Source organism: Dasypus novemcinctus, chromosome 19 (genome assembly GCF_030445035.2).
Source record: "Dasypus novemcinctus isolate mDasNov1 chromosome 19, mDasNov1.1.hap2, whole genome shotgun sequence".
In the NCBI taxonomy this organism is placed as follows: Eukaryota; Metazoa; Chordata; class Mammalia; order Cingulata; family Dasypodidae; genus Dasypus; species Dasypus novemcinctus.
This window is the reverse complement of record NC_080691.1, coordinates 73848856-74137213: the sequence shown is the minus strand read 5'-3', so window position 1 is coordinate 74137213 and position 288358 is coordinate 73848856. Positions and strand designations below refer to the sequence as shown.

The 288358-nt window shown below is 39.2% G+C and overlaps 1 protein-coding gene across 2 annotated transcripts; it reads right to left on the bottom strand.

The window, feature by feature from the left end:
• Nucleotides 1-89675: 89675 nt before the first annotated feature.
• On the bottom strand, nt 89676-282129 carry LOC101426402 (zinc finger protein 596-like). Of its 2 annotated transcripts, XM_071209961.1 has the most exons (9): nt 281695-282041; nt 200917-201005; nt 180717-180848; nt 112547-112632; nt 110779-110905; nt 109182-109271; nt 108601-108692; nt 100002-100026; nt 89676-98370 (listed from the first exon to the last, which is right to left on the bottom strand). In XM_071209961.1, exons 4-9 carry the CDS (start codon nt 112556-112558, stop codon nt 98339-98341), a joined length of 378 nt encoding a protein of 125 aa, XP_071066062.1. In that variant the 5' UTR covers nt 112559-112632; nt 180717-180848; nt 200917-201005; nt 281695-282041; the 3' UTR covers nt 89676-98338. The 2 variants fall into 2 exon arrangements, with proteins under 2 accessions (XP_071066062.1, XP_058137928.1); XM_058281945.2 differs by lacking the exons at nt 89676-98370; nt 100002-100026 and adding an exon at nt 101582-108152 and having other exon boundaries at nt 281695-282129.
• Between the last annotated feature and the right edge of the window lie 6229 nt (nt 282130-288358).

Genomic DNA, 288358 nt, shown 5'->3' with positions numbered 1-288358 from the left:
ATTTAAACAAACACTTCTCCAAAGAAGAAATACAAATGTCTTAAAAGCACATGAAAAAATGCTCCAAATCTCTAGCTATCAGGTAAATGCAAATCAAAACTACAATGAGATACCATCTTACTCCCATAAGATTGGCAGCTATAAAAAAAAAACAGAAGAATACAAATGCTGGAGAGGATGTGGAGAATTGGGAACACTCGTCCACTACTGGTGGGAATGCAGAAGGATCCAACCACTCTGGAGGACAGTTTGGTGGTTTCTCAAAAAACTAACCATAGATTTGCCATATGACCCAGCAATACCGCTGGTGGGTATATACCCAGCAGAATTGAAAACAAGGACACAAACTGATATATGCACAGCAGTGTTCATAGCAGCATTGTTCACTATCGCCAAAAGTTGGAATCAACCCAAATGCCCATCAACAGATGAGTGGATCAATAAAATGTGGTATATACATACAATGGAATACTTACTCAGCTTTAAGAACAAATACAACACAAACACACATGATAACATGGATGAATCTTGAGAACCTTATGTTGAGTGAAGCAACCCAGGCATTGAAGGACAAATACTACATGACCTCAATGATATGAAATAAGTAAACCAAGCTGCCTCAGAGAGCTAGAAACTGGATGATAGGCTCACAGGAAATTGGGGGGTAGAGGAAGGATGTAAGCTGACATCTACATGGGTGAAATCTATAAGCTGGAGGTAAGTATGTATACAAGGAAGGGATAAAATGGGGGCATAGGGTTATCTTTGGGTGGGGCTTAGTGAGCTTGAGGGGGCTAGGGATGTGCAGATGGATAATATTACCCAAGAAATTCGGGGGAGGGTGGGGCAACATACGAATATAGGAGATTGTCAGGTGTTCATTGAGAGTATAATGCTGAGAAAACCTTTTCAAAATATAATAAGGAAAGTTACCTGTTTAAGATACTTAAATGGGTAATCTGATGTAGGACAGACTCCTAGGGAATATGTGAATGCTCATTTTGCCAGAGTGGGTTATATCATTGGGTAGAGACCCATATAATGACAGTGAAGGTATACCCACATCCTGGGGAGGACTGATGCCATCAAATAGAGGGAACTGTATCTCTCAAGAGAAATGGTGGCTCCCAGGGCATTAGGGCAGTTGAGCACGTCAAGCCCTCAACACTGTTGCAAGTATTTCTGAACATAGCTCTTCAAGAAACGAAGATTGGCTGTCACTCTGGGCCCTAAGGAGAGGGGGAATTAGGTATTGAATAGATGGAACCAACGTAACTGTGAGGGCAATAGAAGTGTTTCACAAAAGTATGCAAGGATGGATATAAAACATGTAATATTACACCAAAAATATACAGGGGCTGATAGACTAATAATGTAAATCTTAATGTAAAACATAGGATAACTAAAAATTTAGAAAATTGTATAGCCTAAAGTATAAACCACAATGTAAACACAAATGTTACCTTGTTTGAAAGCTATTGTCTCAATATCTGTACATCAGTTTCAGTAAATATGGTATGAATATGTTAAAAGATTATTTGCTGTGGAAGGGAAAAGGTTTTATGTTGTATATATTGGAGAACTGTATATTGTATATATAAATTACTGTGATCTAAAACTCTTGTGGAGATAAGCTTAATAATTAGAAAAAAGAAAAGAAAAAGATAGAATGTAGAATTTCTCCAAATTAATATGTATTCTATATCTAACCTTTAAACTCATCACTATATTCCATTTTACTAGTAAGGGAACCTGGCATTATATTGGGCTTCACTTTTCAGGAAGTTTGGGATCACAGAGTGGTTCAACAATGGCAGCAGAGGAATCCTGGTATGGGATGTTATTGACAGGGGACATATGCTTGACAGGGAGTTATACAGGGCATGTGCCCAGGGTGCATGGAAATCTTTGGATATATTCATAGTGGAAACAAAAACAACAGCTGGTGGGATGCTGGTTTCCTGGCTGGGGGGGCTCTGTTGCAGTCCCTAGGGAAGCAGCGGCAGTCCCCCAGGTGCAATGGCAAGGACCAGGAAGGAATGAGTGTCCAAGAGTGAGCCCCTGATACTAATGACTATGCTTGTTTGCCTGTGCACCTGAAATAAGAACAAGGCCTAGAGCAGCAGTGTGCCTAAGAGTTCCCTCCTGAGAGCCTCCATGTTGCTCAAATGTGGCCAGTCTTGAAGCCAAACTTAGCATGTAAATGCACTGCCTTCCCCCCATCATTGGACATGACTCCCGGGGATGAGCCTCCCTGGCACTGAGGGATCACTATCAAGTACCAGCTGATGACATAACTAGAAAATGACCTTGAATAAAAGGTTCAACTCGGACCAGCAGAATATCCCTGTCTACATATAATAACAGGAGTTAAAAATGTTTTTTGACCTAAATCAAGGGGGAAATGGAAAGGACAAATGAGTTTATTTGGCTATGAATCTCTAAAAATGAGTCTGGAGTTTATCAGAGGGGTTGCCCTTACACACACCTGAGCAGAATCTCAGAGACAGATAAAGTAGATACAACCCCAGGTATTGGTTCCTCTGAGGGTTACAGACACCCACAGGTTTTATGGTTATGGCAGATGGAGTTCACTGCCATGTCAGTTGACCCTTCTTTGGAGTTTGTGTTTATGTGTGATGGAGCTGGACTCAGATGTGATCTCTTTTCACAAGCCTTTCCTGTTACTTTACCAGAATTGTAGTTAGTGCTGGGGTTTAAGATATATCTAGGGGATCTGTATCTCTGGACTGACCATATGATAGCCAGGCCCTGAGTCTCAACAGACTTCAACTCCTACACTCTGGTTTATTGGACTTACCCCACTCAGCTGACATGGAGTTGAAGAATGTCAACCACCGCACCATGGAGCCAAGAGTGCCTACAAATGAAAGGAGGATTGCATCCAGCATCCATGTGGAATCTAAGCCCCCTCTTGACATAGATGTGGAATGGACACAACCAATCCAAGTTCCACAGGATGCAGGAATAGAGTAAGGATTAGAGTGGACTTACTGACCTTCTATTCATGAACTATTGTGGTTAGCAATTGAAGAAAATGTGGCATTGGTGTGGAAAAAGTGGCCATGGTGGCCGCTGGTTGCGGGGAATGGGATGAAGAGATGAGATGTGGAGGCGTTTTCGGGACTTGGAGTTGTCCTTGTTGGTGCTGCAGGGACAATTACCAGACATTGTAGATCCTCCCATGGCCCACTGGATGGAATGTGGGAGAGTGTGGGCTATGATGTGGACCATTGACCATGAGGTGCAGCGATGCTCAGAGATGTATTCACCAAATGCAATCGATGTGTCATTATGATGGGGGAGAATTTTGCTGTGGGGGGAGTGGTGGGGTGGGGGTGGGGTGTGTGTGGGGACCTCATATTTTTTAATGTAATATTTTAAAAAATGAATTAATAAATATATATATATATAAAAGATGTTCCCACATGCCGCACCCCCCCATTCCTCCCACATCTACCTTTCTTTTTTTTTTTTTTTTAAGATTTATTTATTTATTTAAATTCCTTCCTCCCTCTCCCCCGGTTGTCTGTTCTCTGTGTATGTTTGCTGTGTCTTGTTTCTTTGTCCGCTTCTGTTGTCATCAGCGGCACGGGAAGTGTGGGCGGTGCCATTCCTGGGCAGGCTGCACTTTCTTTCGCGCTGGGCGGTTCTCCTCATGGGCGCACTCCTTGCGCGTGGGGCTCCCCTATGCGGGGGACGCCCCTGTGTGGCAGGGCACTCCTTGCGTGCATCAGCACTGTGCATGGGCCAGCTCCACATGGGTCAAGGAGGCCCAGGGTTTGAACCGCAGACCTCCCATGTGGTAGACGGATGCCCTAACCACTGGGCCAAGTCCGTTTCCCTACAACCTCTTTCATTATTGTGGCACATCCATTTCATTTAGTGAATACATTTTGGCACACTGCTGCACTGCATAGATTATTTTTTACATCGTATTTTACATTCTCCCCAGTACACTCACTGAGTTATGGCATAGTATCTTTATCTGGTTTTAGTATTAGGTGAGTTTTAGCTTCAAGGAATGAGTTTAGAAGCATTTTTTATCAAATTTTTGTAAGAGTTTGAGAAAGGTTGGTATTAGATCATCTTTCAATAATAGGAAGAATTCAACTGTGAAGCCATCTTGCCCTGGGATTTCATCCTTGGGAGATTTTTGGTGACTATTTCAATCTCTTTACTTGTGATTAGTTGGTTCAGGCCTTCAATTTCTTCTGGGGTCATTGTAGGTCGTTTTGGGTGTATGATGCTTAAGTTCTTTCAACTCAGCTAAGTAATGTCCAGTTTTTGGTTAAGCAAACACTGGGATAATCGTAATACAAGGGCATTTCATGGACTTCTATCATCAGTGAAATGAATGCATAGTTGGTTGATTACATCTACAACTAAAAAAGGGGATTGCTGTCCACAGTGAATCATGTTTTATCCAATAAGCTGAAGGCCTTAAATAGGGAAGCATTCAGAGATAGAATTCCCAGCTCCACTTCAGACAGCCAACATCTACTGGGAACTCATCAATATCCTTCATCAGATCCCCTGGTTTGTAGTCTGCCATCTGGAATTTGGAATTGTGCATCCCCATAGTTATATGAGAGAATTTTATAAATTCTCATAATATTTACAGATATCTCTTATTGGCTCTGTTTTCCTAGAGAGCCCTGACAAAGTGTGTTTCTAGGAATTTATCCACCTCATCTACATTTTCAAGCTTTTGCATACTGTGTATCATAGAATCCTTTTACGATTTCTATTATTTCTGTAGCATCTGTTGTAATGCCCCCTTTAATTTCTGATTTTATTTGCATCTTATCTGTTTTAGTCCTTGTCAGTCTAGCTAAGGATTTGTGGATTTTGTTGGTCTCAATGAACCAAGTTATGGTTTCATTGATTCTCTCTCTTGTTTTATTTTTGTTTTTGATTTCATTTAATTTTGCTCTAATCTTTACTGTTTCTTTCCTTCAGTTTCATTTGGGATTATTTGGCTGTTCTTTTACTATTGCTTTCAGGTGTGCTGTTATATCTTCAATCATAGCTCTTTTAAGTAGGTACCAGAGATTGAACACAGGACCTAATTAATGGGAAGCAGGTGCTCAACCACTAAGTTATATCTGCTCCCCAATGTGAGTTGATTTATTCATTTTTGTTTTCTTTTGGGAAAATACAATGGATTGAACCCAGGGCCTCATACATTGAAATCTGGAAAGCAACAACTTGAGCTATAAACACACCCCTCTTTATTCTTTTTTATGTAAGCATTGAGGACTATAAATTTCATTCTTAGCACTGCCTTAATGGTTTCCCATAGGCTTTGATATCTTCTGTTCCCATTTTCTTTCATCTCAAGATATTTGCTGAATTTTCTTGCAGTTTTTCTTTGACCTACTGATTATTTAAGCCTGTTGCTTAATCTCCATATAATCATTAATTTTCCATTTTTCCATCCATTATGAATTTTTGATCATTCCATTATGACCAGAAAAAGTTTTGACAGCAACAATCCCCCAAGTGCAAGGTCAATGACCAGTGAAAAAGGATCGTCCAATGATGGGTCCTTGATACTAATGGCTATGCTTATGGCCCTGTTGCACTTGAAATTTCATCTTGACCTTGATTTGCAGGGTGCCTAAGAGTTACCTCCTGAGAGCCTCCATGTTGCTCAAATGTGGCCACTCTCTAAGCCAAATACATTACATGTAAATGTCCATGATTCCCAAGAATGAGACTTCCTGGAGCTGAGGGATTACTACCAAGAGCTGGCTGGTGATGCAATGGAAAAAGACCTTCAGTAAAAGGGGGAAATGGTAAAGGCAAATGAGTTTATATGACTAAGATACTTTAAAATATTTCAGGAGGTCATCAGAGGGGTCACACTTCTGCACACCTCAGCAGGATCTCATAGAAAGTCAAAGTAGATACAACCCCAGGTAGTGGTGCTCCTGAGGGCTACAGAGATACCCAGGTCTTCCAGCCATGGTAGACGGCTTGGGTTTTCAGTGCCTTGCTGGTGGGCTCTACTTTGGAATTTGTGCTCTTGAGTGTGATGGAGTTGGACTTAGATGTTACTTCTCTACATATGCCTCTTCTGTTCCTTTTATTGAACCTGTGATTGGCACTGGGGTTTTTGTATGCCAAGGGGACTTCAATCTCTGGGCTATCCATGTGCCCGATGGGGCCTGAGCCTCAGTGTTGTTGCAGCACCTACTCTACAGTTCATTGGGCTCACCCAGGTCAACTGACGGGGAGGTGAGACTGGACAACAACCACACCAAGGAACTGAGAGAGTCTACAGCTGGGGACATGAGAGTCTCATTCACCATCTATGTGGGATCAAATCCCCCTCTCAATTGAAGGATGGAGTGGGCATCACCATCTCAGAGTCCTCAGGAATAAAATATGGACTAGAGGAATAAAATATGGAATAGAATGGACTTACTGGTGTTCTACTATAGAATTATTGTGACTCTATCAATGGAAAAAATATATCATTGATGTGGAAAGGGTGAACACTGGAATTGCTACAGGCAGGGAAAAGGAAAAGGAGATGTGATAAGGGGGCATTTTGGGGACTTGAAGTTGTCCTGAATTATACTTGAGGAACAGATGTAGGACATTATATATCCTGCCATAATTCACTGAGTGGACTGGGAGAGAGTGTAAACTCCAATGTAAGCTATAATCCATGCTGTGTAGCAGTGCCACAAATTGTGTTAATCAAATGTAATGAATGTAGAACACCAATGAAAGAAGCTGTTGGTGTGGAAAAAGTGGGGGGTGTGGGGAGTGAGGCATATGGAAACCTAAATTTTTTATATTTTATGTGATCTATGTATCTTCTAAAAATGAAAATATATTAGAAAAGAAAAAAATGTTTAGAATAATTTCTATCTTTTTTAAGTTTATTATTTTTTAAATATTTATTATTATTATTTTTAATTACATTAAAAAAAATATGAGGTCCCATTCAACCCCACCGCCCCCGCCCCCCACTCCCCCCACAGCAACACTCTCTCCCATCATCGTGATACATCCATTGCACCTGGTAAGTTCATCTCTGAGCATCACTGCACCCCATAGTCAATGGTCCACATCATAGCCCAGACTCTCTCACGTTCCATCCAGTGGGCCCTGGGGGGATCTACAGTGTCCCGTAATTGTCCGTGAAGCACTATCCAGGACAACTCCACGTCCCGAAAATGCCTCCACATCTCATCTCTTCCTCCCGTTCCCCACACCCAGCAGCCCCCATGGCTACCATTCCCACACCCATTCCACATTTTCTCTGTGGACATTGGATTGGTTGTGTCCATTGCACACCTATGTCAAGTGAGGGCTTAGATTCCACATGGGTACTGGATGCATACTTCCCGCTTCTAGTTGTAGACACTCTAGGCTCCATGTTGTGGTGGTTGACCTTCTTCAACTCCATGTTAGCTGAGTGGAGTAAGTCCAATAAATCAAAGTGTAGGAGCTGAAGTCTGTTGAGGCTCTGGGCCTGGGTGTCATATTATCAGTCCAGAGATTCAATCCCCTACATATATCTTGAACCCAGCACCAACTACAATTCCAATAAAGTAGCATGCAAGTCTTGTGAAAAGAGATCCCCTCTGAGTCCATTTCCATCATGCAGAAACACCAGCTCCAAAGAAGGGCCATCTGTCATGGCAGTGAACCCCTTCTGCCATGACCATAGAACCCGTGGGTCTCTTTATCCCTCAAAAGAACCAATACCTGGGGTTGTATCTACCTTATCTGTCTCTTAGACTCTGTTCAGTTGTACATAGGGGTATTCCTTCTGACAACCTCCAGACTCTTTTTTAGAGACTCACAGCCTTATAATCTCATTTCTCCTTTCCATTTCCCCCTTACATTAGGTCAAACCGCTTTCCGAAGTCATGTTATTATATGTAGACAGGTATATTCTGCTGTTCCGCATTGAATCTTTAATTCAAGGTCATTTTCTAGTGGCTTCTTCAGCTGGTATGTGGTAGTGATCCCTTGGTGCCAGGGAGGCTCATCCCCGGGTGTCGTGTCCCACACTGGGGGGAATGCATCACATCTACACGCTGAGTTTGGCTGTGAGAGTGGCCACATTTGAGTAACATGAAGGCTGTCAGGAGGAAACCCCCAGGCTCAATGCTACTCTAGGCCTTGTTCTTATTGCAGGTGCATAGGCTCAAAAGTGTAGCCATTAGTATCAAGAGCCCACTGTTGGGCCCTCCTTCCTTCCTGGTTCTTGCCGTTGCACCTGGAGGATTGCCGCTGCTCTCCCAGGGCCCACAACAGTGACCCCCCGGCCAGGAGCCCAGTACCCCCCCCAGCTGTTGTTTTTAATTGTTTCCACTATGAGTATATATAGACATTACCATATACCCTGGGCATATGCCCTGTATAACTCCCTGTCAACCATATATATCCTGTCAATAACATCCCATATCAGTATTCCTCCGCTGCCATTGTTGAACCACTCTGTGATCCAAAACTTCCCGTAAAGTGAATCCCAACATAATGCCAGCTTCAGAAGAGTCTTAGATCACCAAAATTCATATATACAATATACAGTATTTCCCCAGATCCACCATAAAGCCTTTTCCCTTGCACAGCAATAATCTTTTAACTTATTCATATCATATTTCCTGAAACTGATGTACAGATTCCGAAACTATAGTTTTCAAACAAGGTAACATTTGTGCTTACTATGTGGTACATACTTTAGGTTGTACAGTTTTCTAAATTTTTTAGTTATCCTATGTTTTGTCTTATGGTTTTCATTATTAATCTGTCGTCCCCTATATGTTTTTGGTGTAATATTAGCTGTTTTATATTCATCCTCGTGTACTCTCACATAACTCCTCTTTTGCCCCCTTATTTACCTTTGTTCCATCCATTGCACGTCCATTTTCCCCTCCCCTTAGGGCCCACAACACCTGCCAATCTAATGCCCTGGGAGCCGTCCTTTCTCACGAGAGATACAGTTCTCTCTATTCGACGGCATTAGTCTTCCCCAGGATATGGGTCCACCCCACCCAATGGTAGAACCCACCTTGGCAAAATGAGCCTTCAGCTATTCCCTCCGGAGTCCGTCCCACATCAGACCATACCCCCTGAGCGTCCTAACCAGGTAACCCTCCTACTTATACTTTGATACGTTTTACTCAACATTTAGTTCTCAATGAACTTCTGGCACTCTCCCATGTTTGTATGTTGCCCCTCCCTCCCACCTATTTCTTGGACCATATTACCCCTCTTCCCATCCCCAGCCCCCTCAAACCCAGAAAACCCCCCCGAAGGTAACCCCTTGCCCCCATTTTGTCCCTTCTTTGTGCTCATACTTACCCCCAGCTCATCACAGATTCCACCCCTACAGACATTAACTCACATCCTTCCTCCACCCCCCGATTTCCAGTAAGCCACTTTTCCAGACTCTAGCTCTCTGAGGCAGTTAACTTATTTCATATCATTGAGGTCATATAGTATTTGTCCTTCAATGCCTGGGTTGCTTCACTCAACATAAGATTCTCAAGGTTCATCCATGTTATCACGTGCGATTGTAGTGTATTGGTTCTTACAGCTGAGTAGTATTCCATTGTGTGTATATACCACATTTTATTGATCCACTCATCTGTTGATGGACTTTTGGATTGATTCCAACTTTTGGCGATGGTGAACAATGCTGCTATGAACATTGGTGTACATATATCGGTTTGTGTCCTTGTTTTCAGATCTGATGGGTATATACCCAGCAGTGGTATTGCTGGGTCATATGGCAAACCTATGGATAATTTTTTGAAAAACTGCCAAACTGTCCTCCAGAATGGTTGGATCCTTCTGCATTCCCACCAGCAATGGATGAGTGTTCCCCTTTCTTCACATCCTCTCCAGCATTTGTATTCTACTGTTTTTTTCATGGCTGCCAATCTTATGGGAGTAAGATGGTATCTCATTGTAGTTTTGATTTGCATTTCCCTGATAGCTAGGGATTTGGAGCATTTTTTCATGTGCTTTTTAGCCATTTGTATTTCTTCTTTGGAGAAGTGTCTGTTTAAATCTTTTTCCCATTTTTTAAATGGGTGGTTTATCTTTTTGTTTTCGAGATCTATGAGTTCTTTATATATGCAAGTTATAAGTCTCTTATCAGATATATGGTTGCCAAATATTTTCTCCCATTGTGTGGGTTCCCTTTTTACTTTCTTGACAAACTCCTTTGAGGTGCAGAAGGCTTTAATTTTGAGGTAGTCCCATTTATCTATTTGTTCTTTTGCTGCTCGTGGTTTTGGTGTGATATTCATGAAGCCATTTCCTATTACAAGGTCCTGTAGATGTTTCCCTACACTGCTTTCTAAGGTCTTTATGGTCTTGGCTCTTATATTTAGGTCTTTGATCCATCTTGAGTTGATCTTTGTATAAGGTGTGAGATGGTAATCCTCTTTCATTCTTCTACATATAGCTATCCAGTTCTCCAGGCACCATTTGTTGAATAGGCCATTCTCTCCCAGTTGTGAGGGTTTGGTGGCTTTATCGAATATTATATGGCTATATACATGAGGTTCTATATCTGAACTTTCAATTCGATTCCATTGGTCTGTGTGTCTCTCCTTATGCCAGTACCATGCTGTTTTCACGACTGTAGCTTTGTAGTATGTTTTGAAGTCAGGAAGTGTGATTCCTCCTATTTCGTTTTTCTTTTTCAATATGTCTTTGGCTATTCGGGGCCTCTTTTTATTCCAAATAAATTTCATAGTTAGTTTTTCTAGTTCCTTAAAGAAGGCTGTGTTGATTTTTATGGGGATTGCATTGAATGTGTAGATCAGTTTTGGTAGGATAGACATCTTAATAATATTCAGTCTTCCTATCCATGAACAGGGAATATTCTTCCATTTATTTAGGTCTTCTTTGATTTCCTTGAACAATCTTGTATAGTTCTCGATGTATAAGTTTTTTACCTCTTTAGTTAAATTTATTCCTAAGTATTTGATTTTTTTATTTACTATTGTGAATGGTATTTGTTTCTTGATTTCCTCCTGATCTTGCTCATTATTGGTGTACAGAAATGCTACTGATTTTTGCGCATTGATCTTATAACCTGTGACTTTGCTAAACTCATTTATGAGTTCTAGGAGCTTTGTTGTAGATCTCTCAGGGTTTTCTATATATAGGATCATGTCATCTGCAAATAATGAAATTTTGACTTCTTCCCTTCCAATTTGAATGCCTTTTATATCTGGTTCTTGTCTCAGTGCTTGAGCCAGTACTTCCAAGACAATGTTAAATAGGAGCGGAGACAATGGGCATCCTTGTGTTGTTCCTGATTTTAGAGGGAAGGATTTCAGGATTTTGCCATTGTAAACAATGTTGGCTTTAGGTTTTTCATATATACTCTTTATCATGTTCAAAAAGTTTACTTGTATTCCGATCTTTTGGAGTGTTTTTATCAGGAAGTGGTGCTGTATTTTGTCAAATGCCTTTTCTGCATCTATAAATATAATCATGTGGTGTTTTTCTCTCAATCTGTTTATATGGTGTATTACATTGATTAATTTTCTTATGTTGAACCATCCTTGCATACCTGGGATAAATCCCACTTGGTCATGGTGTATAATTCGTTTAATGTGTTGTTGAATACGATTAGCAAGTATTTTGTTAAGTATTTTTGCGTCTAGGTTCATTAGAGAAATTGGTCTGTAATTTTCCTTTCTTGTGGTGTCTTTGTTTGGCTTTGGTACTAGGGTAATGTTGGCATCATAGAAGGAATTAGGCAGTGTTCCTTCTGTTTCTATTTTTTGGAATAGTTTCAACAGGATTGGTGTTAGTTCTTTCCGGAATGTTTTGTAGAATTCACCTGTGAAGCCGTCTGGCCCTGGGCTCTTCTTAGTTGGGAGATTTTTAATGACTGATTCTATCTCTTTGCTTGTGATTGGTTTGTTAAGATCATCAATTTCTTCTTTCGTCAGTATGGGCTGCTTATGTATTTCTAGGAATTTGTCCATTTCCTCTAAATTGTCATTTTTGTTGGAATATAGTTTTTCAAAGTATCCTCTTATGATAGTCTTTATTTCTGTAGGGTCAGTGGTGATGTCACCTTTCTCATTTCTTATTTTGTGTATTTGCATCTTTTCTCTTTTTTCTTTGTTAGTCTCGCTAAAGGTTTGTCAATTTTGTTGATCTTCTCAAAAAACCAGCTCTTGGTCTTGTTTATTTTTTCAAGTGCTTTCTTATTTTCTATTTCATTTAGTTCTGCTCTTATCTTTGTTATTTCCTTCCTTCTTCTTCCTGTTGGGTTACTTTGTTGTTGTTTTTCTAATTCCATCAAATGTGCAGTTAATTCTTCAATTTCTGCTCTTTCTTCTTTTTTGATATATGAATTTATGGCTATAAATTTCCCTCTCAGTACTGCTTTTGCTGCATCCCATAAATTTTGGTATGTTGTGTTATCATTATCATTTGTTTCAAGGTAGTCATTGATTTCTTTTGAGATTTCCTCTTTGACCCACTGTTTTTCTAAGAGTGTGCTGTTTAATTTCCAAATTGTCGTGTGAAGTCTGGGTCTCTGTCCCTTGCAAATTTCCAGCTTGACTCCACTGTGGTCAGAGATATTGTTTTGTATGATTTCGATCTTTCTGAATTCATTAAGCCTTTCTTTGTGGCCTAGCATATGGTCAATCTTGGAGAATGTTCCATGTGCGCTTGAGAAAAATGTATATCCTGCTGTGTTTGGGTGTAATGATCTATATATGTCTATTAGATCCAGCTCTTCTAATATACTGTTCAAATGTTTTGTTTCTTTAGTGATTCTCTTTTGAGATGTTCTGTCCAGAGTTGATAGTGGTGTATTAAAATCCCCCACTATAATTGTAGATGCATCTATTCTTTCACTTAGTTTTTCCAGCGTTTGCCTCACATATTTAGAGGCGCCCTTGTTAGGAGCATAAATATTTATGATTGTTCGATCTTCTTGACAAATTGTCCCTTTCACTAAAATATAGTATCCTTCTTTGTCTCTCACAATTGTTTCGCATTTAAAGTCTATTTTGTCTGATATTAATATAGGTACTCCTGCCTTTTTTTGGTTGTTGTTTGCTTGTATGATTGTTTTCCAGCCATTCACTTTCAACCTCCATGAGTCTCTGGGTCTAAGATGTGTCTCTTGTAGGCAGCATATAGATGGGTCGTATTTCCTTATCCAGTGTCCCAGTCTGAATCTTTTGATAGGTGAGTTTAATCCGTTGACATTCAGTGTTATTACGTTTAGAGAGTTATTTATGGTAGCCATATTTTGGTTGGATTTGTGTTTGTTATATTTTGTTTGTATTATTTTATTTTCCCCTTCTATTTTTTTCTTTCTTGTTGCTTTTACACTCTCCTCCATCTCTGACTGTCCTGTTTTTTCCTTTCTTCCTGCAGAATTCCCTTAAGAATTTCTTGAAGGGGAGGTTTCTTGTTGATATACTCTTTCAGTTTCTGTTTATCTGTGAATATTTTGAACTCTCTATCATTTTTGAATGCTAGTTTAGCTGGATAGAGTATTCTTGGTTGGAGATTTTTTTCCTTTAGTACCTTGACTATATCATACCACTGCCTTCTTGCCTCCATCGTTTCAGATGAGAAATCAGCACTTAATCTTATGGAGTTTCCCTTGTATGTGATGGTTTTCTTTCCTCTTGCTGCTTTTAGAATTTTTTCTTTGTCTTGAGCATTGGATAATTTGACAAGTATATGTCTTGGGGTGGGCCTGTTGGGGTTTATGACCAGTGGAGTGCGCTGTGCTTCTTGGATATGTACATCTGTCTCTTTCAGTAGATTTGGGAAGTTTTCTTTCATTATTTCCTGCAACACTCCTTCTGACCCCTTTCCCTTCTCTTCTCCTTCTGGAATGCCTATAATATGTATGTTTGAGCGTTTTGCGTTATCATTCAGGTCCCTAAGTCCTATCTGGATTTTTTCTACCTTTTTATTGACCACTTCTACTATCTGTTTGATTTCCAATGCACTGTCTTCCACATCACTAATTCTCTGCTCTGCCTCTTCTAGTCTGCTGGTATTTGCTGCAAGTGTATTTTTGATTTCTTGAATTGTGGTGTTCATTTCCATCAAATCTGTTATTTTTTTGCGCATGTCTGCAATTTCCCCTGCAAGTGTTGTCTTCACGCTGTTAACCTCTTTCATTACTTCATCAAATTTGTCGGTGATAAATGTTCTGAGATCTTTCATTGCTTGTGCGAAGTCCTGCCCCCTTCCTGATTTTCAGTTTGTTGATTGGATTCAGCCATGTTTTCCTGATTACTGGTTTGGTTTGTAGATTTTTGTTGCTGTCTTGTCAGCATTTTTTCTTGACGGGTTTAATCAGTTCCTTAGCTTCTTTGTCTAGTCTTGGAGATTAATTAGCTGTTGTTTTTGCGTAAGTGTTGTATCTTCTCTTTGTCACTTTGTTCTTCTTATTCCAATTTCTTATTGCTAGTTAAGCTCACTTTAAAGGAAAGTATTAGTGCTGGGGAAAGTCAATTGTGTAAGGAAAGAAAAAGTGTGAAGTAGTATTGGTGATATATGTTTACAAAGCAACAATATGAGTTCTGGGAGGATGGAGGTTAGATCATGTAAATTGTGTAGAGTTATAGTAGTAGGAAAGTACCTATAATGAGGTAGACAACTGAATATGGGAGGAATGTGGTACGTACTAAGAGGCTATTGTTTTCGTGAGAGAGGGAAAGAGAAAAGAAAGGTAATAGTTTCAGGGACGAATACCAGATGGAAAACTAAACAAAGGTATTAGAAATTAAGAGTTAGACACTTTGTGGATCAAAGAAAGGGAGATGGAATATAGGAGAGATAGCAGATGGTGGAGGATATCAAGTTGTAGTGGAAAGGGGATAGTGTAGATAGGCTAAATCTATTCACAGAGAAATGAGGCAGTGGAGGGTGAGGAGACCCAGCAAATGTGAGGTATTTCCTGTAGGACCTATTGTATTGTTAAGGTAAAATAGTATAAGAAGAATATTGGGGACAAGAAAGAGAGGATTAAAAAAAAAAAAGAACAAGAACAAGAACAGCAACAAAAAATAAAAAAATAAAAAAACAAAAAAAAACAAAAAACAAAGAACAGAAACCCCGCCGCCAGGCTCGGCTGGGCTCAGGTGGGCTCCGGTCCCCCGCCTGCCGCCCGCCGCGGCTCGGCTGGGCTCGGCTGAGCTCGGCTTTCCCGCCCGCCGCCCGGCACGGCGTGGCTGGGCTCGGCCCCCCCCGCCCGCTGCGGCTCAGCCGGGCTCGGCCGGACTCGGCTTCCCCACCCACCACCCGCCGCCGCGGCACAGCGCGGCTCGGCTCTCCTGCCCGCCGCCCGCTGCGGCACGGCTAGGCTCGGCTGGGCTTGTCTCCTTCGCCCGCCGCGGCACAGCGCGGCTCGGCTCTCCCGCCCGCCACCCGCCTCGGTGCTAGCTGCCTCGGCTCCGCCTACCCAAGGAGGGAGTCCTCCACACGTAGCTGGGATCTCCGTGTATATTTCACAGATGGATCCTCTCTGTTACCTTCCCTCCAAATCGATGTCCAGACACCTCCGGACCAGGAAAAATCCCGAAACAGCCGGTCCCAAAGAGTCTCCGACGGCTCCCAGCCGATTCCCCCCAGGAGCTAGTAACCGGGAAGGTCACTCAGCCACCATCTTGCCTCCCCCTCCTGAAAAGTCCCAAATTATATCTTATAGACCAGTCCTTTCCGTTACCTTCCCACCAAATCAATGTCCAGACACTTCCTGCCCTGAAAAAATCCTGAAAAAGCCTGGTCCCGGAGAACCTCCAGCGGTGCCCAGCTGCCTCTTCCCAGGAGAGACGGCAAGGCAAGCTCACTCAGCCACCATCTTGCCGGAAGTCCCTCCTCTATATTTTTGATGTAATGTTTATGCCTCTGAAGCACCTGTAAAAATTTTTTAAAAAGCTTTAAAAATGGCCTACATCATCCGGTATTGTGAGGTCTTCTCTCATGCAAGTACTAACCTGAACCTGCTTAACCTCCAAGATCAGAGGAGATTAGGTATCTTCAGGCTAATATATCCACAGGTTCCAGCTACTGTGAATGGGAGCCTCATAAATCATGCTGTGCTGTGGGACCTATAGAGCCTTGCCCAACTGCAGGTGTCAAGGTCCCCCTGTGTCATGCTCCAGGCCACAGAACATTGTTGATTCCACCAGCCCCCTGGGCATCCCTGCCCTGTTGATACCCCTTCCACCTGGCTCATAACACACTCCAGAAGCCAGGGTGGTGGCTAGAAAATAAGCCAGCCTTTGCAGTGCCCATTCATCTGTCTGGCTGACTAGAAGACAGTTGTCCCTGCAAGTTCCAATATGGCATGCCTCTGCTTTCCTTCAGATTCCCCACCTGGTAAGGCATGCTCAGGGCACTTGTCAATGCTCTTCCCTGTCCACCCTGGTTCAATCCCTGGAAGGCTGCCAATGCCTTTTGAACCAGCATGCCCACCCCTAATCCCAGCCCACACCAAATCCTGTTGTAACTAATTTGTTAGGAACTTGCAGTGACACAGCCTCTACCACTAGGTCCAATGAAATTTAGACCATAAAAGTACAGGTCTGAGTGACTTCTACCTAGACAGGTGAGAGTCTGTTGCAACAAGAAAGTTCTTTTAGAATGTACCAATCCTTGAATTTTGGACATGCAAACTAGCCAGGGTGACACCTAAGTACCCTTTCCTATGCCTTGATCAATAGCTTTTATCATGTTTTTAAGCCTTAATGGAGACTGAGTTAAATAAACACTGAAGTGACCTCTGTAATGCTAAGAGTGTAAGACCCTAGTTATGTAGGTACTTACTAATCCTACTAATAAAATAGGGCAGGTTAAACTCACTAATCTTACTAATAAAATAGGGCAGTTTAAACTAATAAAATAGGGTACTCACTAATCCTACTAATAAATTAGGGCAGGTTAAACGTCACTAAGTGGAAATGGTGGGAATGAATATGGCTCAAGTGGTTGAGTACCTGCCTCCTGCATTGGAGTTCCCAGGCTCAGCTCCTGGTGCCTCCTGAAAAAGCAAGGAAAACAAACAAAAAGCAAAAAAACAAACAGAAAAAACTTGGAGAAGCCAATGAGGTTCAGTGGCTGAGTACTGGCTTCCCACGTATGAGGTCCTGGATTCAATTCCCAGCACAGAGCGCCTCAAAAAAAAAAAAAAAAAAGGAAAGGTTACATCCAAGAGCAAGTCTCAGCAGGACATCAGGGAGTTAGCCAGCTGTATGAACAAAGATCTACTTTACTGGATGAGGCCATATAGCCCACAGGGGTGGTCTTGCCCCTCCCATGTCTAAGTAGGGAAGTACAGCTGATAGTATGCCTTGATTCACAGATCAAAATGCAAAACTCATAGCTGATGGAATCCATTGTGTTACTGTGGATATCTGCTCCAAGAAAGGACAACTTTGACTGAGAATGGATGAGGCTGCTCTGCCCAAGAGGTTAAACTTCCTGTAGTGAGAATGACTGTGCAGGCTACTCCAACAATGTTCTGCTACATATTTATAGATTCATGGGCTCTTGCAAGCAGACTATCCATATTGTCTAGTGACTGGCAAATCAACGATTGGATTAAATAACTCTCCTCCATGTGGGCTTATGGTCTATGGAAACAGCTTGTGAGCTAGGAAAAAGGTCAATTTGTCACCATTATTGAAACCCATTGCAAAAGGCCACTTGAAAGAGACACAATGGGAGTTTCCATGCCAACCAACCAAGTACCCAACAAGTTACAATGATTTCCTACTAGATCCACCACAGAATAGGACATAGAAGTCCCATGCAGATTCAAGAATGAACAAATCCTAAGGACTCTAGAAGATGCAGCAGTCAAAGACACAGCACAGTCATGTGATTCATGAAAATGAGCTCAGATTGTAAAGCATAGTGTAGTGGGCCATATCAGCTGGGGGCTTAAGTCCTGCATGAGAGTGGCAACTCAACCACATTAGAATGCTTATCATTAGTTAAGGGTTCCAATGGTGTCTCATACTTTATACACATATTCTAGATATGGGACAATGATTCATATGCATCATATCCATGCTTGTACCACCATGGTGGCCTTGGAGAGATACCTAGGCTATGTGATCTGGTATATAAGAGTCCAGTCAGATCAATGTATCTCATTTATAGCACACTTGACTCAGCAAGGGACATGTTCCCATTGCATGATATTGACCTTCCACGATCCCTATGACCTCCAAGCCAATGGGTAGCAGAATACTGAAATGCATAACTCAAGTAACAACTACGAAAAGGCCATCAGAAAGAACAACTTATTTGGGTGGAACCCTTGTGTAATTAAAGTTACTTGGACATTGAACACTGCATTCCAGTGGAAGAGAAACATGACACAGCAACAAGTTAGGAAATACTGAGCTCTGAGGGGAATACAAATGTCATTGTACTTAATTGAGAATACCGTCCCTGGGGGTAATTTGTGATCTGGGCAGCAGTGGTGTTACTGCAAGGACCCCTCAATTCTAACCTGGAGTTAATGCAGGTCCCTCTCTCCTGTGGGACTCTGTGGAAACAAGGGTAGGTGCAACAGAATATCAAGTCACTTGGACCATCTAGTTATACCTGACTCCTAACATATCAGTGGGCAATATAATTAGTTCTAGCAAATTTGTTCAGTATATGACTTTGCTCCCCAGATGGGATGATCAGAGCTGGTAGGTCTGGGTTAAATATCAAATGTAATTCATTCATTAAGTAATAGGTATTTGGGTAATTTCCACTTGTTTGTTATTGTAAATTATGTTTCTCTGAATATTTTTACACAATTACTTGAATATCTCTCTTCAATTTTTAGATTTATGTTTCAAGGTACAGAATTGCTGTGTGATCAGTGAATTCTTTGCATAACTTATTGAGGAACTGCCTAAATATTTTCCAGAGTAGTTGCACCATTGTATATATACACCTGCAATGTACAGGGATTCCAATTTCCTACATCTTCACCAACAGTTATTTTAGATTTTTAAAAAAAATAACTCCTTTAGGGGGTATAAAGTTATTCTCTTTGTGGAGCTGATTTTCACTTTTCTAAAGTCTAAAGTAGTTGAGCATCATTTCATAAGATCGTTAGCCAATTGCATATGTTCCTAGAAAAAATGTCTATTCAAATAATTTGCTCATTTTTAAATTAGATTAGTTATCTTTTTGTTAAATCATAGGGATACCATTTTTATATACATCCTGGATATTAGGCCCTTTGCAGACATATGATTGAAAAGTATTTTCTCCCATTCTATAGTTTGTCTTTTCACTTTCTTGAGAGGAACCTTTGGTGAATAAAATTTTGATATTTTTGTAATACAAATTTATCCTTTTTTGTTTCTAGTGCTTTTAATGTCATATCTAAGCATCAATTACCACATCCAAAGTCATGAAGATTCACCCGTATATATATTTTCTTGTAAGAGTTGTATACTGTTTCTCTTACATTTAGATATCAAAATTACTTATTTTTTGGTAAATATTGTAAAATAAGGATTAAAATTCATGCTTTGCATATGCATTTCCAATTTTCTGCCTTCATTTGGTGAAGACACAATTCTTTTTTAAGTGCAAGACCTCAAGGGAGACTGACCAATGTATGATGAAAATTAATTGACCTTAGACATATAGGTTTATTTCTGGAGTGTCAATTTTAATCCATTGTTTTATATATTTAACTTTATGCTAATATCACCATATTTTAATTATTACATATTTGTACTATGCTCTGAAATAGAGAATTGTTTACCCTCCAGATATGTTCTTTTTTTAATATAATTTTAAATATTCAGGGTATCATAATTCCAAGATTATGAGTGATCTTTTACATTTCTTTTTAAAATGTGGGCTTTGGGATTTTGATTTTGCATTGTATCTCCAAATCATTTGAGGGAAATTGTCACCTTAACCATATTAAATTTCCCATTTATAATGTTGGGTTTCCTCAAATGCATTTTCTCTATCAATTGGATGATTTTGGTTTTTTTACAATTTACTAATGTGGAATATCACATTGGTTGACTTCTTTGATGTTGACAAATCCATTGCATTCTTAAGTCTTATCTTTGTTTATGGCAATTTGTCATTATTTGTCCTTGAAATGTATGTAATTATTGAATGATATTTTATAGGAAAATTTACAGTACACACTTCCTTTCACTTACATAAATAATGAAATATAGGGATGTTGCAGCTGATGATGATTAATATAGGACAAGATTTTGGCTACTACCTCACTGAAGAATTAGACAGTTCAAAGAGATTTTCAACCAAATCCCTTCATTCTATATCTTCTGACATCCTAATCTTCTGAAGATTGTAGGAAATGACATTAAGATGCATATACTTCTGTTATTTTCTGATACAGGGGATTTTCATGAATATAATTGCATAGTGGGAATCATTGATTCATTCCAGTTGATCAATACATTGAATTGATCAACCTCATAATAAAATACATTCTTAAGTTTCTTGTTTGATATCCAAATCCATTGGAGTAATATCCAGAACTCAGTGATGAGGGTATTACCTTGTTAGACACCACATGTGGAAGAACTGAGATGATTTAGAACAAGTGTATCCAGACTGTGAAGTTCAGGGTAGACCAGGAAGGACGTGGAAGTCCAGACTACAGGGTTAGATATTAAAAAGAAAAATATTAGTACAAATACCAAGAAGTATTATATTGAGAAATTACAGGCTGCTTTTTCTGTGGAGGTCTATTTCCAGATGTTTCATGGGTTGGGGATTCCTAGATTTTGGAACGTTGGAATTAAAAGTCTCTGAACAACATGGGCTAATTAATAAATGCAAATCAGTGATTTCCATATTTTATCTGTTAAAATAAAGATAGGCATTTCATCTTTTTTTCCAGAGAAGCCAATACTTCTGAACTTTTGACACTGGGAGAAGAGAGTTCTCTCCCTATTTCTCCTGGTGCACACCTTATGTTCCTGTTTTTTGTGGGTAGGGTTATTCCTTGGTGAATGACTTGGCATTCATAACACTTCAGTTTGGAAATTGTGATCAAGACTTAAGTTTTATGGTGAACACATCACTAAATGCAATGAATGTCTCATGATTATGGAGGAGAATGTTGTTATGGGGGGAGGAGTGGGGTGAGTGAGGTGGGGGTATATGGGGACCTCATATTTTTTAATGTAATATTAAAAAAATAAAGACAAAAATAAAGTAAAATAAAATAAAAAACCTAAAAAAAAAAAAAAGACTTAAGCTTTAAGGCTTCTTTCTCCATTTGCAGCTTTGCTTATATACTGTGTATCTTGTGAACTAAAATCCAGAGGAAGATACTTGTCAGCTGAGCTATTGAAAATGCATCCATGAATGAATAGGAAATTCTTTAACTGAAACTGCACATCTGTTATGAGTTAATGTCAGGTTTCTCCTATTAGCATGGATCATCCAAGCACATTCAGGAGGTATTAATGGATTCAAGGATCAGTTAAGTTTATAAATTACTCTAAAATAATTATAGTAAGTTAAGGACTAACCAATGATCTCTTTCCCAACATTACAATAGTTTTTCTAGCCTCCATCAAGCTGTGAATTCTTTTAAGAGATTATATTTCTCACCCAAACTATGGCCACACTAGAGAACTAATGCAATCATGGATCTTGTTAGTGCCTAAAATTGGCTTAGGCATGTGGTGAAGAGAACTGATAGAGATGAGTATGAATAGAAGTTTACAATCAGCAGGAAGACTGAGTTTTGGCAAGTGTATTCAATTAATCCATTGTCAAATGTACTGTGGGGTAGTTCTGTTTATTATTTCCAGAAGCAAAAGAGTAGGTTAGTGAAGTTAAAATATGAGAAATCACTTATTTATTTTCCCCTATTAGTTTTCTTAAAAACTTGATAGAATATATTGGAATATTTTTAAATATTCAAAAATTCAGAAAAGAAAACTACAATTCTCTTTACATTTGTTATTCTGAATTGCTCAACTTTATAAATATTCCAATTTTATTAATGAATGCAATGTATAGGAAGAATTTTTTTCCTTAATTGTGGTTGCGCATTCAAGAGTTGAATAATATTAGAATAAAATTTGTGTTCCTGTGAATATTTTTGAAGATTTGGTGAGAACAACAACAATGAAGGAGCTTCTTTAACAGACAGAGGAGATGAAAGTACAAGAGAGACAGTAGAAACTGATATTTGTAGACTTCAGAAAAAGTTGTGAATGGGAGGTCTTCTACTACAGGAATGATCAGGCTAGTGCCATCTTTCTGTAGAACAGTCTCACACATCTCTTGTTTGTGATAATGAACCATCTGCATATTTACATGATAAGGAACAGCCAGTTAGGTATAATTGAGGGAGGTAACACTTACTGATCTGGAGTTCTGCATGAAACTGCTTCAGTTCTGCAGAAATCTGGATATTACTTCAAGTTTCCCTGTTATGTTAATGAATAGTATACCTGTGAGCTCAATTTAAATAGCAAACACTTCACATATCACTGAAGGGATTTGTCAAAAAGCATAAGATATTTTTAATGCTTTTATAAATTAAAGCTAAATGAGATCATATATACAGAGACATGTTAACCATACTTATTAATTAAAAGTGTTATACTATGTGTGATGGTTAGGTTAATGTGTCAACTAAGCCAGGTAATTGTGCCTAGTTGTTTGGTCAAGGAAGCACTGGACTAACTGTAATACAAGGGCACTTATGGACTTTGGTCACTATTGACTTTACTGCAGTGGTAAATCATAGCTAGCTAATTACTATTACATCTGTTAGAGGTTTGCAATAATTAACAAGCTGTAGCTCAGTTTCCCTTGATATAAACTAGGGAAAGGCTAACCCCATCCCCCATAAGCCTACATGTCCAAGGGTATGGCACTTCCCCACAGGTTAAATAAAGAAGCCACATAGAGACAGGAGTAAAGGGAAATGGAAACCTTCCCTACCTGCATAACAGAGTGAAATAAAAATTCCTATAGAACAGAGAAATGTCTGCTCCTGCAGCATTTCCAGAAACCATAACTCCCTAACCCACTATCTTCTAGTCACTATCAGGAAAAGTTCCACCTCTAAGGGCTTCCTATTGGCCCCTGCACTTCACTCTGACCCTCAAACCCCTCCCACCAACTATCATTTCCTCGCCTAGTAAAGTTCTGTATAAATTCAAGTCCCCCCTTCCAGGATTTGGCTGAATTTTCTCTTCAGACCCCCACCATACTGGTGGGGGGCGCTGAAGTCTGTTCTTCAGACCCCCACCCCCGGTGGGAGAGCATCTCAATAAATCTTTCTTTCATATCGGTCTTGGTGTCCCAGTAAGCACCATATTTTCTCCAAAAACATCAATCAGGAAGATTGCCATCAGCAATGAGTGATGCTTTATCCAATCAGTTGAATGCTGTAAAAGGGGAAGTGATTACAGCATTGAGTGAAAATTTCCCAGCTTATCTTTGGACAATAAACATCTCCCAGAACTTGTCAAGAACCTTCATTGAACTTTCATTAGAGTGCCTGGTTGCAGCCTGCCTGTGGAACTGGACTTGTGCATCCCCATGGCTGCATGAGAAACTTATAAAATTGCATATAACTTACAGATATCTCTTGTTGATTCTGTTTTCCTGACTAATACAGCTTGGTACCATGAGTGGTGCTTGAGGAAGGGTCTTAAACATGGGGTGTTTGAGGTGATTCTGGGAGTTTTGCAATTGGCTCCCTACTCTAATTGGACTCAAAGGTACTGATGTCTACCTTTCCAATAATGAAGAGGCTGCTAACAGTCAAGGGTGAAAGCTGGAATCGAAGATACACAAAATATCACTACTGGATTCCTCTACTACTTCACTTATAAGAAGCAAGGATCTGGGTGAGAGTGTTTTCAACACCTTAACAGAGTTTTGAGGATTCAGATAGTATAATGATATTGGCTGGCTCCTCCTAGGTACTCTGGATACTGTTACAAACAAAGAGATGAGTTGAAGGCTTCCAATTTGAAACTTAAATGCCACATGAATGATATGTGCTCTGAAAGAAAATCTTGTCTCCTGTAGCCACAGACTTGAAATATTTCAGAACCAAACTCAGATTCTCATTATGTGAGTAGCAGAGTTACAAAGGAAACTAAAATCTCAACCCCACAGGGTTTCTACAGTTAAACTGAAGGCGTTGATTGTAAAAGAGTGGAATCCAGAGAATTGGGGGAGACATATGGGATGATGATAATATTGGTGGAGACATTGGAATCCTGAAATCTGCTGAGACTTTACCAGATTAGTCTGCAATGGTCTTCCCTGTTCAGACCACACCTTGTTAACTTTGCACCAACCAGCCTCCAGCCTGCCCCAGGAAGTCTGACAACTTCCAGCCTTCACGAGTACCAGGCAAACTGAAACCTGCCCTGCCCAGCCTCCAGAATGCCTCAGGCAGTCTGGACCTCCTCCCAGCCCTGAGGCACACACCAGCAAAACTCCAGAATGCTCTGCTGAGCCTACAGTCTGCCCTGAGTAGACTACCTTCCAACCCCTGCCTGAAGAGATTAACCCTGTCTCACCAGAAGAAAATGCACAGGAATGCCCTGAGGTCAGAACTTTGCAAGGCATTTCTAATCATTCTCCTTACATACCCTCACCACCTCTCTTGTCTTCAATACTTATTACTAGACTAAATTTACAACAAGCCCCCAAAGGTGAAATACAAAGTGTGACCCATGAGGAAGTAAGAACTACATGAGTTTCCCAACTTATATATTGAGAAATCAGGGGAATATGTGTGGGAATGGATACTAAGGGCATGGGATAATGGTGGAAGGAATATAAAGTTGGATCAGACTGAATTGACTGATATGGGCCCACCAAGCAGAAATTCTGGATTCAACACTGTAGGTCAAGGGATTACAAAGAGCTCTAACAGTTTGTTTGTGTGACTGACTGAAACATGGCCCAAAAGATGGCCTAGTATGTCTGACATTGAGATGCCCAATTTTCCTTGGTATACAGCAGTAGAAGGAATTCAAAGGCTTAGGGAGATTGGAACGCTAGAATGGATTTAGTGTTTGAAAGCTCCCCACCTACCCCAGAAACATCAAGAAGACGCACCTTATCTAGGACTGTGGGGAATAAAATTGTAAGGCTAACTCCATCTTCCCTGAAGAGCTCTGTGGTTCCTCCTCTCTGTAGTCCATATATTAGTGTAGGAAGGACTGTGAAGTAATTAGAATCCTTAAAAATTATGGGAATGATCAATGTCAGTCTGGTAAAAGTCAATCACCAGCAGTTAATAACCAAAGTCGAGGGCATGGCTAGTGAAATGAAAGTCAGATTCAAAAAAGCACTCAAAATAGTCTGAGTTGTGTAGAGTTATGGTTTTAGCTAATACATCATGGGGTACTTAGTAGTGAAATAGATAGGCAGTCTACTAAATTTCTTCTGGATCTGTATAAACAGAAGAGTTTGAAACAAGCCCTAACTCAAATTACAGATCCAGAGAATCACGATCCTTAATCAATTCCCAGATTTGAGAGAGTTTACAGAGACAGAGCCTTTTGAATGAGGAGAAGTCCAGGTCTCCTTGGAAGGACCCTGTTAATTTGCCCCAAAATTATACTGTTAATCTCCTTCCCACCTTTACCCAAGGAGATTTATGGCCTTTTATCAAAGTAAGTGTGCATTGGGAAACAGGAAATGATCAGTCATTTCAGGGTTTATTAGACACTGAATCAGAAGTGATAATAATTCCAGAGGCCCACCAGTCAGAGTAGGTGCTTATGGAGGTCAGGTGATTAATGGAATTTTAGCTCAGGTTCATCTCACAGCTGGTCCAGTGGAACTCAGACCCATTCTGTGGTATTTCCCCAGTTCTAGAATACATACTTGGAATAGATACACTCAGTAACTGGCAGAATCCCAACATTGACTCCCTGACTTGTGGAGTGAGGGCTATTATGGTTGGAAAGGCCAAGTGGAAGCAACTAGAACTGCCCCTGCCTAGCAAAATAGTAAACCAAAAGCAAAAGTGAATTCCTCGATGGATTGCAGGAAGTAGTGTCACCATCAAGGATCTGAAGGATGTAGGAGTGGTAATTCCCACCACATCCCCATTCAACTCTCCTATTTGGCTTGTACAGAAAACAGGTGGATCTTGGAGAATGACAGTACGTTATCATAAACTTAACCAGGTGGTGGCTTCAATTGCAGCTGCTGTCCCAGATGTGGTATCATTGCTTGAGCAAATCAACACATCCCCTGGTAACTGTTATGGAGCCATTGATTTGATGAATGCTTTTGTCTCAATAACTATTAGTAAGAACCATCAGAAACAGTTTGCTTTCAGCTGGCAGCAAGCAGTATACATTTACTGTACAGCCTCAGGGGTATATCAACTCTCCAGCCCTATGTCATAATATGTCCACAGGGTTCTTGATTGTCTCTTCCTCCCGTAAGACATCACACTGGTCCATTATACTGATGATGTCATGTTGATAGAACCTAGTGAGCAAGATGTACCAAAGACTCTAGACTTACTAGTAAGGCATTTTGCATGAGAGAGGATGGGAGATAAATCCAAATAAAATACAAGCTCCTTTCACCTCAGTGAAATTTCTAGGTGTCCAGTGGTGTGGGGCATGTTGAGATATCCCTTCTAAAGTGAAGGATAAACTGTTTCATCTGGCCACTCTTAAAACTAAAAAGAGGCGTAACACCTAAATGGTCTCTTTGGATTTTGGAGACAATACACTCCTCATTTAGATGTGCTACTCTGGCCCAATTACTGGGTGAACAAAAAAGCTGCTAGCTTTAATTAACTGCACATAACATAACAAGAAGAGGCTCTGCATCCAGTCCAGGCTGCTGTGCAAGCTGCACTACAATTTGAGCCATATAACCCAGTAGATCCAATGGACCTGGAAATTTTAGCAGCAAATAGAGATGATGTCTGGAGCCTTTGGTAGGTCCCTATAGGAGAATCACAATGAAGGCATTTAGGATTTTGGAGTACAGCCCTGCTGTCCTCTGCAGATAAATATTCTCATTTGAGAAAGAGCTTTTGGCCTGCTACTGGAACTTAGGGGAGACTGAATACTTAAACATGGGTCATCAAGTTGCCATGAGACCTGACTTGCCTATCATGAGCTGGGTACTATCTGACCCACCAAATCATATAGTTGAGCATACACAGCAGCACTCCATAACAAAGTGGAAGTGGTATGTTTAAGATAGGGGTCAGGTGGGTCCTGAAAGCACAAGTATATCACATGAGGAAGTAGAACAAATGCCCTTGATCACCACTCCTGCCATGTTACCATCTCTTTCTCAGTCCACAGATTTGGCATCTTGGGGAGTCCCTTATAATAAGTTGACTGAGGAAGAGAAAAGTTGGGCCTGGTTTACAGATGGTTCTGCATGCTATGCAGGTACCAAAAGTGGACAGCTGCAGAACTGCAGCCCCTTCCTGAGACATCCCTAAGGGACAGTGATGAGTGCAAATGATCCCAGTGGGCAGAACTTTGAGTAGTGCACCTGGCTGTTCATTTCACTTGGAAGAAGAAATGGCCAGAGGTGCATTTGTACACTGATTCATGGGCTGTTTCCAATGGCTTGGCTAGATGGTCAGGGAATTGGAGGGAACTTGATCGGAAAATTGGTGACAAAGAGGTCTGGAGAAGAGGTATGTGGATAGACACTTTGAGTGGGCAAAAAACATGAAATATTTGTGTCCCACATGAATGTTCACCAGAGGTTGATATCAACAGAGGAGGATCTTAATAATCAAGTGGATAAGATGACCTGCTCTGTAGATAATGCTCAGGCTCTTTCCACAGCCACTCTTGTCATTGCCCAGTGGGTTCATGAATGAAGTGGTCATGGAGCTAGGTATGGAGGTTATGCATGGGCTCAGTAGCATGGACTTCCCCTTACCAAAGCTGACTTGGCTACAGTCACTGCTAAGTGCCCAGTCTGCCAGCAACAGAGACCCACACTCAGCCCATGATATGGCACCATTCCTTGAAGTGTCCAGCCGGCTCCCAGGTGGCAGGTTGACTACATTGGACTACTTCCATCATGGAAGGGTCAGCAATTTGTTTTAACTGGAATAGACACATACTCTGGATATGGGTTTGCATTTCTGCACACAATGCTTCTTCTGAAACTACCATCTGTGGACTTACTGAATGTCTTATTTACCACCATGGCATTCCACACAGCATTGCCTCTAATCAAGGAATCCACTTCACAGTAAATGATGTGTGGGAAAGAGCACATGCCCATGTAATTCACTGTTCTTACCATATTCCCCATCACCCTGAAGTAGCTAGGTTGATAGAACTGTGAAATGGCCTTTTGAAAACTAGCTTACAGGGCCAAGTATGTGGCAATACCTAGCAGGACTAGTTCAATGTTCTCCAAGAGGCTGTCTATGCTCTAAATCAGCATCACCTCTATAGTAATGTTTCTCCCATAATCAGTATTCATGGGCCCAGGAATCAAGGTATGGAAATAGGAATGACACCACTCACTTTACCCCTAGTGACCTACTAGGGAAATTTTTGCTTCCTGTCCCTGCAACCTCAAACTCTGCTTTTTTTTTAAAAGATTTATTTTTATTTCTCTCCCCTCCCCCCCCAGTTGTCTGTTCTCTGTGTCCATTTGCTGAGTGCTCTTGTTTTTGTCCGCTTCTGTTGTTGTCAGCAGCACTGGAATCTGTGTTTCTTTTTGTTGCGTCATCTTGCTGAGTCAACTCCTGGGCAGGCTGCACTTTCTTTCATGCTGGGCGGCTCTCCTTATGGGGTGCCCTCCCTGCATGTGGGACTCCCCTACATGGGGGCACCCCTGCGTGGCAGGGCATTCCCTGTGTGCATCAGCACTGCACATGGGCCAGCTCCACAAGGGCCAAAGAGGCCTGGGATTTGAACTGCAGACCTCCCATATGGTAGACGGATGCCCTATCCACTGGACCAAGTCTGCTTCCCTCAAACTCTGCTTGTCTACAGGTTTAAGTCCCAAAAGGAGGAGTCCTGCCACCAGAGACAATGAATCCATTGAACTGACAGTTAAAACTGCCACCTGGCCACTTTGGACTCCTCTTACTTCTGAATCAACGAAGAATGGAATTACTGTACTGGCTGAGGTAAATAATCCTATCAAGGGGAAATAGGACTGCATCTACCTAACTGGGGTAAAGATGAGTTTGCCTGGAATACAGGAGATCCTCTAAGGGCATCTCCTAGTACTGCCATGTCTTATGATTAAAATCCATGGGAAATTGCAACAACCCAATTCAAGCAGGATTAATGGTGGCCCAGAATCTTAAGGAATGAAAGTCAGTGTCACCCCACCAGGCAAAGAACCACAGCCAGCTGAAGTGGTTGAGGGTAAGTGAGTGTAATGGAAATGTGGAATGGGTAGTGGAAGAAAGTAGTGATAAATATGAACTTCGACCACATGACCAGTTACAGAAACAAGGACTGTTATGGTCAAGAATCTTTCTTCCTTGTTTCATTACGATGATGATTGTATATGTACAGAAAATTTATTTCATTGTCTTGTTCCCCAAACTTTTCCCTTGTCATATAAAAACTTGTATCAGATTCATATGATATTTGAGGATGTCAAGTTTAAGAGTGAATATTAAATTGAACTTGCACCCTATTCTGTATGGAATTAATGTATTTCTTGTTGTGTGCAGGAGAGTTGAACAATGTTAGGTGGAATATGTATGCATATTTGTTATTGTTTTTACTTAGAGACTAAGTATGGTTTAAGGTAATGTGTATGGCTGCCAAGATGACAAGGGGTGGACTGTGATGGTTTGGCTAATGTGTCAACTCAGCCAGGTAATTGTGACCAGTTGTTTGATCAAGGGAGCAGGGGGCTAACTCTAATACAAGGACATTTATGGACTTTATTCACCATTGACTTTACTGCGGTGGTAAGTCATAGATAGCTAATCACAATTACATCAATGAGGGAGATTGCAATCAGCAATAAGTGATGCTTTATCCAATCAGTTGAATGCCTTAAAAGAGGAAGTGATTCCAGCATTAAGTGAGAATTTCCCAGTTCATCTTTGGACAGTCAATATCTCCCAGAATTCATCAAGAGCTTTCACTGGACTTTCATTGGAGCCCCTAGTTGTAGCTTGCCTGTGGAATCTGAACTTGTGAATACCCATGAGTCTGTGAGAGACTCATAAAATTGCATATTATTGAAAGATATCTCTTGTTGATTCTGTTTCCCTAGAGAAACCTGAATAATACACCATGGATATTGCTTGCCTTATAAGTCTGTAGATTTACATAAATTGGTAGAAATGAATGTTTTAGTTATGAATACTCAACTGAAAGTTGTATAATCAGAAGCAAGAAGTAATAATTACATGTTTATTGGGAAATTTCCAGGTGTACATCACACCATGTATCATGTGCTATTACTTTAAAATGGAGTTTTATGTTATCAGAGTCTGTATGTGTCTGTGCTTATATCTGAAAAGCAGATGAAAATTCATCATTGATAATGATGTTATTGACTTATGTTGAGTGAAGCAACCCAGACATTGAAGGACAAATACTACATGACCTCAATGATATGAAATAAACAAGCTGCCCTAGATAGCAAGAGACTGAACGATAGGCTTACAGGAAATCGGAGGGTGGAGGAAGGATATGAGCCGATGTCTGCAGGGGTGGAACTTAAGACGAGATGGTGGTAAGTATGAACACAAAGAAGAGATAAAATGGGGGCAAGGGGTTGCCTTTGGTTGGGGCTTTACGGGTTTGAGGGTGGCTGGGGAGGGACGGTTGGGTAATGTTGCCCAAAAGTGGGGGGAGGGAGGGGTAGCATACGAACACAGGAGAGGGTTAGGAGGTGGTGGAGAGTAAAATGCCGAGAAAATAATATCAAAATATAATAAAGAGGGTTACCTGTTTAGAATGCTCGGAGGGGAGGTCTGATGCAGGACGGGCTCCTGGGGAATGTCTAAATGCTCATTCTGCCAGAGTGGGTGACACCATGGGGTAGAATCCCAAGTAGTGAGAGTGGGGGTGGACCCACATCCTGGGGAGGACTAATGCCACCAAATAGAGGGAACTCTATCCCTCGAGAGAAAGGGTGGCTCCCAGGGCATTGGGGCAGATGAGCAAGTTAGGCCCTAAACACTATTCCATCTATCTCTGGAAGTGGCCCCTCAGGAAACGGAGGTTGGCTGTCACTGTGGGCACCAAGGTGGAAGGGAAAATGGACGTTAAATGTGTGGAACCAAAGTAAATGGGGGGCAAGGGAGGAGTTTCTTGAGAGTACATAAGGATGGATATAAAACATGTAATATTACACCATAACATATAGGAGATGACAGACTGATAATGTAAACCATAATGTAAAACATAGGAGAACTAAAAATGTAAAGAACTGTGTATCCTAAAGTATGCACCATAATGTAAGCACAGATATTACCATGTTAGAAAGCTAATATCTCAGACTCTGTACATCACCTTAAGTAAATATGATGTGAATAGGGTGTAAGAGTATCGCTGTGGAAGGAAAAAGGTGTTGGGAGTGCTGTATATTATATATATGCATTGCTGTGGTCTAGGACTCCTACGAAGAAATGCTGAATAATTAGGGGGGGGGGGAAGGATAGGATGTGGAATTTTTTCAAGTCAACATTCTTTATCTAAGTTCTTTATCTAACTTTATCCAAGTTCTTTATCTATCCTTTAAACCCATCGCTATATGCCATTCCCTAGTAAGGGACCATGACATTATATTGGGCTTCAAATTTCGGGGAGTTCTGGATCACAGAGTGTTTCAACAATGGCAATGGAGGGATACTGGTATGGGATACCAATGACAGGTGATATATGGCTGACAGGGAGCTGTACAGAACATATGTCCAGGGTGCATGGTAATGATTGGATATACTCATAGTGGCAACAATTAAAAACCCAGCAGGGGGGGTACTGGGTTCCTGGCCAGTGGTGCTCTGTCGTGGTCCCTAGGGGAGCAGCGATAGTCTCCCAGGTACAGCGGCGGGGACCGGGAGGGAGTGAGGGTTCAACAGTGAGCCCCTGATGCTAATGACTATGCTTGTGAGCTGATAAACCTAAAATAAGAACAAGGCCTAGAGCAACATTGTGCCTGGGAATTTCCTCCTGTCAGCCTTCATGTTACTCAAATGTGGCCAGTCTCGAAGCCAAACTCAGCATGTAAATGCAATGCCTTCCCTTCAGCGTGGGACATGACACCCGGGGATGAGCCTCCCTGGCAACGAGGGACCACTATCAAATACCAACTGATGATGCAACTGGAAAAGGACCTTATATGGAAGGTTCAATGCGGATCAGCAGAATATCCCTGTCTACATAAAATAACATGACTTTAAAATGCTGTTTGACCTAAAGTAAGGGGGAAATGGAAAGGAGAAATGAGTTTATATGGCTACGAATTTCTAAAAAAGAGTCTGGAGGCTGGCAGAAGGATTGCCCTCATGCACAACTGAGCAGAGTCAGAGAGACAGATAAAGCAGATACAACCAACCCCCAGATATTGGTTCCTATGAAGGCTAAAGAGACCCATGAGAGTTATGGTCATGGCCGATGGGGTTTACTACCAGGGCAGATGGCCCCTCTCTGGAAATGGTGTTTATGTGTGATGAATCTGGACTCAGATGGGATCTCCCTTCATAAGACTTTCATACTAATCTGCTGGAGGTGCAGTTAACGTTGGGGTTTAAGATATAGTTAGGGGATTTGAATCTCTGGACTGATAATGTGATAGCCAGGTCCTGAGCCTCAACAGACTCCAGCACCTACAATCTGATTTATTGGACTTACCACACTCAGCTAAGATGGAGTTGAAGAAGGACAATCACCACACCATGGAGCCTAGAGTGATTACAACTGAAAATGGGAGGATGGCAGCCAACATCCATGTGGAATCTGAGCCTCCTCTTGACATAGAGGTGCAATGGACACAACTAATCCAATGTCCACATAGAAGAGGTGGCATTGGATTGGGAAAAGTGGACATGGTGGACGATGGGTATGGGGAAGGGCAGGAAGAGATGAGAGGTGGGGGCGTATTTGGGACGTGGAGCTGCCCTGGATGGCGCCTCGGGGGTGATCACCGGACATCGTGGATCCTCACAGGGCCCACTGGATGGAATGGAGGAGAGTATGGGCCATGATGTGGACCATTGTCTATGAGGTGCAGAGGTGCCCAAAGATGTACTTACCAAATCCAATGGATGTGTCATGATGATAGGAACGAGTGTTGTTGGGGGGGGAGAGGGGGGGTGGGGGGGTGGGGTTGAATGGGACCTCACATATATATTTTTAATGTAATATTATTACAAAGTCAATAAAAAAAAATAATGATGTTATTGGAACCCTAAATATATTTTGAGTTTTATATATACAGTCTCTGCTTCCTCCGTGCTGTTATTTTGAGTACAAAACTCAGGGCATTGGTAAGGATGGCCCTGTGTGAACCCAAATTTCTGTAGTTTTTTTTAGGAGTTAGTCACCCTTATTTATACTGCTGTAGACTTCATGGAAGGATGGGACCTTCCAGAGAAAGCTGTACAGAGAAGTGATGCTGGAGAATATCAATTAACTGATCTAAGTGGATGAGACACTCAAAATTTATCTACCATCTGTATATATATCTCTCTATCTACCATCTATATACCCTGTCTATCTACCTAAATATCTATCTCAAATCACTTTCTATTTATTTTTCAAATATGGGATCACCTTCTCAATATTGTTGCATAATCATATATTCTCTTATATTATATATTTATATTATTTTATAAGACATGCAACAGCTTAAATGAAATTTGTTTCCTTATATTTTACTTACATCAATTTCACACAAATGGAATTTCATCTTCTTGACCTCAACTTAATGTCTTTTTAGAACCTTAGCTCCCAACACTCAGGACTGTGTTGAGAATCCAATAAATGTTTTTTTAATGGATGAATAATTGACTGTTTTGAAATATGTATTCTGATCCATGTTCTATGATGAGGCTTCAGAACACATAGGGAAAGCACCACATATATCCTTTTCCACAAATAATTTAGATGGTTCTGGTGGAGTTTATGTTTATTGGATTATTATCAAACACTGTGGAAATGTAGAATTTTCCCAATTTAGAATACAGAGGATTCTGCTGTCTCTCTTTGAACTTGTACATAGGTTGCAACAGCAGTAGTTCCCATTGAACTGAGCACAAAGTCAATAGCTACTAGGGGAACATTGGTGAGGGGTATTATTGATGGGGGACACATGGTTGGGAGGGAGTGTCCAAGACATGTATGAAGGGTATATAAAAATGTTTGAATATTCATTGGATATTTTCATAGTAGTTAGAGTTACAAATGACAACTGAGGGAGTGCTGAGTTCATAGCCAGGAGAGCTCTGTCACATTCCAAAGTGGAACATAAACAATCCCTCAAATGAAGGATGGTTAAATGATGAGCCCCTGACACTGATGACTATGCTTATGAGCCTGTGTGCCTGAAATTTGAACTAGACCTAGAGCTACATGGTACCTAAGAATTACCTCCTGAAAGTTTCAGTGTTGCTCAAATGTGGCCACTCTTTAAGCCAAACTCAGCATATAAATTCCTTACCTTCACCACAGCATGGGACATGACTCCTGGGGATGAGCCTCCCTGGCACAGAGGGATTATTACCAATCACCAGCTGGTGGGCCACTAGAAAAAGACCTTGAATAAAGGGGGGAAATGGTAAAGACAAATTAGTTTACATGGCTAAGAGACTTCAAAATGAATCAGAAGGTCATCAGAGAGGTCGTGCTTATGCATGTCTCAGCAGGATTCCAGAGATGGCCAAAGTAGATACAACCCCAGGTACTGGTGCTCCTGAGGTCTATGGAGACAAACAGGTTCTATGGTCATGGCAGATGGCTCTGGAGTTCAGTACCTTGTCAATTGGCCTTAATTTGGAATTTGTATTCCTCAGTGTGATGGAATTGGGTTCAGATGTGACCCCATGCTACACATGCCTCTTCTCTCACTATTAATGAACCTGAGGTTGGTACTGGAGTTTGTGTATATTCGGGGGACTTGAATCTCTGGACTGTCCATATGCCAGCTGGGCCCTCAGCCTCAACAGAGTTGCAACACCTACTCTCCAGTTCGTTGGACTTACCCAGGTCAGCTAATGGGTAGGAGATGGTGGTCAACCACCACACCAGGGAACCAAGAGTGTCTACAACTGCAAGCAGGATAATTGTAGCCATCAGTCATGTGAGATTTAATCCCCCTTTCAATTTAGATGAGGAGTGGACATCATCAATCCAGGATCCATAAAATATGGATTAGATAGGACTTACTGGTATTCTACAGAAGAACTATTGTGACTCTAGAAATGGAAGAAATTGTATCATTGATGTGGAGACAGTTGCCACAGTAGTTGCTGAGGGCAGGGAGGGTAAAGAACAGATGTGATGTGTGGGTATTTGCTAGACTTGGTGTTGTCCTAAATGATATTGCAGGGACAGATGCTGGACATTATATATCCTGCAATAACCCAGTGAATGGACTGGGAGAGAGTATAAGCTACAACATAAACTATAATCCATGTGGTGCAGCAGTGCTCCAAAATGTATTCAACAAATGCAAGGAATGGTCCATAATGATGAAAGAGGTTGTTGATGTAGGAGGAGTGGGGGTGTGGGTGTGTAGTGTATGGAAAACTCATATTTTTAAAGTAACACTTTTTATGATCTGTGTATCTTAAGAAAATACAATTTAACTAACTAGCTAAATTAGTTTTAAAAATTAATAAATGTTACATCTTTCCAGTTGATATATTGCAAATATCCCATGTTCAAGGTATAGTTGAATTTATGGCCTTCATTCCTTAACTTATTTTTTTTTAATCCTACATTGGACTTTAAGATAATGCACTGTTACAATCACAACTCAGATTTTCTGGTATCTTTTTTTCCTACAAAAGTATATCAGGTCTAAAAATTAGATGTGCTTCCTAGTTGGAACAAAAAGAAGTGTGGAAAGAAAGAAGTGGATTTCCTCAGAACCAGAGTCAAAGGGAACTCTAAGAACATGTGCATTATTAGATGAGGGGACTTGTAAGATAAAGATTAGGGGCTTGAAGATGTCAACGTTACATTTCCTTAAATGATTTATGTTTTCTGAAAAGTAGGTGAGGATACGGGAGAATTTTAGTCACATGTAGTCATTACTTTGCACACTTCTCAAACTCTAGTCAAGTGTTTTTGGCTTTGGGAAAAGACACTCACTTGCTATTGGGTGTAAACTTTCACATAATGATCCTTTTCCTGGTCCTACTCTTGGAAGATTTTGTTTGTTTGTTTGTTTGTTTTTACCTCCCTGACCTGACAACTTCTTTTTATTTTTCTAATGTCTCGGTTCTGAAAATCTTTTCTGATTGTAATGTCCTATCATTTTTCCTTTTGCCCAGAATATTCATTAGTTTGATATACTTTCAAAAATAATTGTGAATGTTTGAAACATAATGACAGGGATACTTAGAAATTTTCATCATTTTCATTCCTGTAATTCTACTCTAACAATTTATTATGCTTTTTTCCAATTATTACAGCCAGAAAAAATGTCTTTATAAAACAAATGATATTCATTCAAACTATATTTGGGAAACACTTCTAATTTATATCATTGGCAAACTCCAGTTTTCCAAATAGATACCAGGAATGGAATAAATTAGGAATTTAGTAAAATCCATAACTCTAATTAATGTTAAAATTAAATGCTAATCCTGCCAAAATCTGACATAATTTGAATTTAGGGAAAAATTAAGCTGAATGCAAAACTCAAACCTGAGATCATATAAAAAAAAAAAAAAGGATTGCATAAACATGGTTCATATATATTAGCTTTGAAGTGTCATGAAGTTCAAATTTGATTGGATAGCTCTCCAACTCAATTGGTGTAATAGAGAAAAATCTCTGTACATGAAGAATAATAATGCATACATGAAAGTAACATGAGAAATATATTTATTGGAGATGATTATTGGTGAATTATTCTATAATTCAAATGTAGGGAAATGAATTAGTTTATGTATAAGGATGAAAGTTCTACACTCTCACCTAATTCCCCACAGCAAAAATCCCACACTCAGAAGAATTCCTTTAAGTGTAAGCATTTGCAAGAACATTTCACTCACAAATCCACAGTGACCAAATAAGCATTAATTCACATGACAAAGAAACCATATTTCAGGAAACCACTTGGAACAGTCCTCAGTGACCATTCATCTTTTAATAAACAGACTCACAAGAGAAGTAAATCATGTGAGTGTAACCAAAGTGCTAAAGTCTTTATGAAATTCTCTGGCCTTAGACAATAGAAAGAAAATCACATTGCAGTGACATACCCCATGAATTTCATCTACATAGGAAGTTTTCAGCCAAAGTTTTAATTTTAGACAACATGAAATAACTCACACTAGAAAGAAAACCTATGTATGCAATATTTTTGAGAAAGCCTTTCATTGCTCTTCCCTTAAACAAAATGAGAGAACTCTGGAGTGAAAGTCCATAAATATCATCTATGTGCAAAAGCCTTTATTCAGTATCCTAATTTTAGATGACATGAGGGAACCCACACTGGAGAGAAAACCAATAAATGTCATCTATTTTTGGAAAATTTTTATTCATTTTTCCCCCTTCAATGGCATGAGCTAACTCACACAGGAAAGAGACCCCATAAATATCATCCAATGGGAAAGCCTTCAGTCAATAGTCTCATTTTAGACAACATGAGGACACTCACACTGGAGAGAAAGCCCATCAATGTCACATATTTAGGAAAGCTTTCACTCATAGTTCTGTACTTAGGCAGCATTAGATAATCCATGATGTACAGAAACAACAAGAATATCATCTATATGAGAAAACATTAATTTTTCTAACTTTAGAAAACATGAGATTACTCAAACTGGAGATAATCCCAAGGAACATCATCAATGTGAGAAAGACATAAGTCAATATTTTGACCTCAGATCAAATGAGAGAACTCATATTATAAAGGTTTTAGATATGAAAAACTCTTCAATCATATATTTAACCTTTGAACACACCAAAGAACTCACTTGTAGTCACCCATCCTACATCAATTATCTAAGGAAAATCATTCTGGAGATAATACATATGAATGTTATCTATGTAGCAAAACCCTTAAGAGAGGGGTTTGATATACCATATGAGAGAACTCATAATATAAATGCAGTGTTAGTGAAGAGGTCCCATCTACCACTTGAATCAGAGAAATCACATGTGAGAAATTCTATATCTTTACTCAGTATAGGGATGACTTAATTTATCATTTATCCTTTAAATAAATGAATGAATTTCACAGGAGTAAAACACTAAGTCTGTAATAAAGGTGCAATTCAGTCAAACCCAAGTCTTGGCATATGTAACACTTTGATATTATTGAATTCCAAAAAGAAAAATTACATTATGCTTGTAAGCTAGTCTGTTCCTCTGGGCATATTAGAATAAATTGGATTCAAAGGTTTTACTTTTACTTGATTAAATAATGATTAGGTTTTGATTGTGCCATGTCAGTAAGACATTAAATCATACTTGGGGTGGGGACTCACAGAGAAAAGACATAGGAAAGGGCAGAGTTGGGAGTTTTGAGCTGGAACCTGGGAAGTGAACATACAAGGGAAGAACCCAAAGTTATAGAGATGTCTCCTTAGACACAGGAGAAGCCCTGGGAAAAAGAGACAGTGCCATTTGCCTGATATTATAGAGCTGGCCTTGTGGAGAGAGCACAGCAGCTGTGCCCAGAGAGATACAGAGCCCCAGGAAGAAAGGAACCCCAGAAGCCTGAACTCTTGGCAGACATCAGCAACCATTTTGCAACAACATGTGGCAATAGACTTTGATAAGGGAAGTAACTTATGCTGTATGGCCAGGTAACTGTAAGATTCTACCCCAAATAAATAACCTTTATAAAATCTAACAGATTTCTGGTATTTTGCATCAGCACCCCTTTGACTGACTAATACAGTGTGCTAAGGAAAATTCAGTTTAGGAATAACCACATAAACATGAAATAAGAAGGAAAAGTCTTTACTAGAAGGATGAAACTTTTGGGGGGATTACTAGAAAATTCAAAGTGGAGAATGTGTTCAATGGAACATATATGTTTGTTTTGGTTCTGATCTTAGAGGAAACAATACTTCATCTCAGGGACTAGATTCTTTATCAGTGGGTGAGAGGATCCTGCACACAATAGTTCACTTAATCAAGCAGAGATCCAGATAGTTACCATTGTCTCTGGCTAATGACCCAGTAGGTCAGAACCCTCTGCAAAAATAGTGTTCATAATAAAAGAGGTGAAAGATTACACAATATACTAGGCCCCATAAGCAATGATGTTATGATGGTCCACATTGGGCAATCCTGTCTTTGACTTAATTTATTGAAAAATTAAGATCCAGAGTAAGCATACATGAAAATTTTACAGCTAATTTCATACAATATTTTTAAAGACTGCTAAAAGGTTTCTTAATAAATGGGAGCCACTAGTAGTATTTCTCTTCTCACCTTCTACCCCCATATTTCTGTAATATTGAGAGACTGAATGCTTCACCCTAAATAGGGAACAAGAAATAATTGTTTTCTCTCATCCTTTCCATTATATACAGTGTATTTCCAGATGGCTTACATTTGGCTGATCCATTAATGAATCAGCAATGAACATCCAGAGTCTCCAGAATGTCAATGCAGGAAGGGAGTGGCCTACATCTGGTATTGTTTTAGGATCATTGTTGATGTGTGCCTCCACTTCCCACTCATGCAAATGTGTCATTTCCTGAGGATCTTAGCAAGCAAGGTCCTGAACTTATTGCTATTTGGCACTGCCTAGGGAAGTGTTCTGATTACCCAGTATCCATGATATGGTGGGGTTTTCTACCCTCAGGAGGACCTGAGAGCTCTTGGTAATCTTTTCCAATTAGACCAATGTCCAATAGCACACAAGAAATTGCTTTTCCAAGGTGTAGTTCTGGGCTGTGTCCAGGAACTTTGTAGTCTAAAAATCCATGGTCCTACTTCAGCATGACCAAATATAAATGTGCCAGGAGGATACCAAGAAGTAGAATATGCAGGTACCAATATGTAAATACCCTAATAAATTGCTGGACCTCCTCTTTGGAGGTGGATGACTTTAAGGGGGAGTAATTTGTACCAGACCTGTACCAGGTCTGGAATCCAGTGCTGGTCTCTGGTGGATTTGTTCCCTAAGCATGTGACATGCTGAGCAGGGCCTTGTATTTTGTTGGAATTTATAGCCCAACTGCATTACTGAAGCCCAGTTAACCATATGTACAATACCTTCAAGTTTGTTCCTTGAATTGGCCCACCTGTCCACCCCATTGGAGACAGATAGTGGATAAGTTTATATACTCATGTGTCAATATAGTGAAGATATAATTTAGACATGACCATTGGAAAGCAACTTGATCCTGGTCCTCTTCTCAAAATAGGAAGTTATAAAAGTCATTCCTGGGAGGTGGGGCAAGGTGACATCTGAGTAAGTGCGTGCTCATCACCTCTCCTGCAAAAAAACAGGCTGAGTGGAGATAGAATCCTGCCTGAGTGAGCAGTTTTGGGAACCCAGAAAGCAGGGGGTCTCTGCACATAGATCTGGAGAGACTGCGACTAATGTAGTTCTTGCTCAAGGTAAAATTGTGGATTTCTGACACTAAAGCTGGAAGCTGTGGGGAAGCAAAGCCCTTCACCAAGGGCTGAGAGCTGCATCATTCCCTGAAAACCGCTAGTTGCATGGCACTGTTCCTAAGCCCCATGTTCCTCAGGCACGTGTTCCCCAGGCCCGTGTTCCCTGAAACTCATGTTCCATGAATGATGCATTTCCTGTGAACCACATTCCCCAGACCCACACAGCATGAGCCTGTGCTCTCCCAAGCCCATGTTCTGCAAACCAAGTACTTCCTGAGCTCCAGGATTCCACTATCCCTCAGGTCTTGGACAGATTCTGAGAGTGAGAGGGTATTGGTGTAGGGTGCAGAGGGGCCCAAGTAGTGCAGATTCAATTTTTCTGGTATCCCCCCCTTTTTTTTAGCTTGGAGGAGCATACCAGCTGCCTTGGGGAGAGGCTAGGAAGAGAGGAGAGGTGAATCTACTGAGAGAGTTCAATTTACTTAAATGGCATGGGATAGGGAAAATTGATCTGTGAGAAGGTGGAGTCAGAAAATCAACTAGAATCCCCATAACACACCTAAGGGAGAGGGACAGTAGGATGTGCTTTGCAAGCTTCCAATAGCATATATAGTGTACTGGCAAAGTGTGGATGCACTCTGTCAAGAAACTAAGAGTCATTATTTTCTGTGGTGAGTTGGTTCACCAGGGTTCCATTTGAATCTTTGAGGGGAGCCCTCACACAGCCTTCCTGCTGCCCTGGGGAGAGGGAAGTGAGGAAGGGAGAAATGGGGAAGATCAAACTCCTAAGCAATTTAGTCAATTGCAAAGAGGATTCCTTGAATGGGAGCTTTAATGTTGGTTTGTTTTCTTGTTTTTCCTTCCTCATTATGCCCCCATGGCCCTTGTATCCCCCTTGCTTGGTTTCTGTTCTTTTTTCATTTTTTCTTTTAGGTGCTACAGGCAGTGTTTCTTATTTCTTGTGTTTCCTCATCCTCAATTTCCTCTTTTCTCTGTGTACTGATTTAGACTACCAATGCCATTCTCTTTCCTTTACATCCTTACATCCTCCATTGTCAATTGCTTCTCTTATGCTCTACCTCTCTTTGTTTAGCTCTCAATTTTTCTGACTTTTTCTTTTTAACACCTCTATTCTGTTTTAAATATTTTATTCACACTATATGTTATTGTCTCTTCTTTTCTCTTTCCCTCATTCCTGACCACACTGGCCTTTTACTTCATAATATATTTTTCCCCATATTCAGTTTACCACCTCATTGTAGGTACTCCACATTTTTAAAATTATAACTCTACAAAGCTGAAATGAGTTTAATATTCTATCTCCTAGATCTCACATGGTTCTTCTGCTAACATTTACTATCAATAATGCTATTATACATTCTATTTTCTTACCCCTTTTGTTTTCCCTGGCCATAATATTGTGTTTCAAGGCAACTTAGACAACAACAGGAAAATAGAATAAGAACAAAGTGTCAAAGAGAAGACTTAACATACACATGAAAAGAACACCTAAATAAGCCCTGAGACTAGATGGAGAAGCTAATCAACCAAATAAATCCATCAAGAAAAAATGAGGACCAGAAAGTAGCAAAAAATTACAAACCATACCAATAATCAGGAAAAATTGGCTCAATCAAATGAACAAACTAAAAACCAGGAAGAGGAGCAGAAACTGAACAACTAATCAAAGCACTCAAAACATATATCATGACCAATTTAATGAAGTGAAGTAAAAGATTTTGGATATTAAAAAAACACTTGGAGAGCATACATGAGAAATTGTAAGCATACACAAGAAGATAACAGATACGATTGTGATGAACAGCATAATCCAAGAAAACAAAAATACACTCTCAGCAAATAAGAGAGATTTGAAGAGGCAAAGGAAAGAATTAGTGATGTGGAAGAAGTACATCTGAAATTAAACAGATAGTAGAATTGATCAATAAAAATAGAGAAAAAATCAGCAGGAGCTTAGGGACCTGAATGACAATAAAAAACATGCAAACATACACATTATAGGCATCCCAGAGGGAGAAAAGAAGGGAAAGGAGACAGGAGGTGTGTTGGAGGTAATAATGGCTGAAAACTTCCCAAACCTATTGAGGGAGATGATGTATATGTCCAGGAAGCACAACATACCCAAAACGGTATAAATCACAGCAGGCCTACCACAAATCATATACTTGTCAAATTCTTCAATGTTCCAGACAAAAAGAAAATACTGAAAGCAGCAAGAGAAAAGAGAACTATCACATACAAGGGAGGATCCATATGATTAAGTGCAGATATCTCATCTGAAACCATGGAGGCAAGAAGGCAGTGGTAGGACATAGTCAAGGTGCTAAAAGAAAAAAAAAGTCCAAACAAGAATACTCTATCCAGCAAAGCTAGCATTCGAAAATGAGGGAGAGTTCAATATATTCACAGATAAACAGAAACTAAGAGAGTATGCCAACAAGAAACCTGCCCATCGAGAAATGCAAAAGGCAGTTCGGTAGGAGGAAAGAAAAAACTGGGGAGACAGAGTTGGAGGAGAGTATAAGAGCAACTAAAAAGAAAAATTTTGAAAAGAAATGTTTGATGAACACAAATCCAAAAGAAATATGGCTAATATAAGTAATTCACTGAAAATAATAACAGTGAATTTCAATGGAATAAACTCACCTGTTAAGAGATACAGATTGGAAGAATGGATAAGGAAATATGACTCATCAATATGCTGTCCAGAAGAAACACATCTTAGACCCAGGGATTCAAGGAGGTTGAAAGTGAATGGCTCTTACACAATCTTACAGGGAAACAATAACCAAGAAAGGGCGGGAGTGGCTATGTTAACATCAGACAACATAGACTTTAAAAGAAAAACTATTGTGAGAGACAAAGATGGACACTACATATTATTGAAAGGGATAACCTTCAAGAAGAAAGAGCAATCACGTACATTTATGCCCCTAACCAGGGTGCCTCTGAATACATGAGGTAAACACTGGAAAAACTAAGTGAAGGAATAGATGTCTCTACAATTATAGTGGGGGAATTCAATACACCACTCTCACCATTGGACAGAACATCTCAACAGAGAATCAATAAAGAAACAAAGAATTTGAAGAATATATTTGAGGACCTGGACCTAATAGACATATACAGAAAAATACACCAAAATACAGTAGATATACATTCTTCTCAAGTGCACATGGATCATTCTCCAAGATAGACTACAGGCTAGTCCACAGAGAAAGTCTCAGTAAGTTCAGAAAGATTGAAAACTTATACAATAATTTCTCTAACCACAGTGGAATGAAGCTGGGAATATGCAATGACCAGAGACCCAGATTTAGCAACAAGGTATGGAAGTAAAACAACACACACTTAGACAAACAGTGGGTCAATGGGAAAATCTCAAAAAAAATCAATAACTACCTTAAAAGTAATGAAAATGATAACAGAACATATCAAAACTTATGGGATGCAGCAAAACTGTACTTAGAGGAAAATACATAGACATCAATTCATACATCAAAAAGGAAGAAAAATCTAAAATTTAAGACCTAACTGCACATTTGGAGGAATTAGAGAAAACAAACAAACAAACAAAGCACAAAGGAAGAAGAAAGAAAGAAATAATAAAGATCAGAGCAGAACTAATTGAAATAGAAAATAAGGAAGCTGCAATAAAAATAAAACAAAGAACTAGGTCTTTGAGAAGATCAATAAAATTGACAAACCCTTAGCTAGACTAACAAAGAAAAGAAGGGAAAATATGCAAATACACAAAACAAGAAATGAGAAAGGCGATATCACCACTGGCAACACAGAGATAAAGACTATCATTAAGAGGATACTTTGAAAAGCAATATTCCAACAAGAAGTACAATTTGGAGGAAACAGAGTCATTCGTAGAAACAAATAAGCAGCTTACATTGCTGAAAGAAGAAATTAATGATCTCAACAAACCAATCAGAAGTAAAGAGATAGAATCAGTCTTTAAAAACCTCTCAACTGGCGGCAGACTTGGCCCAGTGGTTAGGGCGTCCATCTACCATGTGGGAGGTCTGGGGTTCAAACCCTGGGCCTCCTTGACCCATGTGGAGCCGGCCCATGCACAGTGCTGATGCACACAAGGAGTGCTGCACCACGCAGGGTGTCCCCCGCCTAGGGAAGGCCCACACGCAAGGAGTGCACCCCATAAGGAGAGCCGCCCAGCGTGAAGGAAAGTGCAGCCTGCCCAGGAATGGCACCGCACACACGGAGAGCCGATGCAGCAAGATGACACAACCAAAAAGAAACACAGATTCTCGTGCCGCTGACAACAGAAGCAGACAAAGAAGAAGACGCAGCAAATGGACACAGAGAACAACAGACAATGGGAGAGGAGAGAGGGAAGGGGAGAGAAATAAATAAATAAATCTTTTTAAAAATAAAAAATAAAAAAATAAAACCTCTCAACTAAGAAGAGCCCTCGGCCAGACAGCTTCACAGGTGAATTCTACGAAACATTCTGGAAAAAACTAACACCAATCTTTCTTACACTCTTCCAAAAAATTGAACCCTACCTAACTCATTCTATGATGCCAAAATTACCTTAATACCAGAGCCAGAGTCATTACAAAAAAGGAAAATTACAGACCAATCTCTCTAATCAAACTAGATGTGAAAATCCTCAACAATATACTTGCTATTAACTTTCAACAACACATTAAATGAATTTTACACCATGACCAAGAGGGTTCCATTCCTGTTATGCAAGGATGGTTCAACATAAGAAAATAAATTAATGTAATACACCACATAAACAGACCAAAGAGAAAAAAATCACATGATCATATCTATAGATGCAGAAAAAGCATTTGACAAAATACAGCAACCTTTCTTGATAAAAACACTGCAAAAGATAGGAATAGAAGGAAAGTTTCTGAATGTAATAAAGAGTACCTATGAAAATCCCACAGCTAACATTATTTACAATGGAGAAATCCTAAAACCTTACTCTCTAAGATCTGGAACAAGACAAAGATGCTCACTATAACCTCTTCTATTTTTCAAAAAGATTTATTTATTTATTTATTTATTTATTTATTTATTTCTCTCCTCCCCCACCCCCATTTTCTGTTCTCTGTGTCTATTTGCTGCGTCTTTGTCTGCTTCTGTTGTTGTCAGCAGCATGGGAATCTGTGTTTCTTTTTGTTGTGTCATCTTGTTGTGTCAGCTCTCCATGTGTGTGGCACTATTCCTGGGCAGGCTGCACTTTCTTTCGCACTGGATGGCTCTCCTTATGGGGTGCACTCCTTGTGCATGGGGCTCCCCTATGCAGGGGACACCCCTGCGTGGCAGGGCACTCCTTGTGCACATCAGCACTGCACGTGGGCCAGCTCCACACTGGTCAAGGAGGCCCAGCGTTTGAACCTCCGACCTCCCATGTGGTAGATGGATGCCCTAACCACTGGGCCAAGTCTGCCGCTGCACCCCTTCTATTTAACATTGTGTTAGAAGTACTTGCTCAAGCACTGAGGCAAAAACCATATATAAAAAGCATCCAAATTGGAAATGAAGAAGTCTAGTATTTCAGTGTTTGCAGATGACATGATCATATACATAGAAAGCTCTGAGAAGTCGACAATACAGCTGCTAGAAATTATAAATGAGTTCAGTAAAGTCACAGGCTATAAGATCAATGTGCAAAAATCAGTAGCATTTTTCTGTACACCAATAATGAGCATTTGAGAAGGAAATCAAGAAACAAATACCATTACAATAGTAAATGAAAGAATCAAATAGCTAGGAATAAATTTAAAGATGTAAAAGATGTATAAACACAAAACTACACAACACTGTTCAAGGAAATCAAAGAAGACTTAAATAAATGGAAGAATATTCCCTGTACATGGATAGGAAAACTAAACATCAAGATGTCTATCCTCATAAAACTGATGTACGGATTCAATGCAATCCCAATAAAAATCAACAGAACATTTTAAAATGAACTAGAAAAATTAACGATGAAATTTATTTGGAAAGGAAAGAGGCTATGAATAGCCAAAAACATATTGAAAAAAAAAAAAAAGAATTTGGAGGGATCACACTACCTGACTTCAAAACACACTACAAAGCTATACTAGAGAAAATAGCATGGGATTGGCACAAGTCTAGACACACTGACCAATGGAACAGATTTAAGAGTTCTGATATAGATCCTCACATATATTGTCATCTGATATTTGACAAGGCCACCAAGCCCAGTCAACAGGGAGAAAATGGCCTGTTCAAGAATGGTACCTGGGAAGCGAGATTGGCCCAATGGATAGGGCATCTGTCTACCTCATGGGAGGTCCATGGTTAAAACCCCAGGCCTCCTTGACCCATGTGGAGCCGGCCCACACACAGTGCTGATGCACACAAAGAGTGCCATGCCACACAGGGGTACCCCCCAATAGGGGAGCCCTGAGCACAAGGAGTACACCCCATAAGGAAAGACACCCAGCATGAAAGAAAGTTCAGCCTGTCCAGAAATGGTGCTGCACACATGGAGGACTGACACAGCAAGATGAAGCAACAAAAAGAGACACAGATTCCCATGCCACTGACAACAGAAGTGGACAAAGAAGAACACACAGCAAATGGACACAGAGAAGAGACAACTGGGGGGGGGGGAGGGGAAATAAATAAATAAAATAAATCTTTAAAAAAAGGAATGGTGCCTGGACAATTGCATATCCATATGCAAAAGAATGAAAGAGGATTACCAACCCAACCTTATAAAAAATGGACTCAAGATGGATCAAAGACCTAAATATAAAAGCCAAAACCATAAACACCTTGGAATACAATGTAGGGAATCATCTACAAGACATTGTTATAGGAAATGGATCATGAAATGCATACCCCAACCACGAGGAGCAAAAGAACAAATAGATAAATGGGACCAAATCAAAATTAGCCTTTTGCACTTCAAAGGAGTTTTCCAAAAAAGTGAAAATACAGCATATGCAATGGGAGAAAATATTTGGTAACCATATATCTGATAGGAGACTAATAGCTTTCATATATAAAGAGCTCCTGTATCTCAAAAATAAAAAGAGACAAAAGACCTGTTGTGTGGTGATGGAGTCCTACTAGAGCGGACTATTTTGGAACCTGCAGGGTGGGAGGTGTCTGGACATCGATCTGGCAAGACTGCAGCAGAATCAGTAGTTGCTCAAGGTTGAACTGCGGGTTTCTAACACTGACTCAGAAGCCATGGGAAGGTAAATCCGTTCCCCCTAGGGCTAAGAACTGAAGCATTCACTGAGAACTGCCAGTCTTAGGGTGGAGTTTCCAAGCCCCATGTTCCCCAAATGCGTCAACCCCAAACCTGTGTCCCCTGAACCACTGCAGCCCACATTTCACAGACCTACATACCCCAAGTCCACATTCTCCCAGGCCTGTTTCCTGAGACTAGCATTCCTGGAAATCTGGCATTGCCCTACACCTCCAGTCATGGAGTAACTCCAGGAGTGGGAGAGTTTAGGTGGGAGGTGCAGAGGGACCAAGGAGTGCAAGTTCAATTTTCTGGTCCCGCCTCTTTTATTGAGTTTGGAGGAGCATATCAGCTGACTTTGAGAGAAACTAGGAAGAGAGAAAAGGCGAATCTGGTAAGAGAGCCTGCGGTCACCCCTCAGGCTGAAGTGTGGTTTGCTGGCCTGGCGAGGGGAGAGGCCGCTGTAGGCCTAATTCCGCTGCCCCCATAATAGGGTGGTTGGTCGGGCCCACCGCCACCCCTGAAGGAAGCTCGGCATGGGCGCAGAGTGCCCTCGGGTCTCCCCTTCTCGGCAGCCATGCTTCCGCAGCCGCCCCTCCTCCCGGATGGCGCCACCTGATGCTTGTGGGGCAGCACCCTTCTTCTTCCTTCTCCCTGCGCAGACGCAGGGCGGAAAAATCCAGTCTGCCCTTTTCCCCTCCCCCGACAGCAGCAACAGCCAGGCGTGGGCGGAGAAATCCAGTCTGCCCTTTTCCCCTCCCCCGACAGCAGCAACAGCCAGGCGTGGGCGGGAAAATCCAGTCTGCCCTCCACCCCAGCAACAGCAGCCACCAATCCCTAAACCCTGCCCCTTCCCCCAGCAACAGCGACAGCCAATCCCTAACCACCACCCCTCCCCCGTCCAGTACCGCCCACTGACCTTTCACCGGCAACCAATCAGAACAGGGCGTGGCTTCGACCAATCAGCCTTCCCCAGCCCCTATAAAACTGTTGCCTCTCCCTCAATAAAGAGGACTTGCGTGTTTACCTTGTCTCCGCGGTAGTTCTTCTGCCGTGCGCCCTCCAGTCCTGAGAGCCCCCGACAAGGGCCTGGCCTCCCTTGTCCCCATTTTGTCGCCTGCTTCTCCGGGCGACCCCTTCGTCGCCGGCTTCTCCGGGCGACCCCTTCGTCGCCGGCTTCGCCGGGCGACCCCGTCAGCCGAACCGCGCAACCCCTTGTGAGACCGATCCCTCGTCTGCTGCCGGACCGACCCCTCGTCCCAAGTGGGACCGACCCCTCGTCCCAAGCGAGACCGACCCCTCGTCCAGAGCTGGACCGACCCCTCGTCCGCAGCCAGACCCCACCTCTACCGACCGAGCAAGCCGCCACAAGAGCCCAATTTATCTAAACACCCTGGGATAGGAAACTTGGTCTGGGAGAAGGTGAAGTCAGAAAATTAACTAACCCCCTTGTAGTACACCTACGGGATAGGGAGAGTAGGATGTGCTTTACAGGCTTCCAATAGCATATTTAGGGTTCCTGGTAAGGGGTGGGTGCTCTCTCAAGAAATTAAGTCATTATTTTCTCAGGTGAGCTGGTTCACCAGGGACCCATTTGAATTTTCTACAGAAGCCCTCACACAGCCTTCCTGCTGCCTTGGGAGAGAGGGAAGGGAGGAAAGGAGAAAGGGGGAAGGTCAGACTCCTAAGCAGTTTATTCAATTACAAAGGAGATTCTTTGCCTGAGAACTTGTCTGGTCTTTTTTTGTTGGTTTGTTTTCTTGTTTTCTTCCTCTTTATTCCCCCCACCAACCTTTTTTTCTTTTTCCTTTTCTCCCTTCTCTTTCTCTTACTCTACTTTTTCATTCTCTTCTCTATTTCTTTTTCCTTTCTTTCTTTTTTCTTTTTTTATATTACTGCAGCAGGCAACATTTATTTACTGTGCTTCCTCACCCTCAATTTTCTTTTTTCTGTGTGTATGGATTTTGACTACCAATGCTATTCCCTTTCCTTTGTATCATTCTCTCCACCATCATTTATTGTTTCTTTTACATTCCACCTCTTTCTGTTTAACCCCCAATATTTCTGACTTTTTATCTCTAATACCTCTAATCTGTTTTTGATCATTTATTCACTCTTTATATTATTGTCCTCTCTTTTCTTTTTCCTTCTCTCCTGACCACAATGACCTTTTAATTCATAGTATATTCATCCCCATATTCAGTTTAATATCTCATTGTAGGTACTCTTATTTTTTATGGTTATAGCTATACACAGCTTCCATTACTTCTATATCCATTCTCCTAGATCTCACATGGTTTTTCTGCTAACATTCCCTATGAATACTACTATTATGTTTTTCCTTTCTTACCCGTTTTGCTTTCTCCAGACCTAATATTTTCCTTCAAGGGAACTTAGCCAACAACAAGGAAATAGAACAAGAAGAAAAAAGTGACAAAGAGAAGACTTAACACACACACAAAACAACTAAACTTCAATACTAGACAAAGAAGATAATCAATAGAATAAACCCAACAAGATAAAATGATGACCAGACAGCAACAAAAAACTACAGACCATACCAATAATCAAGAAAACATGGCCCAATCCAATGAACAAACTAAAAATCAGGAAAAAAAGTGGAACATTGAACAAGTAATTAAAGCTCTCAAAACATGTATCATAGACCAATTCAATGAAGTGAAGGAAGAGATTAAGCATATTAAGAAAACACTTGGAGAGCATACAGTAGAAATTGTGATCATGTGGGAAAAGATCACAGAGATGATGGAGATCAATAGCACAATCCAAGAAATAAAAAATACACTCTTAGCAAATAACAGCAGATTTGAAGCAGCAGAGGAAAGAATTAGTAATGTGGAAGACAGTACATCTGAAATCAAACAGATAGTAAAATTAATCGATAAAAAGATATAAAAAATCCAGCAGGGACATAGGAACCTGAATGACAATGCAAAACCCACAAACACATGCATTATAGACATCCAAGGAGAGGTGAAGGGAAAAGAGACAGAAGGTGTATTGGAGGAAATAATGGCTGTAAGTTTCCCAAACCTATTGAGGGATATGCAGTACATGTCCAGGAAGCACAATGCACCCCAAACAGCATAAATACCAACAGGCCTACCCCAAGACATATACTTGTCAATTATCCAATGCTCAAGACAAAGAGAAAATATTAAAAGCAGCAAGATAAAAGAAAACCATCACATACAAGGGAGGGTTCATATGATTAAGTGCTGATTTCTCATCTGAAACCATGGAGTAAAGAAGGCAGTGGTAGGACATAGTCAAGGTACTAAAAGAAAAGAATTTTCAACCAAGAATAATCTATCCAGCAAAGCTAGCATTCAAAAATATTCACAGATAAACATTAACTGAGAGTATGCCAACTAGAAACCTGCCCTTCAAGAAATACTAAAGGGAGTTCTGCAGGAGGAAAGAAAAAACAGGAGAGACAGAGTTGGAGGAGAGTGTAAGAACAACCAAATCTACAAAAAGATAAAAAAATCAATCATCATAAGACAAGCACAAATCCAAAGAAAATATGACTAATATAAGTAATTCCTTGAAAGTAATAACACTAAATGTCAGTGGATTAAGCCCACCTGTTAAGATTGGAAGATTGGATAAGGTAATATGACCCATCTATATGTTGTCTACAAGAAACTCATCTGAGACCCAGGGATTCAAAGAGATTGAAAGTGAATGGCTGGAAAACAATCTCACAGGCAAACAATAACCAAAAAAGGGCGGAGTAGCTACATTAATATCAGACAAAATAGACTTTAAATGCAAAACTGCTATGAAAGACAATGATGGACACTATATATTAGTGAAAGGGATAATCCTTCAAGAAGAAAGAACAATCATAAACATTTATGCTCCTAATAAGGGTGCCTCCAAATACATCAGGCACACACTGGAGAAACTAAGTGAAGGAATAGATGCCTCTACAATTATAGTGGGGGAATTTAACACACCACAATCACCATTGGATAGAAAATCTCAAAAGATTCAATAAAGAAACAAAGACTTTGAAAAACATATTAGACGATCAGGACCTAATAGACATATACAGACTATTACACCCAAATACAGCAGGATATACATTCTTCTCAAGTGCACACGGATCATTTTCCAAGATAGAACATATGCTAGGCCACAAAGAAAGTCTCGATGAATTCAGAAAGATCAAAATCATACAAAATAATTTCTGTGACCACAGTGGAGTGAAGCTGGAAATCTGCAAAGGCCAGAGGCCCAGATATGACACCAAGATATGAAAGTTAAACAACATACTTGTATAAAAACAGTGGTTCAAGGAGGAAATCTCAACAGAAGTTAATAACTACCTTGAAACTAATGAAAATGATAACACAGCATATCAAAACTTATGGGATACAGCAAAAGCTATACTGAGATGGAAATTCATATCCACAAATTCTTACATCAAAAAAGAAGAAAGAGCTAAAATTGAAAAACTAACTGCATACTTGGAGGAATTAGTAAAAAACAACAAACTAACCCCAAATAAAGAAGAAAGAAAGAAATAAAGATCAGAGCAGAACTAAGTGAAATAGAAAATAGGAAAGCAGTCAAAACAATAAACAAAACCAAGAGCTGGTTCTTTGAGAAGATCAATAAAATTGACAGACCCTTAGCTAGACTAACAAAGAAAAAAAGAGAGAAGACATCAATATACAAAATAAGAAATGAGAAGGGTGATATCACCATTGACCCCACTGAAATAAAGACTATCATAAAAAAAATCACTGAAATAAAAACTATTCCAACCAGAAGGACAATTTAGAGGGAATGGACAAATTCCTAGAATCATGTAAGCAGCCTACAATGACAAAAGAAGAAATTGATGACCCCAACAAAACAATCACAAGAAAAGAGATAGAATCAGCCATTAAAAACCTCCCAAATAAGAAGAGTCCTGGGTGGGACACGTCACAGGTGAATTGTATCAAACATTCCGGAAAAAAGTAACACCAATTTTGCTTGAACTTCTCTAAAAAATTGAAATAGAAGGAACTTTGCCAAATTCATTTTATGATGCCAACATTACCTTAATACCAAAGCCAAACAAAGACCACAAGAAAGAAAAATTAGACCAATCTCTCTAATGAACTTAGATGCAAAAATCCTCAAAAAAAAATCTTGCTAATCATATTCAACAACACATTAAACAAATTATACACCACGACCAAGTGGGCTTTATTCCTGTTATGCAAGGATGGTTCAACATAAGAAAATCAATTAATGTAATACACCACAAAAACAGATTGAAGGGAAAAAAATCACATGATCATATCTATAGATGCAGAAAAAGCATTTGACAAAATACAGCACTCTTTCTTGATAAAAACACTGAAAAAGATAGGAATAGAAGGAAATTTTCTGAACATAATAAAGGGTATATATGAAAAACCCACAGCCAACATCATTTACAATGGTGAAATCCTAAAATCTTTCCTTCTAAGATCAGAAACAAGACAAGGATGCCCACTCTCACCCCTTCTATTTAACATAATGTTAGAAGTATTTGCTCGAGCACTGAGGCAAGACCCAAATATAAAAGGAATCCAAATAGGAAAGGAAGAAGTCAAAATCTCACTATTTGCAGATGACATGATCCTATGTTTGTAAAGCCCTGAGAAGTTTACAACAAAGCTTCTAGAACTTATAAATGAGTTCAGTAAAGTTACAGGGTATAAGATCAATGCACACAATTCAGTAGCATTTCTGTACACTGATGATGAAAAATCTGAGGAAGTCAAGAAACAAATACCATTACAATAGTAAATAAAAAAATCAAATACCTAGGAATAAATTTAATGAACAATGTAAAAGACTTATTCCCAGAAAACACAAAACTGTTCAAGGAAATCAAAGAAGACCTAAACAAATATAAGAATATTTCCTGTTCATGGATAGGAAGACTAAATATTAAGATGTCTATCCTACCAAAACTGATCTACACATTCAATGCAATCTCAATAAAAACCAACACAGCATTTTCTAATGAAGTAGAAAAACTATGAAATTTATTTGGAAAGGAAAGAGGCCCCAAATACCCAAAGTCATATTGAAAAAGAAAAATGAAACTGTGTGAATCACAGTACCAGACTTCAAAATATACTACAAAACTAAAGTAGTGAAGACAGCATGGCATTGGCACAAGCATAGGCACACTGACAAACAGAATCATACTGAGAGTTCTGATATAGATCCTCATACATACAGTCATCTGATATTCAGCAAGGCCACTAAGCCCACTTAAATGGGAGAGGATGGCCTCTCCTACAAATGTTGTCTAGAGAATTGGATATCCATATGCCAAAGAAGGAAAGAGGATTACCATCTCACACCTTATACAAAAATCAACTCAAGATGGATCAAAAACCTAAATGTAAGAGTCAAGACCCCAAAGACCTTGGAAAACAAGTAGGGAAGCATCTACAGGACCTTGTAATAGGAAATGGGTTCATGAACTTCACACCCAAAGCATAAGCAGCAAAAGAACAAATAGATAAATGGGACTTCCTCAAAATTAAAGCCTTTTGCACCTCAAAAGAGTTTTTCATGAAAGTGAAAAGAGAACCTACACAATGGAAGAAAATATTTGGTAACCATATATCTGATAGGAGACATATGCTATATATATAAAGAAATCATATATCTTGAAAATAAAAGGACAAACAACCCATTAAAAAATGGAAAAAAGTTTTGAGCAGATGCTTCTCCAAAGAAGAAATACAAATAGCTAAAAAGCACATGAAAAAATGCTCAAAATCACCAGTTATTAGGGAAATGCAAATCACAAGTAGAATGAGATACCATCTTACTCCCATAAGACTGGCAGTTATCTATAAAAACAGAAGAATGCAAGGGCTGTCAATGATGTGGAGGAATGGGAACAGTCATCCATGGCTGGTGGGAATGAAGGATTCATTCTGAAGGACTGTTCTCAAAAATTAGCTATAGATTTGCCATATGACCCAGCAATTCCACTGCTGGGTATATACCCAGAAGATCTGAATGAAAGGACACAAACTGATATATGTACACCAATGTTCATAGCAGCATTATACACTATTGCCAAAAGTTGGAATCAACCCAAATGCTCATCAATGGATGAATGGATAAATAAATATTGTATATACATACAACGGAATGCTACTCAGCTATAAGAAGGAATACAGTACAAACACATGGGATAACATGGATGAATCTTAAGGACCTTATGTTGAGTGAAGCAAGACAGGCATTGAAGGACAAATACTACATGACCTCTCTGATATTAAGCAAGCAAACCAAACTGTCTCAGAGAGGTAAACACTGGAAGATAGCCTTAAAGGAATCTGGGGGAGGGGGATGAGGAAGGTTGCTAGCTGATGCCTACCTAGGTGAAGTCTATGATAAGCTGGAGGTAAGTATTTGTACAGGGAAGGGATAAGATCGGGGCAAAGGGATACCTTTGGGTGGGGCTTTGTGGGCTTGAAGGGAGCTAGGGTTGGGAGGATGGGTCAGATGACCCAAGGAATTTGGGGGAGTGTTGGGGGGAACCGTTGAATATGGGAAAATGTCAGGTATATGGTTGAAATTATACTGTTGAGAAAACTCTTTAGAAAATAAGAGGAAGGATCACATGTTCAAGGTGCTTAATGTGGGGCATCTGGTACAGGGGCAAGTTTCTAGGGAGTATGTGAGTGCTCATTTTGTCACAGTGTATTATATTCTTGGGTGGAGACTCATACAATGAATGTGAAGCTGTACCCACATTCCGGGGAGACCTGATGTTCCCAAAGAGAGGAAATTGTGTGTCACAAAAGGATCTCTGGCTCCCAATTAGTTAGGGCAGGCTAGTATGTGAAGTCCTCATCATTGCTGCAGTATCTGTAGATCTGGCTCCTCAAGTAGTGAAGAATGAATGTTACAGTGTGCCCTGAGGGCTGGGGGAGAGAGGTATAGCATAGATAGAAGAAGGGCAACTGGGGGGCAATGACAGTGCTCCACATGATCATGCAAGATGGACATGTCAACTTACATCTAAAGTGTATAAAATCTATTAAATAAAATGTAAACTATAATGTAAAACATAAGGAAACTAAAAATATAGAAATTGGTACAGTCTAAAATATAAACAATAATGTAAACCAAAATGGAACCCTGTTTGATAGCTATGTTTCAAAATTTGTACATCAGCTGCAGCAAATATAATATGAATATGTAAAGAGATCATTGTTGGGGAGAGGGGAAAATGGTTGGATGTTGGATATCTGGGAGTCCCCTACATTGTGTATGTGAATTACTGTGATCTAAAAATTTTTTGAAGACAAAATCATAAATTAGAAGAAAGAAAGAAAGGATGTAGACTCTGAGGAACAAATGAATGTGCCTTGGCACTGTATATACAGGGCAACACCTATTACAGTGATGAAAGGCAAAACGTTTGAAACAAAGCTTTATAATATATTTCATTTTATTAATACACCAATTTATTTTTACTTTATTTTAGTATTTCTAAATTACTATGTATTCTATTTCTAAACTTTAAACACATTACTATATTTCAATTTTCTATTAAGTGAATTTGGCAATATATTAGGATTCATTGTTGAATAAGTTTTGGAACACAGAGAGGTTCAACTATGGCAGGAGAGGAACTCTGGTGTGGGGTGTTATTGATGGGGGGCACATGGGTGGAGGGGAGTTCTCCAGGGCATGTATATAGGGAACATAAATATGTTAGAATGTATATTGGATATTTTTATAGTAGTTATAGTTACAAATATCACCTGAGGGAGTGCTGAGTTCCCACCCAGGGGCGCTCTGTCACATTCCCCAATGGAACAAGCATAATCCCCCAAGTGCAATGGCAAAGATCAACAAGGAAACATGGTCTAATAATGAGCCCTTGATACTGATGACTATGCTTAGGATCCTGTGTGCCTGAAATATGAACTAGGTCTAGAGCTGTAGGGTGCCTAAGAGTTACCTCCTGAGAGCCTCCATGTTGCTCAAATCTGGCCACTCTCTAAGTCAAACTCAATATGTAAATGCATTACCTTCCCCCCAATGTGGGACATGACTCCTGGGGATGAGCCTCCCTGGTGCCAAGGGATTACTACCAATCACTAACTGGCGATGCAACTAGAAAGAGCTCTTGAATAAAAGGGTCAACTCAGACCAGCAGAATATTTCAGCCTACACATTGGATCAAGTGTTAAAAATTGCTCTTTGACCTGAATAAAATGGGGAAATGGCAAAGACAAATGAGTTGATATTGCTAAGAGTCTTTCAAAAGGAGTTGTAAGGTCATCAGAGGGGTCATGCTTTCACATGCCTTAGCAGGACCCCAGCAAAAGCCAAAGTAGATACAACCCTAGGTACTGGTTCTCCTGAAGCCTTTGGAAATCACAGGATATATAGTCGTGGCAGATGTATTTGGAGCTCTGTTCCATGTCAGAGAGCCATACTGTGGAATTTGTTCTCCTGAGTGTGACAGAGCTGGACTCAGATGTGACTTTTCTACACATGCCACTTCTGTCACTTTTATTGAACTGTGGTTGGTGCTAGGGATGGTCCATATGCAGGAGTCCAATTTTATTGGACTTCTAAGGAAGTTCCCAATTAACAGTATTATTGGCATGCTGATTTATATATCCCAAATTGCTCTTTTTTTCAGTGCCTCCTCTTTTGTTTATTCTTCTGTTCCTTTTGGCTGTCTTCATTTTAGTAAGTTATTTTTTAATGTGCCATTCAAATTGATTTGTTTATTTTTAACTTTTCCTTTAGTTATACTTTAAGGATTCTAATAGAAAATTTGGCATATATCTTATTTTATGACAATCTATGTCAAATCAATGGAAACGTTATTCCAGAAATATAGAAATTTTGCTCCAATGCACGTCCATTTCTTCCCCTTTTACTTTATGCTTTTGTGATATATATAAATATATGTTAAAAAATGGAACATGTAATGTTACACTTATTGCTTTATACAATTTTACATCTCTTAAAGAAATTAAGACTAGAAATGAGAAAAGTATATAGAGACTGGCTTTTATATTAACCCACATATTTTTAATTTCTGGTGTTCATTGTTCCCCTATGGAGTAAGTTTTTTTCAGTCTGAAGTAATTGCTTTCAGATTTCTCATAAGGCATGTATAGGAGATTGAATTATTTATACCCATAACTGCCAAGTTCTTATTCTTAATCAGTGCTCCCATGGGGGGATGAATCTACTTGCAAATAGAACCCTTTGAGGATGTATTGTCAGGTAATGTGTGGACTCATTTGAGAATACAATTTTCTAAGTTCCTTTTTAGATGTGACCCAAATGAATCGGGGGGGGGGGGGTTAGTACTTATTACTGTGTCCTTTAAAAGCAGAATGAATTTGTCCAACATCAGCGGAGAAGGTCACACAGAGAGAGATCTAGAATATAACTACTTGAAGTACTGCCATCACCAGTAGGATTGACTCGAGGAGAAGGCATTGCTTTGCTGATATCTTGATTTTGGAATGCAAGCCTCTGACCTTGTGAAGCAATATTTTTTATCATTTAAGGTAAACACTGCGTGATATTTGTCATAGGAGCCTTGCAAATCAAGACAGCACATTTGTTAGCAATAATTCTCTTATTCTTTATTTACCTTGTTTATTTTTTTCACTTTCACTGTTTTTACTTTCATTTTGCTAGCTAAGGAAACAGAGTCTGCTGCCCAATGGATGCCAGATAGCTTTAGCTTGGCTTATCTATCAGTGAACCAGCATCTGGTGGACATTCTTAAATTGGGGCCTTCTGGATTCCAACGCAGGTAGGGGAGGGCCTTCAACTCAAATTGCAACAGGATCATTGTTGAGGGATGCTAGTGCTTTACCACTTTGTGTCATTTCTTGGGGGCCTGGATAAGCACACTCTTGAATTTATCACTTCCATTTCATGATACTCTACCCTTGGGGACAGCTTAGATAAGATTACCCAGGACTCAGGATATAATGGGGATATCTAGACTCAGAAAGACCTGAGATGGTAATCTTTATTCTTTCCATTTCCACCAAGGTGCAAGAGCACAACAGAAGTTGCCTTTTGAAGGACTCATTCTGGGCTGTGTCTGCTTACCTTGTTGTCTAAAAACATATAGCTCTGCTTTCCATATGACTCATTATAGAGGTGCCAGGATGACACAAAGATGTGGAATATGCCAACATCAAAATAAAAATAACCTAATAAATCACTGGGCTTCCTTTTTGGAGATGGATGACTTTAGGGGCAGTATTTTCTTTTGTGCTGGGTTAGGGATTCATTGCTTGCTTGGCCCAATATATTACTGAAGAAAGTGACTTGCTGGGCTGAACCTTGCATCTTGTTTAATTTATGACCCAACTGGATTGTTGTATCCCAGTTAGCAATGCATGTAATCCTGGGGCAACTCATTCCTCACACTGGCCCACCAATTGAAATCATCAATAAAATGGAGCACTTGAACTTCTATGGTCAGGGAAGCTTATTTGAAGTCTATTGCACCCAGTGGTGGCAGATATTAGGTAAATTTAAATACACATATTGGGGAAGCAGATGTGGCTCAGGTGATAGGCCCTGGCCTTCCACTTACCATATGGGAAGACCCAGGTTCAATCCCTGAGGCCTCTGGGTGAAAAAGAAGAGAAACCATGCCTGCACAGTGAGCCAGTGCCCATGTGGTGAGCTGAGTGTCCATATGGTGAGCTGAGTGCCCATGTGGCAAGCTGAGTGCCTGTACAGGTGCCCACATGGTGAGCCAGTGACTATGTGGCAGTCTGAGTACCCATGCAGCAAGCCAAGTGCCTGCATGGTGAGTCAGTGCACATGCAAGTTGAGTCTTGCAGCAAGATGATGATGCAACAAAAGAGAGATGAAGGGGAGAGTCAAGGTGAAGTACAGCAGAGACCAGGAACTAAGGTGGAACAATTGTCAGGTAACCTCCCCAGGATTGAATCCCAGTGAATCCTAGAGGAGAAAGACAGGAAGAGAAGGCAAAAAGAGAAGTAAATACAGAAGATTACACAGCAAATGGATACAGACAGCAAAACATGGCGGGAGTAGGGGAGGAAAAGAAAACAATGCTCATGTGACACTTCTCTGAAGGTATCTGTTGGCCTTGCCATTGGAAAAAAATTGGTCTTGTTTCTCCTTTCAGAGTAGGAAGACAAAACAGGCATTCACCAGGTCAACTGCATGTCAAACATCAGTGGAGGACAAGCTGGCATCCAAGCAAGTCACAGTATCTGGAGCTGTAGGTGCTAAAGGCAGGACTTACGTATTCAAGTGTCAATAGTCTGTATTTATCATTATGCTGCACTTGCCTGTTCAACTGGCCATGCCAGGCTATTAAATGTGGAGATGGTGATGCAGAGGACAGCTCCAAACAGATCTTTTATGAGTTCCTTTTCTCCACCAGTAAGGCAATATTGCCAATGTTAGATAATGCAAGGAGGTGAAGCACAGGGGTACTTCATCTCTTTGCCCCAATATTGATAGTTAGAATTTGTTGGAATTGGGGAGCTTATACTTGTAGTTACCATTGGGGCATTCAGTGGTGTGGAATATCAATTGCTACAATGTATTCCCTGGGAGGAACCATTTTCACAGAGATGTCCAAAGACCAAATGAACAAACACCCAGGGTAGCAGTTAACTTCCAATCCCCATACCCTTGTGTAATGCCCAAAACATTGCAACACCTCCTCTTTGCATCTATTGGAAATATAGAGACTTGGGTTCTATATAGCTTTGCTCTAGGTGCCCAAATTCTATATGCCCTGGGGCATATGGACTAGGGTCACTGGAGGACAGTTGGGGCTTTTGGTCCCACTCCTTAGACACTTGCAATTTTGTCATATCTTGGAAAAGAGGTCTCTTATAGGGGCCAGACTCCTCAGATTTGAAGGTGGAGGCAGGAGCTCTCCAAGTTCCTTCTTCTCCTCTTTTATATCTGGCAGTTAAGGGGAGGGGATATTGGAGAAGGAAGGTTGTCCCTATTGAGTCCATGGCCTACATTCTAGTTTACATTTTTCCCAAAATTCTTCACTGGACATCCTGTCTCTATTGTCTTGTTGAATTCCTTGCTTTAATAATCACAATAACATAGATTTTTTAGAGGAACCCAAAGAAAGGGAAGGTTGCTGAAGCATCTTGTGGACCTCAGCACTTTCTGGGTTAACAGGCAAGGGCCTACTGCCCATCCCTGGCTCCTTTGTCAATTACTTTAGAGGTGACCCTTAATGTGGATCACAGAGGATATTCAATAGTGCCTCCCAGTGTAATCTCTGGGTTGAGGAGAAAAACCAGCTTTGGACCCACTTATGAGGAAAATTTCTATTAAAATCATCAGTGTCCTATCATAAATGTGGAACCTAGGAAGTGGCAAAATCCTCTGGTATGTGTGGAATATCCATGTGCCAAAATTTCTTGACTGAACATGACCACAGTTTCATCCTCTTTTTCCAAGGCCTAGTTGGATTTCAGAGGGAGGTCACCCTGAGTGGTATATGCTCTTTTCACTTCATAAAGTGTTCCATTAAATAGAGGCTGCAGCTGCACCATCAGTTTCTCCTTCCCCATTCCTCATCCCTCCCTTAACTCCAACTGATGAAAAGTTTGTTGGAGGATTGGCTCTGATGTGCTGCAGTCAAAACATCTCCATTCTTGATTGATCATGATAGTAGTGGTATCCTCATTGTAAAATCAGGTCAACAAAGATGGAAGACCCTCTCTATGCTTCTGGCAATATCTTTCTTTCACATCCTATGTCCCCTATGTAAAATCTCATAATTTCATTTTCCCCTTGTGATGTTTAAGCTATTGTGTCAACTCAACCAGGTAACTGTGACCAATTTTTAGGTCCAGCAATTACTGCATTAACTGTAATCCAAGGGCATCTATGGATTTTAGTTACCATTGCATTTACTGAAGTGGCAAATCATAGATAGCTGATTATAATTACATCAATCAGGGATTTTGCCATCACTAATGAGTGATGATTTATCCCATCAATTGAATGCTTTAAAAGGGGACGTGATTCCAGCATTAAGAATTTCCCAAAATGTCTTTGGACAGATTTCCCAGAACTTGTCAAGAATCTTCATTGGACTTTTATCAGAGCCCTGTGGAACCTGAACTTGTGCATCTGCATGGCTGCCTGAGAGGCTCTTATAAAATTACATGCTATTGACAGATATCTTTTGTTGATTTCCTAGAGACCTCTGACAAATACAGCTTGGTACCGGGAGTGGTTCTTGAGGAAAAGAGTCTTAAACATGGGGTGTCTGTGGTGGTTCTGTGAGTTTTGCAATTGGATCTCTACTTGAATTCAAAGGTACTGACAAGTCCCTCTCCAATAAGAGGCTGTTAACAGTCCATTGTGTGAGCTGACAATAAAGATACACAAAATATCGTTGCTGTATTCCCCTACTTCCACGCTTATAAGAAGCAAGGATCTGGGTGAGAGTGTTTTCAACACCTTAATAGAGTTTTATGGAGTCAAACGGTATAATGATATTGGTTGGCTCATCCTAGATACTCTGGATACAGTTAAAAAAGAAAGAGATTAGTTAAAGGCTTCAAATTTGAAACTTAAAAACCGCATGAATGATGTGTGCTCTGAAAGAAAATCGTGTCTCTTGTAGCCACAGGCTTGAAATAATTGAGAACTGAAATCAGACTCTCATTGTATGAGTAGTGTATTTACAAAGGAAACTAAAATCTCAACTCCAGAGTTTGTGCAGTTAAAGTTAAGGAATTCATTAGAAAAGAGTGGAATCAAAAGAATTGGAATGGAGACATGTGGGATGCTGGTAGTATTGATGTAGTCATTGGAACCCTGAATTCCACTGAGGCTTAACCAGGTCAGCCTGCTCTGACCTGCCCCGTGGAGTCCACACCTTGTTAACTTTCTATAATCCAGCCTCCAGCCTGTCCCAGGGAGTCTGAAACAACTTCCAGTCCTGAGGTTGTTACCAGCCATACTGAATCCTGCCTTGCCCAGCCTCTGGCCTGCCCCAGGGTGTCTGGACCTCCCCTGAGCCCGGAGGCACATACCAGCCAAACTCCAGCATGCACTGCTGAACCTCCTGTCTGCCCTGAGGAAACTGCCTTCCAACCCCTGCCTGAAGAGATTAATCTTGTCTCACCAGAAGAAAATGCAAGGGAATGCCCTGAGGTCAGTAGCTTGCAAGGCATTTCTAATCCTTCTCCTTACCTACCCCCACCACCTCTCTTGCCTTTGAGAGCTATTACCAGACTAAAATCACAATCCCCAAAAGGTTAAATACAAGGGTGACCCATGAGGAAGTAAGGTATACTTAGAAAGAACTGCATGAATTTTCCAACTTATATAGAGAGAAATCAGGGGAATATGTGTGAGAATGGATATTAGGTTATGGGATAATGGTGGAAGGAATATAAAGTTAGATCAGGCTGAATTTACTGATATGGGCCCACTAAACAGAAATTCTGGATACAATACTGTAGCTCTAGGGATTAGTCGGGGCTCTAACAGTTTGTTCACATGGCTGACTGAAACATGGACCAAATGGTGGCCTAGCATGTCTGAGTTTAAGATGCCTGATTTGCCCTGGTATACAGTAGAAGGGGGAATTCAAAGGTTTAGGTAGATGGGAATGCTAGAATAGATTTGCCATTTGAGGGCTGCCCACCCAACCTAGAAATGTCCAGAGGACACTACTTTAATGAGGACTGTGAGGAATAAATTTGTAAGGCTAACTCCATCTTCCCTGAAGAGCTCTGTTTCCTCTTCTCTGTAGTCCATGAATTACTGTATGGAGGACTGTGATGGAATTAGAATACTTAAACATTATGGGGATGATTGGATGTTCAGTCTGGTAAAAGTCAAGTATTGGCATTTAATCATCAAAGTCAAGGTGGGTGTAAATACTGCAGTGAAAGGCAGATTCAAATAAGTACTCAAAATAGTCTGAGTAGCATAGTTATGGCTTTGGCTAATACATCATGGGGTACCTAACAGTGAGATAGGTGGAGAGTCTAATAAATTTCTTCTGGATATGTATAAACAGAAGAGTTCTAAATCAAGTGAACAAAACCCTAATTCAAATTTCAGATGCAATAGGACTTAGGGACCTGAATGATAATGCAAAACGCTCAAACATACGTATTATAGGCATTCCAGAAGGAGAAGAGAAGGGAAAGGGGTCAGAAGGAGTGTTGCAGGAAATTATGACTGAAAACTTCCCAAATCTACTGAAAGAGACAGATGTACATATCCAAGAAGCACAGCACACTCCACTGGTCATAAACCCCAACAGGCCTACCCCAAGACATATACTTGTCAAATTATCCAATGCTCAAGACAAAGAGAAAATTCTAAAAGCAGCAAGAGAAAAGAAAACCATCACATACAAGGGAAGCTCCATAAGATTCAGTGCTGATTTCTCATCTGAAACCATGGAAGCAAGAAGGCAGTGGTATGATATAGTCAAGGTACTAAAGGAAAAAAATTTCCAACCAAGAATACTCTATCCAGCTAAACTAGCATTCAAGAATGATGGAGAGTTCAAAATATTCACAGATAAACAGAAACTGAAAGAGTATATCAACAAGAAACCTCCCCTTCAAGAAATTATTAAGGGAGTTCTGCAGGAAGAAAGGAAAAAACAGGACAGTCAGAGATGGAGGAGAGTGTAAGAGCAACAAAAAAGACAAAAATAGAAGGGGAAAATATAATAATACAAACAAAATATAACAAACACAAATCCAACCAAAATATGGCTACCACAAATAATTCTCTGAACGTAATAACACTGAATGTCAATGGATTAAACTCACCTATCAAAAGATTCAGACTGGGACACTGGATAAGGAAATATGACCCATCTATATGCTGTCTACAAGAGACACATCTTAGACCCAGAGACGCATGGAGATTGAAAGTGAATGGCTGGAAAACAATCATACAAGCAAACAACAATCAAAAAAAGGCAGGAGTAGCTATATTAATATCAGACAAAATAGACTTTAAATGTGACACAATTGTGAGAGACAAAGAAGGATACTACATTTTAGTGAAAGGGACAATCTGTCAAGAAGATCGAACAATCATAAATATTTATGCTCCTAACAAGGGTGCCTCTAAATACATGAGACAAACGCTGGAAAAACTAAGTGAAAAAATAGATGCATCTACAATTCTAGTGGGGGATTTTAATACACCACTATCAACTCTGGACAGAACATCTCAAAAGAGAATCACTAAGGAAACAAAACATTTGAACAGTATATTAGAAGAGCTGGATCTAATAGACATATACAGATCATTACACCCAAACACAGCAGGATATACATTTTTCTCAAGCGCACATGGAACATTCTCCAAGATAGACCATATGCTAGGCCACAAAGAAAGGCTTAATGAATTCAGAAAGATCGAAATCATACAAAACAATATCTCTGACCACAGTGGAGTGAAGCTGGAAATTCGCAAGGGACGGAGGCCCAGACTTCACACCACAATTTGGAAATTAAACAGCACACTCTTAGAAAAACAGTGGGTCAAAGAGGAAATCTCAAAAGAAATCAATGACTACCTTGAAACAAACGATAATGATAACACAACATACCAACATTTATGGGATGCAGCAAAAGCAGTATTGAGAGGGAAATTTATAGCAATAAATTCAAATATCAAAAAAGAAGAAAGAGCAAAAATTGAAGAACTAACTGCTCTTTTGACAGAATTAGAAAAACAACAACAAAGTAACCCAACAGGAAGAAGAAGGAAGGAAATAACAAAGATAAGAGCAGAACTAAATGAAATAGAAAATAAGAAAGCACTTGGAAAAATAAACAAGACCAAGAGCTGGTTTTTTGAGAAGATCAACAAAATTGACAAACCTTTAGCGAGACTAACAAAGAAAAAAAGAGAAAAGATGCAATACACAAAATAAGAAATGAGAAAGGCGACTGACCCCACAGAAATAAAGACTATCATAAGAGGATACTTTGAAAAACTATATTCCAACAAAAATGACAATTTAGAGGAAATGGACAAATTCCTAGAAACACATAAGCAGCCCATATTGATGAAAGAAAAAATTGATGATCTTAATAAACCAATCACAAGCAAAGAGATAGAATCAGTCATTAAAAATCTCCCAACTAAGAAGAGCCCAGGGCCAGACGGCTTCACAGGTGAATTCAACAAAACATTCTGGAAAGAACTAACACCAATCCCGTTAAAACTATTCCAAAAAATCGAAACAGAAGGAACATTGCCGAACTCCTTCTATGAGACCAACATTATCCTAGTACCAAAGCCAAACAAAGACACCACAAGAAAGGAAAATTACAGACCAATTTCTCTAATGAACCTAGATGCAAAAATACTTAACAAAATACTTGCTAATCGTATTCAACATAACATTAAAAGAATTATACACCATGACAAAGTGGGATTTATTCCAGGTATGCAAGGATGGTTCAACATAAGAAAATCAATCAATGTGATACACCATATAAACAGATTGAAGGAAAAAAATCACATGATTATATCTATAGATGCAGAAAAGGCATTTGACAAAATACAGCACCCCTTCTTGATAAAAACACTCCAAAAGATCAGAATACAAGGAAACTTTTTGAACATGATAAAGAGTATATATGAAAAACCTACAGCCAACATTGTTTACAATGGCGAAATCTTGAAATCCTTCCCTCTAAACTCAGGAAGAAGACAAGGATGCCCATTGTCTCCGCTCCTATTTAACACTGTCTTGGAAGTACTTGCTCGAGCACTGAGGCAAGAACCAGATATAAAAGGCATTCAAATTGGAAGGGAAGAAGTCAAAATTTCATTATTTGCAGATGACATAATCTTATACATAGAAAACCCTGAGAGATCTACAACAAAGCTTCTAGAACTCATAAATGAGTTCAGCAAAGTCGCAGGTTATAAGATCAATGCGCAAAAATCAGTAGCATTTCTGTACACCAATAATGAGCAAGATCAGGAGGAAATCAAGAAACAAATACCATTCACAATAGTAAATAAAAAAATCAAATACTTAGGAATAAATTTAACTAAAGAGGTAAAAAACCTATACACCGAGAACTATACAAGACTGTTCAAGGAAATCAAAGAAGACCTAAATAAATGGAAGAATATTCCTTGTTCATGGATAGGAAGACTGAATATTATTAAGATGTCTATCCTACCAAAACTGATCTACACATTCAATGCAATCCCAATAAAAATCAACACAGCCTTCTTTAAGGAAGTAGAAAAACTAACTATGAAATTTATTTGGAAAGGAAAGAGGCCCCGAATAGCCAAAGACATACTGAAAAAGAAAAACGAAATAGGAGGAATCACACTTCCTGACTTCAAAACATACTACAAAGCTACAGTAGTGTAAACAGCATGGTATTGGCATAAGGAGAGACACACAGACCAATGGAATCGAATTGAAAGTTCATATACAGAACCTCATGTATATAGCCATATAATATTCGATAAAGCCATCAAACCCTCTCAACTGGGAGAGAATGGCCTATTCAACAAATGGTGCCTGGAGAACTGGATAGCCATATGTAGAAGAATGAAAGAGGATTACCATCTCACACCTTATACAAAGATCAACTAAAGATGGATCAAAGACCTAAATATAAGAGCCAAGACCATAAAGATCTTGGAAAGCAGTGTAGGGAAACATCTACAGGACCTTGTAATAGGAAACGGCTTCATGAATATCACACCAAAAGCATGAGCAGCAAAAGAACAAATAGATAAATGGGACTTCCTCAAAATTAAAGCCTTCTGCACCTCAAAGGAGTTTGTCAAGAAAGTAAAAAGGGAACCCACACAATGGGAGAAAATATTTGGCAACCATATATCTGATAAGAGACTTATATCTTGCATATATAAAGAACTCATATATCTTGAAAACAAAAAGATAAACAACCCATTTTAAAAATGGGAAAAAGATTTAAACAGACACTTCTCCAAAGAAGAAATACAAATGGCTAAAAAGCACATGAAAAAATGCTCCAAATCTCTAGCTATCAGGGAAATGCAAATCCAAACAAAAATGAGATACCATCTTACTCCCATAAGATTGGCAGCTATGAAAAAAACAGAAGAATACAAATGCTGGAGAGGATGTGAAGAAAGGGGAACACTCATCCACTGCTGGTGGGAATGCAGAAGGATCCAACCATTCTGGAGGACAGTTTGGCGGTTTCTCAAAAACCTAACCATAGATCTGCCATATGACCCAGCAATACCACTGCTGGGTATATACCCATCAGAACTGAAAACAAGGACACAAACCGATGTATGTACACCAATGTTCATAGCAGCATTGTTCACTATCTCCAAAAGTTGGAATCAATCCAAATGCCCATCAACAGATGAGTGGATCAATAAAATGTGGTATATACACACAATGGAATACTACTCAGCTGTAAGAACAAATACACTACAATCACACATGATAACATGGATGAATCTAGAGAATCTTACGTTGAGTGAAGCAACCCAGGCATTGAAGGACAAATACTACATGACCTCAATGATATGAAATAAGCAAACTGCCTCAGAGAGCTAGAGTCTGGAAAAGAGGCTTACAGGAAAGCGGGGGGTGGAGGAAGGATGGGAGTTAACGTCTGCAGGGGTGGAATCTGTGATGAGCTGGAGGTAAGTATGAGCACGAAGAAGGGACAAAATGGGGGCAAGGGGTTGCCTTCGGGTGGGGCTTTGTGGTTTTGAGGGGGGCTGGGGATGTGCAGAGGGGTAATATTGTCCAAAAATTCGGGGGAGGAAGGGGCAACATACAAACATGGGAGAGTGTCAGGTGTCCGTTGAGAACAAAAAGTTGAGAAAATCGTATCAAAGTATAAGTAGGAGAGACACCTGGTTAGGATGCTCAGGGGGTATGGTCTGATGCAGGACGGACTCCGGGGGAATAGCAGAAGGCTCATTTTGCCAAGGTGGGTTGTACCATTGGGAAGAGACCCAAGAAGTGAGAGTTGGGGTGGACCCACACCCTGGGGAGGACTAATGCCATCAAATAGAGAGAACTGTATCTCTCGAGAGAAAGGATGGCTCCCAGGGCATTAGGGCAGTTGAGAAAGTCAGGACCTGAATACTGCTGCAAGGATCTCTGGACAGGGCTTCTTGGGAAATAGAGATTGGCTGGCGTTGTGGGCCTCAAGGGGAGGGGGAAAATGGATGTGGAATGGAAGGAACCAAGGTGAATATGGGGGCAAGAGAGGAGTTCTGTGAGAGTACTCAAGGATGAATATAAAACATGTAATATTACACCAGAAACATATAGGGGACGAGAGACTAATAATGTAAACCATAAGGCAAAACCTAGGATAACTAAAAAATTTAGAAAACTGTACAATCTAAAGTATGGACCACATAGTAAGCACAGATGTCACCTTGTTTGAAAGCTATTGTCCCGGAATCTGTACATCAGTATCAGGAAATATGATATGAATAAGCTAAAAGATTATCACTATGGAAGGGAAAAGGTTTTATGGTGGATCTGGGGAAGTACTGTATATTGTATATATGAATTTCGGTGATCTAAGACTCTTGTGAAGCTGACATTATGTTGGGATTCACTTTACAGGAAGTTTTGAATCATAGAGTGGTTCAACAATGGCAGCAGAGGAATACTGATATAGGATGTTATTGACAGGATATATATGGCTGACAGGGAGTTATACAGGGCATATGCCCAGGGTATATAGTAAGGTCTAGATATACTCATAGTGGAAACAATTAAAAACAACAGCTGGGGCGGGTACTGGGCGCCTGGCCGGGGGGTCACGGTCATGGACCCTGGGGAGCAGCAGCAGTCCGCCAGGGGCAACGGCAAGAACCAGGAAGGAAGGAGGGCCCAACAGTGGGTTCCTGATACTAATGGCTATGCCTTTGAGCCTATACATCTGCAATAAGAACAAGGCCTAGAGTAGCACTGTGCCTGGGAGTTTCCTCCTGACAGCCTTCATGTTACTCAAATGTGGCCACTCTCACAGCCAAACTCAGCATGTAGATGCAGTGCATTCCCTCCAATGTGGGACATGACACCCAGGGATGAGCCTCCCTGGCACCGAGGGATCACTACCACATACCAGCTGAAGATGCAACTAGAAAATGACCTTGAATTAAAGGTTCAATACGGATCAGCAGAATATCCCTGTCTACATATAATAACATGACCTCAAAATGCTGTTTGACCTAAAGTAAGGGGGAAATGGAAAGGAGAAATGAGATTATAAGGCTATGAGTCTCTAAAAAAGAGTCTGGAGGTTGTCAGAAGGAATGCCCTTTTGCACAACTGAGCAGAGTCTAAAAGACAGATAAAGTAGATACAACCCCAGGTATTGGTTCTTCTGAGGGCTAAAGAGACCCACGGGTTCTATGGTCATGGCAGATGGGGTTCACTGCCATGGCAGATGGCCCTTCTTTGGAGCTGGTGTTTCTACATGATGGAATTGAACTCGGAGGGGATCTCTTCCCACAAGACTTGCATGCTACTTTATTGGAATTGTAGTTGGTGCTGGGGTTTAAGATATATTTAGGGGATTTGAATCTCTGGACTGATAATAAGACACCCAGGCCCAGAGCCTCAACAGACTTCAGCTCCTACACTTTGATTTATTGGACTGACCCCACTCAGCTAACATGGAGTTGAAGAAGGTCAACCACCACACCATGGAGCCTAGAGTGTCTACAACTGAAAGCAGGAGGAGTGCATCCAGTATCCATGTGGAATCTAAGCCCCCACTTGACATAGATGTGCAATGGACACAACCAATCCAATGTCCACAGAGAAAATGTGGAATGGGTGTGGGAAGGGTAGCCATGGTGGCTGCTGGGTTTGGGGAATGGGAGGAAGAGATGAGATGTGGAGGCGTTTTTGGGACGTGGAGTTGTCCTGGTGGTGCTTCACGGACAATTACAGGACATTGTAGACCCCCCCAGGGCCCACTGGATGGAACGGGGGAGAGTGTGGGCTATGATGTGGACCATTGACTACGGGGTGCAGTGATGTTCAGAGATGTACTTACTGGGTGCAATGGATGTCTCACGATGATGGGAGAGAGTGTTGCTGTGGGGGGAGTGGGGGGTGGGGGTGGTGGGGTTGATTGGGACCTCGTATTTTTTGAATGTAATTCGTAAAAATAAATAATTTTAATTAAAATAAAATAAAATAAAATAAAAAACAAAAACAAAAACAAAAAAATTTCAGATGCAGAGAATGATGCTCTCTCAATCAAATACTAGACTTGAGAGAGTTTACCAACTCAGACCACATTGAATGAAGAGAAGGCCAGGTCTCTTTGGGGAAGGATCCTGTTAAACTGCCCAAAATTTATACTGTTAATCTTCATTCCATATTTCCCCAAAGAGATCTATGGACTTTTACCAGAGTAACTGTGCATTGAGGAAAAGGAAATGATCAGACATTTCAGGGATTATTAGACACTGGCTCAGAATTGACAATTCCAGGAGACCCAAAACATCACTATTTTTGTACCGTATTCCTTCTTATAGCTGAGTAGTATTCCATTGTATGTGTATACCACATTTTATTTATCCATTCATCTATTGATGGGCATTTGGGTTGATTTCAACATTTGGCAATAGTGAATAATGCTTCTATGAACATTGATGTGCATATATTGGTTTGTGTCCTTGTTTTCAGTTCTTCTGGGTATATACCCAGCAGTGGAATTGCTGGGGCATATGGCAAAGCTATACCTAGATTTTTGAGAAACCTCCAAAGAGTCCTTCAGAATGGCTGGATCCTTCTGCATTTGCACCAGCAGTGGATGAGTGTTCCCATGCCTCCACATCCTCTCCAACACTTGTAGTCTTCTGTTTTTTGGATAGCTTCTTGTCTTATGGGAGTAAGATGTTATCTCTTTGTAGTTTTTTTAAAGATTTATTTTTTATTTATTTCTCTCCCCTTCCCCCCCCAATTGTCTGCTCTCTGTGTCCATTCTCTGTGTGTTCTTCTATGACCACTTCTATCCTTATCAGCAGCACCAGGAATCTGTGTTTCTTTTTGTTGTGTCATCTTGTTGTGTCAGCTCTCTGTGTGTGCAGTGCCATTCTTGGGCAGGCTGCACTTTCATGCTGGGAGGCTCTCCTTATGGGGTGCACTTCTTGCACATGGGGCTCCCCTATGCAGGGGACACCCCTGCATGGCATGGCACTCCTTGTGTTCATCCACATTGCTCATGGGCCTGCTCCACACGGGTCAAGGAGGCCCAGGGTTTGAATCACAGACCTCCCATGTGATAGGCAGACACCCTATCCTTTGGACCAAGTCCACTTCCTTCATTGTAGTTTTGATTTGCATTTCCCTAATAGTGATTTTGAGCAACTCGAGGACCTTATGTTGAGTGAAGCAAGGCAGGCAATGAAGTATAAATACTACATGACCTGTGTGATATGCAATAAGCAAACCAAGCTGTCTCGGGGAGCTAGAGACTGGATAGGTTTAAAGGAAGTTGGGGGGATGGGAAGGTTGCAAGCTGATGCCTACGTGGGTGAAATCTATGATAAGCTGGAGGTATTTGTACAGGGAAGGGATAAGACGGGGCATTGAATGGGGCTGTTTGGATGGGGCTTTGTGGGTGTGAGGGGTCTAGGTTTGGGAGGATGGGTCAGATGGCACAAGGAATTGGGGGATTGTCAGGTATGTGGTTGAAACTATAATGTTGAGAAAGCCCTAACTATAATGTTGAGAAAGCCCTTTAGAAAATATAATTAGGATTACCTGTTTAAGGTGCTTAAAGGGGGAGATCTGGCACAGGGAAGTTTTCTAGAGAGTGTGTGAGTGCTCATTTCGTCATAGTGTGTTATAACATTGAGTGCAGACCCATACAATGAGTGTGAAGGTGTAACCACATCCTGGGGAGGCCTGATGTTCTCAAACAGAGGGAATTTTGTCTCTTGAGAGAATTGGTGGCTCCCTTTGAGTTAGGGTAGTCTAGTGTGTCAAGCTCTCAGCATTGTTGCAAGTATCTGTGAATCTGGTCCTTCAAATAATGAAGATTGTGAGTGTGAGCCCTGAGTGGAGGGAGAGAGAGGTATAGAATAGATGGAAGCAGGGTAACTGGGGGTCAATGGAAGTGTTCCACAAGATCATGCAATGATAGATATAGGACATGTTAAATTACAGCAAAAATGTATAAAAGTCTATAGGCTAAAATGTAAGCCATAATGTAAAACATGAGGTAACTAAAATTTTAGAAAATTGTACAGTCTAAAATATTAAATGATAATGTAAACCAAAATGGAACCATGTTTAATAGCTATGTTTCAATATCTGTATGTCAGCTGCAGCAAATGTAACATGAACATATAAAAAGACCATTGCTGGGGTAAGGGAAAAAGGGTTGATGTTTGATATATGGGAGTCCTCTATAATGTATAAGTGAATTACTGTGATCTAATACTATTTTGAAGACAAAATTAAGAATTAGAAAAATAAAGAAGAAAAGATGTAGACACTGAGGAAGAAATGAAAGAGATTGCCTTGCCACTGTACATACAGGGCAATACCTATTGCAGTGATGAAAGACAAAATGTCATAAACAAAGTTTTCTATTATTTTTCATTTAATATCCCAATTTATTTATATTTTATTTTAGTTTTTCTAAATTAGTATGTATTCTATTTCTAAGCTTTAAACCTCTCACTATATTTCATTTTCCTGTTAATTGAATTTGGCAATATATTAGGCTTCATTTTTGAAGAAGCTTTGGACCATAGAGAGGTTCAACTATAGCAGGGGAGGAACACTGGTGTGGGGTGCTATTGATGGGGGGTACATGGTTGGGAGAGAGTTCTCCAGGACTTGTATATTGGGTACATAAAATTGTTCAGATTTTGTTGGGTATTTTCATAATAGTTACACTTCCAAGGACAACTTAGGGAGTGGTCAGTTCCTACCCAGGGACTCTATTGAGTTCCCCAATGGAAAAGCAACAACCCCCAAGTGCAGTGGAAAAGACAAATGAAGAAGGATGGTCCAGATGAACCCTTGATACTGATGACTATGCTTCTGAGCCTGTGTGCCTGAAATTTGAACTAGGCCTAAAACTGCAGGGTACCTAAGAGTTATCTGCTGAGAGCCTCCATGTTGCTCAAATGTGGCCACTCTCTAAGCCAAACTCAGTATGGAAATGCATTACCTCCCCCCCAGCATGGTACATGACACCCAGGGATGAGCGTTTCTGGTGCTGAGGGATTACTACCAATCACTAACTGATGATACAACTAGAATGAGACCTTGAATAAAAGGGTCAACTCAGACCAGCAGAATGTCAGCCTACATGTAGGATCATGTGTTAGAAACTGCTTTTTGACCTTGAATACAAGGGGGAAATGGCAAAGACAAATTAGTTTGAATGGCTAAGAGTCTTCAAAAAAAGAGCTGGGAGGTCATCAGAGGTGTCATACTTATGCATGCCTCAGCAGGACCTCAGAGAGAGCCGAAGTAGATACAACCCCAGGGAATGGTTCTCCTGAGGGCTACTGAGACCCAGAGGTTCTATGGTCATGGCAGGTGGCTCTGGAGTTCAGTGCCATGTCAGTGGGCCCTACTTTGGAATTTGTGTTCCTGAGTGTGATGGAATTGGACTCAGTGTGACCTTTCTACACGTGCCTCTTCTGACACTTTTACTGAACCTGTGCTTGGCACTAGTGTTGGTGTATACTGAGGAGCCTTAAATCTATGAACTGTCCATGTGCAAGCTGGGCTCTGAGCTCAGCAGAATTGCAACTCTTACTCTCTGGTTCATTGGAATTTCCCAGGTCAGCTAACAGGGAGGTGAAGATGGTCAACCACCATGCCAGGGAATCAAGTGTGCCTACAACTGCAAGCAGGAGAACTGCATCCATCATCTATGTGAGATGCAAGCCCCCTCTCGATATAGTGGTGGAGTAGACATCACCATCCCCAGTTCCAAAGGATGGAGGAATAAAATGTGAATTACAGTGCACTCACCGATATTCTACCATAGACTATCGTGACTAGTAATAAAAGAAATAGTCACACTGATGTGGAGAAAGTTGCCATGGTAGTTACAAGAGGGCAGGGAGGGGAAGAAGAGATATGATGTGGGGGAATTTTTGGGACTTGGACTTGTCCTAAGTGATATTGCAGGGACAGATGCTGGACATTATATATCTTGCCATAACCCACTGAATGTACTGGGGGAGAATTTAAACTACAATGTAAGCTACTATCCATGTGGTGAAGCTGTGCTCCAAAATGTACTCACCAAATGCAGTGGATGTGCCACAATAATGTAAAGGTTGCTGATGTGAGAGGAGTGGCTTGTGGGGTTTTGGGGTATATGGGAACCTCTGTATTTTTTAATGTAACAATTTTGTGATCCATGTATCTTTAAAAAATACAGTTTTAAAAATGATGGGGTAGGGATGGAGAGTGGGTTATATGGGAACCTCATGTTTTTTAATGTAACATTTTGTGTGATCTATTAATTTTTTAAAAAGATAATTAAAAATAAAATTAAAATTAAAGTCACTGTGGTCGACCAATCAGAGTAGGGGCTTATGGAGTTCAGGTGATTAATGGAGTTTTAGCTCATGTCCGTCTCACAGCTATTGCAGTGTGTCCCAGGACCCATTCTGTGGTAATTTCCCTGGTTCCAGAATGCAAAATCGGAATAGACATACTCAGTAATTGGCAGAATCCCAACATTGGATCCCTGATTTGTGGAGTGAGGGCTATGATGGTTGGAACAGCCAAGTGGAAGTCACCAGACGTGCCCCTACCTAGCAAAATGTAAACTGAAAGCAGTATCAGATTCCTGGAGGAATTGCAGAAATTAGTACCACCATCAAGGATTTGAATGATGCAGGGGTATTGATTCCCACCACATTCCCATTCAACTGTCCTATTTGGCCTGTACAGAAAACAGATGGATCTTGGAGGATGACAGTAGTTTATCATAAACATAACATGGTGGTGACTCCAATTGCAGCTGCTGTCCCAGATGTGGTATCATTGCTTGAACAAGTCAATATATACCCTGGTGACTGGCATGCAGTTGTTGATTTGGTGAATGAGTATTTTCTCAATTTGTAAGGACCACCAGAAACAGTATGCTTTCAGCTGGCATGGCCAGTAGTATACCTTCACTGTGGTGCCTCAGGGGTATATCAATTCTTCAGCCCTGTGTTATAATATTGTCCACAGGGATCTTAATCGTTTCTCCCTCCCACAAATGTACTACTGGTCTATTATATGGATGATATAATTTTTTAAAGAATCTTTAAAAATGTATTAAAGTATATCACTCATACATAAACAATAAGTGGACAGTAATAGTTGTGAACTTACAAAACAAACTTATATAACATTATACAGGTTCTTGCACCTCAGCCTACCACTAATACCTTGTGTTGTTGTTCAACCTTTTTAACTAATGATAAAGGAGCATTGTCAAAATATTACTACTAACAAAATTGTTTTCCTCATCTCCCCATTGTTATTATTATGTTTATATCATTTATATATAAGCATACATAAACAGTAAGTGTATAGTAAAAGATGTGAACTTACAAAGGAAACATGCATAACACCATACGGGGGTCCCATTCATCAATCCTCCACCAACACTTTCATTGTCATGAGATGTTTGTTACAAATTATGAAAGAGTATTGTCAAAATCTTACTAATTATAGTCCTTATCTTATATTTGGTGTATTTTTTCCCCAACAAATCCTATCATTATTTTTTAAATATTTTTTTTGACAGAAGTTGTAAATTTATATAACAATCATGCACATGTGCAGAAACCCCAAACAACACCCCTCTATAATACATCACACTGTGGTGGAACACTGGTTACACATAATGTAATATTATCTGATTGTTACCACATCCATAGTGTATATTTGGCACACATTTTCCATACTGCCCCACTATCAACACAGTACATCTTTGGCATAGATGCAAGAATATTATGTTATTAATGCTAACTGCAGTCAATAGGTCACTCCAATTGTAACTTTCCCATGCTTCTCTACTTTCTCACCACCCTGCAAGATTAATGTATATTTGCTGTAGCTAACAAAAGACAGTCTTGCATCTGTACCATCAACCACAATTCTCATCCACCTCTTGGTTTACTGTGCTATTCTGTTCCTAGAATATCTTCTAGTATTCTTTTAATTGGCATTTATATATGTAGATTACCATTTTCAGCCATATACCCATTTATAAACTAGCTGTTACTATATGTTACCATCCACTAGACACATTTCCAAACTTTTACATTAAAGCTGTTTAAAACTGTTACATACATTAAACATCAGTAGTCCATCTTAGTCCTCCTCTTATCTCCTTTAAAAATCTATCACCTACCACCAGGTCTTGAAGATATTTTCCTACAATTTCTTCTAGAAGCTTTATGGTTATTGCTTTTATTTTTAGATTTTTGATCCATTTTTAGTTAGTTTTTGGATAAGGTGTGAGATAGGGGTCCTCTTTCCTTCTTTTTGCTATGGATAACCTGTTCTTCCAGCACCATATGTTGTACTGACTGAGGGGTGTGGGTTTGACAGGCTAATCAAAAACCACTTGACCATACATATGAAGGTCAGTTTCTGAACCATCAATTTGGTTACATTAGCCTGTGTGTCTGTCTTTATACCAGTACCATGTTGTTTTAACCACTATAGCAAGGAAAATAATTTGAAATATGGAAAGGAGAGTTCACTTTTCCTTTTAAAGATGTTTCTGGCTATTTAGGACCACAGCACTTTCAAATAAATTTGATAATCATGTTTTTAATTTTAAAAAATACTGGTGGACTTTATTGGAATTGCATTGAATCTGTATATCAATTTGAGTAGAATCAACATCTTAATGATATTTAATCTTCCAATCCATGAGAATGGAATGTTCTTCCAGTAATTTAGGATTTTTAAAATTTCTTTTAACATTGAGTTGAGGTTTTCTGAATACAAGGGCTTTACATAATTCATAATGTTTATTCCTATTTGAGTTTCATCTGTCACTTTATTTTCACCACTCTTTTGACACTTTTAGTTACTTTGATTGACATAATCTTCATTTCTAGGCTCTCTTCTAGGCCTCTCACTCATTTCTTTTCTTTTCAGGCTCTAGCACACCCTTTAGAATTTCCTGAAAATCTGGTCTCTTGGTTAGAAATTCTCTCAGTTTTCTGTTGTTCTGTGGATATTCTAAAATCACCCTCATTTTTGAAAGATAATCTTGCTGGATATAAGATTCTTGACTGGAAGTTTTTTTCTTGTAGCATCTTAAATATATCACACCACTGTCTTCTTGCATCCAAGTTTTCCTGTTAGAAATGAGCACTTAATCTTATTGGGTATCCCACATATGTTATGCAGTGCTTTTTTCGTGCTGTTCTCAGAATTCTCCCTTTGTCTTTGGCATTTGATATTTTGATTAGTATGTGTCTCAGAGTTGTTCTAGTCAGAGTTTTTGGATGGGAGTATGATGTGCTTCTTGGACATGGATATCGACATCCTTCAATAGGGTTGGGAAAGTTTCCATTGTTATTTCTTCAAATATTCCTTCTGTCCCTTTTCCTTTCTCTTCTCCTTCCAGGACACCCATGACATGTATGATTGTATGTCTTTTACTGTCATTTAGTATTCTGAAACCTTGTTCATTTTTTTCCATTCTTTTCTTCATCTGTTCTTTTATATGTTCAATTTCAGAGGCCACTTCTTCGAGCTCACCAATTCTTTTTTCTGCCTCTTAAAATCTACTCTTATGTGATTCCAATGTTTTTTAAAAATTTCATTTATTGCACCTTTCATTCCCATAAGATCTGCTATTTTTCTATGTATGCTTTCAAATTCTTCTTTGTGCTCATCCAGTGTCTTCTTAATATCCTTAATCTCTTTAGCCATCTCATTGAATTTATTTAGCAGATTTGTTTGAACATCTATGATTAGTTGTCTCAACTCCTTTATGTCATCTGGAGCCTTATCTTGTTCCTTTAACTGGACCATAGCTTCCTGTTTCTTGGTGTGGATTTTAATTTTTTGTTGGTGTCTTGGCACCTTACTATAGTATTTACTCTGGATGCAGTTTTTCTCTTTAGTTTAGGGCTTCATGCCATTTCTCCCTTGCTGGTTGTGCAGTAGGAACCAAGGATGTAGTTGGTGGTATAAGCTGTGGAGGCTCAAGCTGCCCTCATTGTGCCAGGGACCAATGAAGCTTCTCCAACTTTCTCCTTTGCCAGGGGTAGGCAAAGAGTCACAGCTGTGTGGAATAATCCAAGTTGTACAAGCTTAGACTCTAGCTGCCCAGAGAGACTAATGAAGCTTCATATCCCTTTCTCACCTGCCTGGGGCAGGGATGGAGCTGCAGGTGTGGGCAGTAATCTATGCACTGTGGGTCCAAGATGACCTCATTTACCCTGATAGACTTTCAATTTCTCAACCTGTGCCAGCCAAATGTACCAGCAGTTACCTGGATAGACTGGTTCAGGGCCCAGCAGTCTCCTTGCTGCCAGAGGTGGGGCTGATGCATAGGCTGGGGCTGCAGGCTGGTCTGGGTGAAAGAAACCAGTCCCTACATTCACTGTGACTTTGGGTCACCTTCACTTACCCTCAGGCTGGGGGCATAGTAAATATGGCAGCTACAGGCCTCTTTCTGACCTGGACAATTTCAAACTTTAGCTGTTCTTAGGATTATACTCTAGCCAGCCAAATTCATTAATCAGTAGCTGAAATCAGTGGCCCACTACATCTCTCTCATCTGTTTTGGGGAAGTGGAGCTTCCAATTCCATTCACAGAGTAGCTCCTGGGGTGGCTCATGCCACCAAAGTAAGACAATCACCAGCCTCTGCAACTTGGTCAGTAATTTCCCAGAGAGGCTGGTGCAGGTCCCCACCTCCCTCCCTGCCAGAGGTGGGACTGGGGCCTAGGCTAGACTTGCAATCTGATCTGGATGGAAAGGAGCTGGTCCCCACCAGCACTGGAATTTTCAGGCTACCCCTCTTCCCCTCATGGAGTTAAGATGGTTGCTACTGACCTCTTTCTGACTTGGACAGGCTCAAACTACAGCTGTTCTCAGGATTATATTTTAGACTGCCGAATTTATTCATTAATAGAAGAAGTTGGTGCCCAACTATCTCTTCCTCCCCCATTTTTGTTAAGTGGAGCTTTCAATTCCAGCCACAGAACAGCTCCTGGGGCAGCTTTTGCCTCCAGTGGAGGATGGGCACCAGCCTCCAGGATGTGGAGCACTCTACTTAGGAGTCTTCTCTGCAGATGGGCAGTTTCCTCCTTCCATTTCTTCAGGGATGTTGGAGGATGCTCTTCTGGTCTCCTGGAGCCCCCAACCATGTGCTTCAGCCAGCTCCAGATAGCTCTGGGTGTTTACTAACTGCCCTGTAGCAGGGGCTGAACTCTAGGAGTGCCATACTCAGCATCATCTTATTGGTTCTGTACAATTTTGATAGGACATAGTGACCCAGAAGTAGCAAAGACTCTAGACTTATTAGTGAGGCATTTGTGTGAGAGAGGATGGGAGATAAATCCAACTAAAATACAAGTAACTTCAACCTCAGTGAAATTTCTAGGTGTCCAGTGGTGTGAGGCATGTTGAGATATCCCTTCTAAAGTGAAGGATAAGCTGTTAAATCTGGCACCTCCTATGGTCAAAAAGGACGTACAATGCTTAGTTGGTCACTTTGGCTTTTGGAGACAACACATACCTCATTTGAATGTGGCCCATTTACTCAGTGACCAGAAAAGCTGCTAGTTTTGATTGGGGATCAGAAAAAGAAGAGGCTCTGCATCAGGTCCAGGCTGCTGTTCAAGCTGCACTACCACTTGGGCCCTATGATCAGCAGATCCAATGGTGCTGGAAGTTTCAGTCAAATAGAAATGCTGGGAAGTGGATTTGGCTCAATGGATAGAGAATCTGCCTACCACATTTGAGGTTCAGTGTTCAAACCCAGGGCCTCCTGACCCATGTGGTGACCTGGCCCACATACAGTGCTGATGTGAGCAAGGTGTGCCATGCCACACAGGGGTGCCCCACATAGGGGAATCCCGCATGCAAGGAGTGTGTCCCATAAAGAGAGATACCCAGTGCAAAAAAAAGTGCAACCTACCCAGGAGTGGTTCCATACACATAGAGAACTGATGCAGCAAGATGAAGCAACAAAAAGAGACACAGATTCTGGGTGCTGCTGACAAGAATGCAATCAGACACAGAAAAACACACAGTGAATGGACACAGAGAACAGACAACTGGGGAGGGAGGGCAGGGAAGGGGGAAAAATAAAAATAAACAAATAAAATCTTAAAAAAAGAAAAGGAGATGCTGCCTGGAGTCTTTGGCAGGCCTCTATAGGGGAATCACAACTCAGACCCCCAGGGTTTTGGAGTAAGGCCCTAACATCCCTTGCAAATAACTACTTCCCTTTTGAGAAACAGCTTTTGGCCTGCTACTGGGCCTGAGTAGAGACTGAATGGTTAACCATGGGCCATAAAGTTACCATGAGACCTGAGTTGCATGTCATGAGCTGGGTATTGTCTACCCCACCAAACCATAAAGTTGGACATTCACAGCAGTACTCCATAATAAAGTGGAAGTGATATATACAGGGTAGGGCTCAAGTGGGTCCTGAAAACACTAGTAAGATACGTGAGGAAGTAGCCCAATTATCCATGGTCACCACACCTGCCATGTGACCTTCTCTTTCCCAGCCCACAGCTTTGGCCTCTCAAGGAGTCCCTTACAATCAGGCGACTGAGGAAGAAAAAAGTCAGGCCCAGTTTACAGATGGTTCTGCATATATGGGTACCACCTAAAAGTGGACAGCTGCAGCACTGCAGCCCCTTCCTGGGACATCCCTGGAAGACAGCTGTGAGGGCAAATCCTCCCAGTACGCAGAACTTCGATCAGTGCACTTGGTTGTTCATTTTGCATGGAAGAAGTAATGGCCAGACGTTTATTTTTACACTGATTCATGGGCTGTTGCCAATGGTTTGACTGGATGGACAGGGAACTGGAAGGAACATGATTGGAAAATTGGTGACAAAGAGGTCTGGAGATGAGGTATGTGGATAGACCTTTTTGAGAGACCAAAACACATGAAAATATTTGTGTCCCATGTGAATGATCAACAGAAGGTGACTTCAGCAGAGGAGGATTTTAATAATCAAGTGGATAAGATGACCCACTCTATGGCTAATGCTCAGTCTATTTCCAAGGCCACTCATGTCTTTGCCCAGTGGGCTCATGAACAAAGTGGCCATGGAGGTAGGGATGGAGGTTCTGCATGGCTCAGCAACATGAACTTTCCTTTACCAAGGTTGACTTGGCTACAGTCATTGCTGAGTGCCCAATGTGCCATCAGCAGAGACCCACACTCAACCCATGATATGGTACCATTCCTCGAGATGACCATCTTGCTATCTGGTGTCAGGTTGACTACACTTGACCACTTCCACCATGAAAGGGGCAGTGATTTGTTTTAACTGGAATAGACACATATTCTGGATATGGGCTTGCATTTCCTACATGCAAGGCTCTTCCAAAACTACCATCTGTGGACTTACCAAATGTCTTCTCTACCTCCATGGCATTCCACACAGCATTGTTTCTGATAAAGGAACCCATTTCACAGCAAATGATGTGTGGGAATGGGCACATGTCTGTGGAGTTCACTGGTCTTACCATGTTCCCCATCACCCTGAAGCAGCTGGATAGAACAGTGCAATGCCCTTTTGAAGACTCAATTATAGTGCCAACTAAGTGACAATAAATTGCAGGGCTGGGTCAGTGTTTTCCAGGAGGCTGTATATGTTCTAAATTACATCCACTCATGGTGCTCTTTCTCTCATAACTGGGATCCATGGGTCCAGGAATCAATGGGTGAAAATGGGAGTGGCATCATTAACTATTACCCTTAGTGACCCACAAGGAAAATTTTTGCTTACTGTCTCTACAACCCCAAACTCTGCTGGTATACAGGTTTTAGTTCCAAAAGGAGGAGTGCTGTCACCAGGGAACACAACAATGATTCCATTGAACTGGAAGTTAAAACTGCCATCTGTCCAATTTGGGCTCCTCTTACCTCTGAATCAACAGTCAATGAAGGGAATTACTGTACTTGCTGGGGTGATTTATCCTATCAAGGGGAAATAGGACTGCATCTACATAATGGGGGTAAAGAAGAGTTTGCCTGGAATACAGGAGGTCCTCTAGGGCATCTACTAGTACTGCCATGTCCTATGATTAAAGTCAATGAAAAATTGCAACAACCCAATCCAAGCAGGGCTAGCAATTGCCCAGAATCTTCAGGAATAAAAATTTGGGTCCACCACAGTGCAAAGAACCATGGTCAGCTGAAGTGCTTGCTGAAGATAATGGAAACATGGAATTGTTAGTGGAAGAAGATTGTGATTAATATGAACATTGACCACATGGCCGATTACAGTAAAGAGGGCTCTAATGGTCATGAATCTTTCTTCTTTGTTTAATTATGACAATTTTTGTATATGTACACAAAAGAAATTTGTCTTCTTTCCCAAACTTTTCCCTTATAAGAAGTTGTATCAGTTTCATGTCATAATATTTAAGATGTCAAACTTGAAAGTGTATATTACCCAAGAACTTGCACCTTCTTCATTATAGGATTTATGTGTTTCCATTTGCATGCAGGATAGTTGGACATTGTTAGGCATATATATATAATATATATATATGCATGTCTGTTATTGTTTGTTTTTACTTAGAGACTAAGTATGGTTTAAGGTAATGTGTATGGTTGCCGAATTGACAAGGGGTGGACTGTGATGGTTTGACTTATGTGTCAACTCACCCAGTTAATTGTGACCAGTTGTTTGGTCAAGCACTTGGCTAACACTTATAGACTTTAGTCACCATTGACTTTACTGCAGTGGTAAATCTTAGATAGCCGATTACAGTTACATTGATCAGGGAGATTGCCGTGAGCAATGAGTGGTGCTCTAGGTCCTACACCTTTGGGCCATTACATCTACCCATTCTTGTAGGTCAGGGGTGAACTTTCACTTTAGTCATAAAGACATCAGTCTTGTTTTGTTCAAGATGTTCCTGTACAAAGGAATACAAGAGCAATGAAAATCAATTCACTCTACCCCATACTTCCCCATGCACTTTGTTGGCAGCATCAAAATCTGTGAAGATATTTGCTCTGTGATGAGTCATAGGAATACAGGCTTAGGCACAAAACCTTTTTAATGAACACTTTATTCCTTACAGAGAACAAATTCTCAAAAATAGAGGAAAAGTTTCCATCATGGCCACTGTCCCAGGGAGGTCAGCTGCTCTGGCCAGTGTTGGAAGTTGGCAGCCCTGTACTCCCCATTTCTTATGGACTGTGTTCAATATTTATACACCCAAACCTGTGGGGGATCTGCCACTAAGGGCTCCCATCCTGATAAGCATCTGGGACTGAATGTTTCCACTTTCTGGATTTTAGGTATGGTCAGATCTTTCAATTAGGCCTAACGTATGCACCAGGCTGTGGAATGGAAACATACTGAGGAATCACCGAACAATAGAAGTGGGAGTAGGTAAGAGCTGGGAAATGGCCACTAGGTTTGCCTTTGACTTCCCCAGCATATTAGATTCTCTAGTGTGCCCACTGTAGGCAATAGTTATTTTACATTGTGCTACTATTTAACATCCTGAAATAGTGTTGTTGTCCATAGTAACATTAAATTTTGGTGGGCTCAAAAGAAAATCATCAGAGTCAAATCACCTGGTGACATTTAGTGTTTCAATACAAAGGACATATTTCTCCCCCAAGGTTGGGTATTCTGTATGGGGTGCTCTTGGGCTTCAAAAGACATCTGCCATGGCCAGTGTACCTATTCTACTTGTCTATAGAATGATTTCCTTGAGGTAATATATCCAGTAGACAAGCGAAGTCCACAAAGTTGACAGTTTGACTGGAATGATGTGGAATGATGGCTAATGCTCCTAGAGCTGACAGATTTGCTTAGGTTGGTGGTTCCAGACAAAGCCTCTATCATTGGGACCATTTGATGAGGGAACTGTCTTTCACTGTGAGCGAAAGAGACAATATCTTTTAACACCCTTCATTTTAACTCCTGGAGGTGAGGTTGTTCTTGCCCAATAACTTGAGGTGAGGTATGCCAAGATATGGCCACCCAGGCTCTGTCAGAGCCCTGAAGACAATTTCTGCAGGGACCCTTCACATCCTTTATCTATCTATCTATCTATCTATCTATCTATCTATCTATCTATCTATCTATCTATCTATCTATCTATCTATCTATCTATCTATCTATCTATCATCTATCATATATCTATTTTTAATACCATGATACACCATTTTTTAAAAGATTTATTTTTTAGTTTTTCTCCCTTCCCCACCCTCTCACCTCCCCCAGTTGTCTGTTCTGTGTCCATTTGCTGTGTGTTTTTCTGTGTCCACTTATATTCTTGTCATCAGCACTACTCTGGGCAGGCTGCACTTTTCTTGTGCAGGGCAGCAGTCCTTATGGGGTGCACTCGTTGTGTGTGGGGCTCCCCTATGCAGGAGACATCCCTGCATGGCAAGGCACTCCTTGTGTACATCAGCACTGCACATGGGCCAGTTCATCACATGGGTCAGGAGGCCCTGGGTTTGAACCCTGGACCTCCCATGTGGTAGGTGGATGCTCTACCTGTTGAGCCAAATCCATTTCCTACATCCTTTATTTAACCCAGACCTTCCAGTCCTGATCATCCCATCTGGGAAGTTATATCCTGAACTAATTTGATAGAACCAATTATATTGCCCACCTGTACTGATGGGTCAGGAGTTCTAGGTACAACCAGAAGATCCAAGTGCTTTGACATTTTGTTGCACAAAATGTCCCACAAGAGGAAGTTACCTGCATCAACTCCAGTTTGGAATTTGGGGGTTCTTTCAGTAACACCACTGTTTCTCAAATCACAAATCACCAACAAGGATTTTGTTCTCAATTGAGCACACTGAGATTTGTATTCCTTTCCAGAAACATAGGATAATCGGGTGACTATCTGGACCTACACCACATTAGAAGTCAGTATTTCCCAACATACGTTTCAGAGTCATGTTTCTCTTCACTGGGTGCAGGGTTCAATGTCCAAATAGCTTTATTAAACAGGAGTTCCACAGAAATAAGTTGTTCCTTCTGATGGTCATTGTGTAGTTTTCACCTGAGTCATCCATTTCAATGTTATACCACCTGGTTTGTTTAAAGGTCACAGGGAGTATGAAAGGCCAATATCATACAATGGGAGAACCATTGCTGGGCCAACTGTACTGTAAATGATATACACTGATCTGATTGGAGTCTTGTACATCAGATCATGTAGCCCACTGTTTCTTCTAGGCCATAACAGTGGTCTTAGCATAGATATGATGCATGTGAATTGCTGTCTCATATCTAAAGTATGTGTCTAAAGTGGTGAGACATCATTGAACACTTGATTAATGATAAGCATTCCAATATGTTTAATTGTCCAAAATTCAAAGACTGGTACACTCCAACAGTACTTTCTTGCAACAGACTTCCATCTGTGTAGGGAGGCATTCCAGAGACCTGTACTTCCATAAAACTAAAAAGTTCCATTGGCCCTCATGATAGGGGCCATGTCACTGCATGTTCCTGATGAAGTGCTCAATTCAGGAGCTAATATGAGGTAAGAATGGGTTTTGTGGTAGGTCAAAATGGGTTTGGGAGCCTTCCAGGGACTAAGCCAGGCTGGGCAGTGTACAGCAGCACTGAGGGCCTAAGGGAACACCACCAAGAGGATGACATAATTGGTGGGGGTGTCAGAAGCCAATCAGAGGTGGGCTCTAGGGCTCTGGTCAGCCAGAAAGGTAGTTGGACACTGCCAAATCCAGCTCACTTTCTGGTCACTGCCCTGGCCCTCAGTGTGGAGCCAGGCGGGAGATGTACCACCAAGGCAGGGGTACACAGAGGGCTGGTGGTGGTGAGTATAGTCCCATGACCCAAAGCCTGCACTGGGGGCCTCCTGTAACTGGGCAATGCTCTATAAGCCCACTGCACAGCACGACTCTTGAGGCTCCAGAGAGCAGTAGTCAGAAACTAAGGCTACAATAGCCTGAAGACAACTCATCTCTGATCTCAGAAGGAAATGAGGACAGTGCCTTTTTCTCTGGGGCTCAGCCCAATCAGGAGATCCTGGCTCATTAGTCCCTGTTCATCCCAAGGTCTCTTCCTTGTCCATCACTCTCAGGTAAGAGAGTCTACATTCAAGGTCTGTGACCTCCACCTCATTTGGTCTTATCCCTGGGCTTCCATCCCTTGGGATCAGAGGGTCCAGGCTGAAGATCTGCACTGTGCTGGGATCCATTCTTGGGGATGAGAGGAAGGCAGGCTGAGTAGCTTGTTCTCATAGAACTTAGAACTCAGTGGGTGGAAACCAATGGAAACAGAGCAGTGTCACTCTAGGGTAGGAGAGGTGTGTGGAGGGAGGGCATGCTTGCAGGGGAGAATGAGTAAGTGCTCCTCCACCCAAGGAAGGAGCTTGGAAGAAACACCTTCCAAATGGCTGGAAGTGTTTCAACCTATGCTTTAGCAAAGTCTTTGAAAGAGCACAGAAATTGTTCCCATCTCCCTTGAGTGGACATTCAGGATCTCTGAGAACATCAAGGTCAGAATCCAATATGACATCAAGATCTATCTGGGGTAGTGCCAGGTACAGGTGGGAATGTGGTGGTATTGACTTATGGGGCATGGGGTGGCAGAATCAGGCCTAACCCTACTGCAATCCCCTGGGTCAAATATCTGTGCCACAAGGCTTTTTAGTGAAAGCCAGCCCACAGACAGCAAAGGCAGAGGAGATGTGTGTATAGGTCAGGGTCTAGGGTAGAGTGGTTATAGGATTCCTGAAGGTGCAAGACAGAGCACATGACAGTGGGTTGAGAAAATGAATGAATGTGGTTAAATGGAAATTATTATTTTTCAGTTTGATAGGAGAGGGTGTCTCAATTTTCTTCTTTATCCATCTAGAGTTTGTGATTGTTTTCATCTTTTCTTCAGTTTCTACCATAGCTTTTTCAAGGGGTTGTAGACTGTAACATTACAAATCATGCAGTCACACGTCAGAATTCTTGGACAGGAAGGGTTAGTACATTACAATTAAAGTCCTAAGCAGTATCTTTCAGTCAGCTCTCTACCCCTCTCATGTCAGGAAGGGCTCCAGTGATTTTCATTGTTGTCAAACCATGCTTGCACAAACTGCTGATTTGGATATCTACTTTAAGCTCTATGGCACAAATAATCAATAGCAGCTGACAATTCCAGATGGGTTATGAGAAACTTTTCTCCAACCACTCTACTTCTCACCTTGTGCTACTGTTTAGTCTTTCACCACTTATTTCTTGAGTCAACTCATCTACACTCTGCCAAAGGACATACTCATTTTTAACTAAAGAATCTACCTCCAGGATGTCACACTATGGTGATCTAAAAAGACCTGTGCATTCTCTCACCAAACTATGACACTGAGCTGTAAAAATTGATCAATGAAACCATTTGAGATCTCTGAGAAGAGATCAAAGGCATACACTAATCTTAGTACCAGTTATGCTTCTAAGACTAGAAATCTGTGGCATCTGATCTGAGTTTTCTCCCATTCTGTTCCCCACCCCAGCTTTGTCATTGCGGACTTTCTTCCAAAGCAGTTAGGCATTGAGACCAAGAGCATCTATCACAGCCAAAAAGGGCTCAATAATATGGACCAGTGGGCATATCCATTGCCTGCAGTATAACCAATTAAAGCAAAAATCTCAGGGAAAGGAAGTTGGGGAGGGCCTAGGGATCTACTAGCCTAGAGACGTGTTGTAGGGGAATCACAGGCCCAGCTGAGGACCCATGCAGGAGAAGTACAGTGCAGACAGGGCCCCAGTCATCTATAGGCTCCTAGCTGATCCTTATGCTGCACACATGCATATAGGAGTACAGAAATGTTCCAGAAGAAAGGAAAAGCCAGAGCAGACACAAAAATGGGATGAACTTTCAATAATCCTGTACCCAAATAGACCTATGAGCAGAGTATTAAAGACTTAGTGGCCCAAATTTGTTGAACGCAACCTCTGTCCAGTTACTAGCTAACGACCTACAGCAACAGAAGTGCAACCCAGAGGAAGCCAGCCAGAATTATGTATAAGCTATATAAAATGTTACATGATTTGTATTTATGCATATATTTACATATGCATATATATGCACACATATATAGCAAGCAGAGACATAAATTATTGTATAGTATATGGAAGAAAGAATTAATAAGTTTAGGCCAAGTAGGAGTGAAATAAGAATATGAGTAAGAAATCAAGAGCAGAAGCAACAATAATAACCATCACAAGTAAAATAAGTATCCAGAGATGCTAAAATATATTGTCATTTAAATGATCAGTTTTCAGAAGAGGATAGTGATTCATAAATGGGGGAAAGCAGTGAATAGGAGTGGTCCACAACTTTCTCCAGAAGTATGATAAACAGAGAAATATATCAAACAGCTTGTATTAGTCAGCCAAAGGGGTGCTGATGCAAAGTACCAGAAATCTGTTGGCTTTATAAAGGTTATTTATTTGGGGTAGAAGCTTACATTCACAAGGCCATAAAATGTCCAGTGAAAAGTTACATCCTCACTCAAAGTCTGCTTCCATATGTTGAAACACGGTGATGGACAATGTATGTGAGGATTATTCAGTCTTCCTTCAACCCTGTTAATCCTCTACAGGTCCAGATTCTTCTGATCTCATCTGTAGGCTGGCATAAGGTTCATTTCTCTTCCCAGGGCTTGCTTCTTTCTGGGCTCAGCTGCTCTCCTCTCTCCATAGGGCCAGTTGTAAACTATCAGGCAAATGTTTTGGCAATCTCACAAGGGCTCCAGCATCAAAAGTCAAACTCTTTCCTTTTCCCTGTCATAGTCTCTGTGGTCCTCTCCCACCAAGGACATGGCTGACTCAAAGCCTTAATCATAATTTAATCAAGTAAAACTGAAACCTCTGGATCTAATAAAATCTAATATGCCCAGAGGAACAGACTATTCTGCAAACACAATCCAAAACATATTTTTGGAACTTATAAACAACACCAAACTGCCACATAGCTATTATAAATATATTTCAAGAACTAAAGTAGATCTTTTATGAATGAAAACAAAATATTACTACAATGAAGCAACAAATGGAAATTCTCGAGAGAAAATATTTTCAAAAGAAACACCTGAAAATTTTAGTGTTAGTGAAACAATACTTCATGCAAATTCTGTAGAGGAACTCAACAGATGAGTCAAGATGTAAAAAGGTTGGTTATTGAACTTATAAATATAATCCATTCTTCAGAACCGAACAAAAAATTCCTGAGGAAAAATTAATAGAACTTCAGTCATCTGTGAAACATCAAACATACCAACTTCTGTGTAAAAGGACTCCCAGGAGAAGAAAAGGAAGAAAAATATTTGAAGAAGTAAAGAACAAAAATTACCCATATTTAATGATAAATAATATACATATCCAGGAAGCTCAAAAACCACACTAGGATGAATACAAAGAAACCCACACACCATGAAATACAAAAATCAAATACAAGGAGAAAATCTTGAAAAAAAGCAAGAGAAAATTATGTCATAAAATAGACAGGATTATCAATAAAAATACTCTATTGTGGACACAAAGCAGTGGAAGTGCATTGTCATAGCAGTGTAAGGAAAGTACTGTCAACCATGATATCCATATGCGGCAAAATGAAAGGGAAATAAAGACAATCCAAGAAAGACAAATAACCAAATATTTAACCGGTTGGCTTAAATAAAAAGAATTAAGTAGTGAGATGCCAGCAAGGCTATGGTGTCTCCTGGAGCCATTATGGTGAGAGAATTCCTTCATCAAATGATGATGTCCTGGATCTCCGCCTATGACTTTTTCCCATTTATGTTTGCCAAATCAGTTCTGCTTTTAAAGGAACCAATAATAAGGATTAAGGCTTACCCTGATTCATTTTGGTCACACCTAAATAGGAACTTAGAAAATCCTATTCTAAATGAGTCCACATCTTAACTGATAATACATATATGTTTAAAGTGTCCTATTTACAAATAGGTTCAAACCCAAAGCAACTCAGATAAAGAAAAGGAATGTGGTATTTACGGGGACAAATAATTGAAACTATCATACATGCCTTATGAGAAATCTGAAAGAAATTACTTTAGACTGAAAAGAACTTAATCCATATGGTGAGCAATAAAGATAACAAGAAATGATAAATATATTTGGGTTGATTTAAAAGCCTCTCTATGTACACCTTTTCTCATTTCTTGTCTTAATTTTTAAAAAAAAATTAAAATTGTATGTATCTGTCATTATAACATTACATGATGCAGTTATAACACATCACAACAGCATAAAAAGGGAGAAGAAATCAAGATACACTGGAGCAGTTTCTCTATTTCTGGAATGTTAGCACTGATCTGAAGTAGATTGTCATAAAATACAGTGTACACCAATCTCTCCATTAGAATCCCTAAAGAATAACAAAAGGGAAATTTATAAACAAACAAGTCAATTTAAATGGCACCCTAAAAATAATTTACACAAATTAAGACAGTCAAGAGGACCAGAAGAATAAATAAGAAGACATGGAAAAAACTAGTAACATGGGATATCTAAATCCAAACATGCCAATAACTCCACTGAATATGAATTGCCTAAATAGTATAACCACAGTTAGAGATTGTCAGACTCATTGAAATTACAAGATCTAACTATGCACTGTCTACCACAGACCCACCTTAGATTCAAAGACACAAAAATGGTGAAAATAAAATGAGGGAAAAGACATACAATTAAAACAGTAGCCATTAGAGAATTGGAGTAATTATATTTGTATCAAACAAAATAATCTTTACAATAAGATATAATACTAGAGACAATGAGGGATATTTCATAATAAAAGAATGAAAACATCAAGAAAATACAACTGTAGCTATATGGACACTTAACACTTAAGCCTCAAAATACCTAAAATAGAACTCTGAAACCTATCTAAGATATATCCCCATAAAAAATAAGGGTGCAATATTAATGTCTCCTGATCTCCCTTAACTTAGCTGCTGTATACTGCCAGGTTCACAGCATTTACCCTGAATGTTTTGATTATATATTTACTAATTCGAATGTATAGCATGCTCTCCCTATGAATGTCCAACATTCTAAAATTACGTTAGACATTCTAAAAGTAGAAAGTACTTTTAGAAAGTACAGTTGATATACAATGAGTGTTTTGAATGAAAAGTCAAAGGAGTAAATGAATGAATGGATGGTAGCACAGAAAGAGGTGGAGAATCAAGGAGCAATGCATATACTAGGAAATTTTATAAGTTGTTCCAAATGCATTCAGTAGCATTTTTCAAACTGATTTCATAGAGATATTAATGAGTTTTCCGTGAAAAACGGGAGTTCAGTATTCAAAATTTACATACTGTGTTCCTTTCTGGGATATTTTCAGTGATCATTAGAATGTTTAAAACAATTTTCCCACTTTCAAAAACTTAAATTTACTTGAAAAAATTTTATTAATAAATTGAGAATTGTTTCTCAGAACCATATTTAGAATATGTGGGCCTCTAATGTAAGTTAGCTCTGATGAGTTTGTAGGGGGTGTGCCTGGAGAGGTGAATTATGTTCAGGCCATGAAATTTCTGGAATGAAATACTAAGGAATTTGAATTTTATTGTGCAGACTACATAAGCCATTGGGAGTTAAAGGAGTTATATTTTCTAATTTTTATTTTATAAATATCATTGCATGAGTATAGAGGATCAAGTTGATGGAGGCTAGTCAAGAAGCAGAGGAACTAGTAGGAAGTGTGTGCCATAGATAGAGGTTATACGTAATGAAAACATGGACTAAGTTTATGACAAGAAAGTACAGAGATGAGGCACGAAATTAAGAAACTATATTTAGGAAGTAGCATCGGCACATTTTCACTAGTAATTCCATCAAAGAATAAGAGAGCAGGACACAAGAAGGAAACCTTCATCTTCTGATTTAAAGCATTGGTAGTGACGAGGGCAAGAACATTGAGGAAGCTTTAGTTTCAGGTATTCAAGATTGTCCACATGGAAACTCAGATGTGGGACTGAGGAGACAGTTCTTCCAATATGTTAAGACTGGGGTTCACTTGCATATTGATTTAGTAGAAGCCATAGTTTGGTTGTGGCCACTCAGAGAGAGCATGTAGAGTGAGTGCTATATGGGCAGGAGATTGAACCTTGGGGAACATCATAGTGAAAAGGATAATGGAGAAAGGCTACACTGAGAAGAAGGAAGAAGCTGAGGGGTAAGAGGGAAATAAAAAAGGATGATATGGGTAAGACAAGGCAGTGATATGGAAAATTATAATGGGAATAAACAATGAGGATAAATAAGAAAATATCAAGAATATTAAAGAAAACAATGTGTCCACTGCATTTAGAACTTGAAATAGTAACCTTAGGAGAGCAGTTTCAGTGGAGTACATTGTAGAAGCATGACAAGATCACAGTTGATTGAAGGGGAATAGTAAATGGTACCAGCTAACGGCCTAAGACTCATCTATGAAGCTTAGCTCTGAGGAAAGAGTGTGGCAGTTTGAGAATATTTATGAATCCCAAAAAGAGAGATTATGATTGTAAGCTGGTCCATTCCTCTGAGCATGATACCCTTTGATTGCATTAGATTAAGCTGATATGACATGTAGTTATCCAGGAAAGACTTGTGGAAAATTTCACTGCCTGATGCCTTGGGCCTCTGCTTCCTGTATGCTAACCAAACAAGCTTTTTGTGAAAGCTGTATGAAGAAAACCACTGAAAACCTGTGTTAAATGGGACTTGGATTGGGAGATATGTCAGGGAAAATGGCTTTAAGAAGAAAACCATGGACGCTGAAGTCTGAAATTAAGACATGCCCTTGGGCCAAGAGAGGAACCTGACACGTTTACAGAGAGGGTGAGTTTGCCTCTCATTTGAAGGATTCATGTTCCAGCCTGCTGTTCAGGGAGTTTTGCTGCCCCAGGCTACAGAGAGGGTGTAGCACATTTCCCAAAGGTTGGGAAAAATGAGGTGAAAACTCCAGAGTTCCCCATAGGTGGGGGAGAGTGAGGTTAACATCCCATTGTTCTGAGAGGGATGGATCTGTCTTCCAGGGAGTATAGAAGGCCAGGTCACCAACTGGCTATACTGAAAGGGTTGGGCTTGTACACCAGAGATTAGGGATAATGTTGCTTCCACCTCACTGTACTAAGGGGGTTGAGATTCTACCCAAGATTGAGTAAATTGTGGCCATCATCCCAATGTCCTTGGAGGGTAAGTTCTGCAACTTGCTTGGCACCCAGATGCTTGAGAAGGGCAAAACCAAGAAAATGGCCATTGGGCAAGTCTGTGGATGGGGTGGGCCCCATAAAGATCCAGGGAGAAGAAACCATCATTTTAAGAATGACTGTCAGGGAAACGGACTTTGGCCCAGTGGTTAGGGCGTCCGTCTACCACATGGGAGGTCCGCGGTTCAAGCCCCGGGCCTCCTTGACCCGTGTGGAGCTGGCCCGTGCGCAGTGCTGATGCGCGCAAGGAGTGCCATGCTACACAGGGGTGTCCCCCGCGTAGGGGAGCCCCACGCGCAAGGAGTGTACCCATAAGGAGAGCCGCCCAGCGCGAAGGAGGGAGCAGCCTGCCGAGGAATGGCGCCGCCCACACTTTCCGTGCCGCTGACGACAACAGAAGCGGACAAAGAAACAAGACGCAGCAAAAAGACACAGAAAACAGACAACCGGGGGAGGGGAGGGGAGGGGAATTAAATAAATAAAAATAAATCTTAAAAAAAAAAAAAAAAGAATGACTGTCAGATTTTGAAATCTAATAGAGTATGTCTTGCAGTTTTCAGAACTGCAGGGGACCAGTGACACGTGCTTCCCTCCCAAATTCTACTTGTGGTACTGCAAATGTTTATTTCTTTGTATATTGATAACCTATAAGTTATTTTGTAAATTTCACAGGTCTATAGTCAGAGAGGACTTTGCCCCAAGACAAGCTGTATACTATAAACTGACCGTGATGTGATTTTGTACGCATTGCTAACCAAAAGGATTTAAGGTTTTCTGAATATTGTAATGTCTTTTTGGAATTCAGAGAGTGGTGTGTGACAGTTTGAGAATATTGATGAATTCCAAAAAGAGAGATTATGCTAACTGGTCTGTTCCTATGGTCATGATACCCATTGATTGTATTAGATTAAGCTGAGATGCCCTTGATTAAATAATTTAAGATTAGGGATTTGATTTGAACACATCATTAGGAAGACTCAGTTTTAGTCCTTCCCCCCTTTTTGGGTTACATAAATGGATACTCAAGAAGACAGAAGAATAGAGAGAGCTCCATAGACATGGAAAAGGAAAGAACTTGTCAGCATTGATCCTGTGGCCCTGGGAAGAGAGATGAGTCTTTTCCTGATAATTTACAGAATGTGACTCCAGTGTAGAGCTGGTACCAGAAGAAGCTGGATACATGGAGCCTTAAGAGAAAAGAGGAATGCTGACACTCAAAGATATCGACAGTCAACTTGCTTCAGTATGTGGTAAATGACATTAGGTGAGAAAGTGTCTGTTATAGTAACTTAAGTTAGACTCATTAGGGCTTTGTAACTGTAAACTTTTACTCCAAATAAATACCTTTTGTAAAAAGCTAACATATTTCTGATGTTTGCATCAGCACCCTTATGGCCTTCTGAGAGGAAGCAATACTTAGAGGGATGGGGGCCTTCAGGAAGCTGGTTATCTCAGTTTTTGATGAGATAGAGGGGAGAGTATGATTGCCAGGGGAAAGCCAGGAGGGGGAGATGGAGAGATATCTGATGTGACTGAGCTAGTTTGCTGGGGCAAGATGAGAAGCAACATAATCAAGACCAACTTAAATAGGCCTACTAATATTTCCAGATTTTAGTATCTTGTCTATCAATTGATATATTTCTCTAAACCATGATATTTTAAGATAGATTCAGTGAGGTGGAAACACTTTTTTGTCCATTTAAGTATTCCCTACCATAGTGGGTTAGAACAAATAGGGGTTAACATGCCCCAAATCATGCCTTGCTCATCCTGCTACTTCTGGCCTGCCTCCACCCCTCTACATAGTTTCTGCAAATAAAACCCAAACTTATGCTGTCTTACCAAAGCCTCATTTGAATGACCTTCTTCCCAGGCATCTAATTGCATCCCTAACAAATTTTCTCCACTCTCTCTTCTGTTCCTTGAACTTGGGAATGGCTTTCCCAATTTTAGGCATTTATTCTTCCTGTGATTGCTGCTGGGATAGCTCTTTTCTTAGCACTTTGTATTGCTGACTCCTTTTCAGTCTTCAGAGCTAAGCTTGACAATCACTTCATTTCCTCACCTAAATGGAAATCTCTGTAAACATCCCATATTTTATTAGTGATCATAAGTTATTTTTAGATTTCTTTTTTCCTTTAGCATGGGTTTTAAAAACTTTTTAAGAAAAGTTTACATATACATATTTATAGTAAATTACACCAAATATAGGGAATTCCCATATTCCAACCACTGCACCCACACATGGTTATTCCTATTATTGACATCTTAGACTAGTGTGGTCCATTTATCACAATTGTTGAGTCAGTATTCAAGTATTGCTACTAAAGTATATAATTTATAAAACTTCTTAATTCCTTCAGCTTCTTGAGTGGAATAATGGCTATTTTTTTCTGGCATTTAATTGGGCATACTGGTAATAAAGCACTGTCAGGTTGACCATGATTTACAATAATACCAGTTATTCAGTGTTCATAAATAAATAATTCCAGATTGTGATGGGCACAAGAGCAAAGGTAACAAGACTCATTGTTGTCTTTCCTCTGTAGTGTATAAATATTTAACATTCAAACTGTAGTGTCTCTTCTCTCACATGAGAAGTGGGGCATGTAGAGCAGCAATCTACCAATGCTTGACTGAGCTAATGGCCTCCCTGGAATACTGACCATGATTGGATATTTTCTCCTGCTCTTTGGGCCATCTGTGCTAAACAATGAACTGTTCATTAACTATAAGATTTTTGTGACTGAGCCTGTGTCCCCAAGATGCACTATAGAGCAACTTACATGACTGATTTTTGTGCTGCAAGCAAAGTGCTTTTTGAATTATGGGATAGAGTCAGTTGATATTTGGCAATATTTTTATCTTTCATGCCTTTTGAATTGTGGCATCTTGAGTGAAATGGGACTTATGGATTTATGGGCTAAACTGTGGGTTTGCTCCTTTTCTATTATCCTGGATAGAGGAAGTGACCCACAGTTGGAATACCTGTGGCAAGTTGTCTGCATCCTTTGAAGGAAGGGTGACAATAAATGTGGCATTGAGAATCCCCCAAGAATTCCAAGGGGCGTGGCTTCCTGGTTTCATCCTGAAACCACTGAGGTTGGGCCTTCCAATGCCTGGCATATATGCCCATGCCTCAAGGCTTCTTATATTTCTTCTCATTCTGGAAACAGGATTACCTACAATCAGGCCACCATGATTAATCTTGTGGTTAATGTGAGGTCAGCCATTATTCAGGAGAGTATTAGAATTTAAGATAGTGACATGGACGTGATAACAAAATTATGAGATATTGAGAAAGAGGGCTGACTAGGGAGATCTAGTACAAAATCCTTCCACCACAAGTGTAAAACAGGAAAGGACTGTCTAAAATATTTTGAAAGTCCAGACTAGAAGAATACTGTACAGCAATCAGAGAAGAGAAGGAGGAAGAGGTCAATAAACTATGATAAAGACTTGTAATTATCTCCAAATGGCAGCTACTGGTGCCCATCAAAAGTATCACAGCAGGCCTCAATGGTACACACTGAAAGGGGTGTAAAAATCCTATTCCCCAGGAAAAGTAGAGGCACAGCTGCTCACTGATCACAGCTTTGAATTTTTGACCTCAGATCACTGGATACTGACTCAGGGAAATTATGGTTTCAATCTGCTCTGGGCACAGGTGGTAGCAGCCAATGTTTCAACCTTTCCTAGACAGCAGCAGAGGCAGTGATCATTTAAAGATGCAATCCTTCAGGGATGTGGGGGACAGGAAGCTGAAGTGCTGCATTTGCTTGGCACACTAAGAAAGTACAACTTTACGGAATCTGAAGATTTGTTGCCCTTTCTGTCCTCCTCCACAGGACACATTGAAGACAGTCAGCTACCCGTTCATTGGTCCTGGTCCTGTTATGGCTGGAAAGAACAGCAAGGGAAATGCATCACCACAGTGACATTCCTACCAGAATTTGCATGCTAGGCAAAAGCAGCATGAGACAATGAAAGTGGTGTAGAAAACTATAGAGGAAGATAGTCTCAGAGAAAGATATTCCAGCTTCACTTATTCAGGAGGCAGAGGTCTCTATCCTAGTAAAAAGTATACAACCAAACTCCTGTTAACAGTGGAACTCCAAAAATCTAACAAACAAAAGCACAGGATAAGACAGAGGTTGAGAAATACTGTGAAAACCCTGCACACTGCATTTGTCATGAGCAGCCCTTCCTGATAGGAGGGCTAAAACTCAAGAAAATCTTTGTCTTCTTACCAGCTGATTAGAAAATCAGAAATAAAATACACCCAAGGGCATAAATCTTAGAGTTAACATTTTAAATATTAACACACAGATTGTGAAACAAAAGAGCACAGTACAAACAGGTCTATATTATCAGTAGTGCTTTTACCTGTAAATGGAATAAATTCTTCAGTCCAATGGTAGAGATAGACAAAATGGATTTAAAAGCATAACTTAAATATGTGCTGACTGCAAGAAACATCATATATTCAAAATACCAAAAAGTTGAGGGTGAAGGATGGGAAAAGTGTACATGCAAGTTGTATTCTAAGGGGAGCTGAGTGGCTATATTAATAGTTGATGTAATAGTCTTTAAAACAAAAGCATATATGAGGGACAAAGATGATCATTTCATACTGAAAAGGGGGTAATTAATAGGGAGGTGTAACAATTAGGAATATATGTGCACTTAAGAACCCAAAATTTTATGAAGCAAATATTGTTATATTTGAAGAGAAAAATTGACAGCTCTACATTAACAGTAGGAGAATTTACTACATCACTCTCATTAAGGGACAGAATATCTAGTAAGATTAATAAGAAAATACAAGTCTTGAAAGATATGCTAAACCAATTAGAACTAAGAGACATATATAGAACACTGCACCTGGCAAAAAATACATATTCTCCTCAAGTGCACATGAATAATTCTCTAGGATACATTATATAATGGTTAACAGAACAAGTCTCAATAAATAAGAAGTATTGAAATCATATACTCTATATTCTCCAACTACAATGGAATCATTGGAAGAAATCAATATCAGAGGAAGAAATAGGAAATTCACAAATATATGGAAATTAAACAATACAATCTTAAACTACCAATGGGATAAAGAGGAAATCAAAGACATAATTAGAAAACAACTTGAGCTGAATGAAATGAAAAATACACCATAGTAAAACTTTTGGGATGCAGTGAATGCAGTGCTGAGAGAGAAAAATTTATAATTCTATTTGCTTATATTAAAATTAAAGAAATTTCAAATCAGTGAGCTAACATTAAAACTGAAAGAATAAAGTAATCAGACTAAAGGTAATCACACTAAAACAGAAGCAAGCAGAAAGGTTATGACAAATGAAATAGAAAAACAGAGATAAATGAAATAGAAAACAAGAAAACAGTAAAGCACTCATAAAACCATAACATGATTCTTTGTAAAGAAAAAAAAATCATCAAACATCTGGCTAGACTGACAAAGAGAGAAGATACAAATAATGAAAATAGAAATGGAGAGTTCATTACATACTTACTCAAATATAGGGCCATAGATGGATCCTGTGAACAGATATGTCTCAATTTAATATCCAGTATATATAATAAAATTTTTCAAGACAATAACAATAAGACCAGCACCACAATTCAGAAACTGGGTAAAAGACTTGAAAAGATATCTCTCCAATGAAGACATAGAAATAGAAAGCACATGAAAAGATGCTCAACATCATTAAGCCATTAGGGAAATGCAAATCAAAACAAGATATTCTTTCACACTCATTAGAAATGATATTAAAAAACAAAAAAAAAATAAGTTTTGGAAAGGATATGCAGAAATAGGAACACTCATTCATTGCTGGTGGCAATAAAAAATGGTACATTCAATGTAGAAAACACTTTGGTGGTTCCTAAGAAAACTAAGTATCCACCTAGCATACGAGTTGGCAATCCAAACACTAAGTATATACCAAAAAGAATTAAAAGCAGCAGCTCAAACATATATTTGCACACTAATGTTCATAGTGGCATTATCCACAATTGTTATAAGATAGAAACACTTCATGCCCATCAACCAAGGAATACATAATAAAACATGTTTTATATACACAATGAAATATTGTCAAGCATTGAAAAAGGAATGAGGTTCTGATACATGCAAAATGTATGCACCCAAGATATCATATTGAGTGAAATAAGGTAGATTCAAAAGTGAAAATTTGTGCACAAAGTGATAAGAAATAATTATTATCATCAGTCATAGATGTAAAATACATAACACAGTTTACCAGGAGAGTGGGTGGAGATAGTTAATCCATAATTAATGCTTAAAATTTAAGAAGTTTCTATACAAATAGATCCTGCACCACTGCACATGACTAAAATTATATGCTCTCCATCACAACAAATTCTGTCCATTGTGTTTGGGGTGTGACAGGCTCAGTACCCCAACTGTGCTCACACATCCTTGCATTGTCACCTGTCTTTCTAATGGAGTAAAGATGTTACATAATTTGCAAAAGATTTTGTTTGTGGTGAGCCAGCACTACACCTTCAAAAGGCAATGGTGTGTGCTCTTCGGCCTTGTTGGAAAGGAGGTACCAAGAGAATTTAGGTATTCCTGAGCATAGAAAACTCATCTCATGCTGGCTTATGTGTAACCAGAACACTTACCCAGGCATTGCCCAATGATAGGGTATCATCAAATATATTGGTAAATTTATAAACTTTCTTAATGTTATTTCACATATTTATAAATTTATTTACATATTTAAAATTAATAAGGGAGTAAATTCAGGACAATCCTTGTCATGTCCCCCAGGATGTGACACACTTGCTTGAGTGGGTGGTGAGACACCCATTACCAATAATCCAGATGCATTTCTAAAGGTCTTATTCACCCTGCATTGGCATCCTGGTGACCCCTGAGGCTGAGTGCTTGTTCACTGAAGGATCAGACAAGCTGAATCCATCTGGCATTATACCTATATATAATGGAAGTGATGAGAGAAAAGACCTTTTTTGGAAAGGTCTCTAGAGTAGAACATTCTGTCTGTCAATATTACATAAAAGATGAGGTGAAATGGTAGAGAACAGAAATACTTATAGTGGCTCCAACTTTAGTAGGAAAACATTCAGCAGCCTTTTATTTTTAAAATTTTAAAAATTTCTTTTCACATTTTCATCTTCTCAATTATAATGGCATTTAAAACTTTTTTTTTGTATTTAATTGCCTTATTTTAAAAGATACAGAGATCACAAAAAAGTTACCTTAAGAAATATGAGGTTCCCATATACAACACATCCCACCTGATCCCACTCCTCCCACATTAACAAACTCTGTCATCATTCTGGCACATACACTGCATTTGGTGAATACATTTAGGAGCACTGTTACACCATATGCATTATAGGCTGACACTGTAAGATTCTCTCCAAATCCATTCAGTCAGTTATGGCTGGATATATAAAGTCCTGTATCTGTCCCTGCAATATTATTTAGGACAACTGCAAGTCCCAAAAATGCCCCACATCACATCTCTTCTTCCCTCTCCCTGCCCTCAGCAGCTACCATGGCCAGTTGCTTCAAATCATTGCTACAATTTCTTCCATTCATAGTCACAAAAGTTCTATAGTGGAATACCAGTAAGCCCACTCTAATCCATATTTTATTCCTCCATCCTGTGACTTTGGGATGGTGATGTACACTCCAACTCTAAATCAAGAGAGGACTTAAATACCACATGGTTGATGGATGCAATTCTGCTTGGAGTTGTAGACTCTCTTGGTTCCCTGGTGTGGTGGTTGGTCATATTTACCTCCCTTTTAGCTGAGCTGGATAAGTCCACCAAACTGGAGAGTAGGAGTTGCAACACTTCTGAGGCTCAGGGCTTAGCTGGCACATAGACAGTTCAGAGATTCAAGTATCCTGAGTATACACCAACACCAGTGCCAACTACAGGTTCAGTAAAAGTGATAGAAGGGGTTTTTGTGGAAAGATAACATCTGAGAACAACCCATCATATTCAGGAACACAAATTTCAAAGTAGGGCCCTCTGCCAAGGCACTGAACTCCAGAGCCATCTGCCATGATCATAGAACCTATGTGTCTCCATAGCCCTCAGGAGTACCAGTACATGGAATTATAACTACTTTGCTGTCTCTGGGATCCTGCTGAGATGTGTGTAAGCATGAAGCTTCTGATGACCTCCTGACTCTTTCTGAAACCTCTTATCCATATAAACTCATTTGTCTTTACCATTTCCCCTTTTATTCAAGGTCTTTTTCTAGATGCATTACCAGCTAGTGGTTGATAGTAATCCCTTAGCACAACGGAGGCTCATCCCTGGGAGTCATGTCCCATGCTGGGGGTAAGGTAACACATTTACATCCTGAGTTTGGCTTATAGAGTGGCCACATTTGAGCAATATGGAGGCTTTCAGGAAGTAACTCTTAGGTACCCTGCGGCTCTAAGCCTAGTTCAAATTTAAGGCACACTGGCTCATAAGCATAGTCATCAGTATCAAGGGCTATTCATTGGACCAACCTTCACTGGTCTTTGCCCTTGCACCTGGGGAATTGCTGCTTTTTCTTTGCGGAATGTGACAGAGCTCCCCTAGCTAGGAAATCAGCACTCCCCCCAGTTGTCATCTGTAACTATAACCATTATGAAAATAACCATTGACTATCTGAACATTTTTACATACCCTATATACATGCCCTGGAGAACTTCCTCCCAACCTTGTGTCCTCCATCAATAATATCCCAGACCTGTATTCCTCTTCTGCCATAGTTGAATCCCTCTGTGGTCCAAAATTTGTTCAAAAATGAAGCCTAATTTATCAGCAGCCTTTTAAATGTATGTATAAAATTAGAAGTAAATTTCCACATTTGCAAGTTCTAGGTATTAATTTTTAAATAATTAATGTGAAGGACATGATTTCCAAATGTCAACCAGCATAATGGTATTGCTTCTTGGACATGCTGGCTTGGGAATCTATTAGATATTTATTTATTAACAAGGACATTATTGCAGTGCATTTTGACTGATACTCCTGAGAAATTTGCAAGGGACAGCAAATGATCTGGACCTCTGCTTGGCCCAATGTACTGGAGTGTGCACCCTTCTCACAAAAACTGATAAATATTCTAGTCACTTAGGTGAACTATTGTTTCCTCTAAGCCCAGGAACAAAATGACCTTATTTGTTCCTACCCTTTAGATATTTAATCATTGACCCAAGACAGGCAACCAGAGAAATAAATTCATTTACCTTAGAAGACACCAAAATCAGACTTCACACTTTCTCCATCCTCAAACCTGTAACATTTCCATCACTGAAATCCATAAAATCAGCCCTTAGATACCCTATCATTTGTTGAAACCCATCAGACTATCACCCTCACAGAAACACAATTACTGATGCACACAACCACCCCAATCTATGAATAAATGATTTTCCATTTTTCATTGAAGACATTCTCCACCATGAATTTAATGGAAACCCCTCAAAGTATTTCATCTTCCTAATAAAGTCTTGTCCTTCTTATTTTATGATTTTGTGTTTTTTCTTAAATTGTGTTTCCATTAGCACACCAGGGCTTGGGTTTGACTGAATTATAGTGCAGAGTTCATAGACATATAATTTCACTCTTGCAGAGTTCTTTCATTTTATTTAAAGGATTAAATGATAATTAAGGCAATGCTACACTGAGTACAGCTATAGAAACCCTTACATCCAGCTTATGAATTGGAGTGTTAGATGAGGACTCTCCAATTACATTATATTTACATTATGAGTTTTCTCATGTGGAATACCTATTAAGGGCTTTGCTACTTAGATGACTTGTGTATTAGTCAGTCAAAAGGATGCTAATGTAAAATACCAGAAATTTGTTGGTTTTTATAAACGGTATTTAATTTGGGGTAGGAGCTTACAAATACCAGCCATAAAGAATAAGTTACTTCCCTCACCGAAGTCTATTTTCACATGTAAAAGCAAGATGGCTGCCAACTGCTGTGAGGGTTCAGACTTCCTGAGTTCCTCCCTTCCAGGGTATTGCTTCTATCTGGGTTCAAGGTTCCTTTCTTCCCGGGGCTTGCTTCTCTTTCCTCTGTGTGCTTCTTTCCCAGGACTCCTGCTTTAGACTTCAGCATCAAACTCCAAAACCAAAACTCCAACATCAAAAACCCTCAACACTGTCCTTTGCCATGCCTTTTATCTGTGAATTCCCATCCACCAAGGAGTAGGGACTCAATGCCCTAATGATGTGGACAAATCAAAGTCCTAGTCATAATTTTATCATGCCCAGGTACAGACCAGATTACAAACAAAATCCAGTATCTATTTTTGGAATTCACAACCATATCAAACTGCTATACTCCACCCTCTGAATTCCAAAAAGACATTATAATATTTGAAAAAACCTTAAATCAATAACAATGCAAGTACTAAATCTTATCACAATCAATTTAAAGAAATACAGTTTGCCTTGGGGCAAACTCCTGTCTGTTATAGACCTCTGAAACTTACAAAACAATTTATCTGTTTCCATTTCACAAATGGACAATGGATAAATATTTTCATTAAATAAGGAGAAACTGGGAGGGAAACATGAGTCATGGGTCCTCTACAGTTCAGTAAAATTGCAGGGCATCCTCCATTTCATTTCAGTCTGAGAGACACTCTGAAGATAATGGTTTCTTCTCCTTGGTGCCTTATGGGACACACCCTTTCCACCAGCTTGACCAATGGCCATTTTCTTGGCTCCACCCTCATCAAGCATCTAACGTTAACCAAGCTCCATATCTCTCCCTCCAAGAGTGTCAGGGTGATTGCCACATCTTATGCAATTTTTGGGTTAGTCTTAACCCCCCTAGTAGAGTGATGTGAAGACAAGATTCCCCCTTGCCTTTGGCAAACAGGCTCAACCCTCTCAGAGCAATGAGTTGACCACCTGGCCTTCCCTAACTTTTGGGGGACAAGTAAGCCACTCTCAGAACTCTGGGGTGATGACCTTAATCACTGTAATCCTTGGGGAATGTGCTCCACCCCCTGTACCCTGGGGCTGCAAAACTCTCCCAGAACATTAGGTGGGAACATCCACACTCTTCAACTGCTGGGGTAACTCACTCTCTCTGTACACATGTGTGGGGTTCCTCTCTTGGCCCAAGGTGAAATCTTAATTCCAGATTTCAGGTTCCATGGTTTTCCTCTTAAGGCTGTTTCTCCTTCAATATCTCCATTCCATGTCTTTTTTTATTCCAGGCTGACAGTGGTTTTTTCTTACAACTCTCTCAAAACCTTCTTGGTTTAGCATGCAGGAAGCAAGGGTCCAAGCCATCAGACAGTAAGACTTTCCACAAGTCCTTCCTAGATAACTGCAGCTTCAATCTTGAATTACCAGTTCCAAGTTTAATTAAGTCCTCCAGTGGGACACTTTCATCTGGGAACTTGATTTCCAGAGGCCTGGATTTACCAGAATCAGTTTCTGTTTTCTGTGTGCCTGACAGTTCAGTCCTCAGTATATCTCTCTCATCTAGTATTTTGCTATAAGCTGCAAGGAGAAGCCAAGCTGCATTCTCTGGGTTTCCTTTGGAAAGCTCATCAGCTAAATGCCTAGGCCCACCATTTTCTAAGTCTGCCTTCAATAAAATATGAGGAGCTAATCTTGCTAAGTTCTCTGCAACTTAAAATATGGATCACCTTTCTTCCAGTTTCCAATAATAGCTTCATCATTTACTTCTAAGTCATCATAAAAAGTCTCTTTACCACCCAGATTGTGGTCAACAGTCTCTTTAAAGCACTGGAGGTCTTTTCATCTAAGCATCTCACAATTCCTCCCCAATATACCCCTTACCCATTTATAAAACCATTCCAGCATTCTAGATTGCAAAAGCACTTCCCTACCTCCTCAGTACCAAATTCTGTATTAGTCAGCCAAAGGAGTGCTGATGCAAAATACCATAAATTGATTGTTTTTTATAAAGGGTAATTATTTGGGGTAGAAGCTTACAGATACCAGGCCATAAAGTGTAAGTTATTTCCCTCACCAAAGACTATTTTCATGTGTTGGAGCAAGATGGCTGCCAATGGCTGCAAGGGTTCAGGCTTCCTGATTTCCTCCCTTCCAGGGCATTGCTTCTTTCTTGGTTCAAGGTTACCTTCTTTCTGGGGCTTGCTTCTCTTTCCTCTGTGTGCTTACTTCTGTGGGCTCCAGGTTAAGACTTTAGAATCAAACTCCAACATCAAAACTTCAACATCAATTACCTTTCATATCCAAAGTTTTTCCTTAGTTATTTCAATTCATTTAAGGTCAGAATACTGACTGAAGGCTTTCTCAAATTGTTCACTCTCATAGGAATTTTATTGACTTTGAATAATCTCATTTTGTCTAGGATTAGAAAAATTATTATTTTCCCATATAGAAGATAGTATGGTTTCTGTCCAGAATGAATTCTCTTGTGTTACTGGAGGGCTGAACTAGTAGTGATGGGGTTTCTCTCCAGTGTAGTTCTCTCAAGTTTTTTAAGGTCAGAGGATTGAATGAAGGCTTTCCCACAAAGATGGCATTAATAGGGTTTCTCTCCAATGTGAGTTCTCTCACATTAAGGTAAGCATATCAAAAGAATGCTTTCCCACAAAGGTGACATTAATGGGGTTTCTCTCCAGAGTGAGTTCTACCATGAACTTTAAGTCTAGAATAGCGACTGAAAGCTTTCCCACATAAATGACATTCATAGGGTTTCTCCCCAGTGTGAGTTCTCTCATGTATTTTAAGGGCAGAGGAGTGACTGAAGGCTTTCTCACAAAGATGGCATTCATATGGTTTCTCTCCAGTGTGAGTTCTCTCATGTTTTTTAAGGGCAGAGGATTGAATGAAGGCTTTCCCACAATGATGGCATTGATAGGGTTTCTCCCCAGTGTGAGTTCTCTCATGTATCTTAAGGGAAGAGGATTCAATGAAGGCTTTCCCACAATGATGGCATTCATAGGGTTTCTCTCCAGTGTGAGTTCTCTCATGTATTTTCAGGGCAGAGGATTGACCAAAGGCTTTCCCACAAAAATGGCATTCATAGGGTTTCTTTCCAGTGTGAGTTCTCTCATGTTTTTTAAGGGCAGAGGATTGAATGAAGGCTTTCCCACAATGATGGCATTCATACGGTTTCTCTCCAGTGTGAGTTTTCCCATGAACTTTAAGTCTAGAATATCGACTGAAAGCTTTCCCACATAAATGACATTCATAGGGTTTCTCTCCAGTGTGAGTTATCTCATGCTGTTTAAGAGAAGAATATCGAGTGAATGCTTTTCCACATAGGTGACATTCATGGGGTTTCTCTCCAGTGTGAGTTCTCCCATGATGTTTAAGGGCAGTGGAGTTACTGAAGGCTTTCCCACATAGATGACATTTGTGGAGTTTCTCTCCAATGTGACTTCTCTTGTATTGTCTCAGGTCAGAGGGTTGCATACAGCTTTTAGCACTTTGTTGACATTCATATAATTTACAGTTAGAGTGCGTATGCTTATGTTGATTAAAAGAAAAATAGTCACTAAAGACCTTTGGAACAGACTTTTTGAAAAAGAGTTTCTTTGTCATGTGAATTAATGCATGTTTGGTCACTATGGGTGCATGAGAGGAATCTTCTTGCAAATAATAACTTCTGAAGGAATTCTTTTGTGCATGAGATCTCTGTAGTGGGGAAATAGATTAAAGATTGTAAAATATTTGTCCATATACATCAATTACTTCATTTCTTTTCACATGAAATCTAGACTACCCAAAAGTGTTAGTCTCCTATTAAACTATTTTCCATGTTAGTTGTATAGAAACATAATTCTACTCCATACAGATTTACTCTATATCAATGGAATTGCAGAAGTATCTCCATCAATTTTGAGCTTCACTATGTTTCCAAGATTATATATGTAAAACTGTTTATGCAAAATAAACTTTTTATATAAACTCAGGTTAGTTTTGTGTTTAGGCTAATTTTTCACTAAATTCAACTATCACAGATTTTTGCTGGATTAGCAGTTAATCCCAAAATTAATTATAATTTCATGACTTTACTGAATTCCTAATTTATTCCATCCCTGGTTATCTTTGGATTACTAAGGTTCACACAAATGAAGCTTACCAATGACATGTATTTTGAAGTGTCGGTCATACAGATAGGTATGTTGGATATCATTTCTATTACTTCCCATGTTTTAAAGGCACCTTTCCTCCCTAGTAATAAAGAGAATAAATTGTTAGAGTAGCATTAGGGGGAGGAAAATTTTGTAATATTCCAAGTATTCCTTTCAGTATGTTTCCAACATTCACAATTATCTGGGAAAAAATATCAAATTAATGATATTCTAGGCATAAGGAAACATTACAGGACATTACAATCAGAAAAGTATTTCAGGCATGGGATATGAGAAAGAAGCTGAGATTATGGGAAGTAAAAATAGATGGGAAATTTTCCAAAAATAGGGCCAAGACAAAGCCTTGTGTTGCATTAGCAGATGACTATCCCTATCCCCATGCCAATGACACTTCAATAGCACTGGAGAAGTGTATGGAATAAACACATGTGACTAAAATTTCCAAAATATTCTCAGCCACATTTCAGAAATCATAACTCACTCAAGGAATCCTGAAGTCAGTATATTCAAGCACATACTCAGTATAGCATGAGACCCCTCTTCTGCTGCACAGGTTCTTAGAGCTCACCTGGACTCTGGTATTGAGGAAATCCTATTCCTTCTGTGCACACTTCTTGTTCCAACTGAGAAAGCACTTCTGGTTTGCAGACTTGAGATCCTGTTTGTGTGAAAAAAATGTTACCTAGAGTTTGAATTGTGTAACACAGCATGATCATGATGTACATGGCAGGTTACCAAAGAATGAGGAAAGCACTGAAGGTCAGCAATGCAGAAATACCTTGAAATCAGATCACTGGTAATTCAACAGAAAGATGGAACTCTTGACCTTTTGCACAGTTCAACGAGAACCACTGATTATTGCTATCCATGCAGCAAAGAGAGACTCACAATCTACTGTATTCTAAATGGGGAGAAATCTGTTTCCACAATCATTATGTTCAGAAATGATCCAATAAACATATACCAGAATGATTTAAATCCTATGTAGAAAAGGATATATACAAGGCTTTTCCTACTGTGTTCTGAAGCCTCAGCATAGCCCTTGGAGCAGAATACTTATTTCAGCACATTCAATTATTTATCTATACAAAATGTATTCATTAAGTTCTCAGCATAGCCATGAGTATTCAAAATGGAGATTCAAGAAATGCATTAAGGGAATGCATTTGGCTCAATGGATAGAGCGTCCACCTACCACATGGGAGGTCCAGAGTTCAAACCTAGGGCCTCCTGACCCATGTGATGAGCTGGCCCATGTGCTGTGCTGGTGTGTGCAAGAAGTGCCATGCCATGTAGGGTGTCCCCCATGTAGGGGAGCCCCATGTACAGAGTATGCCCTGTAAGGAGAGCTGCCAAACACAAAAAAGTACAGCTTGCCCAGGAGTGACACTGCACACATGGAGGGCTGATGCAGCAAGATGATGCAACAAAATGAGACACAGACCCCCGGTGCCACTACAAGAATATAAGCAGACACAGAAGAACACACAGCAAATGGACAAAGAGAGCAGACAACTTGTGGGGGTCAGGGTGAGAAAGGGGAGAGAAATAAGTAAAAATAAATAAATCTTTTAAAAAAAAGAAGTGCATTAAGTTGTGGTCAAGATTAAGTTCTACTGGGTGAACTAAATATAAATGAAAAGTAAAACATAAATATGGGTGATATTGCATAAGTAAGACTATTTACAAAATATAAGTAAAAATGTACTAGAGAGAAGGAAACAAAATAGCAGCTATATACAGCAGGAGAGTTACAGAGAGATCAAGAAGGGATGAGTTGTGCTTGTTTATTATTATAATTTTGGAATAATGAAACTGCTCTAAGCATGAAGTGATGAATGTACAAATATGTGATTACTCTGGACAACTACACACTTTGGATGAATTTATGCTTTATTAATATGTATCAATATAATAAATTTCTTAAATAAAACAAGGAAAGAAATTTCATTTAAGCAGTTGTATGTTTTATAAAAAATACATATTAAAATTATAAAATATAAAAATGTAAGAGAAATACAGTTTATACAACAATATGAAGAAACTGATCTAGATATTTGAATAAATAAATGGAAAATGATGTATGAAACATATATAGGTAAATAGGTTAGATAGATGGTAGAGAGAGACAGATATAGATGGTAGAAAACTTTTGAGAGTCTTACCCACTGAGAACAGGTGATTGATATTTTCCTGCATCACTTCTCTAAACAGCTTTCTCTGTGATGTATCTAACAGATCCCACTCTTCCTGGGTGAAGTGTACAGCCACATCTTTGAAGGTCAGTAATTCCTAAAACATCAGAGAATTTTGGGTTCACATGGCTATTTTTACCAATGTCCTGAGTGTGATGTTCAAAATAACAGCAAGAAAGAAGCAGAGACTGTGTATTTAAAACTCAAAACATGTTTAAGGCTCCAAAAAAATAATTATTAATCCTGAGTTGCATCTGCTTTTCAGATACACTTACAGAAACAAATATATTCTGACTAAATAACACCCCATTGCAAAAGAAAATGACATGGGGTTTGATATACATCTGAAAATTTCCTAATAAACTTGTAATTATGGTTTCTTGCTGTTGATTATGCTTTCACTCAAGCATTTGTAACTAAATAAATCTTTCCCACCAGTTTTAAGTAAATTTACAGATTTATTGTAAGGTAAGCAATAATCATGTATATAATTTTTTTTTAAAACTGAGTATGATTAGATTATTCCTTTCTATAGATGAGCTCATTTTCTCTCATTTATAAAATCACTTAAGAATATAGAATGCATTTGACAAATACAATCATTTAATGTGTGAATTACTTTCTGTCTAAATTCAATTTACAGGTCTATTTTTCATTAAAATGGCAAGGAACTTTGAAGAAACAATCAGAATTCTGCAAAACTGAATAGGTTTCATATAGAACTCAGGCTCAGTAAGGTCTCCTTCCCTCAACTCTACATATCTCATGTATTCATCATAAGTACAGCTGGTCCAGGGACTCCTGAGTTAGTAGTACTGGTACGAGGCCTTAGAATGACCATTCCTGTGGTAGGATATATCACAATTTCAAATTTTTCTGGGGTCTACAATTACCAGTTTTGTTTGTTTCTCGAATCTTCATCTAATCTGTCTGTTAAATATTAGAATAATTTTGTTCATTACTTCTTGTTCCTCTAAATCTTCAAGTATTCTCCTAGAGACTTTATTATAGCTATTACACAGATCCTGAATGCACAATCACACTAAAGAAAACAATTCCTATACATTGCATCCATTTATAAAATTTGAATAAATATCACTTTGAAAATTGAAGTTGGGAAATTTGAACAACTGTGTTAAGGGGAATATTTTCTTTTTAAAAAGTATTTCAAATTGTGCAAATATTTTCCATCAAAACCTTAAGAAAATTAAAATTGGGTAAAATAAATAAACGATTCATCATTCTTTTAATTTACTAACCTTCTCATGTGCTTCTGGCAAATATGCTCACCAATACACTCCACTACATGTAACACTAGTTTGACTCAATGTACCAGCTGAAAAATTAGCCTCCCATCTGATTATAAACTTGTTTTCTTACTCATCTCTATTACTTCTATTCACCACATGCTTAGGCCAATCTCAGGCGCTAACATGATTCATTAAATCATCGTTTGTCCAATGAGGCCATGGTTTGGGTATGAAAAAGAAAACATCTGCCATCTTTTCAGAGAATACACAGCCTTTATGGAAGCTGGAACCAACTCTTCTAATGGCTGGAAAGAGATTATTTATTGATCAGTCCCTAACTTGCCTTGATTCAAGAGTCTTGTATAAACTTAATTTAAGCTCACATACTTGGATACCTCCTGAAATCATGAGGAATATCAACATCAAGAGGGTACTTCCCAACTCCTGGCAACAGAAATGGAATTTCAGTTAAAGAATTTCCTACTCACCTGTGATTGCATTTTCAGTACCTCAGCTGGCACCTATCTTCCTCTGGATTTTCACTCACAATCAGAGAAACAGAAGGTGAGCAAACCTGAGAATGGAGAAAAAAGCCCTAAGATTCAAGTCTTGACTAAAACTTTCAGGTCCACCTGTCATGAATGCCAAATCCTTAACCTGGTAGTAACCATAGCACAATCAACATCAGGAACATGCAGAATACACCAAAAGAAATCAGGTGAGGGCTCTCCTGTCTCAGGGTCAAGAGGCTGGAGGTCTTGTCTTCTCTGGCTAATAAAGATATGATTATCTTCATTGTACACATAAGAAATGAAAATCCATGAATTGTATTTATTAAGTATCCCATGATGTTTGGAGACTTTTAATTAATCCCTAATTCCAAAACAAAGGAATCCCTGACCAAAATTACATCTGGAATTAGGTCCTCACCACCAGCTAAAGCAGGCTGAAATTTCTCACATAATTATCTTGGTTTTTGCTCTAGCATTGGTTCTCTTACAAACATTTCTGTGCTTTGGACTCTCACTCTATACTAATGAGAATTAGAAATACCAAGCCTACTGTTTCTTGATGTTAACTAGAGTAGAAACTAGAGAAAACTCCCCAGCTCATTCTCAGAGATCTCAATCAATGATTAACTTTCTGTTTTACCAACCAAGCCATATAAAAGCTGTAAGAAAATTCCACAAAATGGAGGCAGATTTTAGATTGGTTAGATTCTTGTCTGTAACCAGCCATTGAATCCACTTTTCCTTCTTTCATAGTTCCGTTTGTCTCTCTATTCTGCCATACCCTAAAAAGAGCCTGTGCAGCACTCTGGTTATCTTCAATTTCGCAACCCAGATGAGATGGGTGTTCTTGTGAGAATGATGCTGCTCAGCAGAGTCCTGGATCCTGAGGTAAGACATTTATGGTCTCTGACTCTGTGGCCATAGGAGTCTTTTATTCCAAGTGTTGGAACAGGAGTCTCTTGCCCTAGGCATCTAGGATTCCTAAAGCGGCAGACTATGAAGGAAAGCAGGTCCTCTTCGTGTGTATTATGTGTAAAAATTGTACTGATCTTTTTCTCAGCAGCACAGAAGCCCCTGCTAAAGCTGTAAGTTACCGTTTGTCATGCTTGGTATTTGGGATTGGAATAGGAAAGGGAGCAGCCCCTGGCACAGGAAGGTGTTGCTGAAATTGGTTGCCTAGGCTTTGCTTTCTTGATACTTGTTTAGCCAAACAACTGAAATAAGAAATAACTAGAATCTAAGTTGAGAGAAAAGAGCAATCCACTAGGTTGCATTATTAAGTATTGGATTGGTGACAATTTGGGTATGAAACTGTGACAAAAAAGAAAATGGTCCATCTTTGTAAGGAATTTGGCCTCAATATGCATTAGAGGATGAACAGAAATGATGAGCACAAGGGTCCATAGAGTATAACACTGCTTTGCAATTGGATCTATTCTGTAAAAGGTTAAGTCAATGGGATGAAATCCCTTACATTCAATGTTTTTTGGAGTTAGCACAGAATGACAACCTTCAGAGAGAATGTTTTAGACATTCCTCCAATTTGTCATGTCTTTGGTTCACAACATAAAAAGCCAAAAATGGTGAGGGCTTACCACTTCAGTCAGCTAAGGAGTTAGTTAATCAATCTTCTGAACTAGAGCAATAGTTAAATAGCTGTAAAAATGGGTGAATAAAATAAAGAGCCTCATTGATTCTAACCTCACTGATGTTTTAGATACTATAATTATTTCAAATACATTAAGATTTGAGGCTGCCATGGCTCCTATATCTCCTCTACCCCTTACCAGGGAGATGGAAATTAATCTGAATTACCATTAGATCCCCCAGAAATGGCCTGCCCACCCCACACCAATAGTGGTGTAACTTTTAGACATGGTGTCTCTATCTTGGGAAAGCAAATTCAGGACTAGCTCCTTTTTTGACAATACCTCCAGAAATAGATGAACAAGGACAATCAATGAATTATCTATATAAGCACACACAATTTTCAACATGAGAGCTATATAATTGGGAATGTTAGCAATATAAATCTAAGCTACAGAGAAGATCCCAGAAAGATGGAAAAATCTCTTCAAAACTATATTTGGAAGCCAAATCCAAATTGGACAGATATCCAATCTTTACTGAATGTAGTTTTTAAAAATTAATTTATTAATTAATGTATTTTTACTCATACATAAACAAATTTTAATTGTATAATAATAGTTGCAAACTTACAAAACAAACATATATAACATCATACAGGATTCTCATAACTCACCCTACCACCAATAACTTGCATTAATGTTAAACCTTTTTAACTAATGATAAAAGAGCCTCCCTGGCACCGAGGGATCACTACCAAGTACCAGCTGATGATGCAACTAGAAAATGACCTTGAATTAAAGGTTCAATGTGGACCAGCAGAATATCCCTGTCTACATATAACAACAGGAGTTTAAAATGCTGTTTGACCTAATGTAAGGGGGAAATGGAAAGGAGAAATGAGTTTATATGGCTATGAGTCTCTAAAAAAGAGTCTGGAGGATGTCAGAAGGATTGCCCTTATGCACACCTGAGCAGAGTCTCAGAGACAGATAAAGTAGATACAACCCCAGGTATTGGTTCTTCTGAGGGCTAAAGAGACCCACAGGTTCTATGGTCATGGCAGATGGGGTTCACTGCCATGTCAGATGGCCCTTCTTTGGAGTTGGTGTTTCTGCGTGATGGAGCTGGACACAGATGGGATCTCTCTTCACAAGACTTTCATGCTACTTTACTGGAATTGTAGTTGGTGCTGGGGTTTAAGATATATCTAGGGGATTTGAATCTCTGGACTGACAATATGATAGCCAGGCCCTTAGCCTCAACAGACTTCAACTCCTACACTCTGATTTATTGGACTCACCCCACTCAGCTAACATGGAGTTGAAGAATGTCAACCACCACACCATGGAGCCTAGAGTGCCTACAGCTGAAAGCAGGAGGATTGCATCCAGTATCCATGTTTAATCTAAGCCTCCTCTTGATATAGATGTGCAATGGACACAACCAATCCAAGGTCCACAGAGAAAATGTGGCATTGGTGTGGGAAAAGTGACCATGGTAGCTGATGGGTGCGGGGAATGGGAGGAAGAGATGAGATGTGAAGGCGTTTTTGGGACTTTGAGTTGTCTTGGGTGGTGCTTCAGGAACAATTACCGGACATTGTAGATCCTCCCAGGGCCCACTGAATGGAACATGGGAGAGTATGGGCTATGATGTGGACCACTGACCATGAGGTGCAGCGATGCCCAGAGATATACTTACCAAATGCAATGGATATGTCATGATGATGGGAGAGAGTGTTGCTGTGGGGGGAGTGGTGGGGTGGGGGCAGTGGGGTTGAATGGGACCTCATATTTTTTGAATGTAATATTTTAAAAAAATGAATAAAAAAAATTAAAAAAAAGAACATTGTCAAAATATTACTAGTAACCAAAGTATTTTCCCTCAACCAACCCTATTATTTTTATATCATTTATATATGAACATACATAAACAATTAAGTGTACAGTTAAGTGTAACAAGTGTAAGTTGTGAACTTACAAAGGAAACATGCATAATATCATACAGGTGCTCCATACATCAACCCTCCACCAACACTTGCACTGTTGGAGATGTTTGTTACAAATTATGAAAAGAATATTGTCCAAATCTTACTACTAATCATAGTCCCTATCTTACATTTAGTGTTTTCCCTCAGCGCACCCTATTATTATTATTATTTTTTGTTTTTTTATGAAAGAAGTTGTAAACTTATAAAACAGTCATGCACATGTGCAGAATTCCCAAACACCACCCCTCCATCAACACACCACATTGTGGTAGAACATTTGCTACAGATAAAATAATCTCATCTGATTGTTACCATGTTCACAGTGTACATTTGGGCTCACATTTTCCATACTGCCTCATTATCAACACAGTACATCTTTCACATAGGTGCAAGCATATTATATTATTACTGCCAACCACAGTCCATAGGTCACTCCAGCTATATTTTTCCCATTCTTTTCCACATTCCCAACAACATGCATTAATGATGCACATTTGCTCTAACTCACAAAGGAGACTTTTGCTTCTGTATCATTAACAACAATTCTCATCCACCTCTTGGTTTACTGTGCTATTCAATTCTTAGATTATTCTCTAGCATTCCATCAATTGGCATTTATGTCTCTAGACTACCATTTTCAGCCACATCCCCTTTTATAAACTAGCTGTTAATCACTATGTGTTAGCATACACTCTATATATTTCCACATTTACAGTAAAGCTAATTAAAACTTCTACATACATTAAACAGCAGTAATTCATCTCAGTCCTCCTCTTATCTCCTTTAAGAATCCACCTACCACCAGGTCTTGAAGATATTTTCCTACAAATTCCCAGAAGTTTTATGGTTCTTCTTTTTGTTTTTAGGTATTTAATCCATTTTGAGTTAATTTTTGGATAAGGTGTGAAATAGGTTTCCCCTTTCCTTCTTTTGGCTATGGATATAAAACTCTTTCAGCACCATTTGTTGAATGGACTGTTCTGCCCAAGATGTGTGGGATTGACAGGTGAGTCAATAATCACTTCACCATACTTGTGAGGTTGTTTCTGGACCATAAATTTGGTTCCATTGGTCTATGTGTTTGTCCTTATGCCAGTACCATACTATTTTTACCACTATAGCTAGGTAATACAATTTAAAGTCCAGAGATGATGGTTTCCTTTTCCTTTTTATGATGTTTCTGGCTATTCAGGATGCCTTACTCATCAAAATAAATTTGATGATTGTGTTTTCATTTTTTTAAATGCTGGTGGAATTTTTATCAGGGTTGGATAGAATCTGTATATCAATTTGAGTAGAATTAAGTAGATGTCTTAATGCTATTTAGTCTTTCAATCCATAAGCATGGAATAGTATTCCAGTTACTGAGGCATTTTAAAATCTCTTTTAACACTGAGTTGCAGTTTTCTGAATAAAAGTGCTTTACATCATTGGTTAAGCTTATTCCTGAGTATTTGAGTTTTATGTGTCATATTTTATTTTCACCACTCTTTTGACAAATTTGGTTACTTTTATTGATATAATCTTTTCCAGCCTCTCTTCCAGGACTTGCCTGTCTTTTCAGGCTCTAGCACACCCTTTATATTTTCTGAAAATCTGATCTTTTGTTTAGAAATTCTCTCAGATTTTGTTTAGCTGTGAATATTCTAATCTCACCCTTATTCTTGAAAGACAGTTTTGCTGGACATAAGATTCTTGGCTGGAAAATTTTCCTCTTATAGTATCTTAAATATATCAGACTACTGTCTTCTTGCCTCCATGGTTTCTTGCGGTCACCCCTCGGGCTGAAGTGTGGTTTGCTGGCCTGGCAGGGGAGCAGCCACGGCAGGCCAAGCCGCTGCCCCCATAATAGGGTGGCTGGTCGGACTCACCGCCACCCCTGAAGGAAGCTCGGCATGGGCGCAGAGTGCCCTCGGGTCTCCCCTTCTCGGCAGCCATGCTTCTGCGGCCGCCCCTCCTCCCGGATGGCGCCACCCGATGCCTTGTGGGGCGGCACCCTTCTTCTTCTTTCTCCCTGCGCAGGCGCAGGGCGGAAAATTCCAGTCTGCCCTTTTCCCCTCCCCCGACAGCAGCAACAGCCAGGCGTGGGCGGAGAAATCCAGTCTGCCCTTTTCCCCTCCCCCGACAGCAGCAAAAGCCAGGTGTGGGCGGAAAAATCCAGCCCGCCCTTTTCCCTTCCCCCGACAGCAGCAACAGCCAGGCGTGGGCGGGAAACTCAAGTCTGCCCTCCACCCCAGCAACAGCAGCCACCAATCCCTAAACCCTGCCCCTTCCCCCAGCAACAGCGACAGCCAATCCCTAACCACCACCCCTCCCCCAACCAGTACCGCCCACTGACCTTTCACCGGCAACCAATCAGAACAGGGCGTGGCTTCGACCAATCAGCCTTCCCCAGCCCCTATAAAACTGTTGCCTCTCCCTCAATAAAGTTGGACTTGCGTGTTTACCTTGTCTCCGCGGTAGTTCTTCTGCCGTGCGCCCTCCAGTCCTGAGAGCCCCCGACAAGGGCCTGGCCTCCCTTGTCCCCAGTTCGTCGCCTGCTTCTCCGGGCGACCCCTTCGTCGCCGGCTTCTCCGGGCGACCCCTTCGTCGCCGGCTTCGCCGGGCGACCCCGTCAGCCGAACCGCGCAACCCCTTGTGAGACCGATCCCTCGTCTGCTGCTGGACCGACCCCTCGTCCCAGGTGGGACCGACCCCTCGTCCCAAGCGGGACCGACCCCTCGTCCCAAGCGGGACCAACCCCTCGTCCAGAGCTGGACCGACCCCTCGTCTGCAGCCAGACCCCACCTCTACCGACCGAGCAAGCCGCCGCAGTTTCTGGCAAGAAATCAGCACATAATCTTATTAGGTATCCCTTAAATATTATGCATTGCTTTGCTCTTGATTTTCTCAGAAATCTGTCTTTGGTATTTGACATTCTGATGAGTATGTGTCTTGGAGTTGGTCTATTTGTTTTTTTTTGGATGGGAGTATATTGTGCTTCTTGGACATAGATATTTATGTCCTTCAATAGGGTTGGGGAATTTTCTACCATTACTTCTTCAAATATTCCTTTCGTCCCTTTTCCCTTCTCTTCTCCTTCTGGGACACCCATGCCATGTATATATGTATGCCTTTTACAGTCATTTAGTTCCCTGAGACCTTGATCAATTTTTTCCATTCTTTTCTTCATCTGTTCTTTTCTATGTTCACTTTCAGAGGCCATTTCTTCAATCTCATGAATCCTTTCTTCCAGTCTCCTCAAATCTGCTATTATATGATTCCAATGGCTTTTTAAATTTCATTTATTGTCCCTTTCATTCTCATATAATCTGCTGTTTTTCTATGTATTCTTTCAATTCTTCTTTGTGCTCATCCAGTGTCTCCTTAATATCCTTAACCTCTTTAGTGATCTCCTTGAATTTATTAAGATTTGAACATCTATGATTAGTTGTCTCAGCTCCTTTATGTCATCTGGAGGCTTATCTTGTTCCTTTACCTGGGCCACAGGTTTCTGTTTCATGGTGGATTGTAATTTTTTGTTGGTGTCTTGGCATCTAGCTTACTAGAGTACTTATTCTGGGTGCAGTTTTTTCTCTTTAGTTTAGGGCTTCCTGTCCTTTCTCCCTTGTAGGTTGTTCAGAAGGAGCTAAGTTTGTAATTGGTGGTATTAGATGTAGAGGTTCAAGCTGCTCTCGTTGCACCAGGGACCAAGGAAACTTCTCCCAACTTTCTCCTTTGCCAGGAGTTGGGACAGAGTCATACCTGTGTGGAATAATCCAAGTCATGTAGCCCTATCTAGACTATAGTTTCCCAGAGAGACTGATGAGACTTCCTGCCCCTTTCTCACCTGCCTGGGCTGGGGATGGAGCTGCAGGTATGGGCAGCAGTCTATGCAATGGAGGCCCAAGATAACCACAGTTGCTCTGGTAGAATTTTGATTTTCAGTCTCTGCCAGCCAAAGGTACCTGCAGTTACCTGGATAGGCTGGTGCTGGGCCCACCAGTCTACTCCCTTCTGGAGGTGGGGCTGAAGCCTAGTCTATGGCTGTGGGCCAATCTGGCTGAAAGCAACTTGTTCCTACCATCACTGTGATTTTTGGTCAGCTGGGGTTCCCCTCAGGCTGGGGACAGAGTCAAAATAGTAGCCACCAGGCTCCTTCCAACTTGGGCATATTCACACCCCAGCTGTTGCCAAGGTTATATATTAGCCAGCCAAGTCTATCAATCAGTAGCCAAAATCAGCAGCCAACCATCTCCTACTCCCCTGTTTTTGAGAAAAGGAGGTTCCAATTCTAGCCACAGAATAGCTCCTTGGGCAGCTTGTGCCACCAGAGTAGGACAATCACCAGCCTCTGTGACCTTGCTGGTAATTTCTCAGAGAGTCTGTCACAGGTCTCCACAGCTTCTTCCCTGCTGGAGGTGGCACTGGGCCCTAGGATAGAGCTGCAATCTTATCTGGATGGAAAGAAGCCAGTTCCCACCAGCATTGTGATTGCCACTCCACCCCACTTCCCCTCATGCCTGGTTCAGAGTTAAGATGGTGGCTGCCAACCTCTTGCTGACTTGGACAGGCTCAAACTTTAGCTGTTCTCAGGATTATACTTTATCCCGCTGAATTTACTCATCAGCAGCTTAAGTTGATACCTCACCATCACTTCATCCCATTTTTGGGAAATGAGCTTTCAATTTCAGCCAAAGAACAGCTCCTGAGATGGCTTGTGGTTCCAGAGGTCCACACTGGCCTCCATGGTGTGGCACACAATACTTATGAGTCTTCTCTTCAAGGATGTTGGAAGATGCTCTTCTGGCCTCCTGGAGCCCCCAAACTGGTGCTGTAGCTAGCTCCAGATAGCTCTGGGTGTTTACTAACTGCCCTGTAGGAGGAGGTGACTCTAGGAGAACCTTACTATGTTCTCATTTGCTGGTTGTCTACTGAATGTAATTTTAACCTCAGAGGAAAAACAAATTGTACTAGAAAAGGTTGAAGATCATGATGATGTTCTAGGCAGTAGTAACCATCACAACACTATTCATTTCTTGTGGAGTCTGACAATTCCAACAGCTGACTCCAGTTGGAACTCAAATGAAGAAGAGGACAGAACTAAACCAGACCATTACAAAGCTCATATAACTGATGGTATCCTAAAGCCATAAAATTTAAGTAAAATGCAAGAAATTGTCCAAAACCCAGATGAGCATCCATCCATTTTCCTCACGAGACTTCTTGAGTCATATCACAAGTTTACTGATTCTAGCCCTAGAAGATCTTGTTAACTGGCACAATTTAATCAGCCTTTTGTCTGTCAAAGTTCTCCTGATACACATTGCAAACTGAAAAAAATTATAAAGAGGAGTTAGACTGCCAATTAGGGGTCTGATAGAGATTGTTTTGAGTGTGTCTTATATTGGAAAGAGGCCCAAGTAAAGCATCATTTTAAAAAAACGCACACAATTACTTATAGGGCTAACTTGAATATTAATCTTTTAGGCTCAATCCTGAGCAAAACCCTCCAAAAAACTGGAGAACAGTGAAAGGTAAGACCTCTGGGGCACCCAGGAATAACTTTTGGTGCACATAAATATGCCCATTGCCAAAAAGAAGGGCATTGAAAGTGGCAATTTCCAAGACCCACAAAGAAAGGAGCACTGAATTCTCATCATTCTGCAGCTCAATGCCTACAGCAAACTTGGGATAAAGACGGTGACATGGAATTATGTGACCTATGGTTTTTTCCCACCAGTCAAGAAATAATCCTCATCATGCACAAAGAAACTTAGGTCTCTCTCCAATTGTAAAAGAACCCAGTAAATTTTCTGGTGGATACAGAAACAACTTTTTCAATTTTGAAGAAAAGTTTACTCATAAATCAAATGAATCTATCCCTGTTATTGGAGTGTCAGGAATTACCATTGATAGGTCTTCCTGCAGATTCTCCAATTTCAAGTTAGAGACACCCAAATAATACATAAAATATTCAGCATGCCTAAAAGCCCCAACCATCTTCTCAGCAAGGACTTGTTGTCAAAGTTATCACCCTCTCTCTTTTTCTTGCCCACTGAAGTTAACAATTGCTGGCAGTACATATCTGCATCCTCCAAGTGGCCATGTTGGTCCTAATAGAAAGCAACAAGAAGTTTAAAGTGACTGAAGAAATAAAACAACAGGTACCAGCAATGTGCAGGCTGCAGGGGCACCTGTGGGAAGGGTGAAAGATCCCCAAGAGGTAAAGGTAAGTCTGTGGCCAATGGCACTGCTGCACACTTAAAACAGATCCACTTAGATTCAAAACAAAAGTAAGCATCACACCTTTAACTCAAAACTTCCTCAGTTGTGGAGACTTCTATAAAAATGGATGAGAAAGACATGGGATATTCTCTCACAGACAAGTAGCTAAAGCACAGGCAGAAATGGCCTAGAAAAAATACTCTATCAGTGGAAGGCAGGACATTGCCCAGAAGAAAGGAAAAGGAGAACAATCACGGTTGCAAATTTGAGATTAAAGCTGCAGCTGTATCTGCCAGTATCCTCCCCCACCCAATGTACACTTCTGAATTCTCAGTTCTAAGGGATGAGTGGCTACAGAAAAAAGGGACCACAGTGATACACCTCCGTAGGAAATGGGAAACAGAAAGACACAATCCAAGCCTGAAAAAGCTTTTGACACATGAATATGGTCGGCTGTGTCCCATAAATCCTTCCAGGCTGGGTGGGGATATGCCATTGTTTGCATTGGGAACTGGCCCTGGACTAAAGAGATCTGACCCTCTCAATCTCCCTATCAACTGACTGGGACTGGCTACTGAGGATGCAGAAGTGAGCAGGAATATTTCCTTCTCAGGAAAAGGCAGATGGTTGACAGCAAAGTATGGAGAACAGCTTTTGAGAAAGTTTAAATTACAAGGCTCTTAGCCTCTAGCAGGATCTCCTATCACATCAATCCAGTCCATTTTGTAGAGAACAAACTTTGACAAGGCTTTCACTGAGGGGCTGTCAAAGAACACCTTCTACTGATGGACCAAGAAACAGCAAATGAGGAAAATAAAAGTAAATAAGAAAGGCTTTTTTTCTGGCCTTAACAGTCTACATTGGAAGCAGGTTTGAAACCCAGTCCTGGGCCCAGGGCCCAGATACAAAGTCACAAACAGACACAATCCTAAGAACTCAGAACAGGTTGAACAAAGAATCAAAGGGCAGCAGTAACTTAACATACAACCTCAAGCAACCAACTCCCTATGAAAGAGAGAAATTGAGCATCTGTGTAAATTCACCTTTATAAATAGATGCCTAAACATTGGCAAAAAATGACAAGCCATGCTAAGAAAAGGGAAAAATGGCCCAAGCAAAGGCCTCAAAAGAGATACAGAATTTGAGACAACTAATCAATGAAATTCACACAAACTTCCAAAATCAAATTAATGGTTGAAATGCACTATGGCTAAAGGAATAAAGGACATCAAGAAGACATGGAGTGACCATAGAGAAGAATATGAAAACCTGAATAGAAAAGTACAGAGCTCATTGGAATGAAAGACACACTAGATGAAATCAAAAGCACTTTAGAGGTATAAAACACCAGACTTAAAATGACAGAAAAAAGAATGAGTGATAGAGAAGCCAGAACAGCTTAAATTGAAGAGAAGAACAGAAAAAAAAAAAAAAAAAAGGCCAGTGGTAGTTGAAAAACACAAAACACAACAGCATACATGTTAATGGATTTCCAGAAGGAGAAGAGAAGGGAAAAGACAAAAGAGTATTTGAGGAAATAAAGTCTGAAAAATTCCTAAATCTGATGAAGAAAATGGACTTACATGTCTAAGAAGTGCTGCACACCCTAATCAAAATAAATCCTATTAGACCTATCCAAGACACATGCTACACAAAATGTAAAACATCAAAGATAAAGAGAAAATTCTGAGAGCATTAAGGGAGAAGCAAACTATCAAGGAATGCTCAGTAAGACAGATTTCTCATAAGAAACCATGGTGGAGAGAAGACAATTAGGATACTGAAAGAGAAAAACGGCCAGCTAAAATTTTTTATCTAGAAAAACTCTCCTCCAAATATGAAGGTGAGTATAAAATATTCACAAACAAACAGAAACTAAAAGAGTTCATAAAAAAGAAGCCAGCTTTGCAACAAGTACTGCAGGGAAACTTAAAGCCTCAAAGAAAATGACAGAAGAGAGAGGCTTGGAGGAGAATACTGAAGACAAGCAGAAAGAATAACGAAAAAGAGTAAAAAGACAAAACAAGATATGGCATTTAAAAACTGAATAAAATGGTAGAAGTGAAAAATGCATTCTCAGTAATATCATTTAATATGAATGGATTAAATTACCCAAACAAAAGATATAGGCAGACAGAATGGTAAAAAAAAAACATGAGCCATCCACATGCTGCCTACAAGAGACTCACCTTAGATCCAGTAACATAAACTAGCTGAAAGAGAAAAGATGGAAACAGATACTCCATGCAAACAGTAATGAAAAAAGAGCAAGGATATCAATACTAATATCAGACAAAAAAAGACTTAAAATGCAAAATGTTATAAGAGATACAGAAGGCCATTATATATTAATAAAAGGGACAATTTACTAGGAAGAAATAACAGTCATAAATATCAGGGCACCTAACCAAGATAACCCAAAATATATGAGGCAAACTCTGGGAAAACTGAAGGGAGAAATAGATACCTCTACAATAATCACTGGAGACTTCAATACACCACTCAAATCATTAGATAAACCAACAAGACAGACGATTAACAAGGAAATGGAAAAATTGAACAATATGATAAATGAGCTAGACCTAACAGACATACAGAACACTGCATCCAAACTCAATGGGTTATACATTCTTCTGAAGGGCTCATGGACTTTTTTCCAGGATAGCCCACATGTTAGGTCACAAGGTAGATCTCAATAAGTACAAAGGGATTGAAAATATATGAAGAGCCTTGTCAGATCATAATGGAATACAACTGGAAATCAATAATAAATGGGAAATGGTAATATCCAAAAGTGTGTGGACACTGATCAAAACATCCTAAACAATCAGTGGGTCAAAGAAGAAATTGTAAGTGAAATTAGTTAAGTATGAGATTAATGAAAATGAGAACGCTAGTTACTCAAACATATGGCACACAGTTAAGTCAGTGTTAAAAGGGAAATTAATAGCACTAAACACCAACATTAAAAAAGAAGAAAGACCTAAATCAAAGATCTAACTGAAAAACTGGAGAAACTAGAAAAAGAACACCAAACCATTCCCAAAGCAATCAGAAGGAAAGAAATAATAAAGATTAGAGCCAAAATAAATAAAATTGAAAATAAAAAGTGATAGACAAAATAAACAAAACCAAATGCTGGTTCTTTGAGAAGATCAATAAAATTTACAAATACTTAGCTACTCTATCAAAGAAAAAAGAAAGAAGCTGCAAATAAATAAAATTAGAAATGAAAGGGGGGAAGTTATGACTGACCCCACAGAAATAACTAGTATCATAATAGGATATTATGAGAAACACTAGGCCAACAAATTGATTTAACCGAGAGGAAATAGAAAAATTCCTAGAAATGCAAATCAACCTACTCTGATGCTACAAGAAATACAAGAATATTTTAAAAACCACATTTAAAGATATTGAATCAGTCATCAAATATCTCTCAATAAAGAAATGTCCAGGATATGATGGCTTGTTAGGTGAATACTGCCAAGCATTTTGAGGAGAATGAACACAAATCTCTGTTTAAACTGTTCCAAAAACTGAAATGGGAAAATTTCTCAAAACATTTTTTGAAAGCAACATCACCCTAAAACCAAAACCATGTAAAATACTTCAAGGAAAGAAAACTACAGACCAGTCCCTGTAATGAACATAGATGCAAATATTCTTAATAAAATCTTTGCAAACAAAATCCAACAGCATTTCAAAAGACTTATACACCATGACCAATTGGCTTTTATTCCTTGTGTGCAAGGGTGGTTCAACATAAGAAAATGAATTAATGTAATATACCACATTAACAAATGGAAGGGAAGAAAAATCACACAATCATCTTGATTAATGCAGAAAAGACATTCGACAAAAATCCAGCAATCTTTCTTTTTTCTTTTTTAAACTACTGTTTCACTTTAAAAAAAATTTTAGATTATATAAATGTTACACAAAAATGTAAGTAATTCCCATATCTCCCACTCCCTTACCATCCCACACTTTCCCACATTAACAACATGCCAGCAAGTCACATCCAGCGGCCATGTGGAATTGCAGTCCCCTCTCAATTAGATTTAGAGTGAGCATCATCATACCAGAATCTTCAGGACTGGGGAATAAAATATGGACCAGAATAGACTTACTGGTATTCTGCTATAGGCTTGTGATTCTAACAATGGAAGAAATTATATCATTGATGTGGAGACAGTGGTCACTGGAGATGATGAAGGCAGGGAGAAGGAAAACAGGTGAAAAATAAGGGTGCATTTTTGGGACTTGGAATTGTCCTGAATGACATTGCAAGTACAGATACAGGCCATTAGATATCTTGCCATAACCTACGAAACTGTGTGGGAATGTAACTACAATGTAAACTATACCCCATGCTTAGTGGCAATGTTCCAAAATGTGTTCATCAATTGCAATGAATGTGCCACACTAATGAAAGAAGTTGTTAATGTGGGGAAAAGTGGGAGGCATGGAGAGTAGGGCAAATGTGAAACCTTATATTTCTTATGTAACATTTTATATAACCTAAGTATCTTTTAAAAACTAAAAAATTTATTTAAAAAACCAACATACCTGATTAGTGTGATATATTTGTTACAATTGAGCACATATTGAAGCACTGTTATTAATCACAGACACAGTATCCACAATACATTACACTTTGTCTCACACTATTTTGTAGACTATGACAAAATAAACAATGGCCTGTATCCATTACTGTCATGTCATGCAGGACAACTCCAATGTTCCAAAAATGCCCCCATATTACAACTATTCTTCCCTATCCCATCCCTCAGAAATTCTGATGGCCCCTTCTTTTGTATCAATGATAAGAATTCTTCCATTGCTAGAATAATTTGTCTATAGTAGAATAATAAGTCTACTTTAGTCCACTGTTCATTCCACAGTCTTGAGGATTTGGGGATGCTGATTCAATTCTGCTTCTAATTGAAAGGGAGCTAAAATCCCATGGAGATAGATACAACTGTCTTGCTTATAGTTTCAGATACTTTGTTCCTTGGGATGGGCATTGTCCATCATTATCTCCATGTTAGCTGTCCCAGGTGAGTCCACTGAACTGGAGGAGAGGTTTTGCAACTCTGCTGAAATTCAGGGCTCAACTGGCACCTGAACAGACCAAATATAAGTCTCTGGAAAATACATTTATCAATTATAGAGCTAATTATAGGTTCAAATAAAAGAGGCAGAAAAGACATGTGTAGAGAACCTATAAATGAGTCAAAACTTTCTTGATAAAAACCACAATAAAAGGTAGGAATAGAAGGAAAATTCCTCAATATAATAAAGGTCACATATGAAAAACCCACAACAAATATACTCAATGGGGAAATGTTAAAAGCTTTTCTTATAAGATCAGGAACAAGACAAGCATACCTACTGTCACCACTGTTACTCAACATTGTGCTAGAAGTAACTAGACAAAAAAAAGGAAAGATAATCAAATAGGAAAAGAAGGAAAACTTTCACTATTTGTGGATGACATAATCCTATATTTAGAAAATTCTTAATGTCAATGACAGTTACTTGAGCTAATAAATGAGTTCAGCAAAGTGGCAAGATAAAGATCAACTTGGGAAAATCAATAATGTTTCTGTACACTAGTACTGAACATCCTGAGGAAGAAATCACGAAAAAATTCTACTTCCAGTAACAGCAAAAAGACTCAAACACATATGATTCAATTTCACCAAAGTTCTACTTCCAGTAACAGCAAAAAGACTCAAACACATATGATTCAATTTAACCAAAGTACAGAAAAGTATAAAAAAATGCTAAGAGAAATCAAAAGACCTAAACAAATGGAAAGATATTCTGTGTTCAAGAATTGGAAGACAAAACATCATGAAGAAATCAATCCTACCCATATTAGTCAGCCAACGGGGTGCTGATGCAAAATACCAGAAATTGTTGGTTTTTATAAACGGTATTTATTTGGGGTAGGAGCTTAAAGATACCATGCCATAAAGCATAAGTTACTTTCCTCGCCAGTCTATTTTCACATGTTGGAGCAAAATGGCTGCTGAGGTCATTGAGGGTTCCTCCCTTTCAGGGTCTTGCGTCTCTTTGGGTTCAGGGTTCCTCTCTTCCCAGGGCTTGCTTTTTTTTCCCTGTGTGCTTACTTCCTGGGTCTCCAGATTAAGGCTTCAGAATCAAATCCAACATCAAAAACCTTAACTCTGTCCTTTGCCATGTCTCTTGGTGGGTGGAGACTCAATGACCTACTGGCACAAGATGTTTACCTGATTACTTAATCAAGTAAATCTGTGAATCCAGTATAATCTAATATACCCAGAGAAAAAGATCAGTTTACAAACATAATCCAATATTTATGTTTGGAATTCACTAATAATATCAAACTACTACACTCCACCCTCTGAATTCCAAAAAGACATTACAATATTTAAAACAAAACCTTAAATCAGTTACAATGCAAGTACCAAATCATATCACAATCAATTTAAAGAAATACAGTTTTGGGGGATGCAAATCCTATTTCCTACAGACCTCTGAAACTTACAAAACAATTCACCAACTTCCAATACACAAATGGACAAAGGTAAACATTTTCATTACTATAAGGAGAAACTGGGAGGAAAACATGAGTCAAAGTTTCTCTATAGATCCGTAGGCCTGCAGGGAATCCTCTGTTTGATTTCACATTCTGGGAGTCATTCTTAAGAAGATGGTGTTCTTCTCCTTGGGGCCATATGGGAGTCCACCCTTTCCACTGGCTTGTCCAATGGCCATTTTCTTGGTTCCACCCTGATCAAGCATCTGGGTGTTGACCAGCCTAGAGACCTCTCCCTCCAAAAGTGTTGGAGTGATTACCACACCTTACCCAATCTTTGGATTAGTGTCTTAACCCCCCTAGCACAGTGATGTGAAGACAACATTCCCCCTAAACTTTGGCATACAAGTTCAACCCTCTCAGAACAGTGAGGTGATGATCTGGTCTTCCCTAACCTTTGGGAGACAGGCCCACCCCTCTCAGAACTGTGGGGTGCTGACCTTAACTGTCCTAATAATTGGGTAATGTGCCTTACCATTTCTGTACGCTGGGGCAGCAAAACTCTCCCAGAACTTCAGACAGGAACATCCACCCACTTCAACTGCTGGGGCAAACTCACCCTCTCTGTACACATGGTTGGGGTTCCTCTCTTGGCCCAAAGTGATATCTTATTTCCAGATCTCAGCTTCCATGGTTTTTCTCTTATAGCTGTTTCTCCTTCAATCTCTCCATTCCATGTCTTTTTTTATTCCAGGCTGACAGTGGTTTTATTCATAGAGCTCTCTCAAAAAACTTTTTGGTTTAGAATGCAGGAAGCAAGGGTCCAAGCCATCAGACAGACTTTCCACAAGTCTTTCCTAGATAACTGCACCTTCAATCTTGATTTACCAGTTCCAAATTTAATTAAGTCCTCCAATGGAGCACATTCATCTGAGAGCTTGATTCCCAGGGACTTGGAATCTCCAGAATCAGTTTGTTTTCTTTTTTCCTGATAGTTCAGTCTTCAGTATCTCTCTCTCATCTAGCTTTTTGCTATAAGCTGCAAGCAGAAGCCAAGCTACATTTTCCAGGTTTATTTTGGAAAGTTCTTCAGCTAAATGCCCAGGCTCACCATTTTCAAATTCTACCTTCCATAAAACACTGGGAGTTAATCTTGCTAAGTTCTCTGTTACTTTCAAACACAGATTGCCTTTCCTCCAGTTTCCAAGAATAGTTTCATCATTAACTTCTAAGGCATCATAGATAAGTCTCTTTAGCCTCCATCTTCTTTCTAAGGCCTTATCAAAAGTAATTTTAGGCTCCATATTGCTATCAAGAGTCTCTGCAAAACAATTTAGGTCTTTTTCATCAAGCACCTCTCAATTCCTCCAAAAGAATACCCCTTACCCATTTCTAAAACCGTTCCAGCCCAGAGCAATTCCCCACTCCTCGGTACCAAATTCTGTATTAGTCAGCCAAGGTGTGCTGATGCATTTGGTTGCTTTTTATAAAGGGTATTTATTTGGGATAGGGGCTTACGGATACCAGGTCATAAAGTATTAGTTACTTCCCTTACCAGTCTATTTTCATGTGTTGGGTCAAGATGGCTGCAGATGTCTGTGAGGGTTTATACTTCTTGGATTCCTCCTTTCCAGGGTCTTACTTCTCTCTGGGTTCAGTGTTCCTCTCTTCCCAGGGTTTGCTTCTGTTTCCTCTGTGTACTTACTACTGGGGCTCCAGCTTAAGGCTTCAGCATCAAACACCTACATCAAAAACCATCAACTCTGTCCTTTGTCATGTCTTACTCAATGTCCTACTGGCACAAGAGGTTTACCTGATTACTTAATCAAGTAAAGCTCTGAATCCAATATAATCTAATATGCCTAGAGGAAAAGATCAGTTTATAAACATAATCCAATATTTCTTTTTGGAATTCATCAATAATATCAAACTGCTACACTACCCAAACTGATTAAAGATCCCATGCAATACCAATCAAATTTCCAGCAGCCTATTATAAAGAAATATAAAAGGCAATTGCCAATTTATTTGGAATGGAAATGCACTCAAATAGGCAAATGCATTCTAAAAAAGAAGAGCAATGTGGGAGGAATTTCACTGCCTGACCCTGAAACATATTAAAATATTACACTGCTCAAACAGCATGGTATTGATATACAGATACATTGATCAGAAGAATAGAATTGAGAGTCAAGAAATAAATCCTCTCATCTATACCCATCTAGATTTTGAAAAACCTACCAATTCCATATTAACAGAACAGTTTTTCCAAAAAATGGTTCTGTTTTATTGGGATATTTACAACCAAAAGAATGAATGAGGACTCTTATCTCACTCTTTATACAAGAATCAATTCAAAATAGATAAAGGGCCTAAATATAAAATCACGTACCATAAAACCGCTAGAAGAAAATATAAGGGAACATCTTACAGACCTATGGTATGTGGTGGTTTCTTGGACCATATATCAAAGCATGAGCAACAAAAGAAAAAATGGATAAAGGAGAACTCCTCAAAATTAAGCACTTTTGCACATCAAAGGACTTTGTCAAAAGGGTGAAAAAGCAGCTGGCTCAATGGCAGTAAATATTCCAAAATCACATGTTCAATAAGAGTTTAATATTCATGGAATATAATAGATATGTATATGTACATATTGATTATATATAATGCTACAACTCAAAAATAAATGGTCAAACTTCAAATAAAAAATGGACAAAGTGCTATTAAAAAGTCAGTATAATATAAATGTTGGAGAAGATGTGGAGAGTAAGGAAAGCTTATTCAGTGTTGGTGGGAATGTAGTATGGTACACTGTGAAGGACAGTCTGGCAGTTCCTAAGTAAGTTAAATATAGACTTGCCATGGGACCCAGAAATATCACTACTAGGTATATTCCAAGAAGAACTGAGACAGTGACATAAATAGATATCTGCACACTGATGTTCATAGCAGCATTATTCACAATAGTCAAAAGTTGGAAACCAAGTGATGAATCGATAAATTTTGGTGTGCACAAACAGTGGACTACTATGCAATTGTAAGAGGAAAAAAAAAAGAAGTCATAAAATATATGGCAACTTGGATAAACTTGTAGAATATTATGTTGAGTGAAGCAAGCCAGACACAAAAGAACAAATACTGTATGATTATACTATTATGAACTAGATTATGTGAAATATAAATAGTTTAAGTGAAATAGGAATATAGGTAGAATTGCATATAGAAGACCATTTTTCTTTGAAGCTGAACAAACATACATTATTACTACAAAATGTTAATATCACACAAAAAGGAAACATTGTACTGAATGGAGGAGAGCAGACAGAGTGCTGCATATTATATGATTCCATTTGTATAGAGTATAAGTATAGATCAGATTATTGAGATGAAATTAGATCAGTGGTTATGTTGGGCTGGGGTAGGAATGTTAGGGTATGGAGTCTTTCCTTTTGTAGTAATGAAATTGTTCTGAAAATTTTATGATGATGAATGTACAACATTAAATTATGCTAAAGGTGAATGATTGAAGAATTTGTATAGATCATATGGCATACAAATATATCTCAATTAAAACTGCTTAATAAAGAAATAAATAACTATGCGTGAATATCCAGAAATAGCAGTTATGTATAGCAGGGAAACAGAGAGATGAAATAGCAGTTATGTACAGCAGGGAAACAGAGAGATAGGTGAGGAATTTTCTTGTTTGCCTGTTTTTTATTATTATTGAAATAATGAAAATGCTCTAATAATGAAGTGATGAATGCACAATTATGTGATTATAGCAAATAACACTGATTGTACACTTTGGATGAATTGTATGCTTTATTCATATATATCAATAAAATTGATTTGTTAAAATTTAAAAAATGAAAAATTTAAAAATGGGCAAAAAACTTGAAGAGACATTTGTCCAAAGAAGAAATACAGGGAAGTGGATGTGGCTCAAGTGTTAAGGCAGACTGCCTACCATATGGGAAGGCCCAGGTCCAATCCTTGTGGCCTCCTAGTGAAAAAGAAGAGAAAGCATGCCTACACAGCAAACCAGTGTCCACTTGATGATCCAAGTGCCTGCATGGTGAGACAAGTACCCATGCAGTGATCCAAGTCTCATGTGGCAAGCCAAGTGCCCACATGGTGAGCTGAGAGCCTGCATGAAAGCCCATGTGATGAGCTAGTGCCCACATGTGTGTCTGGGTGGTGAGCGAGTCCCCACACCATGAGCCAGTGACTGCATGAGTGACCACATGATGAACCAAGTGTCTGTGTGGTGAGCCAAGTGCCCACTTGAGTGCCCACGTGGTTATCCAGTGCCTGAGCAGCAAGCCTGCATTCATGTGGTGAGTCGATGCCCTTGCAGAAGTGCCCACATGGTGAGACAGTGCCCATGCAATTGTCATGTAGCAAGAAGAGGATGCAACAAAAGAGAGATGAAGGGGAGAGTCAAGGTGAAGCACAGCAGAGACCAGGACCTGAGGTGGTGCAATTGACAGGGAGCCTTTCTCTACATTAGAGGTCACCAGGAATGAATCCCAGTGAATCATGGAAGAGAAAGATGAGAAGAGAAGACAAAAAGAGAAATGGATACAGAAGATCATACAGTGAATGGACACAGACAGCAAAAACAACAGGGTGTGGGGAGCGGAGGGGGAGAAAAAAAGAAATACAAATGGCAAAAATCATGAAAAAATATACAACATTGCTAGCAATTAGAGAAATGGAAATCAAAACAACAATAAGATATCACTTCACACTATTAAAATGGCCATTATTAAAAAGATAGAATGTAGAATGTTAAAGCCACTGTGGAGTACTGTTCTGCAGTTCCGAAAAAATTAAATATAGATTTGCCCTGTGACCAGGCAATATGATAACTAGGAATACACCCAGAAAAACTGAGAGCAGCAACATGAACAGACATCTGCACAAGGATGTTCATAGTGGCATTATATGCAATTACCAAAAGATGGAAACAACCCAGGTCTCCAAAAACTGATCAAAGAATGAACTGTTGTGTATATACATGAAGGAATATTTATGCAGGTGTAAGAAGAAATGATTTCATGAAGCATATGAAGACATGGAAAACCTGGAGAACATTATGCTGAGGGAAACAAGCCAGATACAAAAGGAGAAATACTGTATGACTGTCCTATTATGAACTAAATATATAGTATCATCTCTTGGAGTTAATAATTTCAGTAAGGAAAACTGAGTTTTAATTTGTGCAGAATTAGTAAAAGGATGTGTATTAATCTTTGGAAATGGATAGAAAAAGTGGAAGTACAACATAATACCTGTAACTAGCAAAATTTTATATGTGTATGATAGTGGTTTAAAGGCAAAGTATAAAGGGTCATTTTTATATTACTAAAAAGACACCTAAAAAAATGTAAGAGACTATATAGCACAGTAAAACCTCACCTGAAATATGAATATGGGTAATATTGCAGTTAAGACCATTTTTCTTTGAAACTGAATAAATATACGTTCATACTACAAGATGTTAGTATTAGATAAAAAAAATAATTAAAAGAAATCACACATAAGGTACTACATAGTGTATGATTCCATTTATATAAAATGTAAATATAAATACACATATAAAGCTATCAGTAACTTACTCCTACTATAAGTCAGATGTTTCCATTCCATCTTCAATTGGTACAACCATCTAGGAGCATTTTTTTGTCCCTTCTATAGGAACTGAAGATGTAATTTTAGAGTGGAAGTTACAAAAATTTTTTCTTTGAAGTACTAAATGATAGTTATCACAGTAAAGTCCTTATTATCTCTGAAATGACTTGTGTAAAGCAATTGTACAAAATTGAATGCATTTGGCAATCTATCAGTTTCTCAAGGACAGGCATGAACTATAACAAAAGTTGAGTGCTGTACTGTGATTCCTCATGATTCTCATTTTTCACTCTCTCAACATACATGAATAAACAAATTCAAGTTACATCAATTCATTTTCTATGATTATTTAGTTGGCTTCCATCTGGTGTTGTGTCAAGTCTACAGATTACCCTCCAAACAGGCCTAGTGATTATTTTATTAATCATAAGCATTTTATTTCTAAAGGTCTTACCTCCTTATGTAGTTGATTAATGAAACAACTAATTTTTGAATCTTTTTTTCATCTAGAGTACTTCTGAAACCCACCTCGAACTCTTGAACAGCAATCAATATTACTTACCCATCATTGGTCAACCCTTCCATCAAGATAATTCATAGCTACACCCATCTCAGTAGGAAGTAGCCAGAATGCATAATGACCAATCACAAAAGTTAAATCCATGATTGAAAGTAAATTTATAACCAGGGGGATTTTGGAGCATGAGTAGAATAATTTGTAAGTGCAACTCAACAAGCTCCTTAGGATAGACATAAAGTTTCTGTAGAAAAGCACATAGTCCTGCCTAGTCTGATATTAACCAGATTTTTTGTTCTTCTTTGTAAAGAAAAATGTAAGCTGTAAACATTTAATGCTTCACTCATTCTTTTATCATTTTCACCATGAGACTAAGCACCAGGAACAATATGCATGGTTTTAACAAAACAATTTTATTGATACATATTAATAAAGAATAAATCCATCCAAAGTATATAATTAGTGGTATTTGATATAATCACTTAGTTGTGTATTCATCACTTCAATCATTTTTAGAGCATTTTTATTATTCCAATAATACTAATAAACCAGAGAAACAAGCAAATAAAAAACTCATCACCCCTAAATCACTTTGCTTCCCCTGCCATACATACCTGCTATTCTGTTTGTCTCTCTAGATTATTTGTATTTATATTTTGTAAAAACTGTCTTATATATGCAATATTACCCATATTTGTTTTCCACAAGAGGTTTCACAATGTTACATTTTTAGCTTTCCTTCTAGTAATCACAGGTCCTTTGAGTTTCCCTTTCAATCACTGTCATATCCATGTAATCACTCTGCTAATTATTATAAAAATGCTATGATGTGCTTTCACCATTTTTACTCACTTCCAAAGACTTACAAATTTTACTAATTCTGCGCAGATTTACCCTAACCCTCAGCTTTCCATTCTCTACCATTGTTATATTTTCTGGTGAAAATATAATTATTAACCCCATGAGTTTGCACAATATATTTAATTCATACTAGGGCAATCACACAATATTTGCCCTTTTGAGTCTGGCTTGCTTCACTCAACATAATGTCCTACATGTTCATCCAAGTTGTCATATGGTTCATGACTTCTTCTTACATTATATTGCATCATGTGTCTACATCACAGCTTATTTATCTATTCATCAGTTGACAGATTCCTGGGTTGTTTCCATCTTCAGACAATTGTGAATAATACCACTAAGAATGTAGGTTGGCGGATGTCTGTTCATGTTACTGCTCTCATTTCTTCTGGGTATATACCTATTAATGGTATTGCTGGGCCCCATGGCAAGTTTATATTCAACTTCCTCAGGATCTGTCAAACAGTCCTTCAAAGTCCTCCCTCCACAGTGGCTGTAGTATTCTACATTCCAACCAACGTTGAATAAGTGTTCTATCTCTCCACATCCTCTCAAATACTCATAGTTTTCCAACTTTCTATTAATAACCAGTCTAATAGATGTGAAACATTTCATTGTAGTTTTGATTTACATTTCCCAAATCACTAGTGAGGCTTAACATTCTTTTCTGTGTTTTTTTTTACCCTTTGTATTTCATGTTTGGACAAATGTATATTCAAGTCTTTTGACCATTTTTTAATTGAGTAGTTTGTCTTTTTATTGTTGAGGTTTGCATATGAAAACACTCATTAGATAAATGATTCCCAAATTTCTCCATTCAGTCTGGCACCTTTCCACCCTTTTGACAAAGCCCATTGAAATGCAAAAGATTTTAATTTTGAGGAGGTGCAATTTACCTGTTTTTTCTTTTGTTACTTGTGTATTGGGTATAAGTTTAAGAAACTATCACCTATCAGAAGAACATGAAGACTTTTCCTAAATTTTCTTCTAAGAGTTTCATGGTTGTCAGTTTTTTATTTAGGTCCTTGATCCATTCTGAGTTAATTTCTGTACAAGGCATAAGGAAGGAGTCCTCTTTCTTTCTTTTGGATATGGCTATCCAGTCTCAAAGCACGATTAGTTGAACAGACTGATCTGGCCCAGATGGATATGCTTGACAACGTTGCCAAAAATCTGTTTACTATATATCTGAGTTTTATTTCTGAGTTCTCAATTAGTTTCCATCAGTTAATGTGTCCATCTGCATGCCAGTTTTACCACAGTAGACAATATGCTTTAAAGTCAGGAAGTGAGAGTTCTCCAACTTTGATCTTCTTTTTAAAGATGTTTCTAGGTTTTTGTGACCCCTTACCATTCCAAATATGTTTTTGATAATTGGCTTTTCCTTTTCTGCAATAATGGCTATTTTGATTTTTATTGGGATTGTCTGGAATTTGTAAATCAATTGGGGTAAACTGACATCTTAATGATATTAAGTCTTCCAATCCAAGAACACAGAATTTCCTTCTATTTATTTGTCATCTTCATTTTCTTTTAGCAAAGTTTTGCAGTCTTCTTAATACAGATTCTTCATGTCCTTGGATAAGTTTATTCATAAATATTTGATTCTTTTTCTCACTACTATAAATGGATTGTTTTTTCTGACTTCCACTACAGATGGCTTATCAGTAGTGTATAGAAATGCTATTGATTTTTGCATATTAATCTTTTACTCCACCTGTGGGAAAGTTTCACCTTTTCTATTGCAGATGTTGCCTTATTGCAGATGTTGCAGTTGTTATGTGTTATTGTAGATGATGTTGCAGTTCTGATAGGAAACAGCTGTTCAGTAGTTTCCAATAAATACAATGTGGAAACTAGGGTCGAGGCTCTCTCAGTTCCAGAAGGTGTGAGCCTCTGGTCCCATCTTTATCTCCTCTCTCATGTCTCTCTCTGTCCCTTTATTTCATAAAGCTCTGCATTGCCTTCCCTTTGAGCCAACGTATTGCTGAGCTGACCGCAGCAACTGGCATCATGAAAAGGGACCTGAAGGGAAGGATTACCTTGATTAAAACTAAAGTGGTTGTAACAGCATAGAGCCCCAAGTGGTTTGGAAAGCCTTCAAAGTCCTCGAGGGTTTGACTGTATTTCCCCAGGAGCAGGAGAAGGTCCTGTGTGGGTACCAGCTCGTCAGATAAAGCCATGAACACCAAGAGACAATGAAAGTTCCTGTGGAACCCAGAACCTCTTGTCATGCAGATGGAGAGACAGATGCTGGAAATTGCATGGCTTGGTCTCATTCTGAAGACTAGAATGGCTTTACCTCAAAGTATTTAAACTACAGAACTTGTTCAAGCATGGCATCATAAAGCAAGTATGACTTGGGGACAGAAAGAGATTAAGAAAGAAATTGAGAGGAGGAAAACTGGAAAAGAAACGTTGAATTATAAAAGGAAGCAGATTTGGTTCAATGGATAGAGCATCCATCTACCACACGGGGTTCCAGGGTTCAAACCCAGGGCCTCCTGAACCATGTGATGACCTGAACCATGCACAGTGCTGATGCATGCAAGGAGTGCCATGCCACACCCGGGTGCCCCCCATGTAGGGGAGCCCCACACACAATGAGTGTACCCCATAAGGAGAGCTGCACAGCACAAAAAAGTGCAGCCTGCCTAGGGTGGTGCCACACACATGGAGAGCTGTTGCAGCAAGATGATGCTACAAAAAGAGATACAGATTCCCAGTGTCACTGACAAGAATACAAGCAGACTCACAGCTTCTGGAAATGAGTCTTGACCCTAGTTTCCACCTTTTATTTAATGGAAACTACCAAGCAGCTATTTGCTATTAAAATTGCCACACAACAACTGCAACATCTACAATAGAACAGGTGTAACATTTACAATGAGGAACAGGTAAGCCAGTTTCCCACAACACCCCCCAGTTTGCTGAACTCATCTATTAGATTTACTAGGTTTGTTGTGGATTTTTCAGGATTTTCTTTATATAAGGTCATGTCATCAGTGAAGAGTAGAAGTTTTACTCCTTCCTTTCCTATTTGGGAGATTTTATTCCTTTTATGCAGTCTAATTATTTAAACTAGAACTTCTAGCACAATATCAGATAACAGCAGTGACAGTGGGTATGCTTATCTTCTCCCTGATCTCAGTGGGAAAACTTTCAAACATTCATTATAGAGGCCAAGCTAGCTGTAGGTTTTTCATATATGTACTTTATCATACTGAGAAAACTTACTTCTATTCCTCTTTTAGATTGTGTTTTTTTACCAAGAAAGGATGCTGTATTTTGTCAAAAGCCTTTTCTGCATCAATCAAGATCATGTGCTTCAATCTATTAATGTGGTTTATTACATTAATTAATTTTCTTGTGTTGAACCACCCTTGCATACCTAGCATAGAATCCACTTGATCATTTTGTATAATTATTTTAGTGTACTTTTGGATAGAGTTTGCAAGTATTTTGTTAAGGAATTTTACATCTATATTCATTAGGGATATTGGTCTGTGATTTTATTGATAGTTCTTTTTTTGGTTTTGGTATCAGGGTGATGTTGCCTTAATAGAATGAGTTTTCTAGTGTTCCTTTGTTTTCAAATTTCTGGAAGAGCTTGAGCAAGATTGCTACTAGATCATCTTTGATTGGTAGAATTCATCTGTGAAGCTATTCATCGTTGGGAGGTTTTTGAAGACTCAATTTCTTCACTTGTGATTGGTTTGAGGCCTTTTATTTCTTCTAGGGTCAATGTAGGTTGTTCATATATTTTTAGGAATTTGTCCCCCTCATCTACATTGTCTAGCTTTTTGGCAAAAAATTTTCATATTGTCCTCCTATGATTTCTCATTTCTGCTGGGGCCTCTCATTTCTCTCTTTCATTTCTGCTTTTATTTTAATCTTCTTTTTTGCCAGTCTAGCTAATGATTTTTTTTATTTTGCTGATCTTCTCCAAGAACAATCTTCTGGATTTGTTGATTATTATTATTATTATTATTTGTTCTCCATTTCATTTATTTCTTCTCTGATCTTTACTATTTCTTCCCTTGAACTTGGTTTTGGATTAGTTTGCTGATCTTTTCTAGTTCCTCATGTGTGCACTGAGATCTTCAATTTTAACACTTTCTTCTTTGTATTAGTCAGCCCAAAGTGCTGTTGATGCAAAGTACCAGAAATCTGGTGGCTTTGATAAAGGATTTTTATTTGGGGTAGAATCTTAGAGTCATAAGGCCATAAAAAGTTACTTCTCTCACCAAAGTCTGTTGCCATGTGTTGGAGAAACACAGCTGCCAGTCTCTGTGAGGGTTCAGCCTACCTCTTCCTCTTCTTCTTAAGGCTCCACTGTCACAGCTTCTTTTGATCTTATTCTTTTTTTAATGTAGGCGTTGAGCATTATAAATTTCCTGCTCAGCAGTCTTTGTGGTGTCTCATAAGTTTTGATATGTTGTATTCTCATTTTCATTCTTCTCAAGATATTTACTGAATACTCTTGCAAGTTTTTCTTTGATCCACTATTTAAGAGTGTGGTTTAATCATATATTTATGAATTTTCCCATTTTCCATCCATTATTCATTTCCGACTTCATTCTATTATGATCAGAGAAAGTGTTTTGCATAATTTCAATAATTGCAAAATTACTGAAACCTGTCTTGTGACCCAACTTATGGTATCTCTTGGAGAAGGATTTACAAGTATTTGAAAAGAAAGTATATCTTGTTCTTTGGGGTGCAATGCTCTATACATGCCTATTAGGTTCTAGTACATTTATCCTATGGTTCAAGCTCTCTGTATCTTTATCCTCTTAACAGATGTTCTATCCAACATGGAGAATGGTGTATTTAGTTTCCAACTATTATAGAAGAGACAACTATTTCTCCTATCATTTTGCCAGTATTTGCTTCATGTATCTTGGGGGACCCACATGAAGTAAATATTTAGTATGGTTATTTCTTCTTGATTAATTGCTCCTTTTATTAATAAAAAATAACCTTCTTCACCCCTTATGGATTTTGCACTTTAAATCTATTTTGTCTAATACTAGTATCTCTATCTACTCCAGCTCTTTTTTGGTTACTATTTGTGTGGAATATCTTTTGCCAACTTTTCACTTTCAAACTTTATGTGTCCTTCCATTTGATGTGAGTCTCTTGTAGACAGCATTTAGATAACTCATTTTTAACAATCTATTTTATCACTGTATGTCTTTCAATAATGGAATTCAAGCCATTAATATTTAATATTATTAATATAAAGGCTTTACTTATTTTGTCCATTTTACCCTTTGGTTTTCTGTTGTCGTATCTTACTATTGTCTGCCTCTGTACACTTTAATTTACCCTTCCTAATATTCTTCACTTCTACTCTTGTTTTTCAAGTATCTTACCCTTGTTTTTTCCTTTCAGATGGCAGCACAACTTTGTTATCCTTGTAATTTTGGTCTTTTGACAACATACTCTCTCAATTTTTGTTCATCTGTGAAGACTTTAAGCTCATGCTCATTTTTGAAGAACAGTTTTTCCAGACACACATTCTTGTCTGGCAGTTTATCTCTTAGAGTACCTGAAATACATCATACCACATTCTTCTTGCTTCCATGGCTTCTGATGAGAGGTTGGCACTTAATCTTATGATGTTCCTTTGTATATGATGGATTCCTTTTCTCTTACCGCTTTCATAGTCCTTTCATTATCTCTTATATTTGTCATTCTAAATAGCACATGTCTCACAGTAGGTCAATTTGATTTTATTCTGTTTGGGATACATTTTCCTTCTTGGATATTGATACTTATCTATCATAAGGGTTGGGATGTTTTCTGTCATTATTTCCTCAAATATTCTTTATGCCCGTCTTCCATTCTTTTTTCTTTCTGGGACATTGATAATACATATGTTTGCATATTTTACGTTGTCATTCAGTTTTCTGACTCAGTTCCAGTTTTTCCATTCTTTTCTCTTTCTGTTCCCCTGTATTTTCCAGTTTAGGTATTCTCTTCTTGAAATCACTAATTATGTCTGAGAGCAATTCAAATAGGCTCTTATGTGCCTCTAATATGTTTTTAATCTTATCCATTCGGTCCTTCATTTCCATAAGCTCTGTTACTTTTTTTTGAAGGCTTTCAAATTCTTCTTTATGATCACCCAGTTCTTCTTAATATGCTTTATCTCTTTAGTCATATTTTCCTTCAATCACTTGAATTGATTCAGGCAACATGTGTGATTATCATTGATTAGTTATCTTAAATCCTGTGTATCATCAGAATATTTGGATTGTACCTTTGGTTGTGCCATCTCTTCCAGTTTCCTAACACAGCTTGTAATTTTTGGTTGATGTTGGTGAATTTACTCTTATGTCAATTTCTTTCTCTTTTCTATCATTTTTTTTTTCACAGCTCTTTGATTTTTCATTTAACTTATTCTGAGTCTTTAAAACTGATGAGTTTATGTTACTAAAATGAGACCAGGGATTCACTAATGGGTACAGATTTTTATCCCAAAAATTGAGGTTAAAGAGAGAATTAAATGCAGTTTTTCTCCTTGCATTTTCCTTACCACCAGCAGATGGTACTCATCAGTAAAATTTTCCAGGAAGATTTCTTTTAACCTCCACCTCCCTATGTTTCTGGTGTGGCCAGACCTGAGATTCAAAGCAAATCCTGCTACCTGAATGTATTAAAGAGAAACAACTCTCTACTCTCTGGTGCTCTCCCCCTCTTTCCTTGTGATAGCTGACAGGGAGGAAGATGTCTGTTCCTTCTCATTTGGCTGAAGTGAGCCAGGAATTTTTTCCAGGCTTAAGGTCTTAAGGGTGGGGGATGGGGTCCTCCCCAGCCACTGTGGGGGTTTGGCAAGTCACATTTCTTGTTTTGGATTCTTCATCTCTCTGTCACTCACCCACCTGGCATATTTACAGCACTGTCCTGGTCTGCTAACTCCAAAATTTGCTCCCTCAGCCAGTTTTTTCAGCCTTCTCTGTTGTTTTGTGAGAGAGTTGAGCCCTGACTACTACGATGCCATTTTCCTGGAACTCTGCAAAATGCGCATCTTTTTTTTTTTTCAACTTTTTTTTTATTGACTTTGTAATAATATTACATTAAAAAATATATATATATATGAGGTCCCATTCAACCCCACCACCCCCACCCCACCTTTCCCCCCCCCCAGCAACACTCATTCCCATCATCATGACACATCCATTGCATTTGGTAAGTACATCTTTGGGCACATCTGCACCTCATGGTCAATGGTCCACATCATGGCCCATACTCTCCCCCATTCCATCCAGTGGGCCCTGTGAGGATTTACAATGTCCGGTGATTGCCCCTGAAGTCCCATCCAGGGCAGCTCCATGTCCCCAAGACGCCTCCACCTCTCATCTTTTCCTGCCTTTCCCCATACCCATCAGCCACCATGTCCACTTTTCCCAATCCAATGCCACCTTTTCTATGTGGACATTGGATTGGTTGTGTCCATTGCACCTCTATGTCAAGAGGAGGCTCAGATTCCACATGGATGCTGGATGCAATCCTCCCACTTTCAGTTGTAATCACTCTAGGCTCCATGGTGTGGTGGTTGTCCTTCTTCAACTCCATCTTAGCTGAGTGTGGTGAGTCCAATGAATCAGATTGTAGGTGCTGGAGTCTGTTGAGGCTCAGGACCTGGCTATCACATTGTCAGTCCAGAGATTCAAATCCCCTAAATATATCTTAAACCCCAACACTAACTGCACCTCCAGCACATTAGCATGAAAGTCTTATGAAGAGAGATCCCATCTGAGTCCAGATTCATCACAAGTAAACACCATTTCCAAAGAGGGGCCATCTGACCTGCTAGTTAACCCCATCGGCCATGACCATAACTTCCATGGGTCTCTTTAGCCCTCAAAGGAACCAATACCTGGGGGTTGTATCTGCTTTATCTGTCTCTCAGACTCTGCTCAGTTGTGCATAAGGGCAATCCTTCTGACAGCCTCCAGACTCTTTTTTAGAGACTCGTAGCCATATAAACTCATTTCTCCTTTCCATTTCCCCCTTACATTAGGTCAAACAGCAAAATGCGCATCTTGATGTTAAGCAGAGCAGAACACTAGAGAAATTCCGCAGCCCCTTCTCAGAGATCTCATCTTAGTGATTATTTTTCGCTATTTCAAATCTGTTTAAAGCTGTAGGAAAACTCCTAAATTGATAGGCAGATTTGAGATTAATTAGATCTCCTGTCCTCCACTGGCCAATAAGACTTTTACTTCGTGGCTTAGTTTAGTGTGTCTATTCTGATGTGCCAAGAATCACAATGTGATTGTTCTGATCACTCACTGCCAGACTATTCTTCATAGTAGTAATAATTTCTGTTTTCATAAATGTGTATATGTTGGATGTCAACTCTGAACTAGGCCTGTACAAAAGCATGGAGTCATACTAGCACTAGAGTGTCTCTGGGGCTGCTTTAAGAGCCACTTTAGAAGGGACAATATAAAGGAAAAAATGCAAGGTTACTTTGCATGTATAATCTGGACTTATTTCGTTTTTGGAGACAGAAAATCACTCATAGAAATACCAATATTTTGAATTAATAATAACTCCAAAGTTTCTTTACTGAGTCACTGTGTGATAGGTAATTTCATTCAATCTGGTTTGTATTACTAAAGAAGAGCAATATTTTCAAAAGGTGATGAGTCAAAGTTACTGGTGATTAAACAATGAGATCTCATTGCAGAATATATTCTCAGGTGTGGAACTCAGATGTGATATTTTCATATAGATTTTCTATAAACAGAGATGATAAATGAGGTCAAAGGAATGAAAGGTATTGCCTAGACAGAAAGATAGAAGTAAAGGAAGGGCTGGGACTGAGTTCTGAGGAGTTCAACATATAATGTTTTAGAAATAGCTTGAAAATATATAAAACTTTCAGCCAGAAAAAATCCTAGATTATTATCTAGGAAGCAAGGACAGAAATGGATGACAGAAGGAGGAAATTAGATAATTTGCTGAGGAATCTTGTAAGGTGAAGAAGCTTTCAGTGGTTTCACTGAGATGGAGGTAAAGAGACCCTCAAGGGTAATGTATGTAAGTGCGGAAGTTGTAAGCCATATCAGAGTGCATTGAAGAATGAGCAGGAGGTGAGGATAAACCCACTAATTGCAGCTCATTGAAAAAATTTTTCCTCAATTGACAAGAGAATTGTCAACTGAGGAAGTAAAAATCACATACCAATAAAATTTAAATATTTTAAGATAGCATTTTGATAGAATAAAGATATGAAAATTGACAATATGTATAAATGGTAATAGGGGAAGGCTAGGTGACATCTCATAGTTTAGAGAACTCCTGAGAATCCAAAAAATAAGAAAGGACCTTAACATCTACTCAATTCTGAGGCAAGTTCCACAGAAAAGCCACAATTTGCTCTTCTCCCAAAGTTTAGCTTCTTTTTCTATGTCACAGTGCAACCTCTTTTTGTATTCCCTTTGTATAGGGAAAACTCTTAACTCTTAATAAATCCAATAAATGGTCCAATTCCTGATTGCAGAGACTGCTGATATTAACTAAATCAGGGTTTCATTCAAAGAGATGTGTTCTGTTCATCACCTTGATTGCACTTAAAAGATAATGGAAACGCTAAAATCCTCTTATGATGTTAGAAAATGATGATATGGGCCATTGAGAATGATGATTGAAAGGTTGCTTTATTAATTAAATAAATACTTTACAGTTCATTCTTTGTAACAGCACATATTCAAAGTGCTAGAGATAGAACAGAGAACCAGATACAATGGTTCTTTTTGGGAAAAAGAACTTGAATTTTCTGGAGGAAGCCTGGAATAAAAAATAAAGTGAAAATGAAGAAAAAATACGAACATCTGTGATATAAATTAACATGAAAAAATGAAACAGGTTAGTGAGAAGGAGCATATGTGTGTGTGTGTGGGGGGGGAGTAGTAGCACAGAGGCCACATAGAAATCACTAGGGAATTTTGTTCTTACTAACTCTCCTAGATAAAATGAGAAGCTGGTTTTATATTAATTTGATTTGTATGGCAAAAATTAATATTTAAGTACCTAACATAATTATTATGCAAGTTATTATTTTCTTACTATGAATTTGAATTTATATTTGAATAGAACTGAAGGATTTTACTTTTATTAATTTCCTAATTTAGTCGATTTTTAAAATCTGAATATGGTTTTGCAAATCCACTATAAAATCATTGTGAAATATAAACCTATACTGATATATATGAAAATAAATTTCTTTTTATTAAAAATATGCAGTTGTTGTGCTTATGAATATTTGCGCATTTAATGCAAAAGTTTCTTGTATTGAATTATGGACTCTAAGAGAATAGATCTCAAAAACTTGACCACTGATCTCTCCTGGGACTTTCTCATTCTCTTCTCCTTTTTGGACCCAAAAATGCATGTTTGTGTATTTCACACTACAGCTGAATTCCCTGAGACCCTTTTTATTTTTTTCCATTTGTCTTTCTGTTTTTTCTGTCTTTTCAATTAAGATGCCCTCTCTTCCAATTCATTAACTGTGTTCTCAATAACTTCAAATCTGCTATTATTTGCCACTAATGGTTTTGTTGTTTTGTTATGTTTTTGTTTTTAGGTACTGGGGCTTGGGAATGAATGCGGGACCTCATATGTGGGAAGCTGGCATTCAACCACGGAGCCACATCAGCTCCCACTTCTACTATACTTTTACTATCATCCATTGTGTCTTCTTTCCCATAAGCTATGCTACTTTCCTTTGCAGGATTTAAAAATGTTCTTTATGCTTACATAGTGTCATCATAATATCCTTTATCTCTTTAGTCATATTTTCCCTCAACTACTACAATTCAGGAGATTTGTGTAAACAGCATTGATTAGTTTCATCTGGTATTTCATATGGAATCTTGGTTTGTTCCTTTGGTCAGGCCATATCTTCCTGTTTCATAGTATGGCTTAAAATTTTTTGTTGATATGCAGGCAACTGATTTTGTTTGCTTTTTACTCTGTTGATCAATTTCTTTCTTATACCTAGTGGTTTTATTTCTCAGCTCTTTGAGTTTTGGTTCTTTTCCTGAAACCTTAAGATTGCCCTACATTATTAAAAGAGGGTCAGAGAACCACTAATTGAGTATAGACCAGATCTAAGTTGCCTGGGCAATGAAAAAAAGAGACAAGCCTTGTCTTCTTTTACTTTTCATCCTTTTCATCAGATGTTACTCTCTGACAGACTTTTCCACTGAGATGAATCTTTCCATTTCCACTGACTGGAGCTTCTGAGCCAGAGATTCAAACCTGACTTATGCTGGTTAAATTCAAGGAAGAGAAAGCACACTACGCCCTCTCATGTACAATCACTCTTCCTCAGGAGTAATATATTCTTTTCCCTATCCTTTGGCTTCTCAAGCACAGATTTTACCAAAGCTGTTTGCCTAAAGGGTGAGAAGATGAGTATCATTCCCAGTCATGAGGTCAGCAATTCAGTTTTCCTTTTGGCTTCTTAGTCTTTCCATCCCTAGTCCCTCCTGGGTGAGGTATGCAGCACTTTCTGGATCTGCGGGTCCCCAAAGCAGCTCCCTGGGATGGCTTCTTTGCTTTCTCCCTAATCTGTAAGAGAGCTGAACTCTGTCTGAACTACTTTGATGCCATCATCCTAGAGGTCTCACTATTGATTCTTGGTCTTAGTTTTCACTTTTGCCCAAAACTCAAATTTCTCTTAATTTCACACCTTTGGAAATTACTTACTTGTTGCTCTTTACCGTATTTAAACAGAGCAAGTCCATCTTTATGCTTATGAGAATTGTATATAAAAGAGACCCTTTAATAATATTTACTCTCATGAATATGGATTTTCTGTCATGCCCCAACCCATAAGGACTGGAGGCCTGATTGAAGGAAGATACTCTCATAGGGTCTGGGAATGACAGTTTATCATACAGTCCTAGTACCTGTTATGGGAACATTTGTTATGGGACTCATTTGTACCTGGATTTCTACCACCTAAGAATGTTCCAAATTTTTTAGGATATAAGGGATGGATGTTTAATCATCCTCCATGAATCTCCTTCAGTAAATTTAAATTATTGCTCCAGGGCCATTTACATAAAGTGTGTACCATTAAGAAGGGAGAAAAGCAACGCCACTTGGTAAATGATAGTCACATTAGAAAATAATGAGAGAGGAAGTGGATTTGGTTCAATGGATAGGGCGTCTGCCTACCACACAGGATGTCCAGGGTTCAAACCCAGGGCCTCCTGACCCATGTGATGATCTGGCCCACACACAGTGCTGATACACACAAGGGGTCCCCCGTGTAGGGGAGCCGCATGTGCAAAGAATGCACCCTGTTAAGGAGAGCCACCCAATGCGAAAAAAATGCAGCCTGCCCAGAAGTGGTGCCACATGCGGAGACCTGATGCTGCAAGATGACTCAACAAAAAGAGACGCAGATTCCTGGGCTGCTGACAAGAATACAATTGGACACAGAGGAGCACACAGCAAATGGACACAGAGAGCAGACAAATGGGGGAGAGGGGAGAGAAATAAACAAAATAAAAAATATTTAAAAAATTTTTAAAAATGAGGGACCAGAAACCCTATACCACCATGACAAAACCACACAATATTTTCAATATTATTATTGGTAATATAATTATAGGTAATAATTCATGTCAAGATGGGGGCAGGGAGGCATCACAAAACCAGGATAAGCCTAATGGGTGCAAAGGAACACTATTCTGTTGCCTTTTGGGTTTATTATTGGTTCCAGAGCTTTCTTTGGTTAAAGCGATAGGAGTTCTGAGAAGAACTCATGCATAATGTGTGTAGAAGTTTTAATTAACTATAAAAGTGTTGAAATGGATAGAGTTGATGGTAATACATTATAATGTGTTGCAGCTGGTATATAAATGCCTGTTCTGATCCATTTTCCATATTTAAACAGGTAGTTTCTTTTTATTGAAAAGTTTAAGGATTTTTTAAATATACTCTGGGCATTAAAGCTTTATTGGAAATGCAATTTCCAATTATTTTCTCCCATTGGGTAAGTTGTCTTCACACTTTCATAGTAATATATTTTGATCGAGAAGGCAGAAGTTTTTAAAATTTTTATGAGGTACCACGTATCTATTTTTTTCTTTTGTTACTTGTGTGTTGGATGTAAAGTCTAATAAACCATTGCCTAATACAATCTCTTAAAGATTTCTCCCCACAATTTCTTCCAGGCATTTCAAAGCTGTGGCTCACATTTAAGACTCTGATAAATTTTGAGTTGATTTCTGTGTAAGGTTCAAAGAATGGGTCCTCCAATCTTTTGCAAATGGAAATCCAGTTTGCCAAGCACCATTTGTTGAAGACATTTTTCTTTCCCCAAAGGTGAACTTGGCCCTTTTATCAAAAATCAGTCATCCATCAATGTAAGGGATGATTTGTGAGCCCTCAATTGAATTCCATTGATATTTATGTCTGACCTCATGCCAGTACCATGTTTTGATTTCTGTGCTTTGTAAGAATTTTTATTTGAAAGTATGAGTACTATGAACTTCATTCTTCTTTTTCAGGATAGCTTTGGACATTAGGAAACACATATCCTTCCATATACAATTTGGTGATTGACTATTCCATTTCTGCAAAGAAGGTTGGTGTAATTTTTTAAAGATTTTATTCATTTCTCCTCTCATTGTTTTTATGCTTGCTGTCTGCTCTCTGTGTCTCTTCACAGTATGCTCATCTTTTTTTGGAGGCACCAGAAACTGAACCTGGGACCTCCCATGAGGGAGGGAGGAACCAATCACTTGAGACACCTCCACTCCCTACTTGGTTTGTTTCTCATTGTGTTTCCTTTTTGGGTCTCTTTGTTGCACCATCTCATTGCATCATTTTGTTGTGTCAGCTCATTGCACCAGCCTATTTCATCAGCTTTCTCTCTATCTCATCTTCTTTAGGAGGTACTGGGAACCAAACCCAGACCCTCCCTTGTGGTACGTGGGTGCCCAACCGCTTAAACCACATTCACATCCATTGATGTAATTTTGGTAGGGATTATATTGAGTCTATAAGTTTATTTTGGTAGAAATGACATGTTAATAACCAGAAGGGCAATCCATGTACATGCAATAGCATTCTATTAATTCGGGTCTTCTCTGATTTCTTTTAGCAATGTTTGGTTGATTTCTGTCTGTATGTACTTTATATCTCTGGTTAGATTTATTCCTAGATATTTGATTCTTTTAGGTTCTATCTAGGTCTAGTAGCTTTTAATATAAAATTTTCAGGATTTTCTACATATAGGATCATGCCATCTGAAAATAAGGAAGGCTAAACTTCTTCCTTTCCAGTATGGATGTCTTTTTCAATTTTTTTTTTCTTAATTACTCTGGTAAAAATACGAGTAGTGTCAGTGGATATCTTTCTCTTTTTCCTAACTGGAGAGGGAAAGATTTCAGTCTTTGACCATTAGGTAGGATGTTAGCTGTGTGCTTTTCATATATGTCCTTTATCATATTAAGGAATTTTCCCTTCTCTTCCTAGTTTTCTAAGCATTTCCTTGAAAAAGCAGAACTGGGATTTTCAAATGCCTTTTCTGCATTAATTGAGATGATCATGTGGGTTTCATTGGCTTTGTTCTATTAAAGTGGTGTATTACATTAATTGATTTTCTTATGTTTAATGGCCCTTGCAGATCTGGGATAAATTCAACTTGGTCATGGTGTATAATTCTCTTACTGTTCTGGTTGGATTTGGGTGGGTAGTATTTCTGTTGATAATTTTTGCAACAATATTCATAAGATTTATTGGTCAGTAATTTTCTTTTAATGTGCTAGATTTTACCTTGCCTTGGTATAAGGGTAATGTCAACCTCAGAATGCATTAGGGACTTAGGGCTTCTCTTCAAATTTTTGTAAAAGTCTGAGTAGGACTGGTATGAATTCTTCTTGGAATATTTCTTAAAATGTTCCTGTGAAGCAATGTGGTTCTTGGCTTTTCTTTGTTGGGAGGTATAGCAGTTTGATATTTATGAATTCCAAAAAGAGATATTAGGTTATGTTTGGGAACTGGTCTGTTACTCTGAGCCTATTAGATTTGACTGGATTCAGAGGTTTCATTTTTAATAGATTAAATAATGATTAAGGCTTTGATTTGGCTACATCAGTAACCTGTTGAGTCTCTGACTCCTTGCATTTGGTAACTGCACAGAGAAAATGGCATGGCATGGTGAAAGTTAGAGTTTTGATCCTGGAACCCAGGAAGTAAGTACACAGAGGAGCAGAAACATGAGGAAAAAGAGAAGGCTCCATTAGACATGGCAGAGACCCCAGGAAGAGAGATGAGTCATTCACCTGACAGTTTACAGCTGGCCTTGTGAGAGAGCAGAGCAGCTGACCACAGAGAGAAATGAGTCCTGGGAGACAGACAAGACTTGTCCTAGCCTGCAGCTGAGATTGGAAGAAACTGGGACCACAGAGACTTAAGAAGAAAAGGAAGACTGAACCCTCACAGACATCACCCACAATCTTGCCTTAACATGTGGCTCTGGGTGAGAAATACCTCATAAGGTAACTTCAGTTGGTCTCTTTAGGGACTTGTGACTATAAGCTTCTACAAAAATAAATAACCTTTATAAAAACAAACCAATTGGGAAGAGGCTGTGGGCTCCAATCTCTCATATGGGAGGCTTTGGGTTTGCATCCTAGGGCCTCCTTGTAAAGGCCAGCTGGCCTGTGCCCATGGAGAGCTAATGGCTTATGCCCACAGAGAGCTGGCAGCCCATGCCCATTCAAAACTGATGGCCCACACCCAAATTAATTCCCAGCATTCCTTGGATGGTCACTAACTCCTTCACAACTCTTCAATTATTTTACTCACAAGCAGTTTCCTTCAAAATTAATCCCCAAACTTGTGCTTTAATAAATAACAAATACACAAATCATTGTCTATCATTCTGCAAATAATGTATTTGAGCCTCTTCATATGCTAAATTTTCATTGTTGTTGAAAGATATGACAGACAAGACAACTGACCATTTTGGTTTCATTTTTTGGTGGATGATGCAGTCAAGAAATGCATATTATTAGTGTGACAGACTTTGGTAGAGACACAGAGTTTCTGGTAAGCTTTGGAAAGGCACCAAAACTGGACTTGAATATTCAAGGAAGTCTTCCAATTTGTTCATACTTGGGGTAGTATTTGAAATAAGGCCATAAAGGATGTTATTGAAAGGAGTTCCCTCAATAAGGGACTTCATTGACAAGTGGTCAGGAGGTGCAGTCTCAGTAGATGGACACCCACACAACAAACAAAAACATATTGAATTCCCATCCTGGGGAGTCCTGATGCATTCTCTCATAGGGTGGAAAGAATCTCTAGAGTACATGGGCAGGGCCTAGTGAAGGAAATATTCAATACAAAATGGTTATACTGTTGAAATCTATTAAACATTTAAAGAAGAATTAGAATCAATTCTCAAACTCTTAAAATAAAATAGAAGGTAAGTGAAGGGAAAGGAATACATCTTAATCAACTATATGATTCCAGGCTTGCCCTTATATGAAAGCCAGACAAGGATACCAAAACTACAATTATTCCTCATGAATATAGATGCCAAAATCCACAACAAAATATTAGCAAACCAAACCTAGCAAAATGTAAATAGGATTACAAAACATGGCCAGTTTAAGAATGGAAGAGATGTGTCAGCATATTGAAATCAAACAATGTAATAAACTACATTAGATTGAAAAATTAGATAATCTAATTTGATGCAGAAAAAAACATTTGATAAAATGCAAAATTATTTCATGATACACACAATCAACACACTAAAAATGGAAGGGAATTTCCTCAACCTGATAAAGGGGTACATGAAAAATCCACAGGTAGCAACATGAACAATGGAGAAAGCCTGAAACTTTCCTTCTAACATCAGGAACAAGGAAAGGAAGCTTACTTTCACTTTCTGCTATTAAACATTTTGTTTGTTATTCCTGTCAGAGCAATTTGGACACAAAAAGAAAGGAGTGCTATTTGGAAAATAAGTAAAACTATCTCAATTCTGAGATGACATGATCTTATATGTAGGAAAACCCACAGCAGCCACACAAACCCGTGTCTATTTACATCTAAGTGCACACACACATTCTAACAAACAGAGCTAGCAAATAAATGCAGTAAAGTTTCAAGTTAAGGATTAATACACATAAGTCAGTTGTATTTAGGGAAAAACAAAGTGTGCAGAATCAAAAACAATTAAGTAAAATTTAGTTTTCAATGGCATCAAATATAATAAAATTGCTATGAATAATTTTAACCAAGGTATGCAAGATTTTTATAATGATATTTATAAAATAATGATGAAAGAAACTAAAGAGGATATAAATAAATGGAAAGATTTAATTCCATTTAATGGAATGGCAGACTTAATATAGTCAAGGTGGAAATTCTCCCCAAAATATTTAAATATGGTGTAATACCTATTAAAATCCCATAGGCCATTTTTCAAAAGAAATGTGGAGATGATGCTTGAAATCATGGAATTACAGGAGACCCTGTAATTACCTGAATAGATAAGATTATACTGAAAAAGAACAAACTAGTAGATATCCAATTCTATATGTCAAAGCATAATACAAATCTACAATTAATAAAATAGATAAATATCTATAACAATGGAATAGTACTGATACCTCAGAAATAAACCCATATCTCTATGGTCAATTATTTTTCAACATACAAGATTTCAAGGTCTTGTACTCAGGAAAGAATAGAGTCTTCACCATGTGGTGGTGGAACAATGGGATATGCACATGCAAAGCATGAGATTTTTTTTGGAAAGCATGAATTTTGATCCTTACCTTACAATATTTACAAACAATTAAGTCATTTAGAGAGGTAAATGTTACCACAAAACAGTAACCCTCTTACAAGAAAATTAGGGATAATTCTTCATCACTTTGGATGTGGAAATTGATGCATAGATGAGACAGTAAAATCAGTAGAAAAGAAAGAAAAAATAGGCAAATTGTATTTCACAAAAAATTTAAAACTTTTCATCAAAGAACACTCTCCAAAAAATGAAAAGATAACCTACAGAAAGGGAGAAAATACTTTCCAATCATATATCTGAGAAGAGCTTAATATTGAGACTGTATATATTAAAAATCCCTTATCTTTCAACACAAAGACAAAAAATTTAATTAAAAATGGGCAAAGTATTTTAATTAACATTTCTCCAAGGAATAAATGAAATTGGCTAACAAGCACATGAAATGATGCTCAATATGTTTAGTCATTAGAGATATACAAATCACCACCACAATGTGACATCACTTCACATCTTCTGGGTTGGCTACACTTATTTGAAAATCTAAAACAAATAGTGAAGATGTGGAGAAATTGGAATCCTTTTATATAGATGGTATATATGTACAAAGGAACAACTGTATAAATTTTTATGCATTCCTCAATAATTTTTACGTAGCTCCCGAGTAAGATACCACAGTATTAGCTAATGACCTACTAATTCTTTTCCTTGAAATATACCTTCAAACTGAAGAAAGATATTCAAGTAACTTAATACAAATTTTCATAGCAGCATTATTTACAATAACTCTTAGAAACAACTCAAATATCTATCACCTAATAAATGTATAACCAAAATGTGTTATATCCATACATTAGAATTTTGTTCAGCCACAAAATGGAATAAAGTAATGGTACAAGCTATACCATGGAAAAATATTGAAAATATGTTGTGCTTTCAAAACTTAAGCCAAATACAAAAAATCACATTTTTAGAAGATTCCATTTATACACAATATGCAGAAAAGGTAAATCAATAGAGAAAGAAAGAAGATTAATAACTGACCAGGATAAAGGGGAGTGGGGAATGTGGATAAACTCCTTTTGCTTATATGAGGTTTCCTTTGGAATGAAAAAAAAATGTTCTGAAATTAGATAAAGCTGATGCACAACATGGTAAATGTACTGAATGCCACTGATAGTACTTTTAAAATGGTTAATTTTATATTGTGATTTTTGCCTCAAAAAAGTACAGAAAATGTCAAGTACAGTAAGTAAATAGGATTTTATTCAAAGAAATCATTTTCTCTAGAATAAAATATATATGTTTAAACATGAATATAAACATTAATAGTTCTAAATTTTAATAAACATCTATTCCTTAATATTTGTTTTTCATGCATAAATGATACCATCTTCATAGGAAAATAAAATAAAGATGTCAAATTAAAAAGAAACCCTTGAATTCTTCTCAAAGATTTGTACAATTCAATAGTAAATGAAATGGCAACAAAATTATGTACTGCACTGTGTTATGTGCTGTAATTTTTACATAATTAATTCAATTTTTACATAAAATTTTTTACATCAACTGGCTTCTACTATTCTTTCAGATTATTACTAATATTTTTATCCTATGCTACAGAGTACTATGTGGCTGCTACTCTAACACTTCCACTATGTAGTCTTCATCCCAGTAACCTGTTCAATTTTTGTCACATCATGTCTGTTAAAAAGTGCATATTTATTCACTTTCCACTTATTTTTATTTCCAGATTAATATCAGAGAATTACAGCCTTTTATCTATTGAGATACATGTGTCAGGATCCATAATCAATCTCCAGGACCTGTAATATTTATTAGTACACATAATGCAACAAAAAGAAATTATGAATGAAGATATGAATGAATCTTTAGAATTTTTCCTTCACATTAGCCATACATAAAGAACATCATCTTGGAGTTATAATTTTGAAATTATCTGATAAATCCAATGAAAATGAACAGTGTGAATCCCACAGAATGAAGCACTGACTAGTTCCATTACCTGTGTTATCTTGGTGTGATCCCCTGGAATATAGTTTGACTGTTTTAAAAGGGTATACAAAAATAGAGGTTATATTCACTTTGGGAAGAGAGGAAAATGCTGTTTTCTTTTGGAACCTGTCTCAGAACCTAGCTGACCTCACTATTTCTTCCAATTTTGGGGTTCTGATAGTTCTCCAAACAACAGATGTCAGCAGGACATACTTACTTGCATTTTATAAATCTTAACTATATTTAGATGCTTTTTTACCAAAGAACTATCTTCCATTTTATTGGATCCACTTTTCCTCAACATTCAAATTTCCTATTTTTTACTATTTGTATCCTTTTACATTTTGTTTTGAATCTATTTCTTTACTTTTAATTGTGCTGCCTAATGTCCAAGGCATTTTGAGCTCAATACTGTAAATAACAGACATATATGACTATTAAATTTAAATTATTTAAATTCAAATAACACAAAAAGTCCAGTGCTTTAGTAGCAAATTTGATTTAGTAATCAAATTTCAAGTGCCCAATAGCTATATGTAGCTACTGGCTTCTGTAATGGACTGTGCAGACATAGAACAGTATCTTCATTAAAGGAAGAACTATTAGGTATGTTGAACTTAATCGTAGATATTTCTTCTATTTTTTCCACTTACAAATAATTTATTCTTTGCATCTCTATAACTCTCTTCTATGTCTACAATACAACAATGTTTAATTTTATTTCTTTTAATTTTTCTTGGTAACTGCTTGTATCATTTAATTATTTTATGTGTTTTATACAAGACCCCTAATTATTTCAAGAACATTGGTTTATATTTGTGACTGATAAATTTATGTAATGTATTCAAATATTATTACCCATGATTTACTTTTTTATTTGTGTCAAAGTGGTGTTTTCCGCCTCAATTTGAAATTCATAGATTATATTTTCCATATTCTCATTACTTTCTGATTTTAATTTCTTTTGAATAGGGAATATTGGTTACGCCTTTCAAATTTTTTGTTTTCCTCCATACTATTGTACGAAACATTTGTATGGTCAGTCCATGAGCTGTTTAAAGGTGGATTTTTTCAGGCTGTTGTATTTTAATATATGCTTTGTTGAATAAATGTGGAAATTCTACTTTCTTTTAAGAAAAGAGTAAGGATTTGTATTGTCATATCAAGGAGAAATACAAGCCTATGTGCTGATATATAAATTACATAGGTTGGAGTCCCCATTCTAAGCCCCATGTCAGAAAACCAAAGCTTAACAAAGTTCTGTCTTTGTAAGTGCTCTTTTCCCAGATCCTGAATTAGATGAAGAACCAATCATAATTCAACAAAACTTTATTTTGTAGCTTAGTATCTCTAAGTTAAGGTTAAGCCAAGTAAGGAAACCTATTCTGTGTCAATCAATAAAAATAATTTTAAGATTCCCTTGTCCTATTTATAGAAGCCTTTTTTTGCCTTTACTCTTCCATGCTCCTTTCCAACTTATGGGTTATATGTTGTCCAATCCAAGAAATGCTTAAACAATTATAAAATTCATTAAATTAATTTCCTTTGGATTTGGGGGTATTTTTTAGGAGTTTTGGCTATGAGGACAGGATCCAATGGTGACTGCTAATAACTCTGGAGACAAAAGAAAGACAAAAGTGTCTGCTGGACTCATTGTGTTTTCTTTTCTCCCCACTACCTCCAAGGTACATGGATGTGTACCTCTCAAATCTATGCTCCACTTTTTCGAGTGTGAGTTCTCCGATCTCATTATCTGTCAGTCAAAATGTTATTAGGTTAATCTTACTGATGAGAAAGTTCAAATTTTGAGAATGAGTCTCTGTTTGGTGTAGAAGTGCTTCATTTGCTAATGCTTGTTTCTTTGTCCTGTGCACAAGGTAAGAAGAGAAATGAGAAAGATGGATCCTTGTATTTATCTAAAACTATTATTCTCTACACTCTGGCACACGTTTAAAATTTATGGGGCTGGAGACTATATCAATCTAACAAAATGGCAAAATCTCACCAAAGACAACCTAGAATTTTTGTGTCAATTTTGGGAAATATCCAAGTAGAGAAATAACTCATCACTCTTATAAGGGGCTCCCAAACTTAACAGCTGGATGTAATCCTTACTTTAATTAGTACTCAAAATTTACTAAGATAATGCAAGACTCAAAAATACTTTCATTAAAGGACTCTTTGCAAAAGACAAATGAGAAATTGTAAGCTCATGGGATTTCTGTTTTCCTTATTTCTATGTTTTTGTTTCTGAAGAATAAATTATTTTTAACTGAAGATATAAACTATTTGTGTCTGTCTGTATGTTTCATATATGACATTTCCTTTACCTCTGAATGGCATTGTTAAAGTAATAATTGTATAACCAAATCAAGAAATGTTAACTCAAGAAAACAGAGGAAATTCCAAATCTATTGTGTACTAAGAGCCCTCATCTTGATAGTTGCCTGTACTTATTCAAATGTTATTAAAGCTATATCAGAAGCTGCCAAGTTACTTAAAGTCTCAGCAAACTTAACTCAGTGCAGACCTAATATTTTTCATCCATAAAAATGACTTCTTATAAGATCCTTCTAGTTCACCTTTTAAACTTCACCTAAAATGATACAATGTTCTTAACCCTACTACTCTGTTACTTTTATCTGATGAGGGTGATCCCTATGGCAGTAAACTGTTAGCTCCAGAATTAACTCCATATATGCTCTTATGATCAATCCAGATGTCATTCTATTTGTTAATGTTTCTTCTGCTAAAAATTTCAATGGTACATTCCAGAAAGGCTATGTGGTTACAACATTCTGATTATAATTAGGTAGTCTTCCCCAATTTTCTTCTGCAAAAGAGGATGAAGTCTATGGATTTACAAATGCTTGAATTCTATCTAAAGCAAATTATGTTAACATCTATAGTGATAACAGAAATGCTTTTCTTACAATTCATTATTTCAGGATGCTATGGAAACAAAGAGGATTCTTCACTTCAGGCATGCCAGTTGGAAATTGTGTGTAGGGCAGCTGAAAATTGTGGACAAGTAAATAATTTGTTTCCTCATTTTACACCCATCTATGATTGCCATCATTAAGGTAGAAGCTCACACATAAAGATTGATACTGAATATTTTTTAAATACTCTTGCATATTTTCATGTGACAGCAGCCACTACTAAAGCAGCTGTAATTATAAACTTAAATTAAAAACTGTCTAAATTAACTGAAGAACCTGGCCTTCCCCAAGCCAAAAAATTTTACCTTTAGCCCTTGCTATTCATAGCATTTCCTCTGGGAAATCCAAACTCTCCAATGAAATTGTTACTATCAGATATGTCTCTGAGAATAAAACTGAGAACTGATCACTTCTTGCTAAAGTACGACAGGACCCAATTTGGAAATCCTTAATGCATTATGTCATATTATCTTCAACAGGTACAGGACACTTTTCCTATCCCACATAACAGATACACAATTAATAATAATCTGACACCAGGATAATGGATATACTGGAAATGACATAGGACATCCCCGCATGGCACAGCACTCCTTGCGCGCGTCAGCACTGCGCATGGGCCAGCTCCACAAGGGTCAAGAAGGCCCGGGGTTTGAACTGCGGACCTCCCATGTGGTAGGCAGATGCCCTCTCCATTGGGCCAAGTCTGCTTCCCTGGAGTGTTTTTAAAAAGAAAGGATGTGGTATTTTGTCAAATGCCTTTTTGGCATCAACTGAGATGATCCTGATTTTTCATCTTCAATTTATTGTTGTGAAGTATTACACTGATTCAACATCTTATGTTGAAACACACTCATATATGTGGTATAAAATGCATTCGATCATAGTGTATAATTTTTTAATATGCTTTTTGATTAGGTTACCAAGCATTTTGTTCAGGATATTTGCATCTATATTCATTAGTGATATTGGTTTATAATTTCTTTTTCATAATATCCCTATTTATTTTTTTTAATTGATTTTTTAAAAATATTACATTAAAAAAACAATATGAGGTCCCATTCAACCCCACCACCCCCCCAGCAAGACTCACTCCCATCATCATGATACATCCATTGCATTTGGTAAGTACCTCTCTGGGCATCTCTGCACCTCATGGTCAATGGTCCACATCATGGCCCATACTCTCCCACATTCTATCCAGTGGACCCTGGGAGGATTTACAATGTCCGGTGATTGCCCCTGAAGCACCATCCAGGGCAACTCTAAGTCCCAAAGGCGCCTCCACATCTCATCTCTTCCTGCCATTCCCCATACCCATATCAGCCACCATGTCCACTTTTCCCACTCCACTCCAACGCCACCTTTTCTCTGTGGACCTTGGATTGGTTATGTCTGTGGCATCTCTATGTCAAGAGGAGGCTCAGATTCCACATGGATACTGGATGCAATCCTCTTGCTTTCAGTTGTAGGCACTCTAGGCTCCATGGTGTGGTGGTTGTCCTTCTTCAACTCCATCTTAACTGAGTGAGGTGATCCAATAAATCAGACTGTAGGAGCTGAAGTCTGTTGAGGCTCAGGGCCTGGCTATCATATTGTCACTCCAGAGATTCAAATCCCCTAAATATATCTTAAACCCCAACACCAACTACAATTCCAGTAAAGTAGCATGAAAGTCTTATGAAAAGAGATTCCATCTGAGTCCAGTTTCATCATGCAGAAACACCAACTCCAAAGAAGGGCCATCTGACATGACAGTGAACCCCATCTGCCATGACCATAGAGCCCGTGGGTCTCTCTAGCCCTCAAAGGAACCAATACCTGGGGTTGTATCTACTTTAGCTGTCTCTTAGATTCTGTTCAGTTGTGCATAAGGGCAATCCTTCTGACAGCCTCCAGACTCTTTTTTAGAGACTCGTAGCCATATAAACTCATTTCTCCTTTCCATTTCCCCCTTACATTAGGTCAAACAGCATTTTAAAGTCATGTTATTATATGTAGACAGGGATATTCTGCTAGATCTGCATTGAACATTCAATTCAAGGTCATTTTCCAGTTGCATCATCAGTTGGTAGTTGATAGTGATCCCTCGATGCCAGGGAGGCTCATCCCCGGGTGTCATGTCCCACGCTGGGAGGAAGGCACTGCATTTACATGCTGAGTTTGGCTTCGAGACTGGCCACATTTGAGTAACATAAAGGCTGTCAGGAGGAAATTCCCAGGCACAGTGCTGCTCTAGGCCTTGTTCTTATTTCAGGCATATAGGCTCACAAGCATAGTCATTAGTATCATGCTCTCACTGTTGGACCCTCATTCCTTCCTGGTCGTTACCGTTGCACCTGGGGGACTGCCGCTGCTCCCCTAGTGACCACGACAGAGCACCCCTGGCCAGGAACCCAGCACCCCCCCCAGCTGTAGTTTTTAATTGTTGCCACTATGAGTATATCCAAACATTACTATGCACCCTGGACATATGCCCTGTATAGCACCCTGTCAGCCATATATCACCTGTCAATAGTATCCTATACCAGTATTCCTCCGCTGCCATTGTTGAACCACTCTGTGTTCCAAAACTTCCTGAAAATTGAAGCCCAATATAATGTAAGGATCCCTTACTAGTAAAATGGCATACAGCGATGGGTTTAAAGGTTAGATATAGAATACATGTTGACTTGGAAAAATTCTACATCCTATCTTTTTCTTTTTTTTTTTCTTCCCCTAACTATTGAACTTCTCTTCACAAGAGCCCTAGACCACAGTAATTCATATATACAATATGCAGTACTCCCACACATCCACCATAAAACCTTTTCCCTTCCACAGCGATATTCTTATACCTTATTCATATCATATTTACTTACAGTGATGTAGAGACTCTGTGAAAATAGCTTTCAAACAAGATGACATCTGTGCTTACATTGTGGTCCATACTTTAGGATATACAGTTTTCTAAATTTTTAGTTATCCTATGTTTTACATTATGGTTTACATTATTAGTCTGTCGTCCCCTATATGTTTATGGTGTAATAGTACATGTTTTATATCCATCCTTGTGTACTCTCATGAAAGTCCTCTCTTATCCCACATTTACTTTGGTTCCACACATTTAACATCCATTTTCCCATCCCCTTGGTGCCCACAGTGACAGCCAACCTCTGTTTCCCGAGGAGCCACGTCCAGAGATACTTGCAACAGTGTTCAGGGCCTAACTTGCTCAACTGCCCCAATGCCCTGGGAGCCACCCTTTCTCTCGAGAGATACAGTTCCCTCTATTTGATGGCATTAGTCCTCCCCAGGATGTGGGCCCACCCCCACTCTCAATACTTGGGTCTCTATCCAATGGTACCACCCACTCTGGCAAAATGATCATTCAGACATTCCCCAGGAGTCCCTCCCGTTTCAGACCATCCCCTCCGAGCATTCTAAACAGGTAACCCTCTTAATTATATTTTGATACGATTATCTCAGCATTTTACTCTCAACCAACACCTGACACTCTCCTATGTTGCTATGCTACCACTCCCTCCCCCTACTTTTTGCACAAGATTACCCATCTGCCCGTCCCCAGCCCCTCTCAAACCCGCAAAGCGCCCCCCAAAGGCAACCCCTTGCCCTCATTTTATCTCTTCTTTGTGCTCATACTTACCGCCAGCTCATCATAAATTCCACCCCTGCAGACATCGGCTCACATCCTTCCTCCACCCCCCGATTTCCTATAAGCCTATCGTTCAGTCTCTAGCTCTCTGAGGCAGCTTTCTTCTTTCATATCATTGAGGTCATGTAGTGTTTGTCCTTCAATGCCTGGGTTGCTTCACTCAACATAAGGTTCTCAAGATTCATCCATGTTATCACGTGTGTTTGTAGTGTATTTGTTCTTACAGCCGAGTAGTATTCCATTGTGTGTATATACCACATTTTGTTGATCCACTCATCTGTTGATGGGCATTTGGGTTGATTCCAATTTTTGGCGATAGTGAACAATGCTGCTATGAACACTGGTGTGCATGTATCGGTTTCTGTCCCTGTTTTCAGTTCTGCTGGGTATATACCCAGCAGTGGTATTGCTGGGTCATATGGCAAATCTATGGTTAGTTTTTTCAGAAACCGCCAAACTGTCCTCCAGAATGGTTGGATCCTTTTGCATTCCCACCAGCAGTGGATGAGTGTTCCCCTTTCTTCACATCCTCTCCAGCATTTGTATTCTTCTGTTTTTTTCATAGCTGCCAATCTTATGGGAGTAAGATGGTATCTCATTGTAGTTTTGATTTGCATTTCCCTGATAGCTAGAGATTTGGAGCATTTTTTCATGTGCTTTTTAGCCATTTGTATTTCTTCTTTGGAGAAGTGTCTGTTTAAATCTTTTTCCCATTTTTTAAATGGGTTGTTTATCTTTTTATTTTCAAGATATAGGATTTCTTTATATATGCAAGTTATAAGTTTCTTATCAGATATATGGTTGCCAAATATTTTCTCCCATTGTGTGGGCTCCCTTTTTACTTTCTTGACAAAGTGCAAAGTGAGGTGCAGAAGGCTTTAGTTTTGAGGAAGTCCCATTTATCTATCAGTTCTTTTGCTGCTCGTGCTTTTGGTGTGATATTCATGAAGCCATTTCCTATTACAAGGTCCTGTAGATGTTTCCCTACACTACTTTCCAAGGTTTTTATGGTCTTGGCTCTTATATTTAGGTCTTTGATCCATCTTGAGTTGATCTTTGTATAAGGTGTGAGATGGTAATCCTCTTTCATTCTTCTACATATGGCTATCCAGTTCTCCAGGCACCATTTGTTGAATAGGCCACTCTCTCCAAGTTGAGAGGGTTTGGTGGGTTTATGGAATACTATATGGCTATATATGTGAGGTTCTATATCAGAACTTTCCATTTGATTCCATTGGTCTGTGTGTCTCTCCTTATGCCAATACCATGCTGTTTTCACTACTGTAGCTTTGTAGTATGTTTTGAAGTCAGGAAGTGTGATTCCTCCAATTTCGTTTTTCTTTTTCAGTATGTATTTGGCTATTCAGGGCCTCTTTCCTTTCCAAATAAATTTCATAGTTAGTTTTTCTAGTTCCTTAAAGAAGGCTGTGTTGATTTTTATTGGGATTGCATTGAATGTGTAGATCAGTTTTGGTAGGATAGACATCTTAATAATATTCAGTCTTCCTATCCATGAACAAGGAATATTCTTCCATTTATTTAGGTCTTCTTTGATTTCCTTGAACAGTCTTGTATAGTTCTCGGTGTATAAGTTTTTTACCTCTTTAGTTAAATTTATTCCTAAGTATTTGATTTTTTTATTTACATTGTGAATGGTATTTGTTTCTTGATTTCCTCTTGATCTTGCTCATTATTGGTGTAAAGAAATGCTACTGATTTTTGCGCATTGATCTTATAACCTGTGACTTTACTAAACTCATTTATGAGTTCTAGAAGCTTTGTTGTAGATCTCTCAGGGTTTTCTATGTATAGGATCATGTCATCTGCAAATAATGAAATTTTGACTTCTTCCTTTCCAATTTGAATGCCTTTTATATCTGGTTCTTGCCTCAGCGCTCCAGCAAGTACTTCTAAGACAATGTTAAATAGGAGCGGAGACAATGGGCATCCTTGTCTTGTTCCTGAGTTTAGAGGGAAGGATTTTAGGATTTCTCCATTGTAAACAATGTTGGCTGTAGGTTTTTCATATATACTCTGTATCATGTTCAAAAAATTTCCTTGTATTCCGATCTTTTGGAGTGTTTTTATCAGGAAAGGGTGCTGTATTTTGTCAAATGCTTTTTCTGCATCTATAGATATAATCATGTGATTTTTTTCCTTCAATCTGTTTATATGGTGTATTACGTTGATTGATTTTCTTATGTTGAACCATCCTTGCATACCTGGAATAAATTCCACTTGGTCTTAGTGTATAATTCATTTAATGTGTTGTTGAATACGATTAGCAAGTATTTTGTTAAGTATTTTTGCGTCTAGGTTCATTAGAGAAATCGGTCTATAATTTTCCTTTCTTGTGGTGTCTTTGTTTGGCTTTGGTACTAGGGTAATGTTGGCATCATAGAAGGAGTTCGGCAATGTTCTTTCTGTTTCGATTTTTTGGAATAGTTTCAGCAGGATTGGTATTAGTTCTTTCCAGAATGTTTTGTAGAATTCACCTGTGAAGTCGTCTGGCCCTGGGCTCTTCTTATTTGGGAGATTTTTAATGACTGATTCTATCTCTCTGCTTGTGATTGGTTTATTAAGATCATCAGTGTCTTCTTTCGTCAATATGGGTTGCTTACGTGTTTCTAGGAATTTGTCCATTTCCTCTAAATTGTCATTTTTGTTGGAATATAGTTTTTCAAAGTATCCTCTTATGATAGTCTTTATTTCTGTGGGGTCAGTGGTGATATCACCTTTCTCATTTCTTATTTTGTGTATTTGCATCTTCTCTCTTTTTTTCTTTTACTTTACTACCAAGATGGTGTTGTCTTTTTAGAAAGAATTGGGTAGTCTTCTTCTTGTCAAATTTTTGTTAAGAGTTTGTGCAAAATTTGTATTTGATTATCTTTAAATAATTGGTAGAATTCACCTATGAAGCCATTTGGTCATGGGATTTTCATTTTGGGGAGGATTTAGATGACAGTTTCAATTTCATTACATGTGGTTGGTTTATTGAGGTCTTTAATTTATTCTAGGGTTATTGTGGGTTGTTCATATGTTTGTAGGAATTTCTCCACTTCATCAACAATGTTAAGTTTCTTGGCATATGATTCTTAAGAGTTACTCTTAAATCTTTTTTATTTCTGCTGTGTCAGTGGTAATATCCCCCTACTCATTTCTGATTTTATTAGCTTCTTTTCTTTCTTTATTAATCTAGCTAAGGATTTTTTTATTTTGTTGATCTCTAAGAAACAACTTTTGGCTCTGCTGATTCTTGTTATTTCTCCATTTCATTTATTTCTATTTTAATCTTTATTGTTTGTTTCTCCTTATTTTATGATTGCTTTGCTGTTCTTTTTCTATTTCATTCAGGTATTCAGTCAGACCTTTGACTTTTTGTTCTTTTGTCTTTTTTAATGTAAGCATTGTGAGCTACAAATTTCCCTCTCAGAACTACTTTTGCTGTATCCCATGCATTTTTTTTTTTAATGTACCAGGGACTGGGGATTTAACTGGGGGCCTCATATGTGGGAAGCTGGTGCTCAACCACTGAGCAACATTGACTTGCCTGAGTTGTTTTTTTGTTTGTTTGTTTTGTTTGTTTGTTTTCTCAAGAGGCAATACTGGAAACTGAACCCAAGACCTCCCATTTTGGAGGCAGGTACTGAACCTCTTAAGCCATAGTGACTCCCCTCCCATGAGTTTTGACATGCTGTTTTCTCATTTTCAATCATCTTGAAATATTAACTCATTTCTCTTGCAATTTATTGTTTGTATCACTGATTATTTAAGAGCGTATTGTTTAATCTTCATATATTTGTGAAATTTTCTTTTTCTGATTATTATTACTTTCCAACTTTATTCTTTTATGATTAGAGAGTGCTTTCTATAATTCAAACTTTTAGTAGATTTTGAGATCTGATTTATGTCTCTTCATAAGTCTGTACTGAGGAAAGATTCATGAGCCCTTGAGAAAAATGAGTATCTTGCTGTTTGGGGTATACTGTTCCATTAATGTCTGTTAGGTCTACTTCATTAATATTATTGAAGCTCTCTATTTCCTTATTTATCCTCTGTCTAGTTGTTCCACTTAACGCTGGGAGTAGTGTTATGAAGTCTCCAATTATTTTTCTAGACTTCTATTTCTGCCTTCATTTTTACCAGTATGTGCCTTATGTATTTTGGGAAATCTAAGTTTGAATAATATTTATTATCATTTATTCCTGGTGAATTGTCACTTTTATTAATATAGAGCAACCTTCGTAAACTATTTTAACAGTTTTACATTTAAATTTTTTTTTGTCTAATATTACTACTACTCAATATCAGTTCAAATCTATTTTGCCTGATATTTATTACCACTCAATATCAATATCACTACTCCAGATTTTTTTGTTACTTGTACATGGAATATCTTTCTCCCTCCTTTCACTTTCATCCTGATTGTGTCCTTGTGTTAAGGTGAGTCTCTTGTAAACAAAAACTACATGGCTCTTATTTTTTAATACATTCTGTCATTCTACATCTTTTGATTAGGGAGGTCAATCCATTAACATGCAATGTTATTAATGTAAATGCCTTACGTACTTTGTCCATTTTATCCCTTGAATTTCCATTGCCATCTTACTATTTTCTGTATTTTAACCCTTCCAGTTACCCTTACTTATAATATTCATTTCTATACTCTTCTCCAAGCCTTTTGTTATTGTCTTTTCCAAGTGGTCTATAATGCACACTTCAGCATCTCTTGCAGATCTGATCTCTTGGTGATAAACTCATTCAGTTTTTGTCTGCGAAGGCCTTAAAATCACAATCATCTTCTGAAGGATATATTTTCAGGATAAAGAATTATTGGTTGGCAGTATTTTATTCTTTCAATATTTAAATACATACTTACCACTCTCGCATCCAAGGTCTCTGATGATAGATCAACACTTAGAGTTATTGAGGCTCCCTTGTAAGTAATAGAGTTCTTTTCTTTTGCTGCTCTCAGAAATCTATCTTTATCTCTGGTATTTGGGATAGTTGATGTTTCAGATTTATTCTGTTTAGGGTATATTGTTCTTGAATGTTGATGTTCTTGTCTTTCATAAGGATTGGAAACTTTTCAGTCATTGTTTCCTCAGATATTCTTTCTGCCCCTTGTCAATTCTCTTCTTTTCAAATACCTGTAATGCATATGATTTTGTTTCACTCTATCATTCAATTCCCTGAGACCCTGTTCAGTTTTTACATTCTTCTCACTTTCACTTCTTCTCTCCTTTCAATTTCATATGCTCTATCTTCCAATTCATTAATTCTGTCCTCAACCAATTCAAATCTGCTATTATATGTCTCTAATGTATTTTTTTATCTCCCCCTTGAGGCTTTGTGTGTGTGTGTGTGTGTGTGTGTGTGTGTGCTGTCTGCTGTGTCCATTCTCTGTATGTTCTTCTTTATCTGTATTTATTTATTTCCCCTCCCTACTTTTGGCTTGCTTGCTGTCTGCTCTCTGTGTCCATTCGCTGTGAGCTCTTCTGTGTTCTTGTCTCCCTTCTTTTTTGTTGCATCACCTTGCAGAGTTGGCGCTCTGTGGCATCTGCGAGCCGTGTGGCACTCTGCAGTGTGTGGGCGAACCTCCCTTCACAAGGAGGCCCCAGGATGCAAACCGAGAGCCTCCCATATGGTAGACGGGAGCTCATCTGCTTGAACCACAGCCGCTTCCCTCTAATGTATTTTTAATCAAATCCCTTGTGTCTCTCATTTCCATAAGCACAGTTACTTTTCTTTGCAGACTTTCAAATTGTTCTTCATGTTCACATAGTGTCATCTTCATATCCTTTTTCTCTTTAGTCATATATTCCCTCAACTACTTGAAGTGATTAAGGATATTTGTGTAAACATCATTGATTAGGTGTCTTTACTCCTGTGTCTCATATGGAGTCTTGGTTGTTCCTCTAATTGGACCACAACTTCCTGTTTCTTAGTATGGCTTGTAATTTTTGGTTGACATGTGGGCATCTGATTTTGTTGGCATTTTACTCTGTTGATCAATTTCTCTCTTTTGCCCAGTGGTTTAATTTATCAACTCTACTATGAGATTTGGTTGAATTTTTTTGAAGCTTTAAGATTGCTCAGGTTAAATTATCAAAACAGGGCAAAGAAGCCACTAATGTGGTGTAGAGCAGATCTAAGGTACCTGGGAAAGGGAGAGACAAGCTTTGTCTTGCTTCACCTTCCATGCTGCCCACCAGATGGCACCCTCTGGCAAATCTCTCCACTGAGATGAATCCTTCAGTTTCCGCTGACCTGAGCTTGTAAACCAGAGATTAAAAACCAGTTTATGCTGATTAAATTTATGGAGAAACCACACTCAGCTCTTTACTCCACAATCCTTCTTCCTTGGGAGGAATGTGTCCTTTTCCCTCTCATTTGGCTTCTCAACCACAGGTTTTACTGAGGCTGTTTGCCATTCTCAGCCTTGGGGTAAGCAACTCACAGTTTTCCTTCTGGCCCCTTATTTGACCCATCCCCAGTCCCTCCTAGAGGTTGTGTGTAGCACACTCTGTTCAGTGGGTCTCCAAAGCAGTTCCCTGTGATGATTTCTATGTCTTCTCCCTATTTCATAAGGGAACTGCACCCTGTCTAAGGTACTCTGATGCCATCAACTGAGAAGACTTCCCATTGATTTTTGTTGCCAGGGTTTCATTTTTGCATAAAAGTGACTTATCTTAATACCAGACCATTTGGAAGGTTTACATCACATACTAATTTTTACAAGCATTTCTGTTCTCCTTTTCTGTATTTAAATGGTGCATGTCCATCATTATGTTTAAGAAGATTCTGTATACAAGAGGCCCTTCAATAATATAATTTTTTTTCTATAAATATGGATTTCTCTCATATCCCCAACCCATAAGGACTGGAGCCCAGAATGAGGGAAGATACTCTCCTGTAATGCATTAAGGACAGATTATCATACATACCCAGCATCTGTTATGAGGCCATTTTTTATGTGACTTACTTTAACATAAATATCTATCTCCTAAGAATGTTGTACAATTTTACAGGATATAAGGGATGAAGGATTCATCTTCCCTCATTAATATCAAGTAAATTTAAATTACTGCTCCAGGGACATTTACATGAACTGTGTACCATCAAGAAGGGAGATAAACAACTTCACTTGGTAAATGATAGTTACATTAGAAAATAATAAAGGAGCAAAAACCCAGCCCACCATGATGAAACCAGATAATATTATCCATATTATTATTTGTAATATAATTTTTGCTAATAATTCATGCTGAGGTGAGGATGGGGAAGGAGCATAGAACAAGAAAAACCCTATTGGGTGTACATCTATACCATTCTGTTGGCTTTTGTTTTTTTAATTATTGGTCTGGGTGAATTCATTGATTTGCAATTAAGAGACCCAAACCTTCCAAATAAGCCAACTTTCAATCAAAGATGGCAAATTCTGAGGTCCACATTCCATTAAATTTGTCTAATACAAGCCCTGCTACTCAAAACCTTGCTGTCTTGTCAATCACCAACTGAACCAACAAACTGAGGCAAAAGCCCCTTACTAATTGGAAAAAATAAAAATTCCTGCTCCAGCCTTATAGAAAGAACTGTAACAAAGAGTTCAGGCTGATAACAGCAAAATCTGCTGATCTTCACCAGATAACCACAATGTTATGAAGCAGGGTATAAGATAGGGAATCAATAAATGGATCTGGAGCCTGGTAGAGAGTTCACAAGGACATCAATAACCCCAAAGATTGCTGCTGGAAGACCCTCCTCAAGATGCCGTCATTTAGAACAAAGACTTCTTCTGGAAGCTAGGAGAAGCCCCAGATATTCCCCAAGGACATTATCATTGAGGCCTCATGGGGAATTGATGAGTGGGGTTATCAATCAAAACACAAACAGCTATAACTCCTCCTATGCCATTAGCAAAGGGATGGAATAATTAATGGCTCAAAAAGCAGACAAGCCTGAATGCTCTCTCTTGCCTCTGGACCCCAAATCTGTCTGCTTTCTCTACACTTGGATCACTATACAAGTAAACTTTGGGATCTATAACCTATAATGGGGAATTAATTGTAGTCCATAAATCAGCCCTCTTTTATCACTTTCCATCCCCTTCCTCTCTACCGAGGATCCCTGATCTGGTATTTTCTCCCATTTCTTTTCCTTTCCTATCTGAATAATTTATTGGCCTAACTCATCCAATGTGCTCTTGAAATTCATTTCTGCAGCATAGTCAAGAACCTAAATGAAATTCAGTAACACACCAACATTCTGCTGGTGAATCAATGCACTAGGCCTCATGGACACCCTGCCCTAATAATCCATGTAGTTCTTTAAGTGCACTTACTAACCATAATTCATGTCTTTTTTATTCCTTCCTAGTCCCCATACCTTCCTTTTGTTTCCAGAAACCATACAATTGCTCTTTCAGTACATCACTTTGATCCTACTCATGCATTAATACAACTTTGGCTCAATAAATATTCTTTGGACCCTGTTTTTATGTCTATTTATTTCACTTTCAGCATAACAGTACTTGGTGTACAGAAGTGGGATCTAAAGTTTGATGCTGGGATGACACCTCTGATACCTCAGAGAGGAACAAGGTACCTGCAGGAATCCTTTGTGTTACATCCTCTTGGGTTGTCTCCTGGCTTACATGGTTAGCTTCCTCTTAGATCTTTGAATTCTTGCCAAACTGCAGTTGAAGTCAAATCTGTTTCTTTTTTTTTTTTTAAGATTTTTAAAATTTATTTCTCTCCCCTTCCCTGCCCTCTCCCCCCAGTTGTCTGCTCTCTATATCCATTCATTGTGTATTCTTCTGTGTCCACTTATATTCTTGTCAGTGGCACCAAGGAATCTGTGTCTCTTTTTGTTGTGCCATCTTGCTGCATAAGCTCTTCATGTGTGTGGCACCACTCCCGGGCAGTCTGCACATTTTCACACTGGGTGGCTCTCCTTACAAGGCGCACTTCTTGCGTGTGGGGCTCCTCTATGCAGGGGGACACCCCTGCATGGCACTCCTTGCATGCATCAGCACTGCACATGGGCCAGCTCATCACATGGGTCAGGAACCCTGGATTTGAACCCTGGACCTCCCATGTGGTAGGCGGACGCCCTATCCATTGGGCCGAATCCACTTCCCTCAAGTCTGTTTCTTGAGCTAAAGTCTGGTTAGGCCCTCTGTCATATATATTCATACACATATTTATATTCTTGATTTTAAGTACATTAACTTAAATGTGCTTTAAGTATTTCAATAAATCTGCTAGGATAAAATAGATGTTCATTGTTTCATTTATATAATTTCACTACATTATCTAGAAAAAATACAAGTAATAACAGTAAAAAATAAGACCACCAATATTCTCTCTTCTGTTTCCATGTTAATTCTAATTGAACCTGCATATCCACACTAATAAAATTAGTGCTCTTAAAGTTTAGTAACTTTTAAACTGAATAACTTTATAAAAAGAAAAATGAAAAATATTGGTTGCTTTTGTAAGCATGCAGCTAAATCATGGCTTAGTCCTGCTAGTAGCCAGCCTCCTAACTTGCCTCCAGAGAGCTATTTTGAAATGTGCCTTTGTAAATGTTTCATAAATGTTTTTACTGAAACATTGATAAAATAGTAAACTGAAGAATGCAACATTTCTAACAATTTTGTTTTACTTAAGTATATTCTCCCTAAATCTATACAAATGTACTGATCAAATGAGCTAATGTTGCATCTATTAATTATTTAAAATGAAAAAGAAAAATTATGTTTGCATTCAACTGAATTGAGTCATTATATTGACAAGTTTGATTTTTTAATGATGATTGTATGTTGTAAAATGTTTAAAGATAGTTTCCAAAATAGATTTTTTTTTATTATTAAGGAAAATAGGTGGAGCATGGTTCTATAAAGAAAATTTTCTCAGCTTTCCTTAGGGCCAAGTTGAGAAAAACTTGTGCTTCAAAGGGAAAGGGCACAAAGCTTCCAAAGAAAACATTAGGTTTGCCCAATCATCTGTTAAATTCCATGTTCATGTAGTTGCCTCTCAAGGACTCTTAGTGGACCACTCTTGCTTCAAGGCCATCTTAACTTCCCCCAACCCCACCCCAGAGGAAAATTCTATGTGTTTGCCCTTTGTGGGTTTACTGTTTCTTTTCCATTCTATGCCCCTTTATGAGGTCCTCAAATACTCCCAACCTGAATCTTTCTCCTTCTCTGACCCTACCATTTCAGCATTCCAGTTTCTGCAGCTATCATTGTTAAATCTCTCTTCCCTTGGGATTCTAAATACTCCCTGCCCCTCCAGCTATTTGTGAATGAAAAGGGAGGGAATGCATGTGAGGTATTAACCCAAAGACATGCTGATCATTATGACCCCCATAGGCCATTACAGCCAGAACTCTGGTCTTCCTGCCTGCCTATGCTCGGTTATTGCCACTGGCCTTTAACCCAGTCTCTGAAGTAACTCTAGCTTCAGCTCTCACAATTCTTGTGCCTTATGTTGTGTAGATTCTGCTAAGCAGCCACCTTAGCCAGCATTTCTCTGCAATCTGCCTGACACACCTATAAGCTTCCCTGTTAAGCAACCCTGATATTTCAATCAAGCAAGTTAAAACTCTCAACCCTGCCACTCTCCTCCCTGACTCACCTGCCAAAGATGATGCTTAGCTCCATAACTGTGTCACTGTTCTCAACTCAGTACTCAGTCCAAGACCAGACCTCAGTAGAACCCCCCTGAAAGACCCTGACTAAATTGGGTTCACAGATAGTTCCTGCTATCATGATGAAAAAGGACATCTAGTTTCAGGGTATGAAATAACAACCCCTTCTGAAATTGTTGAACACTCAGCAGTTATGCTGGTCTACTGCTTAGCAAATGTAAAGCAGTTACCATGTATGCTGACATTCCCTATGCCTTTGAAGTAGCCCATGATTTTGACATGCTCAGGAAGCACCGAGTTTTCCTTAAGTCCACTGGCCAGCACATCAGAAACAAGCTTTAGATAAGTGAATTTCTCCAAAGTCTCTTGCTCCCCAAGGCAGTAGCAGTAGAGAAAACTGCAGGACATAACAGAGCTGATTCAGAAGAAAACCAAGGAAAAGTGCTAGCAGACATTGCATCTTGTCATGGTGCAGGTATGGAACTCCTAGTGAGCAACTGGAACCTACCAAGCCATCTACTTCCCTCCCTGCACCGTGCCAATGGTCCCCCAATGGCTATCCCTTAAATGACTTTGCACAAGCTCAGTAGACTATGCTCATCCAAGAAATCAAAGATCTGGAGGGTCAAGGAGGACATAAAAATCCCCAGACTGGACTTTGAGTCAGCCCCAATGGTCTATGAATCCTTCCAGATGTCCTCACTCATCCAATGATGATACACTTTCACTCTCAAGCCCATTGGGCCCCCTACTAAGCTTGAAAATCTTTAAAGAAAGTATTGGTGGGGAAATTTTAAATCTGCAGCTCAAGAAACATCTGCAAGCTATAGCTTCTGTCCTCAATACAACCCAACTCAACCCTTTCAGGCTGCCCCAAGGGCCTTTTGTGATCTGGTAGATGAACTTCATCCAATTCCCTATCTAGGATATATGCATTGCCTCATCATGATATGACTATTCTCTCAGTGGGCAGAGGCTTTTCCTGTAAGACAAGGAACTGGCACATCCATAGCCAAAATTTTGTTGGGAATTTCCTTGAGAAATCCATAGTGACTATGGCATCTACTTTACAGGGAAGCCCTCATTAATTTCTAACAACTTCATCTATCCTACAGTGCCTCCACTGTGCTTATCACTTCCATTTACAAGGGCTATTTAAATGCACCAATGGCCTAATCAAACCACAGCTAGGGAAACTTATTAAGCAATTTTCCCTCCCCTGGCTTAAAGTTCGACCCTAGTTCTCAGGAACTTATAGGGATGCCCTTTCAGTCCTCTCCAATTTCCCTGTAAAAGATAGCTACTGGAAGATCTATACTGAGACAGTTTAGGATAGGAAACTGAATCATAGCTGGGACCCAGTAGAGAACATGGCTGGGAAACCCTACCCAGAAACCCTGAGGGAAAGCTGCTACTAAGAAAAAGCTCAAAGTAACCCACTGAGATGCTGGCCATGGAGTTCCATTTGCAATTCTCTCTGGCATCATGGGAAGCTCTGAATAACTCTTAACAGGTCCTCATTGGTCCTAAATAACCCCAAACAAAATGCTTCCTCACTGGTGCCCTGTGAGCTAACTGGTGGGGACCAAAAGGCAACCAGTCAGAAAAGCAAAGAGCTGAGCTCCCTCCCCAACATTAGGAAAGAGGTGGAGGAAAGACCAGTCAAGAAAGGCAGGCCCCTGATCCCTGATGCTCTCTCTGTGCTGGAGGAGCCTACATTCACACCTGAGCGTGTAATTCTTTTCTCACATTTTTCTTTTTTTTTTTTTTAATTATTTTTTTATTTTTAAAAATTACATTAAAAAAATATGAGGTCCCATTCAACCCCACCGCCCCCACCCCCTTTCCCCCCCCAGCAACACTCTCCCCCATCATCGCGACACATCCACCGCACCCGGCAAGCACATCTCCGAGCATCACTGCACCCCATAGTCAATGGTCCACACCATAGCCCACACTCCCCGACGCTTCATCCAGTGGGCCCTGGGGGGACGCACAATGTCCCGCAACTGTCCGTGAAGCACCACCCAGGACAACTCCACGTCCCGGAAATGCCTCCACATCTCATCTCCTCCCCCCACTCCCCAAACCCAGCAGCCACCATGGCTACCCCTCCCACACCCATTCCACATTTTCTCTGTGGACATTGGATTGGTTGTGTCCATTGCACATCTATGTCAAGTGGGGGCTTAGATTCCACATGGATACTGGATGCACTCCTCCTGCTTTCAGCTATAGACACTCTACGCTCCATGGTGTGGTGGTTGACCTTCTTCAACTCCATGTTAGCTGAGTGGGGCAAGTCCAATAAGTCAAAGTGTAGGAGCTGAAGTCTGTTGAGGCTCTGGGCCTGGGTGTCATATTATCAGTCCAGAGATTCAAATCCCCTACATATTAAACCTCAGCACCAACTACAATTCCAATAAAGTAGCATGCAAGTCTTGTGAAAAGAGATCCCCTCTGAGTCCAATTCCATCACGCAGAAACACCAGCTCCAAAGAAGGGCCATCTGCCATGGCAGTGAACCCCATCTGCCATGACCATAGAACCCGTGGGTCTCTTTAGCCCTCAAAAGAACCAATACCTGGGGTTGTATCTACTTTATCTGTCTCTTAGACTCTGCTCAGTTGTGCATAAGGGCATTCCTTCTGACAACCTCCAGACTCTTTTTTAGAGACTCATAGCCTTATAATCTCATTTCTCCTTTCCATTTCCCCCTTCCATTAGGTCAAACAGCATTTTGAAGTCATGTTATTATATGTAGACAGGAATATTCTGCTGATCCGTATTTAACCTTTAACTCAAGGTCATTTTCTAGTTGCATCTTCAGCTGGTATGTGGTAGTGATCCCTCGGTGCCAGGGAGGCTCATTCCCAGGTGTCATGTCCCGCGCTGGCGGGAATGCACTGCATCTACATGCTGAGTTTGGCTGTCTCACATTTTTCAATAAACTCTTTTACTGGCCTTACTAAACCGGCATGTTCTTAAATTCTTTTATGTAACAGAACCAAGAACCTAGAGGAATCCCATGTCACCTTACTTCAATACCCTTATTACCCTTGTCACAAACTGCTCAAGTTAGCTCCTTACTGGCTGCCTCCTGCTAAAATTCTTACAAACTCTTTCTGAACTGTTTCAGAATCACACTCTACAGATCTCCCCAATTCTCCACCTCGTGTACAACCAGGAAATTGGGTGTATTGGAAAAGAAATCTTCAAAAATTGAACTTGAGCCCTGATAAAAAGGATACTTTCAAGAACTACTTACCACCCCCTCCGTTGGAAACATTTGAGGGAATGACCCCTGGATTCACCTATTGCTCCTAAAAACACCTCTATCACCAGAGTGGATCACTGAAAGCACTGGAGACCTGAACCTGTGACTCCACAGGGTATAGAAGCAGCAGGCCACTGAGGCATAGAACTCTCCAATCTCTGGATGTGGGTTTAGTACACTTAAAATTCTGTTTCTCTTTTCTTAACTAATGCATAGTTCTCCCCTGAGAACAAAAACACCCTGACTGGTCCCCTGGGGTCCCTCAGTAACTCTTGTCATTGCTGTGGTTAACTCCATTGCCTTCATCTAAATTGTGGCAAATATTTTCTTCCTTAGTCTCACTGTATAAAAATGACCCTACTCCTTTGCACAGTCCCTCATGGAGCAAAGGCTTTCTGTCTCCCCTCAGGTTTCTATGCAATACCATTCTACAACCTATAGTACATCCTTGCTTTCTCATTGACTCATAGCCTGGTGAGCAATGAACAACAGACTCTGTAATAGACTTCAACATCTACCCTTAGAACTTTACCTCTCCCACATGAAATCAAAGGGCTTCTTGCTGGTATAGGGCTCAGACTTGGACTTTTAGTCCCTAAATAAGTTTCAAACACCAAGAACATGTCATCTACAACCTCAGTGCCACCCTTGAAGCCACAGATCAAGAAATAGGGCAAGCCATTAATGGATGAATGGATAAATACAATGTGGTATATACATACAATGGAATACTACTCAGCTATAAGAAGGAATACAGTACAAACACATGGGATAACATGGATGAATCTTAAGGACCTATGTTGAGTGAAGCAAGCCAGGCACTGAAGGACAAATACTACATGATCACTCTGATATGAAATAAGCAAACCAAGCTGTCTCAGAGAGCTAAAGACTAGAAGACAGGCTTAAAGGAATCTGGGGGTGAGGATGGTTGCCAGGTGAGGCTTACATGGGAAGTCTATGACAAGCTGGAGGTAAGTATTTTTACAGGGAAGGGATAAGATGGGGGCATAGGGATAACCTTGGGTGGGGCTTTGTGGGCTTGAGGGGGGCAAGGGTTGGGAGGATGGGTCAGATGACCCAAGGAATTGGGGGGAAGGCTGGGGGGAACCGTTGAATATGGGAGAATGTCAGGTATATGGCTGAAACAATACTGTTGAGAAAACGCTTTAGAAAATATAATAAGGATGGATCATGTATTTAAGGTGCTTAAGAGGGGGGCATCTGGTACAGGGGCAAGCTTCTAGGGAGTATGTGAGTGCTCATCTTGTCATAGTGTGTTATATCATTGGGGAGAGACCTATACAATGAGTGTGATGGTGTACCCACATCCTGGGGAGACCTGATGTTCCCAAAGAGAAGGAATTGTGCCTCTCGAGAGGAGCACTGGCTCCCAATTAGTTAGGGCAGGCTAGTATGTCAAGCCATCAGCATTGCTGCAGTATCTATAAATCTGGTTCCTCAAGTAATGAAGACTGAATGTCAGGGTGTGCCCTTAGGGGAGGAGAGAGGTATAACACGGATGGAAGCAGGAAACTGGGGGGCAAGTGCTCCACAAGATCATGCAATGATGGACATGTCAACTTATGTCTAAAGTTTATGAAAGTCTATAAACTAAAATATAAACTATAATGTAAAACATAAGGAAAGTAAAAATTTAGAAATGTGCATGGTCTAAAATATAAACAATAATGTAAACCAAAATGGAACCATGTTTGGTAACTGTGTTTCAAAATTTGTACATCAGCTGCAGCAACTACAGCACGAAAATGTAAAGAGATCACTGCTGGGGAAAGGGGAAAAAGGCTTGATGCTGGATATCTGGGAGTCCCCTATATTGTGTATGTGAATTACTGTGATCTAAAAATTTTTTGAAGACAAAATTAAAAATTAGAAGGAAAAAAAAAGGAAGGATGTAGACACTGAGGAAGAAATGAAAGTGCCTTGCTACTGCACATACAGAGCAAAACCTATTACAGTGATGAAAGGCAAAACCTTAGAAACAAAGCTTTATAATATATTTCATTTTAATAATACACCAATTTATTTTTACTTTATTTTAGTATTTCTAAATTACTATGTATTCTATTTCTAAAGTTTAAACCCATCACTGTATTTCAATTTCCTATTAATTGAATTTGATAATATATTAGGATTCATTGTTGAAGAAGTGTTGGACCACAGAGAGGTTCAACTATGGCAGGTGAGGAACTCTGGTGTGGGGTGTTATTGATGGGGGCACATGAGTGGGAGGGAGTTCTCCAGGGCATGTATATAGGGAACATAAATATGTTAGGATATATGTTGGGTATTTTTATAGTAGTTATAGTTACAAATGTCAACTAAGGGAGTGCTGAGTTCCCACCCAGGGAAGCTCTGTCACATTCCCCAACAGAACAACAATAATCCCCCAAGTGGATGACAAAGATCAACAAGGAAGGATGGTCCAATAATGAGCCCTTGATACTGATGACTATGCTTAGGAGCCTGTGTGCCTGAAATATGAACTAGGGCTAGAGCTGTAGGATGCCTAAGAGTTACCTCCTGAGAGCCTCCATGTTGCTCAAGTGGCCACTCTCTAAGCCAAATTCAGTATGTAAATGCATTACCTTCTCCCCAGTGTGGGACATGACTCCTGGGGATGAGTCTCCCTGGCACCGAGGGATTACTACCAATCACTAACTGGAAAAGCAACTAGAAAGAGACCTCGAATAAAAGAGTCAACTCAGACCAGCAGACTATCTCAGCCTACATGCTGAATCAAGTGTTAAAAACTGCTCTTTTTCCTTGAATAAAAGGGGTAAATGGCAAAGACAAATTAGTTGATATGGCTAAGGGTCTTCCAAAAAGAGTTGGGAGGAAAACGGACTTGGCCCAGTGGTTAGGGCATCCATCTACCACATGGGAGGTCTGTGGTTCAAACCCCGGGCCTCCTTAACCCGTGTGGAGCTGGCCCATGCGCAGTGCTGATGCGTGCAAGGAGTGCTGCGCCACACAGGGGTGTCCCCCGCGTAGGGGAGCCCCACGTGCAAGGAGTGCACCCGTAAGGAGAGCCGCCCAGCACGAAAGAAAGTGCAGCCTGCCCAGGAATGGCGCCACCCACACTTCCCGTGCCGCTGACCACAACAGAAGCAGACAAAGAAAAAAGACGCAGCAAATAGACACAGAGAACAGACAACTGGGGGGAGAGGGGGGTGGAATTAAATAAATAAATAAATCTTAAAAAAAAAAAGAGTTGGGAGGTCATCAGAGGGATTGCGCTTATGCATACCTCAGCAGGACCCCAAAAAAAGCCAAAGTAGATACAACCCTAGATACTGGTTCTTCTGAAGACTCTGGCGATCCAAAGGTATATAATCATGGCAGATGGATTTGGAGCTCTGTGCCATGTCAGAGGGCCCTACCTTGGAATCTGTGCTCCTGAGTGTGACAGAGCTGGACTCAGATGTGACTTTTCTACACATGCCTCTTCTGTCACTTTTACTGAACCTGTGGTTGGTGCTAGGGATGGTCTATACTCAGGAGACTTGAACCTCTGAAGTGCCCATGTGCCAGCTGGGCCCTGAGCCTCAGCAGAGTGGTGACTCCTACTCTCTGGTTCATTGGTCTTATCCAGGTCAACTAACAGGGAGGTGAAAATGGTCAACCATCACACCAGGGAATCAAGAGTGCCTACAACTATAAGCAGAGGAATTGTATCTATCATTATATGTGGAATCTAAGCCTCTTGATCTAAAGGTAGAGGGGACATCACCATCCCAGCATCCACAGAGTGGAGGAATAAAATATGTACTAGAGTGTACTTACTGATATTCTACTATAAAATTATTGTGATGAGTAATAGAAGAAATTTTAGCATTGAGGTGGAGAAAGTGGCCACAGTAGTTGCTGAGGGCAGGGAGAGGGTAGATGAAATGTGATGTGGGGGCATTTTTTGGGTTGTCCTTAATGATATTGCAGGGTCAGATGCTGGACTTTATATATCCTGCCATAACCCACTGAATGGACTGGGGGAGAGTGCAAACTACAGGGTAAACTATTATCTGTGTAGGGCAGCAGTGCCCCAAAATGGGTTCACTGAGTGCGATGAGTGTGACACAATGATGAGGGAGGTTGTTGGTGTGAGAGGAGTACAGTGGGGGAGTGGGGGTATACAGGAACCTCTTATATTTTTTAGTGTAACTTTTTTATGTGATGTATATATCTTCAAAAAAATGCAATTTACAAAAATGATGTGAGTGGTGGGGAATGGGTTACATGGGAACCTCTTATGTTTTTTGTCCTTTTATGTTTTTTAATGTAACATTCCTTGTGATCTATTAACTTTAATTTAAAAAATAAATAAATAAATCCAACCGCAGGAAAAAAAAAAAAAAGAAATAGGGCAAGACCTGCAAGGACTAATTATCATTCTCAATTTCCTCACAGCAATAACTATGGACAAAGGGTTAGCTTTCAACTACCTTATGGCAGAAGAAGGAGGCATCAGTTCTGTTGCAAGCACATCCTGTTGTATACGGAGCAACAATGCCAGGCAAGTGGAGACCAATATCTGGGGAATCTTCAAACAAGCCAAATGGCTTCACAGTATAAACCTGCAACGAAAAGACAAGGGAAACAATTAAGGGGTTTCTGCCTAACACCTCTTGACTGTATTCCCTAAACTTGGTACTAAAATGCTAGTCATCATCCTTCACCTTGGACCTCTTTTCATCTGCATCATCACCAACTTCATTGGTACCTCAAAGCCACCACTCTTCTCCTGTCCTCTGTACCTTTAAAGTATTAGTTTAAAAGGCCCCAAACTAGTGATACATAATCTTTGGGTAGTCAAAGGACTCCCTCAACCAAAAAGAGGGAATGTGGAATTGGAATAAATGATTTCACTAACCACCTTGTTTTCCTTGAGCTTCCGTTTTATTCAGGGAATGATAAAGAAGAAATGGAGGTTAACTGAACCAGGCTGACAAACCAATAATACTTTTCAGGGCTAGTAAAACCCCTGCCCCAGCCTGGGAGGAAGAACTGTAACAAAGAGTTCAGGCTGAAACCAGCAAAGTCTGCAGATATTCACAGTATGGCCACAACATTACACCAACATCCTGCTTGCTAATTAATGAACAGGGCCTCAAGGATGCCCTGCCCAAACAGTGCACAGACCCCATTGACCACGTTGTTCATAGAGTGCTCATACTAACCATAATTAATGTTCTTTTTATCCATCCCCATTTCCCTCTAACTTTCCTTCATTTCAAGCAGCCATATAAGCTGTTCCTTGAGTTCACCCTTTTGAGCAGAAACCTTTTTTTTGGCGCGCTCCTACATTAATGCAAATTTAGCTCAATAAACATCTCTGCAACTCCTTTTTCAGTGTTTATTTTACATCCAGCATAACATTCCTCACCAGTTATCAGGGGTCTCAACTATACCAGAGCTAGGATAGTCTCACAACCCATGAAAGACCCCAGATACCCTCAAATTTTCAGGGACTAATTACACTGTCAAGTCCCATTTTAAAAAGTGGGACCCACCAGACAGAGTGATTTTCCAGACTGTCCAGTTTGCGTTCCCTGTGACTCAAACTTCCTTGATGATACCTGTATTTATACCCCTCATACTTGTAATATTAATTTTTACTTTGTTAAGTGCATTAGTGGCCTATTACAATAAATACACAGTGTCTCCAAGATTATGATTCCCACTAATATCACCTCTCTTTCTTAACAGGTAGCCATACTGAGGTATCCATGTTTTGTTTTCTCCTTGGTAAAACAGGAGAATTCTGCAGGCCTCCTAATGTGCTCTCTATTTATTCCTCTTCACTCCTTCCTTCTCCCTTTCTCATTATTCATCATCCATATTCTCACTTCTGTCTCTCTACCCTAACAGTGCTTGTCCCTCTTGCCCTCCAAAAGACTACATGGAAAATTAATTCCAAATACATCACCCAAGCCCCTTGCATACTTACACAGATTTCCAGTCCATACAAATATTCACTGAGCTCACGCATTGACAAATCACGACTGCTAGATTTGCAATCATTCTGCTTCCAAACCTTTATCCAACTCATATCTGGCCCAGAGATGTAAAATACTAAGAAATTAAAATCTCTTTCAAGCTGCCACCACCACTGAATCTGGGATACAATATCCCTAATTAAATTGGTGATTCTTCTCATGTTTCAATAATACATAGCACATCTAAGAAACCTATGAACAACTCCATAACCTTACTCTGTGACCAACAAAACAACTCTTTCCCCCACTCCTGTTCTTTAGCAATATCTCATTATCCAAGGTTATTTCCAATTTTCCAATCTAAAGATAATTCCATAAAACCATAACTGTAGCCCAACAAACATGGGTCCTAATCTCTACTACTATGCTCTTCCACTACCCCCAAGCTACAAAACGATCTTCCAGCCTGCCTTGGCCTTCCAAGTTATGTAAATGTTAATCATTCTTCCCCCACCCCAGCCAAAATTACTGACATGCCACAATCATACCTGTAATATTAGTATTTGCAACCCATTTGAAATGTGCTGGAATGGATTCAGGGACCATTGCTCTAACCCAACAATCAAAATCATTGACACCTAACTATGGATAACTACAACTCTAGTATTTCAAATTTCTAAGAGATAACAAATACTAGGCCTGCTTATTCAAGGCCAGATAAGCCTTGCAAAACTAGCTTTTGACAAAAGAGTGGCCCTTGAGTAAGTATTATAAAATCAGAGTGGTGTTTATAATGTTAATATTTGTTATATATAGATTAACACTGGTCAGAAATCCACTCTAGCTAAAAGCAAGGACCATGAAATCATTACCATAGAAAGCATAAACCATGCATTTAGCACAATTCATAGTTTTACCAAAATACTACTAGAAGTTCCTGTCATACCCAGTATTTTTCTCCTGGTTAATACTAAACAATTGGGATGACTTCTACAAGCCAACCTTCAAGAAATCATGCTGTATGTGGTTTCTTCCTTATGGCTATATCATAAAATATCTCCTATGCTGTTTGTATCAACTTACGACCTCCTCCCCAGAAGTATTCTGTTTAGGCCAATCACATTTTCCAATAGTCAAGCTTATAACTGAGGTCAACAGTTTGTAAATAAGGGGTTAATTGTAACAGTTTCTCTGAATTGCTGTTTTGACTCAGTTTTGAGGACGTGGTTAGAGACCTGTCAGATTCCCCTCTGGAGCAGCTAAATATGCCAACATACCAATAATCTTTCTTATCGGGCTCTCATACTCTAGGGCCACCATGTGCCCACCCTAATCTCCTCAGGACCAAGTATCAAATAACTCAGTAAGCCTTATTCCCCAGAATGCAAAGAATAATTTAGAGTAGCTAATACAGAGAGCCCTTAGAACTAGTTAACCCTACCTTGACTGCGATAATTAACTGCTCACCATGGCTCCCACTCGCAGTTATCCTCTTCTTAGCTGCAACTATCTGGATGGCCATCTGGGGCAGCCTCCTCTTATTTGGAGCTATATGTAATAAAAATATCTGCCTTTCACCTTTCCAAGTGTATTTGTGTTGCTATAATCACACCTGATCTTATAACTTTATACACACCTATATGAGTCATGATGCTGTGGGAATGACCATGGGAATCTGAGGCATCCATTAAAGTCAGAGATTTCAATGCCCATCAGAAGAACGATCTTCCAGGATTCCAATGTGATTGGAATCCATGAGTAGATATATCAGTGTGCTCATGTGATTTGTCCACCTCAGTCCAAGAAATGAGTCAACTTTGGGAGGCTGCACTATGCAAAAATGAGCTGAATTTATAAATAACCCTCCTGTACTTTCTGAAGCACCCTAAGACAAGATGAACTGTTTTATCTGCCAACAAGAGAAAAAAGCAGGTGGCTATGGGGCAGACTACCTGGAGAAATTTGCCACATGTTTATGGCAAATCAAACAGATTCCAGTAAACCCTGGAGGTGAAATTGGGTCTTTGCAAAATAGACATTTTCTATGAACTGGGCTTTGCTTACACTGTGCTATAAGCAAATCTCAAAACACTATTTTGTCCTTGGCATTGTTTAGATTGATCACAAAGTGTCCTGATATAGATTACTTTGCATTTATTCTGTTTGGATTTGTGTATTCATGCCTTCCAGCAGACTTGGGAATTTTTCTGCCATTGTGTCTTTAAATATTTTTCCTGGCTATTTATCTCTTTCCTCCTTTTAAGACTCCTATTATTATTTTTTTTTAGATTTCTTTTTTTTTAATTTTTAATTTTCTTCTTCATTTTCTTTTTAATGTTACATTTTTAAAATATAAGGTCCCCATATACCCCCCACTCCCCTCACTCCACTCCTTCCATATCAACAACCTCTTCCATCATCATGGCACATTCCCTGCACCCGGTGAATACATTTTGGAGCACTGCTGAACCACATGGACAGTGGCCTACATTGTAGTCTATACTCTCCTCCAGTCTACCCAGTGGGCCTTAGCAGGACACACAATGTCCAGCATCTGTCCCTGCAGCACCACCCAGGACAACTCCAAGTCCTGAAAATGCCCCCACATCATCTCTTCTTCCCTCTCCCTACTATCAGCAGCTACCAAGTCTACTTTCTCTACATCAGTGCTACAATTTCTTCCATTACTAATCACAAAAATTCCACAGCAGAACACCAGTAAGTCCACTCTATTCCATACTCCCTATTATTTATATATTGGTGCATTTGATCGTGTTCCACAGGTCCCTCAGTCTCTGTTCAGCTTATTTTATTTCATTATTTTTTATTCTGACCCTTAGCTACACAATTTCAATTTTTTGGTATTTCATTCCCATTATTCTTTCTTCATCTCCTCCAATGTGTCTTGAATTTCAATTCAATCTGTTATTCAGTTATTCACTTCACTTATTGAACATTTGAATTTCCAAACTTCCATTTGGCCCTTCTTTGTCATTTTTATCTAAACAATGAAATTTCATTTTTTTTGTATATTTTCCCAATTTCCTTTAGTTTTTTACTTTCTTTTCCTTTAGCTCATTCATTCTATGTATGAAGGGTGTTCTAAGATCGTTGATTAGTAATTCCAGAGACTGTACCTCATCTGTGATATTTTCTATGAAATGAGTTTTCTCCTCTTACAGAGCTATACTTTCCAGTTTCTATATGTTTTGTATTTTTTGTTGAGAACTGAACATTCTGGATATTATGCTGTATTGGTCAAATTGGAAAACTGGTTCTCCCAGTCTTCAGTGTAGGAGCAAGGAGAAAAAAAAGGAGAGAAAGAGAAAGAGAGGTGAGAACAAAAAGAAAAGAAAAAGTACTAAGAATTAGATTCAAAAAACACCCTCAAAAAAGGGGGAATATGAAATGTATTGTCTCTCAAATCTCTTGTGTTCTGTTGAGAAGGTAGAAGCTGTGCTTTCAAGGACAAAACCTGAACCAGCATCTTTACTCATCCTCCAGGAACTGCCTCAATCAAAACCATAAAGCAGAGAAAGGCATAAGCACACCAAAAATAAAGTAAAAGAGAAAGAAGTGCACTCTTTCTTTATGACCATGTAGATGTTAGTGTAAGGCCAGAAGATGCTGCTTCTGAGGGAATTTGATCTTAACATCAGGATTGAGCACTCAGGGATGTGCCAAAATAAGCAACACAATAAGAGAAAGAAAGAACCCAGCAAATGGTAAAGTACACTGGGTTTTTAAGTCCTGGTAGGTGCTTCTGTGAAGCCAGAAGAACCTTCTGCTAATAGGATTGAAGCAAGACTCAGAGTTTATACCATTATATCATACCAGACCAAGAAATACCCATAACAGAAGCAAAAAATACACTAGTTCTTTATGTCCTGGTGGATGCTAGTCAGAGGCTATCAGCACCATTGCCCAGAAGGCCAAAACTGAGCCCAACTTACATGTCCTGGTCCTCATAGATCCACCAAAGTGACCTCAACCCTCTACCCCAACTTTTTGAAGAGGATGTTTCCTCTGCTAGTCCTCTCTTACCTGGCTACTCCTGGAAGATGGAATACCCAGAAGCAGCAACACTTATTTCTGTTGCAGCTGCTGCAGGGCTGGTCACTGGGGCTGGTCACTGGTGCATGCTTTCACTTACAAAAGCTGAACTCTGCAGCACCTTGCTTCATCTGGCCCTCCTAAAGTTGTTCTAAAGGTCCATTTTGGTTCCAGGGTTACCACATAGCTAATCCTAATCTCTTTTTTTCAGCTCTTTCATTTTTCTCATGGAAGGAGCTCTTTGTAAAATTCCTGCTCTGCCATTCTATCAATGGAGAAATAAACTGAGCTGTAAGACAATGAAGACATTTATTGGGGGTCTCAGAATTGCAATTTGGGGAGCACAAATTCAGGCAGCAACCCAAATTTTGTCTTGGCTTGACATTTCCAGGTAAGGGTTTTTAAAGAGAAAGATTACATAACTTGTGTGTGATGCGTTTACTGAATTCTTTATTTTGTGATTTTTCTATGGTACCCAGATATCCTTGGGATTTTGAGGAATATTTTCACTTGAGGTTTTCCATACATTGGCATTTTATGATATCTGCCTGATATTTTATTAAGAGTAATCTCCAGAATGACCTCCAACTCTATCTTAATCTCTTGGCCATAATAACTCTATTTTGTTTTAGTTCTTTCTATCAACCCCTAATTGTAATTAATGTAAATATAAAACAGAGTAATGACTAAAGAACTCATTCATACATGGCATATTCCTCAGCAATATAAACATTTAAATGTTAACCCATATAATATGGATATATATTGTAGACATCATGCGTGTGAAATAAACCAGACCCCAATGTTCCTTATTATGATTTCTTGACATGTTCAAGAACAGAATAATTAACCTGTGGTGAGGGAAATCAGAACAGTGGTTGCTTCAGAGAGGCAGGGAGAAATTAGAGGAGAATGAGGAAACGATTTGGGGTTAAGGAAATGTTCTAGGTTTTGAGTAAGGCGTTGGTTACAGGGGTGTGTGCATTTCCCAAATCTCTTTGAATTGTAATCTTAAAAACCATGCGTGTTGAGTTATATAATCTTCACCTCAATTAAAAACATTTTAGGGAATAAAAATGTTCAGCAGGGACCCTTCTATTATGACACCCAGCACTTTTAATCACCCATTAGATATTAAAAGGAGATGGTAGTGTGCAAAGTGTCAAACACACCTCTGATAGATAAAGTGTAGTGGTATGACCCATCTCCCAACAACAATGGGTCCCAGAGGAAGACAACAATGAAGCCCTCATGTGATATATGCAGGTATGTGAGGATTACACATCAAGGTAACCCAGAGTTCAGCACAGAACACACCATCCTCTTACCTGGTATATACACCTTTAGGAAGCTAGACCTGGAGGATCAGGTTGGAATTTAAATATTCAGAATCTTTGGAACTTGTGGGCACAGGGTATTGGCCCACATCTCTCTCCCTTCACAGAGAGTGATGACTTACCAGCATGGTTTGTCCACACCACCAGTGGAGGGGTTTCATGAACCTAACACATCTGCAATGACTACCCCTCAACTTGGACGCCTGGGGCACTCACATCCTCTGACCGTATCATTTTTTCACTTTTGCTACTTCCTCACTCTCATTCTCACTCTCTCTGACATGGTGGTCCCTAGTGAGACATATGGTAGAGGGGAAGCTACACAGCTAACCTGATCCAGGATAAACTTCCAGTTACTCTTTCTGTCACAGTCACTGAACTGGAAAACTGTCTGCAAGAAATGTATGACACTGGACTTCTTGAATTCATGTTTAGAAGGACTGGTAGCCACCCTGGAGGGCCAAGGACACTAGAGGCAAACAGGTGAAAAATATCAGAAAATATGGCAAAGTACAGTTGCATGGGGCTGAGAGGGCTGGGCCTGGGGACTATCCAGGGAAAGCGCCTGCTCATTCCTATACATGAACAGAAACCCCATCTTCCTCCCAGGGCCTCCCACTAAACCAGGCTCTCCATCCCTTCCTCTACACCCAAGACTATGGTAGAAGACCACGGATATTCCTGGTTTTCCAGTGACACCTGCCTGGGACACAGATGCCCTTGCCATATCTCCTACAATCTCCTCTCCCCACCTATGCAGCAGCTGGCCCTACCCAAGGATTCCATCCTGCCTACCCATAGCTTACCCAACTCTAATCCAGGTTGCCCATAGGGTGCAAAGGGAAAGCACTGAGGCAAAATTAGGATGGCAAGACTGGACTCAAAGTTCAGAGCCAAAAATGGCCAGGCAGGGGAAAGGTGGAAGGTAAACAAGGAAGCCAGTTAGGTATAGGGTGGGGACATGAGCATAGGGGTTCACAGGAGGCTGTGTACTCAGCATCTGAGCAAACTGGGCCTTCCTCTATGTGTCCTTCATCCTTCCAACCATAATGTACAGAATTTGTTCAAGAAGCCAGTCAGAGGACCCTCTGAGAAGTGTAGGCAGAAGGAGGAAGAAAGTATCCAGGCAGATATAAACAAATGTGGTAAACATTGAGAAAAACATTCTGCAGAAAGGAGAAGAGTCCACTTCACAGGACGAGCTTTTTGTAGAACTTACATGGGGTGGATTGTCAGTAGCTGGAGAATGAATAGTGGACTTCCAACTCTCATAAATGCAACAAGAGCTGAAGTGCAGAGTCACCTCAATATAAGGCACATAGGTCAGGTGTCCATGGTTGAAGTGCCCACACCAGCAGCTAACATGAAATTGTTATCAGGAAGGATAAACTTTGTCTGCTAAAGTATGACCTCATGCCAAAATTGCAGGTGATTTTATAAAGAAGTGTTGGCTTTATTGGTTCCCAGCTATGCAATAACACATCTGAGAAGTAAAAAATGAAATCTGTTCAGAGACAACTAGTACCAGTCTCCATGAATGGCATGATTCCTTGTGCTAGGACAAGGGATCCCCTCACTAATGTGTCCAGCAAAGCACCCACCTAGCCTGAGAAGAGGGCATGGATCCCCTTTGTCCCATGGCTCTGTTTGCATGGTCTGTTCTGTCCTGGTCCCTCCATTCTAGTTCTTGGGTCTTCAGGGAGCATGGGCAGAGGATCTGCTCAAGACCATGCAAGCACCATTCCTGACTTCCCCTTCATTTCCCATGCCTCTGATTCCCAGGTGACATGTTTATGCATTGGAAGATTGAAGCTCGCCCAGCCACTGTAACTTTTAAATTGCTTAAATCACTGCCTTTATGTCAAAAGCATTTGTATGTGTTTTGAAAAATGGACTATACAGTCTATGCTTGGCTAATACTATATATCAGGAGCCCAATAATGAGCAAGTTTTTTTCTATTATTTTATTGTTAATATCTTCAAGGTGACAACAGTTCTTATTTCCATGTATGACATAAAGCAAGCACAGCCCCAAACATCAAACTAAATAAAAAAGAAACATGATGCATGGAAGAGTTTGACCTCAAGGATCAAAAATCCCTGTTTCTCCTCCTCATCTCCCTGACTCGATATCGTCACAGTTGACAGTATTTGGAGTGGGAGACTATTCAATGGACCAAGATTTTGAAAGAAATAAAAACTTTTTAGAAGAATTTCAGAGGAATCCGAAAACAAAGGGCTGAGAAAAAAGAGGATAGGTCTAGGAGCAAATGTATATGATGAGGGGGTGTGAACAATGGAGGCAGACCCAGGACCTCATGGATATTTGGTGAGGTCTGAGAGGCCCCAAGGGGACAAGGTGCCCACAAGGCCTGGTGGGTTTTTTTTGCCAGTCAGTACTCACCACCCTTCTTCTGTTTTGGCCCCTAACTTCCTGGCAATCTTGCAGGGCTCCTTGACCTAGCTGGAGTCCAAGTTTTAGCAGAGTGTGCCCTCACACATCAGGAGTCCCACCTGCACTTCTGACTGGGATGGGATGCTGCCCCAGGGTGAGAACAAATACTGGAGGTGTCTGTGTGGGTTGGAGGTGTGTGTGGGGGGCATGGGTCAGCTCCACTAGACCATAGTAGGGGAGCTGGAAGCATCCCAAAAGCCCATCCATTCTCCTAGGGGCTGTACCTCTCAGTAGTCCCAGGAATCCTCCTGTGAGAAGGGGGCCTGAAGGATGGAGTGGGTTTTCTTTGGTTGATTTTTCTCTCAGGAGCTCCCCTGCATGCTCAGGCCCAACACCCAGCCCAGTGGGCAGTAATTCCAGCCACCTTCTGCTGAGACTGAAGTCTTAGGTCCATGCCCCAGACTCTGAACCTGTCTCCCACACCCCCATCCATGCAGCACTGGGAACTGATAGGAGTCAGAAATCGTCCTGAGAAAAGGCGAAGTCTGAAGAGACCTTCAGGACTGTGGCTTTTTTCACAAGTGACAAGAGAACAGGAGAATGAAGGACTTGAGCTAAGGTGGGGATAGGGAAGGGTCCTTTTGGGCGAAGAAGGGGTTGACTATAGCTTATTGAGGTGGATCGGGAAGCTTTGTCCTCCAGTGGTGAGGCAGGCAAAGGACAGACTCACCAGGCTTGGTTGAACATGGGGTACTGGGCATGATGACCAAGAGAGGCCTGTCTCCTAGCTGGGCCCAAACTGAGCTAAGGTGCCCCATTTCCTTGTAATCACCATTTCCTCTTCCTACCTCTAGGTGACACAGGAGCCTCTGGTTTCTGTTTGGTTAGTTGGACTCCCATCCTCAGCCTGAACTCACTTGTTCTACCTCCATGTTGTTCTTTAGGACTCACAGCCACAGGCTCAAACCCCAGGCCTGGACCTGAAACTGAGGACCCAGAAAAGGTCAGCCATGTCCTGGCCTCTGTCAAGTGTATCACTCCTGCATTTTGCCTTCATTTCTGGGGTCCATCCTTGTTGTAACCTTTCAGGTCCCCATCCACTGAGGCTGCTCCCCTCAATGACCAAAGCAAGAAGCCCATGCTGGTGCTGCCCTAATGTGAACTTGCTTGAAGCAGGGGGCCACAGCCACACTGGGTCAGACTCCTTTGCCCACTTTGATCCCCAGCCCTATGACATTCTGTGGATTGGGTTGAGGTCACCCCTACCACATGCCAGTTTTGGCCCAGGAACCACATTCTACCACTTTGTGCATCATGTGTTGGGATCCAAATGTCACCTGGGATTCCTTGAGCCTTGGCAGGTAGGGGGTAGTCTGGAATGTGGGGCAAGGGAGGTCTGGGTGTGAGATGTGGGAGCAGTAAGAAACCTAGGGGATGGCACCAAAAGAAGGGTGCATCGTGTTCTGAGACCTCGGTGCTGGGCTGTGGGTGTCATCTCCAACTCCCCTGTCTCCAGTCTGAGAATAGAGCAGTGACATCCACTGCAGTCTGCGAATTTGATACAGATTACGCAGAGATCTTGAAGAAGCCATGGAAGTTCATCCTCAAGCTTAGAGTAAGTGAAATGACTGAAATCTTGGGCTTCAGCCGTTACTCCAGGTACTACAATGAGAAGTCAGACCATGAGCAAGAAAGGCCCAAAGAAAAGGGGAAAGAAGAAAAATTCAGGAGAAAGTGAAATATCTTGATGAGGATGAGAAGAGGAAGTGAAAGGTGGAGAACAGCAGCCAGGTGTATTGGTCCTGACAGGGAGGAGCTCAAGTATGTGCCTGCTCTTCCCCACCCTAGGAAATTGAGTGGAGTAAACCAGAAACATTGACTGTTTCAGGTCTTGGCTTATTACTTTTTTTTTTCTAGGACAACCCCTTAGGGGACTTGTAAGAATGGAAAATCAGGAGTGACCAAAGTCTCTGGAAGAAGATTTTTTATCTCAGCTTTATTTTTTCCTTAGAAACAAGGTGAATATGCTTAAATTCCTGGTTGTTTCCAATCTGGGATGAGAATCTAGCTGCTCCAATGCTCTCATTACCTTGACTGTCTTACAGGGAAATAAGAAAAGGAGACTGACTCAGAAAGAGGCCACCTAGTTTGATCCTGGAAAGAAGGCAGAGGCTAATCAGAGCAGCTGGACTCAAACAGGCTAGTGTTAAGATTTCACACAGAAGTTCCTAGAGCATCTAATCTTGTTATTTTAACATGAGATTTGACATAATGCACTTTAGCTTTTAGGAAGAAGCAAGGGAATAAAGAAAACAGGCATTTTATTTTCTCTTCTACGGCCTCAACAAGTGTCTCCCTGCGTAACAGGATCCTGTTATCACCCTTTTTCTTTTTAACAAATGACAAGCTAGGAATATTCATATATTTTTCAAGACTTGTTAAACAAAAAGGAAGACTATACAACAGAGGTTCACTGTATATAGTCAACAAAGTCTACCTTATTTTTGATCAGGCCTTTAGAGAAAAAAAAAAATTGCCCTCCCCTTGTCTAGAAATTTAGATTTATCTGCCTTTACCACCCAAAATTCATCAGCTTTAGAAGACTGTTCCCAGGTTAATCTGACTCTTAAGAGATAGACTTGAGAATCAGACTGCAGGTGATACCCTTTGTGAAAAACCTTAGTATGACTTACGCTCAGGTCATTACTGCCTTTTATCAAGTCCACTTAAAGGCCCAAAAGATAGTTCTGAACTTACTGGGAGATCCATTGGTAATGAAGGAAATTGGATATTCTTCTCCATAGAAAGAGGCAGATGTGTTTAAATTCATTGTTGTTACTAGTGCGGGATAAGTGCAGTTGCTTTCATGATCACTGGAAGAGATCACCATTTTCAAGGGATGATCTTTGGCTAGAATTCTCAACTAACAAACCTTTGTTTTTGGTCCCCCAACCCCTTTACATGACACACACAATTCACAGCAATTACAACATAAGTGGGGACATTTGTACTTACAATGAAGGGTGCCTCTTTCCAGTGACACAAACTTCGTTTATCATATATCTCATATGCCATATGATTGCAGAGAAGCTGAGGCAGTAGGGCACATGTATGACATCAGAGACATGTTGGCAGTTCTGGAATTGTTTCTTCAGACATTTATAACACACATGAGCCACCCTGGATTCCCCAAAGGAAAGCTTTGGAATGCTCTTGTGACTGATTCTTAGTGTGTAGTGTTTTCCTGCCTGACTTTCAAATAGTCAGACAGACAAGGCCAATGACAAGTTTGTCTTTGATAAGTCTAAATTTGGGTTTAAGCATCTCAAATTAACAGGAGATGGGGAGGTGCTATTTTATGACAGTAAGTTGAGACAGGAGTGTTTTTCTGTCACTGAGTCCCTCCATCCTATGAGAGTCATTGTCACGGTAAATAAGAAGGACTTGTATGGTTATTTCTAGGTATACTGGGGACTGGATAACACTGGTTACAATATAGTAATTAGATTAATATGTATGCAAAATTAACACAATTGCTCATAATTGTTAGCCTAACCAATTTGGTCACAAGTTTGAGGGGATATACCCAATGCACCCTCCAATATACCTGAGGAACTGAGGATCATATCATGCTTTCTTGGGTGTACTCTGGTCACCTCAGCTATATTCAGTGTTCCTTTACTCTGTGCTTCCTCCCTCATACTAGAGGGCTTTCTTGTTATACACTGAGGCTAACCTTCTAGGAATTCTTTGTTCCATAGTTCCCTGTGGAATTTCCCAGAAACCTGCTGGCTGTCTTTCACTCAAGACTGTCATTCTAGGTGGTGGACTTGGCCCAGTGGTCTACCACATGGGAGGTCCGCAGTTCGAACCCTGGGCCTCCTTGACCCGTGTGGGGCTGGCCCATGCACAGTGCTGATGTGCGCAAGGAGTGCTGTGCCACACAGGGGTGTCCCTGCACAGGGGAGCCCCACGCACAAGGAGTGCACCCCATAAGGAGAGCCTTCCAGTGCAAAAGAAAGTGCAGCCTACCCAGGAATGGTGCCGCGCACACGGAGAGCTGACACAACAAGATGACGCAACAAAAAGAGACACAGATTCCCATGCCGCTGATAATAACAGAAGCGGACAAAGACAACACAGCAAATAGATACAGAGAACAGACGGCTGGAGTGGGGGGGAAGGGGAGAGAAATAAATAAATCTTAAAAAAAAAAAAAAAGACTCATTCTGCAGGGACCTGTCTTGTGAGCACTGTGTGTATGTCCAGACATGTAGCTAACTGAAGGCTTCACAAGTACCTGTGTAGTTTGTATTTTTATCCCCATTTTATAGATAAGCACCTGAGATCCAACCAGAAGTTTAAGAACTTGCTCAAGAAAAAAAGTATTTGGTGCAGCCAGGATCAAACTCTATGCCCAAATTCATTGTTCTCTCCTTCATACTGTGTCAGAACTTAACTAAGTCCAACTGCAAAATATGTTGAAAGCAACTGGTAAATGATATGCCATATTGTGGTTTTATGGGATACCAGGGCATTTTCAGGTATTTTTGTGACTGATGCTATGGGTGCGTTTTCCTTCAGCTGAACTTCATGGGTGCAGAGGCCGAATCTCATTTATGCTTTAATGCCAGGTCTTGCTTGAGCATAAAATATGAAACATCAAACTGATAAATCAGTGCTGTGAAACTGGAGGTCCCAGGTCCCTAATGAAAAGATATCTAAATTATTTTACACTATTTATTTTTTACTTTCATTTTTAATTGTCAGGTTAAAATGAGATCTATTTTACAACCATTCAGCATCTCCTAAAGGAATTCCTTTTCCAGTTCTAGATGTAAATGTCTAGTTTTTACAAAGACCTTATATGTGGGGATATATGGGATTCTTTCTGGGGTATCCCACTCCCAATCTGTGAAACAGATGCTTCATTTCTACCCAGAATTTTATCATCCATTTTATCATTTGAATTCCAGGTAACCCCAATCCAACAGGGGACCAGCACTATTCAGTCATCTTAGTGTTTTTTCTCTTATGACATGGAGATTATATGCAACTACACTGGAAATTTTGTGATTTTGGAAAACTAAATATTTTCTACTTAATGTATCATGTTTGAGAATTACTGCATTAAAAGATGCCAATCTGATATTTATCCATGTCATGTGGCTTAACTGTGTATGTTATTCAGTACATTCTTAGTCTTGAAAATTTATGAGATAGGACTGCTTAAGCTTTGTTATAATGTTGTCTTTAGATGTGTTAGCATGAGGCTATCATATTGGTGAAAGAACATTGTTGTTTGTTTATTTGGTTTGGTTTGTTTCTAGAAGATACAGTGATATTGTAGCCACAGAAGTTAAAACATTTAATAGGTAATAAAGAATGCCATTCATAATATTGCCAAATACAGATGTACAAAAACTCATCCAAATAAACTTTAAAAATGCAAATAATTTTTATGAAAAAATGTACAAATTTACTGACAAACATGTTTTGAATAAATAGGACATTTTCTGTATTGGACTACTGTGTATCAGTTAACTATCGACACATAACAAGCAACCTTGAAAACTTTGTGGGTTAAATAATGAGGGTTCATGTTTGAGTTGGTTGACATTTTAGGAGAACTCAGCTGTATGGCTGTGGTCTTGGATAGGTTCCCTCTTGTGCCTGCAGTCAACTGTGTCTTAGCTGGGTGATTGTTCTGTGGTTCACTAGCTGTTGGCTGGGGAGCATAGGCTGTCTTGCATGTGTTTGACCAGGCTTGTTCTTGTGAACTTCTCATTTATAGGAGAATGGCCCCACAGATCCAGGCTGCCTTGGTTTATCTAATGCCTTCAAGCAGCTTTGAAATATTTCACCCACCTTTATAGTTTTTCTCAGTCCACTGTTTAGCTCAGTATGGGCTCCCTGATGTTGCTCACAGTAGAAATGATACTGTATTCTAGAGTATAGAGAAAGGCATTATGCTTCTTTCTATTGTTCTGTTATCTTAAAGAAAATCTTGACTTTCCTATTTTATTTATTATAGGTATGGCCTGGAAGGTATTGTTGACTCCAGAGGCATCACATGACAGACTGATAGTGGGTAGGAGAGATGAAGCATGTTCTCAGAAGAACCAGACATGGTAACAGTGAGTGCCAGGCAGAACCTACACCCACAGCTCTTCTACAGGACTGTATCCACCCCATCATGTGTCATGGCCTCTCTGATCTGGTTAGATTCTATGGCACACTGCCAGCAGTGACACTACGGGAAAGTGATAGGATAAGGACCCCAAATCGCATGCCTAATTCACTGAGGCTTTTTAAAAAATTTTCTCTCTCTTCCCCTTGTTGTTTTTGTACTTGTTGTCTGCTTTCTATGTCCATTCACTGTGTGTTCTTTCCATCTCTCCTCTGCATCTCCCCCTCATTGCATCATCTTTCTTCACCAGCGATCTGAGGCACAGACCATGAGCTCTCTATGGCATGGGCCAGCTTGCCTTCACCAGGAGGCCCCAGGAATCAAACCCAGGGCCTTCCATGTGGTAGATGGGAGCCCAATCTCTTGAGCCACATCTGCTTCCCTCATTGTGGCATTTTACAAGGACAAAATTAAAAACACCCATGTAGGCATTCTCCATCATGACTCATAGTTCTCACGTGGCAAGTGTGTACTAAGAAAAGTGACTATAAAAGAAGACAAATGTTTAATGTAATTTAGTTTTAATATAATTTATACTTCAGTGAGGGTCTCCTTATTTTAGGGTAAGTCTTTTTCTCTTAGTATCAAAACATCTACCTTTAGGCAAATATTTCAAATTCTACTCTGTGGAAATATCAGAAAGGAGAGGATGAAAGCTCATACTTCAGTCTTAATGACAAGAAACCAATTATTCATCTTCTTCCTTTTATGTCTGAGTTCCTCCCAGGTGAGTGACAATGGCTGGAGAAGGGAAGGGACCAGGTGAAATCCTCCTTTTCCTCCTATACATTGGGTCCATTAGACTCACAAAGAAATTACAGATCTTGACCAACTCTTAACTGGAAATGTTTCCATGCAAGTTCACACCAAGGATCATTTATAGAAATGTTCTTGAAGTTTTAAAAAAATTACTTGTAAAATCCAAGAACCAGGGTGAACATTTCCATCTCAACTTCAGCCTTGTCTTTTTCATCTCATTTGACAGGAATCTGGGATTCTTGCAGTTTTCTGAGTGGTATTTTGAACTTAAATTATTTTCTTTTTTCCATTTCAGGAAGATTGCAAACTGCTCTGTGATAACAGTATGATACAAAGTAGACAAGAAGTTGTTTCATGCAGGTTTTAAAATGATGAAGAAAATAAGAAACCTCATAACAGACTACACAAGAGTTAATTCTATATATTTTATGCCTAAACAGAAAACATCCCTCATAGTGAATGATGTACTTCCTTCCTTCTGAACTTGTCACAGCGTTGGTTCCTCTGCTCGAGAGGAGTTGTCCCAACTACCATCTTCATGTGCTTGGCTGCCAGGTACACCTCTCTCTGCACCTGCTCATGATAAAGCTGTATCCTCTTCTTGGGGGTTAGTTAAGAGGTATGGATCTTTATTTTTGACCTGGATATAAGTAATTTGGAATGCAGTCATTTGCCTCACCTGCATCAGGGTAGTCACCCCCATGCCTCTCAGCGGTTTAAATTGAGAACCTTACTTTGTGGGGAGCCTGAGCCCTGTCTGCTGAAGGTTCAAAGCATCCATCTGGCTTTTTCTTGGTGAATGCAGTGGAGCTGCTCCCCACCACAAATCCTGGAGCCCTCCCTGCCTCTTCCTGCAAGCATGTTCTCTTCACCTGTAACAGAATTCTTGTCATTTTTTTCAACTGGCAACTTTATTTACATTTTTTCATTTATTTGCTTGTAGTTTGCTTTTATCTTTTAGGATACACCAGGGCTCAAATCCAGGACCTCCCATGTGGGAAGCAGGCATTCAACTGATTGAGCCACATCCACTCCCCTTGGCTTACATTTGCCCTTTGAAAGCAACTTTTTTCATATGGATATAAGTAAAAAGTATACTTTGAGGAATAAAGGGGTTGAAGCAATCCTTTCTGCCCTCCTGCTAATGCTCTTTGAATTGTCCAGATGGAGGGGTGATGCAAAAGGCAGGAGGAGGCGGAGAGGGCCAGCATGCTTGTGCGTGGGAGATGAGGCCTCTGCTGGAATAGCTATGTTCCCAGTCTTGCAGCTGCATGTGTGAGCCAGAAGGGAGTGCTGCAGCCTAATAAACAGATCATGGAGAAGCATACACTGGGATGGTGGAGGTGGTTGAGGTCCAGAGCCAGTGAGGCTCTGAAACAAATTCACATGTTCTTTCCAAAAGACAACAAGGGGGATCAAGCACCCCATGAGGGCAGTGCCATTTATCCCAAAGTGAAGTGCACTCCTTGTGAAGTGAAATGTTATTCCTGGCCAGTGGGAAGTTTATTTTGGATTTTAAAAATTGAAATAGTTATATTCACACAACATAAAATCCTTCCAGAGTGTAAAATCAGTGGCTCTCAGTACAATCACACAGTTGTGCAGAATTGGTTTTTTTAAATCAAACTTTAGATAGGTTTCAGGTACAGTAGAGAGAACTTTTTCTATGAACATTTGAGAGTAAGTGGAGGACCAATGCTACACCAGCTTCAAATACCTTAGTATACATTTTCTAAATACTAGGACATTTGCTGGCATATCCCCAGAACAGTCATCCACATCAAGAAATTAACACTGATGCATTGCCACCATCTAATCTTCATGACCCACTGAGGGTTCACCATTTGCCCCAGGATGATCTTCCTCACAGGGGAGCCTATTCAAAAGCACCATTGCTTTGGTCTCCTTGAGGCAGAGTCAGTTCCTCTGCCTCACTTGGCCCTGTTGAAGATCAGTCACATGCTAGGTATTATGGGGTCTGTCTGACACTCTTTCCTGGGGTGTCACAGTTGAGTCCCTGTGGCTAGACCTTTGCAGTGTGATGTTGTGTCCTCCTAACAGTATCCAGCATATGGTCAGGGCCACTGTATTGACTGGTTCTGTGGAAGGCAACACTATCCTTTCTCAGTGATCCAGTTTGGCTCCTGAGCAGACTTCTCCACTGGGAGGTCCCTTCTCTGGCCTCATTAAAAGTGTCCCTATCCTATGCCTTAGGAAACGCCTCTCTATTGGTTTCTTTATCTGCATCAGCATAGACTCCTGGGGTACAGTTTAAGTCCTGGAGAAGAAGATCATTATTTAGTTGCTGCTTCTGACTTGGTCAGTGGAGCCTGACCAGACAGCTTCTCTCTCACTGAGAGAGGCCCTTACGTTCTGTAAGCATCTCCTTTATGCCACAGAAAGATGATCGAGAGGAGTGCTGTCCAAGTGAAATATAATGTGAGTCAAAGATGCCATTGTAAATTTTATAGAAGCCATGTTCAAAAAGAGGACAAAGGTGAAATTTATTCTTACTTATATATTTGACATGATATATCCAAAATAAATTTTATTCTTCCTGATATATTTGAAACACAATGTACAAAATACTATCAGTTCAGGAGGCAGTCAGCACAGCAAGATTACTAATGGGAACTTTACATTCTTTTATTCATACTATGTCTTCCAAATGTACATTGCATGATACATAAAGAAGACTGGAAAGATAGCATATTATATATATACTATGCAAAGTACAATATATTTTTAAGATGAAATTCACTGCTTTTTAAAATTTATTTTTCTCCTTAGTATTCCAGCATCACATAATAATTGATAAAAATTGATAGAATGACAGGGAAAACTAGATAGGTCTAGTTTTTAACATTTATGGCGATATTTTAAAAACTAAAAAGTGATAGAATGACAAGGAAAACTAGATAGGCATAGTTTTTAACAAAAATTTCCAATAACAAATAGATCGAGGAAACAAATTAATAAATATCTAGAAAATTGAAACACACTGACAATCTTTTCCACAGACAAAAAGAGTACTGTGTCCTGCAAGGAAAGACTATACAGGTTTTTGTGTGAATTCACAGAATATTTACCAAAAATACCCTAAACTCTCATGTACTGGCCCATAAAGAAATTCTGCACAAATTTTAAAAATAGATATTTTTCGGGTCATGTTCTCTAGCTTAAACACAATTAATTTATAAGTCATTAGCAAAAAGAACAAAAACCTCCGCATATTTTAGAATTTAAAAACACCCTGGTAAATAACTCATGGGTTATAAATAAAATGACATAGAGTTATAACTGAATGATAACAATTCTCTTACAAAATAAAATCTGTAGGATGCAGGAAAGTGCTTTATGATGGGACGTTTATACCATTACAAATCTACACTTACCTACTTCACTGTCCTATTCTTACTGTCACCCTGGATAGGTCATGCCCCAGGGCACTTCTCTTTTGTCCTCTCTGTGGGCGTCATGGGGTCAAACCACATGCCACATCTTTATACCTTCAGCTACATGTATGCACACTCACCATTTTTATCCACATCTGTTTCCCACACACAGTTATGCTCCCATTTCATTTGTAAATGTAGAAAAGTAAAAAAGATCACACAAAACAGCCACAGACAAAACACCTATATTCTGTAATGGTTGACAGATATGACCTATGTACTTTTGATGTAATCCACTGTGCTAAAGTATCTGTAACTTGTGACTTCATCCATAACATCCCCTTCTGTTCCCTGTTTCCCTCTCACACACACCTACATGCCCACAGTGACAATTCAAGTTCCTCTCATTTTATTTTTCCTCTCTTCCGCATAAAATACTGTTGAGTTTGAGCACCATCCTTGGGCTTAACATGGGTTAGGAAATTCTGAGCATTGCTCTAAAATTGCACTTGGAGGGTCATAAGTCTGCATGTGCCCACCCACCCCTCTTTTTATATCACAGTACTTTTCTCCTCACCTGAAACCATGAGTAGCTCTGAGGGTGCAGTGTTTCTGGACCTCAGAATTGGACTCCAAAAACAGGGTGATAACTCTTTGGACTTCTCTCTGCAAGGAATATAAAAAGTACACATAGCATTTAAGGACTTTTGCTCCAAAAATTACCTCAAAAATAGGCTGTGAAGACTGCAAAGCATCCTATAAGCATGATTATTGATTTAATTTGCAGTACCTCAAAAGCCATCAGTTCCTAGGAGTCTGTGTGAGCCCTTGTGAGTTTACTGCACACATAGAATATGTAAGCAAAGCTTCAAGTGGCTTCTTGTGTCATGGTCTGCAGCAAAAAGATGCCTTTCTATCCTTACCTACCCCTGGCTCGACTGGACCATCCTATCAGTGGGCTCCTTTACAACTGGGTGGAATGAACTGCACTGGACCTCATGACCTCTTCAAGAGAGGAAGAGAGAGAAGACTGAGTGTGGTCCCAGCTGGAGTTTGCAAACATGTTAGAGACAGGAAGCATGGGCAAGGGAAGAAAGTAGAAGACGAACCATGTGGGAAGAGGAAGTCAGGAAGCCAGTGAGATGTTTTAAGAAGTAGGGAGTGACACAGGGTGCTAGGTCCCTCCAGGTTGGGAGATCTGGGCTGAGAAAGGCTCTGGATGTGGAAGCAAGATTTTTGAGGCTTACCGAGAATGACAGTTGGGATATAGGTCATGGTGGTGTCATAGACATGTCTTACACATTTGGTGAGCTGTGAAATGGAAGCCATGAGGCAAAGGACAGTCAGCTGGGATGGGGCAGCTGTCAAATCACTGCAGGCTGGTGTAGCTTTGTTTGCTCTAAAAATCTAAGAGATGAGGCCCACTGTAATCACATGAACCTGCAAATGCAGAGATTGAGCTTAAGAATGATTCCACCTGCCACTGCTGCTTTGAAAATGGAGGGAGATGTGAACAGCATATAGAAACAAACAAATTATCCCAAGTCCTGGCTAAGCTTAGAAGTGAACTCTCCCTAGAACCTTCAGGGAAGAATGCAGCCCTTGGGACACTTTGATTTCTGCCTCAGGAGACTCTGAGGAAAGGACTCAGCTAAGCTCACCTAGATTTCTGACCCACAGAAACTGCTGCATGATAAATGGGTGGTTCTTGTTATTTGGCAATCAAATACTAATACAAGCTAATTGATACACTTTTGCTGAATGAAGCTTTAAAAAATAGAATGCAAGTATCTTCATACATGTGATCTTGCTCTCTACACATATATTTTATTCGAGAAATTGTGGGTTTATAACACCATCATGCATAAAATACAGCATTCCCACACAACCCTATTATTAACACTTTTCATTAATCTATTTGTTACAATTGATGATGACACATTTCTATAATTATACTATTAACTATGGTTTAACATAGGATTCACCGTGTGTGTAGTTCAGTTTCATGGATTTTAAAAATATTTTATTCTTTTACCATCTATACAAGCTAAAATTTCCCTTTTTAGCCATATTCAGATATAGATATTCTAATTGTTTCCAAAAAAATAAGATCATACACTATTTGTACTTTGTGTCTGACATATTTGACTCGATATGATGTAATCAAGGTTCATCTATGCTGTCTCATACATCAGAATTTTTTTTCATTTTTATGGCCCTATTCATATTTTCATCCTAACTGGTCAGTTTCTATATATCCATTCAATTTAATACTTCATAACAAATAAACAGGCCAACAGATACATTAGCAATAAGTCAGTCTGACAGTGACCACTAGAAGGAGCTACTTTATAAAGTTCAACAGTAAGTTTTCTGCTAAGATGTGCCCATGGTTAGCAGCATCACAGCCCAAAGGCTTCTACTGCATGGATTTTTTGCATTGGCATTGTGTCAAGTGATCTAGACATAGTCCCCTTTCTCTAAAAATGGAGACTCTAGCTATTACAATTTTGGCTCAAAGAATTAGGCTGTGAGTGGTTGTCTAAGATTCTTTCCTGTTTAGTCAAAGGTGAGCATATTGAGGTTAGAGAGCAGGGGTGCAATACCCAAACAAGGATAATGTGAAAAAAGTGTTTATAAAAGAAGCTTTTTCATTATAAATGTAATCAGCACATGTATGTTGAGGTAAATATTGTACATCACAGACATTAAACAGTTCACTTAACACTATGTTGTGGGAAGATTCTTGTTACTTGATCTTCTATGATTGCACATTTTCATCTTGGGGGTAGACTAGTTTTTTACACTTATTTTTTATTAGAGAAGTTTTGAGCTTACAAAACAATCATGAATAATGTACAGAATTCCCACACATCATCCCTCCACCAATACCTTACACCATTGTAGAACATTTGCTACACATTCTAAAAGAGCATAATCAGACTATTACCACTCACTATGGTCCACAGCATACACTTGGTATATTTTTCCATGCCCCCTATTATTAACACACCATATTAATGTTATACATTTTTTATAGTTCATGAGAGAATATTTGTACTATTAATCACAGTCCACCTTCCATCACAGGGTTCACTCTGTTATATAGTCCCATTCCTTATATATTTTCTCTGAAGTATATGCTCAGTGGCTCTCACTTTTATCACAGAGTTGTGCAGTCATTGCCCCCAGTAAACCTTTGAACAATTTCCTTAGTCCAAAAGAAAATTTCACATAACCACTTCTATTGACCCTTAGCATTGATATAGTGCCTTCTTTGGCTTTCATATAAGAATATTATGACATTGCTATTAACAATAGATCTTGAGTTACATTAATTGTATTTTCCCATGCATCACTAAACTCTTACTACCTTGTAACAGTGATGTACATTTGTTTCTTTTCATAGACTATTCTTGTATATGTACTATTAACCACAATTCTCATCCATCTCTGGGTTCACTGTTATTTGGTCTCTAGATTGTTCTCTGGGTTTCTTACAATTGACAACCCTTTCAGCCACTACACTCACTATTATGTATTTCCAACAACTCTTTACATTTCCATGGAGTTTTTCTTTTAAACTGTGTACTTAAAAGTGGATCATGACCTTTATAATGAACATCTTTCTGCCCCTGTGATTTTGAAGGAAAAACAAGTCTGGGTAGTTTTGTTTCACATTTGTGCAGCACACCTGGGCACAGCTATTGTGAGGGAGTATGTTTACTTAACATCTGCTTGAGTCAGGAATGAGTCTGAAAAAGTCATAACTCCCCAGAGCTTATGATCTACACCAAATATAAATAGGGATAATTAAAGTGGGAGCTATATAGCTGCACACATATGTAGAGATGAGCATAGAAAAGAGATGATCATGGTCTAATTTTGTGAATTAGTTCAGCAGTCATGGTGAAGAAGGGAGAGAATAATTCTGGATTTTTGCAAATCAGTATAAATCAAATAAATGTTAATTTTAAGTAAAGTAATATTATTTTCTACTAATTATATCATGACATTATTTTTTGAGGTACTGGGGTTGAGGATAGAACACAGAACCTTGTATGTGGGAAGACAGTGCTCAACCACTTGAGCTACATCTGCTCCCCTATCATCAATTATTTTAAATATCCTATCATAGATGAATTGTTTTCTAACTAATTTGAATTGAGAAGAGAATACAGCTATCATATAAAACCGTTTCAGTGAACATACAATCTTACCTATGATCAGATGATTTCATGACCTCATCCCTTTTCTTTGGGTATAATATCTAAATTCATAGACTAGTAAGAGAAGTCATTTACTTTTTTTATAGCCTCAAACTGATTCTGATATAAAGCCAAATTTAACTACCACTGTATTACAATACCTGTTTAATCTAAACCTCCTTGCTATTTTTCAACTGTGAATTAATCCTTTAATAATTGGAAAATGTTATAATACTCTCAAGTATTTTACTGAGTTCAAAAATTAATTTTATATTCATAAAATATCCTCCACTGTTTTCATATGTAAGTCATACTTAACTTATTTAGTAATTCTTTAGTTTTACCTCTTATTCTGAACTTACAACCATGTTTTGTTGAAAATCAGTAACAGCAACAAGGAATTGGAAAAAAATGGAAATTCCATCCTCTCTTAAACTATTCTGGAATGGTGATCCATAAATTAGTAGAAAATTAAACATACATTTAGGAAAAGCAGGATAAGAAGTTACAGAGGAAGTAGATCTCAGAATAACATCCAAGTACACTTCCCTTAAAGAATGGCAAACACTGAGTTCACAATCAAAACCCTTTTTTTAAAAGTGTGATAACATGTTGAACAGCCTGGAGCAGGAGACTTCTTTTGCTTTTATCCTGAGTATAAAAAACAACTAAAAGGGAAAACTGGAGATGTGTTGCAGGAAAAAGGAGAACACATGGGAGGCTCTTTTTACAGGGTGCACTCCTTGCGCATGGGGCTCCCCTATGCGGGGGGCACTCCTTGCGCGTGGCACAGCACTCTTTGTGCGTGGCACAGCACTCCTTGCGCGCATCAGCACTGTGCGTGAGCTAGCTCCACACGGGTCAAGGAGGCCTGGGGTTTGAACCGTGGACCTCCCATGTGGTAGACAGATGCCCTATCCACTGGGCCAAGTCCGCTTCCCAAGTGGAGCTTTCAATTCCAGCTGCAGAACAGCTTCTGAGGCAGCTTGTGCTTGCAGCAGAGGATGGGCACAGGCATCCACGGTGTGGAGCCTCTGCTTAGGAGTCTTCTCTACAGATGGGCAGTCTTCTCCTTCCACTCCTTCAGGGTTGTTGCAGGATGCTCTTCTGGTCTCCTGGAACCCCCAAGCAAGTGCTCCAGCTAGCTCCAGAGAGCTCTGGGTGTTTGCTAACTACCCAGCAGGAGCTGACTCTAGGAGCTCCTTACTCTGCCACCATCTTGCTGGTTCTAGTCAGCTGGGTATAGTTTTAGCCTTTGGGTAGGAAAGCTCTCTTTATTCTATATACTTGAAAACAGCTCTTAAATTTTATAGGAATATAAAACATATATTTTTAATTAGGCTTTAATTAGACCAACTCCAAGACACATACTCAAGAGAATTTTGAGAGCAGAAAGAGAAAAGCAATGCATAACATATAAGGGATATCCAATAAGATTAAGTGCTGATTTCTCACCAGATACCATGGAGGCAAGAAGACAGTGGTCTGATATATTTAAGATACTACAAGAGAAAAACTTCCAGCCAAGAATCTTATATCCAGCAAGACTGTCTTTCAAAAATGAGGGTGAAATTAGAATATGCACAGATAAACAGAAACTGAGAATTTCTAAGCAAGATACGAGATTTTCAGGCAATACGAAAGGGTGTGCTAGAGACTGAAAAGAAAAGACAGGAGAGAGGGGTCTGGAAAAGAGTCAATATAATTGATATAGTGGGAATTATATCAATAAAAGTAAATAAAAGTGTCAAAAGAGTGGTGAAAATAAAATGACAGATAAAACTCAAGTAGTCAGGAATAAACTTAACCAATGATGTAAAGCATTTGTATTCAGAAAACTGCAACTCAATGTTAAAACAAATCAAAAAAGCCGTAAATAACTGGAAGAACATTACATGCTCATGGATTGGAAGACTAAGTATCATGAAGATGTCAATTCTACTCAAATTGATATACAGATTTAATGCAATCCCGATAAAAATTCCACCAGCATTAAAGAAAAAATTAAAAATGCAATCATTAAATTTTTTATTTGGAAGGATAAGGAGTCCTGATTAGCCAGAAACATCATAAAAAGTGAAAGTGAACCCTCATTTCCAGATTAATCATAATACCTACCTATAGTGGCAAAAACAGCATGGTACTTATCTAAAAACAGACACAATACACCAATGGAACCAAATTTATGATTCAGAAATAGACCCTTTATGTATGGTCAAGTGATTTTTGACTAGTTTGTCAAAGTCACACAGCTCGGGCAGAACAGTCCAGTCAACAAAAGGTGCTGAAAGAATTGGACATCCATAGCCGAAAGAAGGAAAGAGGACACCTATCTCACATCTTATCAAAAATTAACTCAAAATGGATCAAAAAACTAAAAATAAAAGCAAGAACCATAAAACTTCTAGAGGAAATTGTAGGAAAATATCTTCAATACCTGGTGGTAGATGGTGGATTCTTAAAGGAGATAAGAGAAGGACTGAGTGGACTACTGATGTTTAATGTATGTAGAAGTTTTAATTAGCTTTACTGTAAAGGTATGGAAATGTACAGAGTGGATGGTAACACACAGTGAGTAACAGCTAGTTTATAAATGGGGATATGACTAAAAATGGTAGTCTAGTTATGTAAATGCCAATCAACAGAATGCTAGAGAATAATCTAGGAAGTGGACAGCACAGTAAACCAAGAGGTGGATGAGAATTGTGGTTGATGGTACAGATGCAAGAGTGTCCTTTGTTAGCTAGAACAAACGTATATCACTGCACGGTGTTGGGAATGTGGAGAAGCATGGGGAAAATACGCTGGAGTGAACTATGGACTGTGGTTAGCAGTAATAATATAATATTATTGCATCTATGCAAAAGATGTACTGTGCTGATACTGAGGCAGTATGGAAAATGTGAGCCAAATGTACACTATGGACATGGTAACAATCAGATGATATTATTTTATCTGCAGCAAATGACACACTACATTGTGGCATGTTGATGGAGGGGTGCAGTTTGGGAATTGTGTACATGTACCCGATTGTTTAAGTTTCCAACTTCTGTCAAAAAATATATATTTAAAAAATAATAGTGTGGGTGAAGGGAAAAACACACCAAATGTACGACAAGGACTCTGTAAGATTTTGACAATATTCTTTCATAATTTGTAACAAACATCTCATGACAATGCAAGGTGTTGGTGGATGATTGATGTATGGGACCCCTGTATGATGTTATGCGTGTTTGCTTTGCAGGTTCACAATTTTTACTATACACTTAATTGTTTATTACATTCATATAAAAATGATATAAATAATAGGATTGATTAGGGGAAAAATACTTTTAGTAGTAATATTTTGACAATGCTCTTTAATTAGTAGTTAAAAAGGTTTAAAAACAATGCAAGTTATCGGTGGTAGGGTGAGATGTTATATGTTTTGTTTGATGTTATGTATGTTTGTTTTGTAAGTTCACAACTATTATACACGTATTATTTTATGTACGTTTATGTATGAGTGATATATTTCAATAAATTTTTAAAAAAATAGTACACCTTGCTGCAGAAACAGTGCAATGTTTTCTGTTTTCACCCTGGGGCACACTGCACGTTTTCAAGGATTCACAGAATAACCTGTAAAAAAGCATTTTTTTTAATACTGTTGTATTGCAGAATCTGACAAAATAACCAAGGCTTTAATTAAAAAATGGAGAAAAAAAATTCTTTAAGTACTATGCAACAGTGGATATTACAAAATTATAGTCACTCACGCCAACATGGAATAATCTTGTAAATCTAACCTTGAACAATAAAAAAAGTACAGAAGACATGAATCATGAATAAGTATATGAGTACAGTGGAAAATCTATAAAACTGTCAACATATATTTTTGGGACTTAAAAATGTTCTTAATATCTAAAGATTAGCCAGAAATTGATAATCACAAAATTAAAGATAGTAATTATGTCTGAGGGTGGGAAAGTGACCTAATGAGTTAGATGTTCTGAGAATGCTTCAAAGTTATTGATAGTGTGCAACTCATTATGATTTAGTGAGTGACCTGGCACTTTTTGTATAATTATTACATATATTAAATATATCTTTTGCATAGTTGCTGGAAATATGGCCAATGGAACTGAGCAACTGTATTTTTAGTTTAATTTTTATTTACTTTAAATTAAAATACATCAAAGTTTAGGAGCTAGTGGTTATCATATTGGACAGCAAACCTGTCTTATATTTCATTTTCTGTAAATGTGAAAAAATGAAAAAATAATCTTAACCTGCTAACAGTTGGACCTTCTCAAAGCCAACCTCCTCCTTAAAACCTCAATGAACAGCAACTGCACCAGGAGCTTCCTAAATCACCACAGGAATAAGTTCCAGTTTGATTTGGGCATTAGCATTAGCTGAGGCCCTCCTGAGTCTGTTTTCTGTTCTTTTCCTCATTCAATTCCCCCTCCACCTCTCCTCCCTCCTTGGGGGTTTGTAGAAGTAGAGGGAAGAAGGGCCCCATCCCTTCAGCAGCTAAGGAAGGGATTCTTGAACTGAGGAGAACTGCTAAGAAGAAGAAATCAATCGATTTTTGTATACTGACCTTATTCTTTTCTTTTTATCTTTATGACTTCTCATTAAGGCAGTTGATAGCTGTATTTCTTTTGAATTTGCAAATTTATGGCACTGAATAGTATGAAAATTTCAGAGTCAGAGGGGAACCTGGAGAAGTTGCATGTCCACAGCATACTGTGAGCACCAAGTGTCCTCTGCAGCACTCTGTGACCAAAAGGTGACCAACCTGCAATTATTTTGTCCCAATGGAGTCTCAGATCTCTCAGCAAATAACTCCCTGTTAGGCCGTGGGCTGTATCATTGCTTCCTCTGTGAGGACAAAATCTTTACCCCCAGGACCACAGGGGGAGACACTCTTTTTCTGCAACAACTTGGGCTTTGCCCAGTGAGTAAAAAGCTTCCTGCTGGCATTCCTGATGCTGAGGATGGGTCTTTTGCATGGTTTCTCTGAGATAATTTTTTTCTCCTAAATATCATTTGAGATGATTTTCCTTAAACCATTCATTTTCTCCATTGTTCCTTTGTGTTTCATTCTTTACTTTGTCATGGAACATTTTAGCTTGACATGGAACTTCCCAATCAAGGCATGCTACACTGTCTTTTACTGATTCAGGATTATTTGAACTGAGAAATTCTGATACAGTGGAAAAGCATATGCAATAGTGACAATGAATACAAAAAATGTTGGGACCTTCCAGTTGGTAAGTTGGGACAGTCTGGTCCCAGATTCATTATATTGAAGCCCAAGAAGAAAGATAACACGTATGAAAATTTTAAAGTTGCAAATACAGAAAAATCATAAAGTGGGGTAAAGTCTTCATGGAAATTATATATAAAATTACATGGAACACTTGGTATATTTACATTTGCAAAATACACCAAATGTGAGCTACAGACTATAACTAGTAGTAATATATTAAGGATGCTCTTTCATAATGTTACAAATGTTTTATAGCAATTCAAAGTATTAGTGGTGTGGTGATGTATTAGAGCCCTGTATAATATTATGCATGCTTGTTTTGGAAGTTCATTTCTTTTACTATACACATATTGCTTATATATGTTCATATATAATGGATATACTTAAATAAAATTTTTAAATGCAACAAATGACTACATTTTTGTAGTTAGAAAATTTTTAAAAAGGATTTTTAGCTTTGTACGTGAAGAATATAAAAGCAAGAAGGGTTAAAGTTTTTTGATATGAAGACTACTTGAAACGTAGAATAACAAAAGAATTCCTCCATTTGAATACAGTACTGAAAGGTTAACTTGTTTTAATATGAGAGTGTTAAAACAAATTCAGAGCAGAGGGAAGATGTTTTGTTTAATTGGGAGATTCTTTGCTCTCCATGATTAGTATGCATATATTAATGATTATATATATATTTTTTCTATGATAACTTTGAGAAAGAACAATTCTTGAAGTCTTTTTTTAAAAAACATTTCCTTCCTAAGTAAGGTTACTTTTCTCAATCCTGTTAAAAACATTTTCAAGTTTGAACATACAATGTGACAAGAAAGTATGCTTTGCTACTTCCTGAATTACCCAGAAACCTTTGAAGCAAACTTTTGAGAACTTCAAAGATTATGCCAGTCTCTACACTTTATAACCTGAACCTAGAGGAGAAAAGTGGTTTGCCTGAAGTATATAGCTAGTTAGTGGCAGAAAAGGAGACCAGTAACTAGACTTCTTTTACTCTTGTCTTTCATTATTCCACATTCTGTGACTGCTAATTTTGAGTTTGCTACATTTGGGCTACACACCTTAAAATATCCATTTTATAAATGACTCCGTGGAATGGGGATTGACCAGTTTTCCTAAGTGGTTGTAGATTTCATGAAAAATGAAAACAATGAAAAAGAAAGTTATCAAAACGAGGTTCTGATTCAATTCTTGGGTTTCAAACAAAGATTTATTTGTAGGGAGAACGTTCATGATGTTAGCAAGATTCATTTATGAGGAAATTATTACCGATCTGTGTAAGTTAAAGGGTTTGGTTAGATGTTAAGAAATAGTAACTGAACATTCAGTTAATTATGAAGGGAAGAACAGGTCAGGAAATTGAAAGAAAAGTTTTTCAAAAGAGGTTTTTGTTTCAAGATGGAAGAGACAAATATGAGCTTAAATGTTGAGATGTATTGTGAAAAGGAGAGGATTCTGGAAAAGAAATTAAATTTATAATCAATAATATAGTTCTGAACAAAACAAGAGAAAAAGTATTCAGTTGGAGGCATTGGACTTAGCCAGAGAACATGATTTTTCAATTAAATAGTAGAGTAGCCAAACTATAAATTCAGTGATATTTGAAGATATTAAGGAATTATAGTATAATCTGGCATATTTCACAATCCATCTGCTTTGTAGGAGGTAACTTCACCAGTAAAAACTGAGAGGAATGGTGAGAATGCACAATCACCAAAAAGTATGGAGAAAATTTTAAGTGTTTATGGAGTATGAAAATGTGATTTAACTAGCAACACCTCGTAAGGTTGCCAGATATATGGGAAAGCCACTAGTATTTATGCCTCTTTATTTAGATGAAGATCAATATCCTAATCATAATGATTCATGGAAAAATATAAGTATTTGGAGTCAAGGACTACTGGCGTTTTCATCAGTGGATGTGGTAAATAATAGGGACATGGTTAAAGGTTTGTTTGATACGTATATTTTGATGCCTATATAACTATGGATTAAACTGGGCATTAGAGATAGAAGCTCATGTCTGGCAAGGAGTGTAGGACCTCTGATGATTGATGTGAGGGCCATTCCAGATAAAACCTAGGAGTGGTAAGTAACTCTCCAGGAATTTGAGCTTGGCAGACAGGCAGAGAAAAATTCACATTTTTGCTGTGACTTTTTCTAATCATGTACTTTTGTCATATTACTAAAGTTTTGACTTCTGAGCATGTCATTAATTTGTAAATTACCACAATCAGAAGTATTGCTATTAAATAAACAAATATATATAAATCTTCAAGAACAGCCTCGCATTTAATACAACTTTTTTTCTTGACCCCAGGTACAAATGGATGAGCTAATCTTGCTTTTGTTCAAAATACGTTATGATCACTTGTTGAAGAAATGAATTTAATTAATGATATTTGGGAATAATTTATAATTTACAGATGATAAATACTTTCACATACACTCATGTAAACATATACAGAGAGAAACAGAAATACAGGATGTTGCCCCTAATGATGGCTTATTTAGGACAGAACTTCAGCTGCCACTTTTGTAAAGCTGAACAGCCAGCTATCATCCCAAAACTCTTCATTCGATGGAACCTGAGCCTCCCTGCCTTATGAGGATTGCAGGACAGGATAGAAATCTTATAACCCATGTAATTTGACTATATTCTGATGCAGAACATTGCAAACATTTTTTTTCTTTAAAATTGTTGTGGGTTTATGGTAGAATCATGTACAAAATACAGAATTCCCATATAACACACTATTATTAGTACCTTACATTGGGTGTGGAATATTTGCTAAAATTGATGAGAGCAAATTGTTATAATTGTACTATTAACTATATTCCATGGATTATGTGAGCGTTCATTGTTTGTATAGTGTAGCTCCAAGAGTTTTTAAAAATAAGTTCATTGTTACCATATATACACTCTAATAGCTCCCCTTTTAATCACATTCAGATACATAGTTCAGTGTTGTTAATTGTGTTCACACTGTTGTGCTACAATGACCACAATCCATTCCCAAAACAATTCCATCATTCAAAATAAGAACCTTGTACGTTTTATGTCTTAACTTTCTATACCCTCTACCAGCTCCATCTCTTGGATACCTACATTCCAGAGTCTGGCTCTGAATTTGCGTTTTGCATTATTTGAAATCAGGAAAATCATACAATGCCCACTAGTACGTTAGTGTATAAATTACTTCACTCAACATATTTCAAGATGTATCCATGCTGAATTAAGATTTCATTTCTTTATGTCTGAATATTCAATTGTTATATAAAATACATAGATATATACAAAAGCACTAATGACATTTTATTTATCCACTCATCAGTTGATGGACAATTTGGTTGTTTCCTTTTTTGGCAATTGTGAATAATGCCATTATGAATTTCAATGTGCAAGTATCTGTTGAACTCCCTGTTTTCAATACTTTGGGTTATATATGAAAGAATGGGTTTGCTGGGTCATATGGTTATTCTATACTTAGCTTTCTAAATAACTGCCAATCTGTCTTCCATAGCATCTGTACTATTTTACATTATTACCAGCAATAAGTGTTATTTCTCTCAAACTTCTCCAACATTTGGTATTTTGTGATATTTTAAAAAAGCATTCATTCTAATGGGTGTGAAGTTGTATCCCATTGTGGTTTTGATTTGTATATCCTTGATGGCTAATGATATTAAGCATCCTTTCAGGTGCTCTCTGGCCATTTGTAGATATTTGGAGAGATGTCTATTCAAACCTTATGCCAATCTTTTCATTGGGTTGTTTGTATTTTTGTTGTTCAGCTGAAAGTTTCTTTATACATTATCAATATTAAATATTTATCAGATATGTGTATTACAAACATTTTCTCACATTTTGTAGGCTGTCATTTTATTTTCATAATGGAGCCATACGAGGCAAAAATTTCTTAATTTGGAAACAGATATGACTCAAGTTGGGCAACTTCCTCCCCCATGGGAGATGCTGGGATGGACTCCAGTACCTCTTAAAGATAATGAGCAGACATTGAGGGAAAAAAAAATCCAACATGGAGAAAATGAACAAAACCAATGAGCAAGACAATGAGCAAAGAATGAGCAGTAAGAGAGCAAAAACAAATGAGCAGGGAGTGGATGTGGCTCACGAAGTTGAACTCCCATCTCACACATGGAAGATCTTGGGATTGGTTCCCAAAGCATTCAAAAGAAAAAAAAAAAAAAAAAAAAACAGAAAATGAGCAGACAATGAGTAAAATCAATGAGGAGATAATGAGCACAAAGAATGAGCAAAAACAGAAAGTAAACTGATAAGGGAGCTATCTTGGTGAGGAAGTTCTTAATTTTGATGATGTCCCATTTTTCTATTTTTCTTTTGTTGCTTGTACTTATGGTATAAATTCTAAGAAACCATGGCCTAAGACAAGGTCCTAAAGAACCTTTCCTATGTTTTCTTCTAGGAGATGGAGAGTTCTGGCTCATATATTTAGTTCTCTGATCCATTTTGAGTTGATATTTGTATAAAGTGTGAGACCGACGTCCTACTTGCTTTTTATGCAACAGGATATCCCACTCTCACAGCAGCATTTTTTGAAGAGACTATTCTTCCCCGATTGAGTGGTCTTTTGATGAAGAGAATTTTGAAGACCTGATATGAAGTATGGGTATCAATGATTCCTCCAAGTAAAGGTATTCCTTCCATTGATTAACCCCATCATGAAATATTTCTTAAGTTGATTATTTGATATTTAGATCCAAGGGGGAAAGTTCTAAAGGAAAGGGTTGAAAGAGGATCTTTTTAGAAATCAATGTAGAACTAAAATGATTTAGACAAATGTATGGAGAATGGCAGGAGCAGGATTGAGCAGGGAAGCAGTCAGGATCCAAAAGGCTGGTATGGAGTTCCGATAAATAATGGCACTACCATTATTTATTAAACTAAGAATAGCTCTGTGTGAGAAATACCACAATGTTTACCAGATGGTAGAAGCCAAAATCAATCTATGGTATGAGTTAGAGATTTCTTTTTTTGGATTGAGAGAAGAGACTGAAAACTCTGAACTCCATGAGATAATTATCATTTAAAATGCAATGACTTTAATGTTCTTATCTCTAAAATATCTTTATTCCCACATTGTTTATAAGCAACAATAGCCATAGAATTTTATTTTTGAATCTGTGAGAGTCCTCCCCCTATTTCTCTTAGAACATAATGCATATTCCTATTTGTTGGCTTTTTTTTTTCACTACCTGGTGAATACTCTAATAACATATCAAAGCCAAAATACATTTTCTTATGAAGAAAATCTCCCATACAATTATAATATTGTCAGTAGGAATTTAACAACATAATACTGTTCATGTTCACACTTCATGTGTAAAGTTTATGAAGTCACTTCCTACTAAAAGATCATGTAGATGCTTCTGTACATTGTCTTCTAGGAGTTTTATGGTCTTGGCTCTTACATTTAGGTCTTTAATTATCTTGAATTAATTTTTGTAAAGGATGTGAAATGGAATCCTCTCTCTTTTGAATATGGATATCCAATTCCTCAAGCACCATTTGTTGAAGAAGCTATTCTATCTCAATTGAGTGAGCTTGGTGACCTTGTTGAATAACAGTTGGCTGTATATGTGCAGACCTATATAGAACATTCAATTAGGTTCCATTGGTCATATGCCTATCCTTGTGCCAATACAAGGCAGTTTGGAGCACTGCAGCTTCGTAGCATGCTTTAAAGTCAGGTAGCACGAACTGCTCACTTTCGTTTTTCTTTTTTAATAGATTTTTGGCTTTCCTTACCATACCAAAAAAAAATTTCATAATTAGCTTTTCAAGTTCACTAAAAACGTTATTGTAACTTTTATGAGACTTGTGTTAAATCTTTAAATCAATTTGGGTAGGTCAGATATCTTAATGATATTTAGTCTTCCAATCTATGAACATGGACCATTTATTGAGATCATTTGATTTCCCCTAACAATGTTGTATAATTTTCTGTGTAAACATCCTTTACAACTTAAGTTAAATTTATTCCTACATATCTGATTTTTTAGCTGCTATTACAAATGAAAGCTTTGCTTGATTTCCTCCTCACTTTTGGATATTCATGGCAGGTGAGAATGGAAATTGTGGATAAGTTGAGTCTCAGAGCTTCTTTACCATCCTAAGCATTGCCTAGTAAGGTTTTTTTTCCTATTTTTTTTAAATGTTACATTCAAAAAATATAAGAGGTCCCCATATATCCCTCATCCTCCTCACCCCACTCCTCCAACATCAACAACCTCTTTCATTATTGCGGGACCTTCAATGCATTTGGTGAATACATTTTGGAGCACTGCTGCACCACATGGATAATGGTTTACATTGTAGTTTATACTCTCCCCCAGTCCACCCAGTGGGCCATGGCAGGAATACAATGTCCAGCATCTGTCCCTGCAGTACCACGAAGGACAACTCCCAATCCTGAAAATGCCCTCACATCATATCTCTTCCTTCCTCTGCCTACCCTCAGCCATTACTGTAGCCATTTTCTTCACATCAATGCTACAATTTCTTCCATTACTATTCAGAATAGTTCCACAGTAGAATATCAGTAAGTCCACTCTAATCCATATTCTATTCCTCCATCCTGTGGACCCTGGAATGTTTATGACCACTCCACCTCTATATAGAGAGGGGACTTCGATTCCACATGGATGACAGATGCAATTCATTCCTGCTTGCATTGTAGGCACTCTCGGTTCCCTGGTGTGCTGGTTGACCATCTTCACCATTTTCACTGTCACATGGACAGTCCAGGGATTCAGGTCTCCTGAGTATACACCAATCCCAGTGTCAACCATAGGTTCAATGAAAGTGACAGAAGAGGTATGTGTAGAAAGGACACGTCTGAGTCCAATTCCATCACATTCAGGAACACAAACTCCAAAGTAGGGCTAACTGACATGGACTGAACTCCAGAGCCATCTGCCATGACCATAGAACCTGTGGGTCTCTGTAGCCCTCAGGGAACCAGTACCTGGGTTGTATCTACTTTGGCTGTCTCTGGGGTCCTACTGATTTTGATGTGTCCATAAGTACAACCCCTCTGATGACCTCCCGAATCTTTTTTGGAGACTCATAGTCATATAGACTCATTTGTCCTTTCCATTTCCCCCTTTTACTCAAGGTCAAAAAGCCATTTTTAACACCTGATCATACATGTAGGCTGAGATATTCCACTGGTCCGAGTTGACCCTTTTATTCAATGTCTTTCTGTAGTTACATCACCATCTGGTGCTTGGTAGTAATCCCTTGGCACCAGGGAGGCTCATCCCCAGGAGTCATGTCCCACACTGGGGGTAAGGTAATGCATTTACATACTGAGTTTGGCCTATTTGGGGGGAACTTTTGAAACTAGGAGATTGTCAGCTTTGTGGTTGAAACTATAATTTGAGAAAACTCTTTAGAAAATATAATAAGGAAGGTCACCTGTTTAAGATGCGTTAAGTGGGGGCATCTGACTAGTAAGTTCTTGGATTTTCTGTGAGTGAAAAACCAGAGGAAGATATTAGTTTGCAATGCAACTACTGGTGATTGTATGAAATTATTATTTCTACTGAAATTGCAACTTTAATGCAAGAATTTAGGCAGAATATGGGAAAATAATTCATTAATTTACCAAGTTAGTACTTATAATATGCCTAGGATTGTGATGAATAGGGTTGATAGAGGTAGGAACAAAACTTAGTCCAATGTGGATGCAGATGTTTCAGCAGGTAACTTCAACAAATCCACTGTTATAGGCGCTGGAGTTAGGGCTGTGGTGTAGTCAGGGAACCAGGAGAATGAGGCACTAAAACTAATATTCTCTAGAAGTAAACTTCTTAAAATTCTGATGTATTTGCCCATTTTGAAAAAATATTTAACATTTTCATTACCACCATATCACCAATAACTCATTTTCTCTCCTCTTAAAATCTTTTTTGTAAATTTGATAAGTGGAATAAAAGTACAGAAAGTACTATTTCCTTTATTAAGGCTGTGCATACAATAGAAGCAATACAGTAGAGTAAAACACTAAAGTTGGATAATACTTTTAAAATTATATATAATTACTTTCTAAAGATACTTAGATTACATAAATGTTACATAAAAATATAAGAGATGCCCATATGTCCTCCTCTATACCCCTCCCACATTTTCCCACATTAACAACTTCCTTTGTTCATGTGGTATATTTATTATAACTGTTGAACACATTTTGGAGCATTGCCACTAAGCATGGATTATAGTTTACTTCAGAGTTTACACTCTTTCCCACCCAATTTTGTAAGTTATTACAAGCTTTGCACAAATCCCTTGTTGCTAGAGAGGCTAATCCCCAGGAATCATGTCCCATGAAGAGGGAAGGTAATGCAATTATATGCTAAGTTTGGTTTTGAGGCCACATTTGAGCAACAAGGAGGCTCTTAAGAGGCAATGTGTAGGCACCCTATAATACTAAGCTGTTTCATTTTCAAAAGTAAAGGTTCATAAGTACAGTCATCAATATCAAGGGCTCATCAATGGTCCATCCTCCTTCACTAGTCACCATCTCTGTACTTGGGAAATTCTTGCTGACCCATTAGAAAATGTGGCAGAGCTCCCCAGGATTGGAATTGGATATTCTTTCAGTTATTGTGTGGTTTTCCATCCACGGTGATAATGTCCCACGAACATTTGAACTCATTCATATGCCTTATATGTATGCCCTAGGTGAACCTTCTCCCATGAATCTCCCATCACTGACACCCTGCACCAATGATCCTCTCCTGCCATAGTTGTAATCCTTCTATGATCTAAAACCTCCTCAAAAAGAAGCCAGCAAAATAACCAAATATTTAACAAGAAAATGAAATAACAATGGTAGTTTTAAATATAACAAATAAAATACAAAAAATTTTAAAATTTTTGAAATAAATTTTAAAATATAAAATTTTTAAAAATTGACATTGTCTTTCATCCCTGTCTCTTGTCTTGTGTGTACAGTGACATTTTCTTCTGTTTATTCCCTCAGTGTCTTTCTTTTTTTCTTCAAATAAGTTTCAGGTTAAGTAAAGTCACATACAGCATATAGGGGATTCCCATATACCCAACATCCTTCCCCCTTTCCCCTATTAATAACATTTTACATGTGGATGGTACATTTGTTAGAAATGATGTATAAATTTTGAAACATTGCTACTAACCATGGTCAATGACTTACAGTATAGTTTACATTTTGGAACATACCCTTTTATATATTTTCATGAAAATTAACATGGCCTGTACTCATTATTGAAAACTCATATTCAACAACTCCATGGCTTGAAAAATGCCGGCCCCATGTTATATCTGTTCTATTCCTCCCTCTCCCTCCCCTCAGGGCCCATGGCAACCAACCATCTTCACTCCTTGAAAAACAGGATTCAAAGTTACTTGCAATATTATTGAGGACTTAATATATTTGCCTATCCTCCCCTATTAGGCAATGCCTATGCACTCAAATGACTCTTTACCCTCTATTTTAGAACATAGCAGGACTCCCCTGTATGGGAGCCCAACACCTTCCAGCTCATTATGTAGGTCTCCATCCCCTGATACAACATATTATGACAAGGTGAATACTCACATATTCCCTTGAAGCCTGCCCCAGGTGTGCCTTTTCTGAAATAAGAGACCAGAACCAAAAAAGAGGCTGTTATCCATAAACAGAAAGTCAAGGTGAAGATACAAAAGAGAAAATGAAAGAGGTGTTTGGAGGTCCAGCGGAAATTGAGTACCTGAGTCCTCCTATCACAGGAAGAATCAGGATAGAACCTTACTTCAGTATAGCAGTCTCAGTGACCACTGGCCTTATACCTACTGTAGCAGATTGATATGGTTTTGAATTCCAAAATTAGATATTGGATTACTAATTTAAAATACAGAATTTTTTCATTCATCAGGGTAACTGGTATAAGGAATTTTTGCAGTGAGGAACCAGGTGTTACCTTCTTCACATGGAGATGCCAATGCATTTGAAAAGACAAAAGGGCTTTTGATTTTTCAATGTAATTGAAGGGGAATATGCTGTTTTCTTCAGTTTATAGTTTTAAAATATAATTTTCTGTAGTTTCAATCTCTTGTAGATTGAATCTCTTCTTTTGTTTCACCTGTGACATTGATGGATATAGGATGACTGAATACCTGAAAGTAACGTGTTTCTCTCCCTGCTGCTAGGATACAAAGAAAAGAATTCTATGTAAATCAAAAAGTAATGAGATGCAACCCTCTCTTTATGCCAAATTCTGCTTTTGGTGGTGAAGAATATCCTACTGAAGCAATGAAGTATGAAAACCAGCTTCAGCTGGTTGGGCAGACCTGTGCAGAAGCAGCCCCTTGCTGTCCTCACTTCAATTTGCTTAACTAACATAGTAAAATTCCCACCCAGGGGTGAGTTATCCACCCCTTTCTTGATCATGCAATGTATTTGCAAGCGTGATTTCCTGAACATACTAATCATACAATTATACAACCAGCTATGTGTGTTTATCCATAGGCATAAAAACTAATGCACAATCAAAGCAAATGCTAAATAGTAATGGGTATTTAAGCAAGAGTGAAATTGCAGCACAGGGAGTCAGGTCTGAGTCACTTTAGACTGGCCTTGGCTCCTTACCTCTGCAGACTTAATAAATGTGAGTTTGCCTAACTCTCCTGTTGAAGTATTCTTCATGCCATTTCTGGTTATCCATAAAGGTCCTGCCTTGAGGCCTAACAACATTATGTCCCTTAACAGTCCACCCCCAATATACATTCTACCCCTTTTTCATTATGTGGTTTGACTTCATGGTTAACCATGATTTTTTGTCATTTAGAGGATCTACACTCCTGGCAACATTGATGGGTGCAGGCCCTAAACAGGTGCTGCAATCAGAATGAGGCCAAGAATAGTAATGTGTGTGTGAGGTCACCCACTAGAATCATTTTCCTACTTTAAGGTAAATGAGTTTGAGGACAGAATGATGTACACAGGCTAATAGAGATTAAAGGACAGCAGAAAAAATACAATGCCTTTAGAGTGAACACTGATAAAAACAAAATATGTATGTGTATGAACTCTTCATTGAACTGAAGAATGGAGGAAAGATCACAGATTACCTAAACTAATCACAACAGATTAATGTATTTTATACCTAAATTCTGCATAAAAATGAACTCAAATGGATCATTAAACTGAATATAAAATGAAAACATATAAACCCTGCAGGAAAATATATGAGAAAATCTAAGTGACACTGGATTGGAATAAGATTTTGGGGGGCTTTTATTAATTTAATTTTTAAAATTAGAATAGTTGTAGGTTTACAGAAAATTATGTAATAAATACAACTTTCCCTTATACCCCCTCTATTATTAACACTGCATTAGTGTGGTACTTCAACACAATTGATGAAAGAGTATTATAATTGTAGTATTAATATTATTGCACAGTTTACATTACACTGTAAATTTTTCCCAACACACCATCCTATTATTAGCACCTTGCATTAGTGTGTATATGTATATGCCAGATTTTGTTTATCCATTATTTGACTGATGGACACTTGGGTTGCTACCATCTTCTGGCAATTATGAAATCATCAGTGTTTGTATATCTGAGTCCCTGTTTTCAATACTGTTGGGTAAATGCCTATTAGAGGGATTGCCAGATCATTTGGTAATTCGGCACTTAAAAATTGATGGGAACCAGTCAAAAGAGATTCAGTTTTTTAAATAATTATTTATTTTACTTTTATTTATCCTCCTCCCCCAGATGATCCTTTTGTCTGTCTGCTCATTGTGTGCTCACCATCTCCAGGAGGCATGAGGAACTGTACCTGGGGCCTCCCACATGGCAGAGGAGTGCCTAACAGTCTGAGCCACATCCACTCCCTATGCACTGTGGCATCTACTCTCTTGTGGCACCTGCTTGTTGTGGCAGAAGCAGAGTCTACCTCACTGTGGAGAGAGGTGGCATCTAAGCTCATTGTGGGGGGAGGTGGCATCTGCTCAACTGGGACCCAAATCTGAGACCTCCCACGTGACAGGTGGGTGCCCAAGGGGTTGAGTCACATCTACTTCCCAGATATATTTGATTTTTTTCCCTCCTGACATCCTCCATTGTCCTCAGTGAAAGTGTGTGCTAGCTGTGAGCAATCCCAGCAAGTATTCTATTACTAATAATTGGAAAACCCTTGGTTAAAGGGTAAAAATTGTAGGTCATTTGTAAATGACATGTCTAGATAATAGTATCAGTGTAATTTATCCATTCAAGTCTTAGTTACACAGACTATATTATGTTCCTCAATTAGATCTGTTCTTAATATTAATCCATATTCCTGTGGGTATGGACTCATTTTAAAGAGGATCTCTGGAAGATGTTATTTTTAATTAAGGCGTGGCTAAGTGAATGAGATTGGGCCTAAATCCATATTGTTGGGAGGCTTATAAAGAGAAAGAAATGAGAAGCTGGAGTCAAAGAAAGCCACAAGGAGGAGGCACAAGCTGAAAGCCAGTGGGAACTCAAAAGAGAAAGATGAAAACATCACCCTGTGATGGGAAAACAAAGAACCTCAAGGTTCCTGCCAAACCAGCATCTGAATATTTACAACCCCAGGAGAAATCATGCCTACTAGCCACCCCACAAATGAGACAATAAATTCCCCTTATATAAGCCAACCCATTTTGTGGTATTGTCAGAGCAATGACACTCAGTCAATACCCAGATAAAACCAGAGAGTTCTAGAACTGGTACTTCAAGATCCTCTCTCCCAACTCCTTCATTTGAAACCAAGTGAATAGAGTCCTAAACAGACATCTTGACCAATATCAGCCATGTTCTTAATGAGACCACTAGTACCAGGACGCGGGACCCAAAATTCCTAATTCATTGCTGATTCCATACCTTATAAAAAGGGCACAGGCAGGTAAAGGAGTGAGCATAAGGCCTGCATGATTACTAAACCCAGGTTGTCAAATGTCTGCATGGTTTTTAATAGGTTAAGTACTGATACACAGTCCCCCATTTATGAAACAATGAAATATGCATTTTCCTGGCAATGTTATGATGACTGTATTAACTCACATCAATCAATAAATACTTTTAAATGGACCAGAACTGTGTGCTCAGTTCGAGGGACACACATTAACAAGAATGTTATGGCCTGAGGCTTCATGGAACCTACATTTAGTGGGAGCAGAGGGACACGTGATTTCCATTACAGTGGGCATTAATAGAAGAGCTGGGTGCATTTGGGACACATTGAAACTATATGCCAAGCAGACCTTAAAACAGGGAAAAAATCATTAGTTCAGGTTCCCTTTTCCAAGGTACCCTGAAACTACCTTATTGTGTTCCAAAGGCATCTTTTTATTGTTGGTTTAATTTGTGGGATTTTATTAGAGACCTTATAAGAAAGTAAAACTACAGATCAATATTTAATTTTTTAAAAATCATTTAAGAAAACAAACCAGAAATCGACTGCCTCACAGTTCTGGTGGCTAGGAGTTTGAAATCAATGTGATGGCAAGGTGCAGCTTTCTTCAAAGCCTTTAGGTAAGAATCTTTCCTGGTTATGGTGGTGGATTTCCAGCAATTCATGGCATTCTGACCTTAGTTGTTACATGGTACCCTTGGATTTATCTGTACCTATACTTCTTATAAGAATATCACCAAGAATTAAGAGTTGGGGTGGACCCACATCCTGGGGAGGACTAATGCCATCAAATAGAGAGAACTGTATCTCTCGAGAGAAAGGGTGGCTCCCAGGGCACTAGGGCAGTTGAGCAAGTCAGGCCCTGAACACTGTTGCAAGTATCTCTGGACGTGGCTCCTCGGGAAATGGAGATTGGCTGTTGCTGTGGTCCCCAAGGGGAGGGGAAAATGGATGTTGAATGGATGGAACCAAGGTAAATGTGGGGGCAAGAGAGGAGTTTCACAAGAGTACACGAGGATGAATATAAAACATGTAATATTACACCAAAAACATATAGGGGATGACAGACTAATAATGTAAACAATAATGTAAAATATAGGATAACTAAAAATTTAGAAAACTGTATATCCTAAAGTATGGACCACATTGTAAGCACAGATGTCACCTTGTTTGAACGCTATTGTTTCGGAGTCTGTACATCAGTTTCAGTACATATATTATGAATAAGTTAAAAGATTATCGCTGTGGAAGGGAAAAGGTTTTATGGTGGATGTGTGGGAGTACTGTATATTGTATATATGAATTACTGTGATCTAAGACACTTGTGAAGAGAAGCTCAATAATTAGGGAAAAAAGAAAAGAAAAAGATAGGATGTAGAAATTTTTCCAAATCAATATGTACTCTAGATCTAACCTTTAAACTCATCGCTATATTCCATTTTACTAGTAAGGGAACCTGCATTATATTGGGATTCACTTTATAGGAAGTTTTGGATCACAGAGTGGTTCAACAATGGTGGCGGAGGAATACTGGTATGGGATGTTATTGACAGGCTATATGGTTGACAGGGAGTTATACAGGGCATATGTCCAGGGTGCATGGTAATGTTTGGATATACTCATAGTGGAAACAATTAAAAACAACAGCTGGGGGGGTACTAGGTTACTGGCCAGGGGTGCTCTGTCGTGGTCCCTAGGGGAGCAGCGGCAGTCCCCCAGGTGCAACGGTAAGAACCAGGAAGGAATGAGGGTCCAACAGTGGGCTCCTGATACTAATGACTATGCTTGTGAGCCTATACGCCTGCAATAAGAACAAGGCCTAGAGCAGCATTGTGCCTGGGAGTTTCCTCCTGACAGCCTTTATGTTACTCAAATGTGGCCAGTCTCAAAGCCAAACTCAGCATGTAGATGCAGTGCATTCCCCCCAGCATGGGACATGACACCTGGGGATGAGCGTCCCTGGCACCGAGGGATCACTACCAAATACCAGCTGAAGATGCAACTAGAAAATGACCTTGAATTAAAGGTTCAATGCGGATCAGCGGAATATCCCTGTCTACATATAATAACAGGAGTTTAAAATGCTGTCTGACCTAATGTAAGGGGGAAATGGAAAGGAGAAATGAGATTATATGGCTACGAGTCTCTAAAAAAGAGTCTGGAGGTTGTCAGAAGGATTGCCCTTATGCACACCTGAGCAGAGTCTCAGAGACAGATAAAGTAGATACAACCCCAGGTATTGGTTCTTTTGAGGGCTAAAGAGTCCTACGGGTTCTATGGTCAAGGCAGATGGGGTTCACTGCCATGGCAGATGGCCCTTCTTTGGAGCTGGTGTTTCTGCATGATGGAACTGGACTCAGATGGGATCTCTTTTCACAAGACTTTCATGCTACTTTTCTGGAATTGTAGTTGGTGTTGGGGTTTAAGATATATTTAGGGGATTTGACTCTCTGGACTGACAATATGATAGCCACGCCCTGAACCTCAACAGACTTCAAATCCTACACTCTGATTTATTGGACTTACCCCACTCAGCTAACATGGAGTTGAAGAAGGTCAACCACCACACCATGGAGCCTAGAGTGCCTACAACCAAAAGCAGGAGGATTGCATCCAGTATCATGTGGAATCTAAGCCCCCTCTTGACATAGATGTGCAATGGACACAACCAATCCAATATCCACAGAGAAAATGTGGCATTGGTGTGGGAAGGGTGGCCATGGTGGCTGCTGGGTGCGGGGAATGGAAGAGATGAGATGGGGAGGCGTTTTTGGGACTTGGAGTTGTCCTGGGTGGTGCTTCATGGACAACTACGGGACCTTGTAGATCCCCCCAGGGCCCACTGGATGGAACGTGGGAGAGTGTGGGCTATGATGTGGACCACTGACTATGGGATGCAGCGATGCCCAGAGATGTACTTACCAGGTGCAATGGATGTGTCATGATGACGGGAGAGAGTGTTGCTGTGGGGGGAGTGGGGGGTGGGGGCGGTGAGGTTGAATGGGACTTCATATTTTTTGAATGTAATATTTTTTAAAAAAATGAATTAAAAAAAAACAACAACAAAAATCATATCTGGATTGTTTCCATAATAAAATTTTATTCTCAATTAAAAAAAAAAAGAATATCAGATATATTGAATTATGGGTCACTGTACACTCATACAAACTCATTCAAATTTGCTTAAATTGATCTGTAATGACCATTTCTATAAGACCACATTCAGATGTTTTGGAAATGTACTCCAAAGGCATCTTGACAGCAAAAGCATTCTTGTTATCATTACTAGTACCCTGGAATACAAGCCACCATGATATCTAAAAGCGTAGTTCATGCCAACCTTACTTCCCCTTCTCTATCAAGAAGAGTACACTCAGATTTCAGGGACTGTGGCACTAGGAAATTTCTTGCTTTCTAATTTTTACAGTATGTGAAATACCACTAGTCCAGAAATATATGTGAAATACATTCTATGATATAATCCAATGACTTTTTTCCACATAGCATTAAGACAATGTTTTATGTGTGGTTAATGTTTTAAGAGAACATTATGTTTAAATTGAGAACAAAATAATTTAGTCCATTAAATATTATGTCTTCATATTATCTGATGGTATTACTAAAAACACCACTGGATATATAGTCATGTTCATTCTGAGATTTAATATGAAAATTCCTATTCCTTATCTTTTACTATTCTGTTCACTTCCATTAGTGGTAAGGAAAGATAAAGGATTATACATTTATTTAGTTTTTGATGTACATATATGCAAACATCTTTTAATGGTTGATAGATTATTTTATAACAGGAAACTACACACTTACAATAGGAAAATAATTGATTCTTGATTGACTACATGAAAACAGTTCATGGCCTTGTAGGACTTTTAGTGTGTACTAGGTTTGAGGAATATCTTAGAATACAGGACTTAAGCTTGCTGTGTTCATTATGGCATAACTGACAATGAGAAGAAATAATTTATAAATTGAATGTCTTTGCCAAACAATAATCTCCCTAAAATTAAAGTAGGAAATGAAGCTTATACCTATAAATAATTTTGGCTATATATCACAACACACATCAATCTTACTAAAAAATATATGGTTTTGATGCTACATTTGTTCACACCTCATTTTAAGAGCATAGATTTGAGTGTGTAGTAATGTTGAAATTTCTCTGCATCAGTTTAATTATTACCCAACAGTCCATTAAAAAACACAACACTGATTACTCTAGACATTGTAAAGTGCAAGAATAGAGCAGGAACTGCTGATTAGTCACAAAAATCACTTTCAGATGAGTAGCACTTTTCCTTTATGGAAGAAACTGCAATTGTATTTTCTTCTGTTCCTTTCATATTTGGAAAATGAGTCTAAACAAGACCATAAAGTCCCTTATTGTGCTGGATTATTAAAGTCTTTAGTTTGTATCAAGTCTCTTAAGATCTAATAGGGAGGAACAATGAAAATCCTAGTGAAGGACTGTGATTTCTCCCTTTCTTTCTTCTGTTCTATCAAAAAAATTTAAAGCAAAAAGAGCCCCGTGAAAATTACAATTTTGACATTTCTTGAAATCTTGAAGCTCAATAGGTGTCAAAATATTTTATGTATATCACTAGTTCCTGCATGTATTTGTTAGTTCAATACAAATCATGATCTAACAGACTACTTAAAATTTCTAGATTGACTATTAAGGCAAAATTTACTGCCTTGTTCATATACACAAGCAGGAAACACATGACTCCTCTTTGAGCTCCATGAAAGTCACATTACTGTGGTTTATAAAAGATTGCAATCACAGTCTCCAAAATTTTCAACCCACAACTACAAAATTGTACACACACATGCACATACCACACATACATATACACATGGAACACAAAGAATTAACAATGCTTTCATCAACACTGTTTTACAAATCAGAAAGTCTACATTCATCATTGAATTCTAAATGAAAAAAGTCTTGACTAAATTTTTTGAAACTTAAGACTTTAATACTGAATCTACTGCATCCGTTTTCTAGGAAAAAGGTAGATAAGTTAATTCACTAACTATGGAAGAAATTGTAGCACTGATGTGGAGAAAGTGGCCACAGTATTTGCTGAGGGCAGGGAGAGGGAAGAGAAGATGTGATGTGGGAGAATTATGGGGACATGAAATTGTCCTAAATGAAACTGCAGGGACAGATGCTGGATATTATTATCCTGCCATAACCCACTGAATGGACTGGGGGAGAGTGTAAACTACAATGTAAACTATAATCCATATGGTGCAGCAATGCTACAAAATGTATTCACCAAATGCAATGAATGTACTACAATGATGGAAGAGGTTGTTGATGTGGGAGGCGTGGGGTGGGGTGGGGGGTATATGGGAACCTCATATTTTTTAATGTAACAATTTTTGTGGTCTATGCATCTTTATAAAAATGCAATTAAAAAATTTAAAAATACAAAAAAATTAAATGGAAAAACTTGGTGTTTAAGTTTGACATAGGGTTACCAATGCAAAGTATAAGAAATGGGTTGGCTTTTATAATGGGAAATTTATTATGGTAAATGCTTACATTTCTAAGGTTCTGAAAATGTCTAAATCAAAGAATCATCAGGGATGCTTTCTCAAAAAAGTCAGTTACAGGTGATCCTGGTATCCTGCCACGTGGTGAAGCAAATTGGCAGCTGATCTGTCTTAGTCCCTGCCTTAAAGTGTACCATCTCCCCAAGCTCAGCTGTGAGTATCAGGCATATGGAATGTCTCTTCAGCACTAAGGGCTCAGCCTCCTGAGGTCTTTGTGCTTCAGCTTTAGCTGCTAGCAATCCACAAGTCCTCTCTCACATGGCAGGGTTAAAACTCTGGATTCTTTTATCGCTGTGTCTCCTCAATGTATCTGTTTATGTAAAGCCCAGAAAGAGGCTGGAAACTGAACCTGGGGCACACATCACTGATGTAATACAGTCAAATGGAATAAATGACATGATGTAATTAAGGTCCTTCAACGAAATCTAATGCAATCAAAGGTTTTAAAACACAAAGGAATGTGATAAGTAAAAAAAAAAAATCTTTTTTCAATTCACAAAATTAGAACTATCACCCTTGGGAAATCTCTGTCTTACCAAATAGATTATGGAAAAGCATTTATGCAGAAAATATGCAGTAGGAGGAAAGAGACTATATTCTCAGAGTTGCTCACCATACAATTTTTTCCAATAAATAACTATTGGAAATAATGCAATATTCAGTACTAGTAAGTCTGTCTGACAAGTAGAATTCCACATAGTAATTCCAGTGCTTCACTTAACATTTCCAGAAAGTAAATCTCAAGTCTTCTGCACTGGGGAGAAGATATGGCCTCCTGACCATTCTATACTCAGAGTTCCATGTAATCCTATTTTTACCCCACCTCTTCTACCATTGGAGACCTGAAGTGTCTCTAGTTTAGAGCCTTGCAGGGATCAGCATCACAAATGAGCATGCTTGTGCTTCTGCCACTGTTGTCTCAGGTTTGGGTTTTCTATTGTATGCTAACAAGTTACTAGTCACATATCCAAATTCTTTCTTTCAATATTTTATTCTTTTCTCCTTTATCTATTCTATTTATCCTTGTGGTTCAACCTTTAAAATTAATCATTTTATTATCATATCAGAGAAGTTATGTGAAAAACAAAGGTAAAAGTCCATGTTTATTCTGTGATTACTTGGAAATGTCTTATAAAATTCTTATACAAATGTTTAATCTAATGTTCTAGAACCCTTAGAGGATAATACTGCGTGCATGTTGTGTACTGAGAAAGAGCACTGGAATCAGATTCCTAGTGGAGCCAAAATTTTATGCTCATAAAATATTTTTTAATCCCAAATATAATTTTCATTATTCTTTTGCCCTCAAAATTTAAAACTGTGTAAGATTTAAGATCTTTCTTTTGCAAACAATATTAAATCTTTGTCAAACCAAATATACATTCAAAGACTGATTAAAAACTGCCTTAACTAGAACTTAATAATTTTTCTAAATACAATATTAGTCTATCTCCTTTTTGTTAAACATGTTTGTGTTCCCCTCCACACAGTAGGAGAAAACTAAACCTTCAAAACTAAGTGAAAAATGTAAAGATCTGGCAGAGGATTATAAAAATCAATCTAAAATCATTTCAGTTTTTATCATACAATTGCTTCTTATAGTACATACACACACTTCCACCTATGTACATTTAAGTCTGCAACGCAAAAAATAAAAGTGAGAGCTAAGTGTCAATTGTATTCATACGGTTGGGTGTATATTCCAAACTCTCTTAGATGCAAATGACAGAAACTCATTGCAAACTAACAGTAACCCAAAAGGTAGCTAATGTTTATATATACGTAGGATGTCTGAGACTTTGTTCAGCCAAAGGTACAGCTGAACAAATATATATATATGCATGCAAATATGCATTTCTTTATATGTATATGGGTATATATAATTACAATTTTCATATAAAACTTCATGGTTTTGACAGTAATATTTATACAAGCATCCAAACAAGTCTTATCACTTAATATTTTTGTAGTTTTACTTTCAGAATTTCCTTCTGGTAGTGTAGATTAATACCACAAAAGGAAAGCATGTTCATTTTATATTCAAAGCACATTCACTAGTTCTGCTCTGACATTCTTTTCCTAGGAACATCTGTGATATTTAGTCTACTTAGCATCTGCAATCCCATTTAGGTTTGGGATTTCCCAACTCTGTTAGCCACAGTGGGAGGCAGAGAATGTCTCACCTAAATGGTGATGGAAGTGCAAGGCATTTTTTCTTCCCAGATTCCTCAGGAGGGAAGGCATGGTCAAGTGATCGACTTTCCACTAATCAAATTCAGCCCTGGAAGCAGAATCCAGTGACCCAGAAAGCTAGAGTCTGGGAAATTTCATTTGGATTCAGTTCCTAGGACAGTTGGACTAATGGTGTAGGTGTGGAGTCAGTATCTGTAACTAGTGGTGTGGTGTGGGACAATATTAGAATCTTTTGATTAGTGGGGTGTGGGGAGCCACCCGCTGTGAAACCTATTTACAGCCTCCTACAGCATGGCGAATTTCACAACTACTACAGCCCTGCCCCGCCACTTCCTTCTTCTTCTTCGTTTCTTTGTTCTCCCCTTCCCGCCACAACTCTGGTAACCACAGCAGCACGCGTGTGCAAGGTGCGAAACTCTGCAGACCTGGCATGAACTTTGAGCCAATCCCCTCCTTGGACGTCTGCCACCTGCAAGACCAGCCTATCACCTATGGACATGCTCCCTTCCCTCAGTATAAATTCCCTTGCTCTACCCCCAATAAACGAGGCTTGATCAGAATCCTGTCTTGCCTCCATTCTTCTCGTCTCCTGCCTCCATCCCCTGCTTCCCCCGCTTCTTCCCACAGGCCCCTGGAATCTGCCCCCGCCGGTTCGGACAAGTGGCGCCCAATGTGGGGCCGGGGAGGAAGTTTTCCCAACCAGCCGACACAACGGAAAACCTGGCCAGGTGATCTACGTAAACTCGGAAGACCTGAGAATTCTTGGGTGGAAGACCTGAGCTATGAGCTTGGGTGGAAGACCTGAGCAATCAGCTTGGGCGGAAGACCTGAGCTCTCAGCTTGGGTGGAGGAGACATTCAGGGGACTGCCTATCTTCTGAACACCGTCTCGGTAAGTGATCGGCTATAATGGGGCAGGGATCCTCTAGTAATAGTTTCCTTTTCCTAAGCGGCCTGCAGGCTGCCTTCAAGACAAGAGGAGTAAAGGTTAATATTAAAGAACTCTCTAAATTCTTTGCCTTCCTCCAAGAAATTTGTCCCTGGTTCCCCCAAGAAGGTACTATTGATGAAGAATGGTGGCGCTGTGTAGGTAACGCCTTACAGGACTTTTACAAAACCTTCGGCCCTAACAGGGTCCCTGTTACTGCTTTCAATCATTGGTCTGTAATTAATGAGCTCCTAGCCGCGCACCATTCCTGTCCCCAAGCAGCTGAAGTGGTAAAACAGGGCAAAAAGGCTCTTAGCCCGCCGCTTTCTCTTTCCCCTCCTATACAAGACAATGAAGCCCTCTGCTCTCAGCCCTCACCTCCTTTTCCTCAGGCCACGAAATCCTCTAGCCGCCCAGGTTCAGTCTCTATTGCTATAGAGAGTGACAATGAAAGTTCCCCTTCCGACAAAGAAATTAGCTCAAACTCACGCCCAAGACCTAAAACTGAGCCCCCAGGAGGCTATCCCCTCACATCCCAAGCCTCGGCTCCTGCAGATAATCAAATAACTCATTATCCCCCGTCCACCGCACCAACGCCTGTTCCCCTGCCTCTTTATCCCACCCTTCTGCCCTCCCTGCTCCCTGGAGACTATCCCCCCGCACCTCAAGCCCTGCCTCCCCCGCCCCCCACTTTTCTTCCCCCTCCTACATTTCAGCCACCACCTCCTGCCTCCTTTCCTGTCTCTGAACCTCCTGATGTAAACGCTCAATTGCGCGCTGAAGTTTCCACCCTAACTGCTCAGTTACTAGAGAAAAACCATCTTTTAGAACAACGTTAACTCCCTTCTCCACCAACTTGCCTTGCGGCCCCTTCCTTTGTAAAGCAAATTACCTTTGAAAATGCAAATGTGGCTTGTCAGGCCACGGTTAGACCTTATAGAAAGAAGGAGGACTTGGCTGGTTACATGAGGCTTTGTTCTGAAATTGGCCCCACCTACCAACAAGGCCTTGCTACGGCAAAAGCTTTTACAGCTGCAGTAAAAAGGTGGCTATCAGTCCCAAACCAACATGTAGGGTCAACCTCTCCTTCCCCATCAGGGAAACGGGAGACAAGGCCAGCCACAGCCCCAAAATCCAAACAAGCTTATAAGGCAATCAACTTTGTTCCGGTGAACGCCAACTCCTTTCACAACTCTTCGGGCTCCCTGCTGTCTACATGACAATGTAGCTCTGGGCTAGTGAAGGCTAATATAGTTAATCCACTGGAAAGAGAGAAAAACGTGGCAACGTTTGTGTTTTGTTTTGTTTCCATTCTAGTTCTGATTGGGCTTGCTTGACCAAGATAATAAAATTAGTACCAAGTTTCTATCAAAGTCTAAGGAGAATTTTCAGTTTTAAATCAATAGTTTTCTCCAGAACTTCAAGTCTCAATTTAGTCTTACAGTAATAATCCAAAAATGTGTGTTAATGGTCTGTCTAAACTGCAAAATGAAAACTTAACTACATTTATGCTGCTCATAATTCATAATTCATAAATCATAATCATGATTGCTGATAACTAATAATGTTTCCAAGCACAAGCTTGCATATTACAGGCAACATGAATTCCAGAAGAAATCTTGAAAGGTATAATCTAAGATGTGATATATAACAGAGAATTTAAAAGCAGCTATACCAAGAAAGTAAGAATTATAAGTCGATTGTAAATAAATTGTATGTTTCTGTTAATGTATTGTAATTGATTTGTGTTTGTCTGTCTGTTCATTCAATGTCAGTGTATATTTTGATACCTCCGGATGGTAATATAAATTAATAAAAAAATTTTTTAAAAAGAGCTCTAGTCAAATGGCCAAAAATTAAACAAGCGCTTATATTAATACTTAAGTTTATTATATTAATATCTAAGTTTAAATGTTAATAAAATATCTACAATAATAAAAATTGTAAGTCTTGACTAACAAAATTAACTATAAGTCTTCATAAAAGGTTGTTCTTGCCTAGATTGAAATGAATAACTTATTTTTCTTCACAGGATAATATGAAAAATGTAAAACTTAAATGAATAGTAAAAAGGTTAAAAGTTTGTGACAATGCTAACAAAAATTTAATAAGTTTTGCAAAAAGGTGTGTTTTGTCCTAAAGTAGGATGGCTAATTTTTCACAAACTCTTGAAACTTAATTTGCATGTGGCAAGTTGTAGAAGGTATTGTGATAACTTTAAGTAAGGGAATGTGTTCTGTAAAGATAAAATTTGTCTTAAAATGATATAATTATAGCCTATATGGTTATAAATAATTATAAGAAGTTTAATGAAGCATTGTTTAAATTAAGGTGTTTAAATGGCTAATTCCAAAAAGTCATTATTAAGTATATATAAAACTGAATTGATAATGATAATAATAAAAGGTAATTTTATAACAGGAAAGATTGGCAGCAACCAGCCTCCCCTGCCAACTTGCTTCTAGGAACCTGTTTCTGATATTGCATGCTACTAAGTATTTAAAGAAAAGTTCATTATTTTAACAAGCTTGTTTAGTGTTGATGGTATTATGTTATGTTTGTTTGCTTGATAACTTATTGTGTAGGCTATATGGAATGTGTTTTTATTATTAAGGAAACAGGGAATAATTTTGTCCTAAGATAAAATGATTGGTTACTAAGAAAGAGTAAAATATGGAACAAAACCTGAGTGAATACTGAAAGTGCAGAAGGTTCGTGGAAAAGGAATTTTATAGTTAAAGTTGAATAAGATTTGATGGGTCTATCTATAAAATTTTAAAGGCTTTAGTATCAAGTAGTATGCTGATGCAAAGTTAAAAATTTTTTGTTCTTTCTCAAAGCCTCTCATCATTAATCTGTTTTGGTAAAAGTTCCCTGAATAATCAGTATACAAAGAAAGTCTGTTTTATCAAAATAACTTCTTGTGCTTCTTGTGCTTATCATTTCCTCAGTGTTCCAAGAAAAGAAAGTTTTATCTTTTTTAAAGGAACATAATGTTCAAAACTGCTTTCTCAAAACCTAATCCTGAACAGTAGCCTTTTATTCCAAACTAATTATGGGAGATTTGTTCTTTTACCTTAAAAGAAAAATTAAATAAAATAATTAAGTTCATTTAATATGTTATAGGTTAAATAAAAGGTGTTTTAAAGTGTTACAAAATTAACAAGTTTTTCTTTCCTTTAACCCTCTATTTATTAAAGTTATATGAATAAAAGGTTTCTATAAATGCTTAAAGGTGTATAAAGTTACCAATATTTCAGGATAATATTAAAAGAGAAGTATAATGTGGTTATTTATAGTTTTAATTATTATAAAGAAGTATGTGTCACAGAAACAACCTCTTATCATAGATTAAATTAACAACACTATAGTATGCAGCAATCTCAAACACTGCTAGTTTGTTGCAAAAAGTTAATGTCCAGCTGTATTGCTATCACTTTGTTTTAAAAACTTGCTAGGACTTTCTTTAGTGTCTTCTTACACAAATCAAGCCAGCTGCATTCCTCTATCTATAAAAAAACTAACAATGAACTTTTGCAGTGCTTTTCAGGACTATGTGCATAGCCCAACCATCTTGTACAGTATTTACTGATAGTAATAGTAATAAAAAAGCACCATACATTACTTTTCAAAAAGAACAGGCTTGGCAGACTCCATTCACGTCTGCTCAGCATACTGAACTTGCTGCTATCATTAAGGTGTTAACAGTATTTAAGGAACCTTTGAATATTGTCTCTAATTCTGAATACGTATGCCTTACTGTTAAACATATTGAAACAGCTCATATCTTTGCTACTGATGAGCTATCTCAACTTTTTGCTGACTTGCAACATCTCATCAGGTTAAAACAGCATCCTATTTACATTACTCATATATGCTCTCATACCTCTTTGCCTAGTCCTATGACAGCAAATAATGCTCGAGCTGATTTATTAGTAGGGTATTTACAAGGTGCTCGTGATTACCATGCTCTAACTCACATTAATGCTAAAGGCCTGCGAAATAAATATCAAAAGTTAACAAGACTACAGGCACAAGAAATTATTCGCCCTTGTCCTACTTGTGGACCACTAATAGCGGTGCCTTTTCAGGCTGGAACTAATCCAGAGGCCTGACTCCTAATCAATTATGGCAGATGGATGTTACTCACATACCATCCTTTGGTAAACTACAATATGTTCATGTTTATATTGATACTTAGTCTCATTTTATGTACACTGTTGCTCAAAGTAAGGAAGAGTTGCACCATGTTCGTTCACATCTATACTCTGCTTTTGCTGTAATGGGATGCCCTCTAAAAATTAATAATACACCTTCTTACATTAGTAGATCCTTTGAATCTTTCCTTCTAAAAATGGTATTCAATATGTTGCTAATATTCCTTATAATCCTACAGGTTAAGCCATAGTTGAATGCAACCATCATACCCTAAAAACTATGCTTTTAAAACAAAAAGGGGGAGATAATGGTATTATGACACCAAAAGATTAATTAGCAAAAGCTTTATTTACTTTACATTTTCTTAATGTTTATAATTTATTAACATCTGCAGAATGTCACTCTGGAAAATGTCAAACATCTACAGTAGACACAGGAAATGAAGATCAACCAATATTCTAGAAAGATATTTTAAGCAATGAATGAAAAAAAAAAAAAGGCAGGATTAAAGTAAGGGGGTGAGGCTATGCTCTTATCATTTCAGAAAAAGGAGAACAAATTTAGTTATCTGCGAAAAGGATTAAACCCCAGAATGAAGAGATGGAGTCTTCTACAACTTCTGATGATGGTGATCGTAAGTAATAAGGAAGCTGCCAGTAATTACACTTATTAGGCCTATGTACCTAACCCCCCATTACTTAGAGTGTTAACCTGGAAAAATCCATTCTTTCATATATATCTGAATAATACCCATATATTCCTTAAACCAATTGATAATCGACTGCCAATTAAACCCTATAAAGAAAGACAAAGAATCGATAGTCTCATATTACCATTTGATTATCAACCCTTATGCATTAGTAACCATCCTTCCTGTATGTAGGTTAAAAATCAGGCCATAATTATCTTCAAAAATAGTACTACTCAGTTTATTGTGACTTTGTTTCCCTCTTACAATTTAATCATAACCAAGAATTCTACTTACGATTGTCAGAAAATTAACTATAACCCAAAAATGCTCTATTCTATAAAAATGAGCCCTTGCATCCTAGTAGCCATTACCCCGCAACTAACATACTATGGAGAAGGCAAACTAAAAAATTTTACTATCACCATCTGTGTCAAAGAGAGTTGCCTTCTTCCCTATATTGGTAAAAAATTAGCCTCACAGGTTCAGTTGCTGCAGCTGCCACAGCACGTGGTGCTCTTGGTCATGGCCTCATCAGCTTGCAATACTTTAAACAACAATGACAAATTAGCCTAGAATCCAGTGCGCAGTCTCTTGACTCTCTGCAGCGGCAACTAACATCCCTCGCCCAAGTAGCCTTACAAAACCTTAGGGCCTTAAACTTACAGCTAAAAAGGGGGATCCTGCCTCTTTCTCCAAGAGGAATGCTACTTCTACATAAATGAATCTGGTATTGTTGCGCAAAATGTTAAGAAACTGCAAGAATTGCGGGAAGGAATATTGCCCTCCCAATCAACCTCCTCCTTATCTGCCTGGCACACCTCCCCCCTCGTAATGTGGCTGGGTCCCCTCCTCAGCCCCCTAATCGCTCTCCTTTTAATCTGTGCATTTGTACCTTGCCTCCTTAAATTCCTCCAAGAAAGGATGAAGCAAATCTCTGCCCACGTGATGTTTCTTGCCGCTGTTCATAAATACCAGCCTATCCGGGCCAAAGAACAAACAACCAACCTTTGAAAATGCAAATCTCTTATGTTGCCTCATCGCCAACCTGTACCCTAATGGCGTTTCCTTGCCTGTTTTCCCTGCCCACGGTCACAACTGCCCCTATCACAGCTAACCCTTCTCTGTTTAATTAATATCGCTGAACGGCTTTGGCAAGGAAAACAGCTTCTGTGAGGAGTTTAGTGGCTCATATGAGCAGGTGCCCTGGCCAAATAAGACCAGGGCAGGTGTAACCTCACCCACTAATCTCAGTACATCATGCATGTCGTGCACGGTGTGGAACTCCCCGTTATAGCTTGCTATATCTGCAAAGTCATCTGTCGCTGAGGCGCTGGTCTGGTTAGCCAATGATGGGCAACTGGGTTGACCCATCAGTCAACCTAAGACAGGGACGTGGCCTTTCGCTGCCACGATTCCCAATGACGGGTAAGACTGATCACTTAGTGGGTGCAGCCCCGACCTAAGACAGGCAAAGCCCCCCTCAGTATGGGAGCACCTTGCAGCCGCACGTCACCACTGAGCATAAGCTCTGCCCTAACGTGAGCCATCTCCAGTTGTTCTTCTCTTCAGTTCAGAACATATTAAACAGAGAAGGGAGACCTGTGGGGAGCCACCCACTGTGAAACCTATTTACAGCCTCCTACAGCATGGCGAATTTCACAACTACTACAGCCCTGCCCCACCACTTCCTTCTTCTTCTTTGTTTCTTTGTTCTCCCCTTCCTGCCACAACTCTGGTAACCACAGCAGCACGCATGTGCAAGACACAAAACTCTGCAGACCTGGCATGAACTTTGAGCCAATCCCCTCCTTGGATGTCTGCCACCCGCAAGACCAACCTATCACCAATGGACACGCTCCCTTCCCTCAGTATAAATTCCCTTGTTCTACCCCCAATAAACGAGGCTTGATCAGAATCCTGTCTTGCCTCCATTCTTCTCGTCTCCTGCCTCCATCCCCCGCTTCCCCCGCTTCTTCCCACAGGCCCCTGGAATCTGCCCCAGCCGGTTTGGACAGTGGGGTGGATGGGGATGCAGTCAATAGAGGAGTTGTGCTATGGCATTGTGGCATGAATTCTGAGTTTCATTAAGACCTGATTCTCCATCCATTCTCACAATTTTGCAATTGACACAATATGATTACAAATTCCTTTCCTATTGAAATCAACCTGAGTTTACCTGCAACTACACCCCATGATTGGATAACCATCTCTTCCTTCAGTTTTCTTTTTTCTAGTTCCATCTTATCATAATCCTCATGTTTATTTTTTGAATCAGTTATTCAAGTCTCCTGGTATTAGCTCAAAACAGGCTGGGGAGAAGAGCTGGAAAGAAGAACGTATGCCTTACTGCTTGGGAGGCAGAGCCCTCCTGGACATCCATCATAAATTGGGACAGTGCATGGTCAATGCACCAAGTACAAGCTACCAGTCACAGGAGACAGTCCTCTTCCACCACTGGCTCACTGACTGAGAAGAGCAACACCTGGTTACAGCAATATTTCCTAGTATCCACCTCCTTCTTTCCATAAGCAGTGATCACATTAAAATATACAGCCGATTACATTAGTTGTTGATGAAAACCCTCCATACCTCCCCATTTTCATCAGGTAAAAGTCTTTATGAACCCTAAGGCCCCACATGGTTTTACCTTCCAAAAATTCTGGAGGAGCACATGAAGCTCAGTTGTTGAATGCCTGCTTCCCATTTACATAGTCCTGGGTTCAATACCCAGTATTACCTAAAAAATTCTCATTTTCAGCTCCTCAAAATCTCTTATTAGATTTATCACTCAGAAAGGTCTTAAGGCAGGATTAGCAGAACTAATTTGTATGTTATTCTTGCATAACCAGCCTAAACAACATTGTATTGTATCTATTTCTGTTTTATCAAACATCCTGTTTCTTGATCATTGAAACACTCTATTTACTCTATGAAATAGATATAATGCCTCTGGTTTTTTAGGATTAGATGAACTGATGAAAAAAAGCACCTGACACAGGGCCTGGACTATAGTTTATGATCATTTGATAAGTACTTCTTTCCCTTTCTGCTGGTGGTGTGTGGGGTTGCCCTACACTAGAGAAGCAGATGCCTATGGATCTTCATTTTAACAGCTCATTGCTTGTGCTGGTTATGCTAAGTTGATTGGGTTCTTCATGTCATTGCTTTACAGAATAAGTCAGGAAAGCCCCCTGATCTATGACTACAAGTATCATCCTTAGTCACACTATAGGTTTCTGTATCCTGCCTGGTTACTGTACAGACTGCACATATTAATTATGCCCATTTCTCTGATATATTCTGACCCTTAAGATACCAGCCCCATTCAAAGGGATTGGTCTGGAAGTCTCAACAAGGATTCTATCTTATTCTCCAAGGTAAACTACACTAAGTATATCTCTTGAGTACAGACAGGTCTGCAGCTCTGGGCCACATAGCTCTTAACTAACACCTTCTTAGTCTTAGAAACCTTGTCTATTCTCCCAGGATTAATGTCATTCAGATTGGTTAAGTCCTACTTTATTCCAGACACTATATCCTCGATACTGGAGGATAAATCTGGAAACATGAGACACAAAAATGCCTATGCTCATGGAACTTCCATTACAGTGAACAGTAAAAGGGTGATTGGCTGTTTCCCTGTACCTAGTATTTGGAAAAATCCATGAGATAATTTGGGGCAATGAGGTGTGAGCAAAAGTGCCACTTCTGGAGTGAAGTATTTATTTCCTGGTTCAATACTAAAAGCTTTCTACCTCAACTGTGGAGCCACATAAAGAGAAGAACACAAGGTCAAAATAGTTGGAATGCTGAACCCCCACATGGAAGGCAGCTGCTCTGCAGAGTTTCCCAGACCAGAAATGGAATTAATCAGAACAAGAATTAAAATAAAATGTTAAACCACAGGGGAAAAAAATCTGATTTTGTGTTTAATCACTCAGACAAGCTAAGGCAGGATGGAAAGCTAGAGAGGAGGGTCTACCTTTTTGGGGTAACCTTGGACACTACCCACTTCATGAACTAAGCTAAGTCCCTTATGGACCCTCAGATCATCTGGCCTGTTCCATAAGCAAGACGGAAGAGAGGAGGGAGGTATGCTCAGATGGGTTGAAGTTGCCTAGTCCTCCTTCACATTCCTAGGGTCTTGACCTTCCTCAGAGCCTGGAATGAGAGCAGGGAAGAGGGAAAGTGATAAACAGTTGTGGATTCATCATGAATCCAAAAAATTAATGAAGTAAAAAATAACCTCTCACAAAAAATGCACAGTCCAGGTGAGCCCGTATGGTTCCCTTCCCCAATATCGCAAACAAACCAAGATAGCAGAGAAATAAATAAGGATATACTGTCTGTCACCAGCTAAGTGCCCACAACTCACACTCTCACAATGGCCCTAAGGAAAGAAGGGTGGAATCTCTTTGTCCTGCCTGCACCTTAGCTATTGGAGGACCACACTGTTGGGAAGGGAAGACAAGGAAACAGAGATGGGGGGCGGGGGTGGCATGCGGTGAGAGGAAATCACTGTCACAAGCTGAATTAACGACAGCCAAGGGCATCCCCTGTGGAAGAGGAAAGGCAGGGTAGGTGCTCTTAGGCAATGGTTCTCCAGAAAGGGAGAAGTCTCAGTGTCCATACAACATGGAGAGGAGCAGCAAGAGCAGCATTCCTGATGGCCTGGTGAGGGCGGGGGGCGGGAATCAGCCCTGCAGCCTTCTGATTATCCCCAGCCTAGGTCAGCCCTTATTTCTACCTTGGAGAACTGTGGGAGGTTATGGCAGAGGTTCTTTGGAGGACAAGACCCTTGCACAGCAGCTTGGGAAATAACATGCCCAGCTGTAGGGAGGAGGGCAGGGCACAAGTTTCAGTATGGAGAGTGGTTAGAGCCCCTTACCTTCACTTCTGCATCATAGAGCACCTGCCAGCCCTTTATGCTCAGAGCTGCACCAGGCCAAGTCTACAGATGCCCAGGCATAGGTACCAGGATCCTGAGGTCAGGGACAGGCTGCCTTGATTGTTTCTTTGAAGGGGTAGGAAAGAGATGGTAGAAGCTTATGTGAGTCTTGGATGGACTAATAGGGTACTTCACCACCAGATCTGAAAGTGTTCAGCCTGAGACAGCCTCCCAGCAAACCACAGAGATCAAGTCTCTACTTTCCCCATAGAAACTGAGAAAAAATTAGACCATATAACTTTTTTTTATATATATTTTTTAGTTTAGAGGAAATTCTTTGCAACCTTTTTTGTGGGAGAGCCCTGTTGCCCCCTTCCCCTCCTCTACTTTCATGCACACCTGTAGGAGACAGGGTCAGAAAGAGAATACACAAGATGCCTGTCAGTTAGACTCCCTCCAGCTTCCCTGCAAACCACCTCCATTGGAACACCCCTGAGCCACTGTACTGTTCACTATTAAGCTTTCCCTTGGTCCTGCCTACTTTGGGGTCTCTGCCACAAACAAGAGATGGCTACTGACACGTTGCTATAGCCAGCTTTGAATAAGCAGCCACTGGTCTCATTTGAATTATATTTCTGCAGAATGAACTCCACAGTCCTAGAAACAGAAGAAAAGTTGGAGAAAGGCAGGAGCAGGGCCCCAGAGGAAACACATCAGTCCAGTTTCTGCAGTCCTGTAGGTGTAGGCAATGGCCACCTGGCAGTGAGAGTTTCTCTGGTGTCCCAGACAGTTCCATTCAACTTTGGAAGTTGAAGCCACTTTGACACTTAGGAGACAATACTTTTGAAGGCCTTGTAGGTGAGGATATCTTCTACAGGTGAACCCCACTGAGACCCCACCACAGCTGATACCTACCTTCATCCTCCACTGTCTTCCTAACTGGCATATTCCTCATTCCCAACAGTGGGAAACTGCTGTTTAGGTCCAATTTACAGCTTTTTCTGTCCAGTACCTGGACATCTCACACATCATCTTTTCAGGCTCTTTGTACCGTGCTCTCTTTGTCCTCCATGGAAAGTTTAGCGAGAGCAACAGCTGGGATGGAATGTCTTTGCCATTCTAGGAGGCTAAGGCTAGCATCTCTAGCAGTCAGGACTTCCTGCTTTGATTTGTGCTGGTGCTGAGGTTCCTGTTCCCTGAGGGAATTGGTGTGTTCTTCCTCATTCCATTTATTGTGTTTCCTTTTGCTGCTTGTGCTTTCAATATCACATCCATTACTAAATATAAGGGCATTAAGGTTTAGTCCTACATTTTTCTGTAAGAGTTTTATGGATGTAGGCCATATATTTTGGTTAATGATTCATTATGATTTAATTTTTGTTCATAGCATAAAGTCAGACTCCATCTTTATTTTTATAATTGGAAATGTAGTTGTCCAATAACAATCTCTGTTCTTTAACCATTGAGTGGACTTGACCCCCTTTTCAAATATCCATTACCCCATAACACATGGGTTTATTTCTAAATCATCAATTCTATTCTCTTAGCCTATATATCTGCCCATAGGCCAATACAACACTGTTTGGATTAGTGTAGATTTATAGTAACTTTTGAAATACAGAACTGTTAGTCCTTTGACTTGATTCTTCTTTGACAAAATTATCTTGGCTACAAAGAACCTTTTGCAATTTCAAATAAATTTGAAGGTCTGATTTTCCAATTCCTAAAAAAGACTTTTGGAATTTTGGTAGAGACATTGAATCCATAACATTTCTTTGAGGAGTAAAGACATCATACAGTACAAAGCTTCCCATCCTTGATCACAGTTTGCACTTACACTTATTTAGGTCTTTAATTTTATTCAAGAATATTTTGTAGTATCTAGAATGCAAATCTTTAACTTTCTTTGTGAAATTTGTTCCCAAGATTTTATTCTTTCAATTGATATTGTATATGGAATTGCTTTATTAACTTCCTTTTTGGACTATTCATTGCAGTTTTATAGATATTGACTTCCGATTTTGCTGCAATCTCCCAGACACAATTATCAGCACCAGGAATCAAAGACAGCACACAACACTGTTCACAGCAGCCCATCAGGCTCCCTGGAATGGGCCCACAGAGACAAAATCGGACACTGTGAACCTGTAAGTCCTGCATCATGGCCCAATGACCTCACCTCCCCCACAACATCAGCACAAGGGATGGAATCCAAAAGAGAACCATTTTTCCCCAGGCTAAGTTCAAAGAGAGTTCTATTCTCCTACGGCAGCTCCCACAGGTAGGAGAGCAGGAAAATATTCCCTGCAGTGGAGCCTAAGCCTCTTGCTCTAGCAACAGGTGGGGCCAGCAAGGACCAATGGGAACTTCTTCAATGTTAAATGTGTGTCAAGGTTGCCAGAAAGTACCTAAATAAACCTCAAAACAAATAAGTAGGGGCGGTAATCCTCAGGAAGCCAAGGTAAACTCACTAGACTTACCATGGAGGATGAAGATCAAGAGTTTCATGGAACAAAAAGAGATGACAAAGGAGACTGGTAGGTGCTGAGCACAAACAACCATGAGTGGGACCTGAACAACCAATATATGATCCTGAGACATGGGTTACAATGGGCTGGAGGACTTGCATAGGGCAGGATGGAGGTATGCAGATGCCATTGTGGGATCTCAGTGGGGTGCCAATGAGGAGGATTCAATCACCTTTATGGCCTACAAAATCATTACCACTAAACAAAAGATCTTCTGCTTTAATAGGCTTCCAGAAGACATGTGGGAGTCAAGATGATAGCCACTGACCCTCATCACCAGGCTGAGAGGACAGGAGAGGAAAAAGTGACCCAGGGAAAGCAATCAGTGCAGTCTCTGGATTTCTGCCCAGGTGGTTTATGGAGAGGCTGCCTGGCAGTGAGGGTCTGCAGGCTCCTCCTGTGGTTGACCAGCCTTCTCCTGGGAACTGCCTAAAGCTGAAGCAGGTTTGTTAGTTTAGTAGCACTGTCTTCAAAGGTCCTGGAGTTCCCAGATAACCTTCTTTAAAAAGACTTTTAATTTTTTACTTTATTTGCCCCCCTTCCCCCAGATGGTTTGCTCATCTGTCTGTTCATTTTTGGCTCACCCTCCTAGGAGGCAACAGGAACCAAACCTGGGACATCCCATATGAGAGGGGAGTGTCCATTGGACTGAGACACATAGGCTTCCCACAAGCTGTGGCATCTGTCGGCATGTGGCCTCTGCTCATTGTGGTGGGAGCAGCATCGAGCTTGTTTGTGGCAGCATCCAGATCTGTTGCAGTGGGAGGTAGTGTCCAGCTCTATTGTGGTAGCATCTAGTTCTGTTGCAGTGCCATCTAGCTCTGTTGTGGTGGGAGGCAATGTCTAGCTCTGTTGCAGTGGAAGGTGGTATCTGCTCCCTTCCCTTAGGAGGCACTGGTACCTCCCATGTTGTAGGTGGGGCCCAAGTGGTTGAGTCACATCCTCTTCCCAACACCACAGATGGCCTTTATACTTGCACCCCATGGACACACCACTATGGCAGTCTGCACAGCTCCATCCTCCACTTAAGTAAGCCCTCCTGGCCTGGTGTGCTGCACATGAACAGCAGCTGGTAGCACTCAGTCAGGTCCCACTCACAACCAAGGGCACTGAGCACCTTGCAGATCTCCTGCATCATTTCCTGGGGCTCCAGGGAGTTCAAGATATTCTTCCCCGATTTAAAGTTCTGTGAGCGTGGCTGGGCCTCCTGAGAGCTTCCTTGTTATTTCCTCTACCACTGGTTTTCCTTCCTGCTGGCACAACCTAAGCATGTATTATTTCAAATAAACTTCAAGAAATGCCTCATAATGTCCCTTGCTGGCTCTGGCTGTTGCCAGAAGTGAAGGCTGGCCTCTTTTGACAGGACAAATTCTGCTGCTTGCCCCAAACTTAGAGTTGACATCTATGTTTCCTTGGGAAGAGCTAGGGGGGAATTGCTTCTTCAGCATCTCCACCTCCACTGCAGCTGATGTGGGCAGAGGGGGAGGGCCCAGAGGCAAGGTGGGGGCCTTGCCAATGATTCACCTTGGAGCACAGTCCAGAGGTCTGACCGGCCTGTACCAAGACCATCGAGTTGCTGGTGCATTTGGGGTATGGCTAGGGAATCTGTAAATGAAGCAGAATTCTTGGATGCTCCCAACTCTGGTTTGCTTTGGCTTTCTCTGTCCTTCTGAATGAAGGCCTGGCTAAGGCTGCTCCTCTCTAGAAGAGGAATAATGCAGGATTGATCAGTTCTGGTGGAGAGGTTGGGCCTTAAAGGGACAGAGGTGGGTTTTCCCCAGCGTGGCCTGGCAGGGGGCAGGCAGCAATATCGGCCATGCTTCAGGCCTTTCACCCTGAACTCTGGCACTTAGTGCACTGGAGCTCCCTGTATTCCTTAATGTTTATGGATAAGGAATCAGAAGGAAGATTTGCAGGTTTACTGTATATTTGTGGCATGGGCTGGGAAGGCATTCTGTGCCCTTCCATGTGGTGTGTGGAAGGAGCACAGTTGTGTTCTGATCAGATGAGGGCTGGGACTGCAGGGCTAGGGTGGAAGTCTCCTGTTTTTATCTGTTGTAGCCTAGCAACAGATAGGTTGCCATGACTTCATCATGCTTTTCATAATTTCTTTCCCTCTTCTAGGTTGTATCCCAAGGATGTCATAATGCTATCTGGTGGGGGTACTGGTAATCCACTAGAGGCTCCACATTGGGTTTCAGTTCTTGGTGTTCATAGTCCACATTTACCCAAGGATTATGCATTATATGCTGTAGAATTGTTCTCTTACAAGGGTCTATGCTAAGAAATTTTAAAATAAGATTTACACAATCCACAGACAAGTACACTGGAATATAGACTCCTCATTGAGTTCCTGCCTCCATAGGTCCTGGAAGATCAGGGAATTAAAAGGTAGATGCCCACTCGCCAGGTAAAAACAACCATTTCCATGCTTCAGACAATGACAGCAGACCCATTATACATTTCTCTCTGAAAGATTTCCAGGGTAGTATAAAGGACATTGACACACAAAGTTTCCAGCTTCCTGTCAAAAGTAAAAATTTTTGCTTATACCAAAATTTGCAAGTTGGATATTCTCATCAGCATCCAAAGCAAAATTGGCAAGGTTGAAATTACCATCAGCATCCACAGCGTAAGTCCCTGTGGCAATAAAATTTTGATGGGGATACTGCAAAGCAGATACCACCTGGCAAAATTTGGCTTAAGCTTTTTATTCCTCTTTAGAGATTTGAGCCACCAGATATTCAGAGATCTCCTCGAATAGCATACTCCGTTATGAGACAGTGTTTTGTCATTCTTGATGACTTCAAATAACTTGATTACATTTGGATGTTTGCAGGTCTTCAGTATGTTCACCTCTCAGGAAAGTATGTGGAGGCTAGCAGAGTTATATTCATTTTTGTGGACGATATTCATGACTGCCTAGTGGTCAGTGAGGATGTCTGTGCTAATTTCACAATGGAAAACCCACCCTTTCCAACAGTTTTGAGGAACCAATTGTTCCCAATGTGGGTCTCCTTCTCAGCACACAGGACTAAGAGAGCCTACAGTCTGCTGGATTTCTGCTGGCCTGAAGACACAGTGACCCCAGGTAGACTTTCATATGGAAAGACCTGGTGACAATTAGTCAAAATAACTAAAAACACAAACTATTCCAAAGTCTAAATGAGTATAATGATCAAATTATTTAAAAAGCAAATTTTAGAGGAAAAAAAAGGACAAATCCAAAAATTAAAGAAATAAAACAAAAGAAAAGAAACAGGAGAAAAAAAAAGAAATTTTCAAAAAAAGAGAAATAGGCAAAGAAGAAAGTAAAAGAACTGGGAAAAAATGAAAAGCAAAGAACTAAAAAGTAAGTAAATTAAATATTAATTAAAATAATTTTTAGAGAGGAAGTGAAGGAAAAGTAACCCTCATCCACTGCTGGTGGGAACACAGAATGGTCCAGGCATTGTGAAGGACAGTTCATTGGTTCTTCAAAAAACTAACAGACCTTCCAAATGATCCAGCAATTCCACTGGTGGGTATATACCCAGAAGAACTGAAAGCAAGAACATAAACAGACATATGCACTCCAATGTCCAGAGCAGCATTATTCACTATTGCCAAAAGTTGCAGTCAACTCAAATGCCTACCAAGAGACGAATGGATAAACAAAAAGTGGTACACATGTACAAGGGAATATTACTCAGCTGCTAACACATGGGATAACATGGATGAATCTTGAGGAACTTATGTTGAGTAAAGCAAGCCACGCATTGAAGGTCAGATATTACATAACCTTACTGATATGAATTAAGCAAATCAAGCAGACTCAGAGAGCTGTTGTCTGGAAGACAGATTTACAAGAAATAGAAAGGGAGAAGGGGGAAGTGGATTTGGCTCAATGGTTAGAGCATCTGCCTACTACATGGGAGGGCCAGGTTCAAATCCATGGCCTCCTGACCCATAGGATGAGCTGGTCCATGTGCAGTGCTGATGTGCACAAGAAGTGCCATGCCATGCAGGGGTGTCCTCCACATAGGGGATCCCCTGCACAAGGAGTGCACCCCATAAGGAGAGCCACCCAGCATGAAAAAAGTGCAGCCTGCCCAGGAGTGGCACTGCACACACAGAGAGCTGATGCAGCAAGATGACAAAACAAAAAGACACAGATTCCCGGTGCCGCTGACAAGAATACAAGCAGACACAGAAGAACACACAGCAAATGGACACAGAGACACACAGACAACAGGGAGAGGGAGTTAGGGAAGGGGAAAGAAAGAAATAAAAAGTAAATCCTAAAAAAAAGAGACTGTGAGGGAAATCAATGAATATTATTTTAAAAAGGGAGACGGTTGTGAGCTAATGCCCATATGGATATAATCTATGATAATGTGAAAATGTGTAGTTGGGCTTTGAAGGGATAAGACAGGAAGGGAGTGATATAATGGGTTGGGGGTGCAGGTTTGAAAGGTGGATAGAGTGGGGAAGGTTGGAATGTCCATGGAAATGGCTGGAGGGTTAGGAGAGAACTAGGTGAACACTAGGGATTGGCAGGTATTTGGTTGAAAGTTCTAAGTTGGGAACACTCTTATGGCAATATGACAAGGAAGGGTTACATGTTTAGGTTGTTTTATGGGATAGCATTTGGGACAAGGTGCACCTGAAGCAGCCTTCTAGGTAGTATGAGTGATAATTTTGTCATAATGTGTTGTATCATTGGGAAGAGACCCACATAATGAGTGGGAAGGATTTTGACTCCCATCCTGGGCAGGACCAATGTGTTCACAAACATTGGGTTGGGAGTCTTTCAAGAGCATGGATGGTTCCTAATAGGGGAGGATAAACCAGTTTATCAAGACCTCAGTGTTGTTACAAGTAACTATGAATCTTGTCATCCAAGAATGAAGCCAGGAGGGCTGTGGGCCCTAAGGGGAGAAGGAAGGAGGAATAGAATAGATGAAAGGAACAGGGGGTATTTATTTAGTTTACAATGGAAGTGTTCTACAGGATCTTGCAACGAAGGACACAGGCCATGTTAAATACCATCAAAATTTATAAAATTGTACAGTCTAAAATGTAAACCACATTGTAAATTATTGACCATGGTTAGTAGCTACGTTTCACTATACATCAGTTTTAACAAAGGTACCATCCACATATAAGAAGGCATTAATATGGGAAGGGGAAAAGGGAAAGGATGTTGGGTATATGGGAGTCCCCTGTATTCTGTTTGTGACTTTACTATGTTCTAAAACTTCTTTGAAACCAAAATGAAAATAAGACTGGGAAATAAATGGAAGAAAATGTACACTCTACATACAGGACAACAGATATTACAATAATGAAAGGAAAAGATGACAAAAAATTTTACTATATTTTTCATTATTTAATATCCCAATCTTTTAATTTTTTCCCAATTTTTAAAAATATTTTTATGTGTTTTATTTCTTATATTTAAGCCAATCATTATTTCATATTCCTATTAATTGTATTTGCTATTTTACTGGCTTCATTTTTGAAAAAGCTTTGGATCACAGAAAGGTTACAACTGTGGCAGGGGATGATCACTGATGTGGGATGTCAGTGATGGAGGATACATGGGAGGAAGTTCACCTGGGAAAACATAAAGAATATAAATGTGTTCAAATGTGCATGGGACATTGTCACAGTGTGTGGAGCCTCACACAACAATCAAGACAATACTGAATTCCCATCCTGGAGAGCTCTGCCATGTTCTCTAATAGAGCAGCAATAGTCCCCAAAGTGCAGGAGCAATGACTGGTGAAGGAGGATGGTCCATTGATGGGCCCTTGATATTGATGACTATGCTTCTGAGCCTTTGCTCTTGAAATTGAAACTTAACCTAGTGTTGTAGGGTGTATAAGAGTTGCCTCCTGAAGCCTCCTTGTTGCTCAATACGGCCTCTCTCTAAGCCAAACTCAGCATATAAATGCATTACCTTCCCCCCAAGCTAAAGACAGGAATCTCAGGGATGACCCTCCCTGGTACTGAGCGATTACTATTAAGCAACAACTATCAAAGCAACTAGAAAAAGATCTCAAATAAAAGGGGGAAAATGTAAAGACAAATGAGTTTATATGACTAAGAGACTTCAAACTGAGTCCACAGGTCATCACAAAGCTAACACTTATGCATATCTCACCAGGAAACATAAACTGCAAAAGTAGTTATTACCTCAAATAGTGGGGCTCCTGAGGGCTCCTGAGGGCTCTGGTCAGGGCAGATAGCTTGAGATTGGTTCACTGGGAGTGGACCCTACTTCGGAGTTTCTGCTCCTACATGTGGCTCATCTATTTATGTCCCTTCTATTTAAACTTACATTTGGTGCTGGAGTCTGTAGGTGTATATCCAAGACAATGGAATCTTTGGGCTCTCCATGTGCCAGCTGGGCCCTGAGCATCAGCAGAGTTGCAACACCTACTGTCCAGTTCATTAGACTCACCCAGGACAACTAAAAAGGATGTGAGGACTGATTATCACCATACCAAGGAAATGAGAGTTCCATGCATTTGCCATATGGGATCAAAGCCCCCTCTCAATTAGAGGTGGAGTTGACATCACCCTCCCAGAATCCTCAGGATTGGGGCTTGAACTATGGATTAGAGTTGACTTACTGGTATTCTACTATCGAATTACTGTGGTTCTAGCAATGGAAAAAATTACAACACTGATGTCACTGGAGGATCTGGGGGCAGGGAGAGGAAAAAAACATGTAATATGGGGCCTTGTTAGGGACTTGGAAATTGTCCTGAATCAGACTACAATCACAGATTTAGCCCATTTTAGATCTTCCCATAACATGCAGAATTGTATGGGACAGAGTGTAAACTACAATGAGAATTATGATCCTTGCTCAATGGCAATGCCCCAGGATGTGTTTATCATTTGTAATGAATGTGCCACACTAAAGAAAGATGTTGTTAATGTGGGAGGGTGAGAGAGGTATGGGGAGTGGGGCATATGGGAATCCCTACATATTCTGTGTAACATTTATGTAATCTAAGTATCTTTTAAAAATAAAAAAAAATGTATTACTTAAAAAAATAAATTTATACGGCAAAAATAAAATATTAAAAAGAGAAACAGGTAAAAGAAGAAAGTAAAAGAAATTTTTAAAAAAATAAAAAGCAAAGAATTGTTAAAAATCTGAGAAAAAAGAATAAGGACAAAAGAAAAAGAAAAAAAATAATGAACAAAATAAAGAATATACAAGAATGAGAAACTAAAATCATTCCTAATCTTATAGGTCACCAAAAACAGCTTCCTGGATTAGCAGACCACAAACCTAAGATCAAGGGACTTATCTAAGGAGTTGGAGTTCCTTAACAATGGCTGCTTGTGAAGGCATCATAAGAAAAGGAACAATCCAGGCTGTGGATCATCCTCATTGGTTTCTCCTCACTTTTTGGTCTCAAAATCTCTTGACACTTTTAACAAAATATTGAGGATCCCAAAGAGTTTTTGTGTTTATATGGGTTATAGCTATCTATACTCCCTTTAACAGAAATTAAGACCTAGAATGCTCCAGTGTTCTCTACATTTTTAGATTGAAAACCTTAAATAATATATGCCTTTGAAAGAGCTCATAATATTTTAAATATCTAATGCCTTATTCTGAAACTCTGCATGACTGGACTCAAAGTGATGCCTCAATTTATGTGATATCAGGGTTCTACCAAGAAAGTATTCTGTTGCTTAAAATATAATAAGGTATATTATTAGCATCTATAATGCTAAGGAAAAGATAGCTCTCATATTTTCATTTCTTATTTACAGTTGTGCCCAGTTTCTTTGGAATTTCCATCTTTAAATTTAGAAAGTGAAGCTGTGCATTAACAAAGAAAGTCTTCTTTCTTCTTTAAGTCAACATTCTATGGGCTCTGGGGCGCTCTTAGCAAAGACCACCTCATGGGAGAAAACAAAGAAGTCCAAATATGATTTTCAAAAACTTCTTTGAAATACAGTATAGTTATGCTTTTTAGTTTTGTACATCTTAAGTATTTTGTATCCCTCAATTCCTCCCTTACTGCCTACCTTCATATTGATTGGATTTTTTTGTAGTGAACCATTTTCAGTCAGTTCTTTCTGTGTATAATTTCCAGATGTTTATTTTATGGTTATAAGGGGCTTAATTTAACCTCCTAAATTTATAACAATCAAGATTATTTGATAAATTAATTTCAACTGTATATTAGTTAGGGTTCTCTAGAGAAACATAACTGATAGACGATACCTGCACATATTAAAGAGATTTTATAAAATTGTCTCATACACCATGGGGATTCACAGGTCCAAATTTTGTAGGGCAGACTGCAGGCCTGGAACAGTGATGAAGGTACTCAGTGAACTAGTTCCCCAGGAGAAGCTGGCTTCTAATATAGAGATGGGAATTCTCTGAGTGCTGAAATCTTTTCTCCTTTAAAGGTCTTCAAATGATTGGGTGAGATTTCTCTCATTGCTGGAGGCAATCTCCTCAGTAGATTTATAGATGTACACAGCCAGAGATACAATCAACTCACTGATGATTTAAGTACACAAAATGTCCTTATAATAACAATTAGAACAATGCTTGAATAGCAAAAAACCTGGGTAAAATTATCCAAGATGATACATGATTTTAACTTTTACAAACTGGATATAAAATCTTGGTTGGCAATTATTTTCTTTCAGCACTTCAAATATATCACCCACTGCCTATTGTGTTTTTGCCCCCCCTGCTTTCTGATGAGAAATCTGCATTTAGCCTTTAGTGGGGCTCTCTTGTATGGGACATGTTGCTTTTGTTTTGCAGCTGTCAGAATTCTCTGTTGTTCTTTAGCATTCACCAGTCTCATTATCATGTATTTGGTCATAGCTCTTTCAATTTCATCCTGTCTGGGGCTCTTGAGTGTCAATATTCATGTCTCTTGTTAAATTTGAGAAGTTTTATCACATTATATCTTTGAATATTCATTATGCCCTTTTCTCACTTTTCCTTCTGTTACTTCCATTAAGTGTATTGATCTGCTTTATGGTTTCTCTTGGTTCTCTTAGGCTCTGTTCACTTTTCTTAATTCTTTGTTTCTGCTAGAATCATTTCAATTGTCTTTTCTTCAAGTTTGCTGATTCTCTCTTCTGCCAGCTCTACTCTCCTGTAGAAACCCTCTTAAGAAATGGTATGTTTCATTTATAATATTCAACTCCCTTTATTGAGATCTCATTTTATTCATTCATTGTTTTCCTGATATATTCTAGACATTTCTTCATGTTTTCCATTATATCCTTGACCACACTGAAGATTATTTTTAAAAATTCCTTTTCTGGTATGGTCAAAGTCTGTTCTTCTTTGTTGATGTTTTCTGGACTATATTTTTCCTTTGAATGGGCCACAATTTCCTGTTTCTTTGACACAATCTTTTGTTGAACATTGTATATTTTAAGGAGTTAACATTGAATTTATTCCCCGAGTTGCTTCTACCTTAAGCTTGCATCCAGCTATTGATTTGACAGAATGTCAAGAGCTAACATAAACAAATTAATGCAAAAAAATCCTCCTATTACAGTCTTTGGAAATTGACTTTACTTTGGCACCTGCTCTCCTTCTGAGTATTAGCTTCCCATCAAAAAGATCACTGAGAGGAAAATGTGAAGTGGAAAGTCAAATGGTGGCAGAGTAAGGAGCTCCAAGCATCAGCTTATCCTACAAGACACTTAATAATCATGCAGAGCTATCTAAAGCACCTATTTGGGGGCCCCAGGAGAAAAGAAGAGTATCCTGAAACAGTCTTGAAAGTATAGAAGCAAGAGACTGCACATCTGCAGAGATTTTTAAGTAAGGGCCTCCACACTGCAGAGACCAGTACCCATGGCACAATCCAGCTCAGGAGCTACTCCATGGCTGGAGTTGGAAACTCCATTTCCCAAAAATGGGGTGGAAGACCCAGTGTGGCACTGACCTCAGCTACTGATTAGTAAACTTGGCAGGCTAAAGTATAATCCTGAGAACAGCTAAACTTTGAACACGTCCAAGTCAGAAAGAGGGTGAAGCCACCATTTTAACATTCCCTTGGAAGGAGGGGAAGCAGGGCTAATTGAAAATCACAGTGCTGGTAGGAACTGGCTTTTTCCACACAGATCAGATAGCATGTCTAGCCTAAACCCCAGACCCACCTCTAGCAGTCAGGAGGAGCTAGGGGACTTGCACCACCTCTCTGAGAAACTGCAAGCAAAACTGCTGAGACTGGTGCCTATCCTACACTAGTGGCACAAGTTGCCTCAAGAGCTATTCCATGGCTTGCATTAGAAGCTCCATTTCCCATAAACTGGGGAGGAAGACATGGTCATCCACTAACTTCATCTACTGATTGGTGGACCTCGCTGGCTAAAGTATAACCCCAGGAACATCTAGGGTTTGAAACTGTCCAAGTTGGAGAGAGGCCAGAAGCTGCCACTTTGACTCTGCCCCTGGCATGAAGGGAAGTTGGCTGACTGAAAATTACAGTGAAGTTAGGGACTGACTTCTTTCCACCAAAACTGGATGGCATCCCTAGCCTAGGCTCCAGCCCCACCTCTAGCAGACAAGAAGCTGGTGAAATCAGTACCAGGCTCTCCAGGCAACTTCAGGGGCTTTCAACCAATGAAGAATGAATAGTCAAGACATATAAGGCTGTATCACCACAACCCAATAAGATAAGAGAGGAGCTGGGTTTCCTCAGCCTCTCTTTGCAACTGCAGACATTTTCAGTCCACATGAATTGCTTTTTCGAGTGCCTTCAAGTCCATCTGAATATCTGCCCCTCTTATGATAGGAGGGGCTGGTGTTCCCTCAGTCTCTCAGGACAACTGCAGGTGCTTTTGACTGACACAGCCTGGACTGGTGGGTACTTGTGTATCTAACCCCAAGCCCAATATGAAAGGAGGGGGCTAGTGTTTCCACACCCTTTCCAGGCAATGGCAGGTACTTTCAGCCTACACAGACTGGACTGTTGGATGCCTATGGATCTACTACCACACCCAATATGACAGGAGGGGTCTGGTATCTCCACAGTCCCTCTGGGAAATGGTGGGTACATTTGGCCTTCAAGCACTGAACTGTAGGGTGCCTGTGGATCCACCTGCAGGCCTTAATAGGATAGACAAGGGCTGGTATTTCCTCAGACTCTCCAGGCAATGATATGTACTCTTGGCCTAAAGGGACTAAACTGTTGGGCACTCCTAGATCCACACCCACTACCAAATAGGATAGGAGGGAGCAGTTTCTTTCAGCCACTTTGGGCAACAGTGGGTACTTTTGGGCATTGGTGGTTTCATTCCCACCACCTACATGGCAGAAGGACAGTAGTTTCTCAGCCTCTCAGGACAACTGTAGGCATATTTATCCCACATGGATTAGATTGTGGGCCACTCCAGAGGGCCCATCCCCATCCCTGGCATGGAGGGGTACTGGTGCTACATACGTTTACCTGGGCAACTGTGGTCATTTTGGACCCACACAGCATAGATTCTGCCCACATCTGCAGCTCCATCCCTGCCTCAGGTATGAGATGAAGGGGTGTGGACCTTCATCAGTTTCTCCAGGCAACTACAGTCTTGTTCTGCACAACTTGGATTACACACAGCTGCAGCTCTGTTCCTACCTCTGGCAAATAAGATGGAAGAAGCTGCATCAATTCCTGGGGCAAGGTGGGCAACTTCAGCCTCCATAACTTACAGCACCAACCAAATCCTCAGCTCCTCCTACACAATCAGAAAGGGAGAAAGGCAAGAAAGCCCTAAACGAAAGGGAGAAACTACACCCAGAATACTTTAGCAAGTCAGATGTGAAGATACCAACAAAAAATTACAATCCACAGATAGATATGGCCCAGTTAAAGGAAAAGGTAAATCTGCATATGACATAAAGGAGTTGAGACTACTAATCATAAATGTTCAAATAAATCTCCTTAATAAATTCAATGAGATGGCTAAAGAAATTAAGGACACTAAGAAGACAGTGGGTGAGCACAAAGAATAATTTTAAAGCATACCTAGAAAAATAGTAGACTGTGTGGGAATGAAAGTTGCAATAAATTAGATTAAAAATATGCTGGAGTAATATAACAGTAGATATGAGGAGGCAGAAGAAAGGATTCATGAGCTAGTAGAAACAACCTCTGAAAGAAAACATACAAAAGAACATATAAAGGAAAGAATGGAAAAAAATTGAACAAGGGTCTCAGGAAACTAAATAACAGCAAGAGATATGCAAATATATGTCATGGATGTCCCAGGAGAAAAGGGACAGAAGGAAGATATGAAGAAATAATGGTTGAAAATGTCCCAACCCTATTGAAGGGCCTAGATATCCATGTCCAAGAAGCACATCATGCACACATTTGAATAAATCCAAATATACCAACTCTGAGATACATACCAATCAGAATGTCAAATGCAAAAGACAAAGAGAGAATTCTGACATCAGCAAGAGAAAAGCAACGCATAACATATAAGGGATATCCAATAAGATCAAGTCCAATTTCTCATCAAAAACCACAGAGACAAGAAGACAGTGTTATTATATATTTAAGATACTGCAAGAGAAAAACTATCAGCCAAAAATGTTGTATCTAACAAAATTATCTTTCAAAACTGAAGGCAAATTTAGAATAATCAGAGATATACAGAAAATGAGAGAGTTTATAACAAAAAGACCAGCTTTTCAGAAAATCCTACTGAAGGGAGTGTTATAGACTAAAAAGAAAGGCAGGAGAAGGGGGCTTAGAAGAGTATAGAAATGATGATTGTATCAGTAACAGTAACTAAAAGTGTCAAGAGTGTTGAAAATAAAATGACAGATACAACCCAAAGGTCAAAATGGATGAAATAAGAACTGCCTTTACAGTAATAACATTGAATGTTAATGGATTTAACTCCCCAATCAAAAGACACAAACTCATGGAATGGATAAGAAAATATGAGCCCTCAACATGCTGTCTGCAAGAGGACTCACCTTAGATTCAAAGTGAACAGATTAAAAGTGAAGATTCAAAAAAGATATTCCATGCATGGAGTAAACAGAAAAAAGCTGGGATAGTTATACTGATATTGGATAAAATAGACTTTAAAAGAAAAACTTAATATTAGAGACATGGTGTGACATAACCTATTAATAAAAGAAATAACAAGAAGAAATAACAATCATAAATGTACACGCACCTAACCAGGATGCCCCAAGATACAAGAGGCAAACACTGACAAAACGGAAGTGAGAAATAGACATCTTTACAATAATAGTTGGAGACTTCAATACACCACTCTCGGCATATGATAACACATTAGAGAAGAAGATCAATAAGCAGAGAGTTTGCATAATATGATAAATGAACTAAAATTAATAAGCATATACAGAACAATATACCTAAAAACAGCAAGATACACATTATATTCAGTGCTCATGGGTCTTTCTCCAGGATAAACCATATATTGAGTGTGTGTGTAAAAAAAGCATATCTCAATAAGCAAGATCAAAATTATGCAAAGCACTTTCTCTGATCATAACGGAGTATAGGTGGAAATCAACAAGAGGCAGTAAAAGGGAAAATTCACATTCATATGGAGATTAAACAACATACTCTTAAATAACCAGTGGGTCAAAGAAGAAACTTCAAGAGAAATCAATAAATATCTGAAGATGAATGGTAATGAGAACACTACATACCAGAACCTATGGAAGCAGCAAAGGCAGTGAGTGCTAAAGGGAAAATTTAAGCCTTCACTATATCCATTAAAAAAGAAGAAAGAGCTAAAATCAATGACCTAACTATACAGCTGGGGAAGAAGAAAAAAGAAATAGCAGACTAATCCCAAAGCAAGTAGAAGGAATGAAATAACAAAAGATCAGAGCAGAAATAAGTGAAATTGAGAACAAGAAAAAAAAAAAAATAGAATTAACAAAACTAAAAGTTGGTTAGTCAAGATTAACAAAACTGGCAAATCTTTAGCTAGACTAAAAAAAAGAGAGAAGAGGCAAATAAATGAAATAAAAAATGAAAATGGGAACATTACTACTGAACACACAGAATCAAGAAAGATAACAATAGGGTATTATAAACAACTTTATGCCAAAATCTAGACAATGTAGATGAAATGGAAAAATTCCTAGGACTGTAGAAGAAATAGAAGACCTCAACAAACCAATTACAAATAAAGAGACTGAAAGTGTCATCAAACAGCCCCAGAAATGAAAAGCCTAGGCCCAGACAATTTCACAGGTTAGTTCTACCAAGCATTCAGAGAAGATTTAGTAACAATCTTATTCAATCTCTTCCAAAAAATTGAACAAGAAGAAATGCTATCAAACTCATTCTATGAAGCCAATATCATCCTAACAACAAAGGCAGAAAAAGAGATTACAAAAAAGAAAATTACAGACCCATTTCTCTAATGAATAGAGATAAAAAAATCCTCAATAAAATACTTCCTAATTGAATCCAACAAAACATTAAAAGAATTATTCGTCATGATTAATTGAGTTTTATACCAGGCATGCAAAAATGGTTCAACACAGGAAAATTAATCAGCATAATATACCACATAAATAAATCAAAAAAGAAAAATTACATTATCTTATCAATTGATGAAGAAAAGGCATTTGACAAACACAGCAACCTTTCTTGATAAAAATATAACAAGAGACAGGAATTGAAGGAAACTTTCTCAACATTATAAAGGCCATATAAGAAAAACCCAGAGCTAACATTTTATTCAATGGTTAAAGACTGAAAGCTTTTCTGTTCAGATCAGGGATAAGACAAGGATGCCCACAGTCACCACTGGTATTCAATATAATGCTAAATGTTCTAGCTAGAGCAAACAGGAAGAAAAAGAAATAAAAGACATCCAAATAAGAAAGGAAGAAGTAAAACTTTCACTATTCTCAGATGATATGGTCCTCTATCTAGAAAGATCCAAAAAATCTACAACAAAGTGGCCAGAGAAAATAAGTAATTTCAGTGGAGTGTCAGGAGACAGGATCAATATGCAAAAATCAGTGGTGTGTCTATACAATTTTAATGTGCAGTCTAAGGAAGAAGTCAAGAAAAATATTCAATTTACATCAGCAAATAAAAGAATCAAATATTTAGGAATAAGCTTAACCAAGGATGTAAAGCACTTGTATTCAGAAAACTACAATGCATTGCTAAAAGAAATTTTAGAAAGATAAGAACATTCCATGCTCATGGATTGGAAGAATAAATATCATTAAGATGCCAATTCTGGGAAGCAGACTTGGCCCAGTGGTTAGGGCGCCCATCTACTATATGCGAGGTCCACGGTTCAAACCCCGGGCCTCCTTGATCCGTGTGGAGCTGGCCGCCGTGCATTGCTGATGCGCGCAAGGAGTGCTGTGCCACTCAGGGGTCCCCCCCGTGTAGGGGAGCCCCACGCGCAAGGAGTGCACCCCATAAGGAGAGCCGCCCAGCGTGAAAGAAAGTGCAGCCTGCCAGGGAATGGCACCGCACATACGAAGAACTGAGGCAGCAAGATGACCCAACAAAAAGAAACACAGATTCCCGTGCCGCTAACAACAAACAGAAGCGGACAAAAACAAGAACACGCAGCAAATGCACACAGAGAACAGAGAACAGATAACTGGGGGGGGGGGGGGGGGGGGGAAGGGGAGAAAAATAAATAAAAATAAATCTTAAAAAAAAAAAAAAGATGTCAATTCTACCCAAATTGATATACAGTTTCAATGCAATCCCAATAAAAATTCCACTAGCAATTTTAAACAAATGGAAAACAAAATTATCTTGAAGGTTAGGAGGCCTTGAACAGCCAGCAACATCTTAAAGAGGAAACCTGAAGCTGGGGGCTCTCACAACCAGAATTTAAATATTACCTAGCTACAGTGGTTTAAAAAAAAAAAAAAAAAAAGCATGGTATTGGCATAAAGGTAGACACATAGACCAATGGAACAAAACTGTTCAGAAACAGACCCTCACATCTATGGCCAAGTGATTTCTGACAAGCCTGTCAAACCCACCCAGCTAGGGTAAAACCTATTCAAGCAATGGTGCTGGGAAAACTGGATATCCTTAGTCAAAAGAAAGAAAAAAGACATCTATCTCACAGCTTACACAAAAATTAACCAAAATGGAGCAAAGACTTAAATATAAAAGCAAGTACCATAAACCTCCTAGAAGATAATGGAGAGAAACATCAAGACCTGATGGTATGTGGTAGGTTCTTAAACCTTACACTGAAAGCACAAGCAATGAAAGAAAACATGGATAAATGGGACCTCCTCAAACTTAAAACATTTCTGTGATTCAAAGAACTTCATCAAGAAGGTGAAAAAGCAGCCCATTAAATGGGAGAAAATATTTGGAAACCAAATATCCAATAAGGGTTTGATTTCCATTCTATATAAAGAGATTGTACCACTCAACAATAAAAAAGCAAGCAATCCAATTTAAAAGGGGCAAAAGATTTAAATAGATAGTTCTCCAAAGAGGAAATACAAATGGCCAAAAAACAAATGAAACAATGTTCTATGTCATATCATCAGCTATTAGGGAAATGCAAATCAGAACAACGAGGGAAGCGGACTTGGCCCAATGGATAGGGCATCTGCCTACCACAAGGGAGGTCTGCAGTTCAAACCCTAGGCCTCCTTGACCCGTGTGGAGCTGGCCCATGCACAGTGCTGATGCATGCAAGGAGTGCCCTACCATGCAGGGATGTCCCCCCCGATAGGGGAGCCCCACGCAAAAGGAGTGAGCCCCATAAGGAGAGCTGCCCAGCGTGAAAGAAAGTGCAGTCTGCCCAAGAATGGTGCTGCACACACAGAGAGCTAATACAACAAGATGACGCAACAAAAAAGAAACACAGATTCCTGGTGCCGCTGGTAAGGATAGAAGCAGTCATAGAAGAACACGTAGCACATGAACACAGAGAGAGAGACAACTGGCAGGGAGGGAAGGGGAGAGAAATAAATTAAAGAAATAAAAAAGTTTCGAAAAAAAAACCCGAGATATTATCCAACACCACATAGAATGACCATTACTAAAAAAAGTCAACAATAAGCATTAGAGAGGGTGTGGAGAAATAAGAACACACTTCACTGTTGGTAGGACTGTAAAATGGGGCAGCCTATATGGAAGATAGTTTGGTAGGTCCTCCGGAAGCAAAATATAGAACTGCCATATGATCCAGCAATTCCTCAACTAGGAATATATTCAAAACAACTAAAAACCATGACACAAACAGATATCTGCACAACAATGTTCATAGTGGCATTATTCACAAATTGCCAAAAGATGGAAATATAAATGTGCATGAACCAAAGAATGGATAAACAAAATATACATACAATGGAATACTATGCTGCTGTAAGAAGAAATGAAATTGGGACACATACGATAACATGGATGAATCTTGCCAACATTATGGTAAAAGTGAAGTAAGCCAGACTGAAAAGGCCAAATATTCCATGGTCTCATTAACAGGAACAAAATATGAAGAATACATATATGCAGTTAAAACCTAGTGTACAGGTTATTCAGAGATAAGAGGAGGGTTGAGAAGAACTACTTATGTTTAATGTATGTAGAAATATTAATTAACTCGACAGTGAAAGTGTGGAAATGAATAGACTTGATGGTGACAAATTTTAGTGAGTAGCATCTGGTTTATAATTCGGATTTTTGTTGAAAATAGTAGTCGGGGAAAGTAAATGTCAACTGAAAGAAAGCTAGAGAAAAACATAGAGATAGAATAACACAGTGAGCCCAGAGGTGGGTGGGAACTGTTGTTGATGGTACAAATACAAGAGTGTCCTTTCGTGAGCTAGAGCAGATGTAAACCACTATTGCAGGGTGAAGGGAATGTGAAGAAACATGGGAAAAACACAGTTGGTGTGACGTCCTGGCTGTGGTTAACAGCAATACTATAATATTCTTACATCCATGCCAAAGATGTACTATGTTGATAATAAGTGGGTATGGGAAAATTTGTCATATATATGCTATGGACCATGGTTGGTGGTAATAGTCTGATGATATATTCTCATAATCTGTAACAAATATTCCACCTTGGTGTGGTGTGTTGATGAAGGGGTGCTGTATGGGAATTCTACACATGTGTATGGTTGTTTTTGAAATTCACAACTTCTGTTATAAAAAAATATGTTTTAAAAATTGGATGGATTGGGGGAGAAACACGAAATGTAAGATAGGGACTACAATTAGTGGTAGTATTTTGACAATGCTCTTGCATAGTTTATAACAAATGTTTCACAACAATGCAAGGTGTTGGTGAAGGGATGATATTTGGGTCTCTGTGTGATGTTATGCATGTTTATTTTACAAGTTCAGAACCTTTACTATACACTTATCATTATGCATGTTCACAAACGAATGATACACTTCAATAAAAAATATATTTTTAAAACAAGTGAAGTGCAGGTTCCTCTCTGTATTTTCTGAATCTTTGTCTTGGCTTGGACTTGTGCTCACTTTTGGTCTTAGGAATTTCCCCATTTACAGTAATCCATATATCCCTACTATACCCTGTTAATTAGCATTTCCCCCCTCTATGTTTATACTCTATTGTATTTCTTAAACTTGTAATCCTTTGCCTAGACCCCTTTGACTTAATTGTTTATTATTATACTGTATTAGCTGTCTGCAATCTGCTTCTGCTGCAGGGAAAAATTATAGGAGACCATGCCAGATATTAGTTTCCTGGTCAGTTTTTCAGGCTGCCAACCAATGGACTGGTGCTGACATACAGGTGCCCAAATATGTACAAAGGGGTTACTCTGTTCTCTCTGAAACAGAGCCAGGGATTCACAATGGGAGTACAGGCCAGCTCCTTATCACACCAGGAACTTGATGGGGAAGAGGCCAGCACGGTGCCATGGGCTGCAACCAAGCTTAAACCTATAATTTCTCGAAGGAATCACCCTGTTACTGTGGCACTTTAACCCATTACCAGAGATTTGAGAAAGATGGTACTCTTGAGTTTGTTAGTTGTTCAAACTTCTATGAGGGAAAGGCACCCGGAGCATAAATGCTCCAAAACGTGTTGATCAATTGCAATGAATTTATCAAACTAATGAAAGAAGTTGTTAATGTGGGGAAAATGGGAGATGTGGGGAGTAGGGCATATGGGATTTCACTATATCTTTAAGTAACATTTTATGTAATCTATATATCTTTTAAAAATAAAGAGCAAAAAAAAAAAAAGACAATGTCTTTAAGCTCCTTCACTCAATGCTTAGTCTGACAAGATTTCTTTGAAACCATGTGCCAAGCAGCCTCTCTCAGTCTCTCTGAATAGCCTTCCATGCTTTCATGTACATTGCTTTCTTTTTTCCAGACAAAAAATACTCTTCTTAATTAATTTATGAATTTGATAAAAGTGAATAAACTCACATAATATGCATTTTCATTCAAATGAATAAAGAATAATAAATGCTAACTCAGAAGTATCACTTACTTCATACTAGGCCCTATTTTAAGCATTATATAAATACATATATAAGTTTCCTCAACAGCTCAGTCAGGTAGGTACTTTGCTTTTATTTCAGGTGAAGAATCAGAGACACACAAAGGTAAAAGACAGAGCTGGGATTAAAACCCAGCCTTTCTCCACATGAAGTGCTGGTCCATGAAGGAATGCTAGCCCATGCAGGAGTGCTGGCTGGAGCAGAGAGCTAGCTGGCAGAGCAAGATGATGAAACAGAAACAGACACAGGGGAAAGCCACTAAGAGATGATGCAGACCAGGGAGCTGAGGTGGCACAAGAGATTGAGCACCTCTCTCCCACTCCAGAATGTCCCAGACTTGGTTCCCAGTGCTGCCTAAAGAGAAGACAAACAGACACAGAAGAACACACAGTGAATGGAAATAGGGAGCAGACTGAGAGTACAAAACAATGAGGGGGGAATAAATAAATCTTAATTAAAAAAAAAACAAAACACCAGCCTTTCTGACTTCAGAGTCAAAGATCTAACCACTACATTATGCTGCCTCTTTGAGATAAAAAATAAAATATAAATTGAACTCTTGAGAAATAACACAAATTAACCATTTTTGAGTACTTATTTCCTATACATCAAGGGCACATTTTTTCCAAAAGAGTAATATAAGTATGCTATATGGATATCCAGTCCAAAATTTCTTCCACCCAAATATAGTTACTGCTCCTCTCTGTCCAGATTTAAACTTATTCTCAATCTTAAATTTTTACTTAAATATATGCTCTATCTGGGATGCCTCTAAACCTTAGATAACGACATCAAGTCTCGTCCCTTGTCCAAAAGTACCAACAACTATTTGAAAATGGTTCATATATAATGGCAAAGTGAAGGAAGTTGAAGAGTAAATCAAAGTTGCTCTAAAGTCTGATAAACCAGTTCCCCATGGATTCATGGAAGTCTATTACCTAGATAACTGATACAAAGCTAAGTCTCATGGAAATGGCAGGGAGATCATCTCTATGGAATTTATTCTAGAGAAAGCATAAATAATCACCATGAGACAAAGTACCTCTAATTAGGACCCAGCAGGTTTAAAGGGTCTGGGAGGTAACTCTGAATAGAATTATGCAGGACTCACACTAGAGCAACCCCTAGAACATCTAACTTGGAGACTAACTGATGAAAGAACAAATAAGCAACAAAAAACCTTAAGAGATATTTCTGAGCCCTGGAAACACAAGAGGCCTGTAGTCAGAAATATTTCTTGCCACACAAAGTGAGCACCAAGGGCAGAGAATCTTGGAGACACTGATGCACAAGCTCTTATTAGCTAGTGACCTTCCTGGGAGCTTACTTAAACATCAAAATTGATAAGAAAAAGCTTAGGCTATGGGCAGCATCCCTCCTTATATCCAGTGTTATCACTCCTGACCTTTCTTTAATGAGAGAGAAGGAAAAGTATTGACTAGAAATCCCACAGGTAGTAGCCAAGACAAGAAATCAAGAAACTCCACACCATCTGGGTCCTTGAAATTGTGGGTCCTTGAAATTGTGGTTGAAACTTAAATAACAAAGTGATTCCTATTTGAGATTAATTCAGGACAAGGATTACAGATGTGGTGACCATATCTTGTTTTGTGCCTGTTATTCAAGCATCCAGACATCACTTTCTTTCAGTCTCTAAAGTGGCACAGTTTGTCTGCTAAACGCAACTATCAGACTTCTGGCTCCAGGCAAGATAGAGAAGCCACACTACTTGCTAGTCCTCCCTCTTTCAACAAAAATTCCTTGGACATAATACAATAAACATAGGAAAAAAGGGATGGGTGGAAGGAAAAAAGCAAGTGAGCTAAGGGCCTCAAGAGCTTGAGGAAAAATGGAGTAGTGAGTTCCCTGTGTTTTCCATATATCCAAATAGGGTACAAGAGAACACAATCCAAAATCAACTGCTACAAAGAGGCTTGCCCATCTAATCGAAGGACCTGGAAAAGGCCCAACAAAAACTTTTCTGATAATACCCACTGAAACTCCAAATGAATAACTGCCCAAATTGTCAGTCAGGCTTAACAGGCAGTTGAATATCCACCCCAGCTGGCAGCAACAAGCCAGAGTTGAGGGCATGCCAATAGGCAAAGAAAGGTGGGGCCAGTTGTTGCTTCAATTTTTTGGGGTGGTGCCTATTGGAGCCCAGTATGGATTTAAACATCCACCTCTATCTGGACTGCAACCTTCACTTCAACAGGGTAACTGCTGCAAAGGAGAAGGCTAAATAGGATCCAGAGTCTTATAACCTCATTGTCTGAGGTACAATAAAATACCACTGGTCATGCCAAGAATAAGGAAATTTTCAAATTGAATGAGAAAAAAATCAACAGGTGCCAATAAATGTTGGGATTATCTCAGAAGGATTTAGAGAGTGAAAGAAAGATATAAAAAAGAAAGGAAGGGAAGGAAAGGAAGTGGAAGAAGGAAGGGAATGGGAAGAGGAAAGGTGAGGAGGGAAGAGGAGGAAGAAAGGGAGGAAGAAGGGCAGGAGGGAGGGAGGGATGAAGGGAGTGAAAAAGGAAAACACTGTAAGATAAACAGGTTGAACAACTTGCCTTCCACTCATACCTTTTAATGGCCCCATCTCACTATTAGAAGAACCCAAGGCCTAAGTGAGTTCCCCCTCCCCACCTCACCCCAGTCCCACCTTCCCCCACTCCCAATTTCAACCTCATCACTGAATAACCACTTAATTGCTCTCCAGCCTCTTTAGTCCCCTGATTATTCCTAGATTACACCAGGGACTCATTCCCACATGAAAAGTTGTGATGGGATGCTCTTCCCCAGAAATCTGCATGCCTCACTTATTCTTCCTTCAAGTATTGCTCAAATGACCCTTCTTGGTGATGCCCTCCATGACAACTTTTAAAAACACATTCTCCTCCCCAGCATTCCCCACACCCACTACAGTGCTCTCACTTTATTTCAATAAAACTCGCACTTTCTCATGCGATCCAAGGTGAATTCTGCCTATTAATAAGTAGATTAATAATCTACTTATATATTATATATATCCCACCACCATCTAGAATATAAGCTCCTTCAGGGCTGAATTATTTCCGATTTTATTATTGCTCTATTTTCACAAGAGGAATTATGCTTGGCACAAAACGCGCCATCCACAAATACTTGTTAAATAAATGAACATCCCTATAATGCCAAGGTTGTCTCTGTCATACAGTCTTACCCCAGGAAGATCAAAGGGAATACACCAAGGGGCACTTAAGAATCACATTAAAATAGTTTTTAAAATATGCATTGAGCACTTAAATTAGGTAAGTTTAGCACTTTGATATTGTTTATGAATTGCAAAAATAGATACTGGACTATGCCTGTGAACTGGTCTTTCCCTCTGGGCATATTACATAGTTTGGGATTCAGAGGTTTCACTTTTACTTGATTGAATTATGATTAAGGCTTTGACTATTCCTTGCTGGATGGGGACTCTGAGAAAATGGCATGGCAGAGGTAGAGTTTGGAGTTTTAATGCTGGAGCCCTGGGAATTAAATACACAGAGAAGCAGATATGTGAGGAAAGAGAAAAGGGTTTCTTAGGCATGGCAGAGGCCCAGGGAAGAGAGATTTCACCTGACAGTTTACAGCTGGCACTGTGGAGACAGCACTACAGCTGAGCCCTGAGAAAAATGAGCCCCAGGAGAGAAATGAGATTTACCCCAGCCTACATCTGATATTGGAAAAAGATGAGACGACAGAGCCTTAAGAGGAAGAGGAGGCCTGAACTCTTGAAGACATTGGCAGTCATCTTGCTCTAACATATGGCAACAGACTATGGTGAGGGAAGTAACCTATACTTTATGGCCTGGTAAATGTCAATTTCTAACCCAAATAAATTCCCTTTATAAAAGCCAACAGATTTCTGGTATTTTGCATCAGCACACCTTTGGCTGACAAACACAACCAGGTACTGTGCTAAGTGTTATATATGAATGATTGCTTTAACGGTCTCTGCAACCCTGTAAGGAGTCACCTTACCCTATTTTACAGATGAAAGGGAAAACTGAGCTTTAAAATGGTCAGAAGTCACAGTGGTCACACAGTGACCAAAAGAACAGCCCAGACAAGAGCGGGATTCAGGAATGTGTCACCAAACCTCAAGCTCTCAATTTCCAAATTACACTACTACCCATTCGATAAACTCAGGTCTACAAAAGACCACAATAATGTAGTGCATGTTAGCTGCAAGTCAATGGTCTGCCTGATCTAAGAAGAATTTTTAGAGGTTCCAGCAAAAAGAGAGAACAAATGGACTATATCGCATTTATCTACACATATAAACAACAATTTAACAATACAGAGGAAGGAGCAGATGAGGGTGAGTGGGAAAATCTATTATTTATTGAAAGATTAACATGTTATACACAAAGCTGCCTTGCATCAGACCAACTTCTATAAATCTTCTGTCTTGATTTTGTTAAGTATTTGTCAGGAGATCATTTGGAGTTTTGCTTTGACAACTATGCAAAGTGCAAATACCACATTACAATCTATGTGTAGTTCACAACCCTTGATCATGAGTTGAGTTCAGGTAGGGTTTGTAGGATGAACTACAATGCACGTGAACAGAAGGTCATTGCCTTCATGTGGACATGGCCGAGAGAGTGACTGGAGGCAGTGCCTTAATATTTCCAAGAGACAATTCTAGATCTACTTTAACCGCAGACAACTGGAGACTTAGAATACAGATGTAGGCTATTAAGGATAAAGAACCCTATGTTAATTCTTACAAGGCAGTTTCTTTAAATATATTTTATCGAATTCTAGTTGTGCCACTAAAGTAAAATAATGATTTTTAAAATAATTTGGCAAAGAGTCAGAAATAGCAAGCAGCTTAAATGAATTAAACTACCTGGATGGTGCTTCAGGGGCAATCGCTGGACATTGTAAATCCTCCCAGGGCCCACTGGATGGAATGTGGGAGAGTATGGGCTATGATGTGGACCACTGACCATGAGGTGCAGAGATGCCCAGAGATGTACTTACCAAATGCAATGGATGTGTCATGATGATGGGAGTGAGTGTTGCTGGGGGGGGAGTGGTGGGGTGGGGGTGGTGGGGTTGAATGGGACCTCATATTTTTTTAATGTAATATTTTTACAAAATGAATAAAATTTTAAAAAAAATTATTAAACTAACTATGCAGAATCATTAGAAAGGTGCCATTAAAATAGTTCAGTTTTTTTTGGAGAGATTATTTATATTATCCTCTCAGACAATAACTGTCTATTCAGACAACTCCTAGCTACTGGTAAGAAAAGCATATCATAACCATATGGGATCATGCTTTTCATTTCATTTTCAACATCTAAACAAACATGCCATCTCAGCTGAGAAAAAATGCTAGGACTAAAATATGAGAAGAAAATACCCAAAAAATAAAGAGCTGTTAAGTGTTCCCTTTTTAAGCTGACCATGTGCTTGACACTGTGATATGCATCAGAAACTCAGAAAGGAAAAAGACCCTTTTGCTATCCAGGAGAAATGTGAAATCCTCATGGAGGAAAGAGACTTAGAAATCTATTATTACTTGATAAACTACTAAGTTCCACACACAGAGAAGCAGAGGAGGACACAGAGGGAGAGACCAACTCTCCCTGGAGAGTCAGGAAGAAGTACCATTTCATCCACTCTAAAATAATAAGGGGATTTTCCCCAAATGAGAAAGACGTGAGAGGAACAGCTGAAATATTTATGAAGCAGAAATTGAGAATCATAACCCACACAAATCAGATTACCTTCTTGTTGAAAGAAACTCCCTGGCAGTAAATGGAAGAAATAAAGTAAATATGAAACATCATGGCTGACATCCACACAGTGTTTCTCAACAGCCACTCAGGTCCTCAGTAAAATGTCTGAACACTGGGTATGTCATGATAGTAACATAAATAGGTGAGCATAAATGATTTGGAAATAGAATATGAAACATAAGGTCTTGTCTAAGAAAAAGAACTGTTCATTAAGAATTCAAATTGGCTTTCCATAGTAACTCACCTTGGACATACTTAAAATCTTCCTATTTGGACTCTTTCCCCAACCATATATGTGTAAATACGCTAACCAAATTTGTTACATTTACCAAATGAATAGAGATTATTTTTCCATGTATCAGTACTTACACATCTATAACGTGAGGCTTTTCTTACTAAACCTATGACATCTTCAATGGCAGATTATAACTGGATTTTATTTGGGTTGCCAGAAGCCATTGTGAAGGCCAGCTTCCTGGACCAATAACCTGTGCAAATGCACAGGGACCCATTGTCAGAAGGGCTCTGTTCTCAGCATTCTAAAATTCTTAACCATTTCTCTTTAACTTGTGTTTTGTAAGTGAAGTCCAACAGGGCAGTGAAGAGGAGGTACAAAATGCGTATCTACCATTACTTGCTACCCCATTAACCTGTTGCATTTACAACATCCCATCAGCACAAAATTACAGTGAACATATGATGGATGTGTGTACAAAGATAAGTATGTTACCTCTATGAGTAAAGGGGATGCTATCAATCCAAGGAACCACCCTTTCATTTCAAACTAGAGTTTATTTCCAAGATAAAAGGAAGAAAATTACCTTCTAAAAACATAAAACAATCAAGGAATCCTATCATATCCTTCCTGACATGTGTTCCCTTCTGTTAGTCAACTACTTACAGGGTAAATGGTGACAGAAGGACAGGGAAAGACAGGGCAACTAATAGTTCCTTTCCTTAAGTCTTTACATATTCATCACTAAGCAAAAGGTAGAGTATGTTGGGTAAATGTGCATATATCAAAAAGGAAAATAAAAACAATCATTTTTGTTTTGTGCAGGGTTTCAACTATTCTACTAAGAACAAAATACATGCACAATGAAAGAGTTTGAAATAGAAATTGTGTAATATAATGATTACATACAAGTCAAATGCTCTTATTTTTGCATTTAAAAGTGACTGCAGAATAAAAAAGAACAGTAAAATACATGTTAATCATTTAAATTTTTAACTTTCTCTTTACATAGAATGGAATTAAGCAGTAAGCAAAAAATACCACAAAAAGTAGAGATACTGCGGGAAAAAAGAAAATTTTTTTATTTTTATATCATTATTGGCACCTTTTTGCCTGCTTTTAGAACAAGGGCCCCACTTTTCATTTTTACTGGATCCTATAAATTAAGTAGGTCGTCTTAGGTGGATTTGTGGTTTTCAATATATATAGAAATTAATATATATGTAATTGTCTTTATGTAAATGTATCTGTATATAGAAAAATAAATACAATATGAATATTCATATACTCCTTAGCTCTGTCCACTAAGAAGACCTGTAAGCCGTGACAACCCAATTGCAACGAGCTTCTTAGCATCCAGATCTTGGTTTCTTTTTTTTTTTCTTCTTCTTCTTCTTCCTGCTAATGCTTTGCATTTTTTAAATCTTATTTTATTTTTTATATTTAATAATAAAATTTACAGAGAAGTATTAGATTATAGAAGTTACAGAAAAAGTGCAGGGAATTCCCTTATAATACCCAAAACACTTATATAATTTCCTCTATTATTAACATCTTATATTAGTGAAGTACATTTGTTACAATAGATGAACCAACAGTGAAGCATTGCTAGTAACCAAGTTCCATAGTTTACTTTATGGTTTTCACTTTGTGCTGTACAGTTTTGTAATTTTTTAAAAAAAGATTTATTATTTATTTATTTATTTCTCTCCCCTTCCCCCCTACCCCCTGCTCCGGTCTGTTCTCTGTGTCCTTTTGCTGCGTCTTCTTCATCCGCTTCTGTTGTTGTCAGCAGCATGGTAATCTGTTTCTTTTTGTTGCGTCATTTGTTGTGTCAGTTCTCCGAGTGGGCAGTGCCATTCCTAGGCAGGCTGCAGTTTCTTTCACGCTGGGCGGCTCTCCTTACAGGGCGCACTCCTTGCACGTGGGGCTCCCCTACATGCGGGACACCCCTGCGTGGTTCAGCACTCCTTGCGCACATCAGTACTGCGCATGGGCCAGCTCCACACGGGTCAAGGAGGCCCGGGGTTTGAACCGCGGACCTCCCATGTGGTAGACGAATGCCCTAACCGCTGGGCCAAGTCCACTTCCCATGTACAGTTTTATAATTGTACAAGGCATTGGAATTGTTGTGTATGATACTATAATGACAGATACCTGACACTACACATTTGTCAAAGCCTATGAACTGAGTCTTCTGCCACCACACATGATGTTACAGCCATTCCCAGGCTACAAGTGCTTTGCTCTCTTACACTCCATCTCTACCAGTCTATCCTCCTTCCTTCTGCCTGCTCAAGTTCCACCTGCTCATGAATACAAGCTCATATCATCTCACCCTTCTTTTTACTCCTCTTGCACACAGCCTGGGTAATGGGAATGAAATAATGCTTTTGTCCAAAAATGACATATTGTGTCACAATTATTTAAACTAATAAATAAAATGGTGAAAATTCTTTCAAAAAGAAGAAACTTTACCATTAGCTTCAACAAAAATGAGTACCTGCCATAGTGATATGCCAGGAGGATGCCTATTGGTTGTTTCTACTTTTTTATTTTTACCATATATACAACCTAAAACTTCCCCTTTTCATCACATTCAAATGTATAACAGTGCTGTTAATCAAATTTGCTATATTATGCTACCATCACTACCATCTATTACCAAAATTTTCCATCTTCCCAAATAGACACTCTTTAAATTATAAGCCTTAACTCTATATTCCCTACATCTTCCTCATCTCCTAGTAACCTGTATTCTAAATTCTTCCTCAATGAGTTTGAAAAATGACTTTTATTTTTTTACAGGAAAATGTATTGAAAAAAAGTATCACCTTCAAGTTTGTTCAAGAGGCATTCTCTAAAACATTCCTCAGTCCCATTCCCGAGGACACCCAAATTACAGTGTAAAGACAACAAATAAAAGATTAAAGAATATGGTCAATGTATTTGCTTTAAGGCTAATCTATATTAACATAGAGGTAATAACATGCTAAGATCTTAGTTATGTTTGAATGGAAGATACCCACATTTCTTGCAAAATTCAAAAAAGCAGGAAAAATTATACAGCGAAAAGTCTCCTTTCCACCCTGGCTTCATTTCCTAGAAATATTCAAGCGATAGTCTATACCTAAGCAAGTTTTGATAGTTTGTTATGTGAGATGCTATGCTAAAGAATGGGCATATAGACTTATTTAATTCTCAAAAGACTATAAGACATAGATAGTATTATCATTATCCCCAAATTACACGTGAAGAGATGTGCTTGAGGACTGACATGAACAAGCAGCTTTCCAAAAGTCTCACAGCTTTCCAAAAGTTTCACAGAAAGAAAAGTCCAAACCTCCCCAAGTTTCTTGTTTAAGAGAGAGACAGCCCACATTCTCAAACCTCTCACCTCCACACACACCATCTCTAAAGAAAAGTGATTCTATAGGTCATGGGTATAATGGGGGTGACTTGTAAAACAATTATTCCCTTTTCCAAAGTCTTGGATGATAATTTCACTATTTTTAATCATCATAAAAACTTGAAGAGTGGTTATAACTTTTCTTTTCTGCTAGGGTTTATTTGATTCCAAGTCCCTGGTCAGAAAGGCAACTGCCAAATGTAGCATTCTTCCTGAGGGCACTTGGGACTTACAAGAAGTCATTTTATGATGACTCTGAGAATCTAATACTGTGAAGCCCCCTACCTCATCTACCATCAAATCCTTGTCCTCACCCAGCACTGGCACATCCCCAGCCAGCAGGAACCCCTCGTGGATTCTGTGTTGATTAGCATAGAGATGAAAAACTGACAACGTTTCCAACAAACAGATGTGTCATACCCAACCCTGAAATGGAAATACTCTAATTTGTCCATGACTTATCTAAGAAAGCATTAACTCTTTACTCCTGATAATTCCTTAAAAGCTTAGTCATAACCACCTATATTCTTCCATTGAGGAAGTTGACAGAATGAGATTAAGAGGTTTTAAGATCAGCAGAATAAACATCTCAATCTTAAAACCATCTTCTATTACCTGGCTTAAAGATATAAGAATTCCTGAACCAATGCAATATCAGAAGGTCACTGAAGTCATTCAAGGAGAAAATCTGAAGCAACAAGAGCTCCCTGAAGGACCATTCCCAAACTGAAATGCTGATTCTGCTCCTGGCACTTTTGGGAAGCCAAGACCTGCCCTCTCCTTCACCAGAAGCAGACTGGCCTGTCAGCTGAGTCAATGCACACCTAAGAAGACCACATGCTCACAAAGAAATGGAAATTCTTGTAATTCTGCAACTTTGGCATGTGAAAACTCACCAATACAGGTGCCTGGGTGCTTGCCCAAAGGTCACAGAAATATGCTGGGGCTCAGGGTCTCCTGTACCATTATATGGAACAACTCAAAATAATGCATTCAGAAGGCACTGAAGAGCATACTGAAACCTTACTTCCTGGATTCAAATCCACTACCCACTAGCCATGTGACCTTGAATGACCTACAGCTGCTGTGCAATTTCTTCATCCATAAAGTGACAACAGTAGGGTAAGCCACACTAAATGATAGCTGTTATTATTGTCCAGGGCCTTATATTATAGTATATGTGACAGTATTCCTCCCTTTGAAAGCAAAATTCTGCTTTCAATCAAGATTATAAAACTAACACTAAGTACTTAGATTTTTAAAACCATAAGATTTACATTAACTATTTCATAAAATGATGTATGGGAGCTAAAATACAATAAGCTTTCAAAGAATTCAGACCCATTACTAGGAAAAACCTAATTCAAATTAGTTGAAATTAACTCATTTCCACAAAAAATATATTCCTATTGTTTAATGTATTATAACCATAGGAGACTTTCTCTCCACTAAGAGACAGTATGGGTTTCACTTTCTAAAGATATCTATGTAATTCCACTGATTAGTTTTCATATTTCAGATGTTTTACTATCAAATACCATTCCATTTAAAATGTCAATTTAACTTTTAAATCATTAGGGAACAAGTATCATTAATTTAAATATATCTTAATGATTTGGGGGTGACATTCTCACCAAATTTCTTTAGAGACAGAGAATATTAATTAGCAATAGTGATAGATAGCTAACATTTACTACAAAGCAATTGAAGAAGCTAGGTGCTATTTCTACTTGTTCTCTCATCATTTAATCCTGTGATGGAGGTGCAGCCTCCTTTTCCAGAAATATCTCAGCCTTCAAGTGGATTAGTAAATGGTTCTGAGAACTGATGGCTCTCATTCATCTGAGATTTTAACACAAAACCTTACAGAAATGTACTTCTCATACTTTAAAGGGCATGTGCATCACTTGGGGAACCTTGATGTCTACTATGATTCAGAAGGTCTGGGGTGAGGCATTTCTAACAAGCTCTCACTTGTAGAGGCTGCTGGTATATGGTACACATTTTGATAGCAAGGATCAACAGGTTGTAATAGGCCATAAATCACACATGCAAAAAAACCTTTTAAAACTCAAATTTTTAAATGTCAAAATTTTCTTGAAAAATCACAGAATTTGAAGTGGAAATATCCATATTTCTTGATGGGATTCTGAACTTTCTAAGATCTTAGCATGATTTATAACAACCTGTTTTCTTTTCCAGTTAAATGTAGAATCAAATTACTTCAGTTTTCCAGGGAAGGGACAAAGGGAGTATCCCCTAAAGCCCCTGATGTTTTTTTGAGGTACCCAGGTTGAGAGATTGAACCCAGGACCTTGTATGTGGGAAGCCAATGCTCAACCACTGAGCCACATTGGCTTCCCTGAGCTGTTTTTCATTTGTTTTAGGTTGTTGTTCTTTTTTTTTTTTTTTTTAGTAGGCACTGGGAATCAAACTAAGGAGCTCCTATATGAGAGGCAGGAGCTCAACAGCTTGAACCATATCTGCTCCCATCCCTGATTTTTATTAAGGCTAAAAACCCAAGTACAGAGAAAACTGTTGCACATTGCCACACCCTTCAAACAGGTCCTATCTCTTCTCTCACTTACACATAACCTCTCACTTTTAAAATTCTAGAGATCAGACAACTGGCAGAGTTGGGCAGGATCTTAGGAGCTGGGCCCAAAATTATTTTCAGATGAAAAAAAAAGTAAAGTAATATAACAAAATAATACCTTACAAAAAGGCAAGAATAAAAACCACTGGCTTCCATCCCTGACCTTAGGTAAGAAACTCCCAGCAATGAAGTGAAAACATTTTGTACAAACTACTATATTGCAATTATTTTGCAAGAAAAGTTGCTTCACCTTTGTCAGTGCCAAGTTCTGTTTACTTTTAATAAGGTCACAGCCTAATGGAATGATGATGGCTCACCATCAAGAACAGACTCAGTCTCTCCACAAGGCAGCAGAATCTCTCCAATTCCAAATGACTGATGCAACATAAAGACCTTAAAAGCATCTCAAATGAATGAAAAACAACTTCCGAAGAAAATAACAACTGGTGTGAATGAAAACACTTTTCTTCAGAAAAATATACAAGTGAATGTCCAAGAAGCTGTGGGATGGCAGCAAAAGAAGAAAGGACTTTAAAAAAAAAACTAAACTAAAAACAGAAGAAAGTGCTGTAACACTTCAATGCAAGAATGAAAGAGGTTGTGGAGGATAAAGAGTGCAAGGTAAAATCTCTCAGTGAAACTGACCTGAAGAGCATAAATTTGCCTCACCGCTTTAAAGATTACGTGGGTGATGGCAACTTGGAATTTGGAAAAAAGAGAGAATCAGAAAATGGAGAACACCTAGTATATCAATCAGAAGTTAATTTGAATAAAAATATTAATACTGTGAATGTAAGTGTTTCTTCTAAAAAGTCAGAAGGAGCAAAACAAGAATTATTAAAGAATGCAAGTGAAGAAAATCAAGTGACTGTAGATATTATCAAAAGTCTGCAGAATGAGCAACCATCTCAGCAGCCAGAAAATTCAGAAAGATCTATCCACTGAGAGAAAGCTCAATGTGCTAAGAAAGAAAAATGATTACAACAGAGAATATTGTCAAAAGTAGAGTTGAAGCCTCATTTTTCCCAGGTGGCCCTACTCTCTCTGATGTTCCAACTGCAAACTTCAGGAGCCTGAAGCTTTGACTCAGTTTTCAAAGCTACTGACTTCTGCCCCTCCTCAACTACAGCAAGATATATACCTGGGTTTTTTGCTTTTAAAAAGTAGTTCTGATTTATCTCATTTTTGTTTAACTGCTGTCATTTAATTGATGTTCTTATTGAAATTTTGTATTACTACAATATCTAGGGTAGCATTTTACAGGTAAACATTTGTTTACTACAGCTGTCCTGAATAATTCCATTTCAGTGGATCCTGTAGAATTCATACCATAATTATTGCGTTTGAAATGATAATTGAAAAAACATCTAATTACAGGTTTCTTTATGATTGTCTTGGTGTTTAAATATACATGCTTTGAGAATACAAAGGAAAAAACAAAGCAAAAGAAATCTAATGGCATTTCCTACTCCTCAAAACTTAGCAGAATTGCCTAAAGATTACTTATAAATATATATAATATGTCTGCTTCAAATATGATGGTTCATTTTAAAAGGTACCTCTGAAATATTATCAACAGAGGTGGTCAAAGATGACCAGTACCAATATTTCTTAGTTTGTTTTGAATACATTACGTCTTTCTCAATCACAAAAATTAAGCTTTTTTCAACTGGCCCCTATTTTGGCCCTATATTTCCTTGAACAAATACAGTAGATGTTTCAAGGAGGCTGGAATTCTGTGTGAACTAATTTCATCCTGAGTAGATGTACTACTATGAAGAATGCAAGACTGTTGTGGAAAATAGAGGACTATGGTGAAAAATGACTGGGTGCCTGAGAATAATAGACTATTTCTAACAAAAAATAAGGAGCTATAGTTGAGGTGACATATCCGCGCGAAAGGCTTTAGAATAATATTTTCTATGTAAAGTTCATAGAATATGAAATACCAAAAACCTTGCTACTATGAAATTGTCACTAGTTCAGATTCTTGACTACTTCTGCCCTGTAGTTTGCTCTTCAGAAGGCCCCTGACTGAGAATCATCATATAAAATATCAAAAAATTTAACAAAACTTTTCACATAGAAGAGTATCCTTGTGAAGATCCACCCACAGTTATGTGAATTACTTAAATCTACCTACAAACTCTATTTTATTATTCTTAGGTATAAAAATGTATCTTTAATACCCATTACTTTAAATAAAAGTATAAGTTTTAAAAAAGGCTACAGCCTAAACAGAGCAAGTTAACTGAAGGCACTGCATTTCACCTGGGCCCCACTCCCCCATTCATGTTGTTCTCTGAAACACTTAAGTACAAAACTAATATGTATTTGAGAGCCTTCCAGCTTACTGCAAAAGGTCAGTTTACCTCCACTTTATAACAGATTTCACCCATGTACTTGTAAGCTCACAACCTTGCTCTCCTGCCCATTTTCCTATAAGCCTAGTATCCAGTCTCTAGCTCTCTGAAACAGCTTGATTTGCTTAATTCATATCAGAGAGGTCATGTAGTATGTGCCCTTTAATGCCTGGCTTACTTCACTCAACATAACGTCCTCAAGATTCATTCATGCTATCTCATGTATCAGTACTATATTTCTTCTTATAGCTGAGTAGTATTCCATTGTATTTTGTTTATTATACATTTCATCTGTTGATGGGCATTTTGTTGATTCCAACTATGGGTGATAGTGAATAATGCCACTATGAACATCAGGGTGCATATATTGGTTTATGTCCAGTCCTTCTGAGTATATAACCAGCAGAGGAATTGCTGGGTCATATGTCAAATCTATAGCTAGTTTTTTGAGGAACTGCCAAATTGTCTTCCAGAATGACTGATCATCTGCACTCCCACCAGCAGTGGATGAGTATGCAAAAGAATGAAAGAGGATGACCATCTCACACCTTATATAAAAATCAACTCTAGATGGATCAAAGATCTGAATATAAGAGCCAAGAACATAAAGGCCTTGGACAACAAAGTAGGGAGGCATCTACATAAACTGTAATAGGAAATGGATTCATGCACTTCACAAACAAAGCATGAGCAGCAAAGGAAAAAACAGGTAAATGGGACCTCCTCAAAATTAAAGCCTTTTGCACCTCAAAGGAGTTTACCAAGAAAGTGAGAAGACAAACTACAATGGGAGAAAATATTTGGTAACCATATAACTGATAGGAGACAACTATCCAGCATATATAAAGAAATCCTGTATCTTGAAAATAAAAAAAACAAACAACACATTTTAAAAATGGGTAAGAGATTTAAACAGATACTTCTCTAAAGAAATACAAATGGCTAAAAAGCAGATGAAAAGATGCCAACATCACTAGTTATTAGGGAGATGGAAATCAAAACTACAATGAGCTACCATCTTAAACCCATTAGACTAGTGGCTATTAAAGAAAAGACTACAAGTGTTGGAGATGATGTGGAGGAATGGAAACCCTCATCTACTGCTGGTGGGAATGAAGAAGGAGCCAGCCATTCTAGAGGACAGTTTGGTGGTTTCCTCAAAAAACTAGATATAGATTTACCATATGGAACAGCAACAATCCCCCAAGTGCAAGGGCAAACACCAGTGAAGAAGGATGGTCCCATGATGGGCCCTTGATACTGATGACTATGCTTATGAGGCAGTGGGCTTGAAATTTCAGCCAGGCCTTGAGCTGCAGGGTGCCTAAGAGTTACCTCCTGAGAGCCTCCATATTGCTCAAATGTGGCCACTCTCTAAAAGACTCAGCATGTAAATGCATTATCTCCCCCCAGCATGGGACATGACTCCCAGGGAGGAGCCTCCCTCGTGCCAAGGGATTACAACCAGTCACCAGCAGGTGATGCAACTAGAAAAAGACCTTGAATAAAAGGGGGACATGGTAAAGACAAAGGTGTTTATATGGCTAAGAGACTTCAAAATGAGTCAGGAGGTCATCAGAGGGGTCATGCTTATATGCATGTCTCAGCAGGATTCTAGAGATAGCCAAAGTAAATACAACCCCAGGTTCTGGTGCTCCTGAGGTCTATGGAGACACACAGGTTCTATGGTCATGGCAGATGGCTCTGGAGTTCAGTGCCTTTCCAGTGAGCTGTATTTTGGAATTTGTGCTCCTGAGTGTGATGAAGCTGGACTCAGATGTTATCATTCTGCACATGCCTCTTCTGTCACTTTTATTCAATGTGTGGTTGGTCCTGGGCTTTGTGTATATTAAGGAGATTTGAATCTCTGGATTGGCCACATGCCAGCTGGACACTGAGCCTCAGGACAGTTGTAATACCTACTCTCCAGTTTATTGGAATTATCCAGGTCAGCTAGCAGGGAGATGAAGAAGGTCAAACACCACACCAGGGAACTTAAGAGTGTCTACAACTGCAAATAGTTGAATTGCAACCATTGGCCATGTGGGATCTAAGCCCCCTCTCAATTTAGAGATGGAGTGGACATCACTGTCCCAGGGTTCACAGGATAGAGGAATAAAATATGGATTAGTGTGGACTTACTGGTATTCTACAATAGAACTATTGTGACTCTAGCAATGGAAGAAAGTATATCATTGATGTGGAGAAAGTGGCCACGGTAGTTGCTGAGGGCAGGGAGAGGGAAGAAAAGGTGTCATGTGGGGGCATTTTGGGGAGTTGGAGTTGTCCTGAATGATATTGCAGGGGCAGATGTAGAACATTATATATTCTCCCATAATCTACTGAATGGACTGGGGGAGAGTGTAAACTACAATGTAAACGATAATCCATGCAGTGTAGCAATGCTTGAAAATGTATTCACCAAATACAATGAACGTGCCACAATGATGAAAGAGGTTGTTAATGTGGGAGGAGTTGGGGGCGGGAGCTTTAGGTATATGGGAACCTCTTATATTTTTTAATGTAACATTTTTTTGTGGTCTATGTATGTCTTAAAAAAAGAAAATTAAATTTTAAAAATTTATTTTAAAAAGGTCAGTTTAAAATCCTGCTCCATTTGTCCTTCCTCAGACTCCTTCAAAACTACTCTCCAGTCATCAGCAGAACAAGCCTTTCATCCAAGAGATGTAAAACAGTCTATGCTTCTGTGAGTTACAAACACTGAGACCTTTATTTAAAGGTTGTCAGTACATTATATTATTTGCAAGGAATGTTCATCTGTGCACCCAGGTAAAGCACAAAATGATCAATGCTTGGAAGAAACAAAATACACATACATTGCAGATTGGTGCAAACATCACCTCTGGATGAGAGGTTTTGTTGACAGGCCTCAGAGCTAGACCTATCTGGGAGTGGGAACATAGGTGGCACAGTTTTTTCTGACCTAAAGCATGCCCTATCCACAACAGAGCAAAGCAACTGCCTAGAGAGGCCTGTTATAAAACCACAAGAGAGGGGAAGAGCTGAAAGGCCCTGTGAAATGGCTATACTATGGACAAGTCCAACAGAAAGTTCTCTGTTTCTGTTACCTCCAACATTGGCTTCCCTTCCCAAGTGATTTAATTCTGGGTACTAATTGAGTAATTCCAGCCACTGTGCTGGGGCAGTGGACTCAAGACATGGGAAGTCCAAGCCTCAAACCCAGGGCCTCCTGACCCATGGGATGAGTTGGCCCACAGGCAGTACTGATGCGCGCAAGGCATGTCGTGCCGTACAGGGGTGTCCCACGTATAGGGGAGCCCCACGTGGAGGGAGTGCACCCTGTAAGGAGAGCCGCCCAGTGAGAAAAAAGTGCAGCCTGCCCAGGAATGGCGCCGCACACACGGAGAGCTGACGCAGCAAGATGATGCAACAAAAAAGAGACACAGATTCCAGGTGCCGCTGACCAGAATACAAGCAGACACAGATCACACAGCGAATGGACACAGAAAGCAGACAACTGGGCGGGGAGGGAAGAGAAATAAAAGAATGACTTCTGTCTTTAGGTTAATTATGAGAAGTCAAAACTCTGAAATACAAACTGGATACTTTTTGAAATATATGGGCTGTCCCACTGCATCTCGGCTACATTTCTCCATTTCACAAATATTTTTTGGGTGTCTACCACATGCCTCACGCTTTTCTAGGTACTGGAGAGGAAAAAGGAAACAGTCCCCAGCGGTGGACACAGAGAGGTAAATGTCCATTTGGGAGGGTAGAGGTTGTGCAGCACAAAAACATGCCACAAGTTACTAAAATCTTCAGTGCCCTATGGACATCAAGAGCCGGGTGCCATGCTGCATGCATCACAAAGTCCAAATATTAAGTCCTTCATTACTGAGGCTCTGGGGAGGGGACTGGCCATCTCAGGCCAGGGAAGGGGTCCCCAGGACAGCTGCAGAGCTGCCAGGTACACTGCGAGAAAGAAGGGGTGCAGAAGCAAGCTTCTGGCCCATGAGACGGATGCACAGCCAAGGCTGCAGGGCCTGTGTCCCCAAAGCTGGAGGGGGTAGAGAAGGCACACACCTAGGCTTCCCGCCCGACACATGGGGCCCCACATGGCACCTACCACTTGGGCGATCATGAAGAGGCCGAGCATGTGGCACAGGCAGTTGGGGTCGGCTTAGTGGTGGGCTAGGAATAGCGGCTGCAGCCCGAGATCAGGGAGGTGCCTGAGGCTTTACCCTGGAAGCCTCCACAGCTTCACTTGCTGCCTCCGCTTCGGGCCACCTCGCACCGCAGGCTCCGGGTGCCAGGAGCGGGCGGGCTCAGCGGGGCCCTGATACCGCCGTCGCAGCCTGACCCACCAGGCTGCCGCCCCGCTAAAAGCGCTTCTTCTTCGCCAGCCGACTCCCACCCTTACCGAGCTCCCGCCGCTTCAGCAGCGGAAGGGAAGATGGCAGGAGCTGGCGGGTCAGCCGGAAGGGGAGGCGCCAGAACCCGCCAGCTCGCTTCTCTGCAGCTTCGGAAGCTGGGAGAGGTGGTGGGGGCGGGGCCGCCCCTCAGGGCTCGGGGTGTGGGGGGGAGGGAGAGGGGAGGGGGACGGGAGAGGGGAGGGAACATCCTTCTGTCCCACCCCAGGCGCCTCTCACCGGTCCTGCCCGGTAGGGCCTGGGCTGCTGCTACAATTCTGGCGGTCCCTGCTTGAGCTAGCAGGAGTCAGGGGGCTGAGAAGGAATGGAATCTGAGTTGGGGGGAGCTGGAGGTGAACCTAGGGAACACAGAATTGGTTTCTCAGCTTGCTGACGCTGTTTCTTCTGTGGATGCCCAAGAACATCTGGGCTCCTTCACAGGGCACCTTACAACAAACTAGTTCTGCTGTTGAGCCTGGACAGGAGTTGGAGAGGGATGAGGTGTAAGAATGAGAATGGGTCGCTTAGAAAAGGGCTTGCTTGAGAGATATACTGTAAATATATGTGAATAACATCCAAATTAGTGAATCTTTCAGCATGATTGAAGCGGGGCGCTGACACACTGACGTTTAATGATTAATGTCAGTTTCCTCTTTTAGCTAAAAAGGTTTTACTATCTCTGTCTAAGCATCAAGTCAGGTTAAACACAAATTTTATGCTGAAGGGCATTAATTAGGGACCAATTTCCAAATCAAGTGTGAAGGCTAATTATAAGCTTAATAAAACACTGGCTTTCTAAGAATTGTTTCTTTGATGTTGAGTACTGGCACACCTCAAAGACGAAAATTACCCAAGCTTTAGACTCCGAGCTAAGCACTTGAAGAAGTCTTTATTATTATCCTCTTTATCAATTTAATATTATCAATGAATTCCAAAAAGAAATATTGGATTATGCTTATCATCTTATCTGTACTTGGGTATGATTAAGTTATGACTGAGGCATTGAGTTCCCACCCACCAAATGGGGAGGACTCACAGATAAAAGGCATGGCAAAGAACAGAGTTGAAGGTTTCTGATATTGGAGTGTTGATGTTGGAGTTTGGTGCTAAAGACTTAAGCTAGAGCCCGGGGAAGTCAGCACACAGAGGAAAGAGAAGCCAGACCCAGGAAGAAAGGAACCTTGAACCGAGAGAAAAGCAAGCCTCAGGAGCATAGGAACCCAAGAAGCCTGAACCCTCACAGACATTGGCAGCCATCTTGCAACAAATAGACTTTGGTGAGGGAAGTAACTTATGCTTTATGGCCTGGTATCTGTAAACTCCTACCCCAAATAAATACCCTTTATAAAAACCAACCAATTTCTGGTATTGTGCATCAGCACCACTTGGACTGACTAATACATTCCCCTTTTATACATGAGGGGAAGAAGACTCCAGAGGAGAAATGGCTTTTCCAAGGGCACACAAATTAGTGTTTCCTAGTATCTAGGTTCCAACACTTTTCACTATACATTTTTGTCTAATATATACTTCAGATGGGCTTGTGAAGCTAGATGGGGTAAATATCATAACCAAGGAGATTTCAATTTAAAGGATTTCTCACTGTTAACTTATCAAAGATGGGAAAGATAATGATGCTAATTAATACTTTAGTCAACCAACAAATATTTATTGGGCACTTACCAAGTGTTAAGCAATATGCTATGAACTGGGTACACACTACCAGTGAAAGGTTGACTGGCTGGATGGTGCCTCTGGCCTCTGCTCTTCCTTCAAATTTTAGTGAAATGATAGTTACAGGGATTTATTTTTTTTAGGGCATAAACCTTCCAGGGACACAGAACAGGAAAGGAGACAATGGCAACAAAATGTTGGAAGCTGGAAAGTAAAATGTAAGTGGTAATTGACTTAACAGTTCCAAAAAAGCTAAACCCTAAACTGCAGTGGAAGAGGATGAAATGCAATCCAGATTATAACATAGAATAAAAGGCTCAGAAGTAGGCAGCGCCATGTACATCTAGAAATCAGGGTGAAGGCAGGAGTAGAAAAACGAGCCCAATCAGCAAGATGACAGGAGAGTAAGGTACTCCTAGAGGCAGCTCATGCTACAGTGCATTTAGTAATCAACCAGACCTCTTTCAAGCATTTGGTTGGGGACTCCAGGAGACCAGAAAAGCATCTTGCAATATCCTTGAATGAATGGAAGCAGAAGAATGCCCATTAGAGAAGATTCCTAAGTAGAGCACTACACACCCTGGAGGCTGGCACCCATACTCCAGTGGCGGCACAAGTCACCTCAGGAGCTATTCCATGGCTGGAATTGGAAGCTACACTTCTCAAAAGCAGGGGAGGAGGAAATGGTAGGGCACCAACTTCAGCAAGTGATTAGTAAATTCAGTGGGCTAAAGTAAAATCCTAAGAACAGCTAATGGTTAAACCTGTCCAAGTCAGAAAGAGATGGCCAGTAGCTACTATCTAAACTCTATGCCTGGCATGAAGGGAAGTGGGTGTGCTCAAAATCACAGTGCTGGTAGGGACTGATTTATTTTCATCCAGATAGACTGCAGCTCTGTCATAAGCTTCAGCCCCATCTCTGACAGGTAGGAAGCTGAAAAAACCTGCACCAGCCTCTCCAGAAAAATATAGGCCACTGCACAGAGGACAGTGAACACCCTACTCTGGTAGCGCAAGTCACCTCAGGAACTACTATGAGGATGGAGCGGTAAACTCCATTTCCCCAAAAAAGGGGAGGAAGAGATGATTGGCCGTATACTTCAGTTATTGTTTAGTAAACTTGGCTGGCTACTGTATAATCCTAAGAAAAACTAAAGTTTGAACCTTCCCAAGTTGGGTAGAGGCCAGTAGCTGTCATTCTGACTCCTCCTCCAGCATGAGGGGAAGCCAGGGTGACTGGAAATCACAGTGCTGGGAGAGACTGATTTATTTTACCCAGATTGGCCTGCAGCCCTAGTCTAGGCTTCAGCCCCACCTCTAGCTCAAAGGAAGCTGGCAGGCCCTCCTTAGGCTATCCAGGTAACTGCAGGTACATTTGGTGAGCACAGACTAAATAATCAGAAGTCTACCAAAGCAACTGTGGTCATCTTGGACCCACACTACATAGATTGCTATGCACAACTGCATCTGCATTCCCACAGCAGGCAGGGGGAAAAAGGGCATGAAGCTTCATCAGTCTCTCTGCGTAACAGCAGTGTAGGCCTGAATAACTTGGATTATACCACACAGCTCTGACTCTTTCCCTATGCCTGGCAGAGAAGAAAGTTGGGAGAAGCTTCATCTGTCCCTAGAGCAATCAGGGCAACTTGAGCTTTCACAGCGTATAGTATCAACTACATTCTTGGCTCCTACTACACAACCAGCAAGGGAGAAAAGGCAGGAAGCCCTAAACTAAAGAGAAAGACTTCACCTAGAATAAATGCTCTAGTAAGCCAGAGGCCAAGACACCAAAAAAATTACAATCCACAACAGAAAGATATGGCCCAGTTAAAGGAACAAGATAAGCATCCAGATGACATAAAGGAGTTGAGAAAACTAATCATAGATTTTCAAACAAATCTCCTTAATAAATTTAATGTGGTGGTTAAAGAAATTAAGGATATTAAGAAGACACTAGATGAGCACCAAAAAGAATTTGAAAGCAAGCATAGAAAAATAGCAGATCTTATGGGAATGAAAGTTGCAATAAATGAAATTAAAAATACACTAGATTTGAGAAGGCAGAAAAAAGGATTGGTGAACTTGAAGAAATGGACTCTGAAATTGAACATACGAAAGAAAAGATGAAGAAAAGAATGGAAAAAATTGAACAAATTGTCAGGGAACTCAACAACAGCAAGAGACAGGCAAACATACATTTCACGAGTATCCCAGAAGGAAAAGTGAAGTGAAAATGGTCAGAAGGAATATTTGAAGAAATAACAGTAGAAAATTTCCCAACCCTATTGAAGGACATAGATATCCATGTCCAAGAAGCACAATGAAATCCCATCTGAAAAAAAATCTGAATAGATCAACTCTGAAACACATACTAATCAGAATGTCAAATGCCATAGACAGAGAATTCTGAGATCATCAAAAAAAGCAATGCATAACATATAAAGAATACCCAATAAGATGACGTGCTGATTTCTCATCAGAAATCATGGAGGCAAGAAGACATTGGTATAATATATTTAAGATACTACAAGAGAAAAACTTCCAGCCAAGAATCATATATCTGGCAAGATTGTCTTTCAGAAATGAGGACAAGTTTAGAATATTCACAGATAAACAGAAACTGAGAGAGTTTGTAACCAAGAGACTGGCTTTGTAGGAAATACTAAAGGGTGTGCTACAACTGAAAAATAAAAGACAGGAGAGAGAGGCCTGGAATAGAGTCTAGAAATGAAGATAATATCAGTAAAAGTACATAAAAGTGTCAAAGAGCAGTGAAAATAAAATAAAACAGATAAAACCCAAAATTTTAGGAATAAGCAACCATTATGCAAAGTATTTGTATTCAGAAAACTACAACACATTGTCAAAAGAAATTTTTTAAAAAGCCTAAATAATTGGAAAAACATTCCAGGCTCATGGATTGGAAGGCTAAATATCACTAAGATGTCAATTCTACTGAAATTGAAATACAGATTCAATGCAACCTGATAAAAATTTCACCAGCATTTTTTTTAATAAATCAAAAACACAATTATCAAATTTATTTGGAAGGGTAAGGGGTCCTGAATAGCCAGAAACATCTTAAAAAGAAAAAGTGAATTTGGAGGACTCCAATTTCCAAATGTTAAGTCATATTACCTAGCTACAGTGATAAAACAGCATGGTACTGGCATAAAGACAGACATATAGACCAATGGAACTGAATTGATGGTTCAGAAACAGACCCTCACGTGTATGGTCAAGTGATTTTTGACTAGCCTGTCAAACCAACCCAGGTGACAAAGAACAGTCCATTCAACAAATGCTGCTGAGAGAACTGGTTATCCATAGCCAAAAGAAAGAAAGAGGACCTCTATCTCACACCTTATTCAAACGTTAACTCAAAATGAATAAAAAACCTAAATATAAAAGCAAGTATCATACAGGTTCTGAAAGAAAATATAGGAAAGTATCTTCAAGCCATGGTAGTAGATAGTGTATTCTTAATAAGGTAAGAGTAGGACTGAGAGGGACTACTGATGTTTAATGTATAAAGTTTAAATAACTTTACTATAAAAGAGCAGAAATGTACAGAGTTTATTGTAACACATTGTAATGAGTAACAGCTGGCTTATAAATGGGGATGTGGCTGAAAAGGGAAGTGTAGGGATGTAAATGCCAACTGACAGAATGCAAGAGATCAATCGAGGGACTGAAAAGCACAGTAAACCCAGAGGTGGATTAGAATTTTGGTTGAGGGTACAGAAGCAAGAGTGTCCTTTGTGAGTTAGGACAAATAAATGTACATCGATATTGCAGGGTGGTGGCAATGTGGAGAAACATGGCAAAAATACAACTGGAGTGACCTATGAAATGTGGTTAACAGTTATAATGTAATATTCTTGCATCTATGCCAAAGATTTCTGTGTCTATAATGGGGGTGTTTGGAAAATGTGTAATAAATATACACTATGGACCTGGTAACAATCAGATGATATTATCTCATAATCTGTAACAAATGTTCCAGTATAGTGTGGGAATTCTGCACATGTGCATGATTGTTTTGTAAGTTTACAACTTCTGTCATAAAAATATATTTTAAAAAATAATAGGGTGGGTTGGGGGAAAATACACCAAATGTTATATTAGGACTATAATTAGTAGTAAGATTTTGACAATATTCTTTAATAATTTGTAACTAATATCTCAGAAGAATGCAAGGTGTTGGTGTAGGGTTGATGTATGGGACCCCTGTATGATTTTATGCATATTTGCTTTGTAAGTTCACAACTTTTATTCTATACTCATTATTTTTGTTCATGTATATAAGATATAAAAAGGATAATAATAATAGAGTGGCTTAGGGAAAAATACTTTGGTTAGTAGTAATATTCAAGGAGACTTTTTAATCATAGATAAAATGTTTAACAACAATGCAAGTTATTGATGATAGGATAAGGTATGAGAGCTCTGCATGATGTTATGTATGTTTGTTTTTTAAGTTGACAAATATTATGATGCATTTATTGCTTACGTATGTTAATGTATGAGTGATATACTTCAATTTTTTTAAAAAAAGCATTGATTTAAAGTTTGTTTAAGAAACAACTGGATCCCTGGAGCCATTCCCACTCTGCAGATCACCCTACCCCACCCCCACCCTTATAGAACACTGGAGTTTTATTCTATACAAAAGTGTGTGGTAGCTGTGAATCAGTAGCCAGAGTT

What these genes read in the sequence shown, in the direction of transcription:
- LOC101426402 (XM_058281945.2), bottom strand. An exon ending in TCCTCAATACCAGAGTCCAG is followed by an intron (nt 108,693 to 109,181) that starts GTGAGCTCTAAG and finishes CTTTATTACTAG; the next exon opens with GGAGGAAAGGTGCCTTTAAA. An exon ending in CTTCAAAATACATGTCATTG is followed by an intron (nt 108,153 to 108,600) that starts GTAAGCTTCATT and finishes TCCCCACTACAG; the next exon opens with AGATCTCATGCACAAAAGAA.